Genomic DNA, 288,358 nt, shown 5'->3' on the forward strand with positions numbered 1-288,358 from the left:
TGACATTTTTCCATTACATAACTCATTAGCTAGAAAACAAACAGTGAGGTTTGTTTGTCAGGTGAAGATTATTGTAGGTTCAGTGACATGTTCCTATTTGCAGTTTGATTTCTTTATTAGCTGAAATGCTGCACATGCTTTTACAGTGATTGTGTTGACACATCGAGATCTGTTTGTCGTGTTTTGTTACATGAGTGAAACTGAATTGCATGCTGTGTCAAAGCAAACAGTGTGTACAAAACTAGTTTATTGTTTGAGGATTTTAGTACAGTGGTTAGATTACTGTGCGTGTGTGTGAGAGAGTGTGTGTGTGTGTGTGTGTGTGCGCGCATGTGTTTGCATGCACATTTGGTCGCACTGGTGGAAACTCTGTGACCAAACTGTCTTTACGATCATTTTAAGTTCAGTAAACATTTTACAGCATTTACAATATAAACATCACATATAAGCTGTTATGATACAAAAAATCCATACAAGTAAATTCAGCTGTCAGTTTATTGGCTACATCTAATCTTTTGTGTGTCTTTACACAGCTTGTCTTGCGATCTTTGCCTTGCATTAAGGACCAACAGCCGCCGTTTTGTGGATGTAGTCATCACATTTGATGTCAACATAGTGGTTTGGCCGAAACCAGGCTTTTTTTTTTAGTTATTTGTTATAACCTATTAGTATGTACATCTTCGCATCAGATAGCATGAGTCTGCAATGTAAACGAAGATCAAATGCCCATGATTAACTGTTACTAGACTTTCATGATGTATCCTAACTTGTTTCCCATGACTACATGCGTATATATATATATATATATATATATATATATATATATATATATATATATATATATATATATATAGTGTGTGTATGTGTGTATGTATGATCAACAATATTGGAAGATTCAAGTAATATAACTAAACAAGTAAAATCAAGGAAAAAAAGTTTTTTTAAATGATCTTTAAAATGTACTTTTAAAAAAATATTTCTATGTGGGGAAGTTGTTTATTTGAACTTACATCTGTAGGCAATTTTATCCAATTCCAATTCACCCCGAGAGCAGACCACAAGATGCTTAAAGAAGTCTCCAAAAACCTTACATCGTAGGATCTTATCATAGGACCTACAGCAAGCTCTTGCTACAGTTGATGTGAAATTGCATGAATCTACAAGACTGACTGACAACTTTAATTATCATGGGAGGTGTGCAAGGAGGAAACATTTACTGTCTAAGAAAAACATGAGGGCAGGATGAAGTTTGAGAAAGAACACAGAGACAAAGGCCAAGACTTCTGGAATAATGTGATTTGGACAGATGAGTCTAAAACTAGATTATTTGAATGCCATAACAGAGGGCATGTTTGGTGTAAACACAATACAGCATTTGAAGCAAAAGAAAGTCATACCAACTGTAAAACATGGAGGTGGAAGTGTTATGGTTTGGGGATGCTTTGCTGCAGCAGGACCTGACCAGCTCATCATCATGGAATCCACTATGAATTCTACATTGTATCAGAAGGTGCTTGAGGAACATGAGACCCATCTGTCAAAAAATTGAAGCTGAATCTAAATCCTATTGAGATCCTGTGTTGTGAATTGAAACCGACTGTGCATGCAAGAAACCCCTCAAACCTCACACAGCTGAAATGTATATACTGTATATGGGGAAGTATGTCATCCTCTATAAAGAAGAACCCATGGCTTGCTGGATGGGTGAATGCCCTTTCACACCTCTCTATTCTCAGCCATATGAAAGGTTGCACTTGCTAAACAAGTTATAAAACATGTTTCTAATCACCTTTCCATCTTAAAAAGAGTAGTCTATGGGAAAAACTTTTAATGTGAGCAAATGCAAAACTCCCAAGGCTGCTTCAAACAGCACCATGTTAAAAAGAAACAGTCAGCCTTGACCATGTCTTCTTCCATATTCTCCTCCGATATGAAATCATTTCTTTCTTTCTTTCTTTCTGAACAAGCCGCTAGCAGTACCAGAGATGTTTTACGGAGCATCTGAAAGTACTTTCAGAAGGGGGGAAAAAAGTGTAATTTCTAAGCCACAATGCTCCATTAAAAATTGCACTTGCACTTTGAGTATTGACCTCAAATCAGATGAGAGCTTGTTAATGGCTGGACTGTAATAACATGATTTTTATTGTCTGCTTTTGGAATGACTGCACCATTCACTAATGTAGGGTCACATTCATTGACACCGATAGAGGCTAGTGAAAGAGGAAAAAGGGGAAAAATCTCTTTACTCTCAGGATTAAGTGAAGTTATTATTTTAGCAAACGTGTGCTTTAATGGATCATCTCTCACCATGTGTTGGATTTTTTTTTAGATGACGTTCGACTGCGTTGTCAGTTTGTGTGGAAATCCGATTGTAGGATACAAACTCAATTCTGGACTCGATTTGCATCTTATTGGTTTCCGATATACGATAATACTGTTTTTCAGTATTACCGTGAATGTCAAATAGTAGTTATAGATCGGAAGCTCTCAACCACACCATTATGTGATTACTACTTTTGAGAGAAAGCTGAGAAAGCTTGTCTGTACAGAGTGGTTTGTTGTTTATTCTCTATAACTCTCTCTTTTCCCAAGTCTCTTATTACTAGTTGTAGAGAAAATCTCATACTGAACATTTGTGGGTGTTGACAGCTATAGTACTATATGAGTTTTTTTAACGGTGTTTTCCCCAGGATGATGTCGCTGGTGTAACGTTTGGATATCCGTGGGTGTGCAAGTGTGTATGTACAGCATGTTTGTGTGTGTATATGTGTGTATGAATATTATCACACTTGGTGTAAGTGTTGATACAGCCTTATGTCTATATACATACTCTGAAAATGTATTGCAAATTTTTCCTCTCCTCCCTATCCAGAAGATTTAATGACCGTCAACATTCCAGTAAGCGTATCTAGGGTAATGTATGGAATAGAAGAAAAACATTGGCATTACCACACAGCAGAGACTTTCTTGGTTTGAAGTGATTAAGCAGATAATGCAGCTGGTACATGCTATTTTCTAAAACCAGCTTGTGGTTATTATTTAGGGCAAAATCTAATAAATGAATTTACAGCAGCACTACTGCTTGTTACTGACATAACTGGCCTCTATTTCAGTCAAGCATAGAGCGTTCTCCATTTATCATAGAAAAATGGCACGCTCTGAGCTTGTTCGTCTCAGTCTCATCACTCTCTCTCCATCTTAACAACAGCCAGACAGAAAAGACTCCTTCCTTTGACAGAAACACTGAGTACACACACACACACACACACCCACACACACCATGCGTACTTTAAGCACTTGAAGGCATCAGTTCAGACAGTGTGCTTTATGGTTTGGTAATGGCATGCTTATTTTTCACAGTGTAGCACAGCTGTATCTATCAGCCCAGTGTGTATGAAGATGAATGTGAGCTCTGGTGCTTTGGCGTAAAGAATCCTCCGTCATAAATCGGACTCGCGGAGCCCGCTCATGTCTCAGACAGTCGCCTCAGCCTTCAGATATGAGCCTTAGTGCTCTCTGTTAAACCCCTACAGATGTTTGCCGAGCCAGAGGGGGTTCGATGGACAGGGTCTAAGTGTTCCTTACAAGAGAGCCTTGTAATCGTATCCCCACAGCTGCCAGTTGTCCATTGTTGCTACTTATTCCAGGGTGTACACTTTACACCCACACACACTTGATGCGATTGTACACAGGACGCTGCAATATGGCACCGTATGGTCGCTAATCCGAATCCAGAACTCCTGCTCAAGTGTACATGTGTCCTTTTGCCATTGTGTAGCAATACCTAAGAATGAGTGTGACCTCATTCCTCACATGACACCCGTGTAAACAGTAAAAGTAGCAACTAAAGCAGAGCCTCGTGGTCCATGTTTCCTTTTACACAGCTTTGGTGATATGTGCATGCATCTATCTAACTGTTCCATTGCATTCACTGGCAAATATGAAGATGCTGTACAGTCGTCAGAATTCTAAACAGTATGTCGCTATGTAAAGTAACCAACTGTAACATATACATTTGGCACACTGTGTAGTGCATCGAGAAAAGAACCGGGTGCTGTTTCAGAGCTAGCACTGGTGCTGGTTCAAAGTTGGTTCCACTGGCGATCCTTCTGAACCGGTTTGCCTTTCCATCGGCTAGAGAGCCATCACAGAGCCGAGTCTGATGCCACTGTATACGTGTCACATTACACAGCACTGTTAGCGCAGCAGCGGCAAACACAAACACAACAACAATGGCGGATGTTGCTTTACTGTTAATGCTCATAGCTTTGTGAACCTACATTGGCATCCAATGTGTACGTGCATTTGTATAAAAGGAGGTTGTAATCGAGAAAGTACATAACATAACAAGTAACATAACAAGTACATTATCAAATGTGCGAACAGTAACCCCACCCCCAGCCCCTGACGTAAGCAGTTCTTAAGTCTAGACCAGCAGCATTTTGGTGCTACTTAAGAACCACTTTTCCTGGTTCACAGCCGGTGCTTTGGCAGTCAAAAAAGAAAGAACTGGTTCTAAATTATGCTCTGGCTCTGAACCAGCACTCAAACTGCCTTGGTGGAAAAGGGGCAATACTGTCACAACGGCAGCTGTCCATCTTGAGAATCCTCTGACGGCGATTCTATGGCAATTGCGTTTGACAAATCTATGGTCTGCATTTTCTACTGTAGGTGTCCCTCTTTGGCTCTCGGTCACCTAGCAGTTTGGAGGAACCATCATTACAATTGTAATAATCATTACAACGCTTTTCCCACCATCACGAAGCTTAAACCCATCATGTTGCTCAGGAAAGTCTGCTCCTTATACTTCACCAGATGTGCTGAACTCTTGAGGCAAATAGCCCAGCGTCCAGAATAAAAACTAGTATAAAATGTATATAAAAAGTAGAAAAATTATCTTGGGCTCATGTATTTGTTACTACACCCTTACACACTGTAATTTAAAAAAAAAGAAAAAAAACAAAGAAAAGAAAAGAGCCACAAAAAAAAAAAGCTATTTGTTTTCACGTTCTGTCACCTTGTCTTACAAACTTTCCTTCAGTGGCTGCTGCTACATAAATGTCAGTCAGACTCGAGACATTAAGACTTAATGTTGTACCATTATGCATTATTGTAATTGGAGCTCGTCTTGTGCTTGTCATGCTGTCTGGAATAATGTAGTCTTTAAATATCTAGTCTTGTTATTGCCTGTTTCCCTGAAGCACTTTCAGATTATTGGTGTTGCTTTGCATTCTTTAGCAACAGTAGGCATTTTCAGCTACTTCTAGCTTCATATCAATTATTCATTTGTATTCATTTGTATGTTTGTTGGTTTGTATTTTAAACATGTAATGAAAAAGTTTTACCTATTTATTGTAGTTCTTATACATTTATTTTTGGGGTGTGGGACAAATTTGTCATCTTCGCCCCCTTCTGCCCGACACACATTCCTGTCAGAACGTGAGTGGTGTAAAACAGGATTTGGTTGCTTTGGTAGCACTTTGAGGTCAGAGGTCACTCAGCAGTAGTGTGGAAATAGTGCTGGGGGTCAACTTCTGCCTGCTGGCTCAGAAAAAGCTCTTTCATTCACCAAAGAGGATAGGGAGCAATTTAAGTCCATAAAAAAAAACCTCACAAAGACCCAACAGCAGAGCAATGAACAGCTTCAGACAGAGAGTTTATTAACGTGTTGTGAACGATTGTGCTTGTGCATAAGGTTCGAGAGCATGGGAAGGACAAACACTGGCTTTGCTATCCTGTGTGACTTGTCAATACAGCTGTACAAAACCAGCTTTTTTTTTCTTTTTTTTTTACAAAAAAAAAACCTTTATTAGCTCCTAGTTTTAGTGATGATTACAGATTTGCAGCACTTTGATCTAACTCCGTTTTACCTGTCGACTTTTTCATTTACCCCTTCTCACATTCTGTCTCTGCCACTTACACTCACACCTTGTTTGATTATTTTCATTTCTCACCTTCTGTCACACCTTACTCTCTCCTGCCCTCTTTCTCACACTTATTCTCTCACCCTGTGTGTTCTCCTTCTTTCTCTCCCCATGTATACTCTGCCACCAATCCTTTCCCTATGGGTGTTTGACATGTACTGAAGATCATAGCAGAATGTCAATTCCCTGATCTGGGTCAAATCCAATTCACCTGCAAATCTGCTTTGACTAAGAGTGACTTCTTTTAACTCTCTCTCTCTCTCTCTCTCTCTCTCTCTCTCTTCCTACCAAAATGAGAAGAAGCACAGCTGTGCCCCCTCCCAGTTAAGGTCACACAACCCCACCACCCACACACATGCTGATTACACCCCCTCCCACCATCCCCTAGCAGACAGGATTAGCTTTGTCGTGCCGGACCAGGGAGCGCCAAGCACCCTTTTACAACTTGATAAACTCTGGCCATAAATTGGATGCCGGGTTTCACAGCCACTGCCTCACGTATTAACAAGAGATTGAGAGACAGTCTAGACAGTCTGTTTCTAGTCCGTGCTTATGGGGTGGGAAGTGCTGGTGGTCTTTACAGGATGGCTGGCTGACGGGCAGAAAGAGAGTGCCGGCGTTGTGTCCCAGCCTCAGCGACACAGCCTTGTTTGTCTTGTGCATAATTCAGGAGGCCTCTCCAGTGCACTCTATACTGTGTGTTTAACAAGAGAGGGCTGGGGAAAAAGCAAGTTTAAAGGCAGATAATCTCCACCTGGTCCTTATGTGGTCTTGTCTTGGGGGTTACACTAGGAGGGGGGGGTGAATCTACCAAACTGCCTTGGTGCACTGAGCCGATGTCATGGCAGATAGCGCCAGACACTTTGCGTTGTGTCTTTGTGTGAAAGGAAGAAGCAGAGATGCCGGATGGTGTCATTTAGTCCGTGCTACTGCCGTTCAGGATGGACTAGTCGCTGTAATCGGACCTCGTCCCCTCCTCCTCTTCTCCCTGTTTGAAACGTGACACCGTGTTCTCACTAGAGGCTGTGAGGGGGAAGTGGCATTCTCGGCTAAAGGCCTCGCACTTTCTGCAAAGGGGAAAGTGTCTGCACAGTCTCATCTCTCAGCATGCCTGTGTTTGTGTGTGTCCTCTGCTGGCAGGATTCGATTGCTCCTGACCTCCTAGTGTCACACAATAGCCTTATGGGGTCAAACACGTTCTCATCTGCTTGGTCCCTCTCCCCTTCACTGCCTACACTCGGAGAAAATTAGATGGTGCTGAAATGGATAGGATTACAGTGAAGCGTGGCAGTGTGTTATTTAGTTCCCTGTGCCATAGACGAAATGGGAAGGTGTGTGACGTGAAGAGTGCATGTTGGGGCAGTGTGATGAAGATACCTTGCCCGCTTCCTCAAGGGGAAGGAAGTGGCGAGTGCTGTGTTTGGATGGATCCCAGGGAAGCGGTGAGAGAAGGTCAGCAGCAAGCATGGTGGGCTGAAAAGGGCAGCGTGGACAACAGACACCCAGTGTAGATGGCACCTGAGTGTAAAAAAAGCCCAGATAAGAGAAATCGAGCAGATGTTTTGCTCTGTAGGGTGGGTTGAAAACTGAAAGTAGTCCAAAATGATATCTTGTTGGGAAGCTGAGACTACAGTGATGACTGACTGAATGCAATCAGGCAGTACTCGTCATTGCCCCCCCATTCCCTCAGTGACAGTTCTCTTTCTCCCTCTCCATGTCTCCCTCCCTCCTGAGCTTTGGTGCCAGGCTGGCAGCTTCTGATGGGCAGACGGCGAGTTGTCTTCATTATAATGCCTTTATTTATTCATGTGTCTGTGGCCAGTGACAGCCAAGTCTATGCTAGTCTGTACTTTCTGCCTGCGTCCTCAGAGATGAGTCACATTCATCACCCACTCTCTCTTTCTTTCTCCCACTCGCTGTCCGTATTGTCCTCTAGTCAAGTGCTACTTTTGCTTAGCTTCAAAAAAAAAAAAAAAATCAGAAAAATACAGACGACTCATCAGTCAAATCTGATGGTTTGTGTCAGCACTGTGAGGACAGAGTGAAAAACATCAGTTTTCTGTACTGAAATTGTTCAGCTGATAGGCAGCTTAGCTCATACAGACGGAAGACTGCCAGATTGCTCACGGCCACTTTCATGCGGCAGCCACTGGCCTGCTAGTTTTGCTCTAAAAATAGCAGGCTGCAGTTTTGTGAGGTTGATAAGCCTGTAATTGGAGATTTTGTAATCAGGTTGCAGAGGGGCTTTTAATACCGAATCATGACCCAAGAGCTTTTCAGGTTAAAGAATGTTCAGAGTCGCTTTTTTAACACAGTGTTCACAAAGCTAAATACAATTATGTTATAATGGTGTGAACAGCAAATTACTCTAATCTCACCATTACTTACTCGAAGGCTGAGGAACTCTTATCATGTATTGTGTTCCAACCACCACATTTGTTGCAATTGAAGCATTTCTGTGATGTGAGTTTTCTTCTTGTTGAGATTGGGATTATAGGATTATGAAAACCTAGAAGACCAGAAAGTCTTCTCTTGGTGAGAACCTGTGGCCTTTTTTAACAGTATTTTTGAAGCACAAATTAGATTTTTGTTCCACCAAATTCACTGGCCATGCCCTGTGCTAGGATCTTATAATCCCGCTGTCCATTGCACCAACACTGCAGAGAGTTAAAGCCGAATGCATTATTGTTAATCCAAATCTAGAATTCTCTGAACCTGTGTCAGTTTCCCATCCCAACACCTCTGAAGGGTGCAGTAGTTTTATAGAGGTTGTGGACTGGTGACACCTTTCCCTATATGATTCTTATCTTTGGTCAGTACTCATTGTATCCTGGCAGTAAGGGTGCCAATACTTAGCTAACGTCAATAGGCAGTCAGCATGACCAAATGTGCGCCCACACGTTTTTTTTCATTGCCGTATCAACAGGCGGAATAAAAATAAAAAAATATTTTAGAGAAAGTAACTGGTAGATTCTGTGACAACAGTCGGTGTTCATGCAGTCAGCCGAGGACATACAGTGTGACTTTCATAATCTCAAAATTATACACTCTTGGAAATACATCTTAGTCCATAGATTGGTTACATTAAACTGCCCCAAGGTGTGAATAGACTCTGTGAATTCCTTCCTTACACACAGTGTTCCTGGGATAGATTCCGGATCTGCTGTCATCCTGATCGGGATAAAGCAGTTGCAGAAAAAGAATGAATAAATTAAATTACCGACTGCCTAACTATGGCCCAATTATCCCCCGATTCTTCTTTTTGAAAAAAATAAACTGCTTGATGCTTTCTGTCTAGCCGTGCCAACATGGCATAATTGGGCATGTATGAGTATTCGAGTAATTTAATTAAAAGTAAGCAGTATCTCATTATCCAAGTTATGTACTGCCAAAAACTGCTTAACAAGATGCCACCCACAGAACTTTGGTGTGTCAACATTTCACGAAATATTTTGCACCAATCCCCCTACCTCCAACTTCTGAAAGAAACACTCCAGTGGTTTCTCACCTCTCAAGCAAACTGTGCAAGAGAGTGGATATTCTCTCTGTCTCTCTGCATGCAGTCACATTTGGCTAGACCACTGCTCGGTGTTCATGGCCAGGGGGAGCATCACAGCAGGAGCTGCCCGCTGCCTAATTTCCACTCTTCATGCCCCTGCGTAATGAAGCACCCGTTTGCTGCTGCTGCTGCTTCTGCTGCTGGGTAATTGGGACGAGACTGAGTGTTTGTGTGCCTTCACCCAGTGTGGCGCGACCTCAGGACGACCCTTCAGAATGCTTTTTTGTCTTAATAGAAAGGATCAGTTTTGATTTAGATCTCCATTTGAAAGTAATTGTCAGCAGGAGAGGTTTATTAAAGAAGATGGAGATTAATAGACCGGCGGCTCGGCTGTAGATAATCTCACTTGATTGACTGTAACTATATGTATAAGCGTATCCTACGGTTTACGACAACACTGTGAAGTGTTTCGTGTTCTCTGATCGTGTGTATAATGGCTCTGCATATAATTCCATTTTGAAAATGTACCATCCGTTCAAAGCAACCAGTCTGACATGCCAAACTTATCCAAATCGTTATATTCCTCTTTTGATTCCTATTTATTTTGAACTTCCAAGCAGGAACAAACTTTATATATAACGACACTATGGAACGGCTTGCTGCACAGCTAATAAGGATATCTTTATGTCCTCATCAGGAAGAAAGGACATAATCAAAGTATATATAATAATAGTATATGCATCCTTAATATTTATCAAAAATACTGAGAGTTCAGTTAGCCAGACTGGAGTAAGCATGGAGCACGCAGGATGATTTACTTTACCTTTAGTGGTAGATAACATGGAGTTATTTTTTTTTCCTCACCTAAGATCAAGGCCTTCATCTGGTGGACTGCAGTCTGGATGTGCATTTTAATGTATTAACTGCGGCTTGTGAAAAGAAAGTTGACATTAAAAGCGAAAGCGGAATGTTTAAAGACGATTGGACTTCTCGTCTGTCCACTAATCAGACCGGTAATATGAAGCGACATATCAATTCGGTATGTCTTATTTATAGATATAACCTGACCACTAATAGTTCCACATTAAAACCTTTAACTATTAATGTTTAGGTCATGTCTGTAAATAAGACATCTCCAGTTGATCTGTCGCTTCATGTTACTGCTCTTGTCACCATGCAGTCATTTTAATGGCTCACCCAGACCTTTATTAACATGGAATTTTATGTAGCTGACCTTCACACATCTCTGTAGCATAGCTCTGCTTTAAAGCCTGAGGATATTTAACAGGACAAAAAAAAAAGAAGTGGATCTCAATTGAACATTTTGGCTGTGTGCAGTTTCTGTTTGTGGAATTTATACATGCATTTAAAATTCATTATCTTGTTGGTAAATGAGTCCTATGGTCTGGAGGTGTTTGGTGGCTGCACTTCCAGTGACAGCAGTGAACACCTGAGGTGAACTTCTATAAAGATGTTTGTTATGCATCATATCGAGCTGTGCGTTCATTTTAGAATTGAATGAAGAAGAAAAAAAAAGAAAAGAAAAACTGACTGCAGGCAGTTGCACATATGCTGGATTGTTGATGCTCCAGCTTTGGTATTATGAAGGCAGAAAACCGATGAGACGTACTGTAAATTCAACCCACTGCTCTATCTATTATATCGTTTTATAACCCACAAATATGGCACTGATCCTAATTGTTGTTTTGCTGTATTTATTTGTGCAGTGACTAAACCCTGGTGTGGTGATTAGAGGTGTAGTTTTCTCCCACTGAATCCGGTTATCTGGGGTGCATGATGAATTTCTCATGTATGCAGGTCATCCGTGCCAGCGGGAGTGTCTCATTCACAAGGGGCCCCATCAACAACCATCGCAAGGTTGCAGTTAAACAAGCAAGCGTAGCATTGTGTACAGCAATAAATCATCTGCACGCAAAGCCCGGAGCACTAAAACCATAGCAAGTCTGGTATACTATCTCTATAAAAATGGCAGTTGCAGTTTGTGTCTGTTCATTTACTTGTACATATAGCTTTCATTACATTAATACAGATTTGAGATTATAGAGCTGTGCGCTTCAGGCTCCTACACAGCCGTCAACTCCTTCATTTTCCTTGCGTGTACCTGCTCTCTGTCGGTCTTAATATCTTCTTCTGATGCAGCCGTGTCTTTATTTATTTCTTTTTTAAGCACATGCCCACTCCCACAGCCTTTCCTCGAGAACACCTGTCATTTCAATATACAAACTTGTTTCCAAAGATGGCATGAGCCTTAAATACACCCGGTCTCCTGGGGAAAAAATCAAAATTACTAAGATAGCAGTGACTCAGTCAGTCACGTTCTGTCCTAAGGAGCCTTTAAAGGTCTTTTTAAAAGCAGCTCCATTTTTTTTTGTATTGTATTTTGTTTGGTGGGTTCTCCATTATTAGACTGCTGTTATTGTTTCCTGTTTGTGTCGCTTATTCAGCCTCATGTACGTAACATCCTTTAGGTCTAATCTCTCTTGTGCAGTAACACTGATTTTCCAGGAGTTGTTCCCTTCTGCATAGAAAATTTTCCAGATGAGTGAAGTGCTATTTCTAGCTCAAACATCATTCCAGCCCTGCCTCATCAAAATCTTTTCATGTTGAGAAATTAAGAGAATTTGGACATCTGGGTTTATATTTCTCAGAATTCACAGCGCCATCTGTTTTAGTCGTCCCATTTTTTGTCTTTAATTTGTTTATTTATTTGTTTATTTTTCTTTAGTGGATGATCCAGAAGCCCCACAAAGTGGCCACTTTCTTCGGCTGCATCGGCAAAGACGAGTTTGGAAAGATTCTGAAGCAGAAGGCAGAAGAATGCCATGTGGATGCCCATTACTATGAGCAGGGCAAGGAACCGACAGGGACCTGCGCCGCCTGCATCACAGGAGACAACAGGTCAGTTACCGTCTTTCCTCAGGAGAAAGCCTTTATCACTTCCTCAGGATAACACTCACTCATGTACACACACGCGCGCGCACACACACACACTCGCATGCCTCAGTGAACACTAGAACTCACTGTTCTCTCACTGGCTGTTCTACTCCTTTCCTGCACAGCTCCTTATTTATTTATATAGCGGGGTTAGATCAGCACCAAGCTATTTTGATTGACTGCTAGACTTGGCACTGAAGGGTGCCAGATTCCATGACTGGCCTGATGCATGAGGCAGGCAGAAAGCATTACGTGCCACCTAAGCATTTGATATTGGCAGGTTGTTTCCAACTTTTAAAGGCTATAAAATTGGATAAACATTTACAGCCGACTGTGGCATCTCCCTCAGGCTTCTATTCCCTGGAGAAGTGCAGATATGATCAAGTCGACGATAAACATGCGCTCGTGCCTCATGCAGTCGTTAATACTTTCTTTACTCGGAGAGAATGAAATCCACATAAAGCAGATAATAAATGTATACCTTTTTCCAAGATACAGGTGATACTGACATGATAGATAATACACAATGCTGCCAACAAGCTGTGTCTTTACTTCATGTGCATTAATGCAAAACCAAGAGGAATGTGAAAGGTGATGGCAGAGCATTAAAATAAACGTGTTCTGAAAGGGATATTGGGCTACATGTGGTTCATTCTTTTCTAACACTCAGAGAACCGTCACGTTATCTCTCAGACAGAATATCAAATGCTATTATGTCGGTCCTATAGCAGTCCTTTAAGGATTTGATCACTGTTCTGTTGATCATATATCAGTCACACCAGGAGATTTGTTTTGTGATAGCTGCAGCCAAATAGGCTTCATTTTGCTGTCTGTTTTTTATGCAATATATTTGTGGAAAACTAGTGCTTGCAATTCAGTATTCTTCTTTTCGACTGCTACCAATGAATACACATTTGTAATTATTTTCTATGATAGCTGTAATCATGTTCGCGGAGGGTTTTGGCTGAACGCGTGACCCGAGTCTGCAGAAAATCAGCTGTAATTTTGAAAAATTACAAGCTCCTCTTAATTTTGTGGATTTTCTTTGATTTTATGGTAATTTCTGCGATCACAAAATCATGAAATCTTGTAGGGAACGATATAGCTTTATTGTTACACCCTAAGTAGAACGCATATGTAGGGAGCAAGAAGTCATTCAGGATTCATCCCATCTGTGTGAACGAATGCAGAGTTAAAGATGACGGATGTTTTTAAGTAAGATATAATCCAGCATAATATCAGTAAGATGTTAACCTTAAAAATGTAATTCATTTTGATATTCTATTGTTCTTTGAATTTGGTTTTTTGCAGTAAGAGCACGTGAAGTAGTCATTTTAATTCATGGCTTTGAATCATTTTATATTTGAAAATTAAACATTTTAAAAATGATTGCGATTTGACTTTACCGTCACTAAACTAGGCTTCTACTTTATTCTTATCATAAACTTTTACAGTGTGATCGGCTGTCCATGTTCCTTCGTATGCACACATACATGCACCGGTTTCCCCAGTGAGCTTTTTGCAAGGTAGAGTTACTGGTTTGGAAACGAGTTCTTGGCACGCCGTCTTTAAGAAGTGAAGAGTTTGTTTGTTTGTAGCAGGTAAACATGATACTCTCACAAGTTTGCCAACAGGCTCTGGGCAAAGTGTGAGCTAGAGTTCTGTCTTTACAGACTAGACCTAGCCTTTGCGTTTAGGTTATTTTTTTTCAACATGTTTTGGTGCCATTTTTCATTTAAACAAACATTAATGTGCATATATTTATATATGTATGTAAAGTTATGAAATTTTGCATCCCTAAAAGTCAAAAAGATTATTTTTGATTATTTACAGACTCCATGAGTGTAGTGACAAAATGAAGCAAAATATAAATTGAAAGCAAAATGGGCTCGCAGCCCACACTTCCTGTGTGTAAAGTGTTGCATTCAGAAACGTATATAATGTAATGGACTTTTGGAGACAAGTCACAACTATTGCCTAATAAGTGCACGACATGTTCTAGCCCTGTACATATCGTTGCAGCTTTTACACTGATGTTATTCCTTAACCAATCTTTGTGTGCTTCTGTTGGAAAATATTCAAATAATTTCTGTTCTAATCATATAACAATGTAAGTGTCATGCTTTGCTTGTCTGTATGGATCAGTCTCCATAGTCTCCTTTGCATGTGGTTGAGTGTGCTGCTGGAATATTCTGGAGGTGTTTGACCTGTTAACACTTGATGAGTGGCCGCCTGAAGAGCCGAGTCTCAGGCTTCAGAGCAGAATAGGAGGAAGAGGATGAAGAGGAGGAGGAGAGTCGTCTTTGTTTTTCAGCCATCATGGTGTGAATCAGCCAGAGCTGCTCTTAATGGGAGCTAGTTTGAAGTGTGCAGACTTATAGAGCTGCCAGCTATAGCCTTATGAGACTACTCATTACCGCCTCACCTGTCAGAGCAGTCTCTTTCATTACAGGAGGCTGCAGAGGTCACCACACACACATACACACACACATATACACACACACATTTATCCAGCTTAAAGACCAAGAGAACGTTTTTAGCTTTTATCAATACACTTTAGAGCACCTGGGTAATGCAGAAGTACAGAGAACAGAGCTGGATGGTAGTCGGGTTGTAAGGGATCTCTTCTGGGTTCAGGTTGGCTTCACTGCAAAGGGCTGCTGTGGAGGCAGATTTTATTTCCACTCAAGCACGAACCACGCCTGATTCCTCCCCTTTAATCAGTTGATCCTGGTCCTCAAGAGACTATCAGATGTAGCTCCCAAGATTGGACACAGTGAGTTTAAAGTGATCAAGTGATCCCATACATGCTTAGTAATTGGGTTCTTCAAGGCTTTCTTTCTACATTAAGGGTTCTTAGGATGTTAACATGGTTTTAGGTTGAAATTATTTCTGCTAGGATTGTGCATGTGTCTTGTGTAGAAGGTTCCTCAGAGTGGAGCCCCAACAAATGTTTCTATATTTTTGTTTTCTTACAGAAGCTTTGGATTGCTGGATTTTTGTTGGTGCCACAGACAACTACATTTCCATTATACATTGTGTGCTCTAAAGAACCTAAAGTCTAAAGTTCCTTTATTTATAAGGATATGTTCCTCTTCAAAGTGCTGGACTCCTGTTCTATTGACTCTTGTTTGTGGAGAGTACTGGCACTTTTCTAAGGGTAACGAAACTTCAGAATAGTGGCTTGCCCCTGGGGCCTGCTTCCTCTCACTAACAAGTGAATAATGAGAGCGGTGGCTTTTCAAACTGGAATTAGTTGTTTTTGTTGATGCGAGGACCACCAGGAGGTTAATGGAGAAACAGTGGTCCCGACGGACCCTGTACACTTTCTCTGCATTATTGATTTGTTTATTTTTTTCATTTATTTACGGGAAAGGTCTTGTAAGGCATTTGCAGAGGGGGGAAAAAAGTGGTGTGTTGATATTTAATTCAGGCATGGTTGACACTGAGCAGCTGTTTTCTAAAGCAGCGTCCATATGTCAGCGCAGTTCAGCCTTTAGCTCTGTAGAATGGTTGTTCGCTTAAGTAGACAAACGTGACAATTAGGAAGAAATTCATCTTGTAAATGTGGTGGTGCAGGTCTGCAGGTACCTATATATATATATATATATATATATAAATGGACAATGATGGTAAATATGTAATGAAAGCTATTTATTATTACAGAGTGCTTTAGTGTGTAATTGTTTTTGCACTGAAATGATGGGTTGAATATATTTTAGATCTTTCTTGCAGGTCTCTTGTTGCCAATCTGGGGGCTGCCAACTGCTATAAGAAAGACAAACATCTGGACCTGGAGGAGAACTGGAAGCTGGTAGAAAAAGCAAAAGTCTACTACATTGCTGTAAGTAAACTTACATTCCTATATCTTTATAATCACTGAATAAAGGAGTGTTTTATTCTTCAATATTATTCATTATTTATTATTCATTACTTAACATTATTCATTAACTAGTCCTTCTTTATATGATCTGTCTATCATGGAGACACACACAGAGATAGAGAATGCTACTGCGGTTATGTAAGTCAAGAAATAATGAACCGGACAATGCAGACGCTAGGTGTTATGCCAGCACTTCTGTGCCAAATAGCTTCCACTGATCTCACCTCAGTGAGCAGATACGCTTCTTCATTTCATGCCCTTAAAAGGGCACTCTGTGAATCCATGTGATGTTGATAGGCTATGTTCTGCCCTAGAGGGTGGGATATATGAGTTTCCAAAAGTGCAATTGGGCTGGCTGAAGAAATTCTGCTCTCTGACCCATGAGAATGATGGGGTTCGACTGCGAGGTCAGTCGGGGGCAAGATGACTCAGTTTCTGTGAAGGCTGCTGACTAGGCCGAGCGTTTTCATTTTCAGGCCATGCTCTCCTCGTGCACTTAAGAGCACTGTGTGTGCGGTGCTGGAGACAACTTATCAAGCAGCACCAGATCAACCAGTCAGCCATGCTGTTTCACTCCTGATTGAGGAGTTAACTGGCAGATGTGGTGCAAACTGTTGCTTGTAATCATCCGTAATCAAGGTTGGTGTGAAGCGCGCAACCCCATTACACTCCGACCTGTCAGTTAATGAGCCATTACAAACGTGATTGGGACGGCTCGGCATGCAGGTCAGTACTTGCTCTCAGCTTCATTCGCCAAGAGAGTTCCATCTGCGCCCCGCTGGACATCCATTTGTGGATACCTCTAATAAAGGCATGTGATTAACCTCGATGCAGGAATCAGTCAATTTGGCAACCATTGTAATGTGACACGCTAATCATTTTCAACCCTGATTAACTGACTTTCATCACGGTACTGCTTACTGAATAGAGCTGGAGGCTACAAGGAATAAAGAGAAGCAAAGCTGCGTTGGTTTCTTTTGTGTTTCTTGCCTTGAGAACATGAAGTGGTGGTGACTATGGGAAAGTGTCCTGATGACGCTGTCTGGGTTTGTCTCCTTTCGCTTCTGTGTGGGTTCTGTGTTGTTGTACAAGCCAAAGGACAAAGGTTAAGCCTGTACACAGAAATGATAAATAAACAGAAAAGGGTTGGGTTCAAATGCATTTTGGAGAAAAAATCTTGCAAACGTTGACGGTCATTGACAATCGGAAGGCTTGTGTGGGAACAGAAGCTTAACCTTTATTGGAAAAGATCATAGCACATTTATTATATTTATCCTACTTTGTTCTGACACTATCTGTACTAGTATGATAACTGAAGGAAATTCAACATACCAACCCTGGTATGAAGAACACAAAGTCTGCTAAAGATAATGTCTAGGGAATCTAGTGTGAAAAAAAGATGAACAGTAGTGCTGTCCTGTGAGGAATGAAACAGTCTTCCCACTGACAAAGTGTGAGAGTGAGAGAGAGCGAGAGAAGTAGAGAGAAGGAGAGAGGGAACAGACACATTCCAATGTTTATTGAAAGCGTTGTCCCCGTTTAGTCTGCCCTGGCTTTCCATTGGGCTTGTTAGACAGGGCTCTTGAGGGAGGGGGAATAGTTTGTGCTGCCGATGCCCAGCTCAGTTTGTCCACAGCTCAAATTTCAGCTGAGATTGGAGCGCCGAGCGTCCCAGTGGGCCCGCTTGTTTTTCTTCCACAGGCCCAAACAAAGCTGTGATAGCAGCTTCTCCAGGTGCTCTGCAGGTCTCTACTCTGTAGACATGTTTAATGCATTTGGCTGAGCTCTGCAGCCTCTCTCTCCCTCTCTCTCTCTCTCTCTCTTGTTGTTAGTCTTTCCCCCTGTCCCTTAATCAGAGACAAGTCTGTGAATTGATTATCCAGTCAGAGTATTCATTAGTGAAGCACATCCTCTTCCCTCAGCAGCAAAGTCACCTCCTCACCTCCTCTGTCGTTACTCACAACCTTTAACCACAGTGGCATCAGTCAGTATTCACCTCAGAGTCATGTTCACTACATCTGATCTGCTGCCTATGCTCTGCCTTAGCCCCATTTTTACTCTCTGCCTCCATTTTGGAAATGGATTCCCGCATGAGGTCTGGGGTCAGGCTTAAATCCCTGTCGGTTTAATGGAGAATGAAAGCAGAGCAGGCTGGACAAATAAACGGGGTCTGTCCTGTCAGAAGTCCTGAGTGTCTCTCTAAGAGGCTGTGTGGGTTATTCTGAAGCCGGGTTATGTAAGTGATTTCCTCTTGCGTGTAGCTGTCCTAGAGCCTGGCACCAGTCTGTCTGTCGATTCTCTCTCTCTCTCTCTCTCTCTCTCTCCTTCTTCTTCTCCATCATTTCTTTTATCACTCTTCCCCTCGCTAATGTCTAGCTGTTAGCCGTATTGACCTTCACTTGCACTCTGCGTTCCTCCCCTCATCTCACCACTTAATGTCTATTAGAAAAAAAACACTCCAGCGATGACTTTTACCCAATAGTCAATGTTTCATAAATCTCAGAGTTTCAATGAGCTCTTAGAGTTTCACTGAGTTCTTCATTCAAAAGTATTTATTTTAAATAAACATTTTCACATTTCTGAATATTTTTATGCCTATTAGAAATTAAAAGCCCTGTGTTTTTATCTTTGTAGACCCAAAGAGGATAACCGAGACCGCGTCATAGATATTGGAAAGTTTTCAGAGTGTGTATAATGATGCATATAAAGGCAGGAGGAGTTCTGAGGTGGTTTTAAGTGGTGACCTCATTTCCCACTTGTCATTAATAATAACAGTAGCAATCACAGATAAGCTTAGTGGAGTGAGTTTTAAACTTGAAAATTACTTCGGTGTTAAAAACTCGTATACAGTGATACCGTTATCAGATGTTAGGAATTATTCAGTTTGCTTTTTCCAGTGCTCAGATTTGGCTAGTCTAATTTAGTTAGCAAAATTTACTTTAAAAATACAAGAATATTCTGGCTATTCAAACAGCAAAAGCAGTCAAGCCAGGAACACCATGAGCTGATATCTAGCTAATCAGTGGCAGTCTCATTCGAGACTCATTTACCTTTGACTTTCTCATTCAAAAGGCTACACCACAGGTTTTTATAAGGATTCAGGAAAAGGAACCGCTTGTAGCGTAGAATTGTGGATTGGCACATTTATGGCAAGCGTCTACACCGTTGTATATCTGGGAGGCAGTGTAGAGACTCAGAGCGGAGCTTTTCATAAAGTATTAAGAATATTCTTAATAAAAGATGGTCCACAGCCAAAAAAAAGTCCCAGTCAATGAGAGAGTGACCCCGAGATGAGCAGTGACCTTACACAACCCCTGCTTTATGGAGGATCATCACTATGCTGGTGAAAAGCTAAGCTACATCTAATTAATAACTGATTCTCGGAGTCATTAATACTAATCTTTTATTTTGCATGTAGTTTGAGATCAAAGAATTCATGCTTTTAATGAATAAAGTCGAGTCGGGGGAGATTTATGAGGATAGATGTTTGCACTTGCACTGTATAGCAAAGATGGACCAGCTCTGGTATATCTGTGCCCTCAGAGATCCCCAGTGCAGAACTAACAGAGATTTGTGCAGATTTCCTCATATCCTCACCGCTCCTTTGGGACAGATTGCTGATGGCCTTCTCTGTCCACTGACAGACAAAAGCTTTCAACAGATTTACTGAGTCACAGCCTTAGAAAAACACAGCTAGGGTTTAGTGCTGTGCCGTCTTTTTCCTCTCGGATGCCTTGCAGCAGCCACACAGATAAACTTGTTTAATGTTAAACGAGGGCAGTTTGTGAATGTGGAGTGAAGAGCAGCCAATCTGAAATTATTGAACATTTTGCAGAGTTTATATTGTTTTTTTTTTTTGTTTTTTTCAAGAAAAACCTGAATACTTTTTTTTGTCATTCCTAAATAACATTTGTTCTTTGAACGAAGGAATGCCTGCCTCGAACCCTAATTCATTCCATTCATCCATCCTATCACAATTACACTACACTCATTACACTATTTCCTAAAAAAAAAAAAAAAAAAAAAAAAAAAAACCTCTTCTTATGCGCAGAGTTTCCGATCTGGGAAACACTCGTAACGCATTTACGAAATGTGACTGAGAGCGTGTGAAAATATTTATTGTGTTTTAGGGCAGGGGTTAGGTTTAATATATATGTTCATTTAGGCTAATATGAACAAAGGTGACAGTGTTATTGGTGTTATTAAATAGTCCTCCGCAATTGTTTTCCCGACATATAATTGCCCTGACAGGTCTGATCTCCACTGATGCTAAGCAGAAGATGGCCCTATTTTAAACAGAATGCCACCGATGCGCTCTATTTCAGCCACCTGAAATGATTTAGCTTGATGCCTTTTCATTCGAAGACCATTAAGTGATTTTGTTCCCGAACCATTTTCATTCGTTTGCCTGTGAGTGAGATTGGCAGAGGAGAGTTTGTGTGCTAAAGCGCTGATTAATGAAGCCTGGCGCGAGCTCGCTGAGTGCCCTGCTGCTGAAGGGGTGGGATTGGATGCAAAGCCAGTTAATGGAGTCTCGCTCCGGGACAGGCAGCGCGGGGCACTGCCATCCAGCCTGAGCTGGAGAGAGCATGCAGTCAGGGCAGCCATCTTTCACAGACGGAGGGCAGCAAGGGGAGAGGGAAAGGAAGAGAGGGAGAGAAAGAGAGGGAGGAAGAGGGAGAGGGGAGGGGGTGTTGTTGAACTTGTGCCAAATGTTTGGTGGCAGGCTGTTGCTAGGAAGTGAGGATCCTGAGGCAGAATGGTGCACACTGAGCTGTAATGAGGGACAGGAATAATACTGCAGAAAGAAAATCACACTGAAAAAGATTTTTTTTAAATATATATTGGAAGAAATGATGGTGCAGTGTTCTGTAAAAAAAAAAATATATATATATATACAAGTCGTTAGTGTGTACAGTCAAAGTGTACGTAAAAATGCCAATGTTTCATAGCACAAGCCAGAAGTGTTACAGTGCTTCTTTTTGGCCTAGCCTTTAATTTTATCTGCCTTGGAACATGCGTTGCGCATTATGCCATAGCATTAACCTTACAGAGCCAGTTGTCGGTTCTGCTACTAAACACAGAGTCTCTGAAGCCACCGGCACAGAACCTTGTCCTCTTAAAGAGACAGCCGCACTAATTCCACAGGGAAATGTGTGCACAGTCATGGTGTGTGTGTGTGTGTTTGTGAGAGAGAGAGAGAGAGAGAGAGAGAGCGATAGGGGAGGTGTGTCTGAGGGTGAGAGATGAAAATAATTAAAGGAGGAGTCATACGGGCCTCGGAGGCCCCAGCTGCAGATGGTTCTAGAACAGCCTGGGGACGTGAGAGAGGTGCTCTGGCAGGCAGGCGTGTGGCAGTTCCACTGAATGGATGCTCCATCCAGTGTGGGGATGATGAGTTTGTGTGGGGAGGAAGCTGTGAAAGTGTCACCTGTGAAAATGAAAAATCCCCCCCCCCCCTCTGTCGCATACACACACTCTCACTCTAACTTGTCAGGTTTTCAGCATGTGTATATAGCTTACGTTTCACATTGCACATTGGCAAACGGCAGGCTTTCAGAGCTCTAAGTGCTTTACTGCGACACAAAGCAGGTTGCATCTCATCAGGACTAATGTCAGCACAGAGTGACAGCCAGCCAGAAAACACACCATTAACTGGTACAGTAAGTGGCATGCCAGCCTGCACCCTGAAGTGGCATATGCAAGCTCGCTCTCTCTCTCTCTCTCACGCACACACACTCTTGTGCTTTTTCCCTTCCTGTCTGACCTCAGTGTTCCCTGGTAACAAGAGTGTGTGTGTGTGTTTCTGTGTGTGTGTGTGTGTGTTGGGGTTTTTATACTCATAACGACACCTAATTCACAAGGGCTTTAGTGATGAGTTCTGTAAGGTGACTCTCAGTGCTTTTGCTTCCACGCATACCCCCCATCAACACCTCTTTCTCTGTCACAAAGACACACACACACACACACACACACATCCAGGCAGCCCTCATGCTGACCTTGAGCTGAAGCTGGCGTCAGCTGCCCTACACACCATCTTTCCCCTCCCCCATTCCTCTGCTGAGAAAGATCACACAATGCAAATTGAGAGAGAGAGAGAGAGAGAGAGAGAGAGTTGAGATGTGTGGTGCTGGTGAGGGAGGAGGGGTGCACAGTTGGCAGACTCTGTGTGACTGTAGGCAATTGGTCACAGTGTTGCTCTGCTCTGATGAAATTTAATCTTACCGTATTTACATGCAGAGTTTCGCTCTTGGCAAGCCCTATTAAATGCATTTGTAAACGCACTTCATCTTGATTAGAGTTCATGCCTCAGAGCGGCCTCCACTACGCCTCCACTACGCCTTCTTTTTTCCTTGTCGGACACACTTAAAGCGATCAGTCCACTTGAATCTTGTGACAGCTTTAAAAAAAAAATTCCCAGGTGCCATGTTGATCACTGGTGTACCTGCCTTGTCAAATGTCCCCTACCATGCCTCAGGCAAGTCCCAGGTTTGTTATGCTAACATCTTCACATTCTCAAGGAACAGTGCAGCGCTGGTCATGATTATAGCCATGAAAAAACATCAGTCTTTATTAAATCACATGAACCTCATAATCTCTCTCTGCTATCAGCGTTCATTTTATTCCCCACAGCACCGATAACAATGCAGTGTAGAAATCTGTTTACCATTTTGTTTTTTGATTTTTACAAGCAGCCCATTTAAATGTCTTGCTGTAGTCAGCCATCTGCCGTCCTCTACACGATGCTCATGTTTACATGCTCTCATGTACGTTGTATTTCCAGGTTGCTGCATTTGGGTGCTGTGTTTTCTCTGAACAATTCATTTCAAAACGTGTCAGTGAAAAAAAAAAAAAAATTAAAAACCGTCACTAAGAATTACGTGTTCTTCTCAGCATTATGTGAATGAACCCGACATTTTCAAATCCCCTCCAGTTACGTTAGCACTGGAAATGGCCCACGTATTATCGTCTAATGACGGCATGTTCAGAGAATGAAATGCTTCGTTTTCAAAAACATTTTCTATTGGGAGCAGAACTGAATGGATTCTGTTCTCTGTTTAAATGGGTTTTTTTCATGCTGTGCAATTTCACGCTAATAACAGTCAGTAATGCTAAAATTCAACGTGATGACAAGTGCCTAATTATACAATAATGTGAATGTTGCATGTTTAACCATTAGCCCCTTCTCCCTCTACCTCCTGTGCTAATTTCACTTATGTATCTGCAGTGCAAACACACAACAGCAGCCAGTTAGGATTTATTTGACATCTCGCTGTCTGTGTCTAATTTGCTGTGAATCAGAGAGGCATTTGCACGGGGTTGAGCTAGGTGGCCGTTTACTTAGCAGAGCAATGTTTGCAGGCATAATTGAACCGTCATTAGCTGACACGAGTGCAGTCACATGGGCCGAGAGTGTTAATGTGCAGCTCCGAGGCAGTGGGATGCTGGGCCGAGGCACCGTGGGTAATCGCTCCTCCCCGCAGCTCTCAGACTCGGGCGGCTTCGTAGCGGTACAGGTTACAGAAGTGTGACGGAGGGAGGAAGAGACACAGATGAGTGTGTACTCTGTGCAGACCAGTTTACAATACCGTGTTATAATTTTAGCTCTTTTCCACAGAGCACCAGTGGGGAAACTCATTTAGACTGATAATAATGACAAATCAGTGATTTGACATTTTGTCATCATTTCCATTGCCAAGGAGCCACGCTGTAAGTGTTTGTGCTGAAATTGGTTACCCTTCTGGCCCACAGTAGCAAAAAACCTAGACATGTGGGTGGCGCTAGAAATAGCACATCACTGACTGGTCAAATTCTCACATCACGAATTGTCTCTCAGCTCCGAAAAATGTGATTCAGGGGGATTTGTAGATTTGCAAACCAAATCACTAAAAATCTAAACACTACTTTATATACTAATGAACTGTTTAGAATGATAGGATGTGGTTTGGGATGTGGCCGAAGTAGATGAAGGAAGATTGATGTCACCACACCACAAGCTTCTCCTGCTTTCATCTGCATTGTTACACTAATTACATTAGCCCTTGGTTAGTTATATCTTTTAGAGTATTACTGTAGAGGTACCATACATGCACCTTTCATGGTAATAGATGAACATGAAATGTATTTTTTGATTTATGTTACTTATCCAGAGCAATTGAGGGTTAATGGCTTTGTTCAGTGCTGGGGTTTGAACTCACAACCTTCAGCTCAGTTGTTAACCACTGAGCTGCCATTTAACTACAAAACATGCATCACTGATGAGACCACCATTGATGAGAATAGTGTACGTGATGGGAAACAGACACGGATCTACTCAGGATACAGACAGTTCTGTGTATGGGTTGGATCTGTACTGTACACTGTACAGCAACCAAGTCTGGTAGAAAAGTGGGTATGTTCTTTGCCACGAATCAACCACAGCCCTGTTCTCAGCTGTTCATTAATAAATGCCTCCTAACCTGAATGTTTGATCCAGTAAAGTGGCTGATGAGAGCCTTTCATCCTGCATTAACTTGAGGAAACTCGAGCCTGAGAGGTCAGGCTTATATTTACAGATGCTGGACTTGTATCTCTAGGCCTCTCTCTGCTGAGCACGAGTCAGCAGCCTTCTCGGTCACAACGCGAATGCTTCTAGCATCATGTTTTACACCCCTCCTTTACCTCAGCCACAGGAGCAGTGCGCCTGTAAGCTCTCCCGTTGAAACATTGATGTGCTGGGGCCATGAAATCGCTTCAGCCGATGAAGCGAATCGACAGTGAGAGACATCAAGATGTGCTTGATTGTTTCTTAATGCGCTGAGGATTGAAGCTAACACATTTTAACATGGGTCGGCAGATGAGGGTGTACAAGCGTGCTAATAGGACAGAATCAATAAAACATCTTGGGGTGTGAAACACCAACTGCAGCATGTCTAGGATTCTGAGTTCTTTCTGAATGAGCATGGTGTTTTAAAAAGATTTATATAATATAAGACACTCACTGATCATTCATTACCAATCCCTACTGCTTCTGCTAGAAATGGATTTGTGGAAACGTGTCTCATCTACAAACTTTGAGAGGAAACAAAATCTTCTTACAGAAGGGCTACTTACAGAAAGCACAACTCTGAACTTTTCATCAACCGACTCTATGGCCTTAGGCATGGCCTGTGGTGTATCTTAATTCTATCCTTACCTTTGATTCATGATCACTTACGGGCCTTCTATCCGGGAGTGCTGGAATTCCCTTCAAAGCCTCAGCTCCCTTCATCATATATTACATGTGGTGGCGGTGGTGGTGGTGGGGTGGGGCTCAGTTCGGAGCTGCCGCTCATTCTGAGAGTACCGCATTAACACTGTGCAGATGTTGAGGCTGTGTGCGGCAGCTGTTGAGTGGAGAGCCCTGGCGAGACGAGATTCACGCTTCTCTTCATGGCAAAGACTGCTCCATTTGCCTCCTCTGCGATTGTTCATGGGTAATGATTTGCACGTTTTCATGCCCACTCGTACATGCAGGATTCACGCCGGGCCACACGTCGAATCCGAGCGCACGCAGATCCGCACGCATGGCGTGCATTGCAGCGGGAAGTTCAGAAACCACAAGGGTTAATTTTACCTTCTTTGTGGTAAGAGCCTTTGTACCCCTCCTCTCCACCACAAAGAGAACACGATGAACTTTACAGCATGGTAATTTGGAGAACATTTGGCTTTAGCCAAGTTCATCAAAATGGTCACTAATTCCTCTTTTTGCTTAGTAGTTTATTTTTATGTTTTTTATTTTTATGAGCTCCGAGCACGTGCTCTGTCTTTCTTTCAGATCTCACATAAAACTCAGCATGTAAGTAATGAGGATGGAAGCATAGCGGCACAGCAAACATCTTTTTCCCCTTTGGGATGTAAGCATGCTCATTGGAACGAGAAATGCCTTAACCCTGAGTTATATTGTTTTGCTGTTGTCTTTTCCCTCGACTCTGCTGTTAACAGGCTGCCTGTGATTTATTTGTATATTACTTTCTAATCAGGCCTGGTTTTGGCTGTAACCCTGCACACCTGGCTAAAGCCACATCACATAGACCCAGAGGAACAGGGGAAGAGCAAGAGCATCGATGCAGCTGTATTTATACATATGCTCTCACATATAGGTATCCGGATCTCATAGTGTTGTATTTATCTCTCTGTACCCTCCAAAGTAGAACCCTGTTAGATGGTTCCTCTGTGGAGCATCAAATCCCTTTAATTTAGTTTAACATCATGAATAATTTTTTTAACAATATGTATGTTCTCACCAAGCGAAAGCAACACAAACACAGATGGATATTTAGACTCTGATTCTTAATGAACTAGCCAGAGACAACTGTGGCAAGTCTGAGATGAAGAGGAACCGGACTCAGAACGGACCTGCTGGACCTGCTGATCTTCTGGAAGACACCGGATAGTGGTGTTTTAATTCTTTACTCTTGTACAGCTGTAGACTATGAAGTCAAACAGCACCCTGAGTGTTGAAAGAAGGTTTAGTATGAGTGTTGTAGTCTTTAGCATTAAAGTAGGAATAATTCGGTTTAGTTTTTAAGTCTGCGTTATCCACATGCAATTATCTACTGAGGAACGCATGAGATTTGGCCATCAGCCGCTTTTGGGAAACGCAAATCTTCAGCAAGCCAAGAACCAGTGAGAAATCATGTTTCTGATAGTGTAGTAAAGGCAAGTCTTCAGCTTTTATGTAGTGTTTAGTGGTTCAGTGTAATTCAGAGGTTCTGTATACTTAGAGAAATGTTTAGAATGTAAAGCTAGTTTCTGATGAAACTGCAAACGTTTCTAATACTGAAACTCCTGCAGCAAGATAAATGAAGAACAGGAAGCGGCTGTGGGTGGATTCTGGACTGGGAGTCCGAATCATAAACAATGCTACTTATTTTCCCAGTATGATTACTTATTCCAAAAACACGACAGTTTCACAGTAACATTTTACAGGATTGACACTATTAATGAAGCATTAAAAAAACACACACAAGCTGGTGGTGAAAGTGAAAAAAAACTATATCACAGTTTTTTTGTCTCTTTGCACATAATTTTTTTTTTATATGAAAGAAACCAAATGGAAGAAAAAGATCAAATCCCCAAAATGATTTTTCTTGGGTTGAAACATATTTATAGAGGATGACTTTTTAATAAACTCTCTTAAAGTCGAAGTGAGACACGGGCAGGATGAGAAACTCTGGAGTAAAGAACTCAAGTAAAGAAAATGATCAGTATTAGACGGAAAGCCATGTTAATCTCAAAACACACAGTATTAAGGCTGTTTTCAGAGGCAGGGAGGCATGTCCCAATTGAATATGTACAGTGATTACTGACTTCTGTGGAGCCTGGCTAATTTTTTGAGGCAGCATACATGCATCAAATCCCATTTAAAAAAAAAAAGAAAAAGAAAAATAAGTGATGAAGTGATGTGTGTGTGTGTGTGTGTGTGTGGGCTCATACAGTATGTTTGCTGGTGACATAACTCAGTGACGTTATGGAGCACACAGTGACGCAGTCATTATCTGAATTGCTGGAAGATGTGAGTCATCAGGCAGGAAAAGCTGATGTCTCCATCAGGTTGTAGAACAGAGGCAAATTAGAACTTAAAGGGGAGAATACAGTGACAAATTGCTTGGCTTAGCTTAATCACAACATGACCAGTAAGTCAAGGCCTCCTTTTTTTCTTACTGTTTTTAAATAAAACTGTTTCCATGCAGGGAAACAAATCAACAGTGTCTGTCATTTATCTGATCTGAGATTATGTACCGAGTTTATGTTAATCCTGTGTGCCATGTGCAACATGAAATGTAAACTTGCAGTGTTTTATTGCCGCTTGTGTCTTGTCAGCTAGACGGTATACCGTTCACTGCACGTTTACTATGAAGAAATAAAATAATACTATTAATAAATGAGTGGTTTCCCCACTTTCTACATGGAAATCCTAATGAGCGTTTACAATTACCCATAACAATCGTGGAGGCGTGGTGCCGCTATTAGGCCTGTTAATGGTAAGTGGTGAATTCCCTGCAGTTTTGGGTGCTGTAGCTGGCTCCACTGTTGCTGAATCACCGCTACATGAATATTCAAACATCCCCACTAATGAGAGCCTGGCTGGATGAAGGCTGGCGGCACTGACACGCTCAAACAAGGGATATGAACCACACAGCTGGTGGTTATTCACGCACCAGTATGTGGTGTAGGGGTATTTCTGCCCTGAAATTATTCACAGAAGGGTGTTTTTTTTTTTTTTTTTTTGCCTTTCAAAAAAAAAAACTGTGAAATTCCATCTGTTTAAAATGGAATTGATTTAAGTAAAAAGCACAAACACACCGACAACAGCACAGAAAAGAACAGCAGCTTGAACACTCGGCTTCCACACATCTCCATTACTAATGAACATTTTAGTGAAAAGCTTTTAGAAAGGGAATTTTTGTAATTTTCCTCTCATCAATTGGGTTTTACTTTAATTTATTTTAAGGTTTTATATAGGTTTTTAAGGTTGGAGATATATACGTGTGTGTGTGTGTGTGTGTATATATATATATATATATATATATATATGTATGTATGTATGTATGTATGTATGTATATATATATATATATATGTATATGTGTGTGTGTGTGTGTGTGTGTGTGTGTATGTATGTATGTATGTGTATGTGTGTATGTGTGTATAAATGTATATGTAACTCCACTAGCCTCACACTACTGTTCTAAATTCTAATCATTTCCATGTAGTTTTGTACCAACAATGCACTTAAACTCCGCACTATGTGTTCTGCTGTCTAGTGTATAAAGTGTATAAGGGTAGCATTCTCTCAAATGTATTTTTTTATTACGCAGAAGTTTAAGCCATGTTGCAGTCGACGGCAGATGAGATCAAACACACATAATGTGATGCTGCTGCATGAGCAAAGCTGGAGTGTTGGGTGCATGGAGTGTCCAAAATTGTACACTTCTGTTCCGTCATCCATCTTAAATCCTGGTACCTGTGCACTTCTTTGAGTAGACAATTTGGTGTAAACACAATAAACTTTATATATATAATATTAATATTATAAACCACAAAATGCTATAGAAAGGTGCATAAACATGCGATTTGGGACGCACCTTATGTTAATACTTTGGTGTAGGACTGCAAATTCAGTGGAATGTAATTGCACTATTTATAAGATTATCCTTATAGCTGGGGTTGTGTATCTACATACTGCCATGAGAAATAATCTCATATCCATTATTTATTTATTGTATTAAGCATGTAATGTTTTATAAACCAAAACCTGCCTATACATTTTTAATGGTTATTAAATGTTAATGGGTATTTATTTAAACATTTCTTGATGGCTTGTTTATTCCTCTTGTTGGCACTTGCTTAAACCCACATCTTTAGTCTGTATTTTCAAGAGACAGATGTTGGGCTCTATATACCTTTGAAAACCACACGATAGATTCTCCTCTCTCAAGCAGCAACACTTTTTTTTTTTTTTTTTTTTACTGGGATCATTTAACGTTTCTCCTTCTCTCTCCCTCTCTCTTTCCCTCTCTCTGCCTGTCTTTTCTGTGGTTCTTATCTTCTGAGCTCAGGAAGTAGTTTGAATTAACAGGCTGGCTTTGAAGCCATCAGGCGAGGTTAGCCCCACAAGTATTTCCTGTTATGGCATCGCTCTTAATCCATGAAACCAGATTTCTCATCTGTAAAGTAGATAATGTGTCTGGAAAAGCAAAAACATTTACTCTGTGTTATCATGATTAAGCAGCTTAGCGGCGCTACAGAGCACTGGGGAGTAGCAGCAGGAGACATTCTTTCCATCTCTCTCTTTACCCCATAGAAAATATCAGCCGCTGGATTGATGCAGTGAGCCTCGCTCAAAAAACAATCAATTTCTGCCCTCGTAATAAATCGCCTGTTTGTTTCAATTCATGGCAGTCTGAAACGTGGGAGCTTTGTTTCCCATCAGCATGTCATGTTCGGTTAATGAGCCAACTGTGCAGCCGACATTATTGACTGATAAATAGCAGAGGAAATTGCATTTGATTCTGTTTCATATTTACATATCACAACGTTGGAATTAATCAGTAGCAAATTCCAGCTCGACGCCACCATTTAAAAGCATATTAAATTTCACGGCAAATCAGGGATGTCACCGCTCACATTAATTGTTCCCTTGATCTCAGGATAACCTTCACATAACATGCTCGCCTCTATATATAACCAGGGAGCAATAACATGGTGTTAGATGCAAACGGAGGACTCACACATCATTCTGTGCACTCGAGTGCATATAAAACACATTTACGGAGTAATAAACACCATAGCTCTTGGTACTATCCTGTACTCTTACACCTAGCTACTCATACTGACTGCCAGGATTTGGCAGCTGAACAGCGAGCTTTAAAAGCCTGCGCTCACATAAAGCCTGCTTTGACCTTCGTTTGTCATTTTGGCACAAAAGATGAACATAATTTTAGGTTAACAGTGAATTAGCCCATTTGATGAACCGTGATTTGTTAATGATTGACAGTTTCTCTAAATTTGGTGAATCCTTTTCAGAGACTGAAACATTGTCGTGTCTCCCTTCTGACACAAACTGGACAGATGCTCGCCTTTCGTACATAAATGCCACATCTTGCCCTCTCAAGCAGGAAGTGCTTGTCTACATGTCCCATCCTTACCAATTTAGCCCTCTTCTCCCTCCTTCCTCCTCTATCTCTCATGTGCAGTAAAAAGCATCCCCATCGTAGGATCCAGGCTCTAATTAGTAACCCTTTGAGTTGAGGAGTGTGAAGCAGGCAGATGTACGGCGATGGATGAATGAAAGGGAAACGGATACATGTGCTTGTTCTCTGAGCTTTCGCTGCTAAATTGGCTCTGATGAATCCCATTTTGCAGCACAATTAGATTAGAGAAAGGAAGCTGAAATCAGCGTGGGGCTCTGAAATCAGTATGACGCGTCCTTGATGAAGCCTTTATTGAAATGAACATGACATAATGGGGATTGGTTGGTGAGGCCCTGATATCTACTGAACCCTATTCATCACCTATAGACCTTTAATCGAGGATGTTAACCCTGCCTTGAGATTAGGCCTTCGTATGAAAGATACACACACTTATCCATTCATAAATAAACCAGAGCAATTTGAGATGCATTGTATACAAGTGGATGCAGCTAACTCGGATTCGGAGATGTGAACTGGCCCGAGGGAAGGAGGCTTTCGCACAATGGCTTCGGTCTGTAACACTCCGCTAAATGCTAACAAATTGGCTGAGGGACCGGTGTGGATTAAACAACTGCACCTACAACTCCCATTACACAGTAGGCACATACATCCATAGAAGAGCTTGTGCTCAGTCTACTGTGGGCTGTTAGCTATTATAAGTGCTGCTATATAAAATGCTGACTTCCAAGTGGATGAGGTATAGATTTACAGCAAATCCTAAAACCTTGCTGTTTTAAAAACTAAATGATGGAGAGCTCTTAAAACCATCAAGCGCCAACGTTTATGAAGGTTTGACAGCTCAAATGACACAGTGAAGCCTTTTAGGTTTGTGGTGAAACATCTAAAAGATGAAAACACAAGTTCAGTCCCTTTCACCCACTACTACGTCTTGGTCAAAACAGACATCTCAGATAGTGTACAAGCAAAACTATCTGCCCTTGAAGCAAAAGCAACACAGATGCGCCTTGTTTTTGCCCTGAAAAGCATGTTGTGGATGGCATGCATGTTTAATGTAACTGGCTGGGCTCCAGATATGTGAGCTCGGACGTGACACACCTCCTCTGGGAACATGATATGGATATTAAAGCAGGAGATGGCAGAGAAAGATCACGAAGGGGAGTCAATTTGAGGTTTCTAGTTCTTTCAGTATGTAGTCGGCTGTGAATCGTGGTGCTAGCTTGAACACGGGCAGAAGGAATAATCAGAAGAGAACGATTTGTTGTTATGGGGGAATATAGTTGTGTCTCTGACATTTCCTTACACTCTCAGAAAAATATACTATAGTGTACCTTTCCCCGGTTGCCCTAAAGGGTATATCTTTCATTTGTATGTGGTATCTTTTATCTAAAAATGTGAAAATCTTTCAAAATTCATGTAAGGTACATAAATGGAGCATAATTAGTGTTTACGAGTAAAGCAGAAAAAATAAAATACATGACAATTTCTAGGTAATAGTAGGTTGAGTTGGGGTACATTTGAGGCTACCAGCCCAGCAAAAAGGAAAGATACCTTTTTTCTAAGAGTATAGGGTCCAGATAATGCTAGCTATGTGAAGAGCTTGGATTTGCTGTTTGAGCCTTGAGCATTGTTGCCTCTACAGTCTATGCATAATGCTCTTTTCGCGCTGTGCAACGGCTGAAAAATACAATTTGCACATCATTTGGCTAACACAGTTGTGTTGATTTAACTTATTTTCCTGCTAGTGATGCAATTCAATTTTCAAAACAAAGATGCTAGTTCCTGAAAATGGAATATGTCACCAGCGTTAGTGATGCACTAAGCTCAGTACACAGTGGTCCCATAACAGAGTGTTGATATAAAGGATAAGGGGGAGAGGAAAAAAAAACAAAACCTCAGCCTCCTACTCACATTGCACTGCTTTTCTAACCTGTCTATTCTATATCACAATATTGGCACAATATTTAACAGAAGAGGTTATCTCAGTGAATGAGTCTCATCGTTCCTCAGTCCTGATTGACCCACGTGTCCAACCGTAGGCTGTTATACAGAGTTACTGTTGCTTCAGTGGATCACAGTATCACAAAAATGGCAGTATTAGTTTGGGTATATGTTCGTCTATTATTACTTGCTCCAAATTTACTCTGTAATTTGTGTATTTGCACATAAGTGGAGGAGGATTTTATTGTAAGCACTCCAGTCCTGCAAGAAGAAGAAAGCCATGCCAGTTAAAGCCCCTCTTTGGACTGGTGTTTTCTTTAGAAAATGGTGAGAAGTTCCTCTCTTCCTTCATGATGCGATAAGGCCAGGTGCCTGTACGGATTACACTGCCTAAGCCCTTATCACCCCAGAAAACTCACTGCCTGCTTCAGCGTGCCTGCCTTCCAAAATCAAGAGGAAATATTCCTCTTTTAAGTGCTCTTACTCTCGTTGAAAGTCATTACTGGGTCTTTTTTTTTTCCTCTCTCTCCCTTACCGCTAGGCCATATTTTAATATTTAGAGTGGTGCAGGTGGCTGTCAGTGGAGTGCCGTGTACCATGCAGTGGCATATGTCATTCTGTTCATAAGGAAAAAATGTTCATGAAAGAAAGCTCTTCAGCTGTTGGGTGACTATTAACTCTATAATTATTGACTTGATGACTAGCTATAGAATTATCGAGTGGTGGACAGGCACTGAGAATGTGTACGTTTGTTCGATGAAGCTGTCTCATTAGAAAGAAGTCGTTTTGACACAGCCTGCCCAGTGTGGTATAAACAAAATGCCATCTGGACTAAAATGTGCTGAACCTGTTTTTTAAGTTTGGAATGAAATGCTCAGGGAAAAAATGAAAGAATTTTGAGATTGTCTGAAAAGTTTAGCTTTGAATGTTTGGGTCCTTTTGGAGATTATGAAGAGATTATGTATACACACTGTTGGGGTTGAAGCTAACTTCCTCCAAAGTGAAGATGTGGAGCTAACTTGCTATAAAATGAGACACTGGGGAGGAAGTTGTACATATTACAAAGCACAATAAGCTATTTTCATTCTAGAAATCCAAAGAACAGTTGTGAGTCCATGATTAAAGCCCTTTTAGTGTTTTGTTTGTCCTCCCTTTTTTTTTTCTGGTCCTTTAAGAGACGCTCCTCTTCGGAGCGTCTATCTCATAGCTTTGCAGAGAAAGACCTGAGTTTTTTGAGGTTTCATTAAGCACTTTATTATGGTAGGAAGCGGTGCCCTGAGTAGGCTGGAGTTTGTCTCTCATTAGGCTGTGCTTTCTTACAGTGTTTGCTGCTCTTCCACCATGATAATCAATCCTCTTTGTGGTGACCACTCCAAAGGTGCCCTCATTATCTGCCTCCATCCTATTGATTATGGTGATGAAGAATACGTTGGAATATTGTGCTCTGTCTCTGTTGTGTGTTATGTAGTCGTGTGTACAGTAATAACCAGGGAGAAATCGGTTTGAGTCGAACGGCTCTCAGATTCCTTTATATTCACCTTCAGGGAAGTGTGGAGATGATTCTCCTTTTCTTTACGAATATATGATTCTTTTTTGGAAGTCGAGGGGTTGAGAGTATTGAGAAAGGTATAAAGATATCAAGCATGGGCCATTTAGACAGAAAGCTGCCTTTTAAATGGCCAGACATTAAACTGAAACCGCTAGAATCAGTCAATTTTTTTCATTTCATTTATATATTTTTTTTATCCAGGGATTAGGGAGCAGTGGCGAGAAGTTAAATTTCACAGCTTCAGAATTGGATTGACGGCCTAGATGAGGAAATCGACTGCTTCTCCCAGGCCACCATGCCTTCTTCTCTCGTGCTTTCTGAAATGCTTCACTAAATTTAAGCTTTCTCTGGATTTTGTACGTTGCTCAGCACAGATTGCTTTAAGTGGCTTAGGGCAATTGCAGTCGCTTGCTTGAGACAGAGAGAGAGGGCAGGACGGGAAGAGAGCATTTAGCCATGCAATTACAGTCAGAGTGACTCCATGAATCCTCTCTCTGTCCCTCCCTCACAGTCATTTGCTCTTACTTTCTTTCTCAGTTGGAGGATACTCATCCGTGCTGTTCCACAGAGCTAGCGTACAGCATGGATGACTTTCACCCAGCTGTTCCACCAATCAGAATATGAAGCGTGCTCACCTCTCCATGTGGCATCAAGACATGAAACCATCCATATGCTCCTCTCGTACTGTTTTTGCCAAATGTGAAACGTGTGTACGAATCTCCTGAAAAGCTGTTACACATATGTTGTCATTACGACTTTACGAAACGCGTCGGCTTCCCTGGCCGTTTGACGGATAGCTTCTTAATCATATATTTTTCAGTAAAAAGTTGTAATCAAATCCGTAAATCATTAAAAACGTGTGATGAGAGCTGTTATTGTCGTTGTTTTCAGACTCTTGTCTCATGGGTGACATCCTCCAGAGATTCATGTCTGATAGCTCTAAGGGCAAACAGTCTCTCGCCTTGGCCACCACACTCTAATTACCATGGCCTTGGCAGATCAATCCTCGATCTATTTTTTTTTCCCCCAGCCCCCACTGCACGAATGTGTCGCTATAGCCGTGTGTGTCTTTCCATTAGCTCGCTCAATCATGGACTGCTGATGAGACAGGGCTCAGTGTGCCTTTCTTATTGGTCCAGGTCTAAGGCCTCGCTAATATAATCCTCTCCATCGATTACATTCTGTTGACTTTCAGGAGATTTTTGTGGAGAAGTAATTAGGATCCTCCCATCCCCCAGCTGTTTGGCGGGAGCCGGGCACGTCAACGCCACGCACACCTCGCTCGAGCTTTTTCTCATGCTGTTGCTTATCATTAATGACACTGAGCTCCTTTCATTATACTGTTGTGTTCCGTACAGTGCCGAGCCTGACATTTTCATGAACTCTTGTTTGAGAATTCGCATCTTAAAATAGTGAGGAATAATGAGAGTGTTCTGTGCCGACGTCCGTGTCCTAATTTGTGGATCCTGATTGTGCTGTAACCTTATTACTATTCTGACAGGAGTCAGCAGTCAAACGCTTTAGCATTAGGAAACGAGTTAATTAGAAATAACAGCCTACAGATTGGCCCTTGCAAACCTATTCTAGGTGATAACAGCTTAAGTATCATTCAGATGAATTTTAATTGAAAGCGGCGTTGATCATCATTGCCTGTTATCACAATATTACAAGAGCTTCATTACATTTCCAAAACACCCTAGGTGGGAGAACAGGCGAGGACATGTTGCATAATTACATGCGTCTGTGAGCTGGTGGCGTGTGTTTTGAAAGGATAATTGCCCGAACCGTCTGATGAAGCCACCTCAGTGGGTGCGGTGCTGCAAAAGTTTTGCCACCCACTAAGAATGTGTGGGCTATTTTTCTCTCTTTCATTTTTAATTTGGTATACAGTTTGTTTAAAACAGCCTAATTTACTCAGTTGACTGTTACACTCACCGAGCGCCTGCTTTCCTTGCTCTGCCTTTGAAAGATGGTTCGAGCACTATGACTTTCCTGTTTATCCCCTTCTGATTAATGAAGAAGCTTCGTCCTGTGCAGGACAGTAAATAACCAGTCAGGGGTCAAAGCTCAGGTTCAAGGTGACAGCTAATGCTGCTCCAAATGCTTACATGGAGATCTTAAATGGAGAAACACTCGACTGCTTCTTGTGTTTCCTCTTTTCATTTGTTTTGACTTGTTGGCCCGGTATATCCTTCAGGACCAGTGTTCTGTGGTGTTTAGATGAAGCCTGGCTGCAGAGTGCGTTTGTTTTATAGTCATCTTTGAGCTAGCCAGGTCTAACATTAGCCCTCTGCTAATGTTTACATAATGGATGTCGAGTTGGCGCAAGGAGCGAGGGCCATCAAAACACTCTAGCTCGTGGAGAGTAACACACTTCACCCAGCTTTGCTTAACCATTTAAGGAGCTTGACCTAGATTAAATAATGACCATTTGAGTAGGATTCCCAATACTAAGGAGTGTGGAAAACATGATATCTCTCTCTCTCTCTCTCTCTCTCTCTGACTTGTTAAACCTGATTTTTTGGTTTCTTTACATTCAAACAAGAAGTGGGTCATTTACACTGCTGTGTTTTATTACATTATTATTGAGCAATAAAACACATTACTTATTAACATTATCATCATTCTTAATGGACATTCAGATCCCAATATAGAATAGACCTCTGTTAAGAGTGTGTGTGTGTGTGTGTGTGTGTGTGTGTGTGTGTGTGTGTTTGATTTGCAACTCTAGCTTTGCCTTTATGAATGACTGATGGTGTTATCAAACACTCGTGCCCGCACTAACTTCCATCATCAGGCGTTGACAGGAGTTGTGGTTGTTGATATTTACTTCGGAGGCTCTCTCCACAGGTGCAGTCAGATGATTATTTAAGCAGCCATGAATCATTAATGGCCCACTTTTGCATGCACTCTTATGTTAGCTCCTTCCAACACTGGCTGTGCAAGATCCCGAAACGTGCTACGGCGCAGCTTCTGTTTCCCTGTTTAGCCCTGACTCCAGCTTGAAACTGTGCATTGAGCTTGACAGCCTCCACACTGCACTGGATGTGTTTACGCATTTGTTTCCTGCACTGTTTCGAATGGGGTTTGACAGGCTTGAAGAGAGAGAGAGTGTGTGTGTGTGTGTGTGTGTAGGATTAATATGCTTAATGCTCCTTTGGAAAGGCTGAGACTTGTGTAGAATACTGTATGTATCCACTTAAATCTGGTGGCTGTGCTTCAGGGGACTTGGCTGTTGATTCTGTAGTGTTTGGCTTTGCTACTATTTCATCTCAACAGCTCAGACTTTCCATCAGTCTGTCTCTACTGTAACTTTTAAACAAAAGCATAAATTAACAGGCTCACGATAGTGATTATTAATCCCAGTCTCATTGTTTTGATTTCACTGGATTTGTTCATTACGTTGAGTTTTTATCAGCCTGTTATTCTGACATGAGATTTTGTTTCTCATGGAGTTTTACAGCGATGGAGCGACATCTCCTCAGTTCCTTTAAGACGGTGCTGTATTAACAGTTTACACACATCTGCCTCTGTTTTCTAATGTTGACTGCTACATTGTCCCAACGTGGCATCTGTTTCCAAACTGATGTGCTAAGCAGACTGTGCGACTCATCGAGGCGAGCCTTCAACAGCGTTTTCAATTTACCTCTCAAACTCCTCCCATGCTGTGGAGCAGGATGGATGCGCATGCTGCCGCGTCAGGTGCCTCTTTGTCTTGTCCAATACATCAAGCTTTGTTTTTTTTTTGTTGTTTTTTTTTTTCTGCGCCCAACAGCAGGTGAAAATCTAATTATACCAGTATGACAAGAGGAGGTGAGCTGTTGCCATATTTTAGCAGCTCTTAATTGTGTGCTAAAGAATCTGTCTGGTGCGCTCACTCCCATGCCGTGATACGATGGTGAAAAAGTTGCTCTTGTCAAAAGTCAAAGAAAACGCACTCTCTTTTGATTATGTTTGCATCCCCTGCTAAGCATAGTTATCACTTGTATATAATTCTTTGTCATGTTGTGAGGCAGGAGGACATCCAGCAAAGAAAACACACACACACACACACACACACACACACACACACTGTAAAGCTAGTAACTCCTGGGAAACCCATTTCTCTGGGGCTCTGTCTTAGAAGAATCTGGATCTATACTAATTTATTACATACATTATTCCTGGCATCTCAAGGATTGAAGCTTTAAACCTTTTGTCTGCTTGAAATCCTAGAAATTCCTCACTCCTGCTCCCCCACCACAGTTTTTATCTTCTAATAGCAAATTTTTGGTAATGGCTCTCAACACGTTACACAAGTTGGAGTTTAAGCCATTGATCATTGAGTCTGTGCAGAAATCCAGCTCTTCTAATTACAGGAACCCCAGCGGACCCCCGTTAGCGCTGCGATGCCCATCACTGTTAACCTCCTGATAGGGTTAATGCTTCAGGTTTGAGGCCCTCCCGCTCTCACCTTTCCCAGCAGCTAATGTGCTTGCCATGCCAGTGTAATTACGACCTGTCTTATGGTGGTGCAAATGAGCACTCTGGGTCTGCCTCCCCCAAGCTGCAGAATAACACACTCCACCTGAAGTGCCAGAGCGAAGCGGAGTGGGCGAGGACGGATGGCTTTCCTTAATGGAGCACCGTGTGTGTGCTTGCGTCCGTGTGTGTGTGTGTGTGAGACAGAGAGAGAGAGCAGCTAATCGCGTCACGCGCCGCAGCCCAGATACATGTCAGCTTAATGGAAGCACTGATTATTTATTTATGGACATTATCGCTAAATTGCTGATTACATATTTTTCTAGTGTCTAATTTCTTTACACAGTCATTTTTAAGCTTGAGGAGTGTGTCAGCTCTTCAGAAAAATTGATTTTTCTTTCCTTCCCCTTCCCTTTATGGCTATTAGAGATGAATATAATAGTCTCCCTCTCTCTAGAGGAGAGTGCTTAAGTCATGCGGTAGATGAGACGTGTGCCGTACCTGCGTGTGCCGCTGTTCAGAGCGGCCTGATTTCCTTTGAGGATTAAAGTGGATGACCCCAAGTCTAACCCCAATGTCGGTTATCACAGTCACCATCAGCACCTCTCCTGTCTATTGCAGTCATAGTCGTGTCTCACTGAGCAGACATTCTTCTGTGAGATTTTCCGATATCTGAAATGTCCGACAGACGAACGGCTTCCAGGGAAAAGCTATAATCACATAATAATAACTGCCTGCACTGTCGTGATCTGGATGCTGTCTTCTCATAATAGACTAATCTCTTAATCAGCTGCAGACCTTTCTTTTGGCTTTTTATTTCAAATAGATACTTCAATTTTTTTTGTAACTTTTTTTTTTTTCTGGTGGTTTGATTGTTGAATGTCATGAGTTTAGTGAGGGACAGTGTTCTGTAAAGGACTTGGCAAACCTGTTGAGCTTTCATGTCTCAGACTCTGTCCTGTTAATCTGAGCAGCATTAGATAAGGCTCTGTCAAACATGTTTCTATAGACTGGTAAAAAGGAACCAGATGCTGTGTGGACTGTGAGGAGTCTGGCGTCGGGGTGAGCTCTGAACATCAAACAGATCCTCCGAGGCTTTGGTATGCCGAATCCTGCTGCTCTTCTCTATTAAAATGGATTTATCATCAGTTTTATTGGGTTAATTGACTCTCTCAAAATGAAACCAAATGGAAAATATGCTCACAGGGAGAAAAGTAGTCCTTGTATTTGATAAAGATTTTTTTTTTATGCCCTTTAACTATTTAAGTAGTCTCCTAGCTATCATATAATAGTGTTACACAACCCCACTTAACTGCCTGGTATCTCTCGAATTATAGCGGGTGATTGACTTGGCCAGCAAGACTCCACTCTATAGCAATGTGTTTCTATTTGTCGATGACAATCATCCACTCCAATCCAGCGAGGAAGGGACTTCCAGCAGTGCATTACTCTTTAAAGATGGCCGGCACAACAGGCAGGTGTCAGGTCAGTGCAATCAGCCAGGAGCACAGCGTGTATCGATCCCTCCAGCAGCACTCTAACCCAGATAAAGGCAGCTTATGACAGCATGTGAGAGAGGGCAGCTCTTCACAGCTCAGCCCAGGTCAGAGCACAGTGGAACGGACCGGGAAAAACCTGTCAGCACATGAGCAAAGTGTGTTTAACACAGGGGTGGAGAGTACTAAACATAGGCCTTTGAAGAGCTGGAATAAACTGAAGCAGATGTCTAGTGAGTAGGACGGCTGTGTGCGTGTGTGTGAGAGAGCGTTGTGTTTATTTATCTTAGGTAGATGGATTTATTGATGACTGACAGCACTGATACATTGTGCATGCGTCATGCTTTTCCGTGTCGTCTCTGGGGGTTTTTTGTCCTGAAACTGATGTCCAGGGCAACTTTTTGTAAGTCTGGTTGTGGTCGTTTCAAAGCAGTTCTGGTGCTCTAAACCTCACGTGTGCTTTTTGCCTGCTTTCTCCCCACGAGCCTGCGAAGTGCCAGAGAAGCGCCCAAGTCGAGCACAGACAGGAAGAGGAGTGCGCGTCCATTAAATCGGCCTCATTCTGGCCGTCTGTCCAACTTCAAGCGGTGTAACATTAAAGTTCCTGTAATGCAGGGGGCCATTTTTCCCACCTGACGCTCACATCACAGCCTAGGTGCGATAATGATGGGAGAAGTACCGACACACACAGACAGTCACACACCATTAGTTCAGCTCAGGCAGCCTTTAGAAGTCGCCTGCACCCCAGAGGGCCTCGTTCTGTCTAACCATCCTTATGTTTGTCTCCCGAGATACATGGTTCTGTGGCTTTTCAGCGTTAAAAAAAAAAAAAAACAGCTTCCTCCTAGCAGGCAAACAGTAAAGATTTGCATCAGACTCTGGACTTTGTCCCTGCAAATAGCCTACAGTTGAGGGTGAAAGTTTCTTTTATTTTATTTAACCTGTATTTAACCAGGTACAGTCACACAGAGATAAAATATCTCTTTCACACGCAAGTACAACATAGTTACCATAGACAACATGACAGATTTCACTCCAAAACACTTCCTCTAGAAATAGCTGAAAATCTGATCATGAGATTAACTGCATTCACTGTCAGTTTCTCGACAGCATTCCGAATATGCTTTTACGTTGGAATTTAAGAAAAGATACTATGCTAGTAGTTTGTAATATTTCCTCCAAATAAGAGTAGTTTGAAAAGAAGTCTAGCTTCCACACCTGGTGTGGTTCGACTCCAGGGTACGAAAGAAGCTGTAGATACTGTAGCTGCATCCCAAATGACCTACCACACGCTACACACTACAGTATGTGCCGTACCATCTGGTGTATGGATTTTAGAAGGGAAGTATTGTCTCAAATGGAACAGTACTGTTTTGTCTTTTTGGGTTTTTTTTTACTACCCAGAAGTAGAAGTTATTTCCACGTCCATGCCAAATGACCTCAATTGCAACACCACTAGCTTTAACAGAATACCGTGAATTTTTAAAATGTTAAAAACTCAATCACATCATTCTACGTGGGGTAATTTAAAAGATATTTGTAAGACATTTTTTTTAGACTATGTCAGCCATCATAGAGATTTTTTTGTTTCTTATCCAGTGTCAGCACTTGGTAGCTCCGCCCCTCTTCTACCACATAAGCAGAGCTGCGACTGTTGAGTGCATGAAGTGTCGAATATTCTACAGTACGTTTTTTTTTTTTTTTTTTTCCCCAGTTGAATAAGTGCATCATTGGGGACTTGAAGTGCACTCTTTTATGTCTGAATTTTCAGTGTGATGTTCACACTATGTTACACAATAGTGTAGAGCAGTGTTGTAGGAAGTGATTTTGGGTCGCAGTGTTTTGTTTTTTTTTTTTATTATTTAAATGTTATTTTTTTTGTGTTTAGGACTAACCTCAATAAAGGTTTCTTGTATTATGTTCGTTATCGTACTTGCAAGTACAGCACTCACATTATCTGAGCAGAATTTAAAAAAAATGGATATACATCCCTCGAATGTGGATGCCTCTCTGACTCCTGACGGTATTGTGGTTGGACCGTATTCTATTTCAATAACAGCTTTAATATTGCTGTACAATATCCAAAGTTTGGGATTTTTTTAAATGCGCAAGCCTGATTGACACGTTTCTTGACATGTTTTGTAGTTCCCTGGTTTTCATGACAGTTTTTTTTCAGTATGTTTTCTAACAAACTCAGGGTTCTTTTCAGAACCAGGTGGATTTCTATTGAGTTCAGGTGAGACTTTAATTACACACAGCTGAACTCCATTAAACTAATGATGTGACTTCTGATTCGTGGGTCCACCAGAGCTCATATAGAGGTTTCACAGCAATGGGGGTGAATACTTCAGTACTGCAATCAGTACTTTTTATGCTTTTCTTTTTTGTTAAATTCCTAAAAAGTTATGCGAACTCGAACGATTTGTTTGATTAGACCGGCTTGTGTCTATACATAATGACACATAATCCCCACTTCAGTTTCATTTATGATGCTACTTAAAGCTATTAAATGTTCAAGGGGTGTGTATACTTATGCACCACTCTGTACATACTTGACATGGAGAAATTTCATAGACGGTTGAGATAAAGCCGGCCCTCGTCAGAATGCTGGAACACAGTGAGTGTTTTGTGGCGGTCAGTTCATTTTGTCTTCAAGCCGAACTCCGGCTGTCTGTTTTCTATCTGCTGTATGTAATATTCTGAGTCTTCTTGCCCCGGCTGATCTTCTCAAGACATCCTCATGATATCTTCGCCAGGGAGTATTTCTAAGCCGGATTCTAGGTATCAGCGATGCTAAATTTCCCTGACAGCTTTGTGCATGCTTTATATCGCAGACTTGGGAGAGAAAATGAGGACGTTTTGTTATGACTAACACTATAGATATTTCCCATAATGTTCGCCCACTTAACGCGTTCTGGTGTGGGCCATGCAGCCAGACGGCGCTTTTTTGATCCCTCTGGTGAACGGCGTAAAAAGCTGACACAGTCAGAGTAAACACATGAAGGTCACTTCTCTCCTCTTTCCACTCTCAGCCACAAAAGCCTCATCTGTTTTAATGGAGTGTTCTCAGAGCGCCTGTGTTAGCCTGTGTAAAAGCACTAGTCTTTCCACGATGTACCCTTTGCTTATTCTCTCACTCGGCCTATTGTGTTCCCTCCCGCTTCCCCCCTCCTTCCCTCCCTCCTTCCCTCCTGTTCACTCCTATACAGTGCCTCTGAATTATTCTCAGTGCAAGATGAACTGTATCGAAGGTCCAAGGCCAGTGTTTGGTTTCAGGTTTAAACGTGAAGGTGTTTCCTTACCTGCTTCGTATTCATTCTCACAATGGCTCGAGTAGACTCTCTTGTTTCTCAGTAAGAAGAGTCCAGACAAGACCTTTGTTTTCCACTTCATCAGATGCTAGCATGCTTTTTTTTTTTTTTCTTTTCTTTTCCTCCCCCTTTTTTCTTTCCCTCCTCCTAGAACAAGGGCTGGAGAGCAGCCATCTCTTTGCTCTCAGACGGCTCTCTTAGGCCACGCTAAGCCACTGAGAGGGGAAATCGCTCCATGTGTTTGGACTGGGTGTCTTCTGCTTGACTGCAGTTCTGATACAGTCGGGGTAATTCAGCGTGCTAAACAGTTTTTGTAGAGTTTCAGTCCTGACAAACAAACTGCTCTGTGTAAAAGTTAGTGATCTGGGCTGTGTCCTGTTGGCACAATCATATCAAACACTACACATTTTTTTTTGCCAAGTGCACCTGTTTTGAAGTGCTTATACATATCGTAATGGTCTGTTTCTGCTCTCTGCTTGGAGTGTGGTGTGGAAGTGGTCTTCAGGGAGCATGGCTATCCGTGCAGCATGAGCTTGGCCAAGGTGCCCTTTGTTTTATTTGTCTCCGTGACCTCTGTGTGATCTCTGATGGAAGTGCTGCTGTAATTCTGGACTTCATTTTTCATCATTCCTTCTTATCTCCTTAAACCTTAATCCTATTTGCGCCTCATCAAGTAGTCCATTATACCAAGGAAACCCTGTTAACTGCTTTCCCATGTAGACATTTTCTCCTGTGTTGTTTTCTTGCGATTGCTGCTCTGTCAGTGCGGTCTTGAGCGTTCCTCGCTCTCTCTTTCATCCTTATCGTTGTTCATGCAGACGGAGTGATAAGGATAAGAATGAGCTCAGCACCTCACTCCTTCCACTTATTGCTCTGCCTAGATGAAAAAACTCATCTTTTTGAAAAGGATACCCAGGCAATGTGTTTACATTCTAGTGCTTGCACTTTGGTTGATTTATGTAAGGTTGCAGAACTCCATAGTGTTCAGAGGTATTTACACAGTTTTGTGCAGGTTTTGTGTTTTCGTGTTTTTTTTTTGTTTGTTTGTTTGTTTGTTTTTATGGCCAAATGACCATCATTTCAATTTTCTTGCAGGGTTTCTTCTTGACCGTGTCCTTGGAGTCGATCCTGAAGGTGGCAAAGCATGCCTTTGAAAACAACAAGATCTTCTGCCTTAACCTGTCGGCTCCCTTCATCTGCGAGCTCTATAAGGATTCCCTAATGGAGGTCATGCCTTATGTGGACGTCCTGTTCGGCAATGAGACGGTGAGTCAGTGGGCGCCGGCCTGCAACACAGTACGTTAGTGTGTGTGTGTTTCCTGAAACCATCTCAGAAATATTCCCTACAAAAATAGTAGAAAAGAATTTTATAGAAAAGGGGTTTTAATGGTGTTCATATTTGTGGGTAGTTGGGAAGACTCGTTAAAATTTGCATTAGATGTTTTATTAGTTTTTATAGCTGTAAAAGATCTCTGCAACTTTACTTTTTATTAAAAAATAACAAGATCAATGAATATGCAATTTGGGAAAGGCGCTACATTCTCCTGCTATCCTACAAAACCTAATAGCCCTAAATTAGCATGCCTGCTTAGGTAACCTTAAGTCAAGCAGCTCACAGTGTCCCAGAATGAGCTGAGTCTCAGTTTAAAATCATTATATTCTCAGTGGGGAGTGTAACATTTATATGATGAAGTCTTTGACATAAGCATCTAGCTTCCCCTTTTTCTTTTACAATATGAACTAACCTTTTAGCTGTTTTTTTTAGTCTTTGTTGTCAGTTAACACTCTACTCCAGAAAAAAAGGACTGCGTGAATGTGTGAAGTGAGTTGGTCAAAAAAAACAAAATCCAGTTTTTCAATTCAGTTTTATGTGTATAGCACTTTTAACAATGGACCTAAAACAAACCCATCATCATCTGGGTGACACTGAATAATGTGATGTGTGTGTGTGTGTATATGTATATACACACACACTAGATTTTCGAAAAACTGCAATTGTGTAACAGGAACTTCATTTCAGTTATGAGATGAAGTCATCATCTGTTCACTAATCAGTCTTCTTGAATGATGCACTGGAAATACTCGTGCATGTAACAGTGTTAAAGAGGAACATGTGAAATTGTGTTTCTTATTAAGTGTGCACTGATTAGAAGCTGAGTTTGTGTATACAGTTTAGCTTAGCCCATGATTTTCTGTCTTTGTCACATAATCCCTGTGAAGGTGCCATCAGGGGGCTCGACATTCCACAATCCCCTTCAATTACTCTCGTATTTCATGATCGCTGAGTGCCTCTGTCTTCTGGGAGTCATCACGGTTCCATAGCCGCAAGTGTGTGTGTGTGTGTGTGTGTGTGTGTGTGTTGTAGCACACTGTGACAGACAGGGAGTGTGGTAAATTGTGTTTGTGTGTGTAAGACTGCTGTGCGTCAGGCCTGACAGGCTGAACCACTGTGGCTTGCTCTGGATCTGCTCTCAGCAGCACCGCAGTTCTTCCCTCCGTCCTCTGACACACTAACGGCTGATTAGATATTAAACACCAGTAGTCCTCCCAATCACCCAGCTCCCACTCGGCCTTCTTGTGGCAGGAACAGCTGTGGTAATCCATTTAAAACCAACATGGCCACCACCTCCCTTTTAGCTAAACTAATGAGATAATTAGGCGGCTACACGTACAGCTCCACGTAGCCCGTTAGAGACTCCGCTTTCGGCGGTATTAATGCATTACTCTTGCGGAGCGTTTTGGCAGCTGGATCTTGTCTGAGAGACGGGCCTTTATCTGCACTCACAGTGTGGGCACACTGAGCTCCTCGCCTCCTTAACTGGCACGCATGAAGTGTGTAATATCCAGGGAGAAGCACTGGCCTAATTGAGTCCTTCCCGGCTTCACGACATAAACCAGAGAAAGTGAAACGTTTCAGGAAATGTAATGGCCTCCAGTTAGGTTAATTAAGCGAGCGCACAGAGCAGTCCGAGCCAAAACCAGATGGCGCTCGCAAATAACACTATACACATGCTTACTATAGTGCGTTCACACACACACACACACACACACTCACAAACAATTTGCCCTTCGTTTGCCAGCACACATGATAAAATTCAACAATGTGAATTGTCATTACAGATGAATTTGTGCAGTCGAGGGCTCAGACAATGTAGAAAAATGTCATGATTAATTGGAACAGAATGAATAACCCTGACTGATGTAGTGTAAAGCAGTGATTAACTCCAGCGCAGAGCTCAGATTGTTTTAAATAACAGGGGAGTTAAAGCTATGATTGCTGGGAGGTTGCGAAATGATTGAAATTGCTCCGTTTTCTGCTTATGAGACAGCGTGAGAGATAGAGACAGAAAGACGAGGACTGAGAGAGCTAGCTCATTGTGTAGTTCTGCCCAAAGGCCTTTTCCCAAAGACCTCAACCGCCCTGTCCAGCGCTAGCATGAATAATATTATTGAGTTCCTCGTTGGTCCAGACCAAAGGGGAAATTGGAGGGTTGTTTTTTGACATTTGCCAGGACAAAGGCATGTACAGATAAACTGGGACTTTGTGTGAATAGACTGTGTGTGTTTGTGTGTAGTTTTGTGTTTGTCTGTGATGCTGGTGTTATTTATATTAGTCACAATAGAGTCACTGATTGCACACTCAATCCTGTGCATATAACTTTTGTGCTTTCATCTTGTGTGCGTTAGGATTTGTGTATGTGCACACATGTGGTTGCAGCGATGATGTAGCTCATGCTTTTGTGTGCGTGTGTGTGTGTGTGTGTGTGTGTGTGTGTGTGTGTCTTCCCTTCCTGTTTGCATCTGCATGACAGGCAGGTCGTGAAAGAAGCCTGAGGCAGCGAGAGATTCGCATGACACTAGGCCTGCATCCCTCAACTGATTTAGCCCCTACCACACACACACACGCGCACACACACACACACACACACACACACACACACACACACACACTTGAAAACAGATGTCAAGTGCCACAGAGCTCACTGACATTCAAACAGGTTCTAAAGCTTTGAGCCTACACAAGCCTCTTTTTTTGGCCCCGTACAGCCACAAGACTCTCCTGCAAACTTTTAAAGCATTTCCTTCTATTTTGCAGGAGAGATGAACATTGTGGATTGCTGAGCAGAGAGCAAGAGAAATGGAGAGAGAGAAAGAGAGAAACTAACAGGGAGGGAAGGAAGGAAGTTGAGAGTGGAGGGGGTGAGGTAATTAAAAAAACGCATAAGAGAAGATGCTGTCAAGGGAACTTGAGTGCAGGCTGTACACTCAAGTAGTCTCCCATGGCATCACCCACAGCACTCAATTAAAGCCTGACTATCTGCATACGCCTCCTGTGGAACGGCCGCCAAGGCGACATTGTGAGAGACACAATTAGACTTGTTAGAGAGAGCGATTTACTTTCCTGACTGTATGCACTAGTTGTCAGAGCTGTTCCTGATTCGGCTCATTCTCAAAAACCACCACTGATTTGTTTGTTATTGTAGCAGTTTTGTCATTTTGACTGATAGCTTGGCTACGCAGTGTGGAATCCAAGATCTCAAGCAAACTAATCTGCATGATACCTCATAACAAATGCACACTTGTACAGAAATTGAATACTGTTTGTGACCTGCATTGTGTACCTACAGGTTGCCATGCCCTGATAATCATTTGGGAGTTGCCTACACCGTTACTGCGTGTTTGTGTCGGTTATATAAGGGTTAGATTTCAGCAGGGGGGGTTTCTCACTATTGACAATAATATATAAAGCTTGACGGAGGTGAATGTAGTGAGGTGAGCAGATGCTACGAATAATGTGTTACCTCTCAATGGTTTGGAAAGTAATATTGTGAAAAATATAAAAGATAAACCCGGTGCAATGTGATGCATCTTATACTGAGGAGGGATCTTTATAAGGGTTCAGACAGGCTGAGATAAGCTGACCAGTGATACGCATGTGTTTTTGACTGCCGTGCTGCAGGTATTGAATGTAAACACAGCCTTGTGTCTGTTTTAAAGCATCATAATTATCAGCAACGATGTTTTCACTGTTCAAACCTGTTTATTAGATATAAATGTAGCATCAGTAATCAGCAGATATTAAAAGATCAGGTATTGGCACAATAAGCTGGTCAATATAAAAGGATTCTAACAGGGCAGCTAGCGCTATATCTATAACTTCGTGGGTGCCTGAAGGTTTCGGTTTGAGTCTGGTTCCTCTAAACGGTTCTTCATCTGGTCTCAGAATTTTCCTGGTTTCCTTGTTAAACATTCACATCTATATCTGGATTTCTGTGAAGCTGCGACAATATTTGTGACAATATCTATTATAAAAAGCTCTGTGCTAGGAAAATTAAATAGCTGTGTAAAAAAATTAAACAAGGAATTGTAAGCTGCCTTCAGCATAATGTTGCTTTTAACTAAATCTTGTGACTCATAAACTTTTGCCCCCTTTTTCAACAGAAATAACCGGTTGCTGGTTCAGAGCTAGTGCTGGTACTGGTTCGAAGTTGGTTCCACTGGCTTGCCTTTCCATGGGCTAGAGAGCCATCACAGAGCCACAGCACTGTTAGCGCAGCAGCGGCAATCACATCAACAACAATGGCGGATGTTGCTTTACTGTTAATGCTCATGGCTTTGCGAACCTACGTTGGCATCCAAACGCAGCGAATCCTGATTTAAAATGATTTTAAAATGGTGCTAACGACGTTCTCTTTTGTCTTGTTGGTCACAGTAACCCCGCCCACAGTCGCATCGGTTCTTAAGTCTAGACCAGCAATGTTTTGGTGCTACTTAATAACCACTTTTTCTGGTTCAGAGCCGGTGCTTTGGGTGTCGAAAAAGAAAGAACTGATTTTAAATTAGGCTCTGGCTCCGAACCAGCACTCAAACTGCCTTGGTGGAAAAGGGGCATTTGTGGGCTCCAAATCTCTGAATTCCTACTAGCATGGTCTCCTCAGCCCTGAGCTCAGCATATGGCATCACATCACTATGGCTGCTCACACCAGCAACACTAATTTAGATATCACTGCACTGCGTTAATTGAATTTACTTTAGATCCACACAGACTCACAAGATGTTTCAGTCTGTAAGATGATCTATAACTATACTGTTAACTGTTCTAAGAAAGTAAATGTTAGCTGGATCACTTGTTATGAACCAAACACCTTTGTAGCTCAAAAATAACAGAATTCACTTCCAGGATAAGTTGAATGGAGAATAACGTAAGATCTGTAAGAACGTTTTTTATATCAATAAGAATATTGTAATAAATTGATTATGTGGATTCAAGATTTTATTCATCACAAACACACTTATAAACATACAGTGTAACTAGCAGTGACTTGAAAAACTTCTCCTTAGACATGGGCATTAAAATAATAAGATTTGAATCCTTTCTAATTCTAAATGAGATAAGTAAGAGATAAGAATGTGAGGTAAGGTCAAGGCAGAAAAAAGAGAGATGAACTGAAGCTAAAACTAAGCAGTGTACTGAAATGTGCCCAAAATAGGACCATGCAAAATATACAGGTATGTTACATGGAGCAACAATACAGAGTGCCAGTGAGTGATGAGAGAGTCTTTCTAGAGCCCTGAGGGATGTGTAGGGTGACCATGTCTGTGTTTGATGGCCTGAGGGAAAGAAGCTCCTCCTGAGTCTCAGATTGAAACAAAAGCATTGGGCAGATTGCAGCAGACCGAGCAGACAGATACCGGGGTGGGTGGAATCCTGGAGTCCTCGATGAGAATGATGCAAAATGTTGACAAAGCAAATAGACTAAGGAAAAATTACTACATTTTGATCATCTTGATATTACCTAAGAATTAGTAACCTTTTTTTAATTATAATTTTTTTTAAAAAATGAAGCATGTGAAATATTTTGACACAATGCAATAATTACAAAACGGCCGTTGATGTTTGGTATAATGGTACTTTTCTTATGGATTAGAGAATTGTAATAATTTAGTTTGCAATGTACAAAATAACAAGTGTAGATAAACAGGTGTCTGACAGTAACATCAGTTCCACACACTGTTCGTGAAACACCATGAAAAGCCTCTAGATTGACGTTTCAGATAACACTCGATAGATCAGTTTTTTGTTGGAACACAGTTTTCATACCTCGGAGGGATAGTCGATGGTTTGCGTGCTGCTGTGGGATTCCTGTAGAGTTTGTGCTGGGAAAGTTCACCTAACAACTATAATCTGTGAGCTCAGGAGCTTTTGCCCAGAATATCCTTCAGCACAGAAGCCATTTTCCACTAAGGGAGGTGGACAGGGATGCCCGGGCCTTGTCACAAACACACACACACACTGCCTTCAGTGTGTGTGTGCTAGCAGCACAGTAATGATGGATGGAAGAGAAGACACGGCACTGAGGGCAGATCAATAGCTGCCACCACGGCCGGTGTATTTCTTTCACAGCATTTGAGTGCAGGATGTCAGCTTGTTGTTGCCAGTATGATTTGGAGAAGTTTAACAGCAGCATGCTCTGCTGCACTATATATCAGCCAGCTTGACTTTTGTCAGCTCTCGTGGGGGACCAAACACTTGGAGTACGTCCCATTGGATTTGTGGACTTGTGGAACTGTGGCTTATTGAGATTTTTGGCTGTTTCGATTTCTATTTCAGTCTATTAGACCAAAAATGTTTAATTGCATTTAATTAGCTTTTGGTTAATGTATTCATAATCACTATAATGACCAGCATGATTTCTGTGACATGCAATAGTACAAACACACACACACAAAGACACACGGAGTCATGCACACTTGAACAAACACACAGTCACATGTCCATGCTGTCACCCGTAGCTCATGTCACGGAACAAGGGGAGGACTGATGCATCTCCAGGGAAGTACCTGTCATTTCTCTAATGAGATCATCATTCCCAATGCTTGTCTGACTCTGCTGCTGCACTCACCTGTCACACATGACCAGAGAATTCACAAAAAACAAGCAGCTGAAAGCCTTTTTTTTTTGTTGTTTAGAACACACAAGAGCTACTTGTAGGCAATGTAAAAGAGAACATTCTACCTGAAGCTGTGTCTGCTTTCTCGAGTCCAAAAAACTGTCAGTACAAACATAAGCTGTTACAGAGAGAGCAGGAAATTGACCTTGGTGTATTTATACGTGCTTTTGTTTATTAATTATTATTTAATTATGACATGAAACTTGAATTAGGTTTTATTTGTAAAATGGTATATTAAACACTTTTAGTTAGGAAAAAAGTCTAAAACTTTCATGGTTTCTTTGTTTACATTATGGTCCAAATGTATCAGCGAGAGTTCTGAATAGAATCACTTTGGGAGATGATAAACCTTAACAATGAACCCTTTTTCAGAAGTGAGCATGGTTCAAATAATTAACAAGAAATGAATTACAGTTTAATGTTGTTCATTATTAATCGTCTTTTGTTCTGAATTGTTACTCCCAGATTTGAGTCTTGCTTTTGTCCGAGTTCTGCACCAGTTGATGGTGCTTGAAGTAGCCAACAGTTATTTATCATTTGTCTCCAACCTTGTAAAACACGCTAAGATACTGTAGATGTCATGCACTTTCGACTTAAGGCATCTGAGATGACGGTCTCCTGGCCTCCACAAGCAATAATTGTAGAGGAAATAGATGTTCTGTGGAGGCTTTGCTCATGGCAGCTTTTCAAGCTGATTTATTACAAGTTGATTTATTGCAAGTTCACTCACTCATTTTCTACCGCTTATCCGAACTACCTCGGGTCACGGGGAGCCTGTGCCTATCTCAGGCGTCATCGGGCATCAAGGCAGGATAGTGCCAACCCATCGCAGGGCACACACACTCTCCTTCACTCACGCAATCACACAGTACGGACAATTTTCCAGAGATGCCAATCAACCTACCATGCATGTCTTTGGACCTGGGGAGGAAACCGGAGTACCCGGAGGAAACCCCTGAGGCACGGGGAGAACATGCAAACTCCACACACACAAGGCGGAGGCGGGAATCGAACCCCCAACCCTGGAGGTGTGAGGTGAACGTGCTAACCACTAAGCCACCGTGCCCTCTTATTGCAAGTTGATTCCTTTTATTGATTCATAGATAGGATTGACCTAAATGCTAATTGAATAGGGAGAACTACTTATTGTTTTTTAACTTTGGGTTATGTACTCTCAACAACTACTGCACTGCCACAGCTCTTCCATCTTCTTCTGCAGCTCTTATTTGTAGAAATTTTCATGCAATTTGTACTAGCACTCTCTGCAGGACTGGAGAACCCTGCCAATCATTATACGGTCAGCCTTAGCCTGTGCTGTATAAGTGAAGTTTCACTTTTTATCAGTATATTCCTGTAATCTTCCAGTAGCTATCCTTAAAAAGACAAAAAGATATCCAAGCTTTCACCATTGTCCTGTAATCACAGCATGTTTCAGTGTGCTAGTTCAGACTTTGAAGATGTGTTTAAAATTGTGTTGACAGCCCTAGGTGTTTGAGACAATACACCACTACACATGACCGTGTTACGTTTAACTGTTTCTGACCAGCACAATGTGTTTTGTCTTGCCTTAGCTGTGTGTGTGCGTGTGTTGTTTGGCTGGCCTTCAGCTCAGCAGGCTTGCCTGTGAATATGTGCATTTAGCTCCACTATATTTACACACAGCCATTAGCTAGTTTATTCCTCATGCCGGAGCCGCAGCTGGAGGCTGGAGCCCACAAACTTGTTTACATGCAAGTGTACATTTCGGTGATGGGCTCAGGGACAATGACGGGCTTTGAAAGTGATCAGAACATACTTCGGTGCGGTAATAAGGCTGTCATTGAGAGCGATGTCACATGTGCTTAAGTGGAAATGTTTTCTCTCCTACTCTCATCTCCTCTACTCCATACAGGACAGGAGAGACAGCAGTCAGCGGCCGTGATTCTGGTAATGATATCATTACGGCGAGCAATTGCTTCTCATGCATTGTTTAACAAAGGCACGTTTGAAGTGCTCCGCTCAAACCCCAGACTGAGCTTTCACATGCTGCCAGTATACTGCAAGTGGAACCAAAATGAAGTGAAGGAGATCAAGGGGAAACACCTTTCTTTCATGAGCTCTCCAGTCTTTTTATCCCGAGAAAATAGACAGTGGAATTAACATCTCAAAAATGACAGCCAGGTGAAAAGGCCATGGGTTCTTTTTTTTATTATTGTATTCTTATTTTCTTTATTTATTTTGTATTTGACGTGGACACTCCCCGCTTCACACGCATTTCATGCAGCCAGGATGTTTTGATGACCTCATTATTGCGGCTGCCATGCTGCACAGAGCGTTTCCTTTAAGAGCTTGCCCTGTGGATATTTTCTTTCTCTTCTAACTGTGTCACACGCTAGTTGTGCACACGGTGGAGGGAGTTGGAGCGGTTAGCCATGGTGAACCACAGCAAAAAATCAAGAGCAGTTTCTCACTGCAGTTTACACACTGCCTCACTGGCTACCTGCCATTTATAACCACATCAAAACACAACATCCATCAGGAGCCGATCCCAAATGAGTGTTAACAAACCCTTGAGTGCCTTCAGGGGTGTACAGTACAATACATTAAGGATATCTAATGAAAGAGGCTCTTGTGTGGAAATGAGACAGAATGCACCGTTAGTGGTTTCAGGTTGTCACACCGGGTTCTGTTCATTTGATTAGTCATTGATCTGGTCCCATTTAACGCTTTGTTAATGGCCATGTTCTTGTTTTACGTCACGATTTACATAAGACACGGAGTGCAGGGTCCACTAGCGACCTAGTCTTAAGTGGGAATTGCAGGGGGCAGTGGTAAATAAAGGATTAGTGGGTTTAAATAAATTTCTCCTGTAAAGCCCTTAGCAGCAAACATCTCTCTTGCTATTCCCTTCTCCCTCTCTCTCGTTCTCTCTTCCTCTCTCTCACTCTCTCTCTCTCTCTCTTTCCCTTGCTCTCTGTTGTTTGTCGCCCGTCACGCTCCACTTGGCCTGCTGCATTCTCAGGGGAGTACCTTAACACCTCAGCAGTGCTCGCTTTCTTCCCCTAATCTTTCTTTTCCCCTGCCCAGATTACTGTATCGATATCCATCTCCCAGCCTCCTTTTAAGGCCTGTGGCCCTTCACTGACTCGTATCGATGTGTGTGCGACTTGCAGGCTGCGATTATGAAATTACGCCTCAATCGCCCTCATCTGTAACCTACATTGCCGCCTTTGTTTGGCTGCTGCTGCATCAGTGTTTGTCGTGTATCCCAGCAGTCCTAATCCTGCACGTAACACCGCAACACTCCTGACTGTGTTGGTCAGTCTGTGCCCCTCTCGGCTTGTTGTTTTGCAGCTAGCTGATGATTTGAGAGATAAGTTTCTCCCTTTGGCTCGGAAAAGCCTGGGTTTGGTTGAACTGGCTTGCACTTGCACTTAGGTCTTGCCAAGTATAAGTACTTTAGCTAACCCTGAACCGCAGACCTGCCCGGGCAAAACTCTGCCGTTCTTCATGTAAGCCATTTCAGCCGTATTGATTTTCTTTGTTTGTTTGTTTTACGCAAAGCACCGTATAGAGCAAACGCAATGGGTATCTGGGTGTCTTCGATAGTCCGCCACTTTCAGAGCTTCATGTCAGGCCTGGCTAGATGTCAAAGTGTCCAGACCCTGTCCTCTTAGAGCTAGTTTATCCTGTTCAGTGGCTACGTCCTCACTCCCTTAGCTATCATTCCTCATTAAACCACTCTGTCTCGTTCTGGATCTGGCTCCACACATCTTTGTTCTTTCCCTCCCCTTCTCCCCAGACCTTTCCCATGAGCCATAAATTACAGAGGGTGGAGAAGGTCTCGTAAGCTTTTTCACCACTGCATGCAACTTGTGCAACTCGTTTAAAAGGAAATAAGGAAAGTTTTCCTGAAGCTGCGATGAACGCGCCGTGTCAATTTTCATGCTTGAACTCTGAGTCATCGTGGATAGAAATAATCAGCACAGCTTTCTGAATGGAGGAAAAGAAACATTGTTTTTCCACTAATGAAACTGTCAATGAAGCTGTGCATAAAGTATGTTCTTACTGGTTCATCACTGATTTGTCCTTTTGTCCTTGTAGTTGAATAATTTCGGGCTTCATAAGGTTTAAGGCGAGCGTGGTACAGCGTAGCGTTAATTGCACGACAGTTTCCTGTAAGCTCTTTGAGGATCTTGACCAGTGAAGAGAGTCTGTTTCAATTTTCCAAAGGGGCCTGAATTGCTGCTAAGTCCAGGAGTTAATCTTGAAATGATACTGTTTAATCACTCTTAATAAAGGTCCGGTTCACCTCAGCTGCCTGTTAGCTGCTGTATCAGATCATTGAGCTATAATTGGTGCCATGAAACCTGGAAGCTTTTCTGCAGGGATTTAGGATTTTCCCAAGTATATAGTGCAAATTGTAGCCCAAACCTTGATGTGTTTTTACCTCTGAGCCTCGCACACCTTCACTTTCAGATGTGCATACAGTACATGCGCACCCATGGGCAGCTTTATAACCCTGAAAAGACTCTTGATGCCGGCGACTGGAACCAAACACAAACAACTAAATGTCACATAAGGATATTGTTTACGTAGCGCTCGGAGGATTTTGTTCTCGTCTTAGTTGGAGCCGTGCAGTCTTTTCTTATTCTCCATACATGTGTCAGTTGTGTGCGTGTGTGTAGAGTAGATTAATGGACCCGTCTTGTGTTTATTATCCAGTGTTGGTGACAGACAGACTGTGTGCAGCCCTGCTGGGACCCTCTGCCCTTCCAGCCATGTAGCTGGATCCCCCTCCTTTCCATCCTTTAAAGAGCCACGATGTTCCAACTGCTCCCTGGGGTCACACTGCCAAGCAAAGGGCATGACCTAGCACACACATAATTGGCTTTATTTCTCCATCACCTCACAGCAGCGCTTTATTGCTTTTATTGTTCAGGCTCAAGTGCGAATATCCTTCTTTCAGGCGCCACTTGTGATATCCTGAACGCTTAATTAGATTTTCATTTATTCATTCCACAGCTGCTTGTATCCAAGTTCTTCATTTTCTGTACATATATTGTGTTGGTTGTGGATTTGTTTTTTAATTTCTGTGTCCTCTGTGCTGCTTTTTTCTTTTTAATGTGGGTATCACTGCTTATGTAAAGACAGCCTAGCTTTTTGAAACTGGATCTTCTTTTGACGTGTCTTTCTTTTCTTATGAGGGTGGAAAATGTGAACAGCGTAGCAAGGCAATATGACGAAGCAAGCGGGCTTTGGAGATGGGAGTGTGTGGGCTAAGTGAAATGCTATCACTGCGGCGGTGTGTAATTAAGCGTGTGTGTGTGTCTGTGTGTGTGTGTGTGTGTATGTGTGTGTCTTGTTTTGCAGGAGGCTGCCACGTTCGCGCACGAGCAGGGTTTCGAGGTGAGTGGACATCGGCTCACACGCACTAAACACATCCTAAAGGATTATTTTTCAGCTGATAATGAAGTTCTTTTTTTCGGACAGTGATTGATGCGCTATTATACTCCCTTGGCCCCCTCGCAGCAGTCGCCATAGCAACCTGGCAGTCGTCATGGTTTCTTTGTTCAGCCAGCGCTGCCGCTCTCCCTCTCTCTCTCCCTCTCTCTCTCTGCTCACTCACTCACTCATTCTCTCTTTCTCTCTCTCTCTCTCTTTCTCACACACACACAGAATCACACGCACACACACACACACGCACACACACACACACATACACACACACACGCACAGACAGACACATACACACACACATACACACAGACACACACACACACATTCTCTTTTCCCTCACACTCACACACATTCTCTCCTCTGCTCCCTCTTCCACAGACACACACATACACATTCTCTCCACCTCTATCTCTCTCTCTCTTTTTCACACACACACACACACACACACACCTCTCTTCGCTCTCCTTTTCTGTTATGACGCATTCCTCCCAGGCCTGCACCCAACATCGCCTACAGATGTTATTTATTGAATTTTGAGAAGGCTCTTGGGAAGAGAGAGAGAAGTCCTGAGGGGCAGGCTGAGCGCAGGCTGCGATTGGCAGGTGGCTTTGTTAAGGAGCCCACCTTGTTAGCTTCATTAGGCTATGAGGATTCACTGCTCAGCTGTGGTATTATCCTCAATTATGCAGCGCTGTCGTCCCATCGTACAACCCCCCCTTCCTCCTCCTCCCCTTTTCTCCCCCTCCTGCTGTTCCCCCCTCCCTCATAAATACTGGATCACCTCTCCTCTAAATATGTAAACAGAGCGATTGGTTGTGTTAATGCATTACATGTTGGAATATTAAGAGTTATGAGCGAGTGAATAGGTGAGAGCAGATAATGCTATGGAACTACTGGATTCACACGAGGAAGAGGGGAGGGGGGCGTGTTGGCCCTGTCCTGGGCTCGTAAAATGCAAATTCATACTGAAAGTAAATGTGAGTTTAAGAACGATATGCTTAAATAATTGAAGTGGCTTATCTTTTTTTTTTCAAGCGCAGAGCTATCCGCCTGAATGTGTTTCTTCTCGGTATGAATAATTGTCTTCACCAGGATCACTCAAGGTGCGATCGACGTGACTGGAATGCAGAGCAGCAGAGTCGGTTAGAGAGAGAGAGAGGGAGAGAGAGAGAGAGAGAGAGAGAGAGGGAGGGAGGGAGGAAGAGAGAGATATACAGGGAGAAGGGTGAGGGCGGGAGAGATGGAGAGTAAGCGTGGATGGGAGATGGAGAGAGAGAAAGAGGCGAGGAAGGGTTGCTGAGCCAGAGCGAGGGAAGAAGAGAGGAGGGGGCGAGGGCTCACATTGCACACAGTAAATATATAAACGCCAAGCACTGTCACACACTGTGAGTACCTCTTCACTGATGTCATGCACGTCAATTTGATTTAGGGCTCATGAGAAGGGAAAAAAAAACTCACAAGCTACTTTTTTTTCTTGCAAAGCCACATCAGAAATCGGACAAGGTGAAATACAAGCACGTAAGCTAAATTTCTTTCAACTAGTACCCCAATCCCCCACCCCCCATTGTATTTCTGCACCCTGAGACGTCTCCACACATCAGTCGCTTTTCCACAGCAGCTAGTCAGGCAAATGGCTAAGGAGCGTTCACTCTGACACCACCAGATTGACTCTTTGTGCTTCAGTTCCCAGTGCATTTCCCTACTTTTTCTCTTAAAGCACAACACAACATGCCTCCTATAGCTCCGAAAATCTTATGTAATTCTTTTTTTTTTTTTTACTAAATAGTTGTGTCCCCGTACCATCAGCTGCAGTGGTACAAGACGTTGAAAATATAGCATTCTGCAGGATCTAACTCTTCCCGGAGGAGTTATTTCACCATCCTCCACGGTGGCCAGGTCAATTGTGAAAAATGAGTATGAAATCCCAGAGTCTAAAACAAGTGAAAAATCAAACCCGTCTGTTCCGCTTCTTTCTAATCCCTGTTGCTCGGCAATGGAGGCTTGTTAATAAATCAATTTACATCTCAAGAAGGTAGATAAGAGCATGTTATTTTTCTCCTGTATTGAACCATCATTAGACCAGGCGCGCACTGTGATCCAATCCTCATCTGTTGTGCTTAAATAGCATTAGATGTTGAATCCGCCGCAGGCTAATTGAATGTTCTGTTGGATGCTGTTCCTTCGACAGATTACAGTGGAGGAGTCGTTTTTATTAGCTTTAATATGGATACAGAATCGGGCTCCCTAATAAGGATGGCTATTCCCCCCCCTCCTAATTTTTATTATCATTCCTTTCATGGTTATTAAATGAGGTGATTATCACTGACCACATCCTTAAGGGTTTTTATTAAATGAATAGAAAGCAGTGAATAGTGGGGTACTGTGGATATGGAGACGCGTAATTAAGTCACGCCGAATGTTTTTGTGGTCGAAAGTTTTGCCCAGCCACCTCCTCGATTTAATGAATAGGAACCTATTGTGTAGCCAGAAGGAGACAGTGAAATGAATATGATAATATGCATGCGACCTTGCCAAGGCTGTGTGGATAGGGAGCGTAGATGAGCTGCTCAAATCTGGCCATGTGTTTGGGAAATTGTTGCACTGCATTGAAATGTAGAGAAGCAAGAAAGCCCTGGCTAATCTCCCCGTGTCGGAACAATACAGAAACAGAGCGAGCCGATCAGTGCAGTCTTGATCAGTGTGTGGTTTTTACTGCACTCTTGGGCCTTGGATGTGACACTGACTATGTTTAAATTCAGCCTCAGTGACAAATTGGCTTGGCAAAATCCTTACCGCAGTTGTGTTCAGTTTTACTGTAGTGCCACCCACTTCACCTACTCTTCCTACTTTCCCCAGCTCTGGAACCTTAAACCTTTTCTGGGGTAATTACTGCCTGTTTTTGGGGGAAAATATTTCAGAAATCTACACTAGATTTCATTTGAGAAAGTCTGTAACAGCAGCATGGATATTGTCTTTACCCAAAGCAGCCTATCTATATTCCCCTAGCGTATCCACCAGCACCTGTCTGCGGCGTGAGGTTTGCCCGGGAAGCCTCTCTGCTCCCGGAAGAGCTTTCGCCTTTTCTCATGCTGGTCTGGAGGATCCGGTTTGCAGTGTGCCTTGATGGGTTCATTAGGAGACGAGCTCTGACAGCTGATATTCAGATCAAAGCGAACAGACGTTGGAGCTTTTCTCTGTCCCTCAGGCGTATGCTACGTACGCGTACACGCCAGCAGGGCCCAGAGATAAACGTCTGAAGGCAAGGTGTGAAGGAAAGCGCAAGCCGTCATCACCTACAACATCTCTGCTCCTCCCTTCCATTAAAAAACGTGCTGCTCACTAAACAAATTGAGATCTTCAGACTGGATTGATTAAGAGCGTTACAGAGGTGTTTGTGTTCTGCTAATTAAAGCAAGGTTTCCAATAACACTCACTCAAGTGGTGTTAAAGATGAAGAGTTTGGATGGGGAGAAAAGACGTTTTGGATGTTGGATGAACGCAGATAAATTGTTGGTTGCAGCGAACTGAGGGACGCCTTTATGCAACTCAGGCTAGCGATTCTTACAAAACATCTGTTTTTCAGTGTGTGCTCGCCTCAGTCTGAATACATATAACAGACCTCTCTGCTTTTACAAGCTCACTGAGTGGCTCCTCGATCAAATCCTTTGCTCTCTCTCACGCAGACTCCCCTGTGTGTGTAATGAAACACCCCTGGTCTTTTCTCTCTCTTCAGGAAAGAGCTGTTGGACATAGAGTTGCGTTTCTGATTTGCATTGTGTTGGAAGGGGCCAAGAAAAGGGAGTGAAAAATGAATGAGTAATCTTATCCAGGCATGTCGGACATTTAATCTGCGCTTGCCAACACTGTGCAGCCGGCGAAGTTTCGAAGCTTGTGTTGAATAGTAGCAGTTTACAGAGTCTTCGCCTGAATAAGTCACCAGAGTTTACCACTCCACTAAGGTGTGTGTGTGTGTGTGCATTTCTATCTATAGCTTTCACCTGATATCACTTTTTGATGGAGTTATTATTTTCCCAGCGTAAGATTGTACCTGCCACCTTGTGTCCCTCCTGTCAGCAGAACCCTGTAGACCCACAGCCAGTGAAACATTTATTGTGTACACTCAGCTGATACTGTAAAACTAGAATTTTTTATTGAGCCCATGGTACTGGTAAAAAAAAAAATCCCATCAAATTAAAGCCCCGGTCCGACTCTTGCCTTTGCTCTTGTTCTATCTAGTGTGAAGGTTTCTACAGCTGTTATGATCATCATCTCAGTTTCAGATTCTTTATACAGTGGTGCCAGTCCTAATCTGAGCACCGTGTTAACCTTCCCCAAAGCAGCCTCGGTTAATGATTACATCCATATTTATGAAGGCACTTTACACAGAGGAAAATCTTTTTGCAGCGTTTCAATTAATGTGGTTTGTCACTTACGCCGTGGCCCATGTTTGACAGTTCATTAAATCATTTTTGTTGGATTAGTTGCCATTAAAACCACTTTACCTTTAGTTGCTTACCTCGGCTGGCGAGATCAGAGAGCGAAATAGTATTAATTATCCAGACGGACCTCATAAGCTTAATTGTCTCCAGGGGACACGAGGGACATGCCTATTACTTTTCAAATGCAGGGTTTGTCCCCTTTTCCCACTTCATATTATCCCCCCTACCACTTCTGAACTAAAAAACTACCCCCTTGGTGAACCCATACTGAATTCAATAACTGTTATTTGTTTGTGTAGTGGCAATATCCAGCTTGAGCATCGATGGGCTCGGCAGCGCTGCAGTAGGTTGATTGAGTCTGGTCTTTAGCATGCTAATTAAGGTTGGCCAGGCTTTGCAGAAAGCTGAGTGTTTTTTCCGTAGGTACAAGAGGGGGCTGTAGAGGTGTGGAAGCAGCTGGTTCTGCCTGAGAAACCACACACACTCCTCCATTTAACAAAACTGTCAGGGCCTGCTGGCCGCCATGGCCAAGCAGCTTCTCCTCTCTGCTTCTGGCACGGGCACGAGTGGACATGTGACAGACTCTGAGCTTTGGCAAGGCCTTACTGCTTCAGACCCTCTGACTGGGGCTTTGTGTGTGTGTGTGTGTGTGTGTTTGTGTGTGCGTGAGAGAGAGAGAGAGAGAGAGAGAGAGAGAGAGAGAGAGAGAAGAGCATGAAAGCCACCAGCTCTCAAACCCCCTCCACCTTCTCTCAGCTCCCCCAGCTCCTTCTGTCCAGTGCCAGCTGGGAGGTGTGAGGATTAGGAAATGCAGATGATCTCACCCAGTTCCCTAAACGTCTCTCTCTCTCTCACACACACACACACACACACGCGTACACACACAGGGACCTTTTTAAAGGTCTACTCATTCTCTCCATCTTCTCAATTACTGTTATTTTAGAAGAGTTTTGTTTGTTCACTTATTTATTGCTTTGTTGAGTCATGGATTCATTCATGGAACATTGTTCTGACCTGAAATATGGATTAAGTGGGAAACATCTAATGAAGGACAGTTTCCAGGTTTCAAGCCCAAGCCGTGCCAATCAGAGTCAATGCCTTAACCGCTCATCTAACACTCGCAATATTAAATTAGTTTTTACATGCTAACTAATTTATATTTTCAGTTGGTGTAAGTAAGTAATGTCCTCTGGAATAAAGAAAATGCTTTTTTCCGCAGATAGAGGACATTGAGGAGATTGCCAAGAAGATCCAGAGTTTACCCAAGGAAAACAAGAAAAGGCAGAGAATAGTGGTCTTTACCCAAGGCAAGGAGGGCACCGTAATGGCCTATGGTATGTATAGTTAACCTTCATAGTATTGAAGCTATGACCAAGTATATATTTAATAGTCCTTGGACCAGACTGAATACAATCGTTTGAATTGAGCTCTCAGAGTGGGTGGATTGGTAGCAGCATATGTTTTTTTTTTTGTTGTTTTTTTTTTCAACCATTTACTCATTTACAGTAGTCATGATGTTGATAGATTTCTTCTGTAAACATTTGTGAATTGCCCCAAACAAGGTCATCTTCAGACAAGTGCACCGTTCTCTCTGGTGGCCTTCGCTGTTGCGCTGTGTGAAATGAATTCACCCTTGGCAATGACCTCCTATCTCTCAGATGCAGAATTTCAAATCTGGAGGGTTGGAGCAGTCTGGGACATTGCTATGGTAACTGAGTGGTGGGGGTTGCTTTCAGCCGAGTTGATAAGTTTAACTGAATAGTAGAGAAAGCATCACAGTTGTAGCTGATTAAGCCAGCGGGGTTTATGGTTCAAAGCAAGGCGGTGGGTTTTGGCGGATGGGAGGGGTGGTGGCGTATGGGGTGGTGAGCACTTTCTGCTCTTCCTCTTCTGCACCTGGCACACTGACTGCTCTTTCTCACCGGTCCTGATTTATATGAATCCTATTTGTTCAGCACAATTTCATTATATTGCCCTGTTGTCATTTGATTCATTGAGCACCTGAACTGTACCTGACTGTGGGATCGAGTATTACAAAGATTCCAGTCGGATATATACAGTAAATGAAGGTTGTTTTTATTCTTCCTGATCAGTACAACCTTGCTTTCTGTGTCCACTTGCCTAAAATACATTACTGATAGTTAATATCTATTACTGCCAGCTTAGGTTTTATGCATACTGTATCATCATCACACATCCGGATGCTACCGATGGGCAAAACCGCTGTCTCTAGTGGTGTTTCACAGTCAGAGAGCTCAAACCTTGTGTCGTCCCTGTGCTCGCTGCTGTCGGCCTCCGCGTCTAATCTCATCCCCAATTCCACCTTACAGGATCAAAGTGGTGTTGAAACGCAGCTCTTGCCTTCTAACACTTCCACAACATGCTACCAGAGTAAAGCTGCAAAGCCGTCTGTATCGGTTCCACCACGCTGCCTTTATCACACTAACGCTAATAGCATTAGTCCCTCTGGGCTGATAAGGGTGCTCAAGCAATTGCTACTCCTGTAAAGTCTCATCAGAGGAAAGTGCTACAAGACAATCCTCCGCTTTTTCTGCTGCTGCAAAACTGCCAGTTCTCCCTTCTGTTCTGGAAAAAGACTCCAGCTAAGTTTGAGCTTTAGAGCAAAGACCCTCCTGGAGGCGGTTTTCACACAGCTGATGAATGGCTGCCTGGGCTAGCCTCTCCCAGCCCTTTCATATGAAGCTGTGGGGTTAGTGGCAGCCCCCGGTGAACCCGATATGAAACGTGTGATGAATGTTAGGAGCACAGCAAGTGCATGTACGAGGGTGTTGCTCATAAAAAAAAATGGCAAACTTGATAAATGTCAGCCGAGGTGTGGGCCCAGAATAAGTGGGTTCAAATAGCCGGGGCGACAGAAAGAGAGCAGGATATTGTTATTGCTCCCCGTAGCCCCCCGCCAATAAACATCAATATAAAAGAGAATTAAAGATTTGCTCAGGCTCTCAGAGGCTGCACTGGGATGTCGACTGATCCCCACATTTCATTTTCAATTTGCTCTCAGCGCGGTGATGTGATCATTCTGCGGCCTCTGAATGTCACAATGAAGTTGTTCTAATGATGATGAAGAAGGCTGCAGATGATGGGCCCCTGGAGGTGATGCTCAAAAAGACATGCTGACATACAGTATGGAAGGAGTAATACACAACGGGCCGTGCGGTTATAGGAAAATAATTCCTCTTATAACCTTAGCCACTTTTGAACAAATACGGTTTTACATTTATTAATGACTAACATCTGTCAGACAAGTTAACCTCTTGTGTTATTAAAAAAAACATCCTTATTTAAAAAAAAAAAAAAAAAACACGTTCTTTTGTGTTGATGATCATCAAAACCTTTTGTTGTTTATTATGAGCCTGGAGCATCCAGCAAGTCCTAGTGCATGAGTTGTTACTATAGGAATGATTATGTCTTAAAAAACTAGAACATCAATATAATCATATCATTTGTGTTGCAGTGAAAGTGCTGCCAGAGCTGTGAAAACGAATCCACTCGTGATTAGAGAATTCAGTTGAGCTGTTGTATAAATTTCTTTTGTAGTTCTCTTCTACATTCTCTCCTGGCATAAATGTGACTCATTCATGCTCTTCCACATTAGCTGCCTTAATAAAAGCTGCCAGGGCCTAGCCCTTAATGAAGCACCACAGTGACACTGCTGAACACAGCCTTGCCCTGCTGACGCACCTATTACAGGCTGAAATTAACACAGCCAAGCCTACAGTCTTTGATCTAATGATGACTGAGTGTGCAAGGTCATCCAGCGGCTGCTGCAGCGATAAAGGGCTTAGCTGTGTCATGGTGCTGGAGGGAAGCTGTGGTATATTACACTAGTATTTTTCTTCCCCGTTCATGAGCAAACAAGCATCAGAGATGACGCGCACATTAATCAGGTAGTGGGAAGCTAACAGGCCGAGGGAGAAGGGTTGAAGCTGGTCTGATAAGGTCCCAGATCACTAGTGTGTAAACACAGAGTAAGTCCAGGCTTCTCGGGAACACTGTCGATTTATCAACAATCCAGGATTCACCAGTAATAGTGTGTCATGTTGGACAGTCACGCACAGACCAGACATTTTACACATCAACGCCAGTGAAAGAGAGCCATGTATCAAGGCCTAAAAAAGAGAACATGAAGTCATGGCAGTTTCCACTGTGATTGTATAAACATGTTTACACAAACAGCACTGGTGAATTCAGGATTTTGATTGGTCAAAAGGTGTTCAGTAAATGTCCATATAGCTGCAGGGATTATATTAACACACTTGTTGCTTGTTGCAGTATGATATGCTGTGGTTTCTATAGTAACAATTTTCACACAGGCTTGTATAGGCTTTTTTTCCCCCCTCTTTTTTTTTCTTTTCTTTTCTCGAAGTCACCGGTGTCAGAGTTAAAGCTGCAACTTTATCATCCGAGTGAAGCCTTCACAACAGAGGCTTTTACAATTACGATTTCTCTGATATATTTCTGATAAGCTGCATATTTCTGTCTTGTTAACTTAGAGAGAGAGAAGAGAGAGAACTGTTAATAACTGTTGTAATAATAGTAAATGATGGAAGAGGAACTAACATCACTCACTGGCATCCAACAACAAATGAAATTAAATGTAACTATAACCGAATAGCAAGTTCAACGAGAACGAAACCTCTGTGGAATACGAGGAATAAAACATCGAATCAGATTCATTGTTGCTTGCACTTGGCTGATTCATACCACAGTGGTTGATTATTTTCCTGTCCCAGCACACCCCCCGTCATGTTTCTTCTTTTTTTTTTTTTGTTTGTTTGAGAATATAAATCTTATTTCCCTGCCTTTATTGATTCTGTGTTACATTTAAAGAGTTGCTCACCTTGGAATTGGACTTGCTCTTAGGGAATGTGTCTAATACTCAGTTGTTTGCTGTGATTTACCTGCTCCTAATGAAGTCCCCAGAGAAGCCTTTAGGTTTTATTCTCTGTTTTTCTCCCTCTCTAAGCCTTCAGCAAAGGTCAGTTTGCACTCATAAACACACACTCGACAGAGCAAGAGCAGGGAATTTTTAAAGCAGCAAGTGAGGTCTGGGTTTCATATGCCTACAGCGTGGGAGAGAGGTTAAGAAACAAGATGTTATAAACAGCATGAATGGCTTGCTTTGACCAAGCCATTTTTATTGATGAAACGTCGGCTTTGGTTGCTTGAAAATATTTGATTTATTAAGTGTTCATTTGCTGTGATTTTGACTGGCCAGTTCCCACGCTTTATGCTGATCATTAACCCCACATGCACACAATTCATACCATGTGGGTTTCTCCAGGTTACACACTATGTTTGAAAGGATGGACACAGGGGCTATCACTCCCTGCTATTGATCATGACATCACCTCTGGCTGCAAACTGATTAGCATGGCCAGGAAGTGAGAGGAAGTAATCAATGTTTTGCTTTGAAAAGGGCAACGCGGCCTCTTAAAGCTTTGTCCAGCCCACACCTCCGATTGTTCGTGCTAGTTATTTCCTGTCTCTCTCTGCATGGGGCAGCTGTTTATTAGCTGGTAAATGTGTTGGTCACGCTCATCGTTTTCTCACCCCTGTTTGGAGCTCGTGAACAGGAAGTGGACTCTGGCTTCCTCAGGTCTGTTGTGGGACTACTCTAACGAGTGTTTGTTGACAGAGGAGTAGGTGAGGGCTGGATTTCAGCTCCATTTCTTTATATCTCTAACTGTTTTCCAGTATCTAAGCTTTGTACTGGACCCACAGAACATTTCTTCTTGGATCGCAGAGGCACCGAGCATTCATTCATATGTCTCTTTGCAAAAACACGTCGCTAAGATATAGAAATATAACCGTAACATGACCATGGGCGTGAATTTGTTTTGCTGCATTATAAGCCTTATCACATGATGACACTAATCTTTATTGCATTAAATTGCTAGATCTCAACAATGTTGTAAATATTATGATGGCCACGTCTGCTATTTAGGTTCTATAAATAGCCATAAACAGAACCCATGCATGTTGTAATTGGTCTTTTTTTTTTTTAAAGAAATGTTTGAGGCGGTCCTGCACGTTTATAGAGCAGATTCCAGGAGCCGTTATGGAAGAAGGGTGTTGGGTTCATCCTGACCCAAATAGGTCTACAGCAAACATGCAAACAGAACACAGACGCATGCTCCTGTTATCAAGAAACAGCTGTGAGGAAGAGCTATTAATACAACTTCATAGCCACTGAGGTGTAATTTTGTTGCCTTTTTCTGTTCCTTGATTAGTTACTAAAAGTTTTTTTATTATTATTATTTCACTTTTTTGCCTGGGCTTGTAAAAAAAAAAAAAAAAGGAGGAATGGCAAAACCGCAAAAACTGTGGAACTCCCTGTGAACAAGACGATGTTTACAGGGTGCACCACAAGCCAGGAACAACAAAGACAACTTTTGGCAGCAAAGTTTTAATTGCCATGCCTATTAAAGAACTCTGCCAATGGCCTCTTTTGTGTTATACATTAACATGAAATTGGTCCTGGAACTCTCCCAGTCTAACCAAAGCAGTATGCTCATGGCCAAGTTCAATAATCTGTTTTGAATAAAGATGCGATGTGTAGCCTCCAGCCTGATGAAATGAAGGAGGATGTCCATCACTGGTGGTTAAGAGAGGAAAATCAGAGCAGTGTGAGGCAGTGGGGTGTTTACAGCACAGTTTTTTTTCCTCCCTGAATTCTCCTCTCTGTTTGTATTTGGCCTAGTTTTGCTCTATCTTTCGCGTGCTTGAATAAATTGCTCTTATTCACATTGAGCCACGACTTGTGTAGACTCACAATTCAGAAGTGATTCATCTTCACAATATAGCCATTTTATTTCCCTGTGGTGAACTCTATATCCCCTCAAGGCCACAACTGGCATATTGTTTTGCACATTTCTAACAAACTAGGACTTGGATTAAATGCTGATGTATCTCTAAAAACCTTGTGCCGTACACAGACAAGGTATTAAATAGCCTATATTACATTTTTTACTCATATGTCCATTGACTGAACATCAGGAACTGGTTTTGAACACATCCTCTTGGACCAATTAGAGCCCTGGATTTGGGGAAGGGGGGTAGGTTTTTTTTTTCCTTCCCAAAGCATCTGCTTCTTGCCTCCATTCGCTGAAACTCTTGCCATTGTCTCCATTGAGAGCGGAGAAAGGCTTCTGGACACCATTTGGCACCCAAGAGGATGGACGCCACGGAGAGAGTGCGGCATGTCCTTCAGCTCAGCCCCTCTAGTTTCTCATGTCCTCCTCCCATTATCATATCAATTGGTGCAGCTTGTTGAAGACAAAGTGAGGTTATGGGAACCACCTAGAGCGCCATGCACCATTAAACATCAATGCGGGGGGGACGTGCACATGTGCAAGTTCAGCCTTGTTTACCAAGATGGAAGAGGGGCAATGCATGTAGCTCATTCCCTCTACAGCTTACAGGCTTCACAGTGCACCCCAAATTAACTTCAGATGCCTCCTTAGTCACTGAAGTTTTATTGTCTGTTGTTTTGTTTTTTTGTGTTTTTTTTTTTTTTTTAAGGTGTCTTTGCATTTGGCATTCTCTTGCATGAAATCAGCAACGGCTTTGACTTGTAAAGGTACTGCTGTGTTGTGCAAGAGTTGCGAGTCTAATCTGTTTTTATTGTGAACGCCGACTGCTGTGGGTGTTAGCTGTTAGCTGGTGTGTTGTAATGTTTTGGTTCTTAGAATCATTCTTATTTCTGATGAGTCACCTCCACAAGGCATGTTCCAGCATGTCTCTTGTGTGGGTGGGCATGTTTTTATATCTTGCTGGGGACCATATATTCCCACAAGGATAGGGAATATGTGGCTGTTTTGACCTTGTTAGACTTTGGCGTTTGTTTGTTTGTTTGTTTGTTTTATTGCAAAAAAAAGTATTTAAATTTTGAGTTCAATTAAGGAGTAGCGTTTTGTTAATTATCTGCATTCCATTATTATTGAAAATAAAGGGTGGGTTAGGATTAGGGTAATTGGGGTGTGTGCGTGTTTGTGTTAGAGTTCAAGCTGCCAGGTTCTTCTGCTGTCAAACTCACATTTCTTTCTCTTGAAATATTAAATTATGAGAAACAAGTGCATCGTCTTGTACAGAAATCTAAGGCTGTACATCCTCGGAGAAGGTTTGTTATTCACTAATCCTCTGGATGTTGTGAGACTGCATGGTGGCCTTTTTTCTTTTTCTTTTTTTTTTCCTTTCGTTTTCAGCCTACTTGTTTTGAGTCATAGAAGGAAGTAGAATCAGGTCAGATCAAGTACAAAGGAAAGAACCACATACAGTTTTTGTGTAGCATACACTACTGTCTGGACACACACATATACAAGCACACTTCCTTAAGGCAAACCACAGTATAACAATTGAAGTGAAGTCAAGCTACACACTCTGTCTAGCTGTTTTAATTGGAGGGACCTTACCTATTTTACCTACGCAGCAATTATTTTAAGCTTTAATTGCAAAATTACAGACAGATCATGAGTTGCATCGAACTTAATTCACATGTAAGATCCTTTAGTTAATCATTTCAGGAGAAAGGCGGGTGAGCATGCTTCATCGCCTGCATTAATTAGGCAAAGTCGTTTTGCTGCTAATTAGCTGATTCTAAAAGGATCTGCTTTTTTGTGTAATTAATTATCAAAGACACAATCGGCTGCCGCGTTTAGGGAAAAACTGTTCCCGCATGCAGAGCAGACATATCTGGAATGCCTGTCATTGCATCATGTTTTAAAGCCTTGTCCTCCCTTGCTGTTTGTTTGCATGGTGTTCGGTACAGTTTTCCACACAAAGAGCTGGTCTTTGACTCCTACGATGAACAATTAGGTGTATAGTTCTAGCTCAGTGTTGCATTGTTGAGAAAATACTGAGCTTATAATCAGCTGAGTAAACATAAGCTTAAACTAACACTGGCTCTTTTTGCTTTCCGTGTTTTTCCTCTAATATTTTTTTTATTTTTTTTAAATTCGTGTCAGCATGCCAGGGAGCTCACATTTCGAGGTGTCATTGAAGACGTCTGAGTATACCGTTCTGTAAACAGCCAAATTTCCGAAGGTAAATCAGTCACGTCTCTTGTGCTGGCTTCCAGCCTCGCGGTAAATGGTGTTTTCAGAGTGTACTCAAAAATGGCAGGCAGCATCAAAGATTAGGCTTGCTGAAGTGTTCTCTTACTGCAAAGCCCTCAAAGTTACAGCAATATCCTCTGACTGAGTGAGGCTCATTTCACTCTAATGGCTGATAATGCCATAAATAAAACAGCAGTGTTCAGATCCGTGGATGTGCGCAAAGAGCCACTGAGAGGGAACAGAAGAAGAAAGAAGTCTATAGAGGGGAAGTAATAAAAACTGCAGACACACAGGTTTTAGTCCTGAACCAGAGCACCTGGAAGATCATTAAAACTGAATGTGGAGCTAAGATGGATTGTGCTAAATGTTATTTTAAGCTTACATGCTCTCTGCTTTGTGCACTGCCAAGTGAAACTATTGCCTCTGCTTGGGTACAAGGCTCTTGCTTATGTGAATGGCCCTTTCCTCTGTTTCTCATTGTCTGTCATTCAGATTGTCCCCACAGAGTTCTCATTAGCTTTGGAGCTCAAGCTTGTCTGTGCCTCTGCTGTGCCCCTGATTATTAGCATGTGCACTGTATTTCTGTGTGTAAATGAATCTCAGAACGAATGCCACCAACTGACTGATGAGGTCTGGTTACATTCATCCTGGCGGTATGTGGATTTCTATAAATGACTGAAGTTATTTACAGTGCATTAAACACATTCGGTGCTACTGGAACTGGGTAATTTGTTAGGTATAACACACCACGGGCTGTGCTATTACAGGGAAATAATCCACTCTGAGGTGGTGTGTGATACCGCTGTGAGGCGTGGGTCATTACCACCCTGAAGTGGATTACAGTACTTTCTTATAACAGCACAGCCACTGAAAGCAAACTGATCGTTGCAAAGCATTGACACTCAGAGTCAGAGCTCTACTGTTATAGAAAATGAATCACCACCACGTAAAAAAATTCTAGTCAGAAATCAGTTGTTTGTAAAGTTTGTATTAAAAACTAATAATAATAAATGTGACAAATATTAGTGTCTTTAATATGGCAGCAAAATGCACTATGCATTAGTGTCAGCAATTTATCATCAGTCCTGTGTGCTTGTGTGTAACCTGAATCTGTTTGCTCACAGGTGAAAAGGTGGAAACGTTCCCCGTCATAGAGATTGACCAGAAAGATATTGTGGACACCAATGGAGCTGGAGATGCATTTGTAGGAGGTATGGTACCAAAGGCTTCGAAACCCACAGAACAGAATGTAAATTATTCGCCCGTATTAATCATGGCTGATTTTATTACCCAATCACATCTGTTAGCATGAGGACTTGCTCGCAAACCTGGCTACTACTTAACATCATAATATTTGAATCCTGATGTTTATTTACTTGTTAGTTAACCCAGGATATTTTTTTAAATACACAATAAAAGTTTGACTAAAATTGAGAGGGAATCTGGTTAGCTGTTTTAATCATACGGTAACTTACCTGATAGCTTGCAATAGCCTGATAGTACAAAATATCAACGTGCTTGTTAATACTTTTAGTAGTTTTATTACGGAAGCCTAAAGCAGAGGCCTGGATGCAAAAACACACTCAATTTACTGTCACTGGAAACTGTATAACGGATGTTCTTAACAAACCAGCCAGTTGCAGTTGTATACAGGGAAATAGTTTCAGTTGTAAAAAATCTTTTGTTAATTTTAGAGGCAAATTCAACTGTTCTATTCAAGTCTTTCTTTTTCAGGTTGGTTTCAGCATAATGCCAGTTGTATAAGTCTTTAATTCCACTGTATATACAGACTACAGGAACAGTACAGTAGACTGCCTTGTTTATGGGATAAAAAGGATCTTCTTTCAAGGAGGACTAATAGAGCTTCTCAACTCATTGTGGGCTTCACGTAATAACTGTGTACTGTTCCGACTTCAAACAGCCGGTGTGCATGTCTGCACCTGACCTGGACTATAATAAGTATCACACTTGTTTTAGTTCTCATGCAAAAGGGGAAGTTCTAATAGTTAGAATTGTGTTTCTCCTGCACCTTTATATGTCTTATTTATTCATTCTTTTATACATTCATTGGATCCATTCATCCAGCCACCCATACATTCACTCCGCCAGCCAGCCAGCCAACAGAACCCACAAATCCATCCATCTGCCAGCCATACACACCCCTCCAGATGTCCACCCATCTACACACCCACCCACCAGTCCATCCATCTACACACCCACCCAACTACACACCCACCCATTAGTCCATCTACCCTTCACATTCAATTATCCTCCGACCCACCAGTTCATACATCTACCCACACAATCCAACTAAAACCCCAACCAACTACCAGTCAACCAATCCATCCCACCATCTGTATACTCACCCGCCAGTCTAACTATCTACTCAGCCATCCAACTATTAAAACATCTATACCCACCTAGCTAGCTAGCCAACCTATTTCTCTACCCACTCACCTCTCTATCGACCCATCTATCTGCCCACCTATCCAGCCAACCCACAATCCACCCTTCCAGTTGTTCTCACACACACACACACACCCATGTACCCCCATGCACCCACTGATCCAGTCCCACACCCACCATTCAGTCCATCTGCCCACCTACCCATCTAGCTAAAAATCAAACATGGGACCCACCACAGTGCCATGATCCCTGTAGCTTTATATATCTATACAGAAAGATTTTATTGTCTCTCTGTCTTTCCCGTAGCTCGTCCAGAATGATTCTGACACTGATAGAGCTATGAGCTTGTTTGCACGAACGTCATATTGATTTTTCTTTTTTCTAACACGTTTATCCATACCAACAAGAGGTGGAAGGCCATCGCTCCACCATGCTGGAAAATGAATTTGCCAGCTGTTTTTCAATGTGCCTTGGTGGTGTTGCAGAGTGCAGAGATCTAGGTGGGAGTGCTCAGAGCCTGAGGGCTGCTGGAGGAGTTCACTCCTGTACATCACTGAGGATGGCTCTCCAAGCACCTTTCCTCCCCCTGCAAAGCCTGATTTATTTAATCTTCGCACACAAAAGTACACATGGTTAAAAAAAAGTCAATACCAGGCCACATACTTGTCTAGATGTACTTGCACTGGGTCATGTATGTTTGTTTGTGCTATGTTTAAACATTATTCACATTTTTGTGCCTAATATCACATTAGTTACATTATAACTTTGTGTGTGTAAAAATGGGTGCGCTCACTCTTTCTCTCTCTCTCTCTCTCTCTCTCTCTCTCTCTCTCTCTCTCTCTCTCTCTCTCTCTCTCCCTCTCCTTCTCTCTCTCTCTCTCTCTCTCTCTCTCTCTCTCTCCCTCTCCTTCTCTCTCTCTCTCTCTCTCTCTCTCTCTCTCTCTCTCTCTCTCCCTCTCCTTCTCTCTCTCTCTCTCTCTCTCTCTCTCTCTCTCTCTCTCTCTCCTTCTCTCTCTCTCTCTCTCTCCCTCTCCTTCTCTCTCTCTCTCTCTCTCTCCCTCCCTCTCTTTCCCTCTCTCTCTCTCCCTCTCTCTCCCTCTCCTTCTCTCTCTCTCTCTCTCTCTCTCTCTCTCCCTCTCCTTCTCTCTCTCCTTCTCTCTCTCTCTCTCTCTCTCTCTCTCTCTCTCTCTCTCTCTCTCTGAGCAGGTTTCCTGTCTGAGTTGGTGCAGGATAAGTCTCTAGAGCAGTGTATCCGCGCTGGACACTATGCTGCTAACGTCATCATTAGACACTCCGGCTGTACGTTTCCAGAGAAGCCTGACTTCCATTGAGAGATGAGCGGACTTCGCTACCCCAGTTTTATGATACTGATGCCTTCCTCTCAGTGTTTAATAGACTTTTTTCCCCTTCTTTCTTTGATCCTGTGTTCTCTCTTTCCCTTCTCGCATTCAGCCAGTCCCATGACATGATGTAATAATGCAGACCTTTTACTTAATACCAATCTAATGTTTACAATATAAGCAACAGCCCATTTCTATAAATAAGAAAGTATTTTTTAATTTTTGATCCCTGTACTTCAAACACACACAGATTTCTTGTGCAACGACACTGATCACATTGTCTCTATCTGAGTAAGACAGAAGTGTGTTTGTTTTTGTTTGTTTTTTGTTTTTAAAACACCTTTCAGCCTTTTTGAATATATGGGTTTTATTTTAGTTCATTTGTTAATTTCAAGGGTTTTTAAAGGCCAGTCTCGAGTTATTTTGTGCTCACTTTTAATTTTGTAAAAAGGAAGAAAGAAAATGTATGTACTGTATGTATATGTAGTGATGCATCTACAGTCTCCCTGAAAACTGACAAAATTAAAATGCATTTCTTTCATCACAAGCAACTTTCTTGTCTGCTTTTGTTTACTGGTAAGAAATTGATGCACATTACCAGATGGAGAAATCGACTTTTCTCTTTGTATATATTGAAAATATATATTTTAATTCTAATTTATTTGTATAGCACTTTATAAAAACTTTGAGATTTTATGAGCAAGAAATGTGATGATGGTGGATGGTGGGATTATAATTCGTTACTCTGTCACAGTTGTTTACTTGAACAATATAAACTTAACAAATATTTGGTGTATTAAAAGGATGATCAGTATGAGCTGTCTGGATAAAAGCCCTGAGATGAGCACAAGCAAGTCTTAATTATTACTGCAACAGTTCTGAAGTACAAGTCTCCAGGATGCAAGGGATGTTTTCCAACGAAGAATGGACACGCATTGGTCACAACCTGTTATTGTGGGGTGTACAATACACATCTAGAAGAAAATGCACATGAAGGTCTGAGAAGTGAGTAGCATCGGGATAAATCAGACAGATCCAGAGGGTGAGACGAGTCGGTATGCATATTAGGTTATTAGGTACAGGGGGGAAAAAAAGAGTTCTTTGGTTATTTGATAGTTTTTAGCTTTTCCTGATAAGGAAAGGTTTATTCAAAGGACCTTTAATATATCCCCTATAGAGATGAACATTTTTGCTAACAGTTTATAGAGTCTCTCATGTCGCATAATTCATCTGATGGGAAATTTTTTGCGACTACATTTGTTCAACATGCTTTTTACACTTTCTTAGCTGCTAATAGTGCAGTTGGGACCTTTGTCTCTCTTGATTATAATGGCAACACTACAAGAGGTCGTCTCTGTTATGGGATTAGTAGCAGCTATTCATGGCCATCATTAGGGAGAACTGAAAATACAGCTGTCCCTTTGTCCCTCTCTGGATGTAGCTGGTGACTCTGTTTGTTTCAAATCCAGGTACACAATATTGCATAGCATCTGATCACACTGTTCACGTTTCTAAACCAAACCTGTGATATCATCGACATACTTTGACCCACAACGAAGGCAAAGTTGTTTAAAATTCATTCACACATCTGCACACACGTCTTCCACCCACTCACACACTGTTGCAGCCTTTTTTTTTGGTTGTTTTTTTTTTTTTTTACTTCTCTAGCTGTCTGCCTGTTTTACAATGCAGCTGGGTGTTCTCAAGATCCAAGAAAGTTGTCTGTGAAGTATAGTTCACTCATAAGACAAATTCCAAGTATTTGGCCAACTTTTCATCGTGTGCAGACAGAGCCTATAACTCCAGGTCAAATGTAAAAACCATACACAACACAACGTAGAAGTAAAAGATGAGAGCTTTGTTTTACTGCTGTTGCTGAAGAAAAATTCTACGTTAAAAACATACGAATTTGTTCAATTTATGCACAGAAATGTCTTCATGTCTTCGTTAGTGCTGTCTGCACATGTTAGAACGGTGACCTTGAATCGGTGCCTTCATACATAGAAGATATTTCACATACATTTCCATTTGTATAATTTGTCATCTGGTAAAATTGCTCAACTTTCCTCCGTATCCATTGCACCAACGGGTTGCTGATTACTTCCTTTGAAAGCGTTTGTTTGCTCTGATCTGAAAACTGAGTACAAGTGAAAAAGCACATTCAGCAAAAATTGGTGTCTAATTTTAATTCAGATACTCTGTTTAGAAAGAGCTCAGATTTCTATTCCTTTGTTGTTGTTTTCTTTATAAATGAATAAGTAAAAGTTGGTGCATGAGATGCTTAACATCAATAAATGTATTGTAAATGTTTGACTATTAAGATATAGAATTTATATCTGAGAATGTTTCAAACCAGTTAAGATTAAGTGCTCTGTTTAAAAGAAGGACATGTCTAAAACATGTCATGATTGACTGGCTAACAATGAATAAAAGCTAGAAAGTTAGCCTGGTTGTATTAGCATAATTCAGCCCTGCAGTGACTCCCATTCATTCCTAGCAGTTTTAGCGTATTTGAGTGAATTATTGCTTTAATTCAGTGTGAGGTTGTGAAAAAGAGTCAAGCTGGTGCCATATAGTAATAAAATCCAATGATCTAATTATACCATATAGATAATTGTGTTTTATTGCTATGTCCAACAGCAGCCAATACTTTTAATCACACTGACTGAAAAGAACTTTCTAGTAATTCTGATTGCTTTCTCACAGGCTAAATGGATACAAAACCAAAGGGATTAAGTGTGTGTATAGGTATAAATGTGCCCAGAATGTTTCGTACAAAGAGTTGAAATCAAACTTGCTGAAACGTGAATAGTGTGCGAGTTAGAACACACACACACGAAGACACACACGTTGTGTGAGATCACCTTGACTGAGTTTAGCTGGAAGCTAATGAAGGCTGCTGCCAAACTGTAACTGTTTTCCATACGCCTCAGGTTTTAATTGGTATTACATTTGTCTTTGTTAAGGCAGAGGAAATAGCGGTATTTCAGCATTATTGTTTTCAAATGCCACTATAATGAGGTAATGACTGGAATCATCAAGACAAGTAACAGTCTGTCAGATTGATGTAGAACAAGCTAAACTTGTATGAGCTGTAAAATCATTTAGAGCATAAAGGAACAGTCCAGCATGAAACACAATAAATATATTGATACGTTTGTGATGGGTTTAGCAATTCAGCTGCAAATTTTTTAGTGTGTGCTGTTTTTTGGTTATTCGTGTGAGAAGCTAGCAGTGTGGCACACAGTTTCACACAGGAATGCTGCTAGCACTTATAATGGCTTTTAACAGGAGAGAAAGAAATCTCAAACGTGAACTTCTGTTCTGTAACGTCAATGAGAAATCCATCATAGGTGTAGTCTAGACAACAAACATGGGACTCAGATTTTCTGAATGCAATGCAGCTACACAACACAGACGTTACTGACTTATCAAAGAAACTCAGGATGACAAGTGTGAAGGTGATGATGGAGGTATTAGTATGAAAGCTGAAGCTTTGGAACTTGATCTTTTGGAGAATGTACAGATAAGGACGAGGGAAGAGTATGCTATCAGCAGGTAGTCAAACAGCATTGTGGGTAATGTAAAAAAAAAAAAAAAAAAACAGTAACCAAAGTCAAAACATGCCGTTTTAATTTTTTATTTTTTATGTTGATCTCAAAATGTACAATTTATTCCCTCAGCTATGTTCTCTCCTAATCTGTTTATCTCTTCTGTCAGTGGGGTGGTACCATCAAGTTCTATTCTTTGTATTACGTGGCAGTGTAAATATACAGTGTGACCCCCACCACCACCACCATCACCACCAACTTAATTTCCTGTATTTTTGCATATTTGTCATATAAATGGTTTCAGATCCTCACACATATTGAAAATAATGCTAAGACAACGTGAGGAAACGCAAAATAGTTTTCAATATAAGTTTATGGAACACTTAAATCACCCATGAGAAAAAGAAATTGCCCTCTAAACCTTATAACTGGTCTTGCCACATTTAGCATGAACATCTCCAATTAAACACTTTTGATAGCTGGAGACGACTCTTTCACATGGATTTGGTGGATGCTTCGGTCCACACCTGTTTGCAGAATTGCATTAATTCAGCCACACTGGCTGGATTTTGAGCATAAACCTCCAGTTTACAGACTGGTCATAGCAATCCTTGGGGTTCAAAGCAGGAACCACTCTAATAACTTCAGTTTGTATCTTTTGGGCCATGCAGATACGGGCTGGCTCTTGTGCGTCAGATGGTCATTTTGCTGCATTGCCTAATTGCACTTGAGCTTTAGATCACAGACTGATGACTGAATTTCTCTTTCAGGATATTCTGATTAAGAGCAGAGTTCATGGTTCCATGAATTAAGGCAAGTCACCCTGCTGCATGCACTGAGCACAAAGCATCCCCACGTCACCACTTTGTGGTAGAATGCTGTGTTCGATTTATGGCACATGCAATGCCAAATTTGTGCCACTTTTGACTCATCATTCCATAGAAAAAGCTTTAAGGTCATTATTGTGTTTATTGGAAAATGTTAGATGAGTATTTAATTCTCCGTTTACTTGCATCCCTACAGTAGATACCATTTTGCCCATTTTTTTAATGCTGGAATTGTATTTTCTTCTATGAAGATTCACCATGACTCTATGTGGAAACAATGACTGTCTCTGAACCTTCCTGAATAATATATTTCAATAAATTACTTTGATAAAGTAAATTAAGTTAACTGGTTAATTGAGTAACTAAGGGGGGCATTTTTGATAACTTTTATTCTTCAATATATAAAAGTATAATTTAAAAGCTATATTTAGAGTTTACTGATGTTGCCTGTCTTGTATTTAATTTTGTTTTATATTTAAATAAAAAATAGAAGAAGGGGCAAAAACTTTTTATGGCACTGTAACTTATCTTTTATCTTAAGGATCACTCTTGTACCTTTAATTAGCTTTTAGAGTAACAACACACTACTCCGTCCAGGGTGTATCCTGCCTTGATGCCCCATGACGCCTGAGATAGGCACAGGCTCCCCGTGACCCGAGGTAGTTCGGATAAGCGGTAGAAGATGAATGAATGAATGAATGAATGAATGAGTAACAACACACTAAGTTATGATCCCATAAGTGATGCTGCCTCACAACTCCACACTCCAAGGGTTTGATTTCTGTCCTGAGCTTAAGACTACTGTCTGAGTGGAGTTTCTGTGTGTGCACTTCCTGTGTCTGTGTGGGTTTCCTCTGGGTTCTCTGGCTTCCTCCCACCTCCCAAAAACATAGCAGTGGGTGGATTAGTTAAAATAAATTGCCCCTAAACAAATGTTTGAATGAGTGTGTGTCTTGTGTGTGTGTGTGTGTGTGTATGCTGTCCTGCGATGACCTGTCCACCCAGCCATGGTGTATTCCTGACACAACACCCAGTGTTCCCAGAATACACTCCGAAATCCACCATGACCCTGACCAGTATAAAGTGTTTAAAAAGTGACAAAAAAACAGTGTGTTATACATTATAGATTCACTTCTGCATGTAAAAAAAAACACACACAATAGGTACAGGTGCTCCTTCCATCCCAGTGACAAAAGGTTTAAATTTTAGTGGCATTTTGTATACATTTATCTCAGATTATGTGCATGCACTCATGTCGTCTCAGACATCCAGTATGTAATATGAACTCCAGTCTTTTGTATTATGGACATGTTTCTCGAAAGTTCCTCTTATGTTATTGACTCCATTTCACACGCTGCTCTCCACACGTCTTGCTGGTGTTCTTCTTCTCCCTCCTGCACGGCGTGTGTGATGTGCAGTAATGTACATTGTTTAGTACAGTGACCGATGTGATGTCACATGGCGCTCACAGCGAGTCCTCTCTCCTCTGTGGCTGATGGAAGTGCTGAAAGGGGAGGTTCTACTTTGCCACACACTCTCATGTAGATTAACCTTTCAATTAGTTGTTATATCAGGTTCCTTCTGCCTCCTCCGCGCTTTTTATTCGCTGGATCAAACGGGACCCGCTGGATTTTAATTGACCCCTTGATTATTATTATTATTATTTTTATTTCTACGCCGGCTTCAAATAAACCGGTTCATTAAGTGCTTCCGCCAGGAGCCGCGCGACCGCCGAGCAACTTGAGGTAACGGAAACGTTTCGGCTTTAGGCTCAGCGACACCCGAGCTGTGTTTAGAGTTGTTAATTAGTCATAAATGGTTTAGTTCGTGCAACTTGCTGTGAGTGATCCGACTCGATGGAGTGTAGAATCCAAGCGCCTGACACGCGTAAATGGAATTTTCCAGATCGCACCGCTTTTCAGCAGCAGCTCGACGCGCACGGACGTTAAGGCTTTAAGGCTCGCGCTGGGTTGATTTAAGACTGGATGCAGGGCGCAGTCACCACTTTATGCGCTTTGATTCGGCCGTCGGAAACCATCAGCACCAAATCTGCAATCGTATCTGACTTGCGAGATCGTGCACTTTATTGTGCATGTTTAAATGTCATTTCTAACCCTATCCGAATAGTGCACAAACAGAACAGTGTTTTTTCACAGTTTGGACTACATCGTGGGCTATATATCATCATGCCACAAATCATCCAGACAGGCTAGACTTTTGCTAATTAGATGATCGTTACATTTCTCAAATATACATCTTGCTGTCGGTGATGTGCGCTGATGCCTTCAGCTTCATTCTTATTAGGAGAACGTGTAAAGGTAGAACGCGAGCTTGTTATGCTTTAAGTTCAATATCGATTCATTGTGTCGATTTAAATAACAATAATAACAACAACAACAACAATAATAATAATGTGACCACGGATGAATGTATTTTCACGTCCGATTTTGTGCACGCGCACGGTGGAGAATTGCAGGTGTGCCATTTGATATGTCACGCGCAGACAGCGAACAGGGGAACAGTGGTCACCTTAAAAGGCGGGTCAAGTGATTATTGACAGATCACGGAGCCAATCGACTCCTCCAGGGGCTGAACGCCTTCTGTTTGATTGACACTTTTGTTATCAAACCAGAGATCGGCATTTGCCCTTTCTAACCAATATTAAAGTTTCTTGGGAGGACCCGTCGATAAGAAGGCGAGGTTTAATGAGGCTCCATTGGGTTGTAATCAGTGTCATGTCGGATTCATGTAAACTACAACATTGTAACAAAATGGCGTCTGTTTAGTAACGCGACCGGGCAGTAGCGCAGTCACCTGTCCTCTGAAGAGCCCGCAGAGTTGTCGAGCAAGGTGTGTATTCTGACTTGAGTATTTGTGCACGGAGATATCTTAATTGACGCGTTTGCTTCTCGTCATAAATTATCGATAGTCATCTGTCGGAAGTGGTCATAAAACACAGACTAATTTAGCCACCTAGCCTGCTAGCTAGTTAGCCAGCTAGCCCGCTAGCAACCCGAGCGCCACTATGCTAGCTGGCTAATGTTTGCGTTGAACTACAACTATTGACTAGCGGTGTGTGTATGAAGGCTAGCCAGCTGCTGCTTAGCTCTGTACGGGGACGTGCGACTGAGCTAGCTGGCTTAATGGCACTTAGCATATTAGCACGTTTGCTAATATTGTGTTATTTTCTTAAGAAACGTAAGGATTTTTTTAAAGACGATCAGCATCGGGAATTTGTGTTATATTCCCGAAGTGGATGCGATAGTTATGATATGATATGATATTTTACAGAAGACTTCGCTCGTTGCAAAAGTGCATCCAAGCTTGTTAAGTCTCGGACACTGAACGTGTCCCTAATACTTTGGTACATACACTTTGTTTTTTTGGACACTCCATCAGTCGTTAAGGTTTATTTCTGTGTAGATTTACACCTGGTTTATTTTGCTATGACCGCAGGCATTTTGGCTGATTTTGCAGTTCTTATATAAAATATAGGTTCAGGTGAAGCTGTTATAATGTCAGTGTTTTCTGAGCGTGAAAGAAATTTATTCTGTAGTTTAATAACGTGTGGTTATGTTGAAGATGAAAGTATTATTTTTAAAGCGCCTTTTTTTTTTTTATTATTTATAGCCCTGACCTCCCACTTAACACTTGTTTGGTTAAGAACTTTGCTCGCCACCTGGCGCATGAATGCTAATGTTACTTGCTTGGAGTGTTTTGCCGGTATGTCTGCCATCTAGCATGAACACTGCCTGCCTCTGATGTCGAGAGATGTCAGAGGATTAAATCAGTCGTTTTTTTCTCTCTTCTGCTTGTGTGTGTGAGTGTGTGTGAGTGTGTGTGAGTGTGTGTGAGTGTGTGTGAGTGTGTGTGAGTGTAGAGGAATTCTGGAAAAATTGTACAATGCATGTCACCTGCTGGCTGCTCGCTGCACTGTTCTTCCTCCTTTATCTTATTCACTGTCTTAAACAGTATAACTAACTCCTTAATAATATCTGGTCTGTCATGGATTAATCCACCATTTACTACGTAGTGCTAAATCTTTATTTGGACTTAGTGATGTGATGTAATATCTTGTCATTCCGTTGCGGATTCTGTTGCACGTGTTCAAATGATCTCTCAATTTGTTCATCTTTAACCCGGTCACATTAGTCTACCTAGTTTCAAGCGTTTTCAGGACAATTTTTTTATTCGCTCTGTGCGAGTAATATCAGGTCAGGGTTGTACCCCATTATCATCGTTCATCGGTTACAGTCAAAATATTATAAAAGGCTGCGACTAGATCTCACTTTCTTAATTTGCTTCTCAAACCTGATTAGTCAGAAGGTGTTGATTAATTTCTATGACAGCATGGCTCACACTTTATTTCCTTTTGTTTCTTTAAATGATACACTTGTTCTAGCATGTTACCATATCTTAAGTAACCGATGATTCACAGAGATTGCAGATAAGCTGTGGAATCTAAGGCTAATAATAAGCAGGTTAAAAGACTTGTTTAACGTTGAAAAATGTATAGCCCCAGGCATTGACATGAAATTTTCTGTTGGAAGGCATTTATTTAATGTTTATGGAAGGTGTCTCTGGAGCCAGTTCTTTGTAACGGTCAGTGTTTTATGCCACTCCACAGGACAGTTAAATTTGTTGTTGTATTCACTTCATGTGAGAGAAAAACAATGCATTATAGCTTCTGTTATTTAACTAATAACATTCATTTGTGTGGATTTACACTGTATGGTTTTGTCACAAACACAATCCTACATGTGTGTTTGCTCAGCATTCTTAGTTACTGATAGAAGGGCAGTGTAGTGTGTTGAACAGCCACAGAACAGCTGTATGTATGATGTTGATACATAGTGGGGGAAATCCTTCTTACCTCAAGGTCAGTTTAAAAATTTTTCTTGATGTGACCCTATTTTCATGAGCTCAGAGCTTGCTGATTGATGATGAAGATGGAACACATCATGTTAGTTAATCACAGATCTCTCATTAGAGGATCATCATATTATTGCGCATGCTATATTTCAGCTGAGATTTTACTGGGATCATATGATCCTGTAACCAGTTGTAATTGGTTTTACTCACGTTGGAGTAAATCTGAGGAGCCTTTCTAATATTAGGATTAGGTTAGTCTTGTTTAATATATTTATTTTTTATTTATTTAATTTTTTGGTTTATGGATCACTGAGTATGTGTGGAAATGACCTTTTAATGCACCTTTTAATATTAGCTCCCTGTGCGCCAGGAGGTTGGATCAATGTCAGTGAGGCTGCCAGAGCACTTGGATCTATACTTAAGTTTTCTGAAATAAAGTGCTGTTTTTAATTTGATGTGATGTACAACCCCTCTAAGAGTAAACGAACACATTGAGAAAATCTGCCTGAAGTTTCGAAAAAGCGGTTTAATGGTAACAGCTGTTAGCGGAAATGTAACATCTGGTAAGGATGCTGCAGAGCAGGTAGCGTCGTCAGCCGAGTCAGTCACAAGAGACTGTAGCTACCTTGATGGTGTCTACTGAATAGTTCTTGATGTACGAGCAAGGACATCCAGAGGTCAAGCGCTTTAACCCAGTTCTGTGAGTGAGACAGGAAAGTTTGTCATTGTCAATGAAAGGTGACAATGTGACTTGTGGAATAGGTTTGACATCCTGCAGTGACAGTTAAATTTGAGGAATTGATGAGGAATGAGCGTGCCCCTGAATCATTTAGTTCATTCAGTGGTGTGCACTTTGCTCTGGTGATCATTTTATTGCCTCCTTACAGGGATATGATATCCATTTTTTTTCCATATGTATACCAATTTTGGGTCTGAGAAATTTCCAGTCACAATTATGTTCATTGGTCCTGTGTGTTGAGCAGGGCAGTTTGATTCTATACAGGTCAAAGACCACTCCTTACACCTGAGATCACTCATTTACTTATACCCCAAAAACACCTGATTTTAAAGCCTTTCAGGGGAAAAACATACCTCCTGAATTGTTGGAGCAAATGTAACTGAATGGAATAGGAACTTGGAGAAAGTCCTGGAGTTTAGTGGTTACCACAGCCTGAGGCTAGTGCCACATATAATATAAATATTTAGCTGAACTGTTCACATACACGTTTTTGTAACCAAATTACAGAAGTTGAGTAGAAAGGTTAAAGAAACAGTTAAAGTGCATGCGTTCAGGGCAGCTAATTGTTTCTTTTTGGAAAACCCTAGAAAGGTAAAAGAGGAATAAGTTGCAAAACTTCACACTCCTCCGCTTTTGTTCTTCTTGTCACAGCATGCTGTTTCTCAGTTTATTCCAAGCAACAACGTTTGATTTCAAATCTCTTTTTAGCCATTAGACTTTAGCCACTGGATTTTCAGTAGTCAGTTTAGCACATTCAAAGTGCCTTTTTTTTTTTTAAAGAGCGTGCTCTATGCCAATTTCTTAGACTTTTTAGTGTCAACTCAATTATAACTTAGTGATTGGCATTAAAATCACCATTATTCATAATGTCTTAGGGATGGACAATCGATAAATCTATTAAATCTATCTTGACCGCCAACCAGGTCTCTTTTCCAGTGTGCTGCCTAGTGCCATTTTCAGTGCATGTTTTTGTAAGTGAGTTAAGTGCATTAATGTAGACCAAGGTGTCTGTTATTGAATCGAACATGCAAACATTCAGGTTAGATACGGTCTTAATTTACTGATGACTCTGTCAATATTTTTTTTATTTTTATTTTTTTCTCTAAATACAAAAAGCATGCTAGCTGTTAAGGATTCACTGTGCTCTATTTGTAGATAAATCCGACTGAATGAAAACTTTGACTTGGAATATTATTCATTGATTTGGAATGACTATAAACACAAGAAGACTGTAGTAGATGAGTTTTCCAGTTCAGCATGATGTTTAATGGCCACAACAACCTTAGTAGAACCATTTAGTCACTTGTCTTTTTCAGTAGGTGTAGCAGGTAACGGGATTTGGAAATCATACTTGTATTATTGAGATGCATCACACCACCATGACGCATGTTAGGTTTAAAAATGCACACCAAATGAGAAACCTGTTTTGAAATTGTCACTATTGAGTAGGGTTTATACTTTTTTGTTACTAATTTGTCATTCACGCTGGTACAAATAGAAAAGTGAACAGACTGGTCACAAAATGTGTGGTCTTAGATGCCTGGACTACTGATTTTTCCACTTCAGTGTATCCTATAACTTTTTGGAGAGTTGACAGTTTTTATCCAGCCCAAGTTGCTTTGTAAGAGTGAAAAAAAAAATATTTCACTTTAAATAGGCTATATAAACACTATGCAATTGAGGAAGTACAGCTTGGGTGTCCAGTTCAGCTGCTAGTGTGCTGACCTGACTTTACTCATTGCTTTGAATTCACTTTTTTGCTTTTCAAACCAAATTGTTTCCAGACACTAGAGGCTTTGACTTTGATGCTGAGGATGCATTGGGACACATTGCAGTTCATAGTGCAGCTGTAACGTAGCCACGTGTGATTCAATCCCTCGGACCACTTGTACAGGATGCCTTTAACCATGTTCAGACTTGTATTTAGCATTATCCACCTGAAACAGTTGTTCATACCTGGTGTGAACAGAGCCTTAGAAATGTTTACTACTAAAGAAAAGTGTGCATACATGTTTGCCTGTATGTAAAGCAGCTCTTGTTTTTCTTTCTTTCAGGTTTCACTAAAGTGAAGTTTGCAAGGAAAAACTTTGCCTGGATTTATTGAGTTGTAATCTTGACTGTCTCCTGAGGAAATGTAGAGACAGCCTGGCATAAGGAGTTCTGTCAGAAATCTTGCACACCATGGTGTACTGATGGCTGACTTTTGCTTGTGGATGCATATTGTTTGCTCATAAAAAGAAGGAATGTATTCATGGATTATGCCTTAATGCACCAAATAATTTCACCATGGTGAAACTGGCCAATCCGCTGTACACAGAGTGGATTCTTGAGGCTATTCAGAAGATCAAAAGGCAGAAGCAGCGGCCTTCAGAGGAGCGAATTTGCCATGCTGTATCAACATTGCACGGACTAGACAAGAGTACCGTACTGCAGCAGTTGGAGCTAGCTGTAAAAGATGGATCCATCCTTAAGGTCACTAGCAAAGGTTGTGCTTCTTACAAAGATCCGGATAACCCAGGGAGGATTGCATCGATCAGGCCTGGAGGCCCGGTTCCCTCATCGGCAGGATCTGTGGTACCTGCAGGAGATCTACGGCATCTGGATTGGAATAAGGTCCTCAGGAGGGCTATCGAGGGTCTGGGTGTCCCTGCTGGCTCGTCTCTGAGGAACATCGAGCGCTTCTTAAGGAGCCAGAATGACCTGGCGAACGTGGTGGCTAACCCCAGGTTCCAGCAGAGGTTGAGGCTGGCTGCTAAGCGTGCCGTGAATAATGGGAGGCTGCTAAAGGATGGGCCGCTTTACAGGATGAGACATGGCAGTGCAGGTGGAAAGACTGGCTTCAGAAGCAGTATTGGATTGGCACTGGACCTCCCACCTGTTACGCTTTTACCACATGAGAAAGATCAGGTATGGATATTGTGGATGACATTGGCTTTGTTGCATGATACATTTTTGTGCTAATTTTTTGTGCATACTTTTGACTCCATAGAAGCATGTTGTAGTGAATAATAGTCCATCAAGTCTTATAAAGTTTAAGTCTACATCTTTTACATGTGATGAACTTTGTGCAGGTAACCAATGAGCTCTGTTTTAGTATGTGTCTGAACGTTGTAGTATTTTTCTGTCTTGAACACACCTAAAGCAGTGTATATTGAGTTTTATTAATTTGCTGACGGTCAGGAGCAGGTGGTCTGCAAGGCTGGAATTGAACACTGCTGTGGGTGATGCTTGCGATTACACCATGAAATAAGCTTATATTATTGCTGTCTCAGCAGCACACTAACTGTAAATGTAACAGAAGTTGTATGGGATAAGGAGCACTTGTATTATGCATGTGTGCTTTTAGATGCAACAAGAGAGCATTATGACTAAAAAGTTTAATGTTTTTCTAGCTATTTTTTCCTCATGTGAGATCTTGACCTGCTCCAGTCAAACAGGTGTAAACTTCGAGGTTCCTGAGAATTATGAAAGTAAGGATGCATTGATCTGATGTGGATCAAAACATCTCAGATTAGACATTTTCTGACTCAGTCCATGTTTTCAAAGAGAAATGCATGATGTTAATTGAGAGAGTGATGTAGAGAATTTGGTTTAATAAGTGGTTCTCAGTATGGGATCATTACTCAATTTGACTGATACTCCAGTACTTTGATTTATGTAAACTAAGCTTTTGGTAATCATGGTGTATTCTCTCTGGAAAGTTAAAAGTGGTATATATCTGGTCTGCCTGCTGTTTTATTAAGGAGTTAAAGCTTGTAGAAATTTCATTATTCAGTAGACCTTTAATTATTAGTCTTATAATTTTCTTTCTTTAATTTGCCAATGTGTTCATTTCAGTTTTCTGTGCTTTAATGTAGACTGGTCTCAAGTTTAGTAAGGAAAATCTTCACCAGTCAAACATTGTTGTTAAAGAATAGATTTATCCAACTGTGGTTAAAGACCTAGTTTTCCTCTAGATTAAACAGAATATTAAACTGCTCAGACTGTCAAGGGATTGTTATTTGAAGCTGTTCTGGTTTTGCTGGTCATTTAAGTCGTGTTTAGCCTTGCCATGGCTCTTGGTGCTCGTTTTTTGCTGTGGGTTACTAACAATGGGAGGCCATTTGGTAATCAAATCTTGGAGCACATTCCCTCGTCTGCTCCTTGTTGAGTTGTTCATTGAAAGCAAAAGCTTTTGGTTTCCAGGCGCGGGGGCTTGACTGTTGCTAAGCGATGTGTTTTTCATTGACACTAGGACATGATAGCATAGTGCCAGTCCTCTTTTTTTCACAATCAGGGAGAAGGTCTGCCATCTCGCAGATGGTTTAGGGAGCCGGCAGTGGTGGGCCGGCCACTGATTAGCTCAATGCGTTAAAAGGGCTCTTTTGTTGTTAATTGTGTGCTTGGGGACTGGTCAGTGTGCAGCTGCTCCAGGCCTCTTTATCATAGGCTGCTAGGGGTTAAAATTTGAGAAAGGAGAGGGGCCAAACCTGGCCTCTTTTGTGCCATTTGCTGGCAGGATCAGATTTTGTAGTGATGAAGGTATATTAGATCTCTTGGCTGGTTTCCTTTTTAGACATTCTTAAAACTCTTGCATGAAACACAGTAATTGAATGAAGGTCTGTTAAAATAAAGCTGATTATATCAGTTGGGTTGGGGGGTGTTTTTGTAGAGTGCTGGGCCACTGATTTGCAGCTGTGGCTACCATAATAGCTCTACTTGTTACACAATGCATTATTGAGGCTTAAGGCATCAAGTAATCAGATTTCTGCCAAGCATGAGTAGACTGGAGGTCTAGACCTGAATCATGCTGACGAAAGAAAATTCTGGATTCCCAATACAGCCCATTACATCAGCTGTTTATTTTCTTTATGTATCTATCTGTTAAAATATCACTTTCCTTACATAATTATTTAATCTCTTAACAGCATCTTTCACAAGTATACATAAGCATGCAAAACAACACGTGAAGACAGTTTTGTTTCACACTCTGCCAGCACTGCATCATTATATCCATCCAATTAAACAGTGTGGAGAGTGGAAAGCATAATTTCAGATTGTCAGTCACCAAACATATTGTTTTATTTCGATCAGATGGAAGTAATTTTTCAGATGCAGTTCCACTCACTCACACACTTTACATGAATCTATAAAAAGGGTGTGAACAATTAAACAGATCTGTCAGTGCTTCAACATTCACTTGTTAACAAATCTGAACCCAGGACTATCCAATTCTGGCCGTGTGTGAGTGAGACACTTGCATACCCTTGAAAGTAGGAAATGTTTCTCTGTGGGTTATCACCTGGTGTGGTGATAAACAGACTTCATATATATACAACTGAAATGAAACTGTATATAATATTATGCAGCAAATATAGCTCAGATGCTTTAGTACAGCACTAATGTCTCGCTTAGTGGTGGAAATAATGACAACGTTGAGATTATGGGTAATTTCCCAAGCTCAGCTGCACAGTGTAATGGAAAAGTGCTATAATGGTCGTTGAATAGTTTAGAGTTGTACATGGCTTTAATGCACAGTAGTTGAAATCAATGTCATATTTTATGACTGTTATTTCTGTAATGTTTGATCTCCACACACCATTTTAAGTTTCAAATTGTTTTCTTGGGAGCGTAAACCATAATGAAGGCTTAAAACATATGATAATACACCTTGCCATGACTTTTAATATTGTCCTTTGACTAAAGATAGGGTTGATTTGTAGTGTGCACTTGTGATACTATAAAATAAAAATTGACATAACACTCAGAAATATGACTCTGTAGGTTGTGTACCTGGATGATACAGTTTGAATGCACATTGAATAGGATTAATGGACAAACGCTAACAGAGAAGCCAAGCCTAGATGTAGTCCTGATTCAGTGTATGGCATTGTCATTTAAAAATATGACTGAGCAGTGCAAGGGATTCAGATTCTGTTCATCTTTCTAAACAGGTGTGTGTGTGTGCGCGCATGTGTGTGTGTCATTTCTACACTTACCTCTCTGTGGCAGCTTAAAATTTTTGTGCTTGTTGTTCATGGAAAGTTTGGAAGAAGCTATCCATCTTTGTGTGCATCACAGACAATTATTTTCAACAATTTTTTTTTTGTACTTGGACAAGAACAGAAGCTTTCTAAATCCATTTATAATGGAAGCCTTGCAGCAGGTGTTGAATTTTCCAAATGATTTAATATACACAACTTTACAGAATTTGAAACAAGCTTTAATCTCTAACAATACTGGGCCTAGAATAAGTCTGGTAGGAATTATTCTAAGCTATTCTTATATGGTTTAGATTAAAAAAATCATGTTGGTTACAACCTTTTTCAGGTGGAAACTTGGGAGCTAATGTGTTTACTTTGGTCACATTAGTAATACACATCCAAGTATAAGTTTAGAGCCTATTTTACAAATACCTACAGTCACGAAAGTCCTTTACACGAATCTGATGTGTAGATGTTACATGTATTACATGTCATCAGATGCTGGTAAGACATCCATTATAAGCAGGTTTGAAGTTTTTATACTTTGCTCAACAAGGTAAATGGTCTGGGACATTTCAATGAACTGGTCAGAAGTGATTTTCTTTGAAGCGGTACTTTGTTGAGTGGCAGGAGCTTCATAAGAATAGCACACATTTAGGTTAGACCATCTGCCTAAATAAAGCTGTTTTATTTCCTGTTAGCACTGTGCTGTAACCACAGTTACAGGTTGTGGAATCACAGTTAATGTCACTAAACTAGCTCGAGCATCTAATACAATAGTGTGCTTTATCCTCAGGCAGAGTAACCTGGATCAAGTAATGGTAATGTAATAGGCCTCCAGACCTTGTTAATTCTTGTGCTGTTGAGGCTTGGATGAGCTAATGGAGCTGTTGGAAAATGTAATGGGACAAGACCCGGGTCAGGAAGAGAGCATCTCTGCTCTACATTCCTCTCTCACAGTCAGCCATGAAACATTCCCATGCCTCATACGGTCGATACCATTTATTGCTGGTGTTATAGCTGTGATGGAGCCAGAACATCATCTGGGCACAGACCCAGTCTTCTATCTGCACAGTAATCTTGGAATTTATATTAAGATAAGAAAAACACCAAGTTTTATGTGGGGCACAAAGTAAGTTTACTTTGGCCCTGTTGACCCGCACAGAGATTTGAGATTTGTCTGTACATGGCGCAACACCTTCTTCTCTATAAAGAAGGGAGAGAACTATATTTGGTGATCAACTGCTCATTATCAGTGAGACCAAGTAACAAACTTTCACATGAGAGATCCATATAAATCAGAGTAGTCAATCTGCACAAATCATCTGTGCTCCATTTCAGATTTGTGTGTGTTCCTGAGTTATTATTGAGACTTGGGAAACAAAAAGGTTTAAAAATGAAAGGCATGTATTGGAAAAGCTTGAATAATAAGTGCCCTTCAGTGCTCAATCCAGCTTGTTCCATATTTGATTTTGATTGAATATTTTAATCAAAAAGTGATTTAAGATGTTCACATTTTCTATGATGTTGCATAAGTAGTTGTATTAGGCTGATTCTGGTATTTGTTAGTATTGGTATTTTGCTGCTTCTGGAGTAAAAATTGTATGAGGAATAATTTTTTTTTTTCTCCGACATTTATTAAACTACCATAAAGCGCCACTGTAGCTAAAATATTGGCTTCTTTTTCATTTGTTTTATGAAGCTTTGCTGACCGAAATTCTGAGAGCAGAGAGCCATCTGCTGTGTGTAAAGCTTTTTAATAAAAAATAAAAAAAAACATTTGTTTCTCAAATAAATGTCAGTGTTGGATTACACAGGCCAGATTCACAGGCCACTCCAAAATCCAGAATTCTACTGCCTTTTATATAGGAATAAATGAGTAAATGTAATCAGAACTTTCAACAACTTTTTTTTGTACAACCGTTTTTTTTGTTTTGTGTTGTTTTTTTCATCCCTAAAAATGGTTTAAGCGCTTGTCCAAACGCATTCGTTCCCCCACCCATCATGCCTTTGATTGTTCTTAATGGCCAGCATAGAAAGGTGTCTACCTGTTCTCTAAAGTGTTGCTCAACATGACTGAGCTTGTGAATGTTTACTTTTTAAAACATTTTTAACCAACAAGCCATAACAACCTGCTATTGAAATGGACTCAACTGTTAAAATGGCATTTAAAAAGGCTTTAAACAGGTCTGTTTGGTTATTCACTCATGCTCAGGAAGCTCTTTTTGTATTCCTGTCACAAAAGTTTTGATCTCCAGAGATGGATTTGGTCTTTTCCGATCAGATCCGCCTTCAATGATGCCAGAGACAATTCAGACATTACACAGTACAACAGGACATGACTTGTTTTAAAGGAAGCTGCCATCTTGCTTTTGAGGTTTCACATAAACAGACGTGTTCTGAGAATCGTCATGGTTACCAGGCAGCATAGGCACAAGACTAAATATCTGCCCAAACTCTGAGGTCTGATGTTTCAATAAGTTTTCATGTATTTTTGTGTGTAGAATGTGAGAATTCATTACGTCTCTGGCAATGTATGCATTATCAGAGTTAAGACCAATTAAAGAATACTTCAGTCAATGATCTGTCTGAAATAATTTAAATCCACAGAGTACAGGCAAAGATGCTTTACTAGTATGGGCAGAAAATGGGGGGGGAAGAAAATCGGGAACCTGCCATTTTTATTCACAAACCACAAAAAAATTGTTATAAAAGATTAACATTTTCAGCAACTGTAAAACATGTGCCAAGTGATTTTTAAAAATGCTTTATTTCAGCCATCTCAGACTGTTTCTGGTATCTGACCTGTGCTCAGGTAGTAAAGAGCTGCACAGCTCATGCAAGTGACACAATATAATAAACAGTCTAAATAATTGTGCACTATTCTGCCGGCAGATTGTTTCCATTTCCATAAAAAGAAAGTATTTTTAATAATGTCACTTCCTAATAGTTTCTAACCTTCATAATTTTCCTTTTGTTGATGTTAGGAACGTGTCCATGATTACTTTCACCTGCATAGGGTAAGATTTATGGATTGCGTCACGTTGTGCTCAGGTGCTCACATTGGTGTCTAACAGAACAGTATCGATATATTTTAGCTTTATTAGTGTGCACATTCATTTCTATCCCATTTTGGTGTTTTTGTGAACTTTTGAATAGGAATGCTCAGCAGTCTGAGCTGTAGGCAGCAGGGCTTGCGTGTGTCTGTCATTAGTCCTCAGACTTCTGTGTTCAGTGTTTAGAGCTCTGCTTTAATTCTCTCTTCAGTGCAGCAGCTGTGAAATTTTGCTCCTCTTTGAAGTGTCATTATATAAAAGCAGGAGTTTAATAATAGACTGATGTAAAAGCCAATCCCCCCCCCCCCCACACACACACACACACACAGCTCTTCAGTTTTTTATTGTTGCATGGATGCAAGATTGCTGGTTGGATGTGATGCCTGTTTAATCCTTGACTTAAAGCAGAATAACCTGCTGTCTGAAGTGTTAAAGCTGATTTTGTAGTTTTGCTAGACATGAGTCATGATCGAAAGAAGGCTTGCAATTACTAGTCGATAATAAAAATCCATGCCAATATACTTTCATGAACAGACATGGTTGGTTTTATCAATTCATTATTTATTTAACTAACTGCAAAAGTTGAACTATAAAAGCTCACAGGCCTTTATTTATCCCTTTAGCTGTCTTGCAGTGGCTGAGATCAGCTAGAATTAAGTTTTGAAAACACGACTCAGGTGAGCAATCCAGGTGGATGAAAGTCTAGTTCCCGTCTCAAAGATGTTGTTACTTTCTGGGCTAATGAGGTGTTATGAGGCAGGTCAATGTTTCTGCCTCTCCACGTTCACTGGTGCTGATTGGCTGCTGTTTAATTTGCGCAGAAACCTGAGATGATACAAGTTAAATGTGACCAAGCTGCTGAGTCCCCTGTTGCCTTTGAGGAAAAACAGTTGGATCTTCATGAAGCTTGTAATTGTCGACACAGTATATAGAAAAAGGGGGTATGGACATCAACAAGTTTCACATTTGATGTCTTGGTGGGGTTTGTGTGTTGCATAGCCACACAATTTAGTGTTTAAATCACTGGCCAAGTTCCTTCAGTTCTCCTGTTGTTCATTTGCCTCATATGCCACTGACCGGTTTCACGAGCCAAATGTCTTTAAATACGGTAAAGACTTATTTTCTTTTTTAATAGACTCAAACCGACCATCTGATTTAACTTGCATTGCATCAGTTTCTCTCACGTTTTAACTAGCCAGAGGCTACCAGATCAGACGCAGACAAAAAGGTTAATTGAGGTGAACTTGACGTCTAAAAGAGTGACCGATAGAAATAATCGAGCTGTTACCTTCTTTCAGGGAAAATAACTAAAATGAGGGATGTTAAGTAGTTGTCATATCAGCTGTGTTCTCAGATTCTTTGCTCTGCAATCTTCATGTACTACCTGTGGAAGATTAAAACACCCTGATGTCAGATTACGTAATCACATATGACACAAATAAAACTTTATGCAGTCCATGAAAGCAAGACCTGAAATGTACTTTTCTGAGGGGGAAAAGAAAAAACTCCTTATGATCCAGCAAGTAAAATGCATTGCCACGGCCTTGATGATGCATGAACATTAAAAACTAAAGCTCTTGTTTAGTAGGTGAATAACACCCTGTTGTCACTAGACTTGTTATCTCATAGTCACTCTTGCTTGTGTGAGCTTGAATAAATATTTCCTGATCTTGGGCTTGGCGTTTTTACTACTTTGATCATATCCTGACAAAATTAATTATAGCAGTGGCATAGAAATATCATAGTTTAAAGAAGTTGGTTAATTTTGTCTTGTTCACATTGGATTTAGTACAATTTAGAGAAGCACAATCCAATTTTTACAATTACTTCGCCTTATTTGTAATTTGACTTGGATTTCTTTCATGAAAAAGTGAATATTCATTAGATTAGTTCATCAAAAACTAATTTGTTCAGTTATTAAAAATCTTTTGTTGCAGCCTTTATTTATTTTGCTGTATTTAAGAGATTTCAGATGTTCATCAGTGGCTCATCTTTACCAGTGTACTGGCACCTCTGCATTGAGCTATGTTCTCTCCTATGTAGTCACACTCAGATGTAGAAATCCATAATATTCTTTTTGAGTTGTTTTGCTCTCTAACAACCAGGATGGAACATTTATTTAAAGGAAAGGTTTCTAACTTTGTTCAGACCATTCCTCACAACAGCTACCATCTTACTGCTCAAATGCTTTTTGTTGGGAAGATCGAGTATAAAGTAAAGCTAATATTAAACACTGTTGCCTTTTGTGTGGTAGCATTGCTTGAAATGGCTTCTAGCTGGAACCGCTACAAAAACCTGGGTTCATGCGGTATTTAGTTAGCAGTTTATGACCGTACTCTAAACAGCATAAGAACTGTACATCAGCTGGTAGCAGCATGTGCTCAGGTATTTAAAATACAGTTATGAAGGATAGAATGTTGGCTTACCCAACTTCATGATGTTTAGTTTCACACATCAATACTGGTGTATAATTCCCTAACCCAGAGTGAAAGGTACACTTGAAACGTGTAAGCTGGTCTAATGTAAAATGAGATTACAGGGTCAGGTGTCAGACTGGATTAGATGCTGTGACACTAATAGGCATTTACACACATCCTTCATAGTAACCAGTGTCGTGTCGTCTTTTTTTTGTTTCTTCATTTATATTGATTGTGGTGGCTGATGAGACTATTTGTGTATATTCTTTGGAATGGTTTATTTTCCCTTTCCTGTATCCCATCCCATCCTAGCTGTTTATCTTTTTAGGCCAAGAATAACCATCTTAATTTGGTGGTTTATCCTTTCAGTGTGCTTGTGCTTGCCTTTTCCCCCCTCTTATGTTGGTGGTTCTGGGCTTTGTCTAGGGAAAGTTTTTTGCATTGCACAAATGGCACCCAAAGCAGGCTGCTTTTACACACTGTGTGAAATTTAAATGGTGCGAGGTACAGTACAAATCTAGTGAAAGACGCAGGTTAAAGAACATGACTCTTTAGAGTCGCCATAGTAGGTATTTTTGTGTAGGTAAATCTGTGTAGATCACTGTAATCTGGTGCTGTTTAAACACAGTGAGTAGTGAAGAAGTGTATGGGGTGTGGGACCTTTTTATTGACTGACCTCTTTTCATATATTGTCTTTTAGAAATTGAACAGCTTTGTAAAATGCTATTTGTTGTAGTAGCTAATCTTAACAAAGGAAATATTCCAGCTTTTCTGACCATGATTTCAATGTTTGTTTTTGTTTTTTCTTTATACTCTCAAGTATCATTACCTCCAAGTATCATCATATATGATGTGCTTAGTGAGTTTATTTTGTGTGTATTGTGATTGTGTTAGCCCATGGGGAGAGAGAAGCTTTTATATCCATGAATAACGATTAATTTTTGTTGACTAATCACCCTTCATTTGTATGAAGTAGGCCATGTCCCATTGACTCAGCATTGATTACATCTCTTCAACAGTCACTTGAATGAAAACCAGCCTGGTTATTCATAACCCATCTGAAAATGGATGATCTGCCAGGTTTATTAATAGATCTCTAAGGGGGTTGGTTGCCTGTTGCATAAAACAATTAGGCTTGCATTACTCTCTACAGATCTCTCACCAGAACACAGTTGATATTAATAGGCTAAATACTGCACAGCAGGAAGCTGAGGCTGCCTGGATCTCCAGAGATGGCAGCCGCGTGTTGGACTTGGTGGTGTGTAATTCTGATGCCCGTTCAGGATCTCATTTATAGTTCCCCGTTGGATCAGCCTGCCTCTTGCAGAAAAGACTTCTGAAAAAGAACGGACCTAAATGTTTGCTGTCAACTTCTGACACTTTTCTCAGGAGATGTTTCTCGAGGCAGAATGGGAGGAGAAACATCTCCCCAGGATATTCTTTTATTTCTAGTGTAGTAGATGGATAAAGAGTTTGAGGCTGTGTGCATGGTGTGGTTTTGTCTTGGAGGTGCTGTGCGTAATTTAAGAGCGAGAGGAGTTAACACATTATACTTTCCCCCCTCTGAATTGTGTATGTGACCCTTAAGCACAATATTAAACGGTGCCTTTTATAGCAGACAGTAATCTACTAACTAGACTACATATATTATTTACTACATTTTTATATCCTTATTCTATTTTCTGTCTTTATTCTGTCTAGGATAGTCGTCATACATAATTTCATCGTACTTGAGTATAATGGACAAAGTTTGATTCTGATTGACATGTAATGTAATGAAGCCAGTTGACTTCCAGAGAGCACAATGCACTTTGTTTAGAATATAAACACTACCTCAAGTCACCTGTTCTAGCTATCTAGTGTACAGCTTTTTAACACTGTTCGATGAGAGAAATCTTGTTGCCCGACAACTGCTCGCACAGCATGACTCGTTCTGTCAAGACGACTGTGAAAATCAACACAAAGATGCTCACGCTGTACGATGCCTCGGTTGGCTGTATAAAATCTATGATGCCTTACATGGGTGTGCATATTACTCCAGTCTCTCAAAGCTTATTATATCACTATTTATATTATTGTCAGACTACAAATACTGACAAACAAGCAACACAGCGTTTTTTTTGTTGTTGTTTTTTTTTTGTTTGTTTGTTTTAAGTGCTTAAAAAAACACAACCCAAAAAGTGTCGGATGTTACTGCTTAGTTGGTTTCATCACCTGGGTGTTTTTGACATCTTTATATCTCTGTGAAATGACTGCTCATCTTTAGATTGTTTAAAGTGCCATTGCAGGCAGAAATCGAAAATGTCTTTTAATGTACCATAAACATCATTGTAGGGTTATTATTCATTGTCTTCATACGTATAGCTCAGCTCAATAAACCAGAAATATAGTAGCCGGTCGATTTAGAGGCGTGAGACATAAATGTGCTTCAGCTTAGACATCTAACATTCTCAGCATCTTCCAGAGCTCATTTGACATTGCTTTATCAGATGTACATTTTCTGAAAAGTGTGTGTGTGTATGTAAATGTACAGCTTGCATAATTTCCTGGAGCTTTTGAAATGTGAAAAAGAACCCAGAATAAATGTTGATTTGTGTTTCTCCTTGTCTCTAGCCTCGTGTCGACCCAATACCTATATGCAGCTTCTGTTTGGGTACGAAGGAGTCTAATCGAGATAAGACACCAGAAGAACTGCTGTCATGCGCAGACTGTGGGAGCAGTGGTAAGACCTTTTTAATAGGTTTTGCATTTCTATACGCAGTGAAAGTGATCTTTTGCTGCCATTACTGATGGATCAGGAAACACTTTGGGAGTTAACATGTTTTTCCATACCATTATAGATTGCATGCCTTTTCTTATGCTCAGTATTGCCAAGTTGCTGTCTGATAAACTACCTGCTCTTTTTGTGTAGTAATTTGCATTGAGCAGTAATTTTTAAAAAGCCTTGAGGACTTATGCTCCTTTTGACATTTTTATGGCTCTGTTTGACAGAGCATCATGGGAGGTTTTCACTAAATGTTCATGAACATACAGAAAATACATTCTTACTGTAAAACACAGTTGGTCTGCAGGCCTTGAGATTGAGGCAGACATGCCTTTACATGACTGTAATGGATTGCTATTACGTCGTGTGTGCACAATGTTTCTGCCTCGTTAAGATCAAATTATCTTTAATTACCTACTCAGAATAGTTTGATAATGTTGTGCATTTGCACACCAGTCTTGCCAAGCCTTCACACATCTCTGCACTGTTTATTCATGTGCAAATATTTAAGGTCACGTTACCTTCTGTCACTGATTGACCTGGGCTGTTTCAGGTTTGGACTAGATTCATTTTGACATGACCTTTTGGGGACGTTAAATGTATTGAAGTGCATGACGCTGTTCTTCTCTTTTTTAGGCCTTTTGACAAAGTCTCCTTTGTAATTAAGAGTTCATTAAATGTAGGCTACTTACACCGAAGTGCTTGTGTCTTTCTTCCCAAAGGCCATCCGTCTTGTCTGAAGTTTTCAGCCAATTTGACTGCAAATGTCAAGGCCTTACGATGGCAATGCATCGAATGTAAAACGTGCAGTTCCTGTCAAGTTCAGGGGAAAAATGCTGTAAGTGTGTTTTGTTCTCATTTGTGCAAGTGCAATTGTTAGTATTTCTTCGGTGTAAATAAATCACCACTTTCTTTAGCTTGAGCTTATTTGTGATTGTAGGATGAAATGCTGTTCTGTGACTCCTGTGATCGGGGATTTCATATGGAGTGCTGTGATCCACCGCTCTCCAGAATGCCAAAAGGTACGAGAAGCTTTTCTCACAAATTTCTTGTTTTGTATTAAGTACAAAGTGTCAACACACCAATCATGCCTGATATGAGTTCTGTACTCGCACAGCTATATTCTGTTATTTTATCAAGTTAATTCACTTTCAAGCTATAAAGAGTTTTAAGAGACCGTTTACACACAGATTTCTGACTGAATAAGATGGAAATGTGCCCTTCCTTATGTAGCTTTTCCCCTTCTTTTCTTCCCACATAGTGCTAACAATTTTGTCAGTGTAGTTTCAGGCAGACTGTTTCATATTAATGAGAAGCTGGCTGTATATAAAAATATTTTTATTGTTCTACTTATTGGCTTCCTCAGAAAAAGAAATGAATCCATGGGTAGCAGTGGTCTTGTGTGGTTTTATTTATTTATTTATTTTTTGTTTTGTTTTTTCCCTCTTTTCTTTTCCCCCAAGAATTGTTTCCGTAATTTTTATGATCTTTAACTAAAATGTCTGTTCTCTCTATTTTCCTCCTTTTGTCTTACTCCCTCCTGTGTTTTTGTTGTTTTTTTCCCCCTGGATTTCCCCAAGGAATGTGGATCTGCCAAGTATGCAGGCCAAAGGAGCAGGAGGAAAAACGACTGCTGCACAAAACAGCAGCGCAGATCAGGAGGCGATATGCAAAACCAGGAAGGCCGAGGAAAAATCTTGTACATCAAATAATGTATGATAAAATATTTCACACGCTTTGCTTTTCTTTTGTTCTTAGTTTGATGCTTAGCGTCATAACTTGGGTTAACAGTGTACTTTTAGCCAAGGGCATTTTATTCTGTTCTATTTTTAACAGTGGTGTGAGCACTGAGCCTCAGAGGGTATGCTAACAGTTGTACTTAAAGCACTCAGTTTTTAGCAGTAGTACTATGTAGAGCTTTGGTTATCATAGTGGGGTCGAGGGACTGTGTGTGTGTGTCTGTTTTTAGGCATCATTTATTTGCTGTACTTGCCATGTACTTTGGCATTGTTTTTACTCTGTTTTATCTCTTGCAGGCCTGACAGTGGTGCTGCACGAACCCTTGAGCTGTGTGAGAGAGAGGAACATAGTTGGGGTCCTAAGAGTTCAGCCTGCACTTCACCCACATCCAGCACCTTCTCATACTGCACAGACATGCAGGGCCACTTGAGCCTCGGCATTCCCCTTGCATCGACCCCAGCTTCTCTCACTTCCTCGCCCACACTGCCTCCATACAACAAGAAAACCAAAAGTCTCATCGATGGCCTCTCAAGATTTTTCACGCCTTCTCCACTGGGCCGACGCATGCGTGCTGACACATCCACGTCTTCTGAACCACATAGGCCTAAGAAACGGACTTACCGGAAACGCCTGTGCGACCCTCGTTCCATCTCAGCAGTGACGGGCACCAGCCAAAGGATAACTGCCCTATGTAATGCTCTCACAACCCCCTGCTCTTTATCAGGACACAGCCCAACATCACTGAATCCCAGTCAGTCTGATTCTCCTCAGAGCTCCTCGTCCCAGTCGAGTGGCCCATCACTCAGCAGTCTTGCAAGCAGCAGCCAGCTGAAGGGACTATTTGATGGACTGTCTCATATCTACGCTACTCAGGGACAGTCCCGGCAGAAGGGACTGCCCAGCTATGCACCACCTAAACGAGGCCAATGCACCCGGGACGCTTCCTCCTCACCCACAACGCCTTTGCAACTCCATGGTAATAAGCCCATTGAAGGGTTCAGTAGCAAACTATCATCAGTATCCTGCTCAGACTCTGGCTGGCCACCTAAGCGAGGAAGGCCTTTTAAGACAGCACTTCATTTTAAGCGAGCCCCCTTCCTGAAGAAGCACAGGCTGTTGGGCAGGTTTAGGTTTAAGGCATCCCCTCAGAAGGGCAGCCCCACACCAGGGAGGAACAGCCTGACACATGGAAGAAACCATAGCACATGGTCTGACCAAAATCATGGTGAGTAGTTGGTCTTGGCTAACCAGCTTTAATGCGCTCTTTTAAATTCAAAAACCCATTGTAGATATTCTTTGATGGATATTTTGCCTTTTTTTAGTTTCTAAAACCATTTAAAAAACAAGTACACAAACACTGTTCAGTCACTAAGAGGTTCATATGTTGCATGTCTGCTTCACCTGCTTTACAAAACATCATGTTCTAAATCAAATGCTTTACAAAACATCATGCTGGTATTTATTTTTATTTAATTATTTTCTTGCTACCTTATGAAACTATTACAGTCTTAAATTCATTGAGATGCCTAAAAAGAGAAGTTCAGGAAACAAGGTTGCCTTCGTCCAGTGAGAAAGTAAACGAAGAGGACATTAAGATGTTCAAGCGTACCCAGGAGCTCTCCTCAAAGGTGAAGTGAGGAAAACTGTGTTAAAAACAAACTTGTTAACATGTCATAAGCACATATTTAATTATTGTCTTAACTCAATCGCAGAGGACTGTGCTTGTAAGCGGTGGCGATCATGGACCTTCACTCATAGAGTTAGGAAAATATGAAATACAGACATGGTACTCTTCACCGTATCCTCCAGAATTCTCAAGGTAATTATTCTCTTCTGTCTATTAAATGAACAACATTCCAACAGCGAGGAATCTGCATTACCTAAATATAGTTTTCATCTCTTCCTCAGATTGCAAAAGCTCTATCTCTGCGAGTTCTGTCTGAAGTACATGAAAAGCCCGGACATTCTGCAAAGGCATTCAAAGAAGTGTGGCTGGTTTCACCCGCCAGCTAATGAGATCTACAGAAAAGATAACCTTTCAGTGTTTGAGGTCAGTTGAGCATCTGCAGTGTTCTATTCAGTCTCCTAAGATTACGCATCTTAATTTAATCAAATCTTCATTAGCAGTGCTGCATAGAGTGTCATATTCATAAATGAAGGGCATTGATCTTCAGGCAGCCCCATTTTCCAAGAGCCTGGATGGCAACTTTGTCCGAATGCATTAACTAATTTTGGTTAACATTTTCTGTTAATCAACCAGGCGCATTTGAAGCACTTAGAAAGCTCTTTAAATATGGACTTAATTTAAAGATCGTCTGTAATCACCATGAATTACACTGGAATATTTGCTGTTTTGTTTTCCAGATGTTGGGAATGTAAAATCTCTGAAGCATCTAAGCATTAAAAGCCTTTTAATTCTGCTGTTTCTCTTTTGATGTACAGTATATTAACCCAGTGTGAGAAATCTGACAGCAAAGTTCTAAACAAAACGTAAATCTTTTAATAAAGCAGATTCGATGATTACAACACAGTCTTTTGGATCCCAAAATATGATGCCTATTTTCTTATTTAAACCTAAATCTAATTGCTGTGCAACATGTAAAAGTTTCATTCATTGAACTTTTTTTTTCTTCCTCTTTAGGTTGATGGAAATGTAAGCAAAATTTTCTGCCAAAACCTCTGTCTGCTTGCGAAGCTTTTTCTTGACCACAAAACGCTATACTATGATGTGGAGCCTTTCCTTTTCTATGTTTTAACACAAAACGATGAAAAAGGTTGCCATCTTATCGGATACTTCTCAAAGGTACTAGAACATTTGTTTTTTGCTATTTATGAAAATCTTGCTGTGGTTATTGACACAAAGATTGCACTACTGGTGACACCCAAAGCCTTGCTGAGGTTTTGTGTTTTTGTATTTTTATTTATTTTTATGCCAGGCTGTGCCCTGACCAGTATTGTACATCCATGTTTTTCTGAATTTGAAAACAGAGGCTTTCTCTCTGCATGTTTAGTTTGGTTTGGTCGAGGACCGCGGCAGGTGCAGTGAATTGCCTGCGTTGGCAGTGCACTGACATACACTATCTATTTCTTTCTCCCTCAGGAAAAGCTTTGCCAGCAGAAGTACAATGTCTCCTGCATAATGATCATGCCCCAGTACCAAAGGCAAGGATTTGGGAGGTTCCTCATTGATTTCAGTAAGTTTTGTTTCAGTTTTTTTTTTGGGAAATTTTGTCTCTTACGAGTTACCATGAACTATCATAGCTGCTGCGTGCACAAAGGCTGTATTTGAATATGTAAAAAATGATAAACACCGTTTCCCATCAAACATTTGATTAATGGTTTGGGTTGTTGCTCTTTTAGATTTGCAAGCTGTAAATTTCAGTAAGTGGTTATTTGTTACTAATCTGTTTCGTGCCATGTCCCTTTACAATTGTTCCATGGTGGATAAAGGATGAAACCGAGGTGTGAGCGCTCTGTGCTTCTTTTCTGAGAGCTCCTCCCAGGTGGCTGCATTAATGAAGTTGATGGCTGCTAATGAAGGAGTACCACATGAGGGCAGCTCTCTGTCTAATCATGGCTAAAGCAGCTCTTTAATCAGGCTCATCTCTCTTTGTTTAGTCACCACAGCATGATTCAGGGGAGCTCGCTGCTCTCTGCAGGCGAGCATTGTGTCCAGCGCCTCACAGCATGCATCAGTGCCTTTTAAACTTGTATATAAGAGGTTTTGGGGAGAAACAGAGGTCTCTGTATGCCTATGAGAGATGTTTCCACAGAAGAAGCCACATGTCTTGTTTATAGTGTCAAACTAATATTGACTTCAGATTTCCTGACATTTCACTTTTTTCTAAATCTTTCGCCCTATTTCTTGCCAGGTTACTTACTCTCCAGGAGGGAAGGCCAGGCCGGGTCCCCGGAGAAGCCTCTATCAGATCTGGGTCGTCTGTCCTACTTGGCGTATTGGAAAAGTGTCATACTGGAGTACCTGCACAATCACCCGGATAAGAGTGTGAGCATCAAGGGAATGAGCAAAGCCACAGGCATGTGTCCACATGACATTGCCACCACACTCCAGCAGCTCAACATGATTGATGTGCAGGATGGCAGGTAGGTTTGCCTCCCTTTCTGTCTTATTTATACATAGTTTTTGACAGGCTTTTCTCTAATCTATAGACCAAGTCATTTTAACACACAAGCTACTCAGATTATCTGGAGCCTCTGCTTATTATAGCTGTACTTGCCCGTGTGTTTTGATTGTATAGAATTTTCTCCCTGGTCATGGTTTCTCACGCTCTTTTTTTCTTTGTTGTACTTTTTATAGATTTGTCATCATTCGAAAGCATCAGACGATTCAAAAGCACATGTCAAGGCTTAGAGAGAAACCACGTATTTACGAGGTTGATCCTGACCGTCTCGTCTGGACTCCTGCTAGATCAGTCTACCGAAAACCTTCAGAGAGCCACCATAGAAAAGGAGCAGAGGTAGAGATCAGCTTCATTGCGTTTTTGTTTTTATGAATATCTCTATTATTATTTTAAACACAGTTATTATTGGTGGTGTCACATTAACTGCTAGCAATGTAGTTTTTCCACAAAGAACCGATACTTTGGTGGTTTGGACTATGTTTTGTCTGGCTTGGCTTAACAGAGTTTTATTTAAACACCCCATGCTGAACCAGGGTATAAAATTTACCTGTTATAACAAGCCAAACTTGGACAGGGACATATTTTGGTCCATGAGCCAAACCACGAGCTGTTGCCTGTTTCCAGGGTGGTCAGCTATAACTGTGTGGTCTGTGGACTTTTGACTTTATTCTTTGATGGTTCACTAACCTTGCCTTAAATCCATTATAGTGGTACAGCTACACATTGTTCTATAGCTTTCTCATGTCATGATTAGAAATTTGCTGATAGCTGTTGGTCACTCATGCTGCTCTGCATTATAAGTTTCCACTAGCGTTTGGAGAGTTCACAGATGACTGCTAAGCAGTTTGCTGGCTGACTCAGATAGAGCTCTACATTAACATCACTGTTCTATGAAAGTAATTTTTTCAGAGTTAGTTAAAAAATAACCTATCAAATCACTGACTTATCAGAAGGTGGTATACTCTTTTGTAAAAAAGTTACTTCTGCAAAAAAGCTTCATTATTCTATATGACTACAATTAGAACAAACTGGCTAATGTACATCCCTATTTTTTCTTCTTATGAACACCAGAATGCAAATCTTGCAATATGTGGTGAATCATCTACTGAGAAGCGAGCACGAATGATGAGCAGCAGGATACCTCCTCTAACCAAGAGTAACAGCTACACCAGACGGAACCCAGAGCAAATGCTTGCTACCACAATTGAAAAGGACTTGGACGTCAGCGAGGATAGCAGCAGTGATGACAATATTTCAGTCCGATCACAGTCTACACCAGGGCTCAAGCGAAAGGTAAGCTTTCAACAATGGGGAATCCCTGTTAATGTCTTCCAGCTGATGCACTTCAGCAGTCTCTGCTTTTTATGGTGTACACCAGCTGCAGCATTGACTAGGCACCAATGCCTCATATGCTTGGGCATAAATATTTCCTTTGAATAGATTCTCTTGGAATGAGAAGTATTCATGTCGTCTGTTTATTTAGGAAATATTCCTTTCATTTTTTTTGTGTCAGTCTAGTTTTCCGTTCAGTTGTGTTTAGACAATATGAAATTTTAGATCAGTGTGCGCGTGTGAATCAAGTAAACGTGTCCTCATTAAAACAAAACGCTGCTTTTTATGAAATGTTGAGATATTTGCAGTAGGATTAGCAAACCCCAGAATGTCTCCTAAAGAGTCAGCCAAGTCCAGTAAAGAATAGGTTGTGAGGGACTTGTGGTCAGCTAGGTCCTGCTTGCTCTCATTTGAGGTTTTATGCTGGCATAGCTGTCCAATTGAATGGCTTGTGGCTCAGATACTGTGGTCTGAATGATGGAACTTTGCATTTGGATCATGAGGCATGCCATTCAGAATGTGGTTACATTTCCCTATGTTTAGTATCATCCTTAACTTCATCCTCCTCATCCAAACCTCTATTTTTTGGTTTTGAGTGCACTAGGGTCAAAATGGGGGGAAAAACTCTGTGCCTCTTGTGAACTGTTATGTCTGTTGAGCTTTATCTCTTCATAACTTGTATACCTATTTTTCATATTTAACATTTATTTTAACATATTTAACAATTTTTCAGTGAACAGTGTTAAATGTGTCTTGTGATTTAATCTCTCATGTCAGTTGACCACATTATATGTGTACTGGGACTGGCAGTGTATAATCATCAGCACCTAAAAGCTAAAAGACCAAGCTACTTTTGCACTGCCAAGCACACTGATGGTTGATTTTCTTATTTGTTGGTTGCTTTTTCAGTGTATGTTTTAGCCACCCACAGTCTTATCTCATGACTGCTTCTTATCATTATGGTAATTACTATATACAGTAAATGGATCTGAGTATGTTTTCTCATAGATGTAGTTTATTTATGGCGATATAATATTAAATCTATGCCATTTATCGTATTTCTCACCAAGAATGGTTGAATTAACACTGATTCCCTGCAAAAACTATTGCCTGAGGCTAATTTTGAATTTTGCAAAGATGGTCTTGATGTTGGATCTGGAAGGAGCCTTGTTTGACTTTGGCAGTCATCAAGAAACACAGTTAAAGAAACTGTTATTATACCATTGAATGCTAATATGCCATTAAAGCCATGATGTCAAGATTTATCTAATAGTCTAAATGATTGATATTAAATAGGAACACGCATGCACTCACCGGCCACTTTATTAGGTATTACTAGTACCGCTGTGGTCTTCTGCTGCTGTAGCCCATCCGCATCAAGGTTCGACGTGTTGTGTGTTCAGAGATGTTCTTCTGCATACCTCGGTTGTAACGAGTGGTTATTTGAGTTACTGTTGCCTTTCAATCAGCTCGAACCAGTCTGGCCATTCTCCTCTGACCTCTGGCATCAACAAGGCATTTGCACCCACAGAACTGCCGCTCACTGGATATTTTCTCTCTCTTTCGGACCATTCTCTGTAAACCCTAGAGATGGTTGTGCGTGAAAATCCCAGTAGATCAGCAGTTTCTGAAATACTCAGACCAGCCCGTCTGGCACCAACAACCATGCCACGTTCAAAGTCACTTAAATCACCTTTCTTCCCCATTCTGACGCTCGGTTTGAACTGCAGCAGATCGTCTTGACCATGTCTACATGCCTAAATGCATTGAGTTGCTGCCATGTGATTGGCTGATTTAGAAATTTGCGTTAACGAGCAGTTGGACAGGTGTACCTAATAAAGTGGCCGGTGAGTGTATATCTTCAGGCTTGAGCTTGAAATGCAGGTCTGTCTGAAATGTTATCAAAATGCAAAAAGTTTAACTACATGTGCACTGTTAAATATATTTGGCCCATTTGCCATGTAGTCTAGCTGCAAGCTGTGTTATGGGGTTTCCTTTATAAAGATATATTTAACTTCTCTACAGGTTAATGTGCAATGTCTCTGCAATAATGCAAGATTCATTCAAGGCAAATAGAGTGTAAAGATTTTCCAATTTTTGGAGGATTTTAAAACTTTCCTACAATGCTAACGTTAGTGTGGATTAGGAATGACTGTTTTTAAACTTGAACTCTTAACAGTGTGTGCCCACGCTCCTGCTGAGCAGTGACTAAATTTGTCTGCAACTCCCATTTTACTTGGGTTTTTACTTTACTTCCTTCTCTTTCAGCCAAGGGCTGCTCTTCATTTTTGTGGTTTTTGAAAGCTGTACAAAATGCTTCTCAGCCATTGACAGTGAGAGTAAAGCTTTTATTGACTAAGTATGAACTCCATATGAACAGTGAGTTTAGCTGTTTGACTTTTTTCTTTTTTTTCTCTTTTTTTTCTTTTTTTTTTCTTCTTCTCAGCAGGTTAGTGGTCACTGAAGACATTCCGTAATAATTATTAATAATTTTATTAATAAATTCCGGTTAAACAGCAATGTGTGTCACTGTCCACAGCTGAGATATTGATGTAAAGTCTGAAAAATAAACAAGGCCCTGATACTGGATTTATTTATTTATTTTTAAACAGAGAGCAGGCCCTCTGCGGAGAAGAAGAGGCAGGAGGAGAGTGCGCATCAACAGTAGCGTCACCACAGAAACAATATCTGAGAGAACAGAGGTGCTGGATGAGCCATTTGAAAACTCTGATGTGGAGAGCCCGAGGCCACAGCTACGCCATTCTGTCAGGAGGGAAGGAAGTGAGGAAGAGGAGGAGGAAGAGAGCAGTGTAAGAACAGTTGTGCGTAGACCTGGTAGACCAAGAAAGAAGGAAAGACAAAATGACAATCATTCAAATCAACAAGAAGAGGAGCAAGTTGAAGGTAATTGTATGCATTTTTAGGTTTGATTGAAATTATACTATAAATAATGCTTTCTTGATTTATGTAGGCCATACTCTGACTCACCCTTGCCATATTTTGTCTACCCAGATGCTGTGAAAAAGGACAATCCTCGGCCTCTTAAGCGGAAAAAAGGCTGGCCTAAAGGAGTGAAGCGAGGGCCTCCTAAATGGAGGCTGAAGAAAGAGAGAAAAATGGGATTTAAGCTCAACCTCTACACACCACCTGAGACACCCATGGTCAGTATGGAGCAGGAACCAGAGGAAGAGCAGGTGGACAGTCCTGTTTCTGTTCCTGAAGGCTCAGAGTCTGTTTTTCTAAATGAATCAGAGTATGTAAAGCCCGAGCTGCACTCCGACACCCTGATCACTGAGTCAGAGGAACCCCGTGAAGAACACAAGGACGACGAGCCTACAGATAAACCTGATTCTGTGGCTGTTTCTCCCTGTGATGCAGTGAACCAGGAAAGTACGTCGGGTTCTATGAACTGTGATGAACAATCCCCTGAAAGTACAGAACAAGAAAGAAGCCAGGAGCCAAATGAGGAGCATAAATGCAGTGAGCCCCAGGCCCCTGGTGAGCAGGAAGAAGAGGAAGAGGAGGAGGATGAACTAGAAACTTCTCATGTGGAGGATCATGATGCAGATGATGAAGATGATGGCCATGTGGATTCTAGTGAGGTCAGGAAGGAGGATCCTACACCAGTACTGGAGAAAGAGCCTTCAGATAACACTGATCCCAAGCCAAACTCTTGCAGTGAAGAGAAGGAACAGGATCCTCCTGTGCAGTCTTCTGGAGAGCTGGTTTCAGACAATGGATTAGTTAGTATGGACACACAGGAGAACCCCGTAGACTCTGACCATCAGCCTGACACTGAATCAGATGAGGAGGAAGAGGAAGAAGAGGAGCACAGTCAAAATGTTGACCAAAAAGATGCTGGTCCTTTGACACCTGCAATAAAAGAGGACCACAGTATTTGTCCAGAGATCGACATGGAAACTGCCCAAGCAGTTCAGTCCCTAACGCAGGAGACTGAGCAAGAGAGGCATTTCCAAGACTGTGTAGAGACCCAGGAGGCCTGCCGCAGCCTGCAGAGGTATGTGCATGTGGACCAGAGTCCCCAAATGACTCCAATAGATGACTGCCAGCAGTCAGACCACAGCAGTCCAATGTCCTCTGTTCATTCACACCCAAGCCAATCGGTGCGATCTGTCAATAGCCCAGCTGTGTCTATTCTAGAGAACAGCTACACTCAGATTAGCCCAGACCAAGGCACGATCTCTGTGCACTCTCTTCATAATAACATGGAAACGAGTCCAATGATGGATGTCCCTTCTGTGTCTGACCACTCACAGCAGGTAGTGGATAGTGGCTTTAGTGACCTTGGAAGCATTGAAAGCACGACTGAGAATTATGAGAATCCCAGTAGCTATGACTCCACACTAGGTGGCAGCATTTGTGGTACCGGAGCCAGCACCGGTGCCTCTTCCCAGAGCAGCTGTTCCTATGGCAACCTTTCCTCCAGTGGCAGCCATGGACAGAGCAGCTGCGCTGTGTCCCAGCAGATGGCTGGCCCTGTAGTGAACAATACTGGCGCCTGCAGTATGCTACAGCAGAACAGCATGAGCTCCCCACAGGGCTGCAGCGTCAAATCTCCACAAGGCTGTGTACCAGAGAGGCAGCCTGGGCACGTGCATGGACATGGTCCTGGACATGGACATGGGCATGGACACATGCACAGTCATGGCCACCACCACAACCACCATCACCATCACCACCCACACCAACACCATCAGCATCAGCACCACCAGCAGCCTCTGTCTCACTGCTCTATGCCTGGCAGCTTTCCTCCACCCATGCAACTCCCTGACCTACCTGAGTCAAACAACCCCTCCACCAATTTGGGACTGTATGAGAGAATGGGCCAGGGTGAGTATGGGGGTGGGCACTATGCACAGCCCTCGGCTACTTTCAGCCTGGCTAAGCTCCAGCAGCTTACTAATACTCTCATGGACCATCCTCTGCCTTTTAGCCACTCTGCATCTCATCCCATCACATCTTATACCAACAACAACGGTTCATTGTCCTCACAGCTCGGCCCTCACAACCCCACGCTGATGCCTCTGTCTCAGCCTCCGCACACAGTCACAGGCGGAGGCCCTCAGACGCAGGCCACCATGACTCCACCCCCTAACATGACCCCTCCACCTATGATGGTGCAGCGCAACATGGGCACACCAAACATGAACTTGGCCTCCTCCCAAAGACTGCAGACACAAATTGCACCCAAGAATCACCACCATCATCCGGTGTCTATTCGCTCTAAATCTGCACCACTGACCCCTCACCACCAGCAGCAGATGTACGGCAGGAGTCCACAGGCTGTTACCATGCAGGCTCCAAGCAGGACACTAGCCATGGCACCTCGCATGAACATGGGTGTGAACCTCATGCCCGCTCCTGGTTACAATGTAAACTCAATGAACGTAAATATGGCACCTCTTAACGCAATGAACACGTACAGAGTGACCCAGCCCATGATGAATGGGAGTTACCATGGCAGCACAACGTATATGAACCAATCTCCACAGTACTCTATGCAGATGGGCATGATGGGTACTCAGCCTTACCCACAGCAGCCCATGCAGGCTCCTCCCCATGGCAATATGATGTACAGTCCAGCGGGTCACCACAATTACGTGAACACTGGGATGCCCAAACAACCCTTAAACGGGTCTTTTATGAGACGATAATCGCTAATGACCCCTCTCCTGCAATGTGTCAGGAAATGAAAGTCAGCTTGATGACTTGAGGTAGTTTTTGTATTTTTTATTTTTTTTCTTCAAATATTATTGTTCGCTTTTATGTTTGTTTTTTTCTTAAAAACCAGCACTTGGTAAGAATGCAAAAAAGTTGTGTTTAATGGCTAATCTTTAGCTTTTTCCCTATTTAATGGGAAGCCTTATATCATCAAAATTTAATGTAACATTTAAATATAGATTTCTTTCAACCGCATTGCAGTTTATAACTGCATTGATATTTTTTTTCCCCCCTTTTATTTTGTTTTGGACTTGCTTCATGGAACCTTTTAAATGTGCCTGCATTGTAAGCTTTTTTCAATGTACCTGTTTAACAATCGCAAGGTTATGTTTCCAAGTCTGTACTCATGCCTTCATATAATTTAAATTATTGTAAGTCTACTTTTATATATTTTTTTAAGTGTAAGGTGAAACTTAGCATGCTATAATGTCTTTGTTAGTGACAGTGCATCAAAGTAGTACTGTACAGTGTTGTGCTTAAAAGCAAGCAATTTTATATTAAATGTATGGCCTTGGTTAGGTTTCCCTCTTATGGAAGGAAAAAATGAAAATTCTATTTTTGTTGTTTCTAATACTGAAAAGATTTTAAAACATTGTCCTGTTTTTTGGGTGTTCAGCTTCAAAGGTTCTATTGCTAATTGTGTATAATTTGTTACTTTTTAACAAGTTTCTTTACCTGAGGCAGCTTTGTTTTTATACAAACTAAAGCAATTTCAGACAAAATAGAGAAGTAAATGTCAGTATTTGTACATGTAGAATTCTAAATCAATGGAAGGGAATGCAAAAAAAAAAAAATGGAAGAGGAAAAAAACTTTCACAGGGCAGTTCAGAAAATTGTCAATTTACTCCCAAAGTTGGTCTTTTATGAAATGCCTTTAAACATGCATTTTCATTCCACATGTAAATTTTTTTTATCTTTATAAAACATCTGATTTATATTTTACTGAAATGTAGAACAGTAGCCTTGTTAATAGACAAAACAGATGGCATGTATAAAGAGAAATTGTATTTGTGTCTGTTTGTATAGCTTATTTTGTAGCCTTTGTACCTGTACAGAATGGCAGTTTGATGTGAGAGGGATATCCTGACTATACTAATTAATGGAGCAACAGTCCTGTATTTATGAGTTACCTTTTTAGTCAGTCACTTAAATGCTGTACATTTTAGCAGAAAATAAATTATGAGCCACTGACAGACTTGAGCCCAACTCTGGACTGTTTGTTTCCTGTGTGCTGTTACTTCATGCTTGCATCATTTCAGACTTTTTCCAAATACGGAACAGTCGGAGGAGTCACAATTGGATTCAAACTTTTTTAAATGAGCTTTTTGATTCTAAATATGTAATTAGGCAAAAAAAAAAAAAAAAAAAACCCTGAGGTATGTGACTGGCAAAAATAGCCTGTTACTAAGCTCTGTGCTTAAATCCATTTGGCACAAGATTATGTGCCACATGATGAATCTAGATGCTCGTCTCAGGCTATGTTGTCTGGATTTTCAGTTTGTTTCTTGTGCCTTTGTTCTTGTAGCTGAACATCTAGGTGTCGGAGTTGCTTTAGAAATCCTCTGTTGGGTAAAATGCATCGGTGCTTCTTTACAAGCTCAATTGCATCAACAACAGTCATATTCTTGTAGATCATTAAGTAAGCCAAAAATAAAGTTGCTGATCGACTTCGTCCCATGACGCAGTGTACAAGCAGTTTACCTGAAACAAGAAACGAATTAGCGTGAGGTTTCTGCTCATTTGTTTGATTTATGAGTGACTGCAGGTTTTTGGCTGATTTGCAGTTTAACTAGATTGCTCTGGGGTAAATACATAAATATACATGAAATAGTACATTCAGGGAGTTAAACGCATGTTACAGCCAAGATAAACCTACAAAAGGTCATAACTAATTATAGTGTAATAAAAGCAGTTTTTGTCCTTTAGCCAGCTCACGAAGATGTCTTGTTTGAAGTGTGTGTTTATATAAGGAAGGGAGAGAAGCTTTTATCTAAATATATTCATCATAGCTCTTCTGTCTCTTTACTCACTGTCTGGTTTGCTGAGTGCATGGTCAATAAATTGAGCTGCCGAGTAGAAAAACTGTGTTAGGTTGAAAGTTGGAATGTCTTCTGCCTCCACTCCGTAGTAAAAGATGTTCATGTTGTGGTAGTAATCTGGACCTGTAGCAACGTTGTTCCATTTTCCCTCAGCTGCATTGAGGATGTGCGTTATCCCCATGTTCTCCAAGTTGTGGCGCTCTAGTGCTGTCTTTCTGTGAAATATTATTACCATTTGTCTAATATTATTAAGCAGTAAATTAGTGAAAATTAAGGTTCATGAGCATTTATCAAATTATACATGCTCTGTCAAATGGAGATTAATAAGACTGAAGAAGTCTTAGGAACCATCCCAAGTGTTCAAAATTTCATTAAGCAGAAAATAATAAAACAACTCTACTCTTTTAGTCATTATGCTTACTCATCACCGATGTAGACTCTGGGCCAGACCTCGTTGACGTGGGTGTAAGCTGCTCCTGTTCCTTGCCAGAAGAGTTTCTGCAGCTCAAACAGCTCTGGGGTGATGTACTCGCTGTCTGGGTCACACTGTGCTGGCTTTTGTGTGTTTTTGATTTGGCTCGGTTTTGAACTGTTAGACTTCATTATCTTTTTAAAACACCGTGTTCATCAGCAGGAAGTTGGAATTATTGGCTTTAGGAAGAAGTAAAGAGATGTTAAGCAGGTGCTCAAATATCAGAATTGGTTGTTTTTTATAAAGCAAGGAATTCAAGTAGTCTGTACAAGTACAGCGTTTATCTCCACTAACAAAGAAGTTGTGGTGCATCCGGATCCTGTCCTGGGAGCCCTGAGGGTCAGGAGGGAATACAAGAAGAATGGGACGCTAGTCTGTTGCAGGGCAGTATGCATATACACTCGTTAACATTTGGGGTCAAGATAACAGCCAATCCTGCATGTTATAGGTAGGTGGGAGGAAACAACTGTGAAGTACAGACAAACCTGATCTGGGTGGGAGTCAACCCTAACCCCCAGTAGCAGTGTTTCAAGCTTAACATGTATCTACATTGGGCTTAGCACTTGCATAAAAATTACAGAAATATTTTATAAAGCAATACTGGAGGGCTTATGTAACACATGTAAGGCCCCTTGAGGTAAATGAAGTATCTTGCCCTATAATTACAGGTCAACGTTTTGATTAATTATTTTTCTTTAAATCCTACTTTAGGATGACCATTAACAGGATTATGCACCACTATTCCAGTCCACCATATTTTTCAAAACCCATATAACAGACAAAGGAACGATTGCTCTCAAAGTAATGTGGTAGTAAAATTTACAGCACTGATGTGAAACGCTGCACTTTCAACTTCTTTCTCAGTGTCATGAATGTGCTGATAATAAAAACAAACTAATAACTTGCAAAATACACACAAAAACACGCAGCGGTGTCTTGTGGCCAGAGATTTTAGGGACATTAATGTTGACATTAATAAGAGCCTCAAACCATAAGGCTGTCACACTGGACTTCTGCTATAGGTTCCTGTCTTGTGAACTGTTAGGAATTTAGCATTAGGCGGTAAGAAATGGACAATGCACATTTCCTAGCAGCTCATTTTGAACAGGTTTAGACATTCAAGAGAATATCATTAGGGTTTGTACGTTTTCAGCAAAGTTTCCAAATGTATCTCAAATCCCAAACAAAATACTTGAAACCAGCCCAGAGAATTTGGGCATCAGGAAATGGAGATATTACTTCTTTTGTTTCTTCACATCCTTTGAAAGGGTAAAATGTATTTAATATTTGTTTCTGATATAGAGGCATAATTCACACATTAATTCTCCTTTCCCTCGTTCAGTCCTCTCTATAACTCTCTCACGTGGGCCTCCAGCTTGATCAGAGTGAGATCTGAGGAAGCTGGAAGCCAAGTCAACACCTTCAACTCGGTCATGTTCCTCAAACCGTTCCTGAACCATTTTTGCAGTGTGGCAGGAAGCGTTTTCTTGCTGAAAGGACCATTAGGAATTATTTACCAGTGTGCACACATGCATGTGCACAGACTCATTGTCTGCTCATACTGACACTGACATTTTATGAAATTTTATTACATTTTGCTCAGATTTTTTTATGATATAACTACGATATAAGATATTTGTAGCCAGTGAATATTTTGTACCCCTCATTTAACTGTTGTGTCCATTCCTTCTACTCCACTAAAAATAGCACAAGCATAGAGCAGAAAACAGTTTGCTCATTTGGATGTCTATCATTCGAGGGTAGCTCGGTTTACTTTCTATCTCAGAAGTCTTTAAAGAATTCTTAAACATTTTTTTAGAAAGTATTTATCCAATTCTTATTACTGTTATAAAAGCACATTCAAATATATTGTTCAGTCCTGACAACAAAACAGTGGGTTTCCTTCAGGTTCTTTGGTTTTATCCCACCTCCATGAAACATGTTGTACAGGTTAAGTTTATCTGCCCCTACTGTAGGTGTGAATGATGTGTGGAAAAAATGTGTGGTATCTGATCCAGGATGTGTCTCTGCCTTTCACCCAGTATTCCCAGGATAGACTCTGGATCCACTGTGACCTTGAGCAGTGTGAAGAGGATATTGAAGATTAAAAAACTAATGAATCATTTGTATGGATGCTAGTTACCACATGTTGTCTATTTGCTAATTTGTCCCTGAAAATACTCAGTTACTTTCAACAGTTCATCGTTATAGAGCGGCACGCAGACACTGTCAGCTGAGGAACCTTGAAATGACAGTGTTGCTTGAGGAAAGTTAACACATTTGGATTCAGAAGTGAACAAAAAAATTATTAATCTTTCAAACATAATCTTTCAGACATGAAATCATGCTACTATAGATCAAACCTTTGTATTAATTACATATTTTGTTGCACCTTCAGATATTTCAGTTCATAGATTTCTACACACACTCCTAGTCTGGTAACAGTCAATAACATTTGACACTAACTGCTGTTATGAATCCACACTTGATCCTCTCTTAATCCGGAAATGGTAAATCAATATACATTCATATTTAAGTGCTTACCGTCAACACAATCTGTCTGATGTTTACTCCGAGCACACGCTGCACATGTCTGGTCTGTTCATAACACACTCCAGACCACAAATTATATTTTTAGGCCATTGATCTACGAGCTTTGCTCTTAACATCATGCAGGAGGGGTTGATGGTGTGTGTGTGTATGTGCACAGATCCTCTGCCCCAGTAGCTAAAATAGTTCTAGCACACGAGTACAAAGAGTGCATTTTATTTTGCCTGCTGTTTGAGCCTGTGACTGACTTAGTCCTCTATTTATAACACAAATCACTTTACTCTGTTGGTATTTTGACATATATATCTATCTAAGCCAAGGAAAACTGGGGCCAGTGCAAAAAAATAAAACCCTCAACAAAGTTCAGCAGTTGTTCTGTCACTAAGGCATGATGTCATGTTGATAATATAACTGAATTTGTAGATGTCAGAAGTTCAGAAACAATTTGCTCATGCTGACTGCAGCGTTTGTAGAGGATCAGTAGTCTCTCGATGATAAGATTCTATATTTGGAAATGACTGAGGCTGCAGACTGCATTAAAGTGCACTAAACATTAGGAATGGCTTCTTTATGCCATGAAGGCTGCTATGCCGTGTACTGCACAGATTTGTGGCTTGTAATACACCTGTTTTGAGACCACACTGGTGCTCAGAAGCTCGTTGGCTGTTTAGTGTCTCGCATTCTGTGCAAATCAGGTAGGTCTCTGTTGGTTTCTTTAATGAAAAACCTCTCTGACCACACAGCAGGTGCTGCAGGTTTTGCATAAACTTGCATAAATTCATTTATAACTACATTGCCTTGCATATGTATTTCCCTCGTGAAGTCTTCCACATTTTCTAGTGTTACTACATTAAACTGAAATGGACTTCACTGCTTCTCTTTTTTTTACCCAGATTTAATGGTGCACCACAGACTTTAAATTTAAAGTTTGATATATATTTTTATAGCCAAATTCTGATTGATATTTCAGTCCCCATCCAGTTCCCATAGCTCATTGGCATTTACACATTATAATGAGATCATGAGCAAATAAATAATCTCTATTCAACTAATTATGTGGCTACTAATATCAACTACTTGACCCAGAACGAATGTAAGGGTTTCACAGTAACAGGTGTGGATGCTTGTGTAAAACATTTAAACATTTGGAAACTTCTGTTTTTTTTTGTGTGAATTATTTTGTACATATAATAACATACAAATGAAACATATAATTTTTCAATAATCACCAGTATAGACAGTTTTGTGTAGATTCATGACTCCTAATTAAGTCCACTTCAGTTCCAGGTTGTAACTCTTCAAAATACTGAAAAGTTCAAGGTGGGTGAATTCTTATGAAACACAGTGTGTATGCTAGTATTTACCGCTCATAATGACTAGAGGAAATGATTCTGCATGAAAGACCAAGAGATTATTACTTCAAACCCCAGGACTGCCAGAGAGCCACTTTTGGGCCTTTAAATAAAAACTTTAGGTGCTTAAGATCAGTGTGTGGATTTGTTCTGCTTTACTTGTTAAACACTTTGGATGAAAGCGTTTGCAAATGAATCAATATAAATGAACAGTGTCAGTGTCATGCACGATTAGAGGATCTGGCTGTGTGGCAAGTATTGTCCTTTCTCCTCTTCAATATACAATTATATTTGCAGAGCTTACCCACCTGAATAAACCTACCTGATGTTAATATTGTCTGTATCGCAGTCATTGATTCATTTCCTCCCTTTGCTTCTACCTGCTTGTCAAGTTAATTGTGAGAATAATAGTTATGTGACTGATTTGGATCTGCGTCTGTCGATTCCATAGCAATTCCCATCATTTTTTCTTTTTAGGATTTGAGGAAAAAAGTCATCTCTGAGGCCTAGAGAAACAAATTCTGAAGACTTCTCTACATGGGAAGTAATAAAGTACAAGTTTGTTGTTTATACGTCTGTATCTTTACTCAAGTTTTTTTTTTTCCAGCTAATAATTTAGACTTTTACATATTACACTTCAAAACTAAATGCTCTATAATCATGTTTTTTTTAAAGCATCACCATGAAGAGAGCTGGTTCGTATTCCTAACTATGCCAAACTTTAACCCGTGACAGCAAGAATGACTGTTGGTGTAATCTATCTGCTCTGTGCACTTTCTGTCTATCAATGCAGTGTATACGAAGACAGCTAGCTATTTGCATTCAGCTAGTGTGGCTAGTTATGAACATGCTAGCTAGCCTTAGGTTGTTAGTAATGGTGTTGTTAGCCATAGCTACTGTTTTTCCACATTCCTTGGTTTATGTGCTAAGTGGTAGTCATTCAGCATCTGTAATTAAAATCGTTGTGTGATTTGAGGCGGACATTTTTTTACGCTTTTGTAGTACTTTAAAAAAGGAATAGTTTCTTTTTCTGTTTTACCTCAAATGAAGGATTTTAATCTGCACTTCAACGTCCTTTACCAAAGTATTTATTTAGATTAGTAATTACACATGATTAAAACCCTTTGACTGCCTCTGCTGTTAACTCCAATAAAAACAATATCTGTATGTGTTATTGTAGGTGTTAATGTTTTGTTCACCCAAAGTATATATATAAAAGGCTTTGTATTTCAAATCCATTGAGCCAGATCATGTTTTTGGCTTATGACAGATCAAATCAGAGTCATGGAGATGGAAAATCTGCTAAAAGGTCAGGGAGTGTGTCTGCAGTCCCACAGGAGACGCCTCAGCCTGGGCTCGATTCCACTAGCCAATTATTCCCTCCTCACACTACCGCCTGTGCCCTCCTACAGGCAGCTGTCCTTCCTGGGGCCCACTGACTAAAAGAGTCCAATTTGACAAAAATAGGAAATCTCAGCAGAGCAAGGTTTGTAATTTAATCCAAAAATGTGATTTTTTTTTTGTTTTTTTTTTTTTTTTTTTTTTTTTGTACCAGACTTTAACGGAGTGTCTGTAATGCGAGCTTGGCCGCCACAAATGGGATGGTAATTGCTTTTCGCTTCCCAGATATGTGAAAAGGACACATGAATCATCTTTCGAGAGAGAGTGTTCAGAGCCATCAGCACTGTGTGTGTGTTTTTTTCTCGCTCACATCCTCACTCGCTGCCATCACTCACCTTGACAGGGGAGTCATTAAATTGGTCATGTTGGATTCCTTTTATTGTTTTGTCAGGTTCACTTATGCCTTCAACCTTGAAATTTCTTTCTATTTTTTTTTTTACTCCCCACCAAATAATATAACTGTGCTGCTTGGGTTGTGAGATCCAGTCTTAATTTTCATAAATCTAAAATCATATCATTACAGACAAATAGCGTTTAGCACTGAAGTTCTATCATCATGCTTTATGCGCTTTTTAAAATAAAATGTAAGAGCGTGAGGTTGGTGGTGAATGTGTGGAGATAATGTACGTGCTATGAGATGGGAAGGTGTTATTCATAGTCTGCACCTGAGATAACAGCCTAGAGGAGATGTTATTAATAGCCAGCTGCTCTCCAGAATGTGTATTGCGGCCACAGCAGCCCCCACAGCGTACAGAGGAGTTGAGTCATTCTTTACACCAACTGTGAGTTGTGATCCAAAGTTTTCCATAAAGCTGAAAATTAATTTGTCAAGTCTATTGAACTATCAGTCAGTAGTTATAATTATTGTTTTCAATTAGCTCCCTTGTTGTTGTTTTTTTTTCAAACCTCTTCCAGAAAGCTTGGCAGAATGCTCTGTACTTTTTCGACAGTGATGTAACGGGTGAGGCGCTAAGACATCATGAGGAAAGATGACAGCAAGTTGGCCTATATATATGACAGGAAAAATATATTGAGAATGAGCTCATGTTCTTTTACACATACCAAAATAGCTTATTGCTCAATCACACTGTCTTACTCGGCTGTCTAATCACGATAGATTTAGAGGCATGTTGAAAGTCACATATGTCAGACTTTCCAGTTTGTTTAATGACAGCTTTGGCTGCTGGAGTGGAAATACTTTGGATGAGCCAGCAATTACCCAGCCTAAAGAGACATGATGTGTAAGATCCCATCAGCTGAATTAACAGAGTGTGTGATCTTCAGTTCACAGTCGGTGCCTTTATCAGACACAGTGTACAGTAATTACAGATTATTTTTTTTTTAGTTCTAGTTGTGCTTTATTGTTTCTCACACTGAAATAAAGTTCAAATACATTTGTTCATTCTTGAGTTAACCCTTTATCCTAATCAGGGTTATGGTGGATCTGGAGCTTATCCCAGGAATGATGAGCACAAGGCTGGACCACACCTTGAATTGGATGCCGGTCCAGTGTATTTCTAGTGTGGTATATATACACACACACACACACACACACACACACACACACACACATTCACACCTAGGGCCAATTCAGCATATCCAATACATCCAATATAAAATGTTTTTTGGAGGTGGGAGGAAACCCACACAGACATGACATAGGGAGATCACTCAGAACTATGCAGAGACATTAATCCAGGCTCAGGATCAAATCGGGGAACGTGGAGCTCTAAAACAGAAATACTACCTGCTGTGCTGCCAGCTGAAAAGCAGTTAACCCTTATTCCCAGTTTCCCCAAATCATTATCATTCATGAACATGGATAACTCTCCATGCCAGCCCTGCACACAGAGGAGGATGGTGTGGGACAAAGATCATGCTTTCTGAATTCGCCGTTTGTTTGGGTTAAGATTTTTAATTAACTATTTCACACCACTACAAGAAGTTATTAAATTTGCAAAGGTTGTGCATTTCGAAGGTCAGTGCTCAAAGGGAGGCTTCAGGAAGGATTAAATGTGCCAATAAATCTGAAATGTACTACTTTTGCACTCCTCAAGTAAACTTCAGTACAAGTATACGTCTCCTTTTTTGATCGTGAAAGACCACTGACTGCATATGTTATACATTTTCATGAGTCTGAAGATGACTGTATTTACTGTATTTATTTTCATATGGTCATGTCAAACCAGTTTCCTGCTTCTCTCAGCTTGTAATGGCTGTGTGTTTATTTGTCTATGAATATGTCTGCGGGAGTTCTGTGGTGCTTTCCTGGACAGTCCTAACGCTCAGATGTGTTTGTTTGCACAGGGTTGGATGAACACTAAAACACTGTGTGATAGGCCATAATTCAGTCATCCCCTCCACCCTCACTGTGCCAAACATGACTGACAGGCCTGGAAGGCAGGCTGTTTGTCCACAGCAGACACCACAAGTCAGATATAGATGCTGTCTCATACTGCGTCTGGCGTGTAGAGCTTCAGAAACAGATCTTAACTGTGAAACTGAAAACCACATATTGAAATGGTGTGTGAGTGTGTGTGTGTCTGTGTGTGCCTGTGTGTGTGTCTGTGTCTGTGTGTGTGTCTGTGTGTGTGCCTGTGTGTGTGTGTGTGTGTGTGTGTGTGTGTGTGTGTGTGTGTTTCATTAGACTGGGTTTACAATGTAATTAACTTTGAAATTCTGCTGCAGTAGTCTGTGTGCATTCATAAGAAACTATATACATATTATTGGTATAACAGACTTGTTTATTTATTTATTTTACAATAAAACACATTCTACTCTTCTTCGACAGGTGTTACTATCAAAGTGAACGGTGAGTGCATACTATCTATTTTATTAATGCAGTCATTCAGAAAGCAAGCTTTACTTTTTTTTTTTTTACCCAGTACATGGCTAAAATCAGTGGATCAAATCGTATTGTTTTGTGTGGAACCTATAAACATATTAGACCATATGATACCCATTAGAGAGTCTCTGCAGGGGATCAGGACTTCAAGACATCCAGCCATGCATGTTTCTCCTGTTCCACCTTCATACGATAAAAAGCAGGCCACAACCATCTCATTTCACAAGAGTTTAAAAAAAAACAACACATGCTCATAGGCTCCTTTTGGAACAAGTTCAAAGCATGTGCCATCTGGAAGGAATTAAAACAAACCTGCCATTTATTTTGCAACCCTGCAGTCTGTGGAAGTTAATAACTATTTATGGGCAAAGGCTTCAATTGTCCCTCCTATATCCACTTTGCTACCGTCATGAAAGGAATATTGCTAAATGCCTAAATGAGTTGTTGCCATGGATCAAAACATCAGGCCCAAAAGCTTGAGGGTACATACTTTTGGAATAGACTTTGTCACATTGTTGAATTGTGAACTTTGTATTTATAGCTTGAAAGCTTCAAGCTTCCTCTTCCTTTCGCGCACGAGGCTCATGTCGAGGTGACGGAGTTGATTGAGAAAGCCAGGGTTGGGGCAAATATCTCTGTGTTGGCGAACAACTCGTGCTGCCTCCTTTAAGGTCAACTGCTCACAGATCATAAGAAAGGCCAAGACGAGTGTGGCCGAGCGGCTGACTCCCATCAAGCAATGCACAAACACTTTCCCTGAAACGGAAAGAGTAGTAAACAAAACGCTTTATCTATGGTGTGAAATGGTGTGAAATGGTGATGTGACGCTTGATTTGGAAATTAATTTTTATGTTATCAATTTTATTCAGCTTAACTTACCTTTATTGGACAAGGCGGCATGTATAAATCTCGCTGTTGGGTAGAAGAAAACACTCATGATGAAATCTGTGGAATCGTCGGCCACCACCTCATAATAATCTACAGCCATGTCTCTGTAGAAGCGAGGTCCAGTGTTTACATGAGGGGGGCCGCTGGCTGCATTGACTATGTGGGTGATCCCCATGCTGTACAGCATTGACTTGTCACGGGCTGCAACTCTGCAGGCAAAATACAAACCTATTTTCCAGTGGGACAGATTTGGAATGGTCAGTAATTACACTGACTTTACTAGGAGAAGCAAAGGAGCACACTGCAACACCACATTTACTTTTACTATACCTCTTGACTCAAACGTTTTATACTGATGCTTTGGTCCTATTCATTTTTCAACATCTTAAGAAGGAGTGAACTGGGAGCTAATCTTCTACAAGTCTGTGCAAACATGTCTGTAAAAGCAGCTGACTCATAGCCCTATGTGACACTAAACACACATGTATTCAGCTGTGTGCTCAGCAGCCTGTTGCTCCACGAATTTGCCTTATGAATGGTCGGCCTGCTGCCTGGTACGTACTCATTGCCAATGTACACATTGGGCCACACTTGGTTGACATGTCCAGTGGGGTGCCTGTCAGCCAACAGGAAGTCCTGCAGTTCAGCAACGGATGGGGTTTCATAGGCGCAGAGCTCCTTAAGAGACAACCTAGTATAAAAATATACACTGATTTATATTTCCACTTGGGCTTTTAAGGTTTTAGTGTATTGATGTTAATAGATGCAAAGATTCATTGAGCATGTGTACTAGAGGTGTTGGTTAAATATACGGTGATAAAGTTGTGTGTTTTTGGTTTATTGCACCTTATGTCACCATGAGTTATTTCCTAAGTAACATGACAAACTACATTCCCCAGTTTGGCCTGCTGTCTACCTGCTAACATTCTGGATTTCTGCACTAAGGCACATTTACATTCAACTAACATTTTCAGACTGGTTAAGCCAACCTGAGGCCAAGACTTGTGAAACATGGCTGTTACAAAGAGGCTGAGTGTTTGGTGACACTCAATTCTCAACAGCTTCAAAGTAAATTGCACTCAAGATTCATTAAATGTGTTCATATTCGGATTGCATGTACGGAGAGGAAAATGTGGATGCAAAAAAAAAAAACTTGTGTGTTTCACGCAGCTTGGCCTCTTTAAAAGTTTTCTGGAGCTGAAAAATTCTCAACCTGATTGAACTTACATTTTTCAGCTTTAGTCTCTTTTCTCTTCTCTCAGGTCGTCAGCTCTTTTCTCCTTGGTCAGGGACGTCGTCGACAGCCAGTCCGCAGATATGCCTCTGGAGGCAGCTTCCTTTTTTAAATGGTGGATAATTATAAACCTCCCTGGCAACAAAAGCCCCTTGCAGTTCTTAGCGGGCAGCCTGGTTTGATTTTAGAAACCTTGTAAGCACTCTTTCTCTTTCGGCCTTTATTCAGTGATGTTAGTGTTAGCATGTAAAACTCGGTGAGTGTGTCTGGGATCATGAATATGTGCAGAATATACACAGTCAAACTTGTCTTGCTGCCAAAATGTCTGCCTGAAGGCTGGTTGTGCTTAAGCTTTATGGGAGTTTTTGTGTGGACCTTTTAGGCCATACATTAGTATATTATACGCATTTATTTATCCTTGTGTTCTTGCAGGGTTTCCCAGATTAAGCAGTTGGGATAAATAGTTCTCATTAACAGCTGTGTTTTTCACCTGCTGTTAGCACGAGCAGCTTTGTCTGCCAGTGCAGGAGGCTTGAAGGTCTGCAGTAATTACAACTTTATGAAGTCAATAAAAGGGAATTAACAGCCTGGGTGTGAAAGCCACACCAACCTGTTTCTGTTCAGGATCTGCTTGGATTGTAACACAATATGTTAAACAGTCAATATGATAATTGTACTATCTTTTTATTTATTTATAATATTTGTGGCATTGTAATGTTTAGCAGCTTTGTGAATATACACGTTATATCCAAGCAGTAATTATCCATAAACCCATAGGAAGTATTTATGGGTCACTTATCTTAATGGCTGGTACTATTGATGTGTATCTATTATTGCACCGTGACACTCAGGAAATAGGATTCTTCAACAGCAGAGGGCAGCAAAGCAACTTATTAAATAGTAAATTATTATTACATTTATAATTAAAGGGTGTCCTGGTGCAGCAGGGAGCATCGTGGTCTCCAGGGTCACTAGTTTAATCCTGAGCTCCAGGTATTCAAACCAAGGCATATAATCCTGTCTCATGTCCAGTGTTCACTTATAGGCTTGGCTTCAGATCTAAGATCCAGATCTGTGACACTGTGAACTGTATAAAGGGGTTAATGAAGATAAATAATTTATTTGTAATGTAATGTTATTTATAACTTTTTTTTGTGTCTCTATGTTTTAATGTAAAAATTCAATAAAATAATGTAGTAATGTAGAAACTGTAAAATTACAATATTCAAATATTTGCTTTTTCTGGGTCAAAAAAAGAAAAAATGAATTTCATTTAACCAAATGAAAACCAAAATATTTGAATGCTGATATGTTTAATTTTTCTACATTAAAAGGTGGATGTATACTGAGATAAAAGAACAAGCAGCAATAAACTCATTTTTATATTTGTAATTAAAAAAGCAGAAAATACATACAGCCAGCTATAATGAGATTAACGCCATGATTAGAGCCCTTTTGGTGTACTCTTCTCCTCTGTAGGTGGTACAGGGAAGAAACCTTGGCCTAGGATACAGTGAGCTGATGCCTCAGTGCACTTACTGTCTGCTCCTCACTCCCTGACTTCTCAGACTCTACTCTGATTTGCAGCATTCAAAGAATGCTAGGGAACTAATCAGGAAGTGAAGTCGGATGTTCCCTAAAGGAGATGTGTATCTAATGACTGGTGTGTCTGGCTTCTTGGCTTGTGTCATCTGATTCTATTAAATATTACCCCATCACACTCCAGAAGCATGGAGTGAAACACACACCTGCTGCTTCTGAATGCTGTTAGTTTGCATTTAGTTTTAACAGAATATTTAATTCTGAAACACATTAAATGTGTTAATATTGATATAATGTGCTAAACAATATTGCTGATAATTTGTTAGTACTATATATTTGCTAGTCATGAGAGAATCTGTGGTTGGGTTGCTCTAACATGCTAGTGCAGTTACAGTGGCATTTTAATGGGAGAAAAGAATTATCACTGATCTCAGACATAATGGATAAAGGTCATCTTTCACTATTAGCTAGTAAAAAATGAAAGATGTTGTATGAAAGACATATTAATGAAATTCAGTTTAGAAATAGTGCAGACTTCACCAGTCACCACTGCAGAGACATAGCCTGGCTAGCTAGCGTTCTATGAGATGATGAGCATGATGACATTGACAGTGTTATTAGCATAAAAGTTGAAGCTTTTTGTGAAGCTCTTAGCCAAAGTGAAAACAGTTCACAGGAATCTTAATGAAAGACATTAAAATAATAATAATAATAATAATAATAATAATAATAATAATAATAATAATAATAATAAAACACTGAATCAAATATTGATTCTAAATATTCATATGCAAGTCTCTCAGAGTGGCTTTTTCCTTTACATACTAAGTATATGAAATTTTACTCAAGGATCCAATCAATACTTTTTAAACATTTTACATAAGCTGACTGTTGTTTTTTGTTTTTTTTTTTACTACGCTAAGCTGTATTTTCCTGCCAAGGTCATATTTGACGAGTACGGTACAACTATAAACTTGACAAAAAACACTTTTTGTGACTGAACACACTAACAGATCCTGAAAGATTTACTTACAAGGCTGGAAGAAGAACCAAAAGACATCAGGCACTTACATGCCCTTCATTTGCCTTCTGCTTATTATAAAAGATATTTGACTCACATCTGGTTTATAGTGAAGCGCCGCCCTCTGCTGAAGATAGACAGTAATACAAGGAGCAGTGGTTGCGACAGTGATCATTTTAATGTGGAATATGCACAGGAGTTATGCAGTGTCAGAGATGCCAAGATATATTTTACTCATTATGGATAAATGATTTGTAACTGAAAAGCTGAAAACTGCATTTACTAACACACATTTGCACCAAACAGCATCTTCAGAGAGAATATTTAATGAGATATCCAAAACGTTAATGATAAAGAAACTAAAAATAAATACATTGCATCATTGGATATTATATTGCACAAAAACCAGAAAGCCGAATCTCTCTGGCATTTAAACTCACAACTACTCCACTGTAAGTACTTCATGGTGCTGAAAATCCCACTTAACTGAGTGTTCATTTCTGCTTCGTATTGTGACAGCCGCCTGTGGATTAGAGTCCTCAGGGGAACAGATTATAAAAGCCCATTAGGAGACATATTTCTCCTGAGGATTACTGCAGGCCTGGTGATGGACTCCAGAATGGAGTCACTGTCTCCAACAGGAAGAACTAATTTCATTATCAAGCCTGTTTGAGGCCACTGTTTCTTACAAGGATCATTTCGCAAACAGCATGAATCCAACAGGATATGAGTGCCTGTGTTAAATATATTACAGTTTATCTTCCACCTTGATGTTGACTCTAATAGCCTATTAATGTGCTTCCATTATGAAAGAAAATATTACATTACAGTCAGGAAAACAGGGATGTGAATAATCTCATGCTTAATCATAACAACAAAGCCATCTGAATCATATTCCTTACAGAATTGCTTTATTTTACAAACGATATTTCAGTCTCAGATTGTGTAAGCAACCTTTTGTCCCTTGGTTTGTACAACAGTAGAAATGTGACTCCTTTTGAAAGAGAGCAGAGAGAAATATGTTACTTTATTCAAATCAACTACTGTAACTCTTTAAAAGCATTAATCAAAATTTCATTCATCCCTCCATCACTATCTGTCACATATCAGTACAAAATACTGATCTTACAAATGGGTTCACAAACATTTTTGCAACTGTTAACTGACACAGATTCAATGGTCTGTCATCAATTATTGGTTAAACACATTATTTAAAGAATGAATTTAATTGCCTTGAAGTACAAATAAAAACATTGCAAATTAGTTTCAGGATTAAAATAAATTACAACGATAATGGATGATAATGTTTTTTTCCCTCAACAATGTGTATTTCTTACGCAAGTCTCAAGAACAGGGATCTTCAGTGTGGCTCCAACTAACCACAAACATTCTACCTGCCTAATCTTGATCTTGGTCCACAAATTACTACTTTGAGGAATTTATTTGGCTCAAATGAAAGCCTGGAGAAAGACTGAGTACTGCTGCTTTATTCTGAATCCCTAATATGAGTAATGACAAATAAATAGAGGATAATTATACAACCACAATGTATAAGTCCTTAACAATGTGCAATGAAATATAACCTATATAATAGCTTTATTTTCTCATACTCCTTCACCACAGCATGTCTCTAATAAGTTAGAGTCTTTTGTATGATTGAATAAATTCTAGCTGCTTGATTAAAGACAGCAAGGTGGCAATTTATCTCCTCCTCACAGCTCCAAGCTCCTAAGTTTGATCCTTAGCTTGGATTACAGTTTCTATTCATGTTCTCTTGCATCCATGTGTGCTTCTTCTGGGTTTCTACCAAAACCACACTGACAGGTGAGTTGCTGTTTCTAAATTTCCCCTACTTGTGAATGTGTGTGTGTGTAGGCTCTGTAGTGGACTGGCCTCCTATCCTGGGTGATTTCCTGTCTCCTTTCCAGTATTCCCAGAGCAGACTCTGAATCCATCTCAGCCCAAGATAAAAGCAGTAACTAAAGATACTTCAAACATGTCCTCACCAGGAAGCAGACTTCCTTCCACAGTTTAGTGCTTTAACATGGGAGCTGTAGTCATAACATCCCAGAGTATTGCCAGCCAGCCTGAAAGCACCCTTCTTTTGACATTTTTTCTCTTAGCGGGTTTAAGGATTAGGAGGCAGAGAGGCTTGTGATCCAAGTATTACAAGGACACACAGGTCATTACTCCATTATATCTGTTCTGCTAGAAATGGAACTGCCGTTAAGAATAAGGCCTGATAGTCTTCTGGAAGTGGTAAAATCTGTACATTGGCGTATAGTGAAATATCCAGATTCTTTCTTATATCCACGTGTATTTGTTACCTTCTTATTACTTACAGGAATATTTTCTTCCATAATGAAATATGAAAATCAAGGACATGGGAAATACATATAAAACGTATGCAAGTATGCATATATACATACTGTAGAAGTATGTGTGCATATACACATTTAGAAGTTTTTAAATGTAATCATCCCATTTTTACACAAAGTAGGTGATATTGTTTTTACTAAAGAACTATTGAAAAAACAAACACACTATCTGACAGTGATGGGCGGTCAGAGAATTGGACACATCATTCTTTTTCTCTGTAGTTGTGTGTCGAGCTCAAGTAGGAGACCCAGAAAGTTCCTGTTAGGATAAATCGGTCTCCTTTGGATGACTTGTTGGACGGCAGCATGGAGAGATAGATGCTGACGTAACATTAAGTAGGACAGGACTAAAGTAGATGAGCGACTCACCCCCATAATGCAATGCACAAGCACTTTTCCTGTGGGTAAAATAAACACAATGCAATGTAGTAAACAGGCAAACATGAAAAGTGTTTTGAAAACCATAATCTTAAATGTGTTTCTATCTGTATAATTAAAAGAGGAACAAGTTACATGTACAATGTTCACTTACACTCTATATCACTCTAGTGGTACCCCAGAGAAATGCTACTGTAGAGGAATATAATTGAATGCTATAAAAAACGCTGGGTTATTTTTAAAGCTTAGTTGCTGGATTCATTTTGTTGGGGCAGGTAGTTGGGTCAATGTGATCCAAATTGGGTTGATAGTGAGAAACTGGGGACGTGGGGAACAGCACACTTCTTCAAGATTATTTTTGGGGAATTTTTCATGGTGTTAATCAAAACAGAGACGAGAAATGTAAGTTTTCCGTTCACCATTAAGTTACTTTATAATTTTGTTGCACTTTTCCAAAATATATTTCCTTAGAAATTATTGGCAAACTTTTTAAATATGTAGTTTGGCTTAGCAGCAGGTTTTTGCCTGCTGACAAAAAGTGCTAACATTATTTGAGAGGATTGATGAATTAATTTGGCTTCCAGTAATAAATAACATGAACTTTTCCCCAAGGACATGTTAACAATTATGTTCAATTCATAATGTATTATATTTATGGTTCATTCATCTTCTACCGCTTATCTGAACTACCTCGGGTCACGGGGAGCCTGTGCCTATCTCAGGCGTCATTGGGCATCAAGGCAGGATACACCCTGGACGGAGTGCCAACCCATCGCAGGGCACACACACACTCTCATTCACTCACGCAACCACACACTAGGGACAATTTTCCAGAGATGCCAATCAACCTACCCTGCATGTCTTTGGACCGGGGGAGGAAACCGGAGTACCCAGAGGAAACCCCCGAGGCACGGGGAGAACATGCAAACTCCACACACACAAGGTGGAGGCGGGAATCGAACCCCGACCCTGGAGGTGTGAGGCAAACGTGCTAACCACTAAGCCACCGTGCCCCCCTATATTTATGGTTATGTATATTTATTTATGACATTAAGTCTCCTCATTTTGGGTTATTCCGTCCTGTGTAAAAATGACAATCCCACAGTTTGGTTTAAATAATCAACATGGTTACTAAAAAATCCATGCATGGATAAGTCTATGTTGTACCCAGATCTGGGATTGCAAATTAACCCCCATTGGATTATTTAAAAAATCTCATAAAGATCACTATACATTTTTGCATTTACATTGTTTCTACCTTGGTGAACAAAAATCCATAGTGGGGTCCAAATGTCTGGGGCATCTAGTGGAAATGCTTCAATTTTGAATTATTTTCTAATTTAATGCAACACACACACACACACACACACACACACAGAGATATATATAGCTTTAATGACAGTGTGTACTTCAGCTAACATGGACTCCACAAGTTTGTGCAATACACTGTGATCCATTTTAGATCGTACAGAGGTGATATGCCCGTGTCATCTGAACACCTGCTTTAGTAGTAGAGATCAGACATGAGATAATCTGACCTTGTATAAGTACAAATCAGCTAAACATTTATCTTATGAAGAAAAATAATCCCAGATTTTCATTTTTACATTTTGGAACCTAGTGCATGTCCAAGACCTGTCAAGTACAACAGGGCTATTCCAAGACAATAAATCAAAACAAATCAAAACACTTTTTGGTGCTTAGGAAAACAGCAGATGTATGTGTTTAACAGGAAAATTTCGAGAGTGGAAAGACTTCATACCGTTTTTCTTCTTGAGAGCTTTGTGTATAAAGTCAGATGCTGACCGGAAGTGCACGCTGATGTCAAACCTTCCCGAGTCTTCTGCTGGTATACCGTGATATACAAACTCAGTACCGTAGTAACTCTCATCTCCTATGCTGCCCTGTTTGGCATGAGCCGCGTTCAGGATGTGGGTGATGCCCATCTTCCTTAAAGCACTTTTGTTTTGAGCGATTGCCCTTGAAAAAGAGAACACCAAGCTACATTGATCTCAGATTTCAGTTGATTGCTGTTTTGCACAATACTTTACAATACCTCATGTAACTGCTGCTATAATACTAATGTGTTTATTCCAGTATTTCTGCACACGCAATATTGTTTGACCATACAATATTTACACTGGTCAGTGCTGTTTCTGATTATTGTCTTGTGTAGTGTATTTTGTGTGATGTCTTGTATTTTGTGTCCTGCACGGTCTTTCTGTCTTTCTGTCTTGTCTTGCACTGTTTCCAGGTTGCACAGATGCACTTTATGTATCTAGGACTAACTTACTAAGTCCTTATAGCTCTATTTTTGTTTTATGTAGCACCATGGTCCTGGAGAAACTTTGTTTCATTTCACTCCGTACTGCAACAGCTATATATGGTTGAAAGGACAATAAAAGCTTCTTAACTTGACTTGACTTACCCAGTGCACTACTCATCAGAACTGTACATATAAGTACCAAATAAATAACAAAAGTCCTTCAGCATAATGTTTTTGTGTCAATTCAATCAAAGTGGTGTGTGGTTAAGTATCTTATAGCCAAACACATTAACGTTAGCTGTAACAGTAATTGGATAGATTGGTATATAAAGGATTTATTATTATTATATAACACTTACACATTCCCGATGTACAAGTTCGGCCAGACTTCATCGACAGTGGACAGGTCACATTTGCATCCGTCCAGAATATTCTCCAATGCTTTGATTTCAGCTAGTCCCTGTTTATGTTTCTGGGACGTCATCTCTATTGCTGGTTGGATTACAGTGTAAAAGCTCTATCACTACACCGCAGGCGTTAGAACTGTGAGCTCGAGCGGCGCGTGCTGTAACAGTGTGACGCGCGCGAGCAGGTGCAGCTCACCGTCGTTCTGTCATCCGATATGTCATGTGTTATATATAATCATCCACAGAGCAGAACAAGTCTGTCAAAGAAATAGCAGAGGAACTGTTTACTCATCACCACTGCTGATTTCCCCATCGCCCTCTCCTGGTGCTCTCAGTCTAACAATATGTTCAGTCTAACGTCAGAACAATAAAGTTATTATAGCCTTAATTATATAAAGTTATTATAACCTTAATTATATACAGTTATTATAGCCTTAATTATATAAAGTTATTATAACCTTAATTATATACAGTTATTATAGCCTTAATTATATATAGTTATTATAGCCTTAATTATATAAAGTTATTATAGCCTTAATTATATATAGTTATTATAGCCTAAATTATATATAGTTATTATAGTCTCAATTATATACAGTTATTATAGCCTTAATTATATACAGTTATTATAGCCTTAATTATATAAAGTTATTATAACCTTAATTATATATAGTTATTATAGCCTTAATTATATACAGTTATTATAGCCTTAATTATATAAAGTTATTATAGCCTTAATTATATATAGTTACTATAGCCTAAATTATATATAGTTATTATAGCCTAAATTATATATAGTTATTATAGTCTTAATTATATACAGTTATTATAGCCTTAATTATATACTGTATAGTTATTATAGCCTTAATTATATATATTTATTATAGCTGCACAAAGCTGCAGTTAGACACCCATTTGACTCATAGAAGAGAAACAACGAAACAAACAAAAAAAAAAAATCACACAGCAAAGAATGTATATTAGGCTTGTTTTCATTTTATTCAAATGTATACTTACGTTTAAGGGTTTTGCTTATTTTTTGTATAGATTTATTTCTGAATTATTGATTTTTACTAACTTATTTTGTATTTTTACTGTTTAGGATGTTTATTCATTTATTTCTTTATTTTATTATTATCACACTTTTATTATAATGGGGCTTTTATGTTTAAGTACAGAGAATGGCCTTCAGCCCAGTGGCAATAGGAGGTTTTGCATCAACATTTGATTAAAGAGCTAAACAAGGCAATAAATACAACAACATTTTTATTTTACAATGCAATTAAAAAATTTAATAATACACATCCACAATATGTACATCTAAAACCACTGAAATCAGATTTTATAACTAATACATTTACAGTAAGTTTGTGGACACCTCAACACACCCATACTTGCCATTCCAGGTCTAGTTCCCCATTTGCTGTTATAATTACCTCCAATCTTTTAGGAACACATTCCACTGGATTTTGGAGCATGGCTATGAGGATCTTCTCATTAAGCAACAAGGGCATTAATGAGTACAGGCAGTAGGAGAAGGTGAGGAGTTCTGGGGTGTAGTCAGTGTTCCAGTTCATTCCAATGCTGATTAATTAGAGTGACATTCTAAATTTTGGCAAAAAGATAATAGTCACTTGATGCCGTTTGCCTGTTCAAGCATCCTAGCATAGTCTCTGTTTACACATACTAATACAGTACATCATTGGCTAGATTTCTCCCTGCACAGGACAGTCACTTTGAGATCTGCTCTTTAGTTTAGAATCCAGATTTATAAGATGCTTGAGAAATCCTCGATTTGGAAAAATCCACCTCTTTTCTTTAACTTTCAGGATAGCATTCACTAATGTGTAGTTGTGATAGATCATTAAATAAGCCAAGACCAGGGCAGCAGAACGGCTTACACCAACAGCACAGTGCACGAAGACTTTGGCTGAGGAAAAGTGATAGGAAATATTAGTAAATTAGTTGATAACTGTAACTTGTAGCACAGAACAAAAGCAGTATAAACGGACAAAAGCAAGGGTTGTGTAGATGTAAAGGTCAGAAGAGCATATTTTTTACAGATGATAAAACTATGACTTTTAACGATTATATCATTATTAACAATTTTAAATGTTAAAAAATTAGGAACTCATAATAATAAAAAAACATATTTCAAAAACATTAAAAACATTATTCTGTACGCAATAAATTTTTTATATTATAGTACAGCAGAATGTTCTACATTGAATTAATAATACAGCGCGGTACAACAGACGATAGTGTGTTTTACCTCCAGGAGTGCTGAGAGCCTGATGAATATACTGTGCAGAAGGGTAGAAGAAAGGTGAAATATCAAATGTAGGTAGGTCATTAGCTGCTACACCGTAGTATTGCACTGTGGTACCATAGAAATCATCACTACCTTTACAACACATTTTCCCATGAGCAGCATTTAGAACATGAGTAATACCAAGTCTCCAAAGTCCATATCTGTCATGAGACATGTACCTGTAGGTAAGTCAGAAATATATTATACAATACGATATTACTGATAATGAATGCTTTAGAACCAAGTTAGAAACATTAACAGACTTACATGTCTCCCAGAAACAGACTGGGCCACACTTCATCAACATGATTACAAGATAACTGACCTCCATGTAGGATTTCCTCCAGCTGTTCAACAGTAGGACATTCACAATGACTGGAAATACTCTTTTCTTTTGTGCTTTTAAGAGAATCCACCATGTTTGTGTTGGCTCACTGAATGACACGGCCAGGTGTGTGTTCACAGCATTAACTCCTAGTCTCCAGTAGATGTCACAATATTTGCATTTGAGCAATGGCTTTGTATACATACTATTTTGAACAAGCCCTTATTGACTTCCTTTTTCCTTTGGTAAAATCATAGCCATCTTAATGACTGCTCCGTTTCACTATTATTTCAACGTGGCCTTGGAATAAAAGTGTTTCATTGCATTGATACTGTGTATAGTTGTATAGTGCCTAGATGGTATTGTGATCTGGGCTAAGCACTAAAAAAACTGGAAGCTCATTCATTCATTTAACACCATTAAATGGATTGCAGCAGATCTGAAGCCTGTCCTGGAACACAATTTATTACTTTATAAAATAAAGTTAATTTTTCTATACTTTGGGAAACATTAAGGGAACTGCTTCAAGTGTGTTTTCCCGTCAAGTGTGTTTTCCTGACTAAGTGTACAATTATATTTACAGTATGTGTTGCACTTACAAATCTTAATAAGAGTGTGTTAAAGCACAAGGGGCGGGCTATGATTGGCAAACAGCTGTCACTGAGTGTAGGCCAAGGGGCAGGGTTAGGGTTAGGCGAGTAAGTTAAGCAACTTGTATTTAAAAATATTTGTTCTGTGTGATATATGTGAACAATAAAGCTCATAATAGCCTGGTTTAGAGTGGAACCTCACAATGGGAGAGAGGTGTCTAGGGGATGTGCAAGATGTAGAGGTATTGACTAATTTAGAATTCCTGTTGTACCACATATTTGTGTGATCTCTATTTCTTTCTTTCTCTCGACAGGAAAGTGACCTTTCCAGTCAGATCCCCACTTTGTAAAGTTTCTAAATACTGTTAAATTCACTCAACTACACTCCTGAGAAAGCCCAGCACACACTATGATATAGTAACAGTGGACAAAACCCAGTTCCTGAAAATCTGTTGCAACATATATGATGGTTTGATGATTTTTAGTGTAACAATCACTTCCTCTGTATGTGAGTTCAACAGACCTAAACATTACATACAAAAGAAAAGTTTGCTTGTTGATGTTGTTAATGTTGTATTTGACATTGTGCCTAATTCCAGCATCATGATAGTAATATGTATCATAAGGACTTCTTTGATTGAACTTGCTTTCCTTTAATGCTTGGAGTGTGATCTCTTTATATGATTTTTTTTCCTCATACATTTTTCTATCACAATAAAAATATTGGAGGTGATATTCCATTTTTTTTTTTTTTTCATTTTTAAAATTGCACAAATTAAAGATAACCTGGTTTCCGGTTATGCATATAGAATGCATACAATGTCTGTAAAATATATTTGTATATTAATCTGATGAACGCTTCATAGTTACAGTTTTACTGTTTAAACGTGAACAACTAGTTCCTGCTATAAGCTCGAGCGTCACGGTTGGGTTGCAGTACGCACGCGCAGACGCTGCCTTCATCATCATCATCATCATCGCTGTGCACGCGCGTTCTCCATCCAAGCGACGGCTCCTCATCTTTTTTTTCCAGAAGTTGGGACTTAGACAGAAGGAGCTTTCCTGTAAATGAGGATGGACGCTTTAAACCAACCTAACAACCTGTTCTCCCGGGTGGAGTAGTGTGATATATAGGGTAACAGGGTAGATCAGTGATCGTTTTGTTTTTAGGCCTATTTTATTTTCTTTCTTTAACCAGGAACAGACAGCTAAGCTAGGACTGTTTGCTAGCTAGCTAACTGTTTTCCGAACACTTTGGACGCTAGAATCCGTTTTCTTGTGTTGAATCGATTGGAGAAAAACACCGTTTTATGGATTTTCACTTATCGTCTGATGAAGTGAAGTGATTAAAAAAAAAGTCGCTTATCTTGAAAGGCCAGATCCAGTTTTTCTGCTAAACCCGAGAACATAAACAGAGCCTGAAGATCGTGCTAACTAGCTAACTAAAGGACTAGTGTGTTGTATCTACTGTAGATGATTCTCCTGTACCGTTATGGACATGTTTAGTGATAAAACCTACACGGTTTTTCAGAATTGCTCATGTCTCAGTAGGCTTGTAATTTCTGGTACATCCAACATAAAGTAGAGACGACAAAAACTTATTTTGTGCTTTTAGCTGCAGTTTAGTTGTTATTTAATGCGTGGAAAGAGCTAACTAGCTAGTTAGCAAACTTATTTGATTAGCTTAGAGGCTGATTAGTTTAGGTTAGTTTTTTTTTTTTGTACAGATTCTCGAGTGGCAAAGATGTCGTTTTTTAACTTGAGAAAGATATTTAAGATTGGCACGGAGAAAAAGAAAAAACAATACGAACACGTCCATAGAGACGTGAATCCGGAGGAAGTGTGGGAGATTGTAGGAGAGCTCGGAGATGGAGCCTTCGGGAAGGTCTACAAGGTAAAGATGTCGGATTGTGTTTTTGTTTTCATCTGTAAACTAAAGTGTACTAGGTAGAGACACCACCTATCCCTTTATTCACATGACTAGTCAAGCTGCTTAGCTCAGTTTTGCCATGACGTTTGTCATTTTATCTTTTCGCCTGTGTCTGTTGACTCACCTCATGTTATTCTTGCACAGAATTTGTGGAGGAGTTTTGCAAGCTTGTTCATTATTCTGATCATATGTCAGCCTCGTTCAGGGATCACTAATACCAGTCCTTAGGGAACATAGTCCAGAGCAGTGTTGTGAATAGCTTGGTCAAAGACGTCTGATTGATCACACTTACGAGCATGTGTTACACTGTCAGTAATAAAGGTATCATACTACTTTTTCTTTTCACTGGGTTGGTACCTGTTTTGTAATTGTAACAGTTTAGCTAGGAAGGTGCATATATACACATAGGTGTACAAATATTTAAAGGTACAGTGGTCTTGTATTCTTCATTTTTGCACCTTAAATGATATACAATTTTCCAAGTAAATTACATATTAAAGGTGCTGCAGTTTAACCATCCAGGCAACATGTAAATCACATCAAATGCACTGGTGTGAACCTGAGCATCACATTCTGATTGGATTTGGCTCAAATGGTTACCTTTGACATTTTGCACAACCTGGCATCAGAACCTTTTTGAGAGCAAGGACTTCACTATCAGATCAGCAGTGTGTTTGAAAGGCTGTGATATTGTTATTCTATTGAAAAATTGGGAGCATGTGTCTTTTGAAAGCTCCAGCATGTCTGGACTCTGACTCTCCTGGATTGGTATTGATGACTTCTGCATTTAATAATGAAATAGGCTGCCAGAATACCCCTATTATATGTGTACGACACAAAAGGCCATTGACAGAAGGTTCATCTGTACTACGAGACAAAACCGTTGGATCTGAAATATGATCTGTTGTACAGATGAACTCATGGTTATAAGGGCATAAAGACCACACAAGTTTATGCCACTTTTTTATACTACTTCTACTTTTTCTTCTTCTGCCTTTTTGAAAAATGATGCTATTTTAAACCTGCAGTACAGCAGATATTATTTGCGTATTCAAATTAGTTAACAGTTTGTGGTTCATTCTATGTTTAAGCCCATTTATTTCTGATTTACAGCAATTGTTAGTATTAAAATACTTAATCGTTTGCCCACTAACATTTAACCTGCTAAATATAAGCTATAGATTACTAAAATTAACTACATGCATTCAAGTGTAAAACAAATCTGCACCATACTGGTAGAATAACAATCACTAGAATTTAGTGGTGGAAATGTGATCATAATTACGTAACTGAAAGTCAGTACACAAGGTCAAAACTCAGTTATGCAAGGCTCTCGTGTACAGCTTCTCAAGCAAATAGACAAAATGCTTTGTTACTGCACCCTATCATGGAATGCATTATACATTTGCCCTACAGTTGACTGGGTGTTCCTAAGGTGCCACCCACTACACTGTTGTGCCATAATACCAAAGAGCACAGGGTGAATTTATATTGTGTGTGAATCTGATCCCTGTTCATGAAGTACAGCACTGGATGTAGTGATGTCTGAATTCTCAGTAGAAATCATATTCACTGGCGAGTGCATTATATTATTAGCCATAATGCACTGTAAGTCTATTACACAGCTGATACATGCTACTTCCTCACTAGCCTCTACAGCGCATAGGGATTTCTATTCGCTTGAAATTTAGCTGCCAGGCTGGATACTGTAGCATGCATCTGTGTATATAAATATAATATAAATTTTTGCTTAACTATCTCTAAAGCCAACATTTACATAAGTGTTATATGTAATACTGGTGATCACTTTAAATACTGAAATTATGTGGTTTCTGGTTACAAGGTGATTAACTTGTTATTCATACTGTTTAAATAACAGTGACTTTTCATGATGTGTTTCTGGAGCACTTGCTTGTAAGTGTTGTGAGTTTAGCCCAGTGTATATAATGTAAATAATTACTTTTTTGAGTAAATAATAACTGTATGAGAGAGTGTATGAGAAACAGCCTTTAACTTTAATTCTCCATGCAATTTGTTAACCAATAGGATATTAGTCTCCAGATGGTGGGGATAAAACTGGAGGAAAAAGCTGGTGGTTCATTTATGATGCTGTTAGTGCGCCATTGCTTTAGTCGAGGGATTTAAATAATGTTCTGAAGGATAGCGTTACATTAAACTATTTAAATGTTTCAATTTTATATATAGTGAAGTGTGAACTGGCACATAGTGATTCAACAGATGGATCAGTGGGAGAGGCTTGCAGCAAGTGTCCCTTCCCATCGTCATTTCATCAGAGCAGAGTTAGGCTGATGGGTGTGGGAGCATGTGTCACATACTGCTAGAATGTGTCACACCAGAGGAGTTTTCCTTATGACATTTCCACCCTCAATGCAAACACCAGGCTTTGATCAGGCACAGAAATTGGTTATCTAAAAAAAGTGAATGCGTATCAAAGTGAACAGGATGCTGTGTTTATCATGATGCTAGATTTAATCGGCATAATTTAGTTTAACATCGGTAATATTGTGTGCTGTCTTAGGTGAAATGATCAAATTAAAGTGCAGCGACAGTTTAATAACTGTTATTTTTTTTATCCGATGATATTCAGAAAATGAGCTGATTTATATTACACATACTATTTGCGGTCTGAAGCTTTCAGAAGACCGTGTTAGTTCGGCTCCTTTAAGTTGTTAAAAGCTGCATCCGTTTCCTCACTGATTACAGAAGGAAGAGGTGTTGGCTAGTACAAAGAAAAGCAGTATGAACGTGTATGATGTAAAGCTTTGTGTAAATAGAAAGTCTGAGCCACAGTCTCTTCCCTTGTTCCTTTCTCTGGCCACTTGTTCTGTTTTCGTATCCATAAACATTACACTTGAAGCTCTTTCCAAAATACGACTGTGTAGAAACTAGTGATTGGAATCGTGTCACTCCTCCCATTTGCTGACTTAAAATAGATTATAGTACAGAGACAGCACATGAACATAATCTGAAATTAATCCTCAAACTGTAGTGAAATGAATCTTTATGTGAGCATAGATGATTAATGTGTTCTGTGTACAGTGAGGTTACTACGGCTATCTCAAGCAGTTTCTGCCACACCTCTTGGTGAGGTAACGCTGTGTTGTTTCCGTTTTTTTGTTCTGCTTTTTTGGCCATTTGAAGCTATTTTAAGGCCACAGCAGTTACAGAGACAAATTTATTTAAAGTTAGACTAACAACCCTTACAATCCAGCAATTCATTGTTCTTATATTAGGAAATGTTATTTATATTAAACTTGTATTTAAATACTAACTCTGTGCTTATTTTTCCCCATTCTTGATACCCAAGAAATAGAATTTAATGTCCTATAGATGTGATTTTTTATTTTTTTTTTTTTAGTAGTTGTGATGGCAGTCGCCCCACGAAACATCATGTCTCACAAATAGCTATGAATTTAGTAATTATCTAAGGTAGAGACTTTCTTCTTTTACACTAATAGAACAAAAAATCAGTTTAAATCCATTTTACGTATACGTTAAGGTCAGCTCATTAGATATCATGAGGATATGTATTCATGTAGGTGATGAAGCATACTTTTCCATTGCCATTTTGCTTGATATAAAGTGTGTAAAGGATAGAAACTCTGCTAACCATATGCCTTCAGTTCCAACAACAATAACTGAAGCTGAAAAAGGGTTTACAGATACTAATAAATCTTGCATAATAATAAATGCTGACTGTCTCTTAGTCACATTTATTTTGGAGTGTTTAATAGAAATGTTGCCTAAACAGACACTGCAAATAAAGGAAAAATATATATGCCACAACCCCTTGCAGCCAAATACCCAGTTAATCAACTGGTGAGCTTCGGAGTACAGTAACTCAATAAGTGTAATGTTAAGAAACTTTACACATACGCCTACATTTTAGTATAATGCATGAAATATTTGTAGTACCCATGATCTAGATGCTATTAAATTCTATATTGTTTGTTTGAAGCTTTCTTTTTTTACCTGTATTTTGTTCATAAAGAAAGCTTCCTTATGTGTTCTGTCTACATTTCCTACTGTTTTGCAGATGTAGATTTGTGGACACAGATTTTTGGGCTTCTTTCGGTTGAACCATCTTGCACGTATTGTTTTGTTTCAGGCTCAGAACAAGCAAACAGGAATACTTGCAGCTGCTAAAGTGATTGACACTAAAACAGAGGAGGAGCTGGAAGACTACATGGTTGAGATAGAAATCCTTGCTTCCTGTGACCATCAGAACATTGTCAAACTGCTTGATGCGTTTTACTTTGAGAGCAAGTTGTGGGTAAGTGGTGTCATTGTGAGTCTGCTTGAGTGGTTATGAACAAGCTCTGTGAGCTGTGTATCTAAATACAGAACTACAAATATATGCACATGCTTCAATATGTAGAGGAAGAGATATGTAGATAAGTGTAGAGAACTTTATTTATTTACTGAGGGCTTCTGCGTTATGAAAAAATGTTGTAATCCGAAAGTAAGCTCATAGTGCTGTGCACTTCTTGTTCAGGAATTTTCTGCACATTGCTGCTTTATTCATTCTTAATGTCAGTCTGCTTTAATCTGCTTTCTTTACATACACGTGTGGATACTTTTCATTTTGCTACAGAGCTCCCAAAGCAGTTAGGTACAGGTTGTTTCATATGGCACCCCCCATGCTCGGGGTATATGGGAGGATAATATACCATTACCGATGAGCAGAGAAAGTGCTTATGAATTAGTTATACACTTGTCCAGTGATCCAGCAGGCACATCAGAGGAGATTTTATTCAAACCTCCCATCAACACTGTCATGTTTGGTTAAAATTGGGTGAAGGATCTCAAGTCACTCAGCTGTTAAAAGGTTTAAGTGCACGGAAAAAGTGTTCCCAGAGTCCTAGGGAATATCTCTGAGAAAGATTTAAAATAGTAATGAAACCATGAGAAAATTCTGCACTCTTTTCAGGTGGTCACAAGTTTTTAGTTTAGATGTGTATAAGCTTTAAAGTGGACATTAATAAACAATATTTATCTGATGTGTAAATTATTATTGTTGCTTAGCAATCAGGCAAATAACTCTCCCTCTTTTGCTCTTCATAGTGTACCAAAGAAACATAACACACAGTTTATATTGATTTTGATAGTACCTTTTGAAACCCACTGGCAGAATGACATACTGGTTTAAATTACAAAGCTTTTATAAAGCACATAACTGAATTGTATCTGTCTCAGTTAATCACCACAGGACACGGTTTGTCTGAATTTGTAATAAATTAATCTAGAGTTAAAAATCAGATGATTGTGAGCATATTTTGTTAAACTTTTTAGAATTTGTAGTCCATTTCTCCACCATTTTATGCGGTTATTGCATTTTTATTATATTTGGATGAAATGGTCGTCAGTCTAGGAGAATGTACCATAGCTGGGTTTGTAAAAAAAAAGTTTGTCTTCTGTTTCTAGATACTTATCGAGTTTTGTGCAGGAGGTGCAGTCGATGCTGTCATGTTGGGTGAGTTTTATTTTCTTTGTTTCATTTCAGGCTAACAGGGTATTTCAGAGCTGTTGAATCATTTACACTATACTCTCAAATACATTATACTCCATTCCAGTGCCACACAGAAAGCTAAGCTTGCTTTGGCACTGAAGTGCTCCGAACCTGCAATTATTGAAGTTTTAGTTTCAAGAAGTGGTTTCTGCGATTCAGCCTTTTTCTGCTGTATTATTTGGATGTGTTCCTAAAGCCTCATACAGTTTTTCCGTTAAATGTTTTGGAAGTAGATTATACTTGAAAAATGGAAAGACTGATTGTTCATTATGCTTTGCAGTAACATTGCAGTCAAAATCAGCCACACATTTAATAAATCATTTTCTTACTTTTTAAGAAGTTTTCTCTCTCTCTCACCCACTCACCCACTCTCTCTCTCACACACACACACACACACACGCGTATTATATATCTCTACTCCTTTATCTTTCACCTGAAACCGAAGTACTTGTAGGTGCTATTAGTGAAGTACTCTTGGGAATGGCTTGGCTTAAGCTGTAGCCCTGATTTTGAGTTTGTGTTAGTGTAGCTCTTACTTCTGCTAACTTTGTAATATAGCAAACTCACTAAACCTCTTATCAACGACTCAGCTTAGCGATAACAGTTATGTTAACAGCTATATACCCATACCCAAAACCACTTCTTGTTTTTCTGGAAGTCTGTTTGTAGGTAGAAATTACTTTAGAGAGGGTAATAAAAGGTTCATAATAATAATATTATTAATAATAAATGAATAACCCTCTTGTTCAGTTCATCTTGCCACTTTGGCCTAGGAGTCAGCATGGCTTCAGCTGGTAAATTAGGTTAAACCACAGTAATAGCAAAATCATTAAATATTTTCCACAACATGAATTTTTCATGAATTCCCAGAAAAGTGTTTTTCTGTAAACCATTTTTAAAGGTATGCACACTTATATAGAACCGCATACAATAAAGTATATTTTTGTGTATCCAGAGCTGGAGCGGCCACTGACAGAGCCACAGATCCGTGTGGTGTGTAAACAGACCTTAGATGCACTGACTTACCTTCATGAGAATAAGATCATCCACAGAGACCTGAAAGCTGGAAACATTCTGTTATCTGCAGACGGAGAGGTCAAATTGGGTGAGAGTTTTTTCAGCTGCCTTCAATTTTATCATTTATGAGGGTTCTGTTGAGTATATATTATTTATTAATTTACATATAAAACATGACAATGTAAGAACTTCACTTGAGAGATTTATATTCCCTGGACTACGATCGTGAAATTAAATACAACAGCAGCTTAATAAGAGGTTTTTCTCTTAGCCTGTTTCTTCCAGTTCCCTTGATAAAGTATGTATATCTAATTTGGTTCAATATCTCCTCATAGCTGACTTTGGAGTGTCTGCAAAAAACACAAGGACTCTACAAAGAAGAGATTCTTTCATTGGGACTCCTTACTGGTTAGTCCAAGACAAATGCCATGGACAACAAACCAGGATAATTATAGTTGTTATATTATTTTTCTTACTGTACCATCTCTTTTCCCCTAGTTAATCTTTATTATTTATTTAATGCCTCATGTGTCTGTAGGATGGCTCCTGAAGTGGTGATGTGTGAGACATCCAAAGACAGACCATATGACTACAAAGCGGACATCTGGTCTCTTGGGATCACACTGATCGAGTTGGCACAGATTGAGCCGCCCAATCACGAAATGAACCCTATGAGAGTTTTGCTCAAAATAGCCAAGTCTGAGCCCCCTACACTCATGCAGCCCTCCCGATGGTATGGCTGCAGACTCCATGCTGTATATATTTTACATATATATTATTTTCCAGGCACTTTTAGTCAGTAGAATCTTAACATAGAAAGTTCAGTCTTCCATTAGTTGTTTTTTCCCCCTTTTATTTAATTTAATTTTTTGACAAAGAGCTTGTGAATCTCTGACATAATGATGTGTGCAGGCTGCAGACAGCTGAAATGAGTAATGATGAATCAGTTTAGCAGTCGCTTACCCAGAGCATCTCCATATGGGGAGCCTGAAAGTGCACAGAGCTCAATTGATTGTTGTGTTTTTCTAAATCTAAATCATGTATTATTTGGTTCAGACATGTATTTTTATTTGTTTCCTTGCTTTACTTAACAGGTCTCCAGAATTCAGTGATTTCCTGAAGAAAGCACTGGATAAGAATATAGACCACAGATGGAGCACTACTCAACTCCTGCAGGTGATTTATCCATAAAGCTTCAAAGGGCTTGTATGTAATAAATGTGTAATAGAATTTACTATGGCATAATATTCTCTCACACATTTTAATGGTTTCTTTTTTCAGCATCCGTTTGTTTCAAGCGTAACTGATAGCAAACCTTTGCGTGAGCTGATTGCTGAGGCTAAAGCAGAAGTGTTTGAGGAGTTTGAGGAAGGCAAAGAAGAGGAGGAAGAAGAGGAGACCGACACACAGCTCGTATGTGCATTCATTAACTAGTAAACAATTATTCTCAGTATGGTCTGGTGTCCATTCTGTTTTATGCATTTAATGCATTGTGCCTTATGTAGAATATTATTCACAACAAGTTAATCATAATTACGTTGTGTATGCAGGATGCACGGGGACATAAGCGTGCGCTGTCTGAAATCAGCACTGGCAGTTTAGAGGACGAGAAGCTTTCTGAGAATGCATCCACGCTGGAATCAGTCACTGAGAAAGATGAACCACAGGCAAAACCTAAAACAGCTGAGGACAACAAGAGGAGCCAGGAAGAAGTCCAGATTTCAGAAAACATTCCCGAGGAGAAGATTCCTGAAGTTCCAGAAACCCAGAAAGATTCTGTCCTGAAGTCTGTGACTGTCAGTGAAGAGACTGGAGAGGAGGAGAAGGAACAGCTTGGGATGGATGATTCTAATCAGAGCTGTGAGGAAGAAAATAAAATGGCAGATGAGCAAAAAGATCAGCAGATAGAGATAAAGGAGGACATGAAGCCAGAACTTTCTGTAGAGGAATGTACTGAACCTGTGGAAATGACCAACCCAGAGAACAGTTTAGCTAAAGAAGCTGGTACTGAACAGGGTAAGGTGAGCATGGTTGACACTGGAAAGACCGAGAACTTGGTTGAGACTGAAGGAGAAACGGAGAAGAAGAAAGATGATGTGGCACAGGAGAACGAGGGAGAAGATACTGGTATTGAGATACTCACAGAGGAGAAAAAGAAAGAGGAGATGGAAGAAAAGGAGATACAACCCGAAGCTGCAGAGGACCAACCTAAAACTGAAGTAGATGCTAAGGAGTCTCTAGAAGTGGAAAATAAATTTGAGTCAGTCACCAATACAGTTGTGAAAGACATTCCTGCTGAGACAGAAAAAATGGTAAAAGAACGTATGACCTCTATGGATGTGTCACCTGTCATCATCATTAATGGGGAAAAAGATGAGATAAACCATATATTAAAGAAAACCCCAGAAGCAAATAATGAACCGTCTGCATCCCCTGATGCAGCTACAGAGGATGAGGTAGACCACAATAAAGTGGTGGCTATTAAGCCCGATATTGAGAAGGACTCTGATTCAGGAAGCAGCTCCGCAGCGGATACCAACAGCATTGACATGAACCTTTCTATCTCCAGCTTCCTATCCAGAAGTAAGGAGGGATCTATTTCTGTGCAGGTAAGAATATCACAGTGTGCTCTGATATTATACCCATTATAAAATTGCTTATGTTCATTGGGTTGTGCTTGTGCAGGATGCCAAGTACCAGAAGAAGACTCTGAAAAAGACTCGTAAGTTTATGGTGGATGGGGTGGAGGTCAGTGTCACCACTTCAAAGATAGTTACTGATAATGACACCAAGAATGAAGAACTGCGCTTTTTAAGGTAATGTTTTAAGCAATCTCTGTCACTGTTATTAAACATCTGGAAATTATTTGAAATCATTTTTCCACAGAATTCATATTGAATTTTTCACTGAATGTTGTATCAAAGTATTTTAAAACTACATTTTCAGAAAGTTATTTATTCTCTCTGGTGTCTGTGTTTTGTCATTGTAGATTTTTGTTTTGTTGTTACTGTTCCCGATCTTTTTACGTTAATTTCTTTGAGCTTTGTTAGTAACTGGCACTTTTATGGTACTTTAAGAAGTTATTTCTGTATTTATGTTGTCTTGGCTGATTTATTTCTTGCCAATAAGTAACTTTTATGAACTTTTATGACATTTTCAGTCATGCATCCACCTCAGGCCATCCTTAAAAATATTTTGGTTTGCAGTAACAGGGGTAACAGTAAAAAAAAAAAAGGGGTCGGTAGGTTGGTCTATATTTTTTTTTTCCAAGTTTCAATGTAAAAAAAAAAGTACAATTTTGGTGACGGTGATTACGTAGGTATGAATTTAAACAAATTAGCATATCGTGACGTCACTGACTGGGTCTTCAACCCGTGCCTTCAACCTCATTTTGATGCAGGCTATATAGACCACAAACAAATTTGTTTGAATGGTGACCACGAACATTTTGTTTACTGCGGCCGCAGCTATCATTACCAAGCGCAAACCATTGACTGACAGTGAATAAGAGAATGAGACGAAGCGAACGCACAGGCCATAGTGTGACATCCGTTAACCAATAGTGTAAACATAGATGACGTCACAGGTTTTTATTTAAAAGATAGAACGTAGCCTTCGTTTGTATGTAGGCCTAGGCAATTTATATATTTACAATACTTACTAAAATATAATTATTATTTTATTGCATTTGTATTAGTTGTTTGAAGAGTAAAAAAAAAAAAGGTCGGTCTTAACGCAAATTTACAACAGGCAAGTCGGTCGGACTTAAAGCAAAAAAATAAAAAATTGAGTCGGTCCTAAATTGACAGGGTCGGTCGGGTTACGGCAAACAATTGTATATATTGTATAATTGAATATTTTTAAGGATGGCCTCAGGCAAATATTTTTTTTTTGGTTTGATTCATTGTGTGCCGTGTAAAAATAAAAAACATCAAATTAATAGTAAAGAAAATGATTTCCAGATAAACAGGATAATTGGTTTGAAAGTGACCTCAGATCAATTTTTTCCCATTTTGAATTTCACTGCTGCAGTTTTGGTGTGTTGACTTGTTTTAATTTTGTAATGAAGCAATGAAATGATGTCTTCTGTGGTCCTGCTGTAGGCGACAGGAGCTACGTGAGCTGAGGCTGCTACAGAAGGAGGAGCAAAGAGCACATCAACAGCTCACCAATAAGCTGCAGCAGCAGAAAGAGCAACTCTTCCGGCGCTTTGAGCAGGAGATGGCAGTGAGTGCCTTTGTCTTTACAGTACATATTATTTAGGCTGCAACAAGATCACTGACAAAATTGTCTGTCCAAAGTTTTCAGTGAAACATGTTTACATAACATTGTACATGTCAGTTTATCTCTGAGGACTGAGAGTACTTTACACATAGGGCCTTTTTACACCTGGTCACTTCATGTGTTTTCTCTGAACCGATAGCTATCTGATTTGTTAAAACTGTTCCATTTACATTAGGCCACATAAATGCGTCTTGGCGAATCCGATATCAATCCGATCTTTCTACTCCCGCCCAAAATGCAAATATATTTTACCTCATTTAGGGGTGTAAGAAAATATCGATACACGTGAGTATCGCGATATTTTGTTTGGCGATACTGTATCAATTCTCAAAAACAAAATATCGATATTTATTAAAAAAAAAAAAAAATTATACAGATTCATGGCAGTTTCATTTTGTTACGTTTATATCCCAACCACTAGATCGTAGTCTTCTTATCTCTGAACTTAAACAGTGACAGGAAGTACTAGCATAACGGCGCGCTACTAATGTTAACGTTAAAATTAGGGTATATTCCGTTTCCGCGGAATAAAATGTCTACCGTTACAGGTTTTTCTATACCGTGCATACCGTGAAATTTAAATTAGTGGGCATGGTTAACCTCACGTGTAGCACCATTGAATCTGAGAACGATTGAGAAGCGGCACATAAGCGTAGATAAGAAGAAAAACATGGAGAAAGACATGCATGCTGATAAAGAAATCCCACAAACCAATCCCGAGCAGGAGGAGGAACTTGTTGTGAAACGAGGCGCGACATCAGTGGTATGGACGTGGTTCGGGTTTACAAAGGCTGACAAAGAGCAGACAAATGTGATTTGCAAACTGTGTCACACGAATGTAACCTTTAGCCATGCTAGCATGAGTAACTTGTTTTATCATCTAAAAATGGGGCCTATCTATTGTTATGGTGAGGTTGATCTAAAAGTTGAGAGTCTCATTCACTACTAATGCTAAATAAAAGAAAAATTAATAAAATAAGATGAGAAAGGCTATTCTTTATTTTTAAAGTGTTAAAGTGGTATTTAATATGTTAAGCACGTTCCTTTTGTTGATTTACCTGAAAAATTATTATTCCGTGATATATACCGCTACTGTGAAATAAAATAACTTATTCCGTGAAACAGATTTTTGGTCATTCCGCCCACCCCTAGTTAAAATAGTTCACTACTAGTAATGGAAGATGAAAGAATATTTCCAGCTCCCGCTTCAGTGTACAAAGCCGATGTGTGGCGTCATTTCGGCTTTCGTTACAGACCAGGCACGAAAGAGATTGATAAAAATAGTGCAATGCCAACGTCAAATATTCAAAGAACACTACAAATCTGAGAGCGCACATAACGAGGCATCCTGCAAGCACTTTATTTTTCCTTGATATAAAGCAGATGTAATTCTTTTGTTCAGATCAAAATGTTAGGACACTGCATGCTACAATTGTAAACTGAAACTGTGAAGCTTTAAAAGCAGGGTCTAAAAATATATATGGTCTGTTTATAACAGCTAATATTTAATACATTTAATTTAACACATTTAATACATTTAAGAAATCCTGCAAGGACTTTATTTTTCCCCCTTTATTCATACTGCACATAAAGTGGTTCAATCATATTGAATGTTACAGGGGCTAATTAATGCAAATGCAGTTCCCACTGTGTTCTGGTTAAATAAAAAACTTTTTTTTGCTAAGGTTTGCATATGGTGGTGTTCTTGACAGCTTCCCTAAAACTTTATCCTATAACTAAAATAAGAAATATCCCAATATATCGCCTTGCTTACAATATCGCAATGTATCGCAACATATCGTAGCGCAACCCCGTATCGTGATGCGTATCGTATCGCCAGATTCTTGCCAATACACAGCCCTGTTTCGGGGGATAATTGAAATGGAACACGCTTTGGTGTATGCGGTTTTCAGAATGCAATCAAAAAGAAGACGAAAAAACTTGCTATGACGGTTATGCTACAAAAAACAGCATTTACTGTTTGCAGTGCATTATAAGACCCAGCGAGACACTTGGGTGAAAGATCACCTGCGAGTGACGTACTTCCGTTTTGGAGGAGTATAGCGCTGACGTATGTGGCTTGAACAACCTTTATACACCTGTCCAGTTTCATCTGAAATGCGTCCCAGACCACCTTCTGAAGTGGTTTGAACGATCAGATTTATATCCGTCTCGAAAACATTTCGAACTGGAAAACGAAAAAGTTTAGACCTCGTCTTTTTATGAACGGATAGCTATCCGACCACAGAAAACGCATGAAGTGACCAGGTGTAAAAAGCCCCATAGATTGTTTAAAATATTTGGAACATTTTATTTGGCAATAAAGCCTCTCTCTCTCTCTCTCTCTCTCTCTCTCTCTCTCTCTCTCTCTGTCTTGTCTGTCTGTCTGTCTGTTTTAGGGAAAGAAGCGTCAGTATGACCAGGAGGTCGAGAACCTAGAGAAGCAGCAGAAGCAATCTGTTGAGCGTATGGAACAAGATCACACTAATCGTCTGAGGGACGAGGCAAAGAGGATCAAATCCGAGCAAGACAAGGAGCTTTCCAAGTTCCAGAACATGCTAAAGAATCGCAAGAAAGAGGTAAGCAAGAGAGAGTAGTCCTATTTAGTTCTGTAAGCATGTCAGTATAGAATTATGTTAAAAATGTACCGCTATATGGGTCTGATTGTGTATGGTGGATGGGCTGTGCTGCATAAATCAACTTTTTCATCATTCTTTGTTTTGGTGTGTGATCTTTACAAAAGCTGCATACATAGGATGTCTCATGACAGTAAATGTAGATTGCAGCTTTGTTTCAGATCACAGGGATTGCTTCCTGCAGCTGCATTTGAAACGGCCTTCAAGGTCATCTTGCACATTGTTTGCAATTTACTGCATGCTTTTACTTTATTTAGCCAGGACAAAATGCTGGTTCACTGTTAACATATATTACACTTTGGCTCTGTTCTTCTCTGACAATGCACTTTTAGCTTAAACTATTAACAGAAACTGTTCCTTTCTTTTTGAATTGATCTATTCTTTACTACTTTTTTTTCTATAGTTTTTCCCCCATCAGGTCATAATCAGGGAAAGGTTTCTTTCTGAAAATGATGTCTGGCTTGATCTGAATAATATATGAAGGTGCTTTTAAGGTGCTTCTGGGTCAAGCCTGCTTTATTTGCTTTTTCCACAATAGCCTTGGCATGATGCTAGAATTGTATTAAATAGACGTAAATAATAGTTTAAAGCCTTAATTTTCACCTAACTGCTGGTTCTCTGCATGCACAGTTAAGCGGACTCCTTTCCACCTGTATGCCCATTCTTTTATCTCTGATATGGCAGTTAACTGCATTGTATACGGCTTGGGTTAGTGCATGTTTAATGTGTATTGTTTACCCTGTTGTTTTTATTAGATGCAATAATTGTATTTATTAATTGTATTTATTAATGTTTTATTGTACATATTTCTTAATGTATTACTATGATGTTGAATGTGTGAATGTGGAAGTGTGGGACTTGTTGCTGTGGTGGAGGGCTTCGGCTGGTTCATGGATTAATAGTAAATCCATTCTGTCTGCTTCTTTTATATAAGCAATATATAGAATTTTTATAGATAATCTTTTACTTTTTGTTTAGAATTTATGTTGATCTTGGGAAAGGTGCTCACTAACCAGTATTGTAAAATTGTATAGTGGGAAAATAAATCCTGAATTACTAGGCTATACTCTGCCAATAACCCCAGTAACTTGCTACATCTTTCACATTTTGTAGCAGTCCATTTCCAGAGAGTAAAACCTATATCATGACCTCAGGACCCTTTTGTCATACTTGACTGGTTCCGAGGCAGCTATTGAGCCAGTAATGTAAAAGGATTTCTCACACCGGACAAAACTGCAATAAATATGCAGAGGTGTGTCCTACAACTTGGATTCAGGTTCTAGGTGCAAAATCTACCTGCTAATGTATCATCAGTACTCAATTGGCTACCTTTACTACTGGAGAGTACTGGATACCAGTCCCCCAGTGTGCATCTTCTTAGAAATTTGGATAAGTTGAGTGTTTTCAATAACGTAATCAATGCATATAAAACCTTTTATTCTTAAAACTTTATTCTGTTTCTGCTACTCATCTGATTTCTACCATGGTGTCTGATTTATACATACTCTGGTATCTAATCCATTTCTCATTAACAGAAACAACTTACCAGTTATTGAACTGACTCTTAAGGTTTCTGGGACATCACTCAAATATAAATCTGCACTAAATCATCCATGAGCTGCTTGATTCTGGTTAGCGCTTCAGTGGTACAGTACTAATCATCTCCCTGGTAAACCTTATTAATGCATGACTTGACACTAATACATAATAACAGCTGTGCTCAGTCTTCAACACAGCAAAGTTTCCAACCATCTACATACTCGTACACTGTAGGTCAAACAGGAGATCGGCATGTCCCCCAAACACATGAGAAAAGAGCTTTTGAAACGCTTAAAGGATGACCTCGTTATTGTTCAGCAAGAAGAGGTAAAGACTCATATACCACCATTTGCTAATTGCATATAACACACTACATGCTTTTAAATCCAGTAATTAGCGATGTAACTCTTATTTTGTAAGGTAAGTTTATTAGAGAATTCAAAGGGCATAACTTACAGTAGTAATCCATACTGTTCCTGGTTTTGGTGGTTAATTTGTTTACTATTAAGAAGCTTGTACTTTAAAACTTTTCCTATTTTTAAACAGAACAGAAAACATCAATTCGTTTCAGTTTAAATGTGTTTGTATTGCACTTTTAACAGTGGACATTGTCCATTGACAAGGAGAAATGCTGAGGCGGTGAGGAAGAAACCTTAAGAGAAATCCGACTCAAAAGGCAACCAATCCTCATCTTGGTGACACCAGATAATGAAGATTATAAAGCAGTTCTCTTCAATAACTGTGTACAATAGTCACGTAGTGTTAATTCTGTTAAAGGGAACTTGAGTATGAACATTAGCGTTTTAAAAATTTTTCAAAGTCTTTTATATCAAAGTGAAGCTATAGCTGAAGGGATAACACAATTTATTAGGAACTCTTTTGTCCTGTAATTTGTGAAGATGTACACTTGTACAGATGTACAGTTTGCAAGCAGACACTCCTGCAAGACTTGCTATGACTGCATAACTAAGTGCAAGAACCAGAAGGTAACGCAGACATGAGGATACCCAGGGACATAAAGTGAGCAACACCAACAGAGCTTGGTTCCACATGCAATATGAGATGATGGTACTATACAAAGCCTCTTCTTTTCTTTCTCCATGGTTCAAACAGATGTCAAAGTTCAGTTGTTCAGGTTTTAACAAACTAATATGCATTTACTAAATATTTCTACTGTTGCTCTTTTGCTTCATGTCCCAAGCATGTGAAGGACACTGAATTCATGGAGGAACAGCCTGGAGATTATCAGCTGACTTTCCAGCTCATTTACTGCTTAAAAAGCCTTTTCCCTGTCAGCCTTGAGGACCTGTTTTTCTGCATCTTGTCTGAGAATCTTGCATTTTTAACCCAGAACCTTAAGCCACCAGCAGAAGTGAAAGTGACTGTGAGAAGCTAAAAGTATGTGTATGTGGGTTTTGGAGGGTGGTAACATGCCACACGTGTGTGAGTGACTTGTCCCTGACGTGGTAGAGTGCACTGTGTTTCGCTCCACAGGGTGTGGCCCAGGTTATGATACAGTCATTTCAGTTGTCCTCATGTGCTCTGTTCAACGCTCAGATGCAGGATGTAAGTTTTGCCCCTTCTTCTCCCTGTCCAACCCCCCTGCTCATATGTGCCTTCCTGCCACCAGACATTTAAGTGTCTTGCTCAAAAATGTAATTATTTAACTGAGTAACCGATGTATAGTCCACCATAAACATCCTCTTACATGGCTTTGTTAGGAATATTGAGAAAGATATTCCTATTATTTAATGTATTCCCTTTTTGTAGCGATATTTGCATTAATCAGTTAATGAACAACAGTAGTCTGTGTTTCTCTCACAAAAAAGCACAATTTTTATCCACACCCTAATCAACAATGTAGCTGGTTTGTGTAAAGAGAGGAATATTGCACACTTGCACATGAATTCTGACTAATGGCACTTTAGTATTGCATTAGGATGGAGACGGCACATGTGAGCCGAGTGGTGCTCTTGTTTTATGGAGTGCTGTCGCTGTTGTGTTATGGTGCAGTGTCTTTCTCTGAACAAAACATACTGTGCTCTGTTATTTACTCCAAATGTACTCCAGTTCCTGTATATTTCACTCTCACTGTTTTTATCTGTGCCACTGGGCTGTGTGTTCGTAAATGGAAACGCTGATCATCACTGTGGCTACAGTAGGACTTGTGTCCTGGGGTAACAACACTAAAACATTCTCTCATTGTGGTAATATGTACTTTTTGCGTTGTAATGTTTGGTGAAAAGTTTAGATAAATGAGTAATGTTTAAGTCAATTATTTATTGAGAAATGCCTTTTGAAAAGCTAATTGGGTTACTCATTGTTTTGAACTTTACACTCTATCATAATGCAGACCTGTGTTTTAACCAGGGCTCTGAGCTGATCTAAGGAATGAAGACAAAATCAGAAGGCATCCTTTTTTGTTCCGTTAATGTGAAATGTTAATTTGAAATGTCTGTTACTGATTAATAGTGTTAATATTCTGGTCTGTGTAAATCATAAACTAATTATTTATGTCTCACTTACAAAAACAAAATGTTTTGAATCCATGTTACCTTTTTGCACGATTTAGTGTATCATTTTACATGAGCCGTGCAGCACAGGCTATAACGTTTTATATAAACAGTGTAATTTAAATGTTCTCAATATAAAACCTCATTTGACAGATGAGCAATTAAGAATGTATAACATATCATTTGTTCCCTGATAAAGCATTTGTGATCTATTTCATAGTGACAATGTTGGAGTATATTCGGTACAATTTTGTGGTTCTTTTCTGGACCTGAACTTCTCAATGAAACATAGCTGCTGGGACTACTAGCTTTCCGAACCTATTATTTTATCCTATAGGACTTACATACAGCTGGTGTAAATGGAACTTAATAATTAAATGTGTTTATTTTTCTAATCAGTTAAGGAACGCTATTTTGGTGTTGAAAAACAAGAATGGAAACTTTTTAATATTGTTTGTGATAAGAGCGCCCCGATTTAAGATTTTTGAAAAAAACATTTGGTCTCTGAGCCCTGGTTATAACAAGCACAGTACTTTCTCATGTCTTTCTTCTGCTCCATTCATCCATATTGGACTGTATTGTATTTTCATAAGATGTAAATGTTGTCTGGCTACAAGACATTTCTAACTGTTATTTTACTATTTTTTGCTATTTGGTTAGACTTTTTTCTCCATGCTTTTTTCAAGCAGTATTATGTCTGTGCTAGTGTTTTACCTGTTTTTTGAGTATAATGTTTTGTGACCATTTTCTAATGGTTGCCATTCTGCAGTTTGATACACTGCAGTTTAAGGTACTAATTGATGCAGATGTCTGTCTTTGCCTCAACTCCTATCTCTTATTCATCCTTACCACAGGAACAGGAGTTTCTGCAGAAGCAACAGCAGGAGTTGGACAGCGCTCTGAAGAAAATCATTCAGCAACACAAACTAGAGATCGCCACCATAGAACGAGATTGTCTCAACCATAAGCAGCAGCTTTTAAGAGGTCAGTTAGTTTTGACTAATCGACTATTGATAATTAAAGTTTACATTTTTATATTTAAATACGTACAATCTGCCAATAGTACAATAAAAATGAGGTTGTTTATTTTGTAACAATATTATAATCAATATTATTATCAATATTATTAGTTCGTCCATCCCTATTAGTCTGTCAACACACTTTATAAAGATCTTATGGGCTGTGTATATCAAATATGGCTTGGAAAGTGATTGAGTGATTCTCTGTAGTGAGTCAGATGCTGCCGGAAGCATGATGCAATGGCTATTTATTGACATGTCTGAACCTGCACACATCCTGCTCTCTTTCCTGGCTACAACTGTTGCACAGTGCGTCTATTCTGTTTTTGTTGAATTCAGTCTATTTATCATTTAACTCTCTCTCTCTCTCGTTCTCTCTCCCTCCATCCCTCTCCATTCTTGCATACAGCACGTGAGGCAGCCATGTGGGAGTTGGAGGAGCGCCACTTGCAGGAGAAGCACCAGTTGCTGAAACAGCAGCTGAAAGATCAGTACTTCATGCAGAGGCACCAGCTTCTAAAGAGACATGAAAAGGTTCGGGAATAAAGCAGACATTGCACAATTTAATTTGAATAAATACTTTATTTCCTCATAATATTATCACTTCTTAAAGATATTGCCTATTTTGTTAGGTGATTTACACAGAACAGCCTGCAGTCCTACAGGGTACATCAATTTAATGCTAGTTCGCATTTATGAATACCTTGCAGAGTGAGAAGCCATGTGCTTTTGACAGTTTGATTAATTTTATTTTATCTGTATAGCAAACCCTTCATGGTAATTTTTTTTCCAGTTACTTTCTGACTAGTTAGTTAAGTCCCATTACCAGGGAATGCTTGATTTTGTTAATTGCATAACAAACTAGCATCAAGATTCTGAGCAGAGAATGTACAGTTTCATTCTTGGTTTTGATAATGTTTTGTATTAAAGGCTGGGTCTCCCGTGTTTGAAAACCAATGTTGACATATAAAATCACCAAAACAAACATGCTCCGCCCACACATGCATACGCAACCCAGGCAACTAATGGAAAGTAATGTGTCTTTATCATAGGTGACGGGAAGAGCAATACGATTGCAGATAGACAAACAAGCAAAAATGACACAAAAGCATAATCATGCAAAGGACGGCGTATATTAGTTCTGTGAAACAAAGCAAAACCAACGCTACTCACCTATCGAGAAGGAAAAAAGCAACCTCAGTGTTTTAAGTAAAGTTGGCCGCATATTCACAGATTCAAGTTTCCTGAGTCAATAACTCCTGAGCTAAATGCTGTTACTAGCAAAACGCGGTTGTAGCTGCCTCTCTACAATACCACGATAGAAAAGAGGTGTTATTTGTTTAGTAACAGCATTAGGCTCAGGAGTTATTGGCTCTGGAAACTCGAATCTGTGAATATTCGGCCAAATTCCCGCTCCTTCAGTTCTCTCCAGCACTGGAAAGCTGATGCTATATTAACACAGGTCCTACTGCTTGCCTTATCGTAAGCCTTTCATCGCTTTCTTTCTTTGTTTTTATCCGCCATGTCAATGTTAAAACCGCTTTCTGCTAATGTCACACATGCGCACTGAACACTCTCTCCAGCCATATTGACAAGACACGCCCCTTTCTGCTTATTGGCTACATGTTTGTTTTAATTTTTGTTTTGTTTATCGTCCCGACTCAGTTTTCTGAAGCATTTCTCAAACACCGGAGACCATACCTTTAATGCACTGATGCACTGTTGTTCCTCTTTTACCACTTCTAAATTATAGGAGATGGAGCAGATGCAGGGTTATAACCAGCGCCTCATAGAAGAGATGAAGAACAGGCAGGCTCAGGAGAGAGCCCGACTACCAAAGATCCAGCGCAGTGAAGCGAAAACTCGTATGGCCATGTTCAAGAAAAGTCTGCGCATCACTGGCACAGGAACTCCGGAGCAGGACAGAGAGAAAATTAAGCAGGTAATACACCAAGAAAGTATTGAAAAAAATGTTAATTACAATTTGAAGTACATAGTGTATATAGTGTATGACTAGTGTATGTTCTCATACTGGCTTTTGGGGGTAGTTTGCTGTACAGGAAGAGAAGAGACAAAAGAATGAACGACTTCATCAGCACCAGAAGCATGAGAACCAGATGAGAGACCTTCAGCTTCAGTGTGACTCCAATATCAGAGAGCTTCAACAGCTACAGGTCCAACACACACATTCAGATAATTTACTTGAATATAAGTGAATTAGAGCAGTGTTTGTGTGGAAATAATGTATACATAAAATAGTACTGAGATATGTACTCAAGGACACCTTTATTTGGAACACTATACTAGTACTGGGAATGACCTCGGCTTTCTGCACTTGGATAACAGAAGTTGAACCTGATGATGTGTTCTGCTGTTGTACCTCATCCACCTCAAGGCTTGACCATTTGTGCATTATGAGATACATATGACAGGATGTTTTTTTTTTTCTGTGTGTGAGAACACTTACCTAACTTCTGTTTAATACTTTCAAACATTTAGGGAAAGAGTCATATATACAGATTCTTTCTTTTCTCTACCTCATGGATGAGTTTCTCTTCATAAACATTTGCGGTGTTACAGTATAGCATCGATCAAACAGAAACAGGAACAAAAGCTCAGTAGAAACTGGACATCCATCTGAAAAATGTACCTGCTGTTAGGACATAGTGTTTGGGTAGCATCTGTGTACACATCCTTTATAGGCACACTTTGTATTTTGAGAACATTTTTCTTAAACATTCTTTTAAAAACATTCTTTTAAAAAAAATTTTTTTAGGCATGCTGGTTTGCCAGAGCTGATTAGTAGGGTGTGTGTTGGGTTCTTTTGTTTGTTACCTTTTTGTTTTGTAGCTTGTACTTGTCATCTGAGAGTCTTGGTTGAGTAGCTAAAATGCTTTTTCCAGAATATTCCCCCCATTTCTGTTATTTCATACATGTAAATATTAAAGACTCGATATTAAATGACCTAACCAGCCTGAGTTATGTATCTCAGTATTAAGTCATTCTTTCATTTGTAAACCTAGAATGAGAAGTGCCATGTGCTGATTGAGCATGAGACTCAGAAGCTGAAGGAGCTGGATGAGGAGCACAGTCAAGAGCTTAAAGAGTGGAGAGAGAAACTTCGTCCCAGAAAGAAGGTACTGCACAGTTGTTTGTTCAGATGCTCTGCAAAGTACCACTTCTTATTGGGGGAAAATACACTGTTGGGCCTTTTTTACGTTTTGGGATGTCTCTGTAATGAATACATGGTCCTTTTCATGTGTCCTGCAGGCTCTTGAAGAAGAGTTCACTCGGAAAATGCAAGAACAGGAAGTCTTCTTTAAAATGAGTGGGGAATCCGAGTGCTTGAACCCCACTGCACAAAGCAGAGTTTCTAAGTTTTACCCTATTCCTAGTGTCCATTCTTCCGGTTCATAACCCACACCATACAAGGCAATAGAAGGATGTGCAACATCAGCCTGGAGCTCCGTCTCTGTCTGAACTTCCACTATATATGACATGAGGAACATTGGATTGAAGTTAATGATCACCTGTATATGGAAGGGACTAAACATTATATCAGCTATGGAAAACGAGTTCATTAGTAAATTACCTGCTGTTAAACTACAAATCCAATGGATTAAATTTTTTATTTCTTTGTTTTTAGTCTGCTGGAAGTTTTGCATTAGAAACAAATATAGTTTTTTCTTGGAGAAATTGATTCTTTGAAGTAAGTATCAGGTGTCTCAAGTCAGTATAAGGTCTACGGTGTATGCGTCCTGCTATGATGATTATGGTATAACTTTGTAATGGTATCCCCCAAATTACTGAAACTGTAGAAGTCCAACAATCTTGTGAGTGTGAATGTGTGTGGGAGAGAGTGAGAGAATGGGAGTCTGTGTGTGTATATGACCAACAGATCTATGCCTTGTATCAAACCAAGCTGCCCCACACCCCTTTCTGATCATTTGCTTTTTGTAGTTTTGAGAGTTTTTCCATTGTTTGAGATTCATTTTCTTATTGTTTCCATATTGTTTCAGTGAATGCATTTCCTATCAAATAATAAACATTAGACTATTACAACTTTAACTGAAGGAAGGTAATGAAGGCTAAGCTTTTCTCTATATACTCATATAAAGGCATTTTGTACAATACTAGATGATGTGAAACATCAAATGCATCTTCTAATGCAGTATGCAGAATGTTAGAACTGTGTCTGACCAGAGGATTTATTTGTTAAAGCCTCAAAAGGAAACTTGAGGTTGCAGGTTTACTGAAAGTAATTTTCCACTTGTTGAGAAAGTTAGAAGAATATGAGATTGTTTGTATAATTATCTATGTGTTCTGTCCAGTGCTTTCTGAAGAATTTATTATACAAAATGTTAACTTGCACATATTACTCTGTTTACTCTGGTTTGTTTTTGATGATGCGGATGGCATTGGTATTTGGATGTACAGCAGTGTGAGAATGTTTATCGCCTTCCTTCGGTAAGATGCAATTGTTTTGAACTATTTCTCTCTATCTATTTCTGTCATGCAAGAATGCCACTCGTGCATAAATTCTGCTATGCAGCTCATGCATATGTGGCTTAATCCTGCATCATTACATGTTATGTCATGCAGCCTAGACACAGCTCCTTCCATTTAGGGATCACTCTGATGACTAGATGGTTTATTACTTAGCGACGGGGGGGATAGTGAAAACAAAATGAGCTCCCAGCATGCTCTGCGTGCAGCATATAGCTGAGACCAGACTCTCAGCAGTAGGAACACACTTTCACTGAGAAACTGCATTTAGCAGATGCATTGTATTTTGTTTTTTGGATTTTTAATTTTTATTTTTTATTGTCAGAAATACGTTTGATGTTGTTTCTGTCCACATTTACCATGCATATGTGTTCATACTAGTTTTGCATGCTGAAATCCCAAATGCTGAATTTTAAGAACTGGAGCTCTATGGACTTTATTCTCTTTAAGTCCCGTTGTGCTAGTAGAGCCTTCGGCTGAATCCCTAGAGCTGCATAAGTTGCCTCACAGATCCGGATCTTTGCCACTGGGATAGCAACAAGTTATCCTGAGGGTTTTATTTGTCTGGGCAGTGGAATTTAAACCTTGTGCACTTTGGTGGTATGTCTAAAGCGTTTTAATATTGATTTGGCTAATATACTGAATAGCTGGTGTTATGCTGTAAATAAAACCATACCATTGTATTTTATTCATTTCTTTTTTGTTTTGTGTAAATGTTTGTTGGATTCCTTTCATTAACCACACTGGTTAATATTAGTGGGCTAATTACACCAGTTTTAAATGGCAGTGGGAGAAGGACAATCATATTACAGCACCAACTGCTAAACATTTAAATCATGGAATATTTTATTACATGTAGTAAACAAATTCCAAATTTAGTTCATATTAAACTTTTGAATAAAAAAAGTTTTGTTGTGCCGAATTGCATTACAATCTTGTATTTTATTAGGAGTGCAAGAATATTTTAGACTTCACAATTTAAAAAGTGCTGAAGGATATTAAATGTTCCAAATGTGTAGGCTAGTAAAGCTACTTCCACATTAAACAAACAACAACAAAAATGAAAATTACAAAACAATGTTTTTTATATATAATTACGAAGACTGAAAATGTTAGTAATATGGATTAAACACCATTATGAAAGTTAGATCATGTATATTATTTGAGGAAACTACTAAATCAGGCCCGTTGAATAGACTTAGATGCATGATAATAGAATAGATGCATGTCGCATGCTTTCCCTTTCTAAATTGCTTCATTATATAGCCAAAAGCCACCAAGAAGAGAGGTTTCATGACCAAAACAGAAATGTAAGCCTTTACACACCAAGACTCCTTCTGCGGCGACCAATCTGGATTTCACCTGTATAAAATAGAAACACATGGAAACAAGTCCAAAAACTTGGGGTGCAGCTTTTAAGTCATATATGTATATCAAAATGAGTTAAAACAGCCAAGGAATAAACATGCAACAAGAGTGGCTTAGGAACATAGTATAATATTCAAACCAATACCAGAGATCCACACGAGTACATAAAAATAACATCAGTACATCAGAACATATGAAGTAAAACACAAGCACCAAAACTGTGTGTAACTACACTAAATGGCCAAAAATTTGTGGACCGTTGACCATCCCACCCATATGTGCTTTTTAAACAGACATCCTGGCAGAAGACTTTTTTTTAGGAAGACCCACACATGGGTGTAATGGTTAATGGTCATAGGTTCACAAGGTTTTGGCCATATAGTGTGCACTTTCAATGTCATCATACAATGTACTTGAATATAGTCAATTAATTTGCTCTCAACCATCTTATGACCATCTTTTATGATTATATTATTCTGTCATTTAAGCCGTCACCTTAACAGCTGCAAAAATACCTCACCTTTCTCACCCTTTTGACCCCTTGGCCCCTCTGGACCTCTTGGTCCCTGAACACCAGGTGTTCCTTGTCTTCCCATCTCCCCTATTAAATGTTAAAATAAAATGACATTAAAATGTACTATATTTATCATCTGTTCATTCATAATTTTCTACTAGTCAGTGACCTGTACATTAATCTAGTGTTAGTAGATTAATCTAGTATTTTTCTAAATAAAAAGCAGGGCATTCTGTGTTCTCAAGGATTATTTTAAATTCATTTGTCTTGGCTCTGTGAGTGCCTACAGCTACATGTAAAAGGACAATATTTCTCAGATGTACCTTTTTCTCCTTTGGGTCCAGGGTATCCTCTTTCTCCCTTATGTCCTTGCCTGCCAGGTGGACCGGGAATAGTACCGTGTGCTGGAAAAATAAAAGATAGATTAAGAAAGCTGTACTAAATGGATAGTAAATGCAGACATTGTGCTTTTTTCTTTTCTTTCTCAAAAGCATTCAATCAATGCATACAGCGGAGTATACAAGCAGAACATAGAAACAGCAGTCTGCTGCCTTAGAACACATCAATACATATTGTGAAAAATCAGTCAAAATCATCTGTTTCTTCTTTTAGCTTTGTTCCAACCAGCATTATTCTATCAATTATATGACAGAATTATATATGGATATGTGGTAGCCTAGTGGTTAAGGTGTTGGTCTACCATTCGGAAGGTTGTGAATTTGATTCCTATGTCCACCAAGCTGCCACTGCTGGGCCCCTGAGAAAGGCCCTTAACCCTCAATTGCTCAGTTGTATAAAAATGAGATAATATGTAAGTTGCTCTGGAGAAGGGTGTCTGTTAATGCTGTAAATGTAAATGACAGTTAGGGCTCTGAGACACAAAAATCCAGCCACATCTTTTTGAAATGTTACTCATGCTGCATCACAGGGCAGAATAAACTCACACTGAGGAATGTGCCAATTACCCTCTTCTTTAAGTCATGAGCTCACAGACAACCATGATTGGTAATCATTGCTCTGATAGGATTATTGGCCATGGACAACTATGGCATTCATATGGATTCAAACTTGTGATCTTGTAAACCTTTCTGATATGCCACTTAGAAGCTCAGTAATAAAGTGTATGTTATTTGTTATAATCACAGTAAAGGTGCTCACTTCTAAAGAAATCCATGAGATCTGCAGTGATATTTCCATAGGTAGAAAAAACACGGCTGTATCCAGGCTGACCAGGTGGACCAGCAGGACCAGGAGGACCTTGAATTCCCAGGAAATGAGATTGCCAATAATTGTCATTCATTTCCTGCAGTAGACCCTGGCCTGGTTGGAAAATAAAGGTTTTAATTAATTAAGAAATGATATTGTGCTGCAGAATTCAAAGTTATTTTGTAAAATCTTTTCTAAAAAAAATTTACTTCACTTACTTCGAATGTAGTCAGTGACTTTCTGAGCAACATTGGAGTAGTCTGTTTCAGCCAACCTGACTCCATTACGGTCAGGAGAATAGTAGTAGCCTCCACCTGCACTGTACCCAGATTCACCACGGTCCCCTTTTTCACCACGGGGTCCTGGAGGACCAGGAGGTCCAGGAAGACCTGAGCTGTACCGCCGCATAGCATCACCTAAAAAGTCACATGCCAAGAATGCCAAGTTATTCATGTCATTTGCAAAGACAAGCCTCACACAGTTAAAAGCTGCAGACAGGTGACAAATTAAAGGACAATCACGTGGCTCTGTTTTGTTTTTTAGATTAAAAAACAGTCACTGATGTATGTTTGGTTTTCTTACTGAAATTTTTGTTTGTGTTAATGGTGATAAGGTGCTAATAAATGATATGCACTCTAATGAACTCACTACTGAGATACTCCTGAAGCTCAGCACGAATGTGTGCTCTCTGACTGGCTCTGTCAAATGTCCTTGAGTCTCCTCCGGGCCCTTGAGGTCCCGGGGGGCCGGGTGGACCCTGGGGACCCCGTAAGCCAGAATCTGTAATTTAAGAACAAACAAAAAAAATGTATTGCATGAATATTAAGTAGTATATGTACATATGTTTCAAGGCCAAAGGGTAGGTAAAAGGAGGATCTCACTTTGTATGTAGGCCTGGATGTCTTCAAGTCTGTATCCTGAACTTGAAGAGCCGGGGGGACCAACTGGACCAGGTAGGCCTTGTCTTCCTGGAGGACCAGGGGGACCTTGAAGACCTGCTCTAAGACCTGACCCTTCGGCAGAAGATATGATTCAAACTTAAAGTTAGACAACAAACGTAAAAGAAAAAAAAGAATTAAAATAATTATCATTACTATTATTATTATAAATATTACTATTACATGCTACAGAACCATGAGCACAGTCCACGAAAGTCCGATCTTACTCTCAATCAAAGCAGTGATGTCACTGTAGGTGGACCCTGGCTGGCCAGGTGGACCAGGTGGTCCAGGAGGACCAGGAAGTCCAGATCTACTTGTCAACCCTCGATCTAAACAAAATAGAAATATTTTTACTAGTAGATTTTACTAATCTTTTATTAAAAAGTGGGCAACAGGAACAACTGAGGGCAGTTTAGGTGGTTTGATCTATGACATACCACTCATTAATCTCAGAACGTAGTTTGCCACTTCCTGTGTGTCAAAGTTGCCTAGATTTATACTTCCTGAAGGGCCAGGTGGTCCTGGAGGGCCAGTTACATACCGCCTAACATCATCTCCTAAACAAACATCAAAAAACTGTTGTTCAGAAAGTTTTCTAACACAGTTCTGTAGTCTGACATTAGTATATGAGTGAGATATAGACACACTTACTTTGTAATAATGCAATGATATCACTAACAGATATAGAGCCAGCAGGACCTGGAGGACCAGGGGATCCAGTCAATCCAGAGCCTAGAACAATTTTTTTATATCAATATTATTAAATGAATTAATATTATTGAATATAATATTTTCATAATATAAGCATATCCAGCTTTTTATTTAAACAAAATAAACAAAAAACCTCAGAAACATCACATTTACATAAAAAATGAACAAAAACTACCATGAATGCATTTAATAAGTTTTTTCTGCAATGTCACAAGAGGTTTTTAAAGATTCTGAGACTTACGCTGAATGTATGCAATAACCCGAGATGCCACATCCTCAACAGACACGGAGGCCCCTGGAGGACCAGGTGGGCCCTGGATACTAGACAAATGCTGCCTCATGCTGTCACCTGAAGGCCAAGCACAATTTGTTTATATACAGATAGCCTTAACTGTATATACAGTACAAAACACCTCTAAAAGTAACATTCAGGCAGGATTTTGAGCCATCTAACTTACTCTGCATGAAGTCAATAATGTAACGTCGATAATCTGCTGTAGATATGGAGTGTCCAGGAGATCCAGGTGGTCCAGGAGGTCCTGGGGGCCCAGGCTGCCCTGAAACCCCGACAGAACCGGATGCTATTGAAAGAACACAATTCTACAGTTATGGCAAACAATACAAAAAAATTTTGTAAATCTGACAAACTTATTTATAGTAAAGATTTTACCTCTTGATGTTCCTGGGATCCCTGGGGCACCTGGAATGCCACTGTCCCCTGTGAAATACAAAGTATCAGTAGGTTAGTAATGATCTTCATTGATACATACAATTAAAAAAATGTGTATAGATATGTTACCTTTAGGGCCCTGTTGACCTGGCAGCCCTTGAGGTCCAGGTGGCCCAGGCGGTCCTTGAACTCCAGAGTCTATAAAATATCACATGCATGCATTTAGACATGCATACAAAATAATCATTCAATTACAATAATAATTGATGATTAACAGTAAAAGGGAAAACACCTTGTGGGGTCATTAATTATGGTAACAGCATATGTTCATAACTAATGGTTACACTTAACCAAAATAAACTGCTCTAAACTTACTTCGGCTTTCTGATCCCCCTGGCCTTCCAGGTAGGCCAGGCTGCCCGGGATCACCTACAGAGGACAAATAACAAACAGGGATGATGTAAGCCCAGGAGCAAGCACCTGATATTCTTGTCCACTACTGATTATGCTTATAGGACTACATACCTTGATATCCTCTAGGTCCTTGAGGTCCTAAAACAATAATAAATTGTTAGAAAGAATGTTAGAATGCCAAAAAAAAATCCCAAAAATCATTTAGTGAAACCATAAGAGTGCAGTTTAAATGAACAAACAATTCTGATAACAATCCAAAAGATTCACCTGTGTCTCCTTTAGGACCTGAAGGTCCAGGTGGTCCTGGTGGCCCAGCAAAAAATGTTCCTGTAATTGTTTTATGAAAAAATAAATGCATTAAAACATTAGAATATTTAGGCTACACAACAATAAAAATTAGTACCACATTTCCATAATCTGATGAAAAAGCACTAAAGCAGACCTGAGTTGGGCACAAAACTCCCTTGCTCTCCCTTCACTCCTTTCTCTCCTCTCAGGCCAGGTGTGCCATATCCTACAAAACAGCACTGGAAGCATGAGAATAAGGACTGGATAAAGACAGTATAGATGATGTAGTACGTCAAGGATCTTATTCACCTCAACTCATTATGCCACAATCTCTATATTGACATATACATTCAATATTCTAGATATAAAATTCTACATGATGATGTAATTAAATTATTATTATTATTTTTTTTTTTTACCATAATACTACCTCTAAAGAACTGTAATGTGTCAGAGATATATATATGGATTTGTTAGAAATGTTAGACTTATAATCAAAGTGAACTTCTTTGTAATTTTGTTTACATACCTGGAGCTCCAGGAGGTCCAGGGGGACCAGGTGGTCCAGGTGGTCCCTGAATAACTTGAGTAGCATCTAATGTACCAAAGGTTCCTGAAAGAGGAACATCATCCAAATGTTAGAATTCTTATCAGAGTAATAGATCATGATCATTAAAATCCATTTTTGAAGTGTTTCTTACTTTCTCCTCTAACTGAGGTCTCTGTTCTTTCCACTGTGATCCCAGCCTCTCCTTGATCACCCTTTTCACCTTTAGGACCTGTGCAGACAAATGAATGAGCAGATAAAATTGTGCTTGGAAAGATGACTTTACTCAATATTCACCCAGGAAAAGGCTGTACAAGCAGGTGATATATGGCACACTGAAGGCTGTGAGAAACATAGAGAGCAACCAGAGGGATTTAGGGGTGCGCACACAGTTGCAACACTATCTATGTGTTATAATTTAATGTGAAAATTAAATGAAATACAAAACAAAATCCAAATGTACCACTTTTGCTCCTTTGAATGGTGGCACTAATTTCAGGGCAAAACGATTTATTTGAAAATTCCTATATCCACTATATGAAATGAGTTATTTACCTGCTTGTCCAGGAATTCCAGCAGGACCAACAGGGCCTATAACGAGAGAGGAAATTAGATGAATACAAATAACTGTTTTGAATCACATACTGTAAAACTGTAAATACATAATGTAAATAAATAGCAGAACCTAGCAGGAAGAAAGTGTGTTCTGTGACCCACCTGACAGCCCTGGAGGTCCAGCAGGTCCAGGTGGTCCAGCTGGCCCTGGAGGTCCTGGAATTGCCACAGAGCTGTAGCCTGCTGTTTATTGAAATTGTGTGAGGTTTAGAACCAGTCTTTAATGTATAAAGGGAACCATATGACGTGTTTAAGAACAAGGTTAAGGCTTTACCTGCATTGATAACTCTGCCAGGTTCTCCATTTTCACCTGTAAAATATTTCAGCACATTAAAATTTCAACAGTAATACACCCATGACATTACTGAGGCAAGAAAGTAAGTCACAAAAGTATTACAAATGTGTTATAGCATAGAAATGTAAAGAACAATAAGATACAGTAATCTAAAGTATCTGCTTTATTCATTACATTTATAGTATAAAGGTATAATGCATTAAAATAAACCTTTAACTCCAGGCTGTCCAGGAAGTCCTGCAATGCCTACAGGAAAGAGAATACTGTTGTTAACATTTAGGATCCCCATTTTAAGATAGGTGCATTAAATATTCATGAAAGATAAATGCTCATTATAAAATTAAATAAAATTAAGCATTAAGTTACCTGGAGGTCCTTGAAGTCCTGGTGGTCCTAGTAGAAGAAAACAAAACATAGACACTCATTCTGAATGTAGATTTCAGTGAAAGGGTCCTCCTAATGTTAGTGTTAATGATTTTTGCTTTTGTTACCACAGAAATGCACTGCAAAATAAGACAGTTTAACTGGGAAAAAGGCAATTTCAATGAGAAAGATTCAATGATGTAATACCTTGAGATCCAGCATCACCAGGTGGTCCAGCTGGGCCTCTGATTCCTGGCATCCCAATTGGACCTTGGTCACCTTGAGTTTAGAATACAAGTAAAAAAAAATGTTATATGTGACTACGATGAAGTTGTACAGAATTGTAATTTGCTAATACGACACTCACCTCTTTGGCCCTTTTCACCATCTGCACCTGAAGTCCCTAATAATGTGAAAATATATAAATGACTACAGCATGTTGCTCTCAGAGTCTATGAAAATGATTATACTTAATAAACATTAACATATAGTAAAAGTGTGATAGGATTTATCCACAACAATGTCGTAAATTTACAGCTAAATAAGCTGCCATGTACAGCAGTGCAATTCGCTTTGTCTCTATAACTGCTGCTTACCTGTCGATCCTCTGGCTCCTTTCTCACCATTAGTTCCTGGTTTTCCTGTAGGCCCTGGGAAACCTGGATGAATAGATATAAAAAAAAATCATTACATGACTTCAAGCAGTGTTACTGTATGTCATTGATAAACTGATGAACGAATATACTATTTTCCTATAAAGGTACGCTGTATGGACACAGAAACACACCTGGCACACCAGGATCTCCCTTTTCACCTTGATCACCTTATAATAATAAAACAAATATTCATGCATACATGATTAGATCTTGAATGATAATTAGCATGTTCTATAATGTAATGTATGTATGTAATGTTCTTGTATGTTTTGTGCAAATTGTACGAATATTATAAGATACAGACCCTTAATTCCTTGTTGTCCTTGAGGTCCTCTGTCCCCTAGCAGAAAATAAAGAGGAAACAAATTATGTTTGAATTATCTTTTAATTGTTTTAACTGGTTTTATTTTATTCAGCTGAACTTTTCAGATTAATTAAACTTAAATTAAAACAAGATCACAGCCATGTAGCTTACCTTTAGGTCCTGCAGGTCCTGCTTCTCCTCTGAAACCTTGTGAACCAGGTTCACCTACGCAGACCAAAATTCAACTCATCATTTTGTTTTAAAACAGTTTTTATATCTCAGTATAATGACTAAAACAGCTTTTAAAAATATATGTTAGTTATATGACATACCTGCAGCACCCATCAACCCATTAAGACCTGCTGAACCTGAAGAGCAAATGCAATTATTCATTCATTCATTCATTCATTCATCTTCTACCGCTTATCCGAACTACCTCGGGTCACGGGGAGCCTGTGCCTATCTCAAGCGTCATCGGGCATCAAGGCAGGATACACCCTGGACGGAGTGCCAACCCATCGCAGGGCACACACACACACTCATTCACTCACGCAATCACACACTAGGGACAATTTTCCAGAGATGCCAATCAACCTACCATGCATGTCTTTGGACCGGGGGAGGAAACCGGAGTACCCGGAGGAAACCCCCGAGGCACGGGGAGAACATGCAAACTCCACACACACAAGGTGGAGGCGGGAATCGAACCCCGACCCTGGAGGTGTGAGGCGAACGTGCTAACCACTAAGCCACCGTGCCCCCCGCAATTATTCACATTATTAATAAAATACTTTGTTCAGACTTATATGTTAAGACAATGGCATACTGAACTTATTCATTTCACAACATAAGGAAACCCATAAAACAATTTGTATATTGAATAATGAAAAAGTAGACAAGTATCAATGTAGCAGCATGCTATATTAAATCTAAATAAACCTTTTGGACCCGGTGGACCAGGTGAACCTGGAAAGCCACGAGCGCCTGGTTCTCCAGGAGAGCCTGAAAGGAATAGTCAAAAGAGTGTCACTGTCAAAAAAAGACTTTGTTTACAGAAAACAAATGCACTTTTTTAATATTTCTATACTTCAATTCGTACTTTTGTACAACTCTGAGGTCAGCTTGGGCAGGGGCAGCAACATGCCTTTTACTGCCATTGAGGAACATGAACATTTCTTCTAAATCTGATGAGTCCAACCAATCAAATTAATCTCTGCCCAGCACTTGGAGTTGGTTACTTTCACACAAGTTGTGATTGACAGCTGAGTTTATCTGAAGTGAACTTTGTTCTGAAGTCAACTTTTGTATCTGAAGTCAACTTTTGTATCTGAAGTGAACTTCTGTATCTGATGTGAACTTTTCAACAGAAAACAGATTTGTTCCTGGCACCACAGGCAGATAATGAAACAGTTGAATATACCACACTGTCTGAATGTACCAATCTGTAATCAGACTTGTATGTACAAAAGAATCACAAATGCACATGGAGTCTGACCTCTTTCACCCTTTTCTCCAGCACTTGCAGGTCCTGGCTCTCCTCGCAGCCCTGGTAATCCATCTCGGCCCCTGATTCCTGGTGGCCCCTCTCCACCATGCTCGCCTGCAAAAATACAGAGTAAAAATCTTATTTCTAAATATCAGAGCCAATGCAATGATTCAATATAAAGGGATGACGGATAGGATTTCTTGCTTAAGAACATACCTGCACTTCCCTTTTGTCCTTTTGGTCCTTCAGGTCCTGGGTGTCCTATTGCTCCTGGAGAACCTAAGGCACATTTTAATAAACAGCTTAAATGCCACTACAGAAATTTATAAAATGACAACAATTATGATAATCAAACAATTCCCATTTTAACATATTTCTTACCTGGTATACCTGGGAAACCACTATCCCCTGAAAAGCATTTAAGTCAAATTAGTTGCACATGCCGACAACAGAAAGGTCAATATACACTATAACTGCCTCACTTTAAGTATATCTGTAAATTCAACCACTGATTTGTTACAGTATAGTAGAAGCCTACAATAAACAAGAATTTCTACAGACCTTTGGGTCCTTGAGCTCCAGTGTCACCTGAAAACAACAATTAATGTCATATTTAAAGATTTTCAAGGTAAAGTAAACATTTTTTATTATGAATGGAAGACACATGCAATATAAATAACAATACTGTAGGATAAGTTACAGAGGAATGCCTCTGTGCCTTGCCTTTAGGCCCTGCCAGTCCTCTTTCTCCTTTGAGTGTGGAAGCAAGGCTAGCTGCAAAAAGAAAGAATAAAGCAGATTCTTACACAATGCACATAAATGCTTGTGACAGATTTTACATTTTGACGTAAATGGATTATAAGAACATTTTAAAAAGATACTGTTTTAATGTTATATTAAGGCATCACCAGTACCTGGTGAGATAGTACTTTGGATGAGATAGTAATATTCAACAACAACAACAACTACAATAATAACATTATTATTATTATTATTATTATTATTATTATTATTATTATTATTATTATTATTATTATTATTAATAATAATAATAATAATAATAAAGATGGAAATTTCTCAGACCTCTCCCTAACTGACAAACTTTATTTTACTATTTTTATTTATTCATTTTTTTACTTTAGAATTTTTGTAGATTAGAAGAGCTAATCTACAAAAATTCTAAAGTAAAAAAATGAATAAATAAAAATAGTAAAATAAAGTCAGTTAGGGAGAGGTCTGAGAAATCTCCGCCTTCTTTATAGCTTGTTCTTCTGTGTAGTCCGTCCTACAAAAAAACCCTACAGTGGAATGCCAGGCAATGATGTCTGGTTAAATTTAGTTTTATTCATGGTATGAATCCAAAGAAACATTTAAAAGGAGTGGAATAATTCATATGTCTCACAGATTTCCAGACATATTTTTAAATCTTTTCAAAATCTCCTGCCTCACACAACACATCCCTCGTCACAGAGGCTTCCAGACCAAGATACAGAATGTGGAGATCTGTTTGGGCCCTGAATACTAACACAAAGCAAAAGCCAAAGCCTATTCAAATATTTCAAATGTTTACTTCTTGTTATGTTATCAGTGGAACTGAATACTAATATGCATCATTGGCACTGCAAACAAGCACATGTTAAATGGCCTGAAAAATTTGTTTCTTTGCAATATGCAATCTCTGCCCATCTATTTTTTAAATATTACCATATCTTGGGTAAATTAAAGCCCCATGGCAAGGTGCTTCATACAAATAATCTGTTGTCTATGTTATTGGATATTTTAATAATTTCATATCAAATCATATGAGTCAATCAAATCGTGTGTGTGTGGGCCTAAGAGAGAGAGAGAGAGAGAGAGAGAGAGAGAGAGACTGGTTTTCAAACAGCATTGATTGCTGACTGATTTATCTAAACAAATCTGTAATTGATTGAGTGACGTTATTGTTGGAGGAAATAGGCCTTTGCAAGAACAATTTTTATAAAAGTACAATTTGTACTTTGGATACCAGTGTGTTTTTTCTGTGTTTACATGTTTTGGTACCTCGGAAAGTCTCAGACTGCAGCTCGCTTTGCAGAAGGTTTTGTATTGTTCTCAGGGATGCAGAGTCTGAGGAAGTAGCAGCTCCCAAGTTCAATGTGTTATCAGAAGTAGCCAGATCGTTTTCCATGTCCATATATGCTGACCTTTGATTGTGAATGTTCTTTCCAGTAAGGCGATTAGTTTTAGCCCTGCTGCCTTGAACCAGGTTCTGAAGAGCATCCACACGCTCTTTCAGCTTTCTCACATCCTCGGCTTTAAAGAAAAAAAGAGCAATTGTGGAGCACTGATGATTAGTCAGGTCATCTTCATTTATAAACACAAATAAATATATTGACTGTAATTGTGATAAGTAGCATTACTGTTTTGACAAAGAGAAAACCCCTGCTGTTCTCTCAGCCTTAGAAAACATCACCAGTGATATTTTATAAATACAAATATGGATGATTTTGTGGACAAGAATCTAACATGGAAGGACTAAAGATGAAAGACAGGCACAGCTTTCCTTATAATAAAAGCAGCATACCGAGAGCGATAAGTCCAAAAAGAAGGCCGAGGAGCAGCAGAAGACTAAGCAGCAGTCCAAGCAGCCACTTCCACCAAGAGCAGCAGCTCGGACCACAGTCAAAGCAACTGCCTCCTCCTTTTCCACCATTCTTCTCCTTATAGATCTCTAACAAGACACAAACAAAGAGAGAAAAAGGCGTTTCAAACAACACCTCCTCATCCAGTCTAGTTTTTTTGATAACATGAAACAGAAACTGGGTGAGGAGAGACATTACCTGCATATGTAGCCTTATCTTTGGTAGGGGCTGATGAAGATCCATCTTTAATATTTAAGAATAAAAACATTATATATTTTTATATATATATATATATATATATATATATATATATATATATAGAGAGAGAGAGAGAGAGAGAGAGAGAGAGAGAGAGATAGATACTGTAGATAGATAGATAGATAGATAGATAGATAGATAGATAGATAGATAGATAGATAGATCATATGAAATGCTTACAGTAGGAGCTTGAACTTAATTTGGCAGGAGCTGTCTCAGCGTAGCTGCTTGCTACAGCCTCCTTCTTCAGTGAGACGTCCGAAACAGACCCTTTAAAGAAAGTCATTTGATGTGACCACATTAGAGATTAGTGTATATCTGACTTTAAGCTTATCTTTTTATCACCGTGGTACTGTACAATCAGCAAGATAAAGATTATATTTTGCCAATCATAATGAGTTAAGTTCTATCCATATGCATTGTTGTGAGTATTGCACAGATAGAAAGCTGGCAGAGGGGAGGGGTTTGGATGGATCTATAATCAGGGGATGTAGTTAGATACACTCAATATTCAATAGAATCAACACCTCATCACTGCAGGCACAGAGCTGTGAAATCTTTCAAATGACATATAATTTGATTTTGTCTTTATAATAGTAACAATTGTGTTGTGTCATATTTAATTGCTAGTAATGTCTGAGCTAATTATTTGTTTATTCACCTTACAAATATTTCTCAGCAAACACAGTAATACTAGGTGTTAAAAAAAATATAAACCCGACTATGTCCAGGGAGTTTAAGGGATGAAGTATATGATTAATGTTCTCAATGCATCAGTGATTTAGTTTACATTTAGCTGCCACATCTTATTGCTAATCGCTAAAACTGGGCTGTATAAAATGGGACCGGAATTAAAGTCGTGTGCTTAAAGACAAATACAACTTCAGCCTTACATTTCCAGCAGGAGAGGGACTTGAGGGACAGTAACATTTCATTTTGGACCCAAGTAGGTGAGAGGATTTCATTGTCACATCAGTGTACAGTGTAGGTACATTCATTTCTGCCTATGAATATACAAACTGAGCAACCAAATAAAACATTGGCTTATGGCCAACAAACTTAGCAATGTGTATGTGCCTATGTGCAAAGTAGAGCATTTTGTTCATTAAAAGTATTTATCAAGCCTCATTTGCATAAAAAATACTTGAATTCTTTAACACTCTGAATATCCAAAACAAACTCTGTGAAATCCGAGTCTTTACCTCCTTTTCCATACAATGTGCTGGAGAACTGCTTCCCGCTGTCCTTTGACAGAACAAGCACTTCTGTCTCCTTTTTTGAAGGAACATTCTCCTTCTCAAGTATAATATATTTTCGTGGCATGTCATCTTTAATGGAGTGTGTAGTTGTGCCTGTACAGAAGAAATGGTTCATGTAACAGTCATTCAGGTTCAAGACATCTCTATCAATGTAGTATGTGTTTACTTTATGCGAAAAACATCTGCTTTAAGAATATGTAATATTAAGTGTTATGAGTACCTGTAGAAGTAGAAACTCCTGTACTGACAACACCAGAGCTACCAATACTCTGAGAAATGTTTTTCTGCACACCGTATCCTGTAGAACACAGAAAATCATTTGCGGTGGTTAAGTTTGTGTGTTTGTTGTATTAATAACAGCTGCTTGTGACAGGATAGTGATTGCAGTGCCATACCTGAATGTGTGTTAACTGTATTCGATGTGAGAAGTGTACCAGATGGTGTGGCAAGATTATTCTGGAAGCCGTACACTGTGATGGAAATTTTTTTTTATTCATGTTACTTATATTGTGTTAAAGAAAAAATGTTAAATATTAGCAGCAATTCCATTTGTAGGATTTTTCAATATACAATTAGTAATTAATGGCATGTATATCACATTTTTGTGTTTCAGGAATTGTTAAAAAAAATTAACAAGGCTGATGTAACTCAGGCTGACCTGATAGCGAAGAGGGCGAAGTGGTGTTTAAAAGAGAAGATCCCGGTGACATGTTATTGGTGCTGCTTTGATAAGCAAAGGCAGTTGTGCCAGAAGCATTAGAGGGCAGTGTGGAGCTGGTCCATGTATACGATGGAAGTGCTGAGTCCAGAATAGTGGTGTCATACTGCCCTGAGGCTGAAACATACAAGGTGTAAAAAGAAATGTGTATAATATAATATAAAGCAAATTTAACTTTAAAAAATGGTACAGTGATAGGGTGGTGTGTAAGTCCAGGTTATCAGTATCAGAATAATGAAAACTACTACACAGAATGGCCTTCATGTTAGTGTTCATGACTGAAATACTGAAAATCTATTTGCTCATGCAGGCTTTTTGATTTTTTCTTGGGTAAAGTTGCAGATCTGGGGGTTCATGGGTACCGAGTTTTGGTAAACTGGAAAAATTTGATGTCCCTTGTTCATTTAAATATGCTGAACATCCTTTCAACACACTTAATAATTTATAGTACATGGCTGCAGAATAGTAATGATATATAATCTTATTATCCGGGGTCACCCAGTGGAAGATGAGCTCATCTGTGGGTCAGGTTCATTTCTCATTTCTAATTTCTGGTTTCATGTGATTTCAGGAAGCTTTTTCTTGTTTTCTTGCCTGTGTGAACACTTACTTGCACATGTGGGCTCTAAATCTACATTTGAATTCTTATAACTGTTTCTTTGTGACAGTAAGTGAGATCAGCAAGTGACTGAACAGAAGAAAGGTGTTTCACCAGTCATTTAACAGTTGAAGAAAACCTGATACAGGACATCAGATGGATGGACTGTGATGTTTTCAAGATCAGTGTACTTTTTCTCTATTGCATGCTAGATTTATGTGTAATAACATACCAGTCTGACTGCCTTGTTTGATGATTTTAGTCTCGACTTTAGCTTTGCGTGGAACAGGCAGAGTGGACGAGGCTGTGGAGCGAGTGGGGCTGACACTTGACGATCGTCCACTCTTCACTAATTTCTTCACATCTTCCAGCTCTGTCCCTGCAAAACACAGTGTGAAGTAAATACCTCCATATTACTGTCAATGAAATCTAAAATAACAAAGTGGGGACACAAGCCAATCATCCATAGTATTAAAACCACCTGGCTAACATTGTGTAGGGCCCCTTTCTGCAGAATTGACCCATCAGACCCAGTTTTGATGCTCACATACCCATTGTAGATGTCTTTGGAAGTGGACGGGGCACTCTAACCGGTCTGCAGTTATGTAGCCCCATACACAGCAAGCTGCCATGCCATGTTATCTGACCTTCTATCATAACCAGCATTAACTCTTTTCACAATTTGTGCTAATTTTACTTTTCTTTGGGATCCAACTAGAAGTTGGCTAGCTGTGTATGTATGTTTTTACATTTTACATTTACGGCATTTAGCAGACACCCTTATCCAGAGTGACTTACAACTGAGCAACTGAGGGTTAAGGGCCTTGCTCAGGGGCCCAGCAGTGGCAGCTTGGTGGACCTGGGGTTCGAACCCATGACCTGTATGTATGTATGTATGTATGTATGTATGTATGTATGTATGTATGTATGTATGTATGTATGTATTTATGTATGTGTGTATGAGTATATGTATGTATGTGTGTATGTATGTATGTATGTATGTATGTATGTGTGTATGTGTGTATGTATGTATGTATGTATGTATGTATGTGTGTATGTGTGTATGTGTGTATGTGTGTATGTATGTACTGTATGTATGTATGTATGTGTGTGTGTATGTATGTAAACTTACATTTGGTTGATGGAGATGCACTCTGTAATCTGACCCTGATCTCACTCTCTGTTGAAAAGGTGAATAATTTAATTAGTTAAAGAAAATAAATGACACATTTCTTTACGTCCCATTTCTTTTTTGCTTATCAAATAGTGCATCTATACACCCAAATACAATCAAAACAAAGTGTAACCTAAAATTATTCAGTAATGGTGGTCACATTATTCTCAATTATTCCAGAATTATTACCTCTGTTTTGGGATCTTCCTCTAGATGAGCCTATGGAAAAGACATGGCAATTTGAAAATTATTTCAAGTAATGTTTCATTTTGTTTATATATTTCATCATTTCCAGTCAGTATTGTGTATGCTCATGTATGAATGTATTGCAGCACCAGTCTAAATGCATAAATGTGAATATACAGACATTTTTAAAATACTGACCATGCAAATGCTCTGGCCTTAAAGCTTATTGCATGAGTCTCGTATATACTCTAACCCAGTCATTCACTGAGTGTGCCCTTACATCAATCCGGGTGTGCCCCCAATAATGATATATTAATTATTAAAATACATATTACTTATAAAAGGCTTCTAACCATAGTCCTTCCTCGTGAGCTCTGGTGATGAATTGGCGCTTGAACTTCCTGTGGATAAAAATCAACAGAATGGGATTACTGTCAAAGAAAGGTGAAGCATATCTCTTGTGCACCAAAAATAATGATACACTTAAATTGAATCCACATCTCAGCATGACTTCACAGTGTAATATATTTCGCTACACTCACCATCATAACCTCCTGAGTGACTGAGGGTAGTTTTTCTCTCCAATAAAATGGGAGAGTGGTTAATAGAGGAGGATGAACCTTGTGTCCTTCTCAAGCCCGAGGAGCTGGACCTGCTCTTCAACCCAGAGTCTTTTCCAGAAACACTTTCAATTCCTGTACTGCCTCCGCGTCCTCCTCCACTCCTGCTGCTCCCAGTGTATTCATCTCCAAGTAACAGGGCATAGTCTAACCCTGATCCCCCTGAATTTACAGTAACTGAGGCTACAGAGAAGAGAAAATTCACTTCAAATTCAAATCTATATTCTAAACATATTTATATTTATATAGTATTGTATATCCTATAGGATTTGTAGTCAACATTATCCACAGTACAGTGCTGAACATCTTAACACTGAATGCAGTGTTAACTGCAACTGTTAACAGTGTTAACTTAACACTGTAGATCAGTGTGAAAAAAATATCCTCCCTGCTGTGATGGAATAAACCAAATGTCAATTATTCACCTAAAACTTTGTATGTAATGACTTGAATGTAATGGCACTTGTTACTGCGGGTCTATATTTGCCTTACAGTTTATAATGGGAACATTAACATTATGCGTTAATCAGCTGCCAGAACCTGCTTATTTAAGCTGAGTTTAACAGACAGACATTTTGCAATGATGTATTATTAACCAGTAAATATTCCACTTACAGATAGTGAAAGGTTATTATAATACACAATTTCATAACAAGCATTTGAGGCTGTAGTACAACCAGTGGAGATTCTGAAAAACTGGATATAGTGGAATGATTTACTGTTGTTTTTCTCTCCAAGAACATGCAGTGATGGCCAATGATGTAGAATAAACCTGCCTGGATAGCGTTTAAGATAATAATATATTCAAATATAGTGGAAAAATGGGGAGGAAAAAAGCACTTGCTAGCAAATCTATAGATAAACTTCTTTTAAAACAACAGTAAATCTCTGATCTCAGTGGTGAGCCATGCCCTCCAGTGTGTCGTTTTATTGTGTGTATTTTACACATAATAACTGTTCATTTAAACCTGGGGAAGACTGATGGAAAGGCTTACAGGAAGGCAAGTAGGAATTGGTGCTACTATTGTGGTTTAGAATATTCTTCTCAAAGCTGCTTCCCCAAGAGCTGTTACTCATACTCTTACTGCTAGATCCACTGAAGCCCTCTAAAGGAGAGAACATACACACACACACACACACACACACACACACACACACACACACACACATTAATATACACTGTCTCACCACACGCTTTTTTTTTTTCTGTGTCACGTTAAACTAGCAATAAATCATGTCACTTACTTGGTGGTAATGATGTGAGTCTGGATGTTGATATGGTTTCAGTTATAACTGTAGGCAGACAGAACAGTTTAAATAAATGCTTTCTGGCTTTAGTTTTATTTAATTTCAATTATACACAGAACACATTAGGATTAAAGCTACAATTTTAAATGAGCTGTGGCTTCGTTTATAATGAAAGTAATGCAGTGCCACTACACCGCCACAAGAGGGCAGAACGATTTACAGACAACCAAACAAGAAGACTGCAGCGTCCTCAAGGAGTGAATAAAAGGAGAAACCTGTCATTTACTCTATTAAACCCAGTCCATCATTTACTTTATTAAACCCATCAGTAAATATATATATGAATTGTAGCCCACACTACATATAGTATGGCAGGTCTAAAGTTGTTGTCTAATATGATTTTGTACCCTTTAAATTGACCTTCCTTACCTCTGTCTCCTGGACTTCCTCCTGAATCTTCGGTTTGCCTTGTTAAGAAATCCATTCCATGCTAATGAGGATAAATAAAAAAAAAAATATGTAAGATAATTGTCCATATTTAAATATCATACAGGCTGTGGAAGAAAATTCAAGGTTAACATTTAGCAGACACCCTTATCCAGAGTGACTTAGATTTTTTACACAACTGAGCAATTGTGGATTAAGGGCCTTTCTCAGGGGCCCAGCAGTATCAGCTTGGTGGACCTGGTATTCAAACCCATGACCTTTCAATCAGTAGTCCAACACCTTAACCACTAGGCTACCACATCATGGGTTTACATTCCACCCATCAAATCCATCCATTTTCTGTAGAGTTTATCCAACACAAGGTTGTGGGGTGTCACAGAGGACTCAGAGATCGGGGTGACCTGGAGTTAGCGATGCCTACAATGCATGTCTTTTTACAGGGTAAAGAAACCAGAATACACCCACAAAGGACAGGGAAGAAATAGAAACCCCACTCACACAGGGCAAAGGCAGGAATCAAACCCCTAACCTTCGAGGCATGACCCAAATGGTCTAACCACTAAGACACTGTGTTTGAAATGCATGACAAAAATACTTCTTTTTCTTATGCTTCTTATACATTAAAATACCCAATTCCTAAAGACCAACTGCACTGTAATTCTTTTTCTAATTATTTACATAAACATGTCTAATGGTGGTGTGTATAATGTTGTAAATCCACGGCAGCACTTATTTGTCATTAATTAGCATTTACTTTGACAGAAAATCTGATGATAAATTGAGGTTAAACAGCAGAAATTAGATGGCTGCTTACTGTAGGGACTAACTCATACTGTGCTCATCAAGAAGATCACCCATACACAACTAATCTACTTTAATTATATAAAAATAAGACCAGCATGTTTCTGGATCTCAGTTTTCATATAGAGAAATTGAAATCTGCCAGAACAAGAGGTAAGGGTGCAATATGGGCCTGAATTATTGAGAATAAACTTAAGTTGCTTCCATGATTCATTCAAGTTTTAACAAGATTACAAATCCTTTTTTACATAGTCTCATATTTATACAACATATACATATTGTTTTTAAACAGCCTTAATCATACACAGATATAGAGTAGAAGTCATTTTTAGACACCTGTGATTTCATGTGCACAATAGCTTGAAAGAAAACAAAAAACTTTTGAAAGTGAGTTTACATTTTTCTCACCACACCCACCGTACCATCTGCCTTTTCTTCTCTCATGAATTAAAATGTACACAGAATTTAAACTCCAAAAAGCAAAATTTCTGTAATAAAATCAATATGTCACCATATTAAATGGGGAATTTCAGTCTTGCTGGTTTCTAACTACTTATGGAACTAACGCACACAAATTTATATTAGTATACTCTTTATTTTATTTCTGAACCTACACTGTAAAATTATCCAGGCAGAGATGCATGAAAACAACTAGAAGGCTAGTGTAAACTGTAATGTTTAAATTTTAACTAGATCTACAATTCTAGATCTAATCCAGAGATGGTGGCAAAGTTGTTTTCACTAACCATTGTTTTCAGTAAAAGGTAAACAGCCACAAAATGTTGGAAATCTTATTTGATGTTAACAAAATGTTAAATCACAAACCACAGACTTTATGAACAAATACAGTTTACCATTTCGTTTAAGATTTTTGTTTTAGTAATGTAAACTGAAGTAATCAAACATGCAGTACTTTACCTGAAGTCCAAGTGAAACTCAGGAGAAAGTTTTGATTTTGCACAAAGAAATGTAAAATGTTCCTTGATAAGACCAGATAGGAGTTGGTGGTAGGGTTTTGTGTGAAGTTCACTCCTGCCAAACAGATATCAAGTATTTATCTTTGTTCCATCCAGAACTTTTTTTAACCTTCTTCCCACTTTCTCTAACAAGCCTCTGCAGGCGTCCTGGGCTGGGTTTTACCCTGAGCCACTCCCAGGTGTTTGGCAGGCACACACACAGGCTGGCAAACAATATCCTGGGGAGCTGCAATTTCAGCCTTCATAATCATACTGTATGAAACACTGACTCTGGGCATGTTCAGTTGAAAGAGGTGGAGCTGAATATATTATATGTCTCAGGACCTTCCTTTTGTGAGATCCATATAATAATTTTATATAGTAAGTAGTCTGGATAGACAGGTTAAGTGAAGCAAAATATTTTTTCAAGCTAATTAATTGGTCTGATTGTTATAGTCATTTTCTACTATAATTTGTTTCTTTGCTTTAATTTAAGGAAGTGTGGATATTTATCCATCAGTGTAAAAAACTGAAAAATTTAACGTAACCAAATGCAGCAATGTCATCTCACATTTTCTCTGCATATACTCCTGTAAAAATGTACTATACAATATTAATTATATGTGCAATATAAATAAGTTTACACTGTACACACTGAAAGAAGCTGATTTGGTTGAGTTTCTCATGGGTTGAGTTTCTAATGATCAGTGTTTATACTGTATTTGCAGCCTTATTTTCAGACAAGCAAGAATCTTTTTGATCTAACTGTTTTTTATTATATTTTTTACTCTCCTAGTCCACTTAGAAAAAGGTAGGTCTCAAAAAAAAAGAAAAAAAGACAACTGGGGTAATTTAAGGTGAATTCATTCTATACCCTCAGGTTTGGCTGATACGCTTCCACAGATTAGAGAACAGATTTCAGCTGCATGCATCCCGTTTTGCCTAAAGGCACTAAGATGTAATGTGAAAATATGTATCGGAACTGGCTTGTCTCAACATTAATGTACATTTTATTATAGATTGTACTAAAGTGCTGTTAAAGCCTCAAGTTTGATTGTTCAGAGGGTGATTTTTTTTTTATAACAGCAGATCTTGGTAGTGGCAGCTATAATCACAGATATATATTAATGCGTTTGCTCAGATTGTTGTTTTTTCGTTAGCAACAACTTACATAAACGTACACTCGATTGGCAGACACTTCACATACACTTTAAAAGGCCTGTAATTGTTAATATAGTGATGTGTAAATAAATTAACATTTTTTGAATTTTTTTATTTTTTGTCATGGTAACAAAAAGAAAAAACAGTGCATGACCACATCACACAGAATTATCTTCCTGCAACAAAAACTGCCCTGGTTTATTCCTATACATAAGGGGGCTTTAATGAATTTAGCCACAGTATAAAAGAATATTTAAATAATCATGGTATCAGTATTAATTTCCATATCTGAAAACAGCTTTTCGATTACATTTATAATGGCAACCAGGTAAACACAAGGCAGTGCAGGCTTTGTTTCTCTGTAGTCATACACTTTGCCATCATCAACACCTACCCCACCGCACCCACTAGACATAGTGTACATGAGTCACAAAAAGAGCCTAAGCTCCACCTCATCACATGTAAAAGCATTGAGAGACCAGATTTGATTTGAGTCACAATGTGATTCACAAAAGTACAACTAACATCAGTGGAATCTCCTGTGAGCAAGTAAATGCTTGAACTGCAGAAAAAGTCTCCACATGAAACCTGGCAGAAAACCCGACAAAACTTTCTAACATAACTGCTTATTTAGTAAAACTGACTTCATAAATTAGGATAAAGGCCAATACAAATTACTTTGAGGGGTTTTTAATCAATTAATATACTTTACTTGCTAGGTTTATGAGGAAACTTTCCCTTTCGTGTCCACTGCAATCCTTGAAAATCCTTTTCATCCACTTCAAAGTCCTGCTTATTCAGTCAAAGACACACCCATCATCTATTATGCAATGAACATTAGGGGTAATATTGTATCTAGGCTATTGTGTACACCAGTCAGCTTCTATAGTCAGACACCAGAGATTTTTCCTTTCACTCTGCAACAAAGTGACTGCATTCACAATACAGCCAGAGGAACAGTGTTGTCACTCTGATGTTACCATAGTTAATTAAAATATATACATCTTCAGCATAAGTCCATATTCTTATTTTTCTGTACATCAAGCAACAGTAAAAACCTTTTCTCTAATACCTCTCTTTCTTTTTAAGAAACCATAAGCACTATAGAACCTGCAGGCACAGAAAATCTGATCCGCAAGTCATGGCATGTAGTAATGTTAATCCCTGCTCTTATTTGTGCCTTAAGTAGACGCATCCAAAGCAGTATAATATTAACAGATGAGCTGCAAGAATGGTCCTTATATTTACAATTTAGCATGGCCTTTACTATTTCTACTGACATGTGTGCACAGTGAGCATAAAAGAAAAGAGTTTAATGAACGATTTTCAGTGAAGTAGCTTCAGCATTAAGACTTTGCAGGGCAAAACTGCACCATGGTTTACTATTTAAATTCAATCACTATCTCTTGACTATATAGGAGCATAAAGTAAAGCTTAGGCTAGTTTTAGGTGACACTGTACTTTTGAGATTATAATTAAAATTGTTAGTTCTAATTACTTTAAGCTTCTTTACCTGTTAGTCTCATCCCTTCAGCACATTGTCATAAGACTGTAAACTGGTATGAGACTGTAATGAGTGATGGAGTGTTGGGATTGTGTATGGTTGTTACTGTGCTTTAAATAATAAAGAGAACTGTATGGCATCACAGCACCCCACACAACCCCTGGTGATTACTATAACAGCATGTCTCAAAGTAGATATACTTTATCTCACAAAAGTGAGTACACCCCTAAGGGAAAATGTCCAAATTGGGCCCAATTAGCCATTTTCTCTCCCCAATGTCATGTGACTCATTAGTGTTACAAGGTCTCAGGTGTGAATGGGGAGCAGGGGTGTTAAATTTGGTGTTATCGCCCTCACTCTCTCATACTGGTCACTGGAAGTTCAACATGGCACCTCATGGCATAGAATTCTCTGAGGATCTGAAAAAAAGAATTGTTGCTCTACATAAAAAGGTGTAGGCTATAAGAAGATTGCCAAGGCCCTAAAACTGAGCTGCAGCCCATTGGCCAAGACCATACTGTACAGTGGTTTAACAGGACAGGTTCCACTCAGAACAGGCCTCGCCATGGTCGCCCAAAGAAGTTGAGTGCAGATGGCCAGAGGTTGTGTTTGAGAAATAGACGTATGAATGCTGCCAGCATTGCAGCAGAGGTTGAAGGGTGTGGGGGTCAGCCTGTCAGTGTTATCATGTGAAAAGATATAATAAAATATTTACAAAATGTGAGGGGTGTACTCACTTCTGTGATATAATGTTTAAGATTACAAATGTAACTGAAGAGACAAACCAGGGCAAACTTTGACAGATTTTCTTAAATTCATATTTATACCTTTTTTCACATAGTTACACATTTTGCTCATTTCGCATTTGAATTTTTAAGTGTCTTTCCTCACGTAGATTTAAATGTGATTGTGAATAGTGTCTAACAGGATTTGGTATTCAGTGTTCTTTATCATTTGTTCTTTATTACAGTATTTATGGGGTTTTTTGAGAAGAAGAAGGAAATGTCTTCATGCGCATGTATTCCATCTCAGCGCTCAGTATCTCTATGTCTGTATCCTGTGCTTTGTCCAATTCCACAAGGATCTTCCTTTGCAGGATATTTTGATAGTGTTGCTTAGCTCCATGCTCTGGATTCTTATTCACTGCTGAAGACAGAATATAGAATATAGTAGCTCTTACATCGAAATTAAGTTCACATAGAAAGGCATAGGTTTACACAGAATGGGTTTATAATCTAAGATACTCCCTATTTTAATTGTTTTATTAAAATAAAAAAATGCAGATACCAGAGACATTTAGATAGATGTTTCCTCTTTCTGCAACAACCACTTGAATGTTTGTGGACTGCAGATCCCAAGATGCATTAATCTCTTTCTGCATGTTGACCTTTCTGTTCAGCTCCTCTAATACCTTCTTATTGCTCTTCATATTCTTTGTATGAATCTAGAGAAAAAAACAGAAGTTGACTCATGAATTTATTCGGAACATCTATGGATTAACTTAATCTCATATATTATCTCATGATCTCATAATCTCATATATTAGAAAGAGTTTATTACCTCATCTTGCAATGCTCTTGTATTCCTCAATGCAAATGTATTCCTGGACAATTTTTTGTCATAGTCGGTCTCTGTTAGGTACTTAAAATTACATGATTAGTGTCATAACATTAGTGTCTAGATGTTCAGACAATACACTGGTTGTCATTTTTAGGTAAATTTACCTTGTAGCTACAGCCATTAATCTATGCAAACTAGATGCTGGTGTGGGGATGGTTATTTATAGCTTTCATAATGTAAGAGATGACAGGAACAAACCTGTTTCTAGGATGTCCATAATGCTGAATGTAAATATAAACTGAAAAAAGTATGACTTGTTATTCATCAATTAATAAAAACTATAATTGTCATTATTTTGCCTCACGCTGATATGCTGTTAAAGTAGAATAATTAACTAAAAACTTATTTGATTTTGATTTGAACGTACGTCCACATCCCACCACACTGTTATTTGACAACATCCTGCTGTGTGCTTCTTCACATATTTTGCAACCCTTACATTCGGTTCAAGTAATAGCATATTTTGTGGTTAATGGCCTGACACTAAACTTTATGAAAAATGCCTCAGGGAAGGGTGTGAGTTGTACTTTTGTATTTCACAGTTAAAAGATTTACAAATACATTACTCCAGCAGGGAAGTTTTCTATTCAGGAATGTTCACACAATACACAGTTCTGTAACATTCCATGCCCATAAGCACATCTATTTACCTCTTGGACTTCCTTAGACAGATGCAGCATCTGAATGTCACTGGCATTGTTTTTGTAATCTTCAGTCTGCATACTCATCCTCTTATGGTTCCATTCCTGCTGAATAATTCCTTTATGAAGGTCTTTGAACTCCACCATGCTGGCAATCATCTGTTCTCCTAAAGCCTGAAAGATAAGTTCCATGTTCCACAATTTGCAACCTGTATCATACTATGGTTCTGTTTAGATTCTCAAGAAATGAAATGGCAATATGCATAAGTAGCAAGAGAAGGGAAGTTAATTGTAGTTAGACTGAATACCCTGATGGAGTTGTTCAAGTCCTCCACAACACTGCAGTGGAGCAACCAGGAGTCTGAGTATTCTGCAGTAAAGTCTCCAGTCTCCACCTCAACATGGCCCTGTTTTAACAGGAGCTGCGTAATAACGTTGCTGCTGAACCTCAACCTCTCTTCTCGTAGGCTAAAGGAAATTTAACATTAAGTAAACAATAGTTCAAGTATAAATACTATGGTATGTTTTTGCAAAGTGTTTGCAAATATTTTGCAACATGAATAATTAATGAATAATACAATATTTCCTGACACTTTTACTTTACGTCCTTGTTTGTTGTTGTTATGCTTTGTAAGCGTTTTAACCTGTTCCTAACGCATGCAGTATAAACGTTTCTCCTCATGATGCTAATATCATAAAAAAAATCACAAAAATTTCTTACCAATTAAGATGATCAAAAAGGTTCTTGATTTCCATTTGTGATTTCTCATCCTTGTCTATTGTCTTCTTCACAAAGGTCTGCTTCTCTGCTAAAATCTGTGCCTTCTTTTTCACCTGACACAAAAAGTATACAGAACATGTTTATTTGGCTTTATTTTGAGTGGGAGGATTTATATTACTGCAATCCTCCATTATTATCAGTTAACGGTGCAATTTTCTAAGATTGAACAATAAAATGATCTATATTCACAGACATCATGGAGAAGTCAAATTGATGGCAGATTTCTAAGACCAGATGACCACTTTTTTAATAAGAATTTTGTTAAGGAAGGAATTCTCAGCAAACGTGTGCTCCTTAGTAGCCATCACGTAAATTATTTTCTCACCTTCTGCTCACTCTCCACTTTGGTTCTTCTGGCCAGGCAGAATCTCTCCCACACGACTGGGTCAAGACCCGCTGGCATGTTCTCTGGTAAATCTAACTCCTCCAAGGTCTTCACCCTCTGAGAGGGTCCTTCTGTTGCTGCTTGATTCAACACAGGAGAGTCCTTAAACAAACCTTTCTTGGTTGTCTTTGTCCTCCTAATTTGAGTTCTGAGAAAGAAACATCTTTTACAGTCACTCTTGCCTCAACAGAATGGTAGTCAGGACTAAGCAATATTATCTGTAGCAATATAATGGAAGTTTCTACATGAGTGGCACTGTACATTTCCAGTTGCTTTCTATTCTAAAAACTAATTTTATCTTAATTAAGAGCAAATGGGTATTTTTCCTGTTGAAAGATCTCCAATTTTAAAAGTACCTGGGTCTTTTCTTGTAAAGCTTGTACAGCTGGTCAACAATGTGTCCTGGGACATCACAAAAGACTTTGTGAAATTCAGTGTCAAGAACCTTTCAAAAGGACAAAAGATGTCAGAAGCTGTCTGATATATTACCATGATGAATCATAATATTATAGTTAGCATAGAGGCAGAGATGTTCTTACTTTATCTTCTGCTACTGCTTCCTCATATGTCTCCCGAAAGGCCTCAACATCCTCTCTGAGATCATTCAAAGTTTTCCCAATTTGATTCTGCCAAAAGAAAAGTGAGTCATACATGAAAGCATTTTACAGGACATGAAAAACAATCTCATAGCCAATATAATTAACATGCCACACAAGTTTCTTCATGCACAACTTGTCTCATCCTCTGTAGCAAAATGAGCTATGTGCATCACTCGTCTCGCTCTTTTGTTCACGGCACACTACACCCAAATGAACTGGACAGTTGTACCTTGACAATTCGTGCCTCCTTCAGTCTGTAGATCAGCTCTTCCTCTCTGTTCAGCATCTTTTCCTCAATTATTATGGAATGGAACAGATTGGTGATCTTTTGTTCTTCCTGAGGCACAAAAGTTATCATCCATAACTTGGTATTTCAGGTTTAGACACTGTGGCTTTGAACAAAGGTAAATTATATCTACTTGCCTCGTATACAGCTATTTCTACATTAAATTTTCTTTCATAAAGCTTGTACAGGATTTCATCAAAGGCCTGGGTGGCACGATTAATGGATGTCTGCAGTTCTGCCATTTCTGCCTTCAAGGTCTGGAGCCACATGTGATAAATGTTCAAATTTAATAACATCCCAATATAGTATTGAAACTGAAAATATTAAATAATAGCACAGTACACATGACTATGCCACTTCTGATCATGAGTCTAACAGTGAAACTGGAATGGACCTATAGACCTCTAATGCAAAAAATACACTGAGGAACACAAAAATAAATTTTTTTATCCAGTTATTAAGCACAATACAATTACATATTTTGTATATGAGTAATTTAGTGGAAATCACACCTCTTTATATGCCATCTGTTCTTCCCTGAGCTTCTGTACTTTTCTTTCATGCTCTTTGTAGGCTATTCTTTCCTCTTTTGTCCACTGGACCTCAGGCTTAACCATAAACTCTGGTGCTGGTGGAACTTCCTTTAAGTCAAGTAAAAAAAATAAATAAGTGTCTAAAATAATCACATTCTAATGGTTTTGTGTTAAATTCAGATTTGCCACAATACCATTCTCAGAATGTGTTCTTTTTTGATCTCAAGAATTCCACTCATCATATCATCCAAAGCTCGTTCTCTGCTATCGCCCTCCTATACAGGAAATAGAGAGCCACAAAAGATTATTTTCATAAGAGATCAGTTTAAAAATTAATAAGATATTCACTTTGAGAAGAAACATACACTATATGGCCAAAGGTTTGTGGACTCTTGACTATAACACATCCAATTCCAGATTTACTTTCTAAATAACCTCTTATAACTTTCTCCTGAGAAGGCTTTTCACTAGATTTTTGGAGCATGATTGTGTGGATTTGCACATTCAGCCAAATATTTACAGTGGTGTGAAAAAGTGTGTGAAAAGGTGTGAAAAGTGGTGTGAAAAGGCCCCCTTCCTGATTTTTAATTTCTTTGCATGTTTGTCACACTTTAATGTCAAAAGATAACACAAGTAAACACAACATGCAGTTTTTAAATGAAAGTTTTTATTATTAAGGGAAAACAAAATCCAAACCTACATGGCCCTGTGTGAAAAAGTGCTTGCCTCCTAAACCTAATAACTGGTTGGGCCACCCTTAGCAGCAAGAACTGCAATCAAGCGTTTGCGATAACTTGCAATGAGTCTGTTACAGCGCTGTGGAGGAATTTTGGTCAACTCATCTTTGCATACTTGTTTTTATTCAGGCACATTGGAGGGTTTTCGAACATGAACCGTCTTTTAAAAGGTCATGCTACAGCATCTCAAAAGGATTCAGGTCAGGACTTTGACTAGGCCACTCCAAAGTCTTCATTTTGTTTTTCTTCAGCCATTCAGAGTTGGACTTGCTGGTGTGTTTTGGATCGTTGTCCTGCTGCACAATCATTTACAATATCTCAGGTAATTGCTGCTATAACACTGTGTTCTTTCCAGTATTTCTGCACACGCAATATTGTTTGAACATACAGCATTTACACTGGCTGGCGCTCTTTCTGTTTATTGTCTTTTGTGTATTGTCTTGTAATTTTTTGCTTGCACTGTCTTTTGTCATGCACTGTCTTGTCTGTCTTGTTTGTCTTGTCCTGCACTGTTTTTGTATTTTTCCAAAAGTTTGGGGATCATCAGGATGTTTTCTGGCAAATCTGAGACAAGTCTTTATATTCTTTTTGCTCAGCAGTGGTTTTCGTCTTGGAACTCTGCCATTTTTGCCCAGTCGCTTTCTAATGGTGGAGTCATGAACACTGACCTTAACTGAGGCAAGTGAGGCCTACAGTTTTTTGGATGTTGTTGCGGGGTCTTTTGTGACATCTTGGATGAGTTGTCGCTGCGCTCTTTGGGTAATTTTGGTCGGCCACTCCTGTTTTCGCCATTTGTGGATAATGGCTCGGTTGGGTTCGCTGGAGTCCCAAATCTTTAAAAATGGCTTTATAACCTTTTCCAGACAAATAGATCTCAATTACTTTCGTTCTCATTTGTTCCTCAATTTCTCTGGATCTCAGCATGATGTGTAGTTTTTGAGGATCATTTGGTCTACTTCACTTTGTCAGTCAGATCTTATTTACGTGATTTCTTGATTGCGAACAGGTGTGGCAGTAATCAGGCCTGGGTGTGGCTAGAGAAATTAAACTCAGGTGTGATAAACCACAGTTATGTTTTAACAGGGGGGCAAACACATTTTCACACAGGGCCATGTGGGTTTGGATTTTGTTTTCCCTTAATAATAAAAACCTTAATTTAAAAACAGCATGTTGTGTTTACTTGTGTTATCTTTGACTAATATTTAAATTTGTTTGATTATCTAAACATTAATGTGTGACAAAAAAATAAAAAATCAGGAAGGGGGCCAACGCCTTTTCACACCACTGTATGTTATTTCACAGATGCATTATCTAGAGCGACTAAAATTTAACTCATGTCTATAAATGAACAGTTTGAGGGTTAATGGCCTTGCTCAGAGACCTCATTTTGAACTTGTGACTTTCTGATCAGTAGTCCACGTCTTAACACTCAACTACCAATGTTCCTGGAAGGCACCAGTGTCATGCTAGAAGTAGTGGGGCATATTCCATGTCATCCCAATCATTTTTAGGGCTCTATAAAAGTCACTTCCATTCTAACCTTAGCAAACCATTGGCCATATAGTGTAGATAAAATACTACTAAATATTTTAACTGACATAATGAATGCAGAAAATGCAATTTTCTGTTCACTAAGAAATATAAAAATGTAGAAAATGAGTAGACACTTGGCAGAACCATTTTATACCTTTTCTTGAAGCCGCCTCTGCTTCTCTTCCTTTCTCTGCTCCTCCTCCCTCTGCCTCTGCTCAGGTGCCAGGTACTTCTCAACCTTGATCTAGAAACATACACATAATCTCAGGCACTACTTCGACTGTCCAGAGACGTAAAACAAGATTCAAATAACAGCCAGCTTTAAAATCTCAACACTAGCAATAACATATTTATTTGTTTATTTATTCATTTAATTGTCTCTCTATTAATTGAACATGCAGAGCTTGTTCAGGGTAGGAGCCAAAGGCAGACAGCTATTGATGCACACTTAAAAATGCTGGAAAACAAATTACATACTCTTAATTATAGACAATTACTGCATTAGACTCCATACAATCATAGATTCAAATATTAAAATATATATCTAAGTTTAATTGCACTGCAGAAGTAAATTAATTCAACTGAATTCCATTTTAAAAATAGACATTGCCATAAAGCAGCTTTATAGAAATCTCAATGTACATTTAGATTTCTAATGAGGAAGTCAGAAGGGAGAGTGGAAAAGAAAAATTCCATGAGATCACATGAGGGTCTTCACGTTGAAATTGTGAAACGGATATTACGACAAGAGTAGATCACAATCATGTCCACATTTCAGTGGTTTAAAAAAACTATTGTAAAAAAAAAAATAAAAAAATGCAAAAATATACACAAGCAATATGCAAGACAACCTTACTGGTGTTCTTACCTCAGAGTCAGAGACAGTAAGAACGCTCTCTGCTCTCTCATTGTCGGACAGTATGGGCTCCCAGAGGGTCTTCTGCAGGTCCAGCTTACTTACAATCTCTGCAATGTGCTTGTTTTTGTCTCTTATGCGGCTGATCTCTTGCTCCTTCTGCTTGTAAACAGCCTCAAACTCTGTGTTAAAAGCTGTTTTCACTTTGTAAACAACATCCTAGAATTAAAATAATTCAAATATACAGTAATTTGATAAACAATGTGTAGATTTTAGTTTTTCAACTTTTACATTTAAAATATTCTTTGTTTTTAGCATTTTGTTTCTTTATAATTACTTATAGTTAAAAGTCAAAATACAATGAGGACATCACCTGTATCAGGATGATCTGGTTAATCTTTTGGTCTTTTGTACACAGGCTGAATTGGCTGTATAAGTAAGGGTTAGAACCTCCATACTGAGTGCTCAAGCTACCGATTAAAGCTGACATCGCTACCTCATACCCTTTATCCTCCTTGGCTTCCTCTTTCTCCAATGGTGCTGTGCTGTTCTCTAAAGTCTCTTGCTGAAAGTTGAACATGACAGAAGACATGTATGATGAAACGTTTGCATTTTACTCTCTTCAGCCTTTAGAATCTGCATATTAATGTTGTCGTATACATACAACCGTGTCAGCCTTTTCCATCTTACGAATGGCCTCTACCCTGTTAAGCTCTTCTAGCTCCATTGCAGTGTGGTCCTTCATGGGAAAGTTATCCACTTCACAGCTTGTGTGGAAGGCCTGAGGGGGTCAAATATTAATAAGAGCATCTACAGAAATGAAGATGGCAAGAATAAACTTCTAAAGATTTTTTAGAACAAAATCAAACCTATGCAGTTTATTAGCTTTCCTGTGGAAATTTATAGATGAAGGTTACACAAAAAAATCATTTTCTCTCTGTCTCTCTCTCTCTCTCTTTTTTTTTTTTTTTTTTTTACCTTAATAGACTTCCTTTTCACGCTCATGGAGTCCCAGTACTTTTTCTTCAGAATGTCCTGCACATAACTTTTTTCCAGGTTCTTCAGCTCAATCTCCTTTCTCACCTTATATAATTCATACACAACAAAGAAAAATTTCTATTAATATGTGTTACTAGAAATGGCCTTTAAAATTTCTTGTCCATAATAGTAGAAATTGAGCACTGCCAAAGTGTGAGGTATGTAGGTATTTAGGCACTCTGTTTAAAATGGCCTTTCACTTTAAACAAATAAAATAAAGCTATACTTCCTTTACCTTGGCGGCCTCCTGCTCTCCTACCACTTGGAGCCTCTGTTGCTCATCCACATCCAGGTTAAACTCCAGCTGCTCCAGCTTCTCCATTTCTGGCAGCTTCTCATTCTCCTCCATTATAGCCTGGAACTGGCAGCAAGGAAACATGGGTTATGAGTTGTTCTTATCCACATTAAATATTAAATATTACTCATATGACAGCGCAGCACCTCTCAGCGAATCTTGAAAAATTGTACAACTAAAAAACATGCTATTGTATGGCTCATTGTTGTATTGCTATACAGAAATGCAAGTCTAAACAGCTGACATGGATCTAAGGGGTTAAGTGAAATACTGGACTATCTTCATGAACAGAGCAATACAGCTGGTTGAATCTGTGCGAGAGTGCAAGATAAATGTCACTATCCTTTACACTCTCATTTTCAAATCATTCAGAACAGTTAATTATAGTCCTCTATGGAATTAAATTTGTCATTTTTATTTGCTCACAACCATGCTGATGAGATATGCATGGAATTTCCCCCAAATAGCAATGGAAGTGTCTCTCAATTATGAGTTAGAAAATTACAGCTGTACAGAATAATGTGCTGTTTCTTACTTTCTCTTGAAGTTCTTCTACACTCTTCTTAAGACTCCCCATGGTCTCAGCATACTGCTGGCACTCCTCTTTGAGAGCCTGTAAAGACAGCAGTTTTCTGGATTTTCTGTTGAAGGGCAAGTGGGTGTAATATAGAGATAATATATTTCTCACTGGCTGAATAATACAACATTGTATTTCTGTACCTCTCCTGGTGTTTGTGATGACTTTTCCCATTCAGTCATGTTACTAAATGTATAATCCAAATCTGCGATTGTATGTTTTTGCTTACTAAACCCTGTGAATGTTTGAGATGGAAATTTCAGATTGCCTTTTATTCGGATATTCTCTCAGAACCTTCTAAGCAAATATTCCGGCTTCTTTTCCACATTCTATTCGAATTCTAGTGAATACGTCATACTTCCACTTTAAGAACGGTGGCGCATGGGTAAACAATGAAGTATTTTTATTGCATTCAAAGTTACATTACAAATATTAGAGAAATAATATAGAAAGGAACAGTAACAAATTGGAGGATACCGATTATAAATAAACATGAAAAATGTAGCTTTTGGGGCTCACGGTTTTCTTGGAAGTTCGGTGGAAGTGTTTATTTTCTATTTTTTTGCTAAACTGTGATAACTGGAATAAATAAATGTTATGTGTTTTTAACCATATAACGAATTTTGGAGTGGGTGATTTCTTTTTAGACCGTCATTTCGCCTCTACATTAGTAAGAAAACCTCACATGGACTGTGTTTGCAATGTATGTATGATTACTTCCTCTAGATGGCGCTTGTGTGCATATTCATTTCAGACACAGTCTCAGTGCTTACAGTAAGTCCAGGCTAAAAACACACTTGTTTAGTCTAGCTTTTGATGAATAGCTTATTTAGGTAAAGGAGCAGATCTGGAGGGTTCATGGGCATAGAGTGTTTGGTAAACTGGGATGACTGGATGTTGTCGGCTTACCACCCTCGCATGTTGCTCAGGTTTACAGACTGCGGAGTGGTGGGACGCTTTACATCGCAGGAAGCCCTCATGTCTGTGTCACCTTCTGGCTCTAGCCTTTTAGTTATGCTGTCATAGTTAGTCTTGCTCCTGTCCCTGTCTACACATTGCACATAATTCACATTGTATATCACCTGATTACAATCATACCTTACATTATTGTAGAAAGGACAATATTTACATTTACATTCTTTACTGTAGAGTGTCACCCAAACGAGGATGAGTTCCCTTCTGAGCCTGGTTCCTCTCAAGCTTTCTTCCTCATATCATCTCAGGGTGTTTTTCCTTGCTGCCGTCGCCTCCTAACTTGCTCATTATGGATAGGGATAGATACATATTATTTTATATTTTAAATTAATATTTCTAAAATAATTTTAAACTTGAATTGTATTTATTTATTTATTTATTTATTTATTTAATTCTATTTTTTCTTCTTATTAGATACATTTATTTATTTTTCTCTCTCTGCTTTTTCTGTACTGCTTTGAGACAATTTGAAATGTTAAAAGAGCTATACAAATGAATTGAATTAGAATTTTTGAATTTTAAAATTTAGTGAATAGATTAGCTTAATTTTATTTATTTATTTATTTACGTATGTATGTATGTTTCGGCTATAACCTAGTATCTATTGTGATCTTTTTATTCAAATGCTATTTATTTGAGCAAGATTTAATCCTGGAAAGAGTAATCTCATTGTTCATTTTGTACATGCCACTTCTTGTTTTATCATCTGCATGAATAGATGGAATGATGTCATCATCACAAAGTTTAAGGTGCTTACTCTAACATCATAAACCATCCAGTTAAGAAACTTTAAGATGCAAACCCCTTTTTAGCTCACAAGCAGGCAAAAGTGGTATGTAGATTTATTTTGTGTTTATTTATTAATTTAAAGTCATTAATTGAACCAGCTTTCAAGGCCCAGGAGGATGCTTCACAAATACAGATAAATGCAATTAAGACTAAATCACTTAATCAAATAATGTAAGTATGAACAATCACTCCCTTTGGTAACAAGTAACTAATGTGTATATTGTTCTTATAACCTAAGAAGAAGTAAGGTTAAAAGTGCATGAAGTTAACTGAAATTTAGTGTACAATTATATGCAAATTATGCATTCTGAATTCAAATGTATTGAAATACTTATTTTAATGGAATTAAACTAATTTAAATTTAAAATTTTAATTTAAAACTACGCCTGAGATAGGCACAGGCTCCCCGTGACCCGAGGTAGTTCGGATAAGCGGTAGAAGATGAATGAATGAATGAATGAATGAATGAATGAAATTTAAAACTTATTATCCATGGAATTGTTGAGACTTAACTTCTTTTTTCTCATTTCTTTTTACTATCGCAAATTATTCAATAACAATTATTAAATTATTTTAATGTAATCCTCTACTGTTTCTACTCAATTCATTTGAGGACACTGATTGCCTTAAACCATATACTGTAAGTGCTATTAACACACTATCTGAAACAACTCAATTTATTTGGTTGAATTTTGAAAATTTGTGTTTAAATAGAAGGCATTTCAATGTCCACAGCACCAAAAACCACTATTGTTACCTTCATTTTCTTGTTTAACATACTAAGAGCATTTTGTGTACTTTTTAAACCATAATCTTTTTAAACCTAATCATCAGTATACAATTCAACTTCATAAAACATAGATTTTTAACAGAAATGATTTCAATCCATTTGCCTCTATAGTTTCCTTAGGATGAAATGTACAGTAGCTACCAGTTTTCACTTAAAGTTACTAAACTTTACATTTTTTTTTTTTTACGTTTTGATAATGTATTTGAGTTTCAGTGTCTATCACTTGAATACACTGTTATACTGTACATGTGTTGAAAGAAACAAAATAAGCAAATTATAAACTTCAATAAAAATATATAATCTAAAACTGTTATATATAGAAGGACTCTGAAAATGTTGACATTGATACATTTTGCTTTTGCAATCTTACTCTAATGAGAGTACTAAAAAATAAAGAAAACTTCCGACGTGAGGGTGCGCTCTAAAAAATAATTCGCTGGCTCAACTTAAAAAATTTAAGGTAACAATTTGCATGCATCTTTTTAAGTAGCTTCAACTCAGTCATTATTAAGTAGATATCATGAACCTTTTATAGTTAGACTAACCCAATTTGTTTAGTACAACCATAATTTGACTTAACCTCTAAGAGCTTAATTAAGTTGAAACAACTTAATTTTAATTTCAAAGTTTTGGTGATATTAAGTGGTCAAATGACATAATTTAAGCTATTCTAACTTCTTTATTTTAGTTCCATTCTACTTAGATACATGTATGTCCATGCAAATTGTTACCTTAATTTTTTGAGTATAAGTAACTTATTTCACTTCAGTCAGGAGAAATAACACAGCAATTCCAGTTTTATGATGAAACTAGTTTATTATAAAACCAATGCCAACTTATGTACAAAAAGGTTTTAACAATGCTTTGACAAAAAGATAATTGTCAAAATTACAGCTGCTGTACGTGTATGCACAACAAAACATTTACATGAAACATTTCAAGAAGACAACAGTTTATTGTTTAAAGACATTACCTTCGGGCTAGCTTTCAGACCATCCAGCTCAATAATTATTTTCTGAAACACCTCAAAAGTATTTTTTAGGTCCTTTGTGTAGCTGAGGTTGAGAGCATATATCAGCCCCATTAGCAGGGCACAGGCTCTGGATACATGCAGGTCTTGCAGGACTTCCGATCCCTCAATAATAATACTGGCGCTGGCTGGGTCAAAATTTGTGGCACCTCATCATCCTAAGTAGATCAAAATCAATGTCAGTGTTTTAAGTCGTATTTAAAAATGAGTAATACAATTACAAGTACAATGTACAGTATCTGAGTGTAAGTGTCTGATTTACATACCAAGATATACTATTAAGCAATGTATAGCAGTCTCTCTCCTCCTTTAAACAGAATCATCCTGTAAACACAGGAGTTAAATCTAAGGAGTTACAATTTACTACACATGAAAAATTGCAAACTTAAAGAAATGTGTCAGCTGCCTAACCATCAAACATAATGCAGCAGATTGTATATGAAAGAAAAATAAAAACTTTAATGTTGTAATGGCAAATTTACAAAAAGATCAAGGTTTACAAGGTCACATGGATCAACTGTGAAAACGTAAGCATCAGAACAGCAGATAAAAATGGCACGCACACACATTGTCATGTTAGGTAGTGTGCTTAAATTAACTATTTAACTTGTTACAGGTGTATGTATGTATGTGTGTGTATGTATATAGGTATGTATGTATGTACATATGTACTGTATGTATGTAGCTATGTATGTATGTATATATGTGTATGTATGTATATGTATGTATGTATGTATGTATGTGTGTATGTATATGTATGTATGTAAGTAGGTATGTATGTATATATGTGTATGTATGTATATGTATGTATATGTATGTATGTATGTATGTGTATATGTGTGTGTATGTATCTAAGTCTTAATCAACCCAGTGTAAACTTTAAATTTGGACGACACTAAACATGTTCGATGTCAATTAACATCATTCAGTTGCCACTGTAAAACAAAGCATAAGGTCTATTTTGAACATACTAGCTAGCTAAATGTCTATTAACTTTAGAATCGATGAATTAGCTTAGGTCAAATGGTCTTTTCAGTTTAATGTGCGACAACAACGATTTACTTAAGTAAAGTTGGCCGCATATTCATTTTTTTTTTTTATATTTAGGCTCATATTTATTTTGTCCACCTCGGAGGAAAGCTGATTTTGAGCAAAACGCGGTTGTAGCTGCGTCTCTACATTACTACGATAGAAAAGAGGTGTTATTTGTGTAGTAACAGAGTTTAGCTCAGGAGTTATTGACTCGGGAAACTCCAATCTGTGAATATGCGCCCAACTTTACTTAAGTCAACGATTTTTTGTGTATACAGTTGGTAGCTGCTGAGATTAAAACAAAGCAAAGATATTAACTAACCAATATAGCCTCGATTCTCCTGTTTCTCCGGCTCCTAGTTGTCCCGCTCTGGCAGCAAAACAAGTCCGGGCAAATTCCGCCTTTACTCAGCTTTTAAAGGAGGCTCACTAAATATACAAGTTTCACCAACTTAATATTTTTCTGTTGTTACGTGAAGGTAAAAGTGTTTGTTCAAAATCGATATATAATTAAGTTAAAGACAGTATTCTTTATTTTAATTTTGAAAGACTTTTAAAATGAGTTATCAACTCACCGGTACAAGTACATATTACAAACTTAATTTTTTTATGCTGAAAATGTTGTTTAAGTTTTACAAACTAACCCCATGAATCATTTTTTAGAGTGTGTTAAGTAGAATGAACAGATTAGTTTATATGAAATGACCCATAAAAAATCATTAACGTCTCATATTAGCTCAAATCAAAAGTGGAAATGAGCCCAAACAAGATCACAGGTCAATCAGTCGAAGATCTGGAACATTTACAGCCTGATCCTCAAGGATGATTGACACATGGTGAGTGTTAAATGGATTTCTGTAGGCACCACGTCTTCATTCACCACTGACACCAGAGCAGCTGCTCCCTCCTGGGTTGTTTCTAACTCATGCTGAAAATGGAATGCATGCATTATTTGAAATGTAAACTTTAAAAGTATTTTTTAGAACAAGGCAGTGCAGGCTTTGTTTCTCTGTAGTCATACACTTTGCCATCATCAACACCCACCCCACCACACCCAGTAAACATAGTGTACATGGCACAAAAAAAGCTTAAGCTCCACCTCATCACATAAGACAGAACTGTATGAGGGGACTGTAATCAATTAACCCTTGTGGATACTTTAAAAATACTGCCCTTTTGTGATGTTCATGGCCAAATCCGTCCACTAAATTAAACTAATAAATATCTTTTTAATTGTTTTTGCATAAATCTGTTAATCAACCTCAGTTCTTATCAAAACTACTAAATCTAAAAAAATAAGATTTTTACTTTTTGTTAACTAATTAATTAGTTACGTCACATATTTGCATAAAAATACACACATTTTTGCTTTATTATTATTATTTTTTTACTTATTTTAAATATAAAAAAACTGAACTGATATACAGTCTTGGATATGCAGATTACTTTTTTAACAAAGATTAACACTGTCTTTTATGCATTGTTAGTTTTTGTGCAGCTAGATTAGATTAGATTAGATTTTAATTCATTCTCCCTCCTTTAATTAATTCTTTACATATTAATGCTGTTTTTCACTATTGACTGCCATTATAAACACGTTTTTTTATTACATGGCCATGACATGAAAAAAGCCATGCATTCTCGCTTGTTTAAGGTTCCCTCCGCTGGGAAGAGGTACAATTTGCAATATTTACACAGGTACAGTACAGTATGTGCAAAACAAAACCTTTTTCAGGCTTTTTTACATGGAGTTCTATGAGTAATCAGAGGTGTGTGTGTGCGTGCGTGCGTGCATGCGTGCGCGTGCATGCGGGCGCGAGTGTCTGTGTTGCCGTGTCTCGAAGTGCACGTACGGGTGTAAAATTTGAATACAGAAAATAAATGGTCACTTTCGGTCTCTATTTAAAGACGCCACCAAAATAATCATCACCATCATTTTTAGATCATTATTCCTGTTATTGGAGATTCTATTTGTTCTGGATCGGCACTTGCGTGTGTACTTTGGTGGATTTTCCTGCGTGGGTTTGGACTATTTTCTGTTCGTTCATTATTAGGACTTTGTGTTTATATCCAGACTCTGGAAATGGATTTGTCTGCTTGTGTTAGGAAAGGAAGGAGTGTGTTAGGCCTGTATGTGTGTCTTTGCTCGTTGATGCTTGTGCTGTTGCTCTTTTGCTATTGACTCTGTTTACCTGCGTGCTTATTAAACTTTTAAAATCAAGCTTCTGTTATTTTGCATTTATGTATCACTCTGTCACCTTGACATACTTTAGTTAATTATATATAAACGTTCAGCATAAATCCATATTCGGATATTACCATATGTGCGTTTTCCTGTCAGATGTAGACACAATCATATTTGGGGCAAATCTGTACATCAAGCAGCAGTGAAAACCTTTTCTCTAATACCAGCTTTGGAAGAAACCATAAGCACTAAAAAAAACCTGCAGGCAAAGAAAAAAATAAAGTTTAGGTGACACTATTTTTGAGATTATCATTAAAAATATTAGTTCTAATTTCTTTAAGCTTCTTCACCTGTTAGTCTCACACATTGTCATAAGATTGTAAGCTGGTATGAAATGGTAATGAGTGATAGAGTGTCGGGATTGTGGAGGGTTGTTAATAAGATAAGGTTATTTTCCTATAACAACAACATTGTTTTATTCCTCTTATTTCCAACTGCCACATATTTATATGTAATGTAAAATGTAGTTCTTAATATCACTGTGTGTTATTTCACTCTCTTTAGGTGGAATTTCAACTTATTCAAAAAAGACGATTTATCATTTTACATTTTAGCTGCTAAAATGTTAGTAATAACAGGAAATAACGTGTTTCAACAAGATTGAATATAACTATAACATTCTAAAAAAAGATGTTATGTGCTGTGATTTAATTAATAAAGAAGAATAGATAAACCAGGGCAACCTGTGACAGAATTTAAAAAAAAATTCATATTCATACACTTTTTCACATTTTTACACATTTTGCTCATTTCGTGTTTGAATTTTTAAATGTCTTTCCTCATGTATATTTAAATGTGATTGTGAATAGTGTATAACAGGATTTGGTATTCAGTGTTATTTGGAAAGTGTGTATTCAGTGTATAGTTTGTTCTTTATTGTTTATGTTTTTATTAAGAAAGAGAAGAAACTGTCTTCATGCGCATGTATAGCATCTCAATGCTCAGTATGTCTATGTCTATATCCTGTGCTTTGGCCAAGTCCACAAGTTTCTTCCTTTGCAGGATGTTTTGATAGTGTTGCTTGGCTTCACGCACTTGTTTCTCATCCATTGCTAAATAGAAAATATAGAGTAGAAATCAAGTTCACATAGAAAGGCATAGGTTTACACAGAATGGGTTTATAATCTAAGATACTCCCTATTTTAATATTTAAGGGGTTTTATTATAATTAAAAAATGCAGATACCAGAGATATTTAAATAGATGTTTCCTCTTTCTGCAACATCCACTTTAATGTTTATGGATTGCAGATCCCAAGATGCATTAATCTCTTTCTGAATCTCGACCTTTCTGTTCAGCTCCTCTAACACCTTCTTATCGCTCTTCATATTATTTGTATGAATCTACACAAAAAGCCAGAAGTTGATTCATGCAACCATTCAGAACATCTAACATTAACTTAAATGTTTTCTCATATATTAGAAAGAGTTTATTACCTCCACTTGCAGTGCTCTTGTATTCCTCAAAGCAAATGTATTCCTGGACAATTTGTTGTCATAGTCGGTCTCTGTTAGGTACTTAAAATTACACGATTAGTGTCATAACATGTCTAGATGTTCAGACAATACACTGGTTGTCATTTTTAGGTAAATCTACCTTGTAGCTACAACCATTAATCTATGAAAATTAGATGCTGGTGTGGGGATGGTTATTTATAGCTTTCATAATGTAAGAGATGACAGGAACAAACTTGTTTCTAGGATGTCCATAATGCTGAATGTAAATATAAACTGAAAAAAGTATGACTTGTTATTCATCAATTAATAAAAACTATAATTGTCATTAATTGCCTCACGCTGATATGCTGTTAAAGAATAATTAACTAAAAACTTATTTGATTTTGATTTGAACGTACGTCCACATCCCACCACACTGTTATTTGACAACATCCTGCTGTGTGCTTCCTCACATATTTTAAAGCCCTTACATACAGTTCAAGTAATATCATATTTAGTGGTTAATGGCCTGACACTAAACTTCATGAAAAATGCCCCAGGTAAGGGTGTGAGTTGTACTTTTGTATTTCACAGTTAAAAGATTTACAAATACATTACTCCAGCCGGGAAGTTTTCTATTCAGGAATGTTCACACAATACACAGTTCTGTAACATTCCATGCCCATAAGCACATCTATTTACCTCTTGGACTTCCTTAGACAGATGCAGCATCTGAATGTCACTGGCATTATTTTTGTGATCTTCAGTATGCATACTCATCCTCTTATGGTTCCATTCCTGCTGAATATTTCCTTTATGAAGGTCTTTGCACTCCACCATGTTGGCAATCATCTGTTCTCCTAAAGCCTGAAAGATAAGTTCCATGCTCCACAATTTGCAACCTGTATCATACTATGGTTCTGTTTAGATTCTCAAGAAATGAAATGGCAATATGCATAAGTAGCAAGAGAAGGGAAGTTAACTGTAGTTAGACTGAATACCCTGATGGAGTTGTTCAAGTCCTCCACAACACTGCAGTGGAGCAACCAGGAGTCTGAGTATTCTGCAGTAAAGTCTCCAGTCTCCACCTCAACATGGCCCTGTTTTAACAGGAGCTGCGTAATAACGTTGCTGCTGAACCTCAACCTCTCTTCTCGTAGGCTAAAGGAAATTTAACATTAAGTAAACAATAGTTCAAGTATAAATACTATGGTATGTTTTTGCACAGTGTTTGCAAATGTTTTACAACATGAATAATAACACATGCAGTATAAATGCTTCTCCTCATGATGCTAATATCATAAAAATAAATCACAAAAATTCATTTCTTACCAATTAAGATGATCAACAAGGTTCTTGATTTCCATTTGTGCTTTCTCCTCATCGTCTCTTGTCTTCTGCACAGAAGTCTGCTTCTCTGCTAAAATCTGTGCCCTCTTTTTCACCTGACACAAAAAGTATACAGAACATGTTTATTTGGCTTTATTTTGAGTGGGAGGATTTATATTACTGCAATCTTCCATTATTATCAGTTAACGTTGCAATTTTCTAAGATTGAACAATAAAATGATCTATATTCACAGACATCATGGAGAAGTCAAATTGATGGCAGATTTCTAAGACTTCTAAGAATTTTGTTAAGGAAGGAATTCTCAGCTTGTGCACATTCTATTTTGTTTATTAATATTATTATGTTGGTTGAAAAAGCCAACATTCTGTTTTTACTTTATTATTATTATTATTATTATTATTATTATTATTATTATTATGTTGGCTTGAAAAAGCAAGCAAAATCAAACTTTTGCACAACAGTGAAGTGATATATCAATACACTCAACCCCACCCCCAAAATTAGCAAAATCAAAAATTACCACAACATAGACACGTTATATCAGTGAGGGGAATTGCCTCATGGGTATTCTGCTGACGTCACATGATGTGACATGTAGCCCCGCCCCAAAATAAGCCAAATCAAAAATGCAACAACATGGACAACAACATGGACACGTGACATATCAAAACGCTCAACAGAATAAGGGGAAATGCATCACGTGTACAGTATTCTGCTGACGTCACATGATATCACGTGCAGCCTCTCCCCCAAAATAAGCTGAATCACAGAATAAACAGGACATAGACATGTGACATACCAAAACACTCAGGACAATAATTATGTCATGGGTATTTGGATGACGTCACATGCTCGTACTCGCTCACCCCAAAAATATTGGCACCCTACTGGTTCACTAGCCTCCAAGATTATTGGCACACTATCTGCAAAAAGTATCACCGATCCATATGTCAACTCACCTCTAAAAAGTTGTGAATACTTGTTTCATCAAGCCAACATCAAAGTTTGTCACAACAAACTTTACAAATCTAGTTACACTATCCTTTGCACTCTCATTTTCAAATAATTCAGAACAGTTAATTATAGTCTAGTTTAGATTATTTTCTCACCTTCTGCTCACTCTCCACTTTGGTTCTTCTGGCCAGGCAGAATCTCTCCCACACGACTGGGTCAAGACCCGCTGGCATGTTCTCTGGTAAATCTAACTCCTCCAAGGTCTTCACCCTCTGAGAGGGTCCTTCTGTTGCTGCTTGACTCAACACAGGAGAGTCCTTAAACAAACCTTTCTTGGTTGTCTTTGTCCTCCTAATTTGAGTTCTGAGAAAGAAACATCTTTTACAGTCACTCTTGCATTGTTGAGTCACTCTTCAACAGAATGGTAGTCAGGACTAAGCAATATTATCTGAAGCAATATAATGGAAGTTTATACATGAGTGGCACTGTACATTTCCAGTTGCTTTCTATTCTAAAAATTTAGATAATTTTAAAGATAATTTTATCTTAATTAAGAGCAAATGGGTATTTTTCCTGTTGAAAGATCTCCAATTTTGAAAGTACCTGGGTCTTTTCTTGTAAAGCTTGTACAGCTGGTCAACAATGTGTCCTGGGACATCACAAAAGACTTTGTGAAATTCACTGTCAAGAACCTTTCAAAAGGACAAAAGATGTCAGAAGCTGTCTGATATATTACCATGATGAATCATAATATTATAGTTAGCATAGAGGCAGAGATGTTCTTACTTTATCTTCTGCTACTGCGACCTCATATGTCTCCCGAAAGGCCTCAACATCCTCTCTGAGATCATTTAAAGTTTTCCCAATTTGATTCTGCCAAAAGAAAAGTGAGTCATACATGAAAGCATTTTACAGGACATGAAAAACAATCTCATAGCCAATATAATTAACATGCCACACAAGTTTGTTCATGCACAACTTGTCTCATCCTCTCTAGCAAAATGAGCTATGTGCATCACTCGTCTCGCTCTTTTGTTCACGGCACACTACACCCAAATGAACTGGACAGCTGACAACAGAAATGGAACCAAACAAACTGTACCTTAACAGTTTGTGCCTCCTTCAGTCTGTAGATCAGCTCTTCCTCTCTGTTCAGCATCTTTTCCTCAATTATTATGGAATGGAACAGATTGGTGATCTTTTGTTCTTCCTGAGGTACAAAAGTTATCATCCATAACTTGGTATTTCAGGTTTAGACACTGTGGCTTTGAACAAAGGTAAATTATATCTACTTGCCTCGTATACAGCTATTTCTACATTAAATTTTCTTTCATAAAGCTTGTACAGGATTTCATCAAACTCCTGGGTGGCATGATTAATGGATGTCTGCAGTTCTGCCATTTCTGCCATCAAGGTCTGGAGCCACATGTAATAAATATTCAAATTTAATAACATCCCAATATAGTATTGAAACTTAAAATATTAAATAATAGCACAGTACACATGACTATGCCACTTCTGATCATGAGTCTAACAGTGAAACTGGAATGGACCTATAGACCTCTAATGCAAAAAATACACTGAGGAACACAAAAATATTTTTTTTATCCAGTTATTAAGCACAATACAATTACATATTTTGTATATGAGTAATTTAGTGGAAATCACACCTCTTTATATGCCTTCTGTTCTTCCCTGAGCTTCTGTACTTTTCTTTCATGCTCTTTGTAGACTATTTTTTCCTCCTCTGTCCACTGGACCTCAGGCTTAACCATAAACTCTGGTGCTGGTGGACCTTCCTTTAAGTCAAGTAAAAAAAATAAATAAGTGTCTAAAATAATCACATTCTAATGGTTTTGTGTTAAATTCAAATTTGCCACAATACCATTTTCAGAATGTGTTCTTTTTTGATCTCAAGAATTCCACTCATCATATCATCCAAAGCTCGTTCTCTGCTATCGCCCTCCTATACAGGAAATAGAGAGCCACAAAAGATTATTTTAATAAGAGATCAGTTTAAAGTTTAAAGAGACATAATTATTATCTGAAGAATATTTTATTACACTTTGAGAAGAAACATACACTATATGTCCAAAGGGACACTTGATTGTAACACATATTTGTTGGTTGGACATCCAATTTCAGATATATTTCCTAAATAACCTTTAACAACTGTGTCCTGTGAAGGCTTTCCACTAGATTTTTAGAGCATGATTTGCTGATTCAGCCAAAGATTTATGTTATGTTATCTAGAGCGACTTAAATTAATCTCATGTCTATTACTGAACAGTCTGAGGGTTAAGGGCCTCGCTCAAAGACCTCATTTTGAACTTTCCGATCAGTAGTCCACGTCTTCACACTTTCCCAATGTTCCTGGAAGGCACCAGTGTCATGCTAGAAGTACTAGGGCATATTCCATGTCATCCCAATCATTTTAGAGCTAGATAAAGGTCACTTGAGTTCTTCCATTCTAACCTTAGCAGACCATGTCTTCATGGACCTCGCTGTATTTGGTAACATTGGCCATATAGTGTAGATGAATTACTACTAAACATTTTAACTGACATAATAAACGTAGAAAATATAATCATTTTCGGTTCACTAAGAAATATAAAAATGTAGAAAATGAGTAGACACTTGGCAGAACAATTACTTTTTATACCTTTTCTTGAAGCCGCCTCTGCTCCTCTTCCTTTCTCTGCTCCTCTTCTCTCTGCCTCTGCTCAGGTGCCAGGTACTTTTCAACCTTTATCTAGAAACATACACAGAATCTCAGGCACTAATTCAACTGTCCACAGATATATATATATATATATATACGTGTGTGTGTGTGTATATATATATATATATATATATATATATATATATATATATATATATATATATATACGTATGTATAAAATTTTCTCTTTCTCTAAACAGATGTATATATATATATATATATATATATATATATATATATATATATATATATATATATATATATATATTTATATTAAATTTTCTCTTTGCAGGTTTCTCAAAGCTAAACAGACATGTTCTAAGTGCTTCTCTTGACCTGTTTCTTGAAACCGTAGAAAACACTGCTAAAGCCAGTTTTAAGATTCGTTGTGGGCACAAAAAATATGCAGAGTGGGCATGAATACTAGGAACCGCAGGACACAGGGTCAAATTCGATCATAGATACAAATATTAAAATATATATCAAAGTTTAATTGCACTACAGAAGTAAATTAATTCAACTGAATTCCATTTTAAAAATAGACATTGCCATAAAGCAGCTTTATAGAATGAGGAAGTCAGAAGTGACAGTGGGAAAGGAAAATTCCATGAGATCACATGAGGGTCTTCACGTTGAAATTGTGAAACGGATATTACGACAAGAGTAGATCACAATCATGTCCACATTTCAGTGGTTTAAAAAAACTATTGTAAAAAAATAAAATAAAAAAATGCAAAAATATACACAAGCAATATGCAAGACAACCTTACTGGTGTTCTTACCTCAGAGTCAGAGACAGTAAGAACGCTCTCTGCTCTCTCATTGTCGGACAGTATGGGCTCCCAGAGGGTCTTCTGCAGGTCCAGCTTACTTACAATCTCTGCAATGTGCTTGTTTTTGTCTCTTATGCGGCTGATCTCTTGCTCCTTCTGCTTGTAAACAGCCTCAAACTCTGTGTTAAAAGCTGTTTTCACTTTGTAAATAACATCCTAGAATTAAAATAATTAATATAAAATTTGATATACAATATGTAGATATAGGTTTTTCAAATTTTACATTTAAAAACTTTATATTATTTGTTTTTAGCATTTTGTTTCTTTATAATTACTTACAATTAAAAGTCAAGATACAATGAGGACATCACCTGTATCAGGATGATCTGGTTGATCTTTTGGTCTTTTGTACACAGACTGAATTGGCTGTATAAGTAAGGGTTAGAACCTCCATACTGAGTGCTCAAACTACTTGTTAAAGCTGACATCGCTACCTCATACCCTTTATCGTCCTTGACTTCCTCTTTCTCCAATGGTGCTGTGCTGTTCTCTAAAGTCTCTTGCTGAAAGTTGAACATGACAGAAGACATGTATGATGAAACGTTTGCATTTTACTCTCTTCAGCCTTTAGAATCTGCATATTAATGTTGTCGTATACATACAACCGTGTCAGCCTTTTCCATCTTACGAATGGCCTCTACCCTGTTAAGCTCTTCTAGCTCCATTGCAGTGTGGTCCTTCATGGGAAAGTTATCCACTTCACAACCTGAGTGGAAGGCCTGAGGGGGTCAAATATTAATAAGAGCATACAGGAATGAAGAAAGCAAGAACAAAGATTAAACCTATGCAGTTTATTAGCTTTTCTGTGGAAACTTATAAATGAAGGTTACACAAAAAATCACTCTCTCTCTCTCTCTTTTTTTTTTTTATTATTATTATTATTTTTTTTTTACCTCAATAGACTTCCTTTTCACGCTCATGGAGTCCCAGTACTTTTTCTTCAGAACGTCCTGCAGGTAACTTCTTTCCAGGTTCTCCAGTTCCATCTCCATTCTCAACTTGTATAATTCATACACAACAAAGTGATTGCTAATTCCAATACAAAAAAATTCTATTAATATGTGTTATTTGAAATGTTCATTAATCTGTCTTATAAATAATAGTACATGAGCACAGCTAAAGTGAGAGGTTTGTACTGTAGGTATTTAGGCACTCTGTTTAAAATGGCCTTTCACTTTAAATAAATTAAATAAAGATATACTTCCTTTACCTTGGCGGCCTCCTGCTCTCCTACCACTTGGAGTCTCTGTTGCTCATCCACATCCAGGTTAAATTCCAGCTGCTCCAGCATCTCCATTTCTGGCAGCTTCTCATTCTCCTCCATTATAGCCTGAAACTGGTGGCAAGGAAACATGAGTTATGAGTTGTTCTTATCTAAATGAAATATTAAATATTACTCATATGACAGTGAAGCACCAAACTCTCAGGGAATCTTGAAAAATTGTACAACTAAAAAATATGTAATTGTATGGCTCATTGTTGTGTTGCTATACAGAAATACAGGTCTAGCCAGCTGACATGGATCTAAGTGTAATGCATGTTACATCACATAACCATTACGCAGTTCCCCTCATTGTGCTAAGTAATTTGATATAGCACATGTCCATTTTGTGATTTTTTTTATTTTGGGGCGAGGCTGCACGTGACGTCACATCATCCGAATACTCGTGAGGAAGTTCCCCTCATTGTTCTGAGTGTTTTAGTATGTCACATGCCAATGTTGTGGAAAGTTTTATTTTGATTTTACATATATTGGGGCGAGGCTGTGGGAAAACCAAAAGGCCAATTGGTACTCCAATTTAAAACTTTGTCCAGAATTTCAGCCTAAAGAATAGCTCGAAAGCTTGCCGAGTTATAAACCTCTAAAATATATAAAAGGTGTCTATGGTAAAAAAGGCCAATTTGAGAACAGTACCGTGAGTACCAGTACTCGGATCGCTAAGAAAAGTAATAGCAACAAACTTCAGACCAGGTTCTACGGCATATCCAATGTAGTAGCCACCGTTCTGTTTTGCTTATTCTTCTTAGACAAAAATATATTAATTGCTACTCCTTCTAGGGCTTTCGAGTCACATGCGCCAAAACTGAATTGTTGTAGACCCTGGTCTGAACTTTACTACTGTAAGTGATCTGAGTAGTTATTCACGGTACCGGGTCTCAAAGTGGCTCAAAATCAGACCCCTATAAAAATTTTTAGAGGTTTATAACTCGGCACTCTACTCCAACCTCGGCCAGCTTCTTTAGGGTGATACTCTAGTCAAAGGTTTAAATTGTTGAACCGACTCTCCTTTAGTTTTCCTGCAGCCCCACCCCCAAAATATGCAAAATCAAAAAACTTTCCACAACAGTGACATATGACATATCAAAACACTCAGAACAATGAGGGGAACTTCCTCACAGGTATTCAGATGATGTCACGTGATTTCACATGCAGCCCCACCCCAAAATAAAAATGTACCACAAAATGGACATGTGACATATCAAAACACTATGCATCACGGGTATTTCGGTGACGTCACTTGCTCGTATCCACTCCCCTCCAAATGTATTGGCACCCTAGCATATCGGCCTTTGGGAATGCTTGGACAATCCAACATCTTTGTCAACAACATCAAACCAACAAGTTTGTCACAACGAGCTTTACAAATCTATTTACACTATTCTTTACACTCTCATTTTCAAATAATTCAGAACAGTTAATTATAGTCCTCTATGTAATTTTTATTTTCTCACAACCATACTGATGAGATATGAATGGAATTGCTCTCAACTAGCAATGGAAGTATCTCTCAATTACGAGTTAGAAAATTACAGCTGTATAGAATGTACTGTTTCTTACTTTCTCTTGAAGTTCTTCTACGCTCTTCTTAAGACTCCCCATGGTCTCAGCATACTGCTGGCACTCCTCTTTGAGAACCTGTAAAGACAGCAGACTTCTTGATATTCTGTTGAAGGGCAAGTGGGTGATAGTTGTGTCACACACCATTATCACCACAAACTGAAATACAAAGATAATATATTGCTCACTGGCTGAATAATACAACATTGTATTTCTGTACCTCTCCTGGTGTTTGTGATGACTTTTCCCATTCAGTCATGTTACTAAATGTATAATCCAAATCTGCGATTGTATGTTTTTGCTTACTAAACCCTGTGAATGTTTGAGATGGAAATTTCAGATGGCCTTTTATTCGGATATTCTCTCAGAACCTTCTAAGCAAATATTCTGGCTTCTTATTGACATTCTATTCGAATTCTAGTGATTGCGTCATACTTTTACTTTAAGAACGGTGGCATGTGGGTTTCAGTTTGTGGTGAGAATGGTGTAATACAGAGATAATATATAGCTCATTGGCTGCATAATACAACATTGTAGTTCTGTACCTCTCCTGGTGTCCGTGATGGCATTTCCCATTCAATCATGTCACTAAATGTATAATCCAAAACTGCAATTGTATGTTTTTGCTTACTAAACACTGTGAATATATGGGTATTCTCTCAGAAAATACCAGAATATTCTAAGCAAATATTCTGGCTTCTTATCCACATTCTTTTTGAGTTTTAGCAATTGCATCATACTTTTACTTTAAGAACGGTGCCACGTGGCAAACATTTTTTATTGCAATTAAAGTTTCAGTAAAACAAAAAAGTAATTAATGTATATTAAAGTAATTTTTAAATAATAATATTTATATGCAAATTATGCATTCTGAATTAAAATGTATTGAAATACTTATTTTAATGGAATCAAACTAATTTAAATTAATTTTATTCATGGCATTGTTAAGACTTAACTTTAATATACTCATTTCTTTCTACTATTGCAAATTATTACATTTATCAATTACAATTATTAAATTATTTTGATGTAATCCTCTACATTTATATTTACAATTACAGCATTTGGCAGATGCCCTTATCCATAGCAACATACAAAAGTGCTTAAGTCTCTACCATTGAATGCATTAACTCTGGTTCACTAGGCTACAGAGTTAAGATACCATGAGCCTAAATCACTGTTCAAAGTTTTTTTTAGTACACACACACTTTGTAGGCAAGCATCAGTGTTTTGAATCTGATGTGTGCAGCTACTGGAAGCCAATGGAGGGATTGCAGCAGCGGGGTGGTATGCGAGAAATTAGGCAGATTGAAAACAAGCCGTGCAGCTGCATTTTGGATCATTTGCAGAAAACGAATTGCGTTCATAGGTGGACCTGCAAGCAGTGAGTTGCAGTAGTCCAGTCTTGAGATGACAAGAGACTGAACAAGTACCTGAGCAGCCTGTGTGGACAAAAATGTGAGAGGAAAAGGACACTTGATTGTCCATGGTTACCCCAAGGTTGCGAGCTGTGACTGAAGGGGAGATCAGATCGTTATGCAGGGATATTGCAAGATCATGACCTGGGGATGGATCACCTGGGATGATCAGCAGTTCAGTTTTTCTAGGATTGAGCTTCAACTGATGAGCCGTCATCCACGATGATATATCTGCCAGACATGCTGAGATCCATACAGAAGCAGTGGTATTTGAGGGTGGGGAAGAGAAGATAAGTTGTGCATCATCAGCATAGCAGTGGTAAGAGAACACGTGTGAGGAAATAACTTCACAAGAGAGTGAGTATACAGGGAGAAAAGAAGAGGACCAAGTACTGAGCCCTGTGGGACTCTAGTGGAGAGTCTGCATGGAACAGATGTCACTCCTCTCCATGTTACCTGATATGAGCATCCTTCCAGGTAGGAAGCAAACCATTCCCAAGCTGATCCGCAAATCCAAAGACTCCTGAGGGTGGACAAGAGAGTCTTGTTGACTATCAAACACCGCTGAAAGGTCAAAGAGGATAAGGACGGATGACAGTTTGGCTGATCTAGCAACATGTAGTTTCTCAGAGACATCCAAAAGGGCTATCTCTGTGGAATATCTCTGGCTTTAAAGCTTAGACTGGTTGGGATCTTGGAGGTTGTTCTGTGAAAGATAGACAGACAGTTGATTATAGACAATGCGTTCAAGAACTTTTGAAAGAAATGAGAAAAGTGATACCTGTCTGTAGTTACTGATGTCTGATGGATCCAGAGCAGGTTTCTTTAGGATGGGAATAACCTTTCTTTCTTGAAAGTAGTTGGTACCTGACCAGATGCTATGTCACTTCCCTCTATTGTACCTGATATGAGCGTCCTTCCTAGTAGGAAGCAAACTATTCCCACGCTGATCCGCAAATCCAAAGACTCCTGAGGGTGGACAAAAGAGTCTTGTGGTTGACCGTATCAAACACTGCTGAAAGTTGAGGAGGATGAGGACAGATGACAGCTTAGCTGATCTAGCAGCATGTAGTTTCTCAGAGACACCCAAAAGAACTGTCTCTGTCAAATGTGCTGCTTTAAAACCAGATTGGTTGGCATCTTGGAGGTTGTTCTGAGAGAGATAGACAGACAGTTGATTATAGTCAATGCGTTCACAAATTTTTAAAAGATAAACGTGATACCGGTCTGTAGTTACTGATGTCTGATGGATAATGTTGATCTTTGCTTATTTGTTCTCTGAACTGATTAATCAGGAGTAGTTTCACTCTCCCTTAAGGTGTGAATTGTGGGCAGGGAGAATTTTTTTTTTACCACAATTTATCTCTGCTTTAGCTTCCCATAACTCCTTTGATTTTCTTGCGCTAACAGAGACCTGGATATCCCCACAGAACACTGCAACACCAGCTGCTTTATCCTCTGCCTATGCTTTCTCTCACTCACCACAGAAATGGGCAGGGGTGGTGGTACAGGTTTATTGTTGTCAAGGAGATGGTGTGTTACACCTCTGCTCTTGTCTCATTTAGCCATCTCCTCTTTTGAATTCCATGCCATTTCAGTTACCTCTCCAATCAACCTTGTTATCATTGTTATCTAACGGTCTCCTGGTCCCCTAGGAGACTTCCTGGAAGCAATGGACACACTGCTTAGTGCTTTCCTTTCTGATAGCACCCCTCTGACATTGCTTGGTGATTTTAACCTCCTCTCTGACAAGCTTCAATCTTCTTCCCTCCTGACTCTTCTGGAGTCATTCGCCCTGACACTCAACAGCTACATCCTCACACACAAAGGCCATCTCCTGGACCTGTATTTTACCTGTCCTTCCCCAGCTATAGACATGACTTCTACCCCACTACACATCTCCGATCATCACCTGGCATCCTTCACTATCACTCTCCATATCCTATCTAAAACTACCTCTCACCCCCTTGCTTTTACTCGCCACAACCTCCACTCTATCTCCCCTTCTTCTGTAGCTTCTGGCACTCTTTCTTCTCTTTCTGATCCTGAGTCCTTTTCCTCACTACCCTTGGACTCAGCCACAGATACTTTCCTCTCCTCCCTTTCCTCAACCATGGACTTTCTCTGCCCTCTGTTCACTAAACCCAAGAAAACTTCTTGTTCTGCTCTATGGCTTTCAGATGTGTTGCGCAACAATTGAAGAGAGCTAAAATCATCCAAGAGAAAGTGGAAGAATTCACAACTTTCTCAACTGTAGCAGAAGAAATTTTACAACCTATCCAGTCTTGCAATCCTACCACCTGCCCATTGGATCCACTCCCTTCCACTATGCTCCAGAACATCTTGCAAGACCTTCTGCCCTTCATTACCACTATCATCAATAGATCCATAGCATCTGGTCAGGTACCAACTACTTTCAATAGAGAAAGGTTATTCCAATCCTAAAGAAACCTGCTCTGGATCCATCAGACATCAGTAACTACAGACAGGTATCACTTTTCTCGTTTCTTTCAAAAGTTCTTGAACGCATTGTCTATAATCAACTGTCTGTCTATCTTTCACAGAACAACCTCCAAGATCCCAACCAGTCTAAGCTTTAAAGCCAGAGATATTCCACAGAGATAGCCCTTTTGGATGTCTCTGAGAAACTACATGTTGCTAGATCAGCCAAACTGTCATCCGTCCTTATCCTCTTTGACCTTTCAGCAGCATTTGATAGTTAACAAGACTCTCTTGTCCACCCTCAGGAGTCTTTGGATTTGCGGATCAGCTTGGGAATGGTTTGCTTCCTACCTGGAAGGATGCTCATATCAGGTAACATGGAGGGGAGTGACATCTGTTCCACGCAGACTCTCCACTGGACTCCCAGAGTGCTCAGTACTTGGTCCTCTTCTTTTCTCCCTGTATACTCACTCTTACCACTGCTATGCCAATGATACACAACTTATCTTCTCTTTCCCACCCTCAGATACCACTGCTTCTGTACAGATCTCAGCATGTCTGGCAGATATATCATCGTGGATGACAGCTCATCAGTTGAAGCTCAATTCATCCCCAGGTCATGATCTTGCAATATCCCTGCATAATGATCTGATCTCCCCTTCAGCCACAGCTCGCAACCTTAGGGTAACCATGGACAATCAACTGTTTTTTTTTCTCTCATGTTGCTAATGGACAGTTTGCTAGTGGACAGTTTCCAAACCTGGGTGTTCACATCACACAGGACCTGTCTTGGTCCTGTCACATCAACACCCTGGTGAAGAAGGCCCGGCAGTGTCTGTACCATCTGAGACACTTAAGGGACTTCAAACTACCCTCTCAGGTGCTAAAGACTTTCTACACCTGCACCATTGAGAGCATCCTGACGGGTAGTATCACTTCCTGGTTTGGGAACAGCAACTTGCAGGACAGGTGAGCCCTCCAGAGGGTGGTACGTTCAGCTGAATGTACCATCCACACAGCTCTCTGACCTGCAGGAAATCTACAGCACATGGTGCCGGACCAGGGCCAGGAAGACTGTAAAGGATCTCAGCCATCCCACCAATGGACTCTTTTCTTTGTTGCGTTCAGGGAAACGCTTTCGCTCCTTGAAAGCAAACACAGAGAGAATGAGGAGAAGCTTCTTTCCGCGGGCCATTCGGAGTTTAAACCAGGAAACACCCAGGATCTGGCTCTAGATACCACCCACTCTTCTCGCATACCACCCTGCTGTTGCGATCCCTCCACTGGCTTCCAGTTGCTGCACACATCAGATTTAAAACACTGATGCTTGCCTACAAGGCCAAAAATGCAACAACGATGGTTGAAGACTTACTTATTCATGAAACACTTCAACTAGCACTTCCTTCCCTGTTTGTTGCGTATATGTTTATAAAAAAAAATTTTTTTTACTAATGTAAAAAATTGTTACATTTTTTTATTAATGTTTCCAATGATAGAGACTTAAGCATTTCTGTACGTCACTCTAGATAAGGGCATCTGCCAAATGCTGTAAATCGTCGCTGTCAGGCAGAAACCTCGTATGTCCCAATTTGGTCAATTTCATATTTTTTCACATATCGATGCTATTGGTCAGTCCCCACGTGGGTCTGTTATTTTTACAAGTTATTAACCAATCTAAAGTCTTGAAAATAGCTTGAGCGCAAATCTCATAACTCCATTGGACACTTCAACTGTCCACCTCTTCCTCACTCCGCGGGTGAGCTTCACGGCATATTTCTCAAGAAGAGTCGCAACGAATCAACACGTCTTCTGAGGTAAATGTCGTCAAAACTGTGTCACTGGGCTCAAAGAAAACAAAATATTGACCCCCGCTAGTTCTGGTGCTCGTCTGAGGACAGGAATTTAGCGCAAGACAATCCAGTGCAACGCGGACTAAACCCTGTGCACTGCAGATAAGGTACATCGTTTTTTTAATTTCCTGAAAAGTAACGGTTTTGGAGATACGAGGATTCCGTCTGACAGCGACGAAATGTAAATGGATCCAGAGCAGGTTTCTTCAGGATGGGAATAACCCTTGCTCTCTTGTAGGTAGTTGGTACATGACCAGGTGTTATGGATCCATTGATGATAGGAGGGCTGTAGATTACAATGATGAGAAGGTTGATTGGAGAGGTAACTGAAATGGCATGAAATTCAAAAGAGGAGATGGTTAAATGAGACAAGAGGAAAGGTGTGAAACACCATTTCCTTGACAACAGCAGACCTGATCAGTGAGCTGATCCAAGATGGTGGTGTGGCAGTAGCACGCAGCGGCCACTCCAGATTCAATATGGTGTATTTACGTTTTTTTAAGGTTTCATCTACGGTTTTTAGCCCGACTATTGCTTGTACATGGACACCAGAGACAGCAGTGTTCATGTTGTTACGACCGTCTAGGGGTCAGTCGCAACAGAATTGGTAAATGAATGTCTTTATACAGAGATGTTATAATTCACAATATTTTATTCAAGGGTTGACAAGGGGTTTTAGGCTTCAGGGGAGGACAAGGCCAAAATAACAAACAGAACAATCTTCACCAAACACCTCTCTTACTAAACTGAAAATTGAAAGAAAATAAAATACATTACTGCTTACCTAACGCCCTCTTACAAAAAACAATATAATAAAGGTTCCCAAAATAACTGGCGTCGCTCCCCCCTACATACCTTGTCACCATGTTATAGGCAAAGGTGTATAATTAAATCGGGTTGCTAACAAGTCAAAAACATCGTAGTCGTATATCAGGCATGGGTCAAGCACAAACAAATCAATCGGTTGAAATAATAAACATAAACCAAGACAAAACAAAACTCACAGGTTCAACACACTAGGAGCACAAACTTTCTCACTAGGAACACAAACTTTCTCTCTAATACGAAACAATCACAAATTACTGGAATGGGTCAAACATACAGAGAATATAACATACATATACACAATGCAATACAAACACAGCAACCACAATTGCACGAAAGTCAAAGAGCAAAGAGGCAAAGAGCAAAAAGCAAAGCAGCAAAAGCAAAAGCAGCATCTAATCAGGGATCCAGGCAGTCCTTTTATCTGAAACAGGTGGAGATGACAACCAATCAGAGCCTTACTCCTATTAACTCCGGAACCGCCTTCCTGAAACACATGAAAGGTACAAGAAACACCAGAGGGCAGCACAGAAATAAAACAAGAGAATGGAGGTCATAGCAATGTATACAACCACCAGGAACTAATAAAGTACAGAAATCGTGCAACAACCAACCTGCACGATGATGTACTGGATAGGCTTCGTGACCTCAGCTTGCTGCGGAGACCAGCCCTCCAGTCCTCGAGGTATCGCCTGATACCGGAGACCAGGAGAGGGGACACCGAAAGTGGTGCGCGAGGAAGCGGAAGCGGGCGGGTGTTCGCACTAGGCTAACTGCTGTGTGTTTGTTTTCACAGAGACGTGGCTCAGCGACAGAGTTCCGGATGCCGCCATTAAGCTCAATGGACTGGTGTAAGCTCAATGGTGTAAGAACTCTGTGCTTGTTTCTACTTACTGCTCATCGTCAGTGGAGTTTGTGACTGTTAGATGCAGTGACTGGAGTTTACATTCCTCCTACTGCTAATGCTAAAGAGGCACTAAGTGAGCTACTGTATACGGAGCTATTAGCGACCTGCAGAATGTTCACCCCGACGGACTGTTTATCATCGCCAGAGATTTCAACCATGCAAATCTCAAGTCAGTGCTCCCTATATTCCATTAACATGTGGACTTTGCTACAAGAGGTGAAAACACGCTGGATCTTGTTTACACAAACATTCTTGGCGCGTACCAATTGGAGCCCCGACCCCACCTCGGCTACTCAGACGCACGTCAGACGCTTAAAACCGGTTCTGAAGCAGGTGAAAACCTGGCCAGCAGGAGCCACCTCTGCTCTTCAGGACTGCTTTGAGTGCACTGAGTGGAACACCTTCAGGGAGGCTGCAACCAACGGCGACTACGTCAACTTGGAGGAGTACACGTCAACAGTGACCAGTTACATCGGCAAGTGCATTGATGACATGACCGTCTCCAAGACCATCACCACACGCTCCAACCAGAAGCCGTGGATGACTGCTAATGTGCGTGCACTGCTGAGGACTAGAGACCTAGCCTTCAGAACAGGGGACAGGGCGGCCCTACGAACAGCAAGGGCCAAACTGTCCCGAGCCATCAAAGAGGCAAAGCACGCACATGCCCAAACAATCCACAGCCACTTCCAAGACAGCAGGGACACCCGGCGCATGTGGTGAGGCATACAGGCGATCACGAGCTACAAGACAGCTTCACCTGCTTGTGATAGAGATGCCTCCCTCCCAGATGTGCTGAACGATTTCTACACTCGGTTTGAGGTGCAGAACAGCGTAGCGGCAAGGAAGACCATCCCTCCCCACAACGACCAGGTACTCTGTCTATCCACGGCCGACGTGAGGAGAACTCTATGCAGAGTTAACCCACGGAAGGCTGCTGGACCAGACAACATTCCTGGCAGGGTGCTCAGGGAATGTGCAGAACAGCTAGCGGATGTCTTTACTGACATCTTCAACATTTCCCTGAGCAGCGCCGTTGTTCCTACGTGCCTCAAGACTACCACCATTGTTCCTGTCCCAAAGAAGTCTACAGTGTCCTGCCTCAATGACTATCGTTCCGTTGCACTCACATCCATAGTTATGAAGTGCTTAGAGAAGCTCGTCATGAGGCACATCAATACCCAGTTACCACCCTCACTGGACCCCCTACAGTTCGTGTATCGTCCAAACCGCTCCACAGACGATGCCATTGCCACAGCCCTCCATTTTGTCCTCACCCACCTGGACAATAAAGAGACTTTAGACTTTAGTTCAGCATTCAATTCTTCCGTAGAGATCGTCAAGAGAACTAAATTTCTTGGTGTTCATCTAGCAGAGAACCTCTCCTGGTCACTCAACACCAGCTCCATTACCAAGAAAGCCCAGCAGCGTCTCTACTTCCTACGAAGACTGAGAAAGGCACATCTCCTTCCCCCATCCTGACCATGTTCTACAGAGGGGTCATTGAGAGCATTCTGAGCAGCTTCATCACTGTCTGGTTTGGGAACTGTACGATCTCGGATCGCAAAACCCTGCAGCGGATAGTGAGGACAGCTGAGAAGATCATTGGGGTCTCTCTTTCCTCAATCGTGGACACTTACACCACACGCTGCATCCGCAAAGCCAACAGCATTGTGGATGACCCCACACACCCCTCACACACACTCTTCACCCTCCTGCCGTCTGGAAAAAGGTATCGAAGCATCAGGCCCTCACGACCAGACTGTGTAACAGTTTCTTCCCACAAGCCATCAGACTTCTCAATAACTGAACTGTACTGTACTGAGCACAACATACACACACATCATCTGTATGGACTGCACAGACCCACACAAAACACACACACTGATACATCAAACTGTTTACATGCTGCTAACATCCATCAAAATGTTTACATGCTGTTTTGCACAATTTTTTGCTCTTTGCACAAACTTCAACATTTCAGCAGTTTTGCACATATTGTACAATATCTCAGTCATTTTGCACATACTATACAATATTTCAGTCATTTTCTGTTTTTGCACAATTCTATATATTATCTCAAGGACCTGCTGCTAAGAAACTGTTCATTCTAGTATTACTGCACGAAATATTGTTTGAACATTCAGTATTCACAGCAGTATTTACACTGGTTGGCGCTGTTTCTGTTTACTCTTTATTGTCTTTTGTGTATTGTATTTTTCGTACTTTTTGTATTGTCTTGTAACTTTTTGTCTGCACTGTCTTTTGTCCTGCACTGTCTTGTCTGTCTTGTTTGTCTTGTCCTGCACTGTTTGCACCAGGTTGCACAGTTGCACTTTATGTGGCTAGGACTACTTACTAAGTCCTTAGCGCTGTCTTTGTTTTATGTAGCACTATGATCCTGGAGAAACGTTGTCTCATTTCGCTATGTACTGCAACAGCTATATATGGTTGAAATGACAATAAATGCTCCCTGCCCGTTTCTCATCGTGAGTGTGAGAAAGCATAGGCAGATGATAGAGCCACCAGTCAAAGGAGTAGTGGGAAGTTAAACCCAAGATAAAATCAGCCTTCCTCACAGCAGACTGGCAATTCCAGTGCCCACTTACCACCACTGTTTGAGACTTACGTACACAACAGAGGAAGGTAGATGAGGTTTCTGGAAATGTGACCTCTGCTTTGTAGATACGACGGTAAGAGGTGACCACAGAGATGGGCTTGAGACACATATCTATAGTCAATCAAGAGTGAGATTTAAAATATGGTGTGGTAGAATATATCAAACAGTACTAGACACTTATTTAAAATGCATTAAAGGGATGCTTAGAGGGATACTTACAAACCTACAAACAAACCTTCAGTTTAAATGAGTGAGCCCTGCCCACAATTCACACCTTAAGGGAGACTGAAACTACTCCTGATTAATCAGCAGAGAGAACTAATAAGCAAAGACCAACACTATAAAATGAAGACATTTCAATGTCAACAGCACCAAAAACTATTACTGTTACCTTACTTTTGTTGTTTAACATACTAGGAGCATTTTGTGTACTTTTTTAAACCATAACCTAATCATCAAAATACAATTCAAATTGATAAAACATAGATTTTAACAGAAATGATTTCCATCCATTTTCCTCACTAGTTTCCTTAGGATGAAGTGTGGCTACCAGTTTTCACTTAAAATGACTGAACTTTAAAAATATATTTTAATGTTTTAATAATGTATTTGAGTTTCAGTGTATATCACTTCAATACACTGTTATACATGTGTTGAAAGAAACAAATTAAACAAATTATAAAATAAATAAAAATATATAATCTAAATATTTTATATACTGTATATTGAAGGCCTCTAACTCTGAAAATGTTGATATTGATACATTTTGCATTGCTTTATTAATCTTACTCTAGTGAGAGTACTAAAAAATAAAGAAAACTTCCGATCTGGGGGGTTGAGTAAAATGAACAGATTAATTTATATTGGAATGACCCATAAACACAAAGGGTTAAAAAAATCATTAACGTCTCAGGATAGCTCAAATGGAGATCACAGGTCAATCAGTCAAAGATCTCTGGGACATTACAGCCTGATCCTCAAGGATGATTGACACATGGTGAGTGTTCATTCACGTCTTCATTCACCATTGAAACCAGAGCAGCTGCTCCCTCCTGAGTTGCCTCTAACTCATGCCTAAAATGGAATAAATTTTTTTATTAAAATAAGATTAATGGGAGGGATTATTGTTCTTAGTTTGTCTTTCCATAGGGTGCAATTGTAGTCTGAATGTTGAATGTTTTTTTTTAAAAAATATCTTGCAAATTTTGAAGATCTTCCTTGAGGCGGCATCCTTTAAGGAATGTGGACAACCTGCCAGGGTTACTGTTCAAGCTACAGTGATTCTCTTTTCCTGCTGAAAATACAAACACATTGCATCTTCCATTTTTTCACCAAAATTTCCTGTTTTCAACAGCTAAGGTGTATATTTGTCCAGTTCATAATAGAATGAAATGGCATATTTTGATTTGTTATTCTGTGGAATTTGGTGTAAAGCTGCATTGGGAACAAAAGTACAGACAATCAAAATTAAACTACTCATGACCTTTTTCCCATATCAAGCAGTGCTGCAAAGTGTAAGGACTCAGCCTGGACTTTGGCCACGTGCATTTGTTTATGTTCCTCGTCACGTGTCTGCCCCGCCTTTGTCTGCTCCTCCCGTCTCCACACACCTGTTTCCCATTGTCATTACCTTTGTCTATTCAACTGTGCCGCGTTGCCTTGTGCAGCGCTGAATCTACTGTTGTCTTGGTTGTTTCGTCCTGTCTCGAGTTTGTGTTAATATTTCGTGTTTCTTTTGTTATTAAACCCTGTTTATTTTGCTATCCTGCATTTGGGTCTGTTTTATCCCGCGTTCATGACAGAAGATTCCGCCGCACCAAGACCCAGCAGAATAGCGCCAGCTTGGACCGGTTTTCTGTGGGAGTAATTTTTTCCTTTTGGACTGTTTTGTTGCTTTGGATTTTTGTTTTCTGGGTGACATGGGTCCGCTTTTTTCCGGTGAGGGACGCCGCTCTGCTTACGGTATTCGGCGGGGGGCGTCGCCTCACTTCCTGGTTGCGATCCATGTCACCAGCCCGATTTTTTTTTTGTTTTTGTTTTTCTGTCCTTCTCGGTGTCCTGCGACATCGCCCCGCACCTGTCCGGTGGGGGACGTCGCTCCACTTCCTGCTTTTCCCGTGGAGGACGCCGCCCCACTTTCTGTCCGTGGTGGGTGTGGCAGGCCTGTATGTTTTTGCCCTAGGGGGATTTTTGTTTATTTATTTATTTATTTATTTTCTTTTTGTTTGTCCCGTGGTGGAGGACTTTTACCACCCTCCCTCCTCCTGGTGTTCTGGACTCGTGTAGGGGGTTGTGCTCGGCCCTCCAGCTCGGCTGTGGACGTCGCTCGGCCCTCTCTGGCTACGCTGCCGTGTGCCTTGCTCCCCCCCCACCTGCCTCGCCGTGTGCCTTGCTCCCCCCCACCTGCCTCGCCGTGTGCCTTGCTCCCCCCCACCTGCCTCGCCGTGTGGAATCTACTGTTGTCTTTGTCCTGTCTCGAGTTTGTGTTAATGTTTTGTGTTTCTTTTGTTATTAAACCCTGTTTATTTTGCTATCCTGCATTTGGGTCTGTTTTATCACGCGTTAATGACACAAAGATGACTACACCTATGTGGGATCCCAAGTTATTTTTTTACTCACTTGGGCTTCACAAAAGAGTGCAGGTCAATTCATAATTTCTTCAGGCCTGAGAGCAAACGTGTTTTGCATATGCTGATGTATGAGAAACATGTCTCTACCATCTCAACCCTCTTGGTTTCCAGAATGTCCTTAGTCTGTCCACAGGGATTATTGGTAAGGAAATAGATTTCCCATCTTCTGGGGCTTTTGATGCTGGCCCTCGATGTGGGACCCTCTGACTTGGTCCTACTGTACTTTCCTGCATTCAGTCTTTATGCACCCCTAAGAAAGAAAAACGACAGACAACAGCACTTTTTATGGTACTGCTTTTTCATTCAGATGCTGGAATAAAATGCATTGTGGTAAGAATTGCCTGATATTTTATAGGCTAATTGTTGCATTTGGCCAGGTAGCTGAAATACTTTCACTGTATACCCTTTTGTTTTTATGCTTTGTGAGCTCATATGTTCTTCATACTGGGAAAGACTCAACTTAGTCTCCACTTTTGAAGTCTGTATTGGTGTCTTTGTGACAGATTGAAATATGAATTTAAATTCACAAAACAAATCTGTTTAGTTCATCTGCATTCTATAGTTTGGTACAATAAGATTGATTGCTTTTGCCTGCCTGTTCACAAAGAGGAAATAAATCTGTGTTCTCTGAAAGAGGAAAACAGTAAAAGTAATTTACAAATATTTTGAATATGATTACAACTGTTTATAAAATATTCTTATGTCATTTGTTTGTAGTTTTAGTTCATCTGCATTCTATTAGTACAACAAGATCGATTGCTTTTGCCTGCCTGTTCATGAGAGGGAGAACTCGCGGTTTTCTTCATTTCCCAAAAAAGTTGGCAGTGAAGAAACGCTGTGTTCATGTCATACTTTTTCATCTCCCTCTTTTCAGTTAGCAGTTTGAACAATAACATGTTATAATGTTCTTATGTGATTATAATTAAAATCAAAAACAGTTCCTAAAGTTTGGGCTTCTGAACATTAGATCACTTGCACCCAATGCACTTATTGTAAATGAAATAATCTCAGAAAATAGCCTTACTGCACTCTGCCTTACCGAAACTTGGATTAAACCAAATGATTACATCGGTCTAAATGAGTCTACACCATCAGGATATATCTACAAGCACGAGCTTCGGCAGACTGGTCGTGGAGGTGGTGTTGCCACTATCCTTAGTGATTACCTTACTGTTACCCAGAGAACACAGTATAGATTTAATTCTTTTGAAGTGCTTGTCCTTAATGTTACACTATCGCACATGCACACGAAAAAATCCCTGATGTCTCTTGCTCTAGCGACCGTGTACAGACCCCCAGGGCCCTACACTGATTTTCTTAGAGAATTCACAGATTTTCTTTCTGACCTATTGGTTGGCTTTGATAAAGCATTAATTGTAGGAGATTTTAACATTCATATTGATGACACAAATGATGCGTTAGGACTCACATTCATGGACTTACTAAACTCACTTGGGCTTAAACAAAACATCACTAGAGCAACTCACCGTCACTACACTAGATTTAATAATATCACACAGAATAGATGTCACTGATATACATATCATTCCTCAAAGTGATGACATCACAGACCATTACCTCATAATGTACACACTACCTGTAGAACAGACTAACTGTGTCTCACCATGTTATCGACTCGGTAGAACTATTATTCCAACCACTAAAGACGGATTCACAAATAACCTGCCTGATCTGTCTCAACATCTTACTGTACCCTTAAACACAGACGATCAATTGCTAACAGCATAGGCGCTATATTCACTCGCACTTTAGACACGGTTGCCCCAATCAGATTACAGAAGGTTAGAGATAAAACGCTTGCACCTTGGTATAACAGTCATACTCACACCCTCAAGAGAGAAACCCATAACCTCGAGCGAAAGTGGAGAAAAACTAAATTAGGGGTTTTTAGAATTGTGTATAAGCAAAGTATGTCCAACTATAGACAGGCTCTAAAAGCTGCCAGGGCTGAGCACCTGAGCAAACTCATAGAAAATAACCAGAACAATCCCAGGTTTTTATTTAGCACAGTGGCTAGATTAACAAAAAAAAAACAGAAATCTGAACACACTATTCCATCACAGTTCAGTAGTGAGGATTTTATGAGATTCTTCACTGATAAAATCGAAAGCATCAGGAACAAAATAGTTGATGTTTAACATATGAGAGCAACTACCGACCCAGTCTCACCTAAGGCTCTAGACACACAACTACATTGCTTTGCAAGTACAGGACAGGAAGAGTTACATAAGCTTATTACTACAGCTAAATCAACAACTTGTTCACTAGACCCCATTTCAACTAAATTACTGAAAGAAGTGTTAAATAAAGCTGGTGAGCCTCTTCTTTATATTATTAACTACTCATTATCTTTAGGTTACGTCCCTAAGTCTTTCAAGTTGGCAGTTATTAGGCCACTCATCAAAAAACCTAATTTATTTCCAAATGAACTATCAAATTAAAGACCTATTTCACACCTTCCGTTTATGTCTAAAATACTTGAAAAGGTTGTGTCTGTTCAACTGAGCTCCTTCTTACAGGAGAACAATATCTTTGAAGAGTTTCAGTCAGGCTTCAGGCCCCACCATAGCACAGAAACTGCACTTGTGAAAGTCACAAATGACCTGTTCTTAGCTTCGGACAAAGACTGTATGTCACTATTAATTCTACTTGACCTTAGTGCAGCATTTGACACTATAGATCACAACATTCTCCTAGATCGCTTACAAAATTACACAGGTGTTCATGGACAAGCTTTAAGTTGGTTTAGAATCTTACCTATCTGACTGATACCATTTTGTAGAATTAGATGGTGAACCCTCCAGTTTACTACCAGTTAATCATGGGGTCCCTCAAGGATCAGTTCTAGGACCTCTGCTTTTCTCGATATACATGCTTCCATTAGGGAACATTATTAGAAGACATGGGATTAGTTTCCATTGTTATGCTGACGACACACAGTTATACATCTCATCAAAACCAGATGAAATAGCTAAATTGTCCAAATTAACTCAATGCCTTAGAGAGATAAATGACTGGATGAGCTGCAATTTTCTGTTGTTAAACTCTGATAAGACAGAAATACTACTTATACTGTAGGTCCAAAAACCAGTACACAGAAACGCTCACAATTTAACTTCCAATTAGAGGGATGTACTGTTACTAGTAGCCCGACAGTGAAAGACCTGGGTGTTATATTAGACAGCAACCTGTCTTTTGAAAATCATATCTCCCATACTACAAAATCAGTCTTCTTATACCTTAGATATATTGCCAAGCTGAGAAACATCCTGTCTGTATCTGATGCTGAGAAGCTAGATGCATTACTAGGTGGTTGTCCTGCATCTTTAATAAACAGGCTACAGTTAGTCCAAAATGCAGCTGCCAGAGTTCTCACTAGGACAAGAAAGTATGATCATATAACCCCAATTTCATCATCTCTACACTGGCTACCTGTTAAGTTTAGAATCGACTACAAACTGCTGCCACTTACATACAAGGCTCTTAACGGTTTAGCTCCCATGTATCTAGCTAGTCTTCTAACACGTTACAATCCTTCACGCTCTCTGAGATCACAAAACTCAGGATTTCTGGTAGTTCCCAGAATATCTAAAGCCCTATTCGGACAGGACTAGTTTTACAGGAATTTAATTTAATTTAATTTAATTTTATAATTCTCTCTAGTTTTAGAGAAATTTCAGTTTCACAGACGTACTTTGTGATTTTAATCCCTTCCGAAATTGCCATGTCTGTCTTTTTCTCACACGACAAGAAGTTCTATATAAAACCATATGATGTTAAACTTTTTCGCCGCCATTTTACTATTGATTGGTCATATGACCATACGCAATCCACGCATCCTGGACATGTGGTCTTGTGCAACGCCCACATGTAAAACACAGACACTCCTACCTCCGTAATAAACACAGAGATGTTAGTCCCGTCCGAATCCATACATGAAATGACAGACGTCGGCTGAAAAAAATTCGAATTCAAACGTCGTTTGGAAAACTAGTCCCGTCCGAATAGGTCTTAAGTCTACTAAAGGTGGTAGAGTGTTTTAGAGCTTATTTAGCTCCCAAACTCTGGAATGGTCTTCCTGATAGTGTTCGGGGCTCAGACACACTTTCCCAGTTTAAATGTAGATTAAAAACTCATCTCTTTAGTCAGGCATACACATAATACATCCCATAATATTGTGCACTATTACATCAGACTTGCACATCTTTATGAACAGCAGATATGTTAATCCCTCTCCACTGCTTCTCTCTTCTCTCATCCAGACATTGTACCAGCTCCGATCGTCTTCCATGCGATGAAGTTTTTGGACCTCCACTGAGATGAAGCCGGCTCTGTGAGAATCCTGAGACATCTAGAGATCTACCAGCTCCAGTTGGACTCTGTGATACTAAAGAGGAACTCTGAACTCCATGTGATCCCTACACCAATACAACATTTGCCTGACTGTATATTTGTAATCACACCATCTAGTGTCACCCATATGAGGATGGGTTCCCTTTGAGTCTGGTTCCTCTCAAGGTTTCTTCCTTTACCAATCTAAGGGAGTTTTTCCTTGCCACTGCTGCCTGAGTCACCTCAGACTTGCTCATTGGGGATAAATACATATACATACATACATACATACATACATACATACATACATACATACATACATACATACATACACACCGTGAACTATATATATCTTGAATTTTTATTATATTTATTCTTTATACTACTCCTTATGTTTATCTTCTGTTCTATGTTTATGTTCTGTAAAGCTGCTTTGAGACAATGTCCATTGTAAAAAGCGCTATACAAATAAACTTTAATTGAATTGAATAATATATTGTTTAAGAGTGTATAAATGTTAAAATGATATCGATTGTGTTTGGTTGGAAATGTTGAAATGTGTATTAGTTTAAAAATGCACGAGCTCAGGTGTGAGAGGGCGCAAGGCCTACAAAATGGCGCGAGGCCATATGTGTGTGTATATATATATATATATCCATCCATCCATCCATTTTCTACCGCTTATCCGGAGCCGGGTCGCGGGGGCAGCAGTCTAAGCAGGGATGCCCAGACTTCCTTCTCCCCAGACACTTCCTCCAGCTCTTCCGGGGGAATACCGAGGCGTTCCCAGGCCAGCCGAGAGACATAGTCCCTCCAGCGTGTCCTAGGTCTTCCCCGGGGCCTCCTCCCGGTTGGACATGCCCGGAACACCTCCCCAGGGAGGCGTCCAGGAGGCATCCGAAACAGATGCCTGAGCCACCTTAGCTGACTCCTCTCGATGTGGAGGAGCAGCGGCTCTACTCTGAGCTCCTCCCGGGTGACCGAGCTCCTCACCTTGTCTCTAAGGGAGCGCCCAGCCACCCTGCGGAGGAAACTCATTTCAGCCGCCTGTATCCGGGATCTTGTCCTTTCGGTCATGACCCAAAGCTCATGACCATAGGTGAGGGTAGGAACATAGATCGACTGGTAAATAGAGAGCTTCGCCTTGCGGCTCAGCTCTTTCTTCACCACAACAGACCGGTACATCGACCGCATCACTGCAGAAGATGCACCGATCCGCCTGTCGATCTCCCGCTCCATCCTTCCCTCACTCGTGAACAAGACCCCAAGATATTTAAACTCCTCCACCTGAGGCAGGAGCTCCCCACCAAACTGAAGGGGGCAAGCCACCCTTTTCCGGTTGAGAACCATGGCCTCGGACTTGGAGGTGCTGATTCTCATCCCCGCCGCTTCACACTCGGCTGCAAACCGTCCCAGTGCATGCTGAAGGTCTTGATTTGAGGAAGCCAACAGGACAACATCATCTGCAAAAAGCATAGACGAAATCCTGTGGTCCCCAAACCGGACTCCCTCCGGCCCCCGACTGCGCCTAGAAATCCTGTCCATATAGATAATGAACAGGACCGGTGACAAAGGGCAGCCCTGCCGGAGTCCAACATGCACCGGGAACAAGTCTGACTTACTGCCGGCAATGCGAACCAAACTCCTGCTTCGGTCATATAGGGACCAGACAGCCCTTAGCAGAGGGCCCCGGACCCCATACTCCCAGAGCACCCCCCACAGGTCACCACGAGGGACACAGTCGAATGCCTTCTCCAGATCCACAAAGCACATGTGGACTGGTTGGGCAAACTCCCATGAACCCTCCAGCAACCTGGCGAGGGTATAGAGATGGTCCAGTGTTCCACGACCGGGACGAAACCCGCATTGTTCCTCCTGAATCCGAGGTTCGACTATCGGCCGAATTCTCCTCTCCAGTACCCTGGCATAGACTTTTCCGGGGAGGCTGAGTAGTGTGATACCCCTGTAGTTGGAACACACCCTCCGGTCCCCCTTCTTAAACAGAGGGACCACCACCCCAGTCTGCCAGTCCAGAGGCACTGTCCCCAGCCTCCATGCGACGTTGCAGAGGCGTGTCAACCAAGACAGCCCCACAACATCCAGAGACTTGAGGTACTCAGGGCGGATTTCATCCACCCCCGGTGCCTTGCCACTGAGGAGCTTCTCAACTACCTCAGTGACCTCAGCTTGGGGGATCGACGAGTCCACAACTGAGCCCTCGGCCTCTGCTTCCTCAATGGAAGACATGTCGGTGGGGTTGAGGAGAACCTCGAAGTGCTCCTTCCACCGTCCGAGGATGTCCCCAGTCGAAGTCAGCAGATTCCCACTCTGCTGACTTCGAGGATGTCCCACTCGAAGTCAGCAGATTCCCAGGGCACTGCTTCCCCCTCCTGAGGCGCCGGACGGTTTGCCAGAATTTTTTCGAGGCCAACCGATAGTCCTTCTCCATGGCCTCACCAAACTCCTCCCAGACCCGAGTTTTTGCCTCCGCAACCACCCAGGCTGAAGCTCGCTTAGCACTCCGGTACCTATCAGCTGCCTCCGGAGTCCCCCGAGCCAACCAGGCTCGATAGGACTCCTTCTTCAGCATGACGGCATCCCTTACTTCCGGGGTCCACCACCGGGTTCGGGGATTGCCACCACGACAGGCACCGGAGACCTTAGGGCCACAGCTCCGAGTGGCTGCGTCGACAATGGATTTGGAGAACATGGTCCACTCGGACTCAATGTCTCCAACCTCCCTCGGGATCTGGTTGAAGCTCTGCCGGAGGTGGGAGTTGAAGTTCTCTCTGACTGGAGACTCTGTCAAACGTTCCCAGCAGACCCTCACAGTACGTTTGGGTCTGCCAAGTCTGTCCAACTTCCTCCCCCACCATCGGATCCAACTCACCACCAGGTGGTGATCAGTTGACAGCTCCGCCCCTCTCTTCACCCGAGTGTCCAAGACATACGGCCGGAGGTCAGATGAAACAACCTCAAAGTTGATCATCGACCTCCGACCTAGGGTGTCCTGGTACCATGTGTACTGATGGACACCCTTATGCTTGAACATGGTGTTCGTTATGGACAAACTGTGACTAGCACAGAAGTCCAATAACAGAACACCACTCGGGTTCAGGTCGGGGGGGCCGTTCCTCCCAATCACGCCCCTCCAGGTGTCACTGTCGCTGCCCACATGAGCGTTGAAGTCCCCCAGTAGAACGATGGAGTCCCCGGTTGGAGCACTTTCCAGCACCCCTTCCAGAGACGCCAAGAAGGTCGGGTACTCTACACTGCCATTTGGCCCGTAAGCACAAATAGCAGTGAGAGACCTATCCCCGACCCGCAGGGAAACGACCCTCTCGTTCACCGGGGTGAACTCCAACACATGGTTGCTGAGCTGGGGGGCTATGAGCAAGCCCACACCAGCCCGCCGCCTCTCACCGCGGGCAACTCCAGAGTAGTAGAGAGTCCAGCCTCTCTCAAGGAGTTGGGTTCCAGAGCCCTTAATAATAAAAACCTGCATGTTGCGTTTACTTGTGTTATCTTTGCCTAATATTTAAATTTGTTTGATCTGAAACATTAAAGTGTGACAAACGTGCAAAAAAAAAAAAAAATCAGGAAGGGGGTAAACACTTTTTTACACCACCTTTCTTTGGTTAATTATATAAACGTTCAGCATAAATACATATTCTGATATTACCATATGTGCGTTTTCCTATCAGACACAATCATATGTTCGGCAAATCTGCACATCATGCAGCAGTGAAAACCTTTTCTCTGATACCAGCTTTGGAAGAACCCATAAGCACTAAAAAACCTGCAGACAAAGAAAAAAATGTGCTTAGGTGACACTGTATTTCTGAGATTATCGTTAAAATATTAGTTCTAATTTCTTTCACCTGTTAGTCTCATCTCTTCAACACATTGTCATAAGACTGTAAGCTGGTCTGAGACAGTAATGAGTGATGGAGTGTTGGGATTGTGGAGGGAACCTCCCCTTTATCTCCAAGATCCTAGAAAAGGTTGTAGCTCAGCAGTTATACCTACATAGGACTAATATTCATGAAATGTATCAGTCAGGATTTAGGGCTCATCATAGTACAGAGAAAGTGCTGGTTAAAGTTGTAAATGACCTGTTACTGGTCTCTGATCAGGGTTGATTCTCTTTGCTAGTATTACTTGATCTTAGAGCAGCTTTTGATACCATTGACCATGCTATTCTACTTGATAGGATAGAACATGTTGTTGGTGTTAAAGGGACATCCCTCTCCTGGAACGGGTTTTATTTGACAAATCAATAGATCTAAATGGTGACCACTTTAAACAAACTAAGGTTCTGTTTTAGGCCCATTGCTTTTCTCCCTACAGTATATACTGTATGCTGCCCCTTATTCTTAAACATGGTATTGGCTTCCACTGTTATGCTGATGACACGCAGCTACTGTATATGTTTCAGCTAAGTCAGATGTGAGTCACTAGCTTAATAAGATTGAAGAACTCTGACAAGACAGAAGTGCTTTTACTAGGTCCACATGCAGCCAGAAGTAAGCTTTCTTATTACAGAGTACTGTAACTCTGGATGGTCATGTGCAGCAGTAAAAGACCTTGGTGTTATTATAGATACCGGTCTCTCATTTGAAGCTCACATAAATAATACCACAAGGGTAAACTTCTTTCATCTCATAAATATTGCTAAGATGAGAAATATGATGTCATTACATGATGCAGAAACACTAGTTCATGCATTTGTTACCTCTAGGTTGGATTATAGCATAAACAAGCTCCAGTTAGTCCAGAACGCAGCAGCTAGGGTCCTAACTAGAACCAGATGATATGAACATATCACCCCTATCTTATCCTCATTGCATTGGCTTCCAGTCAAGTTTCGCATTGATTATAATATTCTATTATTAAACTTTAAAGCACTTAATGGTCTCGTGCCACAGTACCTGAGAGATCTTTTGTTTTTTTATGATCCGTCACGCCTTCTTCGATCAAAAGATGCAGACTATTTGGTAGCACCTCAAATACAAAAGGCTACAGCAGGGGGCAGAGCTTTTTCTCACAGAACCCCACAGTTATGGAACAGACTTCCAGTTAGAGTTCGGGACTTTAAGTGCTCAGTATTTAAGTCCAGGCTAAAAACACATTTGTTTAGTCTAGCTTTTTATGAATAGCTTTTCTTAGGTAAAGGAGTAGATCTGGAGGGTTCATGTGCATAGACTGTTTGGTGAACTGGGATGTCTGGATGCTGTCAGCTTACCACCCTTGCAGATCACTCAGGTTTGCAGAGTGTGGTCTGTGAAGCCCTCATGTCTGTCACACCTTCTGGCTCTAGCCTTTTAGTTATGCTGTGATAGCTAGTCTTGCTGGAGTCCCTGTCTGCACTTTGCACATAATTTACATTGTCTATAACCTGATTACAGTCATACCTAACTAATTTTTCTCTTTCTCTCTCGAGCTATATATGTCATTCCCGAGCTCCCAGTGTTCTGATTTCCTAGCCTGATCGTCTCTTCTTACAGAGCTACTTCATCAATCCTGATGTTCTACCGCAGGCTGGAGTCTTGTCGCCTGGTGGTCACCTTGCAAGGGATTAATCTGCATGGTCAGCCAGTGTCTCATTGTTGTGGATGAAACCGCCCGGAGACTGTCATCTTCATTTGAAAAAATGTTGTATCAGTCAGCTGTATGGTCTGGTCTTTATCAGAAATCAGGTCTGTGATGAACTCAGAGTTTATGATTACCCATTAGTTTCTCAGGACTCGGTTGCAATATTATAAACTGTTGTAGAAAGGACATTACTTACATTTACACTATTTACTGTAGAGGGTCACCCAAATGAGGATGGGTTCCCTTCTGAGCCTTGGTTCCTCTCAAGGTTTCTTCCTCATATCATCTCAGGGAGTTTTTCCTTGCTCCGGCTTGCTCATTAGGGATAGGGATAGACATATAATATTTTATATTTTAAGTTAATCTTTTTTAAATCAATTTTAAACTTTAATTGTAGATATTCATTTATTTATTTTTATCCTCATTTTTTCTTCTTAACACTATTATATATTTATTTATTTTTCTCTCTCTTCTGTTTCCATACTTCTGTAAAGCTGCTTTCAGACAATGGGAAATTGTTAAAAGTGTTATACAAATAAATTGAATTGAAAATTAATTAATTCATTCATTCATCTTCTACCGCTTATCCGAACTACCTCGGGTCACGGGGAGCCTGTGCCTATCTCAGGCGTCATCGGGCATCAAGGCAGGATACACCCTGGACGGAGTGCCAACCCATGGCAGGGCACACACTCTCTCATTCACTCACGCAATCACACACTACGGACAATTTTCCAGAGATGCCAATCAACCTACCATGCATGTCTTTGGACCGGGGGACAAATGTATCTGAAGAGAAAAACCATGGCAACGTGACAGAATTTTTTAATTCATATTTATTCATACACTTTTTCACATTGTTACAAATTTTGTTCATTTCATGTTTGAATTTTTAAGTGTCTTTCCTCATGTATATTTAAATGTGAATAAATTGTGAATAGTGTTATTTATCATTTGTTCTTTATTATTTATGTTTTTATTGAGAAAGAGAAGGAAATGTCTTCATGCGCATGCATTCCAGCTTAGTGCTCAGTATGTCTATGTCTATATCCTGTGCTTTGGCCAAGTCCACAAGCTTCTTCCTCTGCAGGATTTTTTGATAGTGTTGCTTAGCTTCACGCTCTTGATTCTCATCCATTGCTGAGACACAATATAGAATATAGTAGCACTTACATAGAAATCAAGTTTACATAGAAAGGCTTTACACATAATGGGTTTGGGTTTATAATTAATAAAAACGATACCTGTGGACTCATAGATGTTTCTTCTTTCTACAACAGTCACTTGCAAATTTGACAACTGCAGATCTAAAGCTGCAGTATTCTCTTTTTTTGCCTTGGCTTGTCTGTTCAGCTCCTTGATCAGCTTCTTACAGCCCTCAACATTCTTTGTATAAGTCTAGAAAAAAGGCCAGCAGTTGACTCATGCATGCATTCAGAACATGGATTTACTTAGATTTATTTTCATATAATAGAAAGAGTTTATTACCTCATCTTGCAATGATATTGTTTTCTCCAAAGAAGATACCTTCTTGAACATTCTGTTTTCATGGTCGGTCTCTGTTAGGTGCTTAAAATTATATGCTCAATGTCATTACATGTCTAGACATTCAGACAATTTACTAGCTGTCTTCATATATATATATATATATATATATATACATATATATATATATATATATATATATATATACATATATATATATGTGTGTGTGTGTGTGTGTGTATTAGTTTATTGACGAGTTTCAACTTCTATAGGTGGCATAGGTATACCATTACTGACTGTTGCCCACCTGTTGCTACTATACAAATTTGTTCCAGAGAGAAAATGGGTAGGGAGATGGGTAGAACTGAAATATACTTGATCTAATAGACAAACCTCTGTACTACTGATATTACCTATTTATTTAAGCTGCTGGTTATACCATAGCACTGTCAAATTCTTAATTTTGATTAAACAGGAGGTGCTGATTAATTGAAATAAATATATAAAAGGCAAATCACAGGTTTATATTATGCACTCATTCTAATAAACTATATGGCCAAAACTTTTGGATACCTGAACATAACACCCATATGTGCTTTTCTGTTGAAGCTTTTAACTAGATTTCGAGGCATGGCTGTCAGGATTTGGTCATATATCCACATCAGCCTGAACATGAACTGATATTGTGTTAGGTCAGTTCAGGTGTTCACTAGGGTTGAGGTCAGGGCCACTCAAGCTCTTCCACACCAACCTTGGCAAACCATGTATTCATGGAACTTGATTTTTGTTTTGTCTTGCTTGAACATGTTTGAAGCTCATTATTTGTCTCCAACTCTATGGCAACAGATTAAAGAAGAGATATATATCTATATATATATTGGTGCCATAGTGTATGTTGTGGTTTTTATATTGGTTATTTCACAGGAGCTAGTATAGTAGATATTAAATGCCATTGCTTTACAGGTGATCAACATACACAGGCTAGTGTAAAGAACACCAGCTTTTCTGAAATTTCTGTGGATAATGCAGAAAATCATAGTTTTGTTGGGCTTATACTAATATTTAGGTTTTATAAGGTTTATAAAAAAATTGATGAATGATGGCAAATAAATTAACAAAAAAACATAAGCATTGTTATTGTGATGAAAATATATAACAATCGAGATGTTTAACTTATAAAAGCATAAGTGTCAGCTTTATGCTTTATTCCTGTACATTTTCAGTTAGACGGTAGAATGAAAAGCTGTGGGTTTTTTGCCTTGTATTTATTTAACTTAAAGACAGAGAGAAAAGGAGTGGCTGGTGTGGGGATGATTATTAGCTGCTATAATGTAAAAGATGACAGGAACTAACTTGATTTTGGGATTTCCATAATGCTGAAAGTAAATATTAACTGAAAAAAGTATATGACTTTTTATTCATCAATTAATAAAAACTATAATTATCATTAAAAGGAGGGGTCTCTGTTGTTTGAGAAATGCTTCAGAAAACTGAGTTGGGCCAGCAAACAAAACAAAAACAAAACAAACGTCTAGCCAATGAGCAGAAAGGGGCGTGTCTTGTCAATATGGGTGGAGAGAGTGTTCAGTGCGCATGTGTGACATTAGCAGAAAGCGGTTTTAGCATTGACATGGCAGATAAAAACAAAGAAAGAAAGCGAAGAAAGGCTTACGATAAGGCAAGAAGTAGGACTAACAGAATACTAAATCAGAATATTAAATCAATCAATACACTTATTTGCGTTACTGCAAACATGCGCACACGCTCCAAGTCTACTGTTTCCATGTAATCGGCAGCAACGTTATGACCTCTGCCTCTTACATTACCTCTGCCTCGGGTTCTAGGTGTTGACCGTCTCCTTCCCTGTGAAACGGAGCTAAATCTTTCACGGTACAACACACAGTACTACAATACACATTTGTATTACCATAGTATTACTCATTGAGTTCAATTTTTGTTAAAAATATACCCTCGGTCAGCTGCCCCAACAGGTTCCGATATAATACTTGTCTGGGTTATAATTGGGTTATACAGTACTTGTCTGGTGTATGTATGGGGCGGAGCTATCAAAACAGGGGTGGGACCCATTTGGGTTAGGGGCGTGTTTGTTTTGGTGATTTCAAATGTCAACATTGGCTTTCAAACAACGGAGACCCCACCTTTAATTGCCTCACTCCTCAAATCTTATTTGATTTTGATTTGAAAGTAGGTCCACATCCTGTTATCTGACAACATCCTGCTGTGTGCTTCCTCACATATTTTCCAACCCGTAGATTCATTTCAAGTAATAGCATATTTTGTGGTTAATGGCCTGACATTAAACTTTATGAAAAATGCCTCAGGGAAGGGTGTGAGTTGTACTTTTGTATTTCACAGTTAAAAGATTTACGAATACATTACTCCAGCCGGGAAGTTTTCTATTCAGTAATGTTCACACAATACACAGTTCTGTAACATTCCATGCCCATAAGCATATCTATTTACCTCTTGGACTTCATTAGACAGATGCAGCATCTGAATGTCTCTTGCATTGTTTTTGAGATCTTCAGTCTGCATACTCATCCTCTTATGCTTCCATTCCTGCTGAATATTTCCTTTATGAAGGTCTTTGCACTCCACCATGTTGGTAATCGTCTCTTCTCCTAAAGCCTGAAAGATAAGTTCCATGTTCCACATTATTTGCAACCTGTATCATACTATGGTTCTGTTTTGATTCTCAAGAAATGAAATGGCAATATGCATAAGTAGCAAGAGAAGGGAAGTTAACTGTAGTTAGACTGATTACCCTGATGGAGTTGTTCAAGTCCTCCACAACACTGCAGTGGAGCAACCAGGAGTCTGAGTATTCTGCAGTAAAGTCTCCAGTCTCCAACTCAACATGGCCCTGTTTTAACAGGAGCTGGACCATAACGTTGCTGCTGAACCTCAACCTCTCTTCTCGTAGGCTGAAGAAAATGTTACATTTACATATATAAATACTACAGTATGTTTTGAAATGTTTGCAAAAATGTTTTACATCATGATAATGAATGACTATTAAAATATTTCCAGATAACATTCATTTCTTACAAATTAAGATGATCAACAAGGTTCTTGATTTCCATTTGTGCTTTCTCCTCCTCGTCTATTCTCTTCTGCAGAAAAGTCTGCATCTCTGCTAAAATCAATGCCTTCTTTTTCACCTGACACAAAAAGTATACAGAACATGTTGATTTGGCTTTATTTTGAGTGGGATGATTTAGATCACTGCATTCTTCCATTATTTTTAGTTCAAATTTAAATTTTCTATATTCACAGAAATCATGGAGAAGTCAAAGTGATGGCAGATTTCTAAAACTAGATGACCACTTTTTTAATAACAATTTTGTTAAGGAAGGAATTCTCAGCAAACGTGTGCACCTTAGTAGCCATCATGTAGATTATTTTTTTACCTTCTGCTCACTCTCCACTTTGGTTCTTCTGGCCAGACAGAATCTCTCCCACACGACTGGGTCCAGAACCTCTGGCATGTTCTGTGGTGAATCTAACTCCTCCATGGCCTTTACCATCTTAGAAGGTCCTTCTGTTGCTGCTTGACTCAACACATGAGAGTCCTTTAACAATTCTGTCTTGTCTGACTGTGTCCTGATAATCTGAATCCTGAGAAGGAACATCTTGTTCTGTCACTCTTGTCTCATTTAACCAAATGGTAGTCAGGACTAAATGACTCTATAGTCACATCTGAAGCAATATCATTCTACATTCTGAAGCAATATCATTCTACATTCTGTGCCACTATGAGTGGCAGCCAGAGGTGGGAGTAAGTCACACATGTGCAAGTCACAAGTAAGTCTCAAGTCATGAATGTCAAGTCAAAGTCAAGTCGAGTCCTTTTTTTAATATTCGTCAAGCAAGTCTCAAGTCTCAAATTTGCGACTTAAGTCTGACTCGAGTCAAGTCGAGTCCCCCATCTCTGAGTTATTTAACTCAAGTTCGAGTCAAGTCTCAAGTCATGAATGTCAAGTCAAAGTCAAGTCGAGTCTTTTTTTAATATTTGTCTAGCAAGTCTCAAGTCTCAAATTTGCGACTTAAGTCAAATGACTCGAATCCCCCATCTCTGGTGGGAGTCTGCCAATGTTACTTTTAATTAGGACATTTATTTAATGCATGAATTTATTTTGCATGAATCTTGCATAGCTAATCATCTTCTTGTTCTATACGTACTCAGGTTTGGGTTATACATGATGTCAGTGGGGAAAATTACTTCATCATTGTGAGAACACATTGTGTTTTTTCCCTAATCTTTTTCCCAATAGATGAGTCATATCCAATGTGTCCATGATAGATAGATAGATAGATAGATAGATAGATAGATAGATAGATAGATAGATAGATAGATAGATAGATAGATAGATAGATAGATAGATAGATAGATAGATAGATAGATAGATAGATAGATAGATAGATGACAGTTATTTGTATTGTATAGAGTAAATGGTTAAAAAGCTTAAATGCGTATTTTTTGCCTGTAGAAGGATCTCAATTTTTGAAATTACCTGGGTCTGCGCTTGTAAAGCTTGTACAGTTGGTCAACAATGTGTCCAGGGACTTCAAAAAACTCTTTGCGAAATCCACTGTCAAGAAGCTGTCAAAAGGACAAAAGATGTCAGACGCTGTCTGATATTACAGTGATGAATCATAATACTATGGTAAGCATAGAGGTAGTGATGTTCTTACTTTATCTTCTGCTACTGCGTCCTCATATGTCTCCCGAAAGGCCTCTACATCCTCTCTGAGATCATTCAAAGTTTCCACAATTTGATTCTGCCAAAAGAAAAGTGAGTCATACATGAAAGCATTTTACTCATTTTCTACCGCTTATCTGAACTACCTCGGGTCACGGGGAGCCTGTGCCTATCTCAGGCATCATCATGCATCAAAGCAGGATACACCCTGGACGGAGGTACAGACACACTCATTCACTCACGCACTCATACACTACGGACAATTTTCCAGAGATGCCAATCAACCTACCATGCATGTCTTTGGACCGGGGGAGGAAACCGGAGTACCCGGAGGAAACCCCCGAGGCATGGGGAGAACATGCAAACTCCACACACACAAGGCGGAGGCGGAAACTGAACCCCCCAACCCTGGAGGTGTGAGGCGAACGTGCTAACCACTAAGCCACCACCCCCATGAAAAAATCATAGCCAATATAATTAACATGCCAAACAAGTATCTTCATGCACACTTCTCACTCTTTTGTTCACGGCACACTACACCCAAATGAGCTGGACAGCTGACAACAGAAATGGAACCAAACAAACTGTACCTTAACAGTTTGTGCCTTCTCCAATCTGGAAATCAGCTCTTCCTCCATGTCCAGCATCTCTTCCTCAATTATTATGGAATGGAACAGACTGGTTATCTTTAGTTCTTCCTGAGGTACAAAAGTTATTATCCATAACATAGTAGTGTAGGTTTATGTATCATGCCTTTGAGGTAATTACTTCTTCCCTAAATGTACTTGCCTGGTATACGGACATTTCTGATTTCACTTTCCTTTCAAACAGCTTACTCAAGATTTCATCAAAGGCATGGGTGCCATCATTAATGGATGCCTGCAGTTTCTTCATTTCTGCCTCCAAGGTCTGGAGCCAAGAGTGACAAATGTTCAAATATAATAACGTCCCTATATACTATTAAAACTTAAAACGTTAATCTGCTATGGATAGTATAATTTCACAGTGCATATGACAGTGCTGCATTTGATCATGTGTCTAGTAATGAAATTGTTATAGAGCTTACCTAATTCAAATAATACTTAATACACAGGAACATAATTATATATTTGCTATGAGACTAATTTAATAGATAATAAATCACACCTTTCTATATTTCTCCTTTTCTTCACTGAGCTCCTTCAATTTTCTTTGATGCTCTTTGTAATTTCTTCTTTCCTCCTCTGTCCACTGGAGCTCAGGCTTAAGTACGTACTCTGGTGGTGACACTTCCTGTAAATCAAATAAGTGAAGTGACATACGGCTAGGTATGGTGACCCATACTCAGAATTCGTTCTCTGCATTTAACCCATCCAAAGTGCACACACACAGCAGTGAACACACACACGCACTGTGAACACACACCCAGAGCAGTGGGCATTTATGCTGCGGCACAGTCTTGGGTTTGAGTCTCGGGCCGGCCACGACTGAGGTACCCTTGAGCAAGGGTACCTCAGTCGTGGCCGGCCCGAGACTCAAACCCGCAACCTTAGGGTTAGGTTTCAAACTCTCTAACCATTAGGCCACGACTTCCCCCGTGGCTAAATAAATGCCTAATATATTTACTTTCTTAATGCTTTATGTTAAATCACATTTGGCCACTATACCATTGTCAGGATGTCCTCCTTTTTGACCTCAAGAACTCCATCCATCATATTATCCAATGCTCGTTCTCTGATATTGTCCCCCTATCCAGTAAATAGAGAGACACTAAAGATCATTTTTGTAAGAGATCATTTTAAAGATTAATGACACATAATTTCCATATTATCCCAATCATGTTTTGTGGCAATTTAACTGACAATAAAATGCAGAACATTCATTTTTAACTCACTATTAGAAATCTAAAAATATAGGAAATGAGTAGAAACTTGGCATAACAGTTACTTTTTTATACCTTTTCCTGAAGCTGCCTCTGCTCCTCTTCATTTCTCTGCTCCTCCTCCTTCTGCCTCTGCTCAGGTGTCAGGCACTTCTCAACCTTGATCTAGAAACATACACAGAATCTCAGGCACTGATTCAACTGTCCAGAGACGTAAAACAAGATTCAAATAACAGCCATCTCAACACTAGCAATAAACCTTTGATTTTCAGATTTAATTTTCTCTCTGCACATTTCTCAAACAAACCACTGAGCTAAACCGACATGTAATAAATGCTTGTCTTGACCTGTTTCCTGAAACAGTAGTATCCACTGCTAAAGCCAGATTTTAAATTTCGTTGTGGGAGCAATAAATTATGCAAAATAGGCATGAATACTAGGAACCACAGGACATAGGGTTAAATTCAGTTTTAAACTGTGCAGAGCAGGTTCAGGGTAAGAGCCATGTTCTTACCTCAGAGTCAGAGACAGTAAGAATTCTCTCTGGTCTCTCATTGTCGGACAATATGGGCTCCCAGAGGGTCTTCTGCAGGTCCAGCTTACTCACAATCTCTGCAATGTGCTTGTTTTTGTCTCTTATGCGGCTGATCTCTTGCTCCTTCTGCTTGTAAACAGCCTCAAACTCTGTGTTAAAAGCTGTTTTCACTTTGTAAATAACATCCTAGAATTAAAATAATTCAAATATACAGTAATTTGATATACAATGTGTAGATTTTAGTTTTTCAAATTTTACATTTAAAATATTCTTTGTTTTTAGCATTTTGTTTCTTTATAATTACTTATAGTTAAAAGTCAAAATACAATGAGGACATCACCTGTATCAGGATGATCTGGTTAATCTTTTGGTCTTTTGTACACAGGCTGAATTGGCTGTATAAGTAAGGGTTAGAACCTCCATACTGAGTGCTCAAACTACTTGTTAAAGCTGACATCGCTACCTCATACCCTTTATCCTCCTTGACTTCCTCTTTCTCCAATGGTGCTGTGCTGTTCTCTTGCTGAAAGAATGACAGAAGACATGTATGATGAAACGTTTGCATTTTACTCTCTTCAGCCTTTAGAAACTGCATATTAATGTTGTCGTATACATACAACCGTGTCAGCCTTTTCCATCTTACGAATGGCCTCTACCCTGTTAAGCTCTTCTACCTCCATTGCAGTGTGGTGCTTCATGGGAAAGTTATCCACTTCACAACCTGAGTGGAAGGCCTGAGGGGGTCAAATATTAATAAGAGCATCTACAGAAATTATATGCACTTAATAAAATAATCAGAATAGATTAAAATATCAAACCCATGTAATTTTTTTAGACTTTCTGTGTAAAAAGTTGTAAATAAAAGACTCAAAGCCATTTTACCTTAATAGACTTCCTTTTCATGCTCATGGAGTCCCAGTACTTTTTCTTCAGAACGTCTTGCAGATAACGTTTTTCCAGGTTCTCCAGCTCAATCTCCTTTTTCACCTTATATACAACAAAGTGATTGCTTATTCCAGTACAAAAAAATTCTATTAATATGTTTTATTAGAAATGTCCTTAATAGTATAATAGTAAATATCCATAATAGTAGAAATTGAGCACTGCCAAAGTGAGAGGTTTGTAGGTATTTAGGTTTAAAATGGCCTTTCACTTTAAACAAATAAAATAAAGCTATACTTCCTTTACCTTGGCGGCCTCCTGCTCTCCTACCACTTGGAGACTCTGTTGCTCATCCACATCCAGGTTAAACTCCAGCTGCTCCAGCTTCTCCATTTCTGGCAGCTTCTCATTCTCCTCCATTATAGCCTGGAACTGGCAGCAAGGAAACGAGTTATGAGTTGTTCTTATCCACATTAAATATTAAATATTACTCATATGACAGCGCAGCACCAAACTCTCAGGAAAAAATGTTTTTTATATGAATCATCATAAATGATTCAGTATCTACCACAAAACTATTAGGATTGGTGTGTTTTTATAAAGGTCAGGAATATTAGTGAAACAGATGACTTCATGAACAGTGCAATACAGCTGGTTGAATCTGTGTGAAAATGCAAGATAAATGACACTATCCTTTACACTCATTTACAAATAATTCAGAACAGTTAATTATAGTCCTCTATGGAATTTAATTTAAGTCAGTTTTGTTTGCTCACAACCATACTGATGAGATATTCATAGAATTTCCCTCAAATAGCAATGGAAGTGTCTCTCAATTCATTCATTCATTCATCTTCTACCGCTTATCCGAACTACCTCGGGTCACGGGGAGCCTGTGCCTATCTCAGGCGTCATCAGGCATCAAGACAGGATTCACCCTGGACGGAGTGCCAACCCATCGCAGGGCACACACACTCTCATTCACTCACGCAATCACACACTAGGGACAATTTTCCAGAGATGCCAATCAACCTACCATGCATGTCTTTGGACAGGGGGAGGAAACCGGAGTACCCGGAGGAAACCCCCGAGGCACGGGGAGAACATGCAAACTCCACACACAAGGTGGAGGCGGGAATCGAACCCCGACCCTGGAGGTGTGAGGCGAACGTGCTAACCACTAAGCCACCGTGCCCCCCGTGTCTCTCAATTATGTTAGAAAATTACAGAATTTTGCTGTTTGCTGTTTCTTACTTTCTCTTGAAGTTCTTCTACACTCTTCTTAAGACTCCTCATGGTCTCAGCATACTGCTGGCACTCCTCTTTGAGAACCTGTAAAGACATCAGACTTCTAGATATTCTGTTGAAGGGCAAGTGGGTGATTGCGATGTCACACAGATACACAGTTTGCTTAAGATTTGTGTTAGGTAGTGCAAATATACAAGACATTTTAAATATTCTATGAATTTATCTCGATTGAATTTAACGAGTTTAACACAATGTTAAACTGATGGCAGATTTTCGATCTGGGCCAAAACTGTATGGAACAGGGTACACTTTTATAAATTATGGGTAGTCCTAAACCTAAAACCCATAATAAAATGTCAGTTCCTTAAAAATTATGAAAGCACAAATACAATGTAATTATCTCCATTTGTCACCATAATTCCAAGCTGCTTTAATGTGACATTAAAATCACAACATTCTGCACTGATCTTAAAATCCTATTTTGTTTTTCTGTTAGATATGTACTTTATAAAATGCATTGAATGACAGCTTTAGAACACTTACTGTATTTAGTTTATTATCCAACCATGTGAAATTGCATGGAGTTGCAGAAGGCAGACTCTTATAACCTTCATTCTTGTCTGTTATATCATTTGTTCCTTGGCTCCCATTACTGACCTTAAATAACAATAAAAAATATGAATTTTTAGGATCATTGTCATATTCTTGCAAATACATGCATCTCTGAACAGCTTTAAAATGTCTTTGTAACATAAAAAATGTATTACGTATGTAGCTGATTCTGCACTGAAATGGAATTTAAAAAATCTTTGACTTTTAGCTTTTAACTCCCATGCCAGCCTACTACTGTAATATTTTCCCTTTAGACATCTGCACAGCAAAATTTTATGTTTGCAAAAAGCCTAATGAAAAGTAATGTGAACACAACAAAGCAGTAATATATCATGTAATACAATGTAATATATAGTCATGAAATACAACACAGCATTTCTGTACCTCTGCTGGTGCCTCTGATGGCGGTTCCCAGTCAACCATGTCACTGAGGATGGGATTCTCTTTGGACAATTTATCTTCAAAGTTAACCATCATATACTTGCTGTCCTGGGTATGTCCAGCCATTTTTAAACTGTTAAAATGTGAATTTCCACACCTTAGGTACAATGGTTTCAAAATTTTCATCCCCCAGAAAATAAATAGAGGTTTACAAAATAGATACAATTCTATCTAATAGCAAAAATTTCTACCTGAGCCTGCTGCAGACCAGAGACCCATCTCGGTGGCCTGTAGTGATAAGAGTCTGACTGCCAGGGGTGAAAGACACAGACCGAACTCCTCCCAACCACCAAGAGTGGCACTGCTTTTGCACATAAGTATCCTGAATGAAATAGTACAAAATGTAAGAAGACTGCACTCCTAAATGTGTGTAAAGTCTGCCAAAATGTTCCAACCATGATATTACCAGAGTGGCAATGTCATAGATGCGAATCAGCCCATCTCTGCCAAAAGACGCCAGCCAGCTCTGATTAAGTGAGAGAGACAGCAATGCAGGGCCAATAGGATGACCCTCTACCTCCTTTTCTGGAGTCAATCTAACTACTTTCTGGTTGCTAGACACCACGCACTGTAAATCAAATGAGAAATACTCAATAAATGTTAGAAAAATAACATGTCTTCAGTGTGGCCCTTATTACAGTATGTCCTAATAGTCCTTATTTCTCGCTTAATAAAACTTCACAGCACTGCACATACCACTGGTAGATGAAATCTCTGTAGAACTTTCTTTTTGTGACAATAACCAAAGATTGTTTTGGTACCCAGAACACATGACGAAAGAGAGTGCGGGATCTCATACATGCAGGTTTGAGAGATAACTTGCTCTCGTAGGTGGCCTCGAGCATCTACACAGTTTGCTGTATCTAAGAACAGGATGTCATTCAGTAACACTGATTTGAAAACTATTATTCTTTCCTTACTTGTGTTGTTTTCAGTAAAATGTACCTGAGATCTGCTGTATAGACAATGACAGAAACATAATCAGATTCCCTTCCTTAAGTTCCTTATCTGTCCTGTTCTTCTCACTGTTAGAGAGCACCAGCACATCTACCGTCTTGCTCTCTACCTGGTACTGGGTTGACAGACTAACTGTGTCACCCATAGCATCTGACAAGAATGAGAAAATGTAAATAAAATGTGTCAGAAATAGACTTACGATTACAAAAAGCTTTATAAAGGAGCTTAAAATTACGGCTTTAACGTACCGATGTATCCAATAATCTTAAATGCTTTAGATGGTCTTGCATCTAGAAAGAATATATGTGAATCAAATGCTCCTGTAATCAAGAAATTGGCTCCTTGGTCGAAACTGTTAAAGAAGAAAAAAAATTTACTACACAATAATAATTTTATAAATAATTCAATTAAAATCAACAGTCCGTTAAAAGTTTAGACATAATGACAACACTTACACTAAATGCTCTACTGGCACATGGTACAGATGGACATTGTGAACCAGTCGAGGTCTCTGTGATCTTGTCAGGTCCACAAACAGGACATGGCCTGTCACTGCTCCTACAGCAACGTACTGTGCTATTGGGCAACATGCCAAGCATGTCACCTGTATTCACAATACAAGATTTATAACATAGTCACATACAGGATTCTTACTGTCCCCGTGTCACTAATAAGAACATCATAGGTGTATTGTTAGGTAGAGGGGGAAAAAAAACAAAGTATGTTGGAATGTTGCTAACTTTTGTCTGAAGCGAGATGGAGGCAATGCAATCTCCATCTTCCAGTGACCACAGCTGCAGCTGTCCAGACTCTCTGATTGACTACACACACAAACACACACACAAACACATGTACTCGCACATTACATTAAAATTGCATGAACATAGAAATCTTAAATTTAAAATGTAATCATTACAAATATTTTAAAAAGTCCTAGTTAGTACTAAAATAGTGAGTGCGAATAAATATTTGGTATCATTTTACCACACAAATGTTCATTTCAGTATATTGTGGAGCAGCAGCGATAAAGTCTCCACACAACACATCCAGAACTTTGTCAACTTCATTATTGAATCCTGGATTGTACTTGTAAATGCGTCCCTAGAAAACACCAAGATTTACAAGGTAATGTTTATATGTTAATGTTTATACTGAAAACAGCACATCACCTCTGGTTGTTTCCTATAACAGCAAACAACCAGAGGTGATGTGCTGTTTTCAGTTTGATCTTACCATCCTAAATTTGATCACCACAAAGGAAGAGGTTGCCACAAAGTGTTTAAATCCTTTTAAAAATCCTTTATAAAACTATTTTCAAGTTATGATGTACTTAATGATGTAAGAACAATTTATTATTTGTTTAAAGTTCTGTAACAATGCCACCTACAATTCCCCCCCTCAGGTCAATAGAATACACCATGCTGGAATATTGAAGCATTTCTGGGTGAAGCACCGGCAGTTTTATAAACATCACTTGATTGGAAGTTCAGGGTTAAAGCCCCAGCAGTGCCACTATTGGGTCCTTAACCCTCACTGCTCCAGGGGTTCTGTATCAGGGGTTCTGCTCTCTGACCCCAAGTCATTGGGATATGTGAAGAGCCAATACCATTGTCTTTTGTGTACTGACCTTTGCTTGTTTATCTAAAAACTTAAAAACCCAATATAGTTATTTTTTTATATTGGGCCTGCAGTGTTGTAATGTAACAGAGTACAAATACTTCGTTACTGTACTTAAGTAGAAATTTCACGTATCTGTACTTTACTTCGCTATTTAAATTTGTCAACTTTCACTTTTACTCCACTACATTTCCTAGATAAAATGTATACTTTTACTCCGATATATTTCCACTAAGCATCTTCGTTACTCGTTACTACAAAATAAAATCAGAAGAAGTGTGTGCGACTGCAATAAGGGAGGTTTGGCGAATCACTCTCCTAGATTGCATTACGCTCCGCACGCTCTATTTCAGCGTAATGTTGCCAAAGGAGGAGGAAGCACAACTGAAACCGCCATGGAAGCACCTACTGGAGGACCTCCTGTTATCGTAGACGACCACCCCGACGATAGTTGTGAACTCGTTGAACAGGGTGAAGAAGATAATGTTATACACCAGTGGCCATATTTGCAAGACATGTTTCTGTACATTGGAATGAAAGATTCTTCCTACTGGATGAAGTGCCTCTTATGCCTACCGAAAATCACTGAAATTTTACTTTTTACTTTTACTTCAAATACTTAAGTACATTAAATATCAGAAAATTACTTTTGATACTTAAGTACAGTATATATCAGATACTTTAAGACTTTTATTTGAGTAATATTCTAAAAGGTAACCTTCACTTCTACCAAAGTCTTTTTCTAGTACAATACTTGTACTTTTACTCAAGTATTGCTTTCTAGTACTTGTACTAGTACTTCTAGTATACAACACTGATTGCCTGTTTTTGCCTGCCTTACTGGATTTGTTTGTTGTCTTTTTGTGCATATGGAATTTAATTCTTCCTCCTTTGTAAATCCCTCTCACATTTAATGTTGTGGATCATCTACAAAACAAGTTACAACTTATATTACAACAGCTGTTCCTTCAACAGCCTTATTCCTTTTTATTAAATTTAATAAATCCATACAAATGCAGATTGTTGTTCTATTAAGAGAGCAGAAAGTCCTGTGTTCTGAAGATTTTCCCATGCCTTACAATATAAACAAAAAATACTATTACAAAGTGCGGACATTTAAATGTTAAATAAATAAATCCTTACAGAGGCTTTACAAAAGCAGTGATTAGACATAATCTTTGTCAGAGCATGGTTTTAATCTCTTTATTATTAGTCTTAGATTGCAACTTAATAATCAAAATTTGGCGATAATTTACCACAGGGGCAGTGATAGCTAAGTGATCGTGATCCAAATCCATCACTGCCACAGTGCTACTGCTAGGTCCTTGAGCAAGGCCCTTAACCATATCTGCTTAGTTGTATAAATGAGATAAATGTAGGTTGTTGGATAAGAGCATCTGCTAAATGCTGTAAATATAATTTTGTGTAACACAGATTTGAGAGCTGTTCTAGCTGCAAGTACAATGCATATGTTTATATTATATTAATGTTATTTATATATTTTATCTTTTGTATAGTGACTCATTCAATGCAACTTTGTATTGTGGTGGTTCTACATAAAAAAATATGCAATTCTTGACATAATGAAGTTTTATGCAGGTTTATTTCCAATGTCAAGCCTTATGTAACAGTCAAATAACAGGATGGAGGGCTTTGCAGTTTTTCCAATGAATGTTTTATTATAACAGCACTTCTATTGTTTTATTCCCCATAAATCCAAAGTCTGCCAAAAACAATAGAACAAATTTTGTGAATAAAAACCCATGTTACTTACAGTGGTTGAAGACAGCAGCAATGTTTCATAGTCAGGTGAAAAGCACAAACTTGAGATTGGTTCCAATAAAGTCAAAGTTTCCACCACTTCTACTTTGTTCTCTTTAATCCTGAGCATTTGCAAAACACCATCCTGTGATAAATATAATAAAAAATAGATTGTCCAGAGCACATGATGACTAATGCCACACTTTGTCACACTTGTATAATCTGAATTATAATCTGAATCTTAAATGAGATGCTCATACAGGTCCTGTAGCAAACACTTCTTTACTGTGAAGTGCCATGCTCTGAAAACTGCCTTCCTGAGTCCCTGAGCTCTCAATGTAATCTGCAAGATATGATTAAAACATTTTCCAGACTTTCCCAGGACCGCAAGGATATAAAAATCATTTAACAGTTTTACTAACCAATAGCAGTGGCTCTTTACCTGTGGGGCTTTGCTTAGTATGAGGATTGTAAAGTATAGAGACAAGGAGACTTTCAGTGTTTACTAGCAGCAGAAAACCTTCTTTAGTCCCAACATAGAGATCTGAGGAAACTGACCAGCAGATGGCACATGGACTAAGTCGAGGCTTCACTCCCTACAGATGATGTTAATGGGAGAAAAAGTGTCAAAGTGTAAAAAATCCAAAAAAAATTAAAAAATTACTTTACATGAATAAACTTTAACTTGCAGACTAAACATTTATAGACAGAGAAAATATTCTGTCATTTGTGAATCTGTATGAAGACATTTTGAATTGTACTGCTTGGAAACAATTGAAGTAAAACCCAAAACTTTCTGAGCTTTAATACAGGTTAGTAACCACTTGTACCTCTACTTAGAACTTCAGCTATGATTGAGAAGATTGTAACACATAAAAAAACATCCAGTAATTACATTACTTTCATTTTATTGTGCTTGGATTATCTTTCTATTTTTGTTTTATTATTATTATTATTATTATTATTATTATTATTATTATTATTATAACTACTACTACTACACCACTGTTATTAAACTACTTTTACCTGAATAAAGTTAATTACCTTTCTCGTAATTAACGTAACTAATCTGAAAAGAAAAAATCTAAATGCACAAAAATGAAATAGTTTTCAGTACATTAAAGTAGTTTAAGTAGTTAGTTCAGTACCAAAATTTTATCTGCTCTTTCACCGATCAGCCCTGCAATCACTGATGTGGGCATCTGAGGGCCAGAGTATGTCAGCTCCGCGGTGTAGATGTAAGAATTGTCATCCTTTTTCTTAATTACAGAGCCATCAATGGATGACAGATCAATAACACTGCCAAACAAATTCAAAAGCATCACCATTGAAGTCAAAATACAAGTCAAATAAGAGTGACATCTGCTGGACAGAGACCATATGTACCTAGGGTTCATAATATGGACTTCGTTGCATCTCTCAATATTCCACACTGTTAGAGACTTTGGATTCACAGTACAGATTTGCTGCCAGCTCACTGGATTAAAAAGCAGGGTTGTGACATCCTCTTCAGCCAGTCGGTTGCTGCAAATTGAATGCCCTCTTTCCAAGTTCCTTTTGAAATATGTGAAAACTTATTAACCAATTTTAATCAGACTTGAACCAAAACAACAAAGTTTGTTTCTTATTCATGAAACAAGACATACACTATATGGCCAAATGTTTGTGGACACCTGACCATTACGCACATATGTAGTTCTCCACCACACTGTTGCCACAAACAACTTTGGAAACACACAACATTCACTGGAAAGGGCACAAACCTTTTCTAGCATGAAAATGCTCCTGTAGACCATAGACATGGTTTGCCAAGGTTGGAACACCTTAAACACCTTTGGAATAAGCTGGAACAATGGCTTAGCCTAGGCCTTATTGCCCAATATCAGTGTCTGATCCCACTAATATATCTGTGAGTGAACGGGCAAATCCTCAAAGCCATGCTCCAAAATCCAATGGGAAACGTCCCCAGAAAGGTGGAGGTTATTATAACTCCAAAGGGGCAATTAAATCTGGAATGGTATGTTCAAAATTCATATATGGGTGTCATGTGTCCACAAATTTTCTGCTATATAGTGTACAAGTTACTCTGGCCAAAGAGCATACACGAATTTATGTCCACAGTCTAAATCGTTAGACTAAATAACAGACAAGGCAAAAGACAGGGAATAAATGTTAAATAACACTGTCTCACAATATATAAAGGTAGTTAGATAGCACATAGTCAAGCACATAGACCTGCACATGGACCAGCACTAATACTCATACCATACTGTGATGGTGTATTCAGGTAAAGATGAGCAGCTGGCTAAATACTGTGCATTGTCACTCAGTGCAAGGGCTGTGTAAGACAGTTTAGCTTCGCCTGGAAAATAAAAGCAAAACATTTCAACCATGATGAACAAAGTTAGCAAAGTATAATACTTTAAATATTATAAACATTTGAAGATATGGAATCTTCCAAAATAAGTTTTTTTTTTTAATTGAATGATTGAACGGAATATTAACTGTCTTTTTAAATGTAATTTGATTTTAAAAAGTAAATTAAATACTGCGACCAGGCTATTCCAGGTTGATCACTGCATGCTGCACACTGGTTGGGAGCTAATGTTTTATACATCAAATATATTATTAGAATATAAATTTGTTGATGTTTTAACTAATGATAATTTATAACCCAAATATTTTAACTTTTTCAGCTGTGTTCTCTGTAGTACTGTTAAATAGAGGCTTGCTTTTGTGAAGATGCCTCAGCAGTTCTAATAGAGTCTCTGATGCCTCATCTGGATTAAAATGATGAAATGTCACAAAAGCTTACCTTTAAGATCACATTTTACTTTAAGCTCAGGGTATCTGTACACAAAAATGGATGGAAAACGTTTTTGCTCAGAAAAAGCAAGAGTTCTGTAAAGTCCATTTGCTGTGAAGACCCCAATGCCATGACCAGGGCTCTGAAGCACTTTTCTTGTTTTTGTCTCCACATTGAGGAAGACAATGTAATTTCCACAAACGTAACAGGCTGTTTTTTCATCCAAAAATGCAACCTTGCTGCTGGTGAACCCCTGCACCCACCTTGTGGGACAAAAGCTAAATGAATGACTGGCACACAAGCAGATCAAATACCATGAATAATGTTGAGTAAAACAAACAATGTGCAATAATATTTAATGGCTAGGTTATTTCTTTATTTTCCTATTTCTGATTTCTTATATCGCTTCCACCAGTTATTCTTTTTCACTTTCTGTTTTTCTCACACTAATCCATTTTCTCTTTTCCTCCAATTTCTCTCATTATTTCTTTTTTACGGGTAATTTCTCTAGTTTATTTCTTTCATCATACAATTGAGGTAGTTTTTCTATCTTTCTTTCTTTCTTTCTTTCAGCACAGCATCCAACTAATAAAGTAAAAAAAAAAAAGAGGGCGAGTTTTTCAGCTACTAACCTCACTTCCAAACTCCCTGAATTATCCATTGCAGCTCGTGCTTAGTGCGTTAGTTCTGGTTAAGTGTTTTATTTTCCATGGAAACCATTATCATAAACATTGGAATCAGGTGGTAGAGTTGTACGTTTCCCATTGGCTGCTGGTCCGGAAAAATATACAGCACACAATTAATCGAATTTATTTGCAAACTTGTATTCGAAATAAGGATGAGTTGTTGTTTGTGGCTGTCTTTGACATCTTGCGGATGTTAAATCGTATCTCTAAACCTTTAAAATGTGTTGTTCATTATTGCATTAAACATGTGTTATTATTTTTTTATTTTATTTCTTTTTTATTTTATTTTTTAGACAAATCCCAGTGTGTTACAAGCAGTATAACACATTTCTGAACAGTGACCATTTTTGTCTGTGTAAAACAAAATAAGTGACAAATAACCAAGTGGCTTTTTGGCATATCTCCGTGTTATAAGCAGAATAACACACCAAACCATTTATGATATAAAACATAATTGCCATGCTTTCTGTTAGGAGATGTTAATTTAACATTTATGGATGAAGTCTCAGTTGGAATAAGTTAATACAGTAGCTTTTCCACACGTCTTCATGACAGATTAGTTTATGCTTTTTGTCCTGGTATGTTACTGTGGAAAAAATGCTTCAGGTAAAAGCAGTACTTTTATTTTGAAGTCTGGTCGTGTAATTACGAGCCCCTCCTTTAGCTGAGCTGTTGGTGCAGCTTTACAGGAGTAGGAGAGGCATGTCTGTTAATCTAATAAAGTGAAATGCTCTTCAGAGTTCTGTGACTGGTGAATGACAGGTAATTCTGTTACACTGACATTTTTATCTGGTATCGCGTGACATTAATAGAAATAAGTTTGTTCCGGCTTTGGATTAGAACGCTTGTTGATGATCGTGTAGATAGCCAAGCTAACAGTTAGCTGTTAGCCATTCGTCTTTAGGTTGTTTCTAGCTAGCATGAAAGCTAGCATTTCAGAGATTGTGCTAAAGTTTAGAGAGCTTATGAACTACTCGAGTCGGTGTTCTTTAACACGCCTACAATTAATATTAACACTGATAACTGGGACTAATACTGTGCACATAATAATAATAATAATAATAATAATAATAATAATAATAATAATAGCCAGTTGCTGTGACACCAGTGTCCAGGGGGGAAGTAACCTTAGCTACCATTATTAGCGTTAGCTTCTTGGCTAAACCTAAACTTAGCTGGCGGGTTATTCGACATTGTTTGTATTCCGTTTGTCTCAGTGAAGAGAGATTGGACAGACAGACAGCTGTATGCCTTTCCTTGACCAAATATAGCACTGAGTGTCGCTTTATAAAGAGGTGAGCTCTGGGTTTGTCAGTGTAACCTTACAACAGGGTTTACACAGCAACCTCCAGCTCTGTCGCTACTGTCCATAAATCTGATTAAGATCTGATAGAGATAAGATAAAGTCTGAACAGGCATTATAAGCTAACACATATACGCATATACTGCGTGTTTTTAAAGGAAAGTTTTTGGAAAATGTTTACTACATTTAATATGCCATTTTAGTCTAAAGGTTTGTAGATCATTTCTATCTATAATCTGCTCAGTGATCTGTTTGGTCAGAATAGAGTTTCTATTAAATATCAAGTAAGACCTGAAGTTCTTCTCGTTCCCATCCCATCTTCCTTTCACATACATAGTCTTTTTGCACTCTCATTGCATATGATTTTGATTCAATTCACAGTAGAATATTTAGAACAAAATTTGAATGAAGAAACATTGAGTGAAAAGACTCTTGTTTATAATTGGTGAATCTGTAAATATTGCTAAACAGTGTGCATTATATGTTTAAAACAAAGTAAATTTTAAAATAGCTATGAACAGTAGTTTAACATCATAAACAGAATGAGTTGCCTCTTCATAAATACTTTTTATAAAGTCTTCTCAAAATTTCTTGATTAAACAAAGTCTCTGAGCTTGTGGAAAATAATTGAATGAAACACTGTCGTATTGTCTGATGTGTCATTTTATCTCCCTGTAGTAAAGCTCCAAAGCAGCATGGTGCTAACAGAGTTATTTTTTACATATCTAACATGTTACAGCATGCTTGTATAATCGTGTAAACTATACTTCATGTTGGCCGATGTGTCCTGGCGGTATCGGTGACTTAAGTGCAGATAATTCTGAATAATGGTGCAGTCTCTCCATGAAAAAAGGCAATCATGTGAATAGGTTGCTCTCTACATATCTAAACTCTATTGCTAGTGCAGATTTGGATCTCTGGTGCTCAGTGTAATTTAATTGGATGCATAATTAATATAAAGTTTGTATCACATTTTCCCATCATGCACATCACCATCACTGCATTTTTGCATTGCATTGTTACACTACTTCCTATGAGGCATCAGTGGATTTGTAATTTATATCCTGTCAGATACCAGCCAAGTATTTAATTCATGTATGATTTCTGACAGTGGTGTTTACAATCAGATTGGTACATTTGGAAAAAAAAATAATTTGTTTGCTCTGTCTAGTCTTGCAGCAGGTGAGAGCTGGAAAGAAGGATGACAATGGCACATGTTGGGGCAGTGGTTGCTGCGATCTCTGCTGTGATGGCCATTCTGCTTCACTCCTCCATACACAAGATTGAAGAAGGCCATTTAGCAGTGTATTACAGGTAGTTGTTTAGAAATGTACATTTGTTGCATGTCTTTGAATCAGAAAATAACTGTGTAATGACTTGTTTTCTCTAGAGGTGGGGCTTTGCTCACCGGTCCTAATGGCCCAGGCTATCACATCATGCTGCCTTTCATCACCACCTACAGATCAGTGCAGGTCTGCATAACACTGCATTTTGTATAATTAAGTTCAAATATCATTTGTCATTGCATTGTCGTTTAATCATTAGCCTTGGCATTTTGCCTTTGCTGTCAAGGGTTTCTTCTTTCAGTTTGTCATTGACTGTTTACAAAGCAGAACTTGCAGATTATGTAAATAGCAATGCTGGATTTCCTCTGGTTTCTCTAGGCTTTTAGAATATTTTAATGCTCGTTTCTAATGATGTTCTCTTTGTTTTAGACGACACTTCAAACAGATGAGATAAAAAATGTGCCTTGTGGAACAAGGTAAAAGTTTAACCACTGATAAGAGTTTGTATTGAGTAATTGTTACAGAGCTATGTTCTTCATGTAAAACATGAAGGTTCTGTTTGTACAAAAATAATGATTTATAGATCTTTTTAATAATAAAATAATTTTTAATAATTAAGTCATTTTTGTTTGCAGTGGTGGAGTCATGATCTATTTTGATAGAATCGAGGTGGTCAACATGCTAGTGTCATCAGCAGGTAATGATTTATTAATTCAGATTCAGTGAAAAAGATACAGCAGAGTTAAACAAAATAAATAAATAGAAAATATCACTGACCATGACACCTGCCTTCTTTAGTGTTGGACATTGTGAGGAATTACACTGCAGATTATGACAAGACACTCATATTCAACAAAATCCACCATGAGCTAAATCAGTTCTGCAGTGTTCACACACTACAAGAAGTCTACATTGAGCTGTTTGGTAAGATGCAGTCATGTCACAGTTTATTCTGCTGATTACTTGCTGGTTAAATGTTTACGTAACTTAAACTACAAACCATGGTGTGTATATCCTGTACAAGTTAAAACTGTTTGTCGTAAGTTCATCGCACTTTCTTTGCAGCTGACCTTCAAAGATGAGTTGTGTATAGTTTGCTTTGCCATGGCGTCATGTTTGTAATCTGTTGTGGTGCAGATATAATCGATGAAAATCTTAAGACCGCTTTGCAGAAGGATCTGAATTCCATGGCTCCGGGTTTGACTATCCAGGTGTGATTTCATTACATTTCATCTGCAGCCTTTTTTTCTAGTTTGTGGTGTCTTCAACATATTATAGTACCTGTTCTGTGAGTGCGTGCGTGTGTGTGCTTGTGTGTGATCCAAGCAGCAGACCCACAAAAACCTTATAGTCAAGAAAAAGTTTATAATACACTAATCCTGACTTTGGGTCCAGTCTAAGGCATCCTTAAAGCTCTTATACCACAGAACTGATGACCTCTCAATTCTGATTGGTCAGAAGGAGTTTTATATATTTTTATTTAGTTAGTGTCTTGATTAGTTTTCTGTAACAGCATCACTGATAAAGTGCAATGTAAATCACAGCTTTATATTGACAAACCAATTGTAATGTTATTATTTCTACAGTAACAGATAACACAGGGGATTGTATAACAGAGGATTACACAATTTAAAGCTAAAAATAAGCAGATCTAAAAGCCTTGTTATATAACAACAAAAAAACATTGCCTTTGCCCTTGCAAAGCTGTGAGGAGAATTTTTTAACATTTATGGAGGATACTTCAGACAGGGTTTGAAATTTCTTAGTTATTCTTCAAGCTGCATTTATTTAGATGTTTGTGAGTGAAAGAGAGAGAGAGATATGATGAAGATGAGAGGAAGATTGTTTACATCTGACTTTCAGACATTCTGCAATATTAAACATAACATAAGCATGGCTTGACGTTCATTAGGAAGTTAGAAATTGAAAGACAAATTGTTGTGCTGTAAGAAAAATAAACCACTTCAGGGTCTGCTGTAATAGGAAAGTTGTTGATTAATTTCATATAATGTAACACACTGAAGTTTTATTTCCTATATTAGCATGACTTTCAAAGTTTAGCTGTTACAGAAACATGGCTGTGTAAAGGGGGACTAAATGTTGAAAATCGTGATAATAGTCTTCCTCAAACTGCTTCGAGTTAACCAGAAATTTCAAACAGACTTGCTTTTGTGCTTTCTGACACTGCATGACCCACTGTCATTAGATTAAGCTGCAGTAGATTGAACATTGTCATTGAAAATAGTACCAGTACTAGAACAACGAAGTGCAGTTTGGCTTCTTAGCAGTGCAGAGTGAGCAAGGTGTAGGAGGGTAAATGTGTATATGTTCAGTGAGCTGGAATACACAAATTTGCTCAATATGCATAGTCTAAATATTAGCAGGAAGAATTGCTATAAGAAAACTGAGAGATATACATGCACACATTATTAGTGCCATAGATCTGAAGCAAACTTGTATTAACTGATAGACTACTTTTGGGATAAGGGAACAATTATCAGTTACATTTTATTTTATTTCCCCAAGTGATTAAATAGTAATAAAAACTTTGGTTGGCTGATTTATGTTGAAACTGAAGGCGGTTGTACATGACCAAGTATGGCTGTTCATAATGTTGCTGGAGTGTCCAGGTTTTCAAGCTCACTGGATGTGTTTACTGTTTGTAGGCAGTCCGTGTTACCAAGCCTAAAATCCCTGAAGCAATCAGGAGAAACTTTGAGCTGATGTGAGTATCTTAACATTAAAAAATTTAATTTGATAGGCTGGATCACAAATGCTAGATCATCAAAGAAGAAAAAATATAACAGCCTTTTATTTATTTCTAAATCATAAACAATGCAAAACAATGTGCACTTTGGTAAATAAACCAAAACCTTCTTTTAAGGTTTCAGAGAAATTGGATTTATGTATAGTTTAACTTTTTGTGATTTGCACAAATTTGGACCTCTGGTGTTCAAATAGAGCAACTACATAAAGCCTCACACTGTGCGATTTTTCATAATTCTTCAAGATTTTTGTTTGTCAGACTGTACGAACATGATTCTTATGTCAGACTGTAGGATCTCAGTTGTCATCATGTCAGATTGTACGACAGTCAAGACATGACAAAATCGTACGCACACCACAAGACTTGTCCCGGGTTTTACGCCCTCAAATGTTCAGACCCGTATTCTCTCGCTAAAATGGCAGGTAGCGGCAAAAGAAAGCAATCTTGAGTGTGTTAATTTTGTTTGACAAAATAATTCTTGATGATAAAAACAGGGAAAAAAATTCCCTGATGTGATTTGAGGTTGCGGTTCAGCGCTCCTATTGTTTCTTGTTTTGATGCTCGTTTGACTCTGCCAGAACTTCATCGGCGGAAAAAACTGATCACGAGGCCGTTAATTGGCTGTTATTGACCATGTCGAAACATCGATCGATCACCCTAGGATTCTAGATCTCTTTTAGGATTTTCAGAAATTTCTCAGACGACCAAATCCTGGCCAAATTCGCACAGTGTGAGCTGGGCTTTGGATGCACGATTAATAGAATGATGATTCCCAAGATGAAAATTGCACGTTCTTGTGTCACATGGTCACATTTGTGAATCACGTGTCACAGTGCATTATTACACCGCTAGTTATGGTTATGATTTAATGATTAATTCTCAAAACACTACCCATATTGCTGTTATAAAATGTTCTACCATTGGAATCTCACGTCCCCCCCAAACTGTTGCCTTTAAACAAAGACAAGTAACACCACAGTTTTAGCAAAATCTTTCTGTGATATTTATGAACATTTGCTTTGTGTCTATAATCTTTGGTCTGTTAAAGGGAAGCAGAAAAGACCAGACTACTGATCACATCTCAGACCCAGAAAGTTGTGGAGAAAGAGGCAGAGACTGAGAGAAAGAAGGCTATCATTGGTATGGAAAACATATGAATCACCTGCTTTATGGATTTAACGACTCTTCTCTTATTCTTTGTATTTGTTTTCATCTCAGAGGCTCAAAAATTGGCTCAAGTGGCTGAGATCCATTTCAAGCAGAAAATCATGGAAAAGGAGACCGAGAAGAAGATCTCTGAAATAGAAGGCGGGAATAACAGGCTATTATAATAGACTACATAGATTTATTTTCATGTTCTTGCTTTTAGAATACTTAATATTGATGTGCCCAATCAATATTTTCATTAACAGATGCTGCATTTTTGGCCAGAGAGAAAGCTAAAGCAGATGCTGAATTCTATACAGCAGCAAAGTTTGCTGAGGCCAATAGGGTAACACAAGTTTTTTTTCCCCCCCAACTACATATATAGAAACATTTCTTTATGCTAAAGAACATTTAGTGCATGGTAGCATAGGAACAGGTTTGCTATGACCAGGTGCCTGAAGATTTATTTTTATCTACAGGTATGATGCAAATGATGCTAGGCATGCTATGAAAGTGGCTTTTGTTACAGTCTTTATGCATTTTCTGTGTTCTTTGTCTTATAGCTGAAGCTGACACCAGAGTATCTGGAGCTCATGAAATATCAGGCCATTGCTGCCAACAGCAAGATCTACTTTGGCCAGGACATTCCAAACATGTTTGTCGACAACAGTGCCTCTCCCTCAACAAAAGGGACTGACTCATCAGAACAGCTGGAGTCTTTAACCGAGGTTGAGAAACACAGGAAAGCGACTGGGCTAAAAACGGGCTCAGAGCGCCACTGAGAAGCCCACCCAGGGCTTCTCCTCTTTCACGGTCTGTCTGTGTCTCTGGGGCTGGGGTGCTTGCATGGCATGATGGCATTAATGCTTTTCTGCTGAGGGCATGAAACTAACTGTTCAGTTAGTCATTCACCTTAAGGGCACTGATCAACAAAGAGGCAGTGTTTCACTATCACAGGCCTGTGGTTCAGGGTAGGGCTCAAATGTCTTAACAAGAGCCTAAGATCTGTAAAGTGCGCTAATGAATCAGTGATGCTGCTGTGATCGCACAGCATGCGTTTCCCACCTTTACTTCTTTTTGTTTTTTTGCAGTGTGATATGTGAGAAATTTGACAATTTGTTTGTGAAACTGGAATAATAGGGCTTCATACTAATTGAAACGGGGGAAATAGATGATTATGCAGCTACAAGAGAATTTTTTTTTTTTTGGGGCAAAATTTTGGTTGTCTTTTGTAATGAAACACCGAAGTCCTAAAGCAGAGCCCCACTTAGTCTACAAAACTAGTCATACAACACCTTTTTGGTGACTATAGGCTCATATTAACCACGGCTAGGTGGCGAGTTGAAATGATTTGTACAGTTTACTATTGATTTTGTTCTGTGACTGAAATTTTTTTTTTGCATTGTTTTCACCTGTTCTGTAAATTGGGAATCCACAGATTATTGTAAACGTTTTATAGTACTTGGATTTGTTCCTGTGGAAGTTGAATTGTGGGTGATCTTTATGAAGTTTCCATTCAGTTATTTCTATTAGTATGGGCCCTGTAACCCACCATGCCATGATTTACACATCACTCTTTTAGTCTTACTTTATGTTCACAGCATGACTGATGTGTAGGATGATTAAGACCAGGAGTCCAGCAGGAACCTACAAAGGGAATTTAAATAAGGGCTTTTGTTTATGGAAAATTAAAAAAATAATGAAATTAGCAACCTAATGAAGGGCTATGAAATTAATCCTTCTGTAACGTATGAGCTGTGAATATGAGTTAAAGAACACCTTCAACTCACACTTGCTGTTATGTTTCATGTCACCACTAGGGGGAGCACATGTTCTTCACTAATAACAGACTGGAGGGAAAATGCTAATTGAGTCTGTAGTACAAAGAACACTGTTTTGGCTTTGTTAGGTTTAAATGGTTTTAGTTTTCCTATGTAAGTAGTTAGTTTGCATTTAATGAAATGACAAGCACTTACAGTGGTTATGGCTATAACATCTGAGGTGTCTAGGTGCTAATTCTCAGGAAAGAGACACACAGGTTGGGTTTACCAAAAGTATCTGCTCAAGTCATCTGTTTTCAGTAGTTTGAGGGTTTCAGGATTTTCTGCCTGCTTGATTAGTCTAACTTGCCTCAACTTTAGGACTTTTCGCTCTCTCAAAGAACTTTGCTAGGTGATCAGGCCTGTAATAGTACTTTTTTTTTTTTTTTTAAAGATTTTTTTCCCCCATTTAATCTATTTTCTCAGTTAATGTGGGCTACATCAAAGACCTGAGGATTCATCCTGTCCCTGTCATTAATTTCACTATTAGTGTTTGCTGTTAATGTGGGCTTCCTTTTCTGCTGTATAACATTTAACTATTCCCTTGTGATTTTAAAGTACATATTCTTAAAGTTTGGGAAATGGGATCATAAATATTAACAATTTTAAAGGTAAAATTGATTAAACGACATGTAATTAAATGTTTAATGAGCATAAAGAAAACAATATGCTTCTGATTCTGATTATTAGTGGTGGTTATTATTTTCAATGCTGATCATTTAGAATGGGTGAAATGAGGCTACTCTGTGAATGTGACTTTTATACATATGCATAAGTTGAATTCTTGATTTCCCAACATTTATATGCAAAATTTGTAACATTTTGACAGTTCAGTTCTCTCAAATAAAACTTTTTTTGATACCACCAATGTGTTTAATTAGTTGATTCTTGCTTTGTATCTAAACTAGTCAGCGGAAATGAAACGTGATTTTGCTCTCCCACTTTTGCAACTGATAAAGAGCTATGATACCATTTGGGCAGTATTTCTGAGAACAGCTTTGTCCCTATACTGGTGAATTCTCAAGTCTGATTGGTCAGACAGTGTTAAATTACTATAACATCAAGTCTAATGTCAACACTGCAGGGACTTTTTTTGTTGTCACTTAAACAAGCACAAAAACAACAAAAAACATAATCAAGTGTTATTGTTTGTATTTGCTTGTTACTGCCTTTATGTCTGTGTCTGCTTAGGAAATAAACTCCTTCAGCCAGTTATTTGTCTAAAGACAGGAAATGTCAATGTTTTTTAAGCTCACATGAAGCATTGACTTCTCTTCGTAGAACTTAACCAGTGGGCAGTGAGGTCATGACATAAAGAGGAAGGAAATGGTTACTTTAGTCAGCAGACAAAAAAGACTAATACTTCTCTTTATAGGAAATGAGCCTGCTTGTTAAATGTCTGCTGATCTAGTAACAAAATATTGCTCCTTTCAAAGCTGCATGTTATTGGCTGAACTAAAAAAGAGGCAAATCTGTTAACTTTTTCTGAGGAGTTAAATGTTGTACACAGCTGGAGTCATGGATCAAGCATGACTTTCTCTTAAATGCTGACTGTAGTCGAACAGATGTAGCTGAGGCCAATGAGTCAGCAAAGCTGCTCCACAGTCCACAAGTGCTGCTGACTTCACCGCCTTCTTCCTTAGTGTGGCACATTTCCTTCCTTCCTTCACCTTTTCACAGGAAAAACAAAGAGAGAGAGAGATAACCTATGAATCAAGGACAGTTGCTCTTTAATAGCAGGATAAACGTCATACGTTAACGTCAGTTTCCGGTTTTGTGATGCAATGTACAACAATCTTACTGGACTTCATTAAGAATATTATATTTGCCTTAATGTACTTTAAATATCTGCTTAATGATAAAGCAGGATGTAATATTACTCAACAAGTCTTAGGGAATGTAAATACATTTCTGTGATTCACTGACTGATTAAAGGTATTTTCAAACCTGCATCAATCTTCATCACTGTTTCAGTAGATCAACACTAAATGAACTCTCATTTGCAGCTGCTCTGCTACTGCCAAATCAGGATGTGTACTGGAACTGAAAAACTACATGATTGCATGATCTGATTGACAAATTGCTGTAGGAAAGAACAATTGCATGCAATGTTTCAAGCCATCTTAAGAGTTCATCAGGTAGTCATGGGGCGGATGCAAACTATCCTGAAGCACATCATATTGTATATAATGCTCGGATTGCCCACAATTCCAACCTTCAATGTAAGAGAGTAGCAATCTAGATCAAGAGGAATTCTGCATCACATACCTCAGATGCAGAAGAAAAAATTATGTTGCTTCACAGAATACTATATGCACTTTAAACACATACCCAGGTAATTTGCTTTGCAATAAAATATTAATAAAAGGTAAATATTTGTAAATATTATTTAAAGAATAGTATTTACAAATACCATTTAAAGAATATTCCTGGGTTTATGAGTAAGAACACAAAGTTATCATTATGTTAGCGCATCAGGCTTAGAATGGCTTAGTTATTGTCTAATTGTCTGTTATCTCGGTCATGTAATAATTTATACAAAGATTCTTTTGTGGAAAAGTTGTCTGCACATTCCATCTGGACATTGTTTGTGTCTTTGTCCATTCCTGTGGTAAAAGAAGGGAGAATCACAGATGCCATCTTATAGCTTATCTCTGTAAAGTTAACTCCTTCACCCTGCTTGAAAGCGTTTCTGTAATGTGTGTGTGTGGGTGTGTGTGGGTGTGTGTGCGCGCGCGCTTAAGCTTTTCTTAAAGCTTGTTTATCTATCTTTGCCATGAGTATCTGTTGTCTGATAACACTCATCTGATAGCGCTTCCAGAGGTCTGCTAACATAATCTTTTTAATCAAAGAATGTTCATTTTTTAAGTTGTGGAAGTTTTAAATCTCCTTAGGGTAAATTCCACAAGATTTCCCAAATGCGAAGAATAAACAAAATTAGCTAAACCGTATGGCATAGAACAAAACAAATAAAAGAGTTAGACACCACATTTGAAAAAGGGATCACAGGCTCAGGATCACTTTTTAGATTTTCTTAGAGGATGAAATCTGCTTGTAGTGTATAATTAAAAAAAATAGGATATGTATATATTATTATTATTGTTGTTATTATTATTATTATTATTATTATTATTATTATTATTATTATTATTATTATTATTGTAGAATGCCTTTCTCTGGAATAGAATCCTCTTTCTCTGGGAGAGTTGTTTATACATTCTGTTACTGAAGAACAATATTTGTTCATTTGTCTCTGGGGAGTGGACAGAATGTGGACAGAGATATATGGGAAGTTCTCGCTAGCAGCTGAAAGCTTGCCTGCAAATGACATTACAGTGAGAATACGCTGCTCCAGACAAGGCTCCAGACCTGTCAGCCATTTGCACCTGAAAAAACAGCTCCATAGTCTTGAGAGGTGTAACCCATAATATTAATTCATTCGTTTTCTTCTCTCACTTCTCCTTGTGGCCATCACAGAGTAAACCATAATAGTGTTTATTAAACAGCAAATGTGTTTGTTCTCTTCCTGATGCTTTAATTTGTTAAGTTAAATGCTGACATGAAGAATACATGGAGTGGCTGATTAATTTCCTTCAATGTCTTGTTTATTGCTCGCAAGAGGATTTATAACCCATTGATTTTTACGGCACATACACACTCAAAGACACACATCCAGACTGTTGTTTGACCCCCCACTGTGCTGTGGTTCCCTGTCTTCTTCATTTCAGGGCCTCATTAGTGTACGGTGGCAGCATGGTGGGAAACCCACAGAGATTACTGTGTGAAAATACTTTCCCCCTATGTAAGAGTTTATTTCACTTTGTTTAACCAACAGATGGGTTTTATTATATTTATTAGTCTTCAGTCATTCATTTCTTGAGTGTCTCTCAGTAAACATTAGTCAAAGTTTCACTCAGCGCAGTCATTGTTTATATCCTGATCCATCACATAGCTAAGAAACAGAATTTGTCTCACAATCACAGTTCTATATATATTTTCCACTCCACTAACATTATTCCACTAGACATTTTATGTATCTGAAGTGTTCTCTTGCTATTCTGGCATGTTTTTGATTATTATTGTACCCTGACTGTTTCACTCTCAGGCATGGCACAATGTTCTCTTGCTTTCAAATGTTAATAAATGCTCATGAATTAACCAGAATGAGTGACCCCACCTAACCATACACTTCATTTTGGTTTGTGGGTTTCTACATTTAGTGGCAGCTTGAGTAACTTTGGCGTTGTCATGAGCACAAAATGAGTCATCAGGAAATGGCATCATTTCGGGTCCTTATGTGACTTTATTCGATAAAAAAATCAGAAAAATTTTTTACACCTAAATTTTTACAATTTTGAATGCTGTTGCTGCATTTCTGCTAAGCAAGCTGTATATATATTGCATGTTAGTCCTTTAGTATCCTTATCTTTTTAATGTCCTTATTCTGTTACATTAATTGTTATATTTAAGTGCAGGGATGTGCTGTTTATTTGTATTTAAAAGCATTTGTTATACAAGGATTTGGATTTATGTTCATCGATTTGTAACTCCTGCTGGTTTATTCCTGGGAGGAATAAAAAGCAAGTACAGTGTTTTAATGATGTTTCCTGGATAAGCTTCTTTCTCACTGATGCCACAATACTGTTTTAATGTCTATTAGTTATGATATATCGCATGATAATTCTAAATGTTAGTGTGATAGGATGTTCATATTAAGAAGATAAGGCATACAGAATTTGAACATACACATGAAATTTTAGCATTTTAAAGTAAGTACAGTTCTACCTTGCAATTTTTTTTTGCAACAGCTTACTGGCAGTTTACTGTATTTAATTTACTGTAAAATATAAATAAAAAACATTTATAATCTTTCAAATCCATTAAGAACCATTTAAATGTTAATTCCTCTTTGCTGCCCTGCATGTAAAGTTTTCACACTCTTGTCCTGCTTTGCAAGCTTTGCTCAGTCTTTAGAACAGCAGAGGAACTGAAACATTGCTTGAGGCTGTGAGTCACTAAGCTTTACTGCTGCTTGAGCAACCAAGTCTCCATTCCCATGCTGCTTGTTCTTCCAGTCTGAGTCAGTCTGAGACATCCCACTGTGTGAGGCGGAGTTGAAGCTTAAGATGTACACACTGTATATATGTACAGTATATGTGTATATGTATGTGTGTGCGCACATGACTTGACTCTTCTTTTACTGCAGCAGATCTTTCATATTGAACATTGGTGTTCATTTCCTGGGGAAATGACAAAGGATATGTGTTTGTGATCTCATTCACCTTTTATGTAATTCTACTAAAATGTTTTATATATGTGCGCCACTGGCCACTGAGACTTGTAATAGATTTTATATAGATCATAACATCATTAATCCAGATAGACAAAGGAAATGCTACAACTAATATAAGCCTAAAACTCAAGCAATGAGATAATGAACAGAGATCACCACACCCACGTTTATGAGGTTGAAAGACTGTTTGTAATACACTAACTCAAGGGCCATTAGTCTATAATTCTTATTTTTGTAGGAAATTTTTTGACAAATAGAAAAAAAAATCATCATTTGTAACAAACAAACAAACAAAAAACACAAAGGAAAACAAACAAACAAACAAAAACACAAACATGTACATTTCATACTTCTGGGACAGAGATTATTTGTAACATTATTTGTTTGTAGTGACGTGTTTATACCTATATACAATTATATGTATACAACTCTCTCTTTTCCCCTTCAAGAGTTCTCATGAATTCATGAGAACTCTTGAAGGGGAAAAGAGAGAGTTGTTCCATACTTAAAGCTATAAACAGACACATTTTATGACTAAAGTGTAAAAATTCTGTCTGTATCTTTTTCTAAAATGGCATAGAAAATGCTATAGAATAGTACAGTCTATTCATTCAGTGTTGACTTACTGTATGTGTAATGTTTTTATTTTTTTTTCCATGCAGCTTAAAACACATCTCTACTATCCATTATTCTCAACCCAATGTCAGTCTGTTGGACCAAAGGAAAACTCACCTGCTTAAATATTCAGAAGGAAATGGATATGTGAGTAATTGTTAAAGCAATTTGTTAAGAGTGCTACAAGCCAGAGTGCATAGATGTATTGTTTTTAGGAGGAATTGGACACCTCACACTCTAGAAAAACAGCACTGAGAAAAGCAGCCATTGGCAGGAAGTCACTGCTTGCATCACAGTGTTGCTGAGAAACAGAAGAGAGAGATAATAATAGGGAGAGAGATTGATTGATTGACTTTAGGTACTTTGTTTCCAAATGTGGTATGTTGACATGTTTCTTAACAGCAAAGAATTACAACACCCATATAATCTTTTCACATCAATACTTTAGCAATACTGTGTTAGCAAGCACATTATGGCACATAGTTAAATTGTTACTCTTATTTTTCCAATTAAAGAGACTTTAATAGATAAGAAGACCATATAGCAATAAATCCAAAGTATCCCAGATTGTCCTCCTCCTCCAAGGAAGCAAAATTTAATTTTAATTTACCACCAGTACATAAACAAATCAATGTCAATTTATTTCAGTGATATCTTTTTGTTATGATTTGATAACCTTTTTGTGGCAACCAAAATTAATTTATGACTAAAACTTGAATTGGTTGAATTATTATTGAGACAAGAGTTACTTTCCTAATTTTATTACTTTTTCTGTCTACTGTGTTTTATTTAGGTAAAATTATCAAGTGAATCAACTATCAGAAGAACACATGCAATGAGCGGTTTAAAGAAATTTGAACAAAGCTTTCAGATTTAATAAATGGCGATTTTGCAGACTCAAATAATCTGCAGCTACAGCATATAGTGAAGCAATAATAATACAAAACAAAATGTTTAGGAAAACAAATAGAAACATGTTAGCATTTCAAATAATTTCAATTTCATCCTTGAGGTATGTAGAGTGTGATTCTGCTACATTTAAGAATGCTCAGGATCCATCCATTCTCTTCACCGCTTATCCTTCTGGTTTCTGGGTTCATAACATACCCTGGGTTCCAGGGTATACCCTGCCCATGATGTCAGTCTATCTCAAGGCACAATCACACACTCACACCATGCACAATTTAGAAATGCCAAACAACCTCCAGTGTATGTCTTTGGACTAGGGGAGGAAACTGGAGTACTTGGAGGAAACTTCCAACGCACAGCAAGAACATGCAAACTCCACACACAGACACACAAAGTGGAGTTGGGAATCAATCCCCCAACCCTGGAAGTGTGATACAAATGTGCTAGCCACTAAGCCCCTCACACTTAGGATCACTCAGGATGAACATTCTTCTTATTATTACAGCATTATTAACTATAATGACTAAATACACTTTTGCCATCAGTGATAGCATTAAGAGAGTGAGGAAGACAAGATGACTCAGGAGGTAAAAGGTAAAATGTCTTCTTTTTAGCCCTGTATGGATCATACTGTGATCATGGTATTGGTGTTCATGGAATATTGTTACGGGCTTTGTACTTCTCCAAGTGTTTAGTCAGGTCCTCAATGCGTAGGTCCTTCAGGTGAACCAGATGCTCCAGACGGCTCACTTTTGTCTGTAAAATCTTCAGGCAGAGCAGTAGGACATAACAATGATCATTTTACTGGTGTATCACTTGGGAAAGATCTGCTACTAGTCTACTACTTATTTTGGCCTGCTAAAATCACTGACTAAATATTCATATAAACAGAGTTGTAACAAGATGCCAGATAAACATTTTGGGATAGACAAAAGTTACACATAGAAAATGAAATGTATAAATCATCATTTAATGCTCATAGATAAGTTAAATGCTTTAACTTTTGCATTTAATGCTAACTTTTGTAGGTACTAAATGATTGGTATTAGGTAGGAATGCACATTTTTAAGGCATACATCACATGTGAAAACTGCAGTTTTCTTATTGTTATCTTGCTTGTTCACAGTTTGCAACTAAGTACTCTTTAAAAATGTTATTGTTAAGGACTAAAACCAGGCACTTGAACGTAAATGGGACATACATTAACATTCTTCGGAATTTAGAAGTTACTACTTCTGCAACTTCTTGTTGCAACACCACAATTACAACAGGAGGATTTTTTTTTTAAAGAAACATGACATTGCCTGAGTTCTCGTAAATCTGAGGAAGGATGTTTACAAGTTTTACAAATTTACCACGTATTAGTGTGTTCCAAAATGACCAAATGACCAAAATGCCCAAAAAAGCATCACCAATACTCCTCCATCTTGTTTAAAACAGCCAATTTTCTGCCACAGTGGTGGTTATTGTTTAAAAAAACTGTGAAGAAGCTGGAAGGTTCAACCTTACCCCTTCTTGATGCTCATAATGGAAGCAGAAGAATTGCAAAACATTTTTGTAATTTTTTTTTTTTTTTTATAACCTCACCTCTACAGTCTCCTGTAAAGCCTGCAGAGCCAGTTCCTTCTCCTCCAACAGCAAACGGAAGGCTGGGTCTACATTTTCACCTAGCACTATAGGAGGGCTGTAAAAAAGTGCTGTTGTAAGATATGACTTTAACGGTCCAATTCTTTAACAATAAAAAATTACTATATGCAAATAGTAATTAAAGCATTTAGTACTCAGATTTCTGGGTCTTTTTCACAGGACCTGGTGCCTTGTTTGAGTTCCCAAGAGTGACTGGGCCATTTTCTGCAAGAATAAAAAAAAATTCTAATATAGGAAAGGGTGTGGCATTTAAATATCCTCTTTTGATCATCTAAAATTAATAATTAAATATTAATTCAAAGTGTCTATTATGAATAATAAACAAATTGATTAAGGCACAAACATTGGCCTGTATTTATGCTAGAATGTTTCAAATGTAACATTTGATAAATTTTAGATTCTCAATAAAGCTGCTTGCTGATTCATCCGGGATAAATCTGTGATCTGGAAAAAAAATAATCGCTTTCTTGACAGTTGGAGTTAATAGTTTCTTAGCAGGCAAGGGTAATCTAATTAGCCTCTGTGTAAACCTAATAAACTCATCAAGGTCAGAAGATCAAAGGAAAGTGGTGGATTATAGTGCACTGCTACAGACTAGAGATTTTATTTGGTTAAATGCATAAAATAACTAAGAAAATAACAAACTGAGACAAAGAAACAGGTAATAAAAGTAATTGTAGGTTTTGTTTAATTCTAATTAATTAGAATTAGCATATTTTTCACTGCTCTGATAGTAATTGGGGCTTTCTGCTTGGTGTTAGCAGGAGTAGAAAGTCTGGCGCAGAGTCTGTGGATAGAGATAAGGGCCATCTGGTGAAAGGAACTGCTTTTTCCTGAAAAGTGGGAGTAGGGCTGACTTCAGGCTATAGCTAATATATAATAATAATGAAGTGTAAAAAGGCTTGGAGAGACAAGTCTGTTATCAACAAAAATCCATAGTTCCAAAATCCAAAGTTTATATTTGGTTTTGATATTCAACTGTAAAGATAAGTTTATATGTGTAACTCATGTTATCACAAGATATTAAAACATCAAAATAGAGCAAAATCCTGAAATGGACTAAAACACTGTTGGGTTTTATGATAAATTTAGTTGTATGTGTTTCTTGGGAGTGACAGAGTGAAGTTTGTGAGTTTAAATCCCAGCAAAGACAATCTGCCATTATTGTTTTTGAGACTCTGAATCATCAGTTGCTCATATCCTGTCTTAACTGTAGAAGCTCTGGATAAAGGTTCTAGTTTAATTTAATAGTTATATTATTTATTCATTCATTCATCATTCATTCATTCATCATCTTAATCATCAGTTGCTCATATCCTGTCTTAACTGTAGAAGCTCTGGATAAAGGTTCTAGTTTAATTTAATAGTTATATTATTTATATAATTATTATAATTTGAGACAATTATCAGTGGAATTTGTGTTTGTTCTATATGAGACTTTTCTCGAAGACAATCATTCCCACATCACATGACTGAATCTAACCACTGTGTCTCCCTGTGGGCATACAGTGATCACATAATGCAGCCTATGTATCTTTGTCCTGATGAAGGCCAACTAGGCCAAAACAATAGCATAGCTTTACAGCTTTACATGACATTAAAAAAAGGATAAAACTGAGCTAACATCCCTTTATTGCTTCTTTATTGCTTCTGTAAGCCTCTCTTAAGAGAAAGAAATATTTATAGTCTTTGTTGCAGTCTGGGTTAAAGTTATCAATGTAATATGACAATGAGCTATTTTTTGCACAGCAACCATCAGCATTTTGCTTTACTAAAAATACATTAGTAAGGGCTTCAGAGCTGCTGGTAAATGAAAATGCTTTGAGCATGCAAAGGAATTGCAACAGTGATGGTTTTGAGTTTACACTGTGGTAAAACTTTAGCATTTGTCATGCATAACCACATATCATGATGGACACAAGACAATGTCAGCAGTGATTTCAGGAAAGTTCAGCTGAACCTACCTGTGTTTGCATTTTCATTCTCAGTGGCAAAGCATTCTAAATCCTAAAGTAAACAGAAATATTTCATTATTCATGTAGAAAGTGGTTCACTGTAAAACACACACACACACACACACACACACACACACACACAGATTGTAGTAACTAACCTTTGTGCAGTATGAAACTGTCCTTGCTTGTCTTTCCTCTATTTTCTGTCTGAGAGCACACAGAACCGGCTCGATGCTGCCCGGGTTGTTGAGTGTGATCTTCTTTAAAATGTCCTCTGGTACATGGAAGTTCAGCCTGTAGAAAACCTTCCTGAGAGAACAATAATATTTGACATATTATACATTTCATGCTTATTACACATTCTCATGGCAGCATTTACTGTAGAAGTGTAACACATAGATGTAAAACATCTATTTTATACAAGAAGGATATTCAATCATTGATTCTAATTAGTCATAAGGTGTTGATTCATTCAAAAAAGATTGAAAAAAGAAACACATCTGAACCAGCAAATTCTAATCAGTTTAACATTAACATATTTGTCCTAACATATTTCTACAACTCATTCACAGACACTTGTATGGTAGATGCTCTACATAATCTAATAAATACACAGATTACAACCATGTTAGTTAGGTTTCTAAATTATATATGGCAATTTCAGTAAAGGCATTGGGTCAACAAAGAATATAACTTGTGCTGAAGACAGAGATGTAAACAAATGGCTTATCTATTCCCTTGGGAGTGTGTGAGGCAGCACCAGGGTCATATACAACCATAAGTATGGTTTTTATTACTGTCTGACTGAAGACAAAAGCATCTGCTTGCCTGTTTAGCATGTTCCAGTTAGTCAGCTTCTGGTGAGTGGAGTGTGCAGGTGTGTAGTTGTGTAGGTCCACCATCTTGGGGAAGAAGTGCTTTACAAGTTCAGCAGCCATAACTAAGGACATAAAAAACAGAAATATGCAGAGCATTTGCAATGATATATGGTCTGATGATCTGACACATTTTGCAGCCAGGGACGCCTTTAACTGCAAAAATCTCCTTAACATGTATTTATTTCATGAACTCTTTGTAGGTCACTGGACTATCACACTGTTGTATGTGATGTCAAACTGCATTTGCATTTATTTGCATTCGTGGCATTTGGCAGATGCCCTTATACAGAGCGACTTACATTTCTTATCTTTAAGAAACTGAGAACTTGAGGTTTAAGGAACGTGCTCAAGGGCCCAACAGTGGTAACTTGGTGAACTTTGAGTACAAAACCATAGCCATTTGGGTTGGACTACCACACTGTTGCATGTGATGTCAAACTATATTTGCATCTATTTGCATTGCATTTATGGAATTTGTCAGATGACCTAATTTTTCTAGAACTCACAAAAGCTCTTCTAAAACTCTAGAACTCACAACCTTTCCGATCAGTAGCCCAACATATTATTCCCTATGTGGCCTGGACTACCACACTGTTGCATGTGATGTAGTCTAATGGCATCTTTTGGTTTCCTTGGCAGATGTTTTATACAACAAACAAACAAACCACCTTCAAAAGCAACATTTCTTAAATCCACTGCCCTAAAAATGCTTTCTGACCTCATTACAACTGGTATGACATTTATTTAGTACTTTATTTAGTACTAGTACTTATACACCTGTTCTCCTTTCCATGTGGTGTTTAGATCTTGTTGCTCATCCAGTATATGTATTGATTGATAAAGAAAGACAGTAAAAATGTGTAATTATTTTATATTTAAGTTCTTATATCTTAGTGGTCACACTGAGAAACGTGAATTATCCAAGTGAAAAAATATAAAATAACTATTAAAAATATAAACAAATAGTAAAAGATTTTTAAACACTGTTTTAAAAGTGAATGAGAGTCAGTGTGCTATAGCAGCATCTCTATCCCAGTCACCTCCATCACTGAAGTCGCGTGAGATATTCCTTTTAGGTCTGGAGAGTTTTATTTTATCAATCCAAGCGTAGAGGTCCTGTAATGCTTCTTCACTCAGATCCTTGTTCATCATGAGACGTACTTTTTGTTGTTTTTGCAGATAAAAACATAAGACTAACTTCTAACTTCGCACCTGTCGGCTTGTTAGGCCGGTTTCTAGGCAGCCAAAGTACGGCACACGACAAGGGCCAATACACTCAAAACGAAAAGGCGATTCAGAAATTAGCATCCAGCAAAACAGCCAGTTTTTTAGTTCTCCATCTAACAGCCAGAGACTTCTTTAACAGTAACAAAAATTACACCGACCCTTTCAGCATTTAATGCTGAAAATATTTAATACTTATGCGTAAAATATTGTTTTGTCTATTAATTTACATTTAACAGATTAACGCAGTTAAAACAGGTTAATAACAACAATAAATATAAAAACTTCCATAATTATGGGCTGTGATTTTCACCTTTGTAACAAAATTTGACATTACCAAAATATTGTGAGAAAAATGAATCGTTTATTTATTTTTTAAAACCATCAACAGCATTTAATGAATTAAATATTTAAAATTATTTAACATTCTTCAGGCTCTCAGACCAGCTGAGAATTAACATGAACATGACTGAGGAAAGAAAAAAAACAACAACTATAATAGCACAATGTTGACCATTGCAAGTAAAATGACTTATTGTAAAAGGTACATTGGTACATATTATTGTAAAATGGTCATTAACAGTCAAGTATAATAATTAAAAATCAGTACATCAAGATGTAACTTAACAAAATATTCTTCAAGCAACTACATCAAGTAGGACATAGAAACAAAAAGGTAGTACATTCCAAAGGGCTTCAAACATCATTGTGGGGATATTTTCCCACCATTTTGAAGCCCATCCTGTTTCTCCCTGCCAAAGTACACACAAAAGTCTGAATAATCTTCACAGCTGTGTCCCTTGTAGAGGCATTAAGATTGCTCATAAAGCTTCTCTTGAAGCGCTCAATGATTCAGAGAAAGTCATTCTGCTTCCCATCATCTGAACTTTGGAGGTTTGAGAGGAACCTTTGGAACTGCAGCTGCCTGATAAACACAATCAATCAATTAAAGACTCAACCAACTGATTCAGCAATGCAGTCAATCCTGAATAATCAGTTTAATCTTCTGACACTCACCTGAGGGGGATTCCATGTGAGGTTTCTGTCTGGTTTTCCAGGAGGCACTGGAGGAGTTTTTGGTTTATTCACCTACAATATTGAACAAAGAAGAACCTTCAGGAAACAGTTGTGTAACATACAATATAAAGCAAAATCAGTATAGGAAGGAGAAAAAAAACAATGACAATTGTGGTAGGACTATATTCAATAACAAGCAGTAGAATATAAAGACTTACTGGCTTGGTAATCAGTGGAGGTAAAGGTTTTGATGGAGGAAGTGGTTTAGATTCGGCAGGCAATAGTTTTTCCTGGATTCAAAGGAAAATCTTAATTAATGCTTTTTTTAATTAAAATCTATCAAATATCTATATAATTAGAAGTATTCTACATTGCTAATGTCTTTTGAGTGTGCTTCTTAAAATTTGGCATCATAATATCAACACACTGTAAATGCTTATTTTGATCCATACCTGAGCAAAACTAATGTTGTTTTGAACAACAGGCCGTGGGCCAAAAGGCTTCAAAACCTTAAACATAATCATAAAATGAAGTTTAATAAACAGCAGTGTAATGGTGAAATAGGTCAATGACTATTTAATATTAATATCTAATCATTGTAATATATAATCAAGTGGTACTGTTGCTATAGTTGCTAACAAGTAATCGGTGTATCTTTTGCCTAAAATATCTTTGGGAAATTTAGATCTAGACCCATGAACTGCAGGCAGAATAACTACAATTGACAGACCTGGGTTTTTTTTTTTTTGTTCGTTTGTTTGTTAATTATAGTAAATGAAGAAAAAATATCTAATAAATTATTCACCTTTTCCCTCCTGGATTGCTCTGCTACCTTTGGAGGCTGCAGATAAAATGTAAGCAGTCGTCAGTATTCTGGTATAATTAGTATAAATGTATACATAGAATCAAAATGATAATTAATCTAACCTGTGGTGGAGCTCTGCTAGGTGAAATGGTAGCAAATAGAGGTGTGCAGGACTGCGTTACAGATGATTCTAGAAAGGTGGGCTTGCTGATACGAAGGGGTCCACATTTGGGGCTGTTCTTTGCACTGACTGGCTGAAATGCTGGATTGCACTGACCTGGGTAGCCGTTCATATCCATAAGGGAGCTTGTAGATGGGGAAAGAAAACATACATGCATGAACACACACACACATACAAAAAATAACTTATAAGGAGTTGTTTTATGTGAGAAATATTACAGCTTATTATGCAGAAACAATTAATAATCTAATAACTTTTTCTAACCTTTTCTTTCTGAATATCATTTGTTTTTTACAACACATCAAGCCTCCAAAAACAACAGATATCAGCAGCAGAATGCTTATGGCAGTAATCACACCAATGACCACATCTTGCCCTGTTAGAAATAAATCAAAGAGATTTGATATAACATCAGCCCACTACGCAAACATTCATATAAACATTAGAAGTAGACCTGAATGGTTTGTGCAATAAAATAAAATAATTGTCATACCACTTGCAATATCATAGAGCTTGGTGTCACAGAAGGGTGGAGCCCAGCCTGGATCACAGTGGCACTGCCTCTCATGGTTACACACCTATGATTAAAATATCACAGTTACACATGGTGAAATTCTCCACATCCGCTCAGTAATGCTAACTAAACATTCAAAACAATGGATTAAAGTTCAATTTAAAAGTGCAACTTCTCCTATTCTTTAAAGACCTTTTAAATTCTATCCTGATTCATTATCATGAAACCTAATATTGAATAGTAAATTTTGTATCTAAATACATACTCCATGATTATTGCATTTTGCAGAGCAGTCAGCAGTTCCATAGACAGTTACATCCTCGCAAAGACTGTTGTAACACACCTGTTAACAAAAAGGTATCAGACTTCAAAATGTAGAAGACACTAGTAAAGTCGGCTAAAAACTGAGTACACATTTCATTCACTTACCTTGTTTGTCCCACATTTGGTACCTGTTGGCACCATCCCTATATCCTCTGTGCCAGGTACATCCACAGCCACATTGCACATTCTCTCACCCATAATTATATAATTTTTCTTTTGGGTTATTGGAAATTCATTTCCACCAGTGCAGTACATCTTCCCACATTTCTTGTTTCTAAAAAAAAAAGTTATTCTGAAGTAAACACCATTAAAAACGACCAGACTGTGTAATAGTTTCTTCCCACAAGCCATCAGACTCCTCAATAACTGAACTGTACTGTACTGAGCACAACATACACACACATCATCTGTATGGACTGCACAGACCCACACAAAACACACACTGATACATCAAACTGTTTACATGCTGCTTACAATCCACCAAACTGTTTACATGCTGTTTTGCACACTTTTTTGACGTTTTGCACAAACTGTCCAACATTTCAGCCGTTTTGCACATACTATGCAATATTTCAGGCATTTGCTGTCTTTTGCACAATTCTATATATTATCTCAAGGACCTGCTGCTAAGAAACTGTTCATTCTAGTATTACTGCACGAAATATTGTTTGAACATTCAGTATTCACATACAGTTTTTACACTGGTTGGTGCTGTTTCTGTTTACTGTTTATTGTCTATTGTGTATTGTATTTTTTGTACTTTTTGCATTGTCTTGTAACTTTTTGTCTGCACTGTCTTTTGTCCTGCACTGTCTTGTCTGTCTTGTCCTGCACTGTTTGCACCAGTTTGCACAATTGCCCTGTCTTTGTTTTATGTAGCACCATAATCCTGGAGAAACATTGTCTCATTTCACTGTGTACTGCAACAGCTATATATGGTTGAAATGACAATAAAAGCTTCTTGACTTGACTTATTCTAAAAGTAACACACAGTACGGGGTAGCAAAAAGGAAACTTACTGGGCACATTCACGTCCACGCCTGGGCCATTGACAGTTGTTGTCAAAGCATGCATCATCAGCAACATCAGCATCTAGAAAGTAAACAGATACTAAATTAACAACTGAATACATTATTCATTTGTGCACCTTTATTCTACACTTTATTCTAACCCACCCAGTTATATAATCATTTGGTTTATTATCAAGTAACAAAATATTGACATACTTACAAATATCCAAAATCAATTATAAGGGGAAATGCAGAAAGTGTACCTGGCCCCCACAGTGTCTTGCAGTGCTCCAGGTGTGTTGGACACTGGCCATTATAGCAGTATCCTTGGTTGGAGTTACATGGAAGCCCATTCATCTTGTACTCATCTTTGGGACAGTGTGCAAGTTTCCCTGTGCAATATTCCTCCAAATCACAGTCATGAGCACTGGGTCTACACAGACTTCCTGCTTGCTTCAGCTGGAGATAGGATTAAGTATAAAGAGCTTAAATAATAATAAAATAATAATATGGAGACATAATTTTATTTCAGTAGCATATTTTAAAGTATAAAACATTACTGTGAGCACTCAAATGTTAACAAGGGACCTCAGAAGTTACTGTCCAACTGGGTCATTATTACCTTGCACTGGTCACAGCACTCCCCATTCGCACACTCAGAGCCTTTTGTCAGTCGGCAGGTGGTGGCATTACAGCAAGGGTTATCACATTCCTAAATGATGAGAACGTTTTTTTAACAAACTGCAATGATATAAATAGCCTAAGCAAGAAAATGATTACAAACATAATAAAAAAAAAACATGATAACATTTTACCTGCAAAGTTCCACAGTCGCATTCCTCGCCTGTTTCCACAATGGCATTTCCACATACTGGACCCCCAAACAGATCATCCTCATTTGGAGCATTTAGCAGGCAGCGAACATCATAATTCTGTAAAAATGTCTCCAAATCCATTTTGCTACAACTACTGAAGCGGTCAGGAAGCACATATCTACAGGAAGATGATAAAAGGAAAATTACACCAAAGACCATGCCTAGCAATACAGGTGTCTTAATTAATAAAATGTTTAAAAATATATATATTTTTTACCCAATGTTCTCTCCCATCACACAGTTCTGGCCAGGTTGTGTGTTTGGACAGTCACAGTTTACTGTATCATGTGACATGCCCAAGTTATGGCCCATTTCATGTGCAATAGTGGAGGCAATCCCAAGAGGATTATTACTATGGTCCTGAAGAAAGAACAGTGCTTTCAGTTAGTAAACTTGATGCCTCTACCGTACTCTCAATAAGTTCATAAAATACAAGATTGTAAACTAAAATAATTGTTTTATATTATTGTAAAGCAAACCTCATTCACAGCACCAGATGATTGAGAGCACATAGACTTCACGGGAGCCAAACCAACAGTTGATCCATAAAAATCCATCCCACTGTATTAATTATAAGGGGAAAAGATGTAAAACCGATATAATTGTGTAAAATATGTATATTAGTATGTACACAGGATATTCAGGCTGTCTGGGTTACAAATAGTACAGCATGACATAAATATTTGTATAAAATATATATTTGATCAGAATAGCAGCTGTTTTGGTCAGTTGAGTTGATTTTAAATCTAAACTTTTGAAAAAACAGGACTGAATACCAGCAAGAACATCAGATAGCTACTGTAAATGTGGTGGTGGACTGTTAATACTTTTAGACTGAATATTTCTGGCAAAGTACTAAAAACTGTTCATACTATGCCTTAGACTGACCTTTCAAAAGTGTTTAACCTAAAAAACACTAAAACAGAGTGCAATAACCAACACATACTCTACATTGAAAATTTTTTGAAAACTTGGTGGCCTAAATTATAGAGGACGGTCCACATAAACAAACTTAGGTTTATAAATAAGCATAGAGATCATTTTAAACCTGAAAATCTGCACTTAAAGAAAAATCACCGGCAAATAATTCCTGCATGTATTCTTCATTAAATGTATACATTTTTATTCATTCTCTATAATTCTGAAGTTGACTATATTTTATGCTTTAAATAAACAATTTTCAAGTTACTCACGTTACAAATTGTGCATTGTCATGCTTCTTTCTTGGCAGGAGTTCTGTTTGACGCCACTTTAAAAAACGGTCTAGAGTATGATCAGGCACATTACTAACATCAATCTGATCTTTATTACTCCAGACCTCTAATCCCACCAACATAACACGGATGTTCAGAGGACGATAGAGCTGAAAAAAAATGTTTTTGAATAACATTCATTAAAACATTTCATAATACATTATTTGTTTTATTACAGATCCAAGCACAAGTAATGTAACACGATGAAATACCTTGTTCACATGATTTACAACTTCAAGCATTCTTGACTCTATCTTCTTCAAGCTTCCATATTTGTTGTACTAAAATAAATAAATATGGTAAAACTCAAAAAAGTTTTTTAGATCACAAAGTGTTAAAAAGAAAATCCAAGGCTTTAAAGAAAATACATAAACAAACAAACAAACAAACAACATCAACATACCTCTTTATAATCAACCACAAGAACCATCTCAATGTATCGTCCTTCTTTTGGCACCTTGATTTTCTTAGGAAATAAAAAATAATTTGAATTTATATTAGAGAAGTCCACGATTCAAAAAAAGAGGAAGCTTGACTAAGAAACCATTAAAGGCTTTGTGTAAAATACAAAAGAGAACAACAGAGCATTTATCTAGCAGAATGGCTTCCATGTAGCTAGGAACACTTAATTTTCCAAACTCTTGAAAGTTTTGTACATAGTCTTCCTATAGAGTGCAATTTCTATATGCAATAAGACACTCAGCAGATAAAACCAATAAAACATATCCATTATAGTCTCAGTACCATGTTTCTACTTTTTTGCAGCCCAGCAAGTCTTGGCGCAACTCCGTAGTCATAGACGGTATCATTGATGTATCCATGAGTTGCTCTCTTAGTCCTCAAGTGCTCTTGTTTGTAAACTGCATGATCCCCTTTCACAGAATCCTCCAGAGGCTCAATCAGATAAACCTGATTTTCTGCTCTCAAAAAGCCACTGAAAATATTAACACCAGACATGTTCAATAAAAGAAGCAGATTGAGGCAATTGGTATACTTTTTTGCTTCTTGTATACTGCAGTAACTGTAAGCATTCTTAATTCTATGCACTGAAATTATGTTTACACAGAGTATTCATAAACCACTTAATGGTAAAGTAAAAGCTAGTGAGGTCCAGCAAAATAAACAGAAAACAATTTTTTGACAATTTGGATCTATTAAACTTCTAAAAATAATTGACATCATTCCTTTTCAAATTTAACATTATTCATAAGACAATAAAAATTAGCCAATCTGTTGTTTTATTGACCCTATTGTAAGAATGATATAATGATTTTTTTTTATAAATATATATTATCTTGTGTACATAAAAACACAAAAGTATGGTCACTTAAATAATATATCTTTTATATATATTAAGATATCATATATCTTTTACATTTATATATGTTTAATAATCACGTTTAATCAACTGAAAGGCATCATAACATAGCCTCCTTACCGCATTCCTGAGCACATGCCAACACTGACTGAGGAGTCATTTATATTTTGAATCTGTCCATGATAGTAGCAGTGGTCCTACAGAAAGCAAAATAGATCAATCATATGTGTCAAATTTAATACATATAAGACAACATAGAGGCAAAGTTTATTAGATCTTGAACTGTCTTACTACATTCGATGGATATGTAATCTCTTTTGCCCCATCTTCGGTGTAGTAAGTCAGAGTGTAATTCTTTGCTAACAGCTCCCTGAAATGAAAACACATTATTAAAGTGAAAAAACTGATTTTCTCCCTTTTGTTATTATTTATATATTTGTTTTTAATGTTTGCCACACCTATTCCTTTCCAGAGATATTGTGAAGGTTTTCCCATCAATATCCAGGGCATATTCAACTGCAGAAGGATTTTTCTATTGGCAAAAAAGATATTGCAGTAATTATAAATAGAAAGGTAGATAGATAGATAGATAGATAGATAGATAGATAGATAGATAGATAGATAGATATTTTTATATAGCTTAAATATATAATATAATATTCTTTTAAAACAGAATGGCAGTATGTTAATGTTTAAAACACTTAGATGAATTATATAACATGTAAATTATTTAGTGCTTAAACTGCATGTATTTACAAGGACAATTAAATGTTCGCACCTCTTGCAGAAAGGTGCTCCTCTTTACTCGCCCTCTCCGCAATCGGACCACCTCGTAGCGCGACACATGGGGGAGATGCGCATGCGCAGTTCCACAAATCTCTGTGCAACCAGTTCAAATGTCACTTATTGTTTTCAGTTTCTTATATTAGATTAAATATATTACATATATACTTATATGTATATAAAATCACTTTTATAAGCACTTCCCCATATTAATAGATCATGGTCATCATTGTACTCACCCCAAACTGAAACATACGAACAGAGTAATAAAAATAATCCAGTACAGCGCATGGTTGTCCTGTTGTGCTTCTTGGCTGTTAAATGAAGAAACTCCGGACTTCTCTAACTTTTCTTGCAGGTTTGGTCACCGCCCCGCCTCTGAGTGATGATCATGAACAGTGTGTGTGACCTCAGTATCCGGGAAGAGCCACTCATCACCGAGTCACGGGGTTTTTTTTTTTTTACACCAAAAAAGGATTTCCCATTTAAACCATACACGCCATCTACAGGACTAGGGCTACCATCTCCTTAATGAAAAGTACAAGAACTTCACTTTGCTTATATGGTCTTATAAAGGTCGTTATGTATTAAGCTGCTGGTTTGCACACAGTTGTATAAAATGTCTCCATGTTGTAACATCATAATTTTCCTTCATTGGAACTAAAAGTCCCAAATCTGTTGCATGAGAAAGCAGACATGAGAAAGCAGACACGAGAAAGCTGGCATGAGAAAGCAGACATGAGATAGGAGACATGAGAAAGCTGCCATGAAAAAGCTGGCATGAAAAAACTGGCATGAGAAAGCTGACATGAGAAAGCAGACATGAGAAAGCTGGCATGAGAAAGCTGGCATGAGAAAGCAGACATGAAAAAGCTGACATGAGAAAGCAGACATGAGAAAGCAGACATGAAAAAGCTGGCATGAGAAAGCAGACATGAGAAAGCTGGCATGAGAAAGCTGACATGAGAAAGCAGACATGAGAAAGCAGACATGAAAAAGCTGACATGAAAAAGCTGACGAGAAAGCTGGCATGAGAAAGCAGACATGAGAAAGCTGGCATGAGAAAGCTGACATGAGAAAGCAGACATGAGAAAGCAGACATGAAAAAGCTGACATGAGAAAGCTGGCATGAGAAAGCAGACATGAGAAAGTTGGCATGAGAAAGTTGACATGAGAAAGCAGACATGAGAAAGCTGACATGAAAAAGCTGACATGAGAAAGCAGACAACGATTGCCAGGGTTGAACACTAAAAACCTTTTGGGATAAACTGCTGTAACCTACGCGTCTTCCTTGGTGGTGATAAAATGGGACCTTAACAAAAAAAGGGCGGGGGGGGGGGGGAGAGGGAGAGAGGGAGAGAGAGAGAGAGAGAGAGAGAGATCATGAAGGTTTTATAGTCAGGTGTCCATAGTATTTTATAGTAGGTGTTACCACACCTTTGGCCGTATAATGTGTGTATGCTATTGGAGAGCACTTAAACAAATAGCTGCGCTGTTCTTTTTGGGTGTCTAATCTTATTCACAAAGGGCTAACAGGTTTATATTCCAATCAAGCAGGATCCACACCTGAATACTTAGAGTCTGTGCTGCTGAAACACCGACAGTATTTTTTCCAACAGACCTGAATGTAGTTAGTGTGCATACACAGCCTTAGCATGCGGGCTTTGCTGCTCTCTTGTGGCTACAGTTTGTCTGTACAAATGAAATGATTTTGGCGTTAGAGAGAGTTTAGGACCTATGAGACACCAGTGCAGTGACGTGAATGACGTGTAAGGAAGTACATGTGAGAAACGCGTGTGTTGATAGACAGAAATAGGACTTATACGAGCTATGCTGCAGTCTACTAATTTGATTCAGCATTTGATTGGCTGTGATGCACAGAGAATCGATATTCATTCAGTTCCAGTAGTTGAGAATTCTAGCAGCTTGTGTTTTCATGTCAGAAGAGGCGATGGACTGGAGGAAAACAACTCACCGTTTACATTTACACCACAGAGAATTCGTTTGGACAAAGATGATGAGATCTTCGTGGTATGTTTACTTCTGATCTTTATTATATGAGTGCGTCTAGGTTAGAAGTGATAGCAGTTTAGTTTCACTGTTACTCACAACCGACTTATTCAGCTTAGAAAGGTCCCCCTTGTTTTATACACACACACACACACACACACACACACACACACACACACACAGACACTCACACAGAGACAGACACACACACAGAGACACACACACAGACAGGCACACAGACAGACAGACACACACACAGAGACACACACACAGACAGGCACACAGACAGACAGACACACACGCGCGTGCATTTGGGCTAGTCTGGAAAATTATAAATGAATCATATTAAAAGTTGCCAAATCCACATTTTATCAATAGTGAGAAATATGTAAATAAGTAAAAGACCGGATTTAAAGAAATGCAAATACAGAATCTGTACTGTAAAATTAATATTCTAATTGCATTGGAAAAGGATTTACAAAAAGATTAATATACTCACCACAGCGAGTTTCTATATTAGTTGTATTTACTGCCACCCCCTTATTAATGCAACTTCCCTAATACATATCATGTTTGTTTTCCTTTTAATAATAGAGTTAAAATGCTTTTAAATTGTAGGACAATAATCTGAACCTGAGGCTGAAAAAAGCTGAAAGTCTGGAAAATGTAAAACTTAAGTCTGAAAAAAGCTCTGGCACTATTTCAAGGCCGGAGACCCTGGAGACACATGATAATTTAGATCTTGGAGTGTTTGCAGGGTATTGGGTTCAAGTAAAGCAACACACCTCTGTCTGTAAAAGGCTTTAATGGTGATGTATGGTGCTGCAAAAACCATGTTAGTGTTAACTTTATTTAGTTATTCATTGCACAAGCTGTTGACTTTTCATTACACTCCATCAGTTAAAGTTCCAGTATTGGGTTTATATTCAAAAAGTCAGCTAACTTAAAAATAAGTAGCCTACAATTAAAATATCTCTTAGACCAACAAACGTTATTGCTGTACTGTGATTATATGTGGGTTTGTGTATGTTTTTACACTCAAAGGGATGCCTGCTTGCAGAGGTTTTGTACATTGCAGTTGGTTTCTGTTCTGAGATTTTCCTTCCCTTCACCCCAACAGGATGGTGATGTGCACCGACACTTGTACTTGCAGGATCTTGTGACACCTTTTACTGAAGAATCTCCAGCATTAAAGTGAGTATTATTAGATATACAGATGAACAGTGTGACCTTGTATTGAAATGTGACAGTATGTCTGTGGACAGCTTTACTGTTATCCTGTAAAAAGGAATAATGTGTTTAGTTTTTTTTAATGGAGCCATACATTTATTCTTTAATGAAGCTGCAGCGGTAGATAATCTGCATATTTGACCATATACGTATAATATTTATTGAATATTTATGTGTGATGTGGGTGGCTAATTATTTTGTATAATTTGCCACATGATACCAATATGTTTCCATTTAAAGTTTTACGTGTAAATGTAAATATTTAATGGTGACCATTAGTAAAAACAATTGGTGAAAAATAAAATGATAGAATAATTGTTAGAATAATGATAGATTAATATTCCGTCATAATACAGTTTTCATTTGCTCAGTGCATCACCTACAGGCTCTTAATAATTGGTGTAATATTTCAGTAAAAATTGTTGTTTTTAGAAATATTATATGTTAGATATGTTTAATGAGTGTTCTGTTCTAAAGTCTCTTGAGAACAGTGCTGTGGTGTTCTATTACACACACATTGTAAACTTTTAAAATGCCAAAGAAAAATATTTTTATACTAGATTGAGATTGAGTTATAATTATGATAAGCACTAACATCATATATCTTTGGCTTATTTTAAGCATTTCAGAATTCCGGTGTCATATTGCTGGCTGTAAGCAGCTCTTTGACACTGTTGAGGGATATGAGCACCACTACAATTCACTTCATCGCCATGAGTGCTCCAGCTGCAAGCGCTCCTTTCCATCCAACCGTCTGCTGGATATACACATATTAGAGTGGCACGACTCTCTTTTTCAGGTTATGGCAGAAAGAGAGTGTATGGTAATGTCTACAGCAGAAATGTCCATGGTCGTTATGAAGTAAAAACATTACATTTGTACAAAATGTAAACGTTCCATTTGCATTTAAAGATACAAATTTTTATCCCAGTTTTGTTATGTCATTTACCTGCACAGCCAAAACCCCAGTACTAAATTAATGCCTACAACATTTACAAATTCTTGAATGATTAAAGCTGTGCTGGAAACTTAGCTATGTGATTCATATGGCGCATCTTGAACCAAGCAGCATCTTGGTGAACAGTATTGTATATAAAGTGAAAATTGTCACTGCTTTTAGCATTTGTGCTGAGACTTGTAATACTCTACATCAACAAAGTACAGAATACATAAACATGTTACACATGTTCTGAAAGAGAGATCTCCCTTTTAGTAACAATATAGTGGGCTATAAGAAGACACTATAATGTGAAGCAGTGAATCTTTTACTATCTATGTTTACTAAAAGTAAACATAAAAAGGTAGCATATCCTTTCATACGCTTCATTTCAAAAGTAGCATATACACTTTCATATACAAGCAGCCAGTTTTTACAGTATATGCCAACAAACAAAATCTCACTGCATGCTTATTATCAGAAAATTTGGCATAATTTATTATCTGATGTATGTGTAGCTTATGCCGCCATCTTTTGGCTGTAGTAAGTGAACTGTATTTTTAAAGAATGGAAAATCATTGTCTTTGTTTACGCTTTTGTCTTTTGTCTGCATGCTTTGTTTAGGAAAATATTAACTGTGTTCTTGCTTTATACTGTAGCCTAATTTTTAAAGACTTTAAATAGCATGACTGCACGCAAAATGGAAACAGTCTACTCCTACTACACAACTGGGAACAACTCGGCTGTTGTTAAGATGTCGACTGTAATATTGCTTTTCAGTATCAATGTTTGGTTGAGGGATGTGGACTGAAATTCCAAACTAGCAAAGAAAGAAAAGAGCATCTGATCACAACTCACAGTTATCCATCAGACTTCAGATTTGACAAACCCAAAAAAAACAAAAGGTATTAAAACTGACGTATTGATTTCATTATACAGTCTCTGGAAATCATTCATTAGTGTTGTGCCCATTTTTACTTAAAATCTTGCTAATGTAATTATATGTTAGCCCATTGTAGTAAGTATTTTTATTCATCTTTCAGGGGAACAAACGTGGAAAAGATTACTCAGCAGGAAGAAATGTGTTTGACAGGGCCTGGTAATGTAGTTAGTCGACATGGAGAATTAGAGAATTGGGAGTTGATGGATTTTTCTCTCAGCAAAGAGACTGAGAGCCACAAGCTTGTCCTTCCTGAGCAACAAAAAACACATTATTCATATAAGTAAGTAGTTCTGAAGTGTCTAGCAGGTGTCAGCAATTACAAAAATGTGAGTGTATCATTATTTTAAATGCTTATTTAATATCAATTTGTTATTTTTTTCCAGGGTGCCACCAACTATTTGTTTTGGCCATGGCTCAGTCAGAGGCTTCAGAAGTGGAAGGAAAAAGAAATAGAGGAAAGCTTGCCTTTGTTAAATACTATATCGTTTATATGATCTTATGCTTGCCTGCATCCAGTCATATTAGAGAATTATTTTTCAATAAAAATAAAGCAAAAGCAAAGTCCGAATCCTTTCTGCCAAAATGTAATGTATTGATTATTTATTATTCTTTGGTTAAATTGTTGCAGGTCTTGAAACGAATTGAACACACTGAAGTGAATTTTTACCATCTTTAGTAAGCATTTTGTTTTTAAAATGATTCCAGTTGCGCTTGGTTATGTGCAACTTTGAGTGTAATTAATTCGATCCAACTTGAAAGAAGGCACATTTTATTTCTTTCATTTTTAAAATG

The 288,358-nt window shown here is 38.9% G+C and overlaps 12 protein-coding genes across 18 annotated transcripts in view; 5 read left to right on the forward strand and 7 right to left on the reverse strand.

The window, feature by feature from the left end:
• Positions 1 to 74,892, forward strand: part of adka (adenosine kinase a) — a 130,476-nt gene extending 55,584 nt beyond the window's left edge. For 2 of the 3 annotated variants that reach the window (XM_060872662.1, XM_060872663.1), the window contains exons 5-11: positions 12,170 to 12,342; positions 16,114 to 16,222; positions 44,788 to 44,958; positions 56,997 to 57,032; positions 62,742 to 62,856; positions 71,724 to 71,810; positions 74,212 to 74,892. In XM_060872662.1, coding sequence (XP_060728645.1) covers positions 12,170 to 12,342; positions 16,114 to 16,222; positions 44,788 to 44,958; positions 56,997 to 57,032; positions 62,742 to 62,856; positions 71,724 to 71,810; positions 74,212 to 74,336 — 816 coding nt within the window. In that variant the 3' untranslated portion in view covers positions 74,337 to 74,892. Of the gene's footprint in view, positions 1 to 12,169; positions 12,343 to 16,113; positions 16,223 to 44,787; positions 44,959 to 56,996; positions 57,033 to 62,741; positions 62,857 to 71,723; positions 71,811 to 72,333; positions 72,663 to 74,211 lie in introns of those variants that run through there. The other variant, XM_060872665.1, reaches the window with a different exon arrangement.
• A 5,383-nt stretch (positions 74,893 to 80,275) lies between these two features.
• kat6b (K(lysine) acetyltransferase 6B) lies at positions 80,276 to 112,685 on the forward strand. 2 transcript variants are annotated; one of them, XM_060872667.1, is made up of 17 exons: positions 80,276 to 80,468; positions 86,389 to 87,241; positions 98,384 to 98,492; positions 99,257 to 99,372; positions 99,475 to 99,556; positions 100,115 to 100,247; positions 100,571 to 101,499; positions 101,781 to 101,902; positions 101,987 to 102,093; positions 102,183 to 102,324; positions 102,916 to 103,077; positions 103,375 to 103,468; positions 104,147 to 104,378; positions 104,593 to 104,752; positions 105,488 to 105,709; positions 108,361 to 108,652; positions 108,761 to 112,685. In XM_060872667.1, the coding sequence occupies exons 2-17, from the start codon at positions 86,621 to 86,623 to the stop codon at positions 111,421 to 111,423; spliced, it is 6,186 nt and encodes a 2,061-aa protein (XP_060728650.1). In that variant the 5' UTR covers positions 80,276 to 80,468; positions 86,389 to 86,620; the 3' UTR covers positions 111,424 to 112,685. The 2 variants fall into 2 exon arrangements, with proteins under 2 accessions (XP_060728650.1, XP_060728649.1); XM_060872666.1 differs by lacking the exon at positions 80,276 to 80,468 and adding an exon at positions 81,289 to 81,573.
• A 142-nt stretch (positions 112,686 to 112,827) lies between these two features.
• Positions 112,828 to 124,400, reverse strand: dusp13a (dual specificity phosphatase 13a). Its single transcript, XM_060871507.1, has 8 exons — positions 124,265 to 124,400; positions 123,600 to 123,728; positions 123,029 to 123,246; positions 122,692 to 122,905; positions 115,365 to 115,491; positions 113,951 to 114,147; positions 113,521 to 113,744; positions 112,828 to 113,191 (listed from the first exon to the last, which is right to left on the reverse strand). Coding segments are annotated over exons 1-8 (1,341 nt in total). The 5' UTR covers positions 124,267 to 124,400; the 3' UTR covers positions 112,828 to 112,961.
• Positions 124,401 to 127,048: 2,648 nt separating this feature from the next.
• On the reverse strand, positions 127,049 to 132,491 carry zgc:153981 (dual specificity protein phosphatase family protein). The gene is made up of 3 exons (XM_060871416.1): positions 132,216 to 132,491; positions 131,353 to 131,570; positions 127,049 to 129,610 (listed from the first exon to the last, which is right to left on the reverse strand). The coding sequence occupies exons 1-3, from the start codon at positions 132,338 to 132,340 to the stop codon at positions 129,399 to 129,401; spliced, it is 555 nt and encodes a 184-aa protein (XP_060727399.1). The 5' UTR covers positions 132,341 to 132,491; the 3' UTR covers positions 127,049 to 129,398.
• Positions 132,492 to 133,668: 1,177 nt separating this feature from the next.
• si:ch211-223p8.8 (dual specificity protein phosphatase 13A family protein) lies at positions 133,669 to 134,994 on the reverse strand. Its single transcript, XM_060871417.1, has 3 exons — positions 134,842 to 134,994; positions 134,536 to 134,753; positions 133,669 to 134,193 (listed from the first exon to the last, which is right to left on the reverse strand). Exons 1-3 carry the CDS (start codon positions 134,991 to 134,993, stop codon positions 133,970 to 133,972), a joined length of 594 nt encoding a protein of 197 aa, XP_060727400.1. The 5' UTR covers position 134,994; the 3' UTR covers positions 133,669 to 133,969.
• Positions 134,995 to 136,471: 1,477 nt separating this feature from the next.
• slka (STE20-like kinase a) lies at positions 136,472 to 161,151 on the forward strand. Of its 3 annotated transcripts, none has more exons than XM_060872669.1 (19): positions 136,472 to 137,383; positions 141,549 to 141,713; positions 142,865 to 142,913; positions 143,905 to 144,054; positions 144,302 to 144,374; positions 144,505 to 144,699; positions 145,061 to 145,142; positions 145,248 to 145,379; positions 145,517 to 146,575; positions 146,652 to 146,782; positions 148,070 to 148,193; positions 150,650 to 150,829; positions 152,660 to 152,752; positions 155,793 to 155,922; positions 156,367 to 156,491; positions 157,711 to 157,899; positions 158,006 to 158,131; positions 158,981 to 159,094; positions 159,228 to 161,151. In XM_060872669.1, exons 1-19 carry the CDS (start codon positions 137,234 to 137,236, stop codon positions 159,372 to 159,374), a joined length of 3,414 nt encoding a protein of 1,137 aa, XP_060728652.1. In that variant the 5' UTR covers positions 136,472 to 137,233; the 3' UTR covers positions 159,375 to 161,151. The 3 variants fall into 3 exon arrangements, with proteins under 3 accessions (XP_060728652.1, XP_060728653.1, XP_060728654.1); XM_060872670.1 differs by lacking the exon at positions 152,660 to 152,752 and adding an exon at positions 153,920 to 153,991; XM_060872671.1 differs by lacking the exon at positions 152,660 to 152,752 and having other exon boundaries at positions 136,473 to 137,383.
• Positions 161,152 to 161,285: 134 nt separating this feature from the next.
• Positions 161,286 to 181,923, reverse strand: col17a1b (collagen, type XVII, alpha 1b). Its single transcript, XM_060872668.1, has 55 exons — positions 181,690 to 181,923; positions 179,953 to 180,013; positions 179,521 to 179,568; positions 179,271 to 179,381; positions 178,198 to 178,458; positions 178,009 to 178,056; positions 177,659 to 177,688; positions 177,428 to 177,475; positions 176,528 to 176,674; positions 175,638 to 175,814; positions 175,375 to 175,449; positions 175,200 to 175,277; positions 174,923 to 175,072; positions 173,901 to 173,990; positions 173,661 to 173,705; positions 173,405 to 173,551; positions 172,882 to 173,133; positions 171,565 to 171,615; positions 171,403 to 171,429; positions 171,223 to 171,249; positions 171,058 to 171,120; positions 170,851 to 170,955; positions 170,295 to 170,357; positions 169,688 to 169,723; positions 169,527 to 169,580; positions 169,356 to 169,391; positions 169,183 to 169,218; positions 168,992 to 169,054; positions 168,763 to 168,798; positions 168,603 to 168,674; positions 168,399 to 168,425; positions 168,243 to 168,278; positions 168,012 to 168,047; positions 167,840 to 167,920; positions 167,678 to 167,713; positions 167,277 to 167,354; positions 167,105 to 167,188; positions 166,730 to 166,801; positions 166,555 to 166,614; positions 166,399 to 166,425; positions 166,249 to 166,302; positions 166,003 to 166,071; positions 165,874 to 165,921; positions 165,662 to 165,784; positions 165,445 to 165,552; positions 165,144 to 165,224; positions 164,930 to 165,049; positions 164,717 to 164,821; positions 164,433 to 164,564; positions 164,200 to 164,331; positions 163,770 to 163,967; positions 163,504 to 163,665; positions 162,669 to 162,749; positions 162,352 to 162,432; positions 161,286 to 161,825 (listed from the first exon to the last, which is right to left on the reverse strand). Exons 2-55 carry the CDS (start codon positions 180,005 to 180,007, stop codon positions 161,782 to 161,784), a joined length of 4,506 nt encoding a protein of 1,501 aa, XP_060728651.1. The 5' UTR covers positions 180,008 to 180,013; positions 181,690 to 181,923; the 3' UTR covers positions 161,286 to 161,781.
• A 52,932-nt stretch (positions 181,924 to 234,855) lies between these two features.
• cfap43 (cilia and flagella associated protein 43) lies at positions 234,856 to 253,518 on the reverse strand. The gene is made up of 38 exons (XM_060871418.1): positions 253,470 to 253,518; positions 252,847 to 253,100; positions 252,297 to 252,393; positions 251,418 to 251,585; positions 251,180 to 251,330; positions 250,474 to 250,627; positions 250,292 to 250,374; positions 250,045 to 250,176; positions 247,638 to 247,754; positions 247,394 to 247,474; positions 247,109 to 247,257; positions 246,902 to 247,005; positions 246,642 to 246,803; positions 246,393 to 246,559; positions 246,103 to 246,264; positions 245,888 to 246,018; positions 245,640 to 245,769; positions 245,187 to 245,300; positions 244,650 to 244,727; positions 243,702 to 243,827; positions 243,396 to 243,500; positions 243,131 to 243,247; positions 242,854 to 243,036; positions 242,493 to 242,699; positions 242,054 to 242,143; positions 241,764 to 241,844; positions 241,264 to 241,389; positions 240,907 to 241,026; positions 240,708 to 240,815; positions 240,110 to 240,196; positions 239,929 to 240,017; positions 238,825 to 239,032; positions 238,463 to 238,575; positions 238,179 to 238,338; positions 237,878 to 238,042; positions 235,397 to 235,477; positions 235,153 to 235,306; positions 234,856 to 235,048 (listed from the first exon to the last, which is right to left on the reverse strand). The coding sequence occupies exons 1-38, from the start codon at positions 253,496 to 253,498 to the stop codon at positions 234,885 to 234,887; spliced, it is 4,947 nt and encodes a 1,648-aa protein (XP_060727401.1). The 5' UTR covers positions 253,499 to 253,518; the 3' UTR covers positions 234,856 to 234,884.
• A 645-nt stretch (positions 253,519 to 254,163) lies between these two features.
• On the forward strand, positions 254,164 to 262,709 carry erlin1 (ER lipid raft associated 1). Its single transcript, XM_060872675.1, has 12 exons — positions 254,164 to 254,285; positions 255,998 to 256,140; positions 256,217 to 256,298; positions 256,542 to 256,588; positions 256,748 to 256,809; positions 256,911 to 257,036; positions 257,250 to 257,323; positions 258,779 to 258,837; positions 259,928 to 260,019; positions 260,098 to 260,187; positions 260,292 to 260,371; positions 260,589 to 262,709. The coding sequence occupies exons 2-12, from the start codon at positions 256,028 to 256,030 to the stop codon at positions 260,805 to 260,807; spliced, it is 1,044 nt and encodes a 347-aa protein (XP_060728658.1). The 5' UTR covers positions 254,164 to 254,285; positions 255,998 to 256,027; the 3' UTR covers positions 260,808 to 262,709.
• A 5,903-nt stretch (positions 262,710 to 268,612) lies between these two features.
• Positions 268,613 to 274,584, reverse strand: spef1 (sperm flagellar 1). Its single transcript, XM_060872678.1, has 7 exons — positions 274,183 to 274,584; positions 273,093 to 273,204; positions 272,423 to 272,573; positions 272,274 to 272,316; positions 270,444 to 270,513; positions 270,250 to 270,346; positions 268,613 to 269,427 (listed from the first exon to the last, which is right to left on the reverse strand). The coding sequence occupies exons 1-7, from the start codon at positions 274,292 to 274,294 to the stop codon at positions 269,314 to 269,316; spliced, it is 699 nt and encodes a 232-aa protein (XP_060728661.1). The 5' UTR covers positions 274,295 to 274,584; the 3' UTR covers positions 268,613 to 269,313.
• A 126-nt stretch (positions 274,585 to 274,710) lies between these two features.
• adam8a (ADAM metallopeptidase domain 8a) lies at positions 274,711 to 282,826 on the reverse strand. 2 transcript variants are annotated; one of them, XM_060872676.1, is made up of 25 exons: positions 282,686 to 282,826; positions 282,442 to 282,542; positions 282,122 to 282,195; positions 281,955 to 282,033; positions 281,784 to 281,860; positions 281,090 to 281,279; positions 280,749 to 280,811; positions 280,558 to 280,626; positions 280,286 to 280,455; positions 279,572 to 279,653; positions 279,310 to 279,452; positions 279,033 to 279,210; positions 278,840 to 278,929; positions 278,481 to 278,676; positions 278,227 to 278,299; positions 277,313 to 277,481; positions 277,149 to 277,226; positions 276,863 to 276,947; positions 276,634 to 276,745; positions 276,311 to 276,494; positions 276,189 to 276,224; positions 275,836 to 275,892; positions 275,602 to 275,673; positions 275,384 to 275,455; positions 274,711 to 275,291 (listed from the first exon to the last, which is right to left on the reverse strand). In XM_060872676.1, exons 1-25 carry the CDS (start codon positions 282,735 to 282,737, stop codon positions 275,244 to 275,246), a joined length of 2,550 nt encoding a protein of 849 aa, XP_060728659.1. In that variant the 5' UTR covers positions 282,738 to 282,826; the 3' UTR covers positions 274,711 to 275,243. The 2 variants fall into 2 exon arrangements, with proteins under 2 accessions (XP_060728659.1, XP_060728660.1); XM_060872677.1 differs by lacking the exon at positions 276,189 to 276,224.
• A 1,352-nt stretch (positions 282,827 to 284,178) lies between these two features.
• znf511 (zinc finger protein 511) lies at positions 284,179 to 288,130 on the forward strand. Its single transcript, XM_060871420.1, has 6 exons — positions 284,179 to 284,477; positions 285,577 to 285,650; positions 286,308 to 286,509; positions 287,404 to 287,528; positions 287,667 to 287,846; positions 287,950 to 288,130. The coding sequence occupies exons 1-6, from the start codon at positions 284,277 to 284,279 to the stop codon at positions 288,017 to 288,019; spliced, it is 852 nt and encodes a 283-aa protein (XP_060727403.1). The 5' UTR covers positions 284,179 to 284,276; the 3' UTR covers positions 288,020 to 288,130.
• The last annotated feature ends 228 nt before the right edge of the window (positions 288,131 to 288,358 follow it).

Source organism: Tachysurus vachellii, chromosome 6 (genome assembly GCF_030014155.1).
Source record: "Tachysurus vachellii isolate PV-2020 chromosome 6, HZAU_Pvac_v1, whole genome shotgun sequence".
Classification (NCBI taxonomy): domain Eukaryota; kingdom Metazoa; phylum Chordata; class Actinopteri; order Siluriformes; family Bagridae; genus Tachysurus; species Tachysurus vachellii.

Excerpts from the sequence above, each read along its gene's own strand:
- zgc:153981 (XM_060871416.1), bottom strand. The coding sequence starts at position 132,340 with ATGACGTCCCAGAAACATAAACAGGGACTAGCTGAAATCAAAGCATTG. Across the intron at positions 131,571-132,215 it reads AACTTGTACATCGGGAATGT|GGCAATCGCTCAAAACAAAA; the intron begins GTAAGTGTTATA and ends CTCTTTTTCAAG. Across the intron at positions 129,611-131,352 it reads AGCTCTCAAGAAGAAAAACG|GAAAAGTGCTTGTGCATTGC; the intron begins GTATGAAGTCTT and ends TTTTACCCACAG.
- spef1 (XM_060872678.1), bottom strand. The coding sequence starts at position 274,294 with ATGATGAACAAGGATCTGAGTGAAGAAGCATTACAGGACCTCTACGCT. Across the intron at positions 272,317-272,422 it reads CAGTTTCATACTGCACAAAG|GATTTAGAATGCTTTGCCAC; the intron begins GTTAGTTACTAC and ends TGTTTACTTTAG. Across the intron at positions 269,428-270,249 it reads CTTTACAGGAGACTGTAGAG|ATTTTACAGACAAAAGTGAG; the intron begins GTGAGGTTATAA and ends CTCTGCCTGAAG.
- si:ch211-223p8.8 (XM_060871417.1), bottom strand. The coding sequence starts at position 134,993 with ATGGTGGATTCTCTTAAAAGCACAAAAGAAAAGAGTATTTCCAGTCAT. Across the intron at positions 134,754-134,841 it reads AGTCTGTTTCTGGGAGACAT|GTACATGTCTCATGACAGAT; the intron begins GTAAGTCTGTTA and ends ACTTACCTACAG. Across the intron at positions 134,194-134,535 it reads GGCTCTCAGCACTCCTGGAG|CCAAAGTCTTCGTGCACTGT; the intron begins GTAAAACACACT and ends ACTTTTCCTCAG.
- slka (XM_060872669.1), top strand. The coding sequence starts at position 137,234 with ATGTCGTTTTTTAACTTGAGAAAGATATTTAAGATTGGCACGGAGAAA. Across the intron at positions 145,380-145,516 it reads AGGAGACCGACACACAGCTC|GATGCACGGGGACATAAGCG; the intron begins GTATGTGCATTC and ends TTGTGTATGCAG. Across the intron at positions 148,194-150,649 it reads GCTTTGAGCAGGAGATGGCA|GGAAAGAAGCGTCAGTATGA; the intron begins GTGAGTGCCTTT and ends TGTCTGTTTTAG.
- adam8a (XM_060872676.1), bottom strand. The coding sequence starts at position 282,737 with ATGCGCTGTACTGGATTATTTTTATTACTCTGTTCGTATGTTTCAGTT. Across the intron at positions 282,034-282,121 it reads ATATCTCTGGAAAGGAATAG|GGAGCTGTTAGCAAAGAATT; the intron begins GTGTGGCAAACA and ends TTTTCATTTCAG. Across the intron at positions 280,627-280,748 it reads TTGTGGTTGATTATAAAGAG|TACAACAAATATGGAAGCTT; the intron begins GTATGTTGATGT and ends TATTTATTTTAG.
- znf511 (XM_060871420.1), top strand. The coding sequence starts at position 284,277 with ATGCTGCAGTCTACTAATTTGATTCAGCATTTGATTGGCTGTGATGCA. Across the intron at positions 287,529-287,666 it reads AAACCCAAAAAAAACAAAAG|GGGAACAAACGTGGAAAAGA; the intron begins GTATTAAAACTG and ends TTCATCTTTCAG. Across the intron at positions 287,847-287,949 it reads AAAACACATTATTCATATAA|GGTGCCACCAACTATTTGTT; the intron begins GTAAGTAGTTCT and ends ATTTTTTTCCAG.
- dusp13a (XM_060871507.1), bottom strand. Across the intron at positions 123,247-123,599 it reads AATGTGTACATTGGCAATGA|AGTTGCAGCCCGTGACAAGT; the intron begins GTACGTACCAGG and ends TTTTGCCTGCAG. Across the intron at positions 114,148-115,364 it reads TGATCAAGCTGGAGGCCCAC|TGTTTTAAAAAGATAATGAA; the intron begins GTGAGAGAGTTA and ends TGATGAACACGG.
- col17a1b (XM_060872668.1), bottom strand. The coding sequence starts at position 180,007 with ATGGATTTCTTAACAAGGCAAACCGAAGATTCAGGAGGAAGTCCAGGA. Across the intron at positions 167,189-167,276 it reads GACCTCAGTTAGAGGAGAAA|GAACCTTTGGTACATTAGAT; the intron begins GTAAGAAACACT and ends TTCCTCTTTCAG. Across the intron at positions 163,968-164,199 it reads GCTTCAGGAGTATCTCAGTA|GTGATGCTATGCGGCGGTAC; the intron begins GTGAGTTCATTA and ends GTGACTTTTTAG.
- kat6b (XM_060872667.1), top strand. The coding sequence starts at position 86,621 with ATGGTGAAACTGGCCAATCCGCTGTACACAGAGTGGATTCTTGAGGCT. Across the intron at positions 99,557-100,114 it reads GCTCTCCAGAATGCCAAAAG|GAATGTGGATCTGCCAAGTA; the intron begins GTACGAGAAGCT and ends GATTTCCCCAAG. Across the intron at positions 104,379-104,592 it reads ATTGATGTGCAGGATGGCAG|ATTTGTCATCATTCGAAAGC; the intron begins GTAGGTTTGCCT and ends TACTTTTTATAG.
- erlin1 (XM_060872675.1), top strand. The coding sequence starts at position 256,028 with ATGACAATGGCACATGTTGGGGCAGTGGTTGCTGCGATCTCTGCTGTG. Across the intron at positions 256,141-256,216 it reads CATTTAGCAGTGTATTACAG|AGGTGGGGCTTTGCTCACCG; the intron begins GTAGTTGTTTAG and ends TGTTTTCTCTAG. Across the intron at positions 260,372-260,588 it reads AGTTTGCTGAGGCCAATAGG|CTGAAGCTGACACCAGAGTA; the intron begins GTAACACAAGTT and ends TTTGTCTTATAG.
- cfap43 (XM_060871418.1), bottom strand. The coding sequence starts at position 253,498 with ATGGATAATTCAGGGAGTTTGGAAGTGAG. Across the intron at positions 240,197-240,707 it reads AGAAGGCACAAACTGTTAAG|AATCAAATTGTGGAAACTTT; the intron begins GTACAGTTTGTT and ends TTCTTTTGGCAG. Across the intron at positions 235,478-237,877 it reads TGTCTAATGAAGTCCAAGAG|CACCTAACAGAGACCGACCA; the intron begins GTAAATAGATAT and ends TATAATTTTAAG.